Source organism: Pempheris klunzingeri, chromosome 16, assembly GCF_042242105.1.
Source record: "Pempheris klunzingeri isolate RE-2024b chromosome 16, fPemKlu1.hap1, whole genome shotgun sequence".
In the NCBI taxonomy this organism is placed as follows: domain Eukaryota; kingdom Metazoa; phylum Chordata; class Actinopteri; order Acropomatiformes; family Pempheridae; genus Pempheris; species Pempheris klunzingeri.
In genome coordinates, this window is record NC_092027.1 from 9292161 (window position 1) to 9580518 (window position 288358).

A 288358-nucleotide genomic window follows, 5' to 3' on the forward strand; every position below is an offset into this window, starting at 1 on the left:
AAAGGTTTCTCTCGGAAAAATGCGGACTGCAATCAGAGGCGTGAAAACTAACATATGTACAGTAGGTACTGACTACTTGTTAGAACTGAGTTTGTGCTTTGGAGTTGTTAGATTCTTTGAAAAAGCAGGGTTTTGTCTCTATTTACTCCTACATCACACCGACAACAACAAAAATCTCTGTTGGATACAAGGTTTAAAGGCATTAGCACCATTTTATGAGAATAAACATAAAGAAAACAGTTCTTACTGTAATGTACATTTGGAGCTGACAAAGTAATTTAAAGTCCACACATTAACTCTATTTTTTTCTGGTGAAAAGGACTCACTCAAAGTAATCACTCTAACCTTTTTTACGCTCTGCTTCTCACAACATTAAACTCTAAAAATCTCATAAAGTCCAAATATTCTTAAGGACAAAATAGGAATGTTTAACTCCCTCAAAAGATGACAAAGTGTCCTGTCTGTGCTGAGAGGAGGCTTCAGTTTGTGTCTTTATGCGCCTGTGGTTCATTTTGTCCTGTTTGAGTGTTCATTGGTAAAAGCGTCTGATTCTTGTCACCTTGTCAAGTTACAGTTATAGCAGAATTTAACAGGAGAAGACGAGGAAAGCGTGGCCGACTTTTAAAACTTGATGTCCCAGTACTGCGGTGTCTCTTTAGTGGCTTCAAACTCGTCGTCAGTGGCTGCAAAGTTGCTGCTGGCGTCTGACGTCACGAGAGGGTGTTGGGTTGGACCTCCGGCCTCTGAAAGGTCATTCAAAAGCAATGTTAAAGATTTATTATCTATTTTCATTTTTGTCAACAAACCAAACAAAGGAAAAGAGAAAACTGCGTTTGCCTGTAGGTGGATTTAAATACCATTTTCCAGTTAAGCCATTCTGGATGTCTTTTGGCAGATAAAGTGCAACAGTGTCACACCTCATAACATACAAACCACTTCATATCTGACATAGACTACAGGGGGAACACTCTATACTTAGAGTTACATTTAGTGGAATTTCTTGATGATAATCTCATATCTTACCAGGGATGCACAGGATCTGGGGCCTCTCCCACCGGCCTTCAGGCAGACACCTGATCAGAGGATTTCGCTTCTGCTGGAAACCCTGAGCGCAGTGATAACGCACAGCTGTATTGGTCTCATATCTCTGCCGAACTTTTCCAAATATGGAGGCGTTTCGGACCTTAGGTGGTGGACCACAAGACGCTGTGGAAGAGTAAAGACAAGTTGGTAAGTACTGGGTGTAACAGCCAAAAACAACCACACGAGGGAGTTGAAACCATTAATAAGGAGCTCTAAATGTCTGATTCTTGTTACTCACAGGTGCCTTTCTTGCATGTGTATGCGAGGTGGTAGTTGCAGGGTACGTCACTCCAGCGTCCGTCATCATGCCACACCATCACTACACAGTCTTCACCAGACAGAAAATAGCTGTCTGGTTGGCCTCTGTACCAGTTCTCATACAGCTGTACACCAGGAGGGGACAGACAAAGGTGTGAAGTATTTGCATGTAGAAAATAATGCTCATAACATGGAGAAGTACGCTTATGTTAAATCTAACATAAACTAAAAATGCCATTAAATTATCATTTATCCTGGCTGCAGGTTTTTTTCAAAGCCTGTAAAAATGAAAAAATTCTGGTTTAAAACGTGAACTCACCAAGGGATGTATGAAAATTACATAAACCACACAAAATGTTGTAATAGAAGTGTAACATTTGAAGTATTTAAAATTTATTAAGAAAATATAGACTATAAAAATAGTCTGACATTTTAGGAAATACATGTTCATGTTAGCTTAGCTTAGCATAAAGACTGGAAACTGGGGGAAACAGTTAGCCTTGCTCCATCCACGGGTAACAAACAAACGCACCAGCACCTCTACAGCTCACTAAAGTTTACACAATATACCAGGTTTATTTAATCCATGCAAAAACCAATATAAAAAAGTACAAAAACTACCCAATAAGCTTATATCCTAAAATGTTTTCACTATTTCTTAAATGTTAGTGGACTAAATAAAAGCTCAAAAGAAATCACAGAAACGTTTTCAGTGGCTGACTGATACTTTTCATGAATAGTAAGCTGAACTTTAAAGTTCCCAATGAAGAACTGTGTGGTTTTGTTTTGATTGAACTCTGGTTTCTAATACTCCTCACCAGTGGGTTTCCATCAGACCAGCGGAAATCATCCTCAATGGTCTTATCATTCAAACCAGTCCACTGGTATTCTTTGTAGTTGCCTGGTGAGGACAATAATGCGTCATTTTCAGTCTTCAACAGTCTATAAACAAATAAAACACTCATGCAGGATAAACTAGGAGGGTCTGATCGTACTGTTGATGTAACTCTGTTCCTCAGGGGTCATGATGGACACCAGATGAGCTCCCAGCATGCGGCAGTGCTGCTCTGCGACCTCCCAGCTCAGACGCTGGCTGAAGTGTCTGTAGCAGAAACCGTGGAACTTGTCCCAGCCATGCTCACATTTCTCCACGTCTAAAAAACATCACAGAGGGGGACACAGGGCAACCGAGGAGTATTTGGATGTCTCACCAGGTTTTTATGCTGCAGATATAACTGTGTAAACTCCCTTTATTTAGAGCTCACCAGTCTGGCAGAAGTCTCCTCCGTACGTTGGCAGACAGAGACACTGGAGCTGCCCACCTGTGTCAGTGCAGGTGCCTCCATTGAGACAAGGCTCGTCCACACAGCCATCTGAAACACAACAAAGTTTTAAACCAATTTAGATTATTCTGCTGCTCAAACTACACGAGACGACACAGTATGTTATCATTCAAGTGTTGTCTTATTTGTTATTAAAAGTAAATTTTTTCTTGTATTTGTGGTAAAAGGAATTGATTTACTGCATGAAAACAATAAAGCTCCTGTTTACATGCACACACACATTTGCAAAGGTGGATGAAATATATTCAAATACAATAAAAACAGAAGATCACACATCTTCAGATAGAAGCACATGTTGAAGTGTCAGCATCCATGTGAGCCAACAGATGGCAGCAGAGGACAAACTTCAGTGTCACGTGAGGTCAAACTCCAGAGGTCCTCTTCTGTCTTCTTTGATGGATCTTTGACTTTCCACATCTATCTATCTATCTATCTATCTATCTATCTATCTATCTATCTATCTATCTATCTATCTATCTATCTATCTATCTATCTATCTATCCCTTCAACAGCATTTCCAAATGCAACAACATAGTTACAGTTCGATAACTGCTCCCTACCAAAACATACTGTCAGTACATTTTTCTCACTCTTGCATCGCTTCTTTCTTCCGTTTAAAAAGCTGATGCAGGACCATGCAGGAGAAAACAAAAACATAATTGCAGGAGGAGATTATAAAGTTATTTTGGGAGTTATTGTGGGAGAAATATGACAGAAAGCTTGATTAACTGTTAATGTAATGTATGTTCCATAAGATGTGCATTTATAAGATGGACTAAAGTTTTTGTGTTGACACATTTGAAAAATTGGGCCTTGTTACTCTGATTTTATGTTGTCAGACTCCTGTATGGATGATTACAGAGAAATATCTTAGATTCAAGTGTCCCTGTCATAAGGTTGCCTTGTTGTTTACAGTCCTGAAGAAAAAGAGGGGTTGGACTTTCAGTTTAATTTTCTAAATTTGTAAAAGAAGGCAAAATGGAGGCATATGTGTCCAAACTGAAATTAAACATTTTACAAGAGGATTTGGTTTATTTCCTTTGACACCCTATAAACAAGAGCTCTGCGGTGTCTGTCATTACGCTCACACTCACTTTGGGTCAGAGTGTGTGTATGGAAGGTAATAACTGCTTTACACAAGTCAAACGAGACTCGTGCACTCAAAGTTTGGCTGAAAAATGCACAAGAATACACAAGGTACAAAATGTGACCCATGTTGGCATCTCTACAGTAATCAAGGACTTCCTATTTTCTTATTTTTTCAAGTTTGCACAGCAACAAGGGCCATGTCGCCCTGTCTTTCCCTTTGTGCAGTTTTCCTCAAATTAAAGCTTAATGGAACAGCATCTGCATGCTCTGATTTGTGCAATATTCAAGTTTTCAATAAATGGATATTTCACAGACCGGAGAATGTATCACCACAAAAGACAAGATTGCTGGTAAAGTGTGGGTTGTACAATTGAAATAATTTGAATGTGTCTGTAAAGATGGATGGATGCATGCATGCAGCTGGTATTTTGCCCAATGATGTTTTAAATTGTCACTGTAATGTGATGCACAAGGAGTTTCCCTGTAATCAGTTGGACTATACAGTATAAATAAAATTGCCTTGCCTGTTTTCAGATTAGATTATTAGACTTAATACTGCTCCCACCCACCATGTTGAAATTGTTGCATTTACTGTGACAACAACTCAATTTAGAGTTGGTGTAACTCACATTTAGGCCAATTTTTTTAATTGAAGGAAAGCAAATCACAATAAAAGTACTCATGATAAAGCAAAATGATACTAAATCAAAATTATGAGACAGTTAGTCATAATTTTGAATTAGTAAAAAACTTTTACTACTTTTATCATGCTTAACTTTTCAATTTTTCTGTTAAGCTTTTCTTGGCAGAATTTGGCTTCTATACCATGCACAAGGGAACAAAAGTTTTCAGTAAACTAAAACATTTGACAAAGGAAACAAAATACTACATCTATGAAGTGATGGTGAGACGAGAAACAAACATAGATTAGTCAACTTTTATCATTCTTACACCTAAAAACACAACACTGTACAAATCATGGAAGATCACAATTAAACAATAGAACATGACTTGAGTATGAAACATTAATGGCCCATAAAGGACATTTAAAAACATATTGCTAAATGCTACAACTCATAACAAATTAACACAATATTTGTGCTTGTAAACATAATAATATACTGTGCTTCTGGTACAATTCTGTCTAAAATAGCAATAGAAGTCTAAAAATCTGAGGAAAGAGAAACACTTTTAACCCTTAAGGACCTGACAGCTATGGATAAAATATAAAACATTATTGTGCACTGGTCAGTGCTGTTGCATTCAACATTGCTGTTAAATTCCAGAGAAAGTTCAAGTCGTTTTATGAAGTTACTTCCAGATTACTGCAAAAGATACTTTGAGTTTTGAAAACTAGCAAGAAGAAAGTGGTGTTGAGGGTATAATTTGCACTTGTTTAGCACAGAGTTGTATTATTTGCAAATAAAATACACCGATCAGTACACTGAAAGGATTACCAGTCCTGTTACCGTCACGCTTGCTGAAAATTATTGTAGAAGAAGCACTGAAACACTCATCCATAAACATACCAGTACTTCACAGAAGTCAATCGTTGGATGAGAAAGAAAACATCATGCACAACACGACTGGACTGCTGACAAATGTCAAATGGAAGCTGTCCCAGTGTGAGTATCTCGAAGGTGAGGTGGGGTCACAAGGAGGGAAGTGAGGAGCGTTTTAAGGTGAAGCGGAAGGAGTCAGAAGGGTGAGTGGGCTTTCTGAGACAACAGGTGAAACAAACGTGGGAAGTCATTTGAAAAGGAAGGGGAGGTGTTTTACAGAAAATGGAGCAAAGGCAGGCTGGGGCAGAGGACAGACCAGGGATTTTAGTGCATCATTGCGTCGAGTAGCAAGAGGAGGACGGTTAGGCTGATGAGAGTGGCTTTAACATTACCTGAAGCTTTCCCTGTACCGCCTACAGCTGCCCTCTCATTGGGCAAGATAAGCAGGGTGGGTGGCTGGGTGAGACTAAACTCAACATCCACCAGACCTTGATCCACTGGTGGTATGAAGGCTGTCACCTTCTGGGGCTCAGCTGTCTTGTGGAAACCATTTGGAGGTGAGGTGGTCGGGCTCCAGGGGCGTTTGGACCAGCGTGTGGTGGTCGTGATGGTGGTGGTCTTTGTGGTGGCAGCAGTGGGTTTTGTACTGGAGGAGGAATCTGGAGCTGCTGTGGAGGTGATGGAGGGAGGTTTTCTGCTGTACTCTAAATCATTCAGAGACTCTTGGGGTCCTGTTGTAGTGGTCAGAAGAGCCCAGGTAGATGTTTGTGAATCAAGAGGAAAGATGGTAAAGTCCTCAAAGGTTGGGGCAACGTTAGATTCCTCTTCAAGATTTGGGGCAGTGTCAGCTCCTTCATCAGGGGTTGAGGCAACGTTAGATTCCTCTTCAAGATTTGGGGCAGCGTCAGCTCCTTCATCGGGGGTTGGGGCAAGGTTAGATTCTTCATCAGGGGTTGGGGCAGCGTTAGCTCCTTCATCCAGGGTTGGGGCAAGGTTAGCTTCTTCATCCGGGGTTGGGGCAAGGTTAGCTTCTTCATCCGGGGTTGGGGCAAGGTTAGCTTCTTCATCTGGGGTTGGGGCAAGGTTAACTTCTTCATCTGGGGTTGGGGCAAGGTTAACTTCTTCATCCGGGGTTGGGGCAAGGTTAACTTCAGCTTTCACTTCAGGAGTTGAGGAAACTTTAATTTCATCTTCAAGGGTTGGTGAAACTGTAACTTCCTCTTCAAGAGTTACATTACCTTTGTTTTCCTCGTCAGTGATTTGGCTAACTTTAACATCCTCTTCAATGGTTGGAGCAACTTTAATATCTTCTCCAAGGGTTGCAGTAACTGTACCAGGTTCATGTCCACTTGCCTCTTCGTACCCAGTGGTCGCAGTATCCAAGTACACTCTGATACCTGATGTTCGATCCCGTGCTGTAGTGGAATCATTTGGCAACTGAGAGGTGTTTGATCCCATTGGAGACTCAGTGATGGCTGGCCTTACTCCAGGAATGAGGATGTCTTCAGACTTTTTTGTGTGCAGTTGTTTTTCTTCACTCTCCACAATGACTGTATCTTCAATTTCTAAGCTTGTGCTTCCCTCCTGCCTAGAAATAGAGGACTCCCACAACTGTGGTGCTGTGGAGAGGATATCCATGTCCGCTTTGTCAGGATGGCGTGACCCAGATGAGAGGATTAGATTGGGAATTGCAGTCTGGAACTCGGCAGGAGCGATGCTGGCCGAAGCAGAAGTGGAAGGGTGAGTAGTGAAGCCAAAAGTGGATGGCGCTGATGTGGAGAGCAAGCTGACTGCTTCAACGTCAAGGTCACGATCTAGAAAAGAGCATAAAGCATTTTGGAAGCTGTAAATACATCTATTAAAGGAATACTTTGAGGGAAATATGCTCATTCTTGTTGAAATTTAGATGAAGTTTCATATTCGTTAATATGAAGCTACAGCCAGCAGTCAGTTAGCTTAGCTTAGCACAAAGACTAGAAACAGGGGGAAACAGCTAGCCTGGCTCTACCAAAAGGCAACAAACTCTGCCTTCCACACCTCTAAACTCACTAAAGCCCACTGATAAACACGTTATATCTGACGTTTCATCCATTCAAAAACCAACAGATTAAACAATGAGAGATAAAATGTTATTTTATGAGCTTTAGAAGTAATGGTAAGTAGATTTTGATTTGGCTAGCTGTTTCCCCCTATTTTTAGACTTTGTGCTAATAAAAGCTAACTGTCTGTTGGCTACAGCTTCATATTTACCAATTTTATAATCTTATAATTCAATCTTCTCATCTACCTCTTGACAAGAATGAGAATAAAATCCCAAAATGTCAAATGACTCCTCCAGGATATTCATGTTGGTGCTTTTGTAAGACTTCAAATTTAAATTTATATTGGACATACCTTGTGAAATATCTCCAGACCCATCCAGATGGGCCCAGAATGAGGTTTGCTCCTCGATGGTGGTTTTTGTAGTTTGCGCTGGTTGTGTAGCAAGTTCAACTTCTTCTTTCGAGGCTTGAGTTGGAAGCGACATCTGCACAGGATCCTCTACTGCTGCATCCTCAAGCTTCACCTGTACCATGGGGTCAGGGGTCATAAGGGTTACCTCCCAGAAACTCTCCTCTTCAGTATAATTTCTGTCTGTCTCGCTGTAATCGGTTTGTGATCTGTCAAAATTCATATTGGTCTCTTGTATTTCTTGGAAAATGATTAGCTCTATGTTCTCCTCAGGATTTGTGGTGCTTTCAGGCTCAGACTGGTGAGTGGTGGTGTTTAAACTGTCATAGGAATCTGTCTCATTGTAAACTCTGGGCAGTAATGATGCATTTTGAGGGGAATCATAAGTTTCTGTGGTGCTGATAGTGCTGTTCATCAGTGCTGTAGGATGCTGAGAGTCATATTTAATTTCTGAGGGGGACGACGTTTCATTAAATGCCTCTAGGAGGTCCAGTGAAGTTGTGGTGTTTAGGAACGACTCTGTCACGTCTGATGTAACTGCTGGGTGTGTGTCAACCAGGTTTTCCTCAGTGGTAGGGCTGGAGAAGGGAAAAGATTCAAGCACCCTTTGAGCTTTGAGCTCCACCTGCTCTGTGTGTTCGTTCAGCTGCAGCTCTTGATCTGCTTCCGTTAAAATAACAAGATCTTGTCCAATGTCCTCAGCCTCTGTGGCCAAGTAGTCCATGGGAGAGTCGGTATGAGTATTTCTATTTTCTGTAGAGGACAGATAAGTGATTATAAATCAGATTTACATTCAGATCAGACACATTGTAAATAACAAAATGATTGATTCCCATGTGTGTATAGTATTCATGGAAGTATCGTGGTTAATGTTGTTGTCCAAATTAGTGATAATTAACGGTTTGCATACATATCCAATGCATTTTTGACATATATGTGAATGCTGTTACATGTTGTTGCACAAAAAAACTCACCTTTGAAACAGTAAACATCATGATGGCTGGATGGCTCTGGGAAGCCAGTTTGGTTGCTGAAGCGGTAGAGAGTTTTGACGCCTGCCTGAGGCCCTCCACAGCGCTCTCTAGGGGTTATGATAGGGTAGCGCACACTGCCATCGGACAGCCAACCAGGGCTGCAGCGGTCGAGACCTTCACTCCATGCCAGGTACAGCTGTGCTGTTGTAGCCAGCTCTGCTCCAGCTGCTCTGCAGTATGACTCCGCTTCATCAAATGACAACAGCTGTGGGATGGGATCGTGAAACACCTCCCCTACAAATACAAAATATTTCACATTTTTCATTATTTCATTTTACCACATGTACAATATGTAGTTGGATCATTCATTTTTTTGTGATTACATGCAAATATAGCCCAAGTGATTGACATTATTGGCCAATTTCAGAGTGTTGGCTAATAATACACAAGATGTGTCTGAGGTAATTAAAGGGACAGTTTGCTAATTTTCAACCAGCTTTGTATCATTACAATTCGGGTAGTATATAAAAATGAACAATGTTAAATGTTCCTCTGTGTTGCCTGCAGCCAGAGCTCCAGCTAATTGTCGGCCAGATGACATTTACCATCTCTAAGGCTGTAATTTGACTTGATAACTGACTTAATATAACGGCAATCATTTTATTGTTAAGCCAGTTATTCAAATGAAAAACAGTCCTAGAATCAGTAAATGTCCGTCAGCTAACTGGGTCTGGTGGACTACGAGCTGGATAATGAGTGAGGGGGAATCTGCCTGCAGGCAACACAGAGGAAAGTTTAACGTTGTTAATTGTGTAAACGACCCACAGTGTAATGAAATAAAGCCAGATGAAAATCACAGAGTGTCCCTTTAAGAAACAATATAACATAGATTGTTCACTAGAAGCCATTTCTTAAGTTTAAGTTTAAGTTTATTTTAATTGTAAAATGATCCATTGCACATCTTTCTCACACCTCTACTTCTAATAGCTGAATTGAAGGAGTCCTAATCAATAAATAAAAAATGGCCAATTTATTGTTATTTTAGTTTTCAGAATCATTATTCATACCGTCACTTTCTTCCACATAACAGTAAACATCAAAGAGATCATCTGGCTCCATCGTCCCATAGTTTCTCACTCCTGGTTGGCCATCCATGTCTCCATAACAGCCTTCACGGGGCAGTTGGATTGGGTACCTGGAAGGAAGGAGACAATCAGCATTTCTCTCTTAAATTAAAACCTAAAACTTTGAAAGCTTGATTTTAAATATAGATAGCAAAAGATAACAAACACGGTTGAATTTCAGGTTGAATTACAGCTTAAATTTAACGTTGGGTGATGGGATACCTGACAGATCGGTCTGCAAGCCAGCCTGCGTCACACTGCTCATAACCGTCATAATAAGCCGCCAGCAGCTGGTCAGCGGTGGCAATTTGTGCCCCGATGGCCTCACAAGCACTCTGGGCCTGATGGAAGGAAAACGCATAGCGGCCCAAAGCATCTCTGTAGTGGAACACAACACCTAAACACGCGAAGATGCACAGAATCACTCACACATAAGAACATATTCATGCCTTAAAACAACAGTATTCAACCAATAATATAAAACATAGACAAAAAAGAACAATTTAACCATGCTGAGATAGTAACATGCCAAGCTCTGCATATATATAATACCATAAAATCATGCATGACAAAACATTGTGTGTTTGTTTAGCTCCGTTATGTAAATGAAACAGCTCTTTATGATGCAAGAAAAAAATTTACTGAAATCTGACATAAAGGTAAATCTAATCTGAAAATATCTGCAACCAAAACACAAGAAAATGTGACAGAAAATAAATGAATAATGTGGTGTTTAGGATTACAGTCAAAGTAAGCAATAAAACCATTGTTACTGCACTACATGTTGCATCTTATTTCACCTTTACATTCATGTAAATCTTTCAAAAACGTCAGTGGCGATCCACATCTTTCAGTTTGTTACCTTTGACCTTGAGCTGTACGAGGTCGCTGGCGTCCTCCAGGCCCTGCTGCACCTCACAGCGGTAGTGACCCGAGTCACTGGAACGCAAATCTCCCAGCCACAGTGACAGATCGTCAGGGGAGGATGTATAGTTGAGCCAGGCGGCACGGTCCCGGTACGCTTCGTTGACCTTCACCCTTTGACCCCGCGCCACCAAGATCTGCGTCTCCACCCCACCGGACACCACGCTCCACTTGACACGAGGTGCAACCGGAGAGGAAGAGGAGGAGATGGGTGTGGAGGACAGAGACACCAAGCAGGGGATGGAGATGGAGCTGCCCAGCGGTGCGGAAATCGGACCTGAGTGGGGGATGTTCACCTGGAGCTGCTGACCATCATCTGCAGAGAAAAAACATATGGGAGAATAAAGAACAAAGAGCGGCTCCGTTAATTTCCTGAATCGTCATCTTACTTTTAAATACACCTTTGTATTCATTGCTTATAACTGACTGTGAGAGACTGCCGAAAGTAAGACACAATGGGAAAATGTTGACATACCAAACACAGATGGAGTTTGGGTGGGGAAGGCCAGAGTGAGACGGCAGACTGCAGTGAGAAGTGGAAGTATTTGGACATGTCTATGGAGATAAAGAGGAAACACAGTAAAAATTAAGATTAGATCAAATATGACATAGATAAAGATTAGTAGAGCACCTAAAGTAGCTCTGGGAAACAAACGACACAAAAATAACACAGATTATGTTTCCTTACCAATTTCCAATTTCACACATGTTTAACCTTTAATAGGCAGAGTGATTTCTGATACTGGAAGTCATGTATTTTGCCGGTTCAGCAAGTCAGGAGACATGCCCCACTGATCTCACTAAACTAATTTATCGTAATATTAAAGGTCACAACCTGCACATCTTTGTGTTACCTTCAGTAGAGCATCCACCTGCTGTGGTGTTATCTTTGCACCTACAGACAGACTCGAGGTTAGCCATTTATTATTTGCAATTGATATGGTTTGCTACTTTTATGTACATGTAACACTGTTTCAAGCTGAATTTTGCCACTACAAAAACATTAGATACATGATGTGAGGAGAAAAAAACAAAAAAAGCTTTATGTGGGCTTTTGTATGCAATAAAAATGTAGAAAAGGTTTAAAACAAAAAAAGCACAGATAATCTAGGTGAAGAGTGACACGAAAAAATAAAGCAACAAGTTAAATCAACAGAGATTAAAGCCTCCAAAATCAATATGAAGTTAAATCATCACCTCTCCTAAACATTTTCAATAAAAACTAAACATTATCACCATAATAAAGATTTACTGCAGCGCTGTTGTTGGACACCAGTCCGACGAGATACTAAAAAACGTACCTCAAAGCTCAGACTACGAAGTATAAAAGAGCAACTGCTCTGGTTTTCAAAGGAGAGCTGGGAGCTCAGGCTCCTGACCACAAGCCATTCATCACCTCCGGGAGCTAATGACATGGCGTCTCAGCCCAGCGGCATCCTGCCAGCTCTCCGTCACCAGTCTGGCCCTGTTATTAACCCAGCAGGCATGGCAGGACGCTCACAATGACCTCACACAACCTCCTGAGGCGGCCATGATGAAGCTGAAAATGTTCATTCATTATTAAAAAGCAGCGATGCAGCTCCAAATTACTTTTCAGGGTTGATTGAGTCAAAAGTGCCTTTAGAATTCAGAAAAGTGGCACAAGATTAATATTTATATAAAGGTGTTTCTTTTTTTCTCAGGTGGTTCAATCAGTTTCTGGTTCTTGCTTTGTAACACACTTTTTATTCATACTACATACAGTATTTAACTCTACCACTACCATTAATATAAAATGAAAATTCATTCATAAAATTTAATATTTTCAGATCATCCCAACTTTAGACAGAGATCTTGACTTATTGCACCTGAAACAATGACAGTACCGTGTTTTACATGTAAGTTCCCTCAAAAATGATGACGAAAAGTGGGTACATGAACTAATTCTTCATCCTCTTAATTTTCAAAGACAGATTTTAGTAAATAGAAAAATATTGGCAGCAATTTTCATAATAAATGAATCTTTTAAGTACATTTTAAACAAAAATTCACAGTTTCCAACTTTTCAAATGTGATTGTTTGCAGGTTTTCTTGAGTGTTTATGAATGTAGACTTAATATGTCTGATTTTTTGGCCTGGATGGAAAAAACAAGACATATGAAGACGTTAATTGTTTTGACATTGTGAGGGATAGTTTTTAATCCGTAGATAAATTGTCAATACAAATGCAACCATATAAGCTGTGGTGGAAGACGGATTAAGCAGTGGTGGAAAGTAACTAGTACTAGTACTGTACTAAACTGTACTGTACTGTACTAAAGTACAAATATGATTTACTTGTAGTTTACTTTAGTCTTTTATTTTCCAGTCACTTTCTACTTCTACTCCATTACATTTCAGGTGGAAATATTTCATGTTTTACTTCGCTACATTTATCTGACAACTTCAGTTAATTTACAAATTTAAATCTTAAACACACAAAACATACAAAGAGCTTCTAAAATGTGATGTTTTGTAATAAATTAAACTACCCAACAGTGTATACAAGTACATCTGAAACAATTTGTCAATTAATCAAGTAGTCGATTGACAGACAATTAACTGGCAACTATTTTTATGATCATTTAAGTCATTTTTCATGTAAAACGTTTCATGGTTTCAGCATCTCACGTGAAGATTTGCTGCTTTTCCTTTGAATTACTTTAATAATTTAACTGTATGATGGTTTGGACTGTTGTTTTAACAAAACAAGCAATGAAAAGATGTCACTTATTGTGATGGCATTTCTTACAATTTCTCACAAACAATCCATCGATCATTGGAGAAATATAATCAGCAGATTAATGAAAATAATCATTAATTGCAGTCTGATACAAAATACTTGAAAGTTAGCTCCACATCGAGCAACAACAGCAAAATCCAGCTTTTACATGATAATGGAATGTAATAATCTAATGATATAACATATAAAAGTATAAAAGTCAAAGGGGACATTTGTCTGCACCAAGTACTTTTACTTTTAATACTATTATATTATAATATAATATATATTAATAATAATATTAGTATTTCTAATTCTTCTAACTTCTTAATTCTAATCTGAAAAGTATTTTGTAGCTAAAGTATGGCTGTGAAATAAATACTCTGGAGTAGAATATTTCCTTCTGAAATGTAGTAGTAGACGTATAAAGCGGTATAGGATGATGCATTTTCAAGTACAGTACTTGAACACATTTATTTAGTTACTGTTACCACTGCCCACTGGGAAAAGGGGTTTTTAGGAGAGTCTTTACAAAGAAGTCCAGGATTGTTTGACTGTTGCTGATGCCACAGACACAACAAAACCTACAATGATCTCCTAAATCACTCTCTTGATGTACGAAGGGAGGAGAAATCCTGAGCTAAGCACAGAACAGGAACTGTGTATGTGTGTGTCTCATTCATTTTTGTCAAGATGAAGTTATAATAAACAAACATAAGATGGCAGCATGTGTCTCTCATACGCCATTCAGTCGTCTAAACAGACAGACATAGTATAGTACAAGTGCTCGAGGAGCTAAAGAATCGAATAAATAAATGTTACCAAGGTCAGAGCCACAGAAGTTTAACAAGCATTGATAAAGTTGACTTTATTTGGTGTGAGTCGGCACAAACATGGCTCACTAACTTGTGTCAAATTAAATGGCCTTCTTTGATGGCTGAATAATTGTTGTCTGTTTCCTCGCCAGCTGGGTGGACTCCACAGTGCTGGTATCACTATTAGTATTCTTGACAAGAAAACGTCTCACAGAAAGCGAGCAGTGGGCCAGGAGGACAGCTGCACACTGTGCTTTCACTTCATGCCGACTCCCTATACAAAAGGCCTCAGGGGAAAATTAAAGGACAGGGCACTGGCACACTTGCTTGCTTTTTCTCTTTCCTTTCTCTCGCTCCTTTCAAGGATGGAAAAGGAAGTTTTGAACCACTAAGAATCATTCTGTGGCAGGCTTTGTGCAGAGGGAACAGCCGCATTAAGACACTGTACACTGTGTCAAATGGTATAAATGACGCGAGAGCGTGCTTATGTATGACTTTGTGCATTCAGATTGATGACAGAGGAGAAAATCCTGGTTGCTGCTGATTCTTTTGGGGCGTTTTTAGATCAAGTCATTGGCCTCGTTGTCATCAAGAACCCTGCAGCTCTGCTCATTTTAATGAGAAGACAAGTCAAGCTAAAATCAATGCCACCCACTACATTTACAGGTCTAGAAACTGCAGCCAAAGCATTATCCACACGCAGAACTAATCCAGTCTCCTCCTCCTGCAGAAGTACAGTAAGCAGTAGCAGGGGAACATGTTCGTCATCGGTGGACAAGAAACGTTAAGGAACATTAAATCAGACGCTGAGACCCCTGTCAGTGCTGCAGGGACAACAAAAGCTTCTTCACTACATCTTGTGGGTGGCCTCTGCAGCACTCTGCATCGAGGTCAATTCAGGCAACCCTCCACCAACAAGCAGGAAAATAACTCCTGATCCCAGTTTAGTCAGGTCAGGCAAGCAGAGACACTAGTTTGACTGAAGTGAGATCTAAGCAGTGCTGAGATGGAGCTGCCTTTGGCAGTAATGAGTAAAGTAGAGATCCACTGTACATCTGAAAATGCACACAGATATCCCAGGTTTCTATCCACCACGTGAGTGTTGCTGCTTTATTCCACTCCCGTCATCTCAAATGACCCATTCATCCAATACTTTGTTGATATTTTCTTATCTAAGATCAAAGCTTTTCAAAAGTGCATAAAGGTGTTTCCATGTGTCAAGCAACTCAAACTGGTGCCTCAACAAACAGATTTAAGACTCGGTCTGGGGTGATGATGTCTACCGCACACAGTTATAGAAAGCTCTTAATAGATAATAACGTTTAAGGCATACATCTTCATCTGAGTAAGCAGAGGAAGTGACAGTTTAGTTTACACTGCCACATAAAGGTTGTCTCTCAAAGGGTGGACAGGATTTAAAGTGGTTCACAACAGCCGTTCATAAATTCAAACTCAGACAAGTAGGAGTGTTTACTAAGTAAAGATTTACACACAACTTCATTAAAACAAGCTGCACCACTCAAACTAACAGAAACCACTTACTGTAACTAAATATGTACACCCAGTGACTGACAGGTGTGACGGGCTTGCAGCTAACTGAACTAACTGACAAAGCTAATGTTAGTTTGCTAAAATATATTAGCATTGTAGAATGTAAGACATGGCACTTGAAATTGAATTAATAAATGTAACATTAGGCAATTCCCACTCATTCTGAATTAAAATGGTAACTCTGAAACACACATTTCTACATGTATGCACATATAAATGAAGTTAATTTCATATATTTATGAATTTCATAATTGTTATATTTCAAAGTTATGCTACAGCTCACACTGATATACAGAACCTGTTCACTTGCTTGCTTTTGATTGAACTACAGATTTACATGAGTCAGTCAATAACACTTTTGGTAATTTGTTACAAAGAACTTAGGAGTCACTTAACACACAAACCTGGTGATTGTTTTATTAATGGCTGGTTAAAACGAGTCCTGAGTATTTTTCATAGATTACTTTACTAATGCAACATCTAAAATGTGGGGTTGGCTAGTGGCTAATATCAGTGTAAAACATTTTTGTAATACATATTTCTTTGATAAGTATTGGTCTTCATTATCTTGTATTATCCCAAACAATCAAATTCCTCATGAACAACCTGAGGTCATGGATTCTTCTTAATCAAGTTAAGAGTGTATAAAGTGAACAGACAGACTCCTACAGAAATGAAACACCAAAGACCAAATCCCACAAAATCCTTCTATGCTGATGACACCGCCCTGTTAACCAGACTTTAAATCCCTGGAACAGATGATCACCAAAGGCTTCTTAAGGTTTGACTCATACTGCAAATTCTGGCACTAAACATCAGAAAAATTTTAGACAGAACTTCATCTCACATCACCTTCACGTATCCACGACTAACCCACAGAATCCCCCCCACTGCCCAAACTACAGGACTCAGATATCTCCGATAAATGCACTGTCTGTCTCAACCAGACAATTCACCACCTAATGTTCCTGTGGAAAGGTCAAATGACACATCAACCAAACACTTGATCTCAGAACTGACTCAACAAGTCACTGGACCGACCACAGTCTGTGTCTGACCAAGAAAACTCACTCCTCAAACAACAGAACAAGAGGGAGCTGCCCGTCTTTGGAGTCACCAAAGAAATATAAAGATGCAAGTTTTTTTTATAACATGTATCATCAAAGTCATCATTTTCCTTCACAAACAGGGGGACATATGTTGCAACACTTATTTTAACTACCTCACATTGTTGATTACAGTATGCACTGTGGAAACTGCCTGTAGTGATCATGGTTACAGGCTGTTGATCAACCGCCGGCATGGATCAAAAAGCTTGGGACAGAATCAATCCTGTACACGTTATTTTTAAGGACACAAACAACTTATTCTATTGTACTTTACACTCCATATCCACAGTGTGCTGCATGCTTGTGGAATGAAAATAGAGAGAAAATAATCATCTATCGTCTTTTGGTACACAACAGAACACAAAATTTGGCTTCAACTACTCAGATTTGTAACTGATATCATTTTGCAGTTGCAGTTTTTATTTTTCACATCCTCCCATTTTCATTATGTTGCGCTACTTGATATTTACCACCCAGATAGTCTGTTTGAGTTGCCATTTTCCTTTATACCGAAAATTATGATGTGGGCATCAACGAAGAAGTCTAGAAGCTGAATCTGTGCACAAATTCAAGACAGACAGTTCTACATTTTGCAACAGATTTTATAAATGTTTGGTCAGATATTACCAAAGAACCATATCAGTGCTTTGAGTTTTATTTGCTCCACTGGCTAATATCAGAATAGAGAGCCACTGGACCATCAAATACAAGAGAGGAATCCTTAAAAGTCATCTTTCAGTTCTCTCTCTCTCCTTACATCTCTCTATCTGTCCATTAATGAAGTTCACCTGAGCCCTGAGGTGGAGAAAATGAACAGAGGAGGCAAAGTGTGCACTTAAGACAACAAAAAACAGCTTTATTGTATCTCCTGCAAGGCACAGGAGCAACATCTCGCAGCTTAAATTCAGCAGAATTCAACAAAAAATGCCATTTAAATAAAATAGAAGTTTGGCAGCTGGCTAAGGAATGTTCTCTAGTCTTTCTGATGTAGCTGTCACCTGTTATTTATTCAGTCTGATGGAAACCTTTATGCTCACCTGTGTGAAAGGTCATCACAAGGATTCAGAATAATTAAACAATTGTGGAGAGTGACGATGACAAGGAGAGGCTTTAAGAAACACATCAACCAGCTATGCTCTCCTAAAACACAGTGGGGGGTCCATGCTGTGCAAGACAACCAAAAAAAAAAAAGAAAAAGCACAAAGCCCATTATAAAAAGTTATACTTAACTAAGTGCGTCAGTTCCTCAAAGGGACATTTTCTGGGGAGAAAATGATCTACTGGTCACAATTTCAGGACCTCCGCTGAGGACAGCAGCAACTCTAGAGGGTATTTTACTTAAATGGCACCATAATTTAACAATTTGACAATTATAAATTCAAACGAACTTGGAGACGACAAAACCGCATCAACTGCGCATTAACACAATCCAAACAGGAAAAAAAAACCTACCGGATGCTTCTCAGCAGCATTTCAGCTGATGCAGGATGGATTGACTTCTTGGCTGTAAAAAGTAGTTCCCGTCAGCTCCTCTCAGGCTTGCTGCAGTGCGTCTGTCCTGTTGGGGGGAGGAAAGCGGCTCTGGATGCTTTGCGCAGGTATGTGGGAGCTGGGCTTGCTGTCCGACCGACTCCGAGTCTCGGAGAGAAAGGAGGCAGCTGAGAGAAAGTGAAGCCAGATATGAAATCCTGAACTGCCCACTTTTTCACCCAACAATCGGGATGGAGATGGCGCATGCCTGTCAAGGGGGACTGGGAGGGATGTCATCTAAAATAACCGATGTTATAGGCTGTGAAGTGAAGCCTGCACTCAGGAGATGACCCATATGCTTTTTTCTTTCTCTGCAGCTAAACGACAAATGCACTGAGCGTCATTTGGATAAAACAGGGTGAGTTGAGTCAGCGCAGCAGCAGTAAAGAGCCAGCTGCTGATGCTGCTGCAGGTACTGATAGTGATATTGCAGCACAGTCACCTGTACTGGAGAAGGAGCGTGAAGGAGCCGGCAGTGGCACCTCCTCTACAGCAGTTACTGGTCCTCTGAAATCACCTTGAAGAACTCTGCATGTCACCACAGGAGCAATGAGCAGTTTGCAACATCCTGCAGAGGAACAGTGACAGACCACAGCAGCTGCTCAGTTATTCACAACTTCAATCTGCAGGGTGTGTTTGAGATCAATAAACTCAATAAACAATTTAGTAGTGATTAGCTGCAGCTAATCCAGAAATAGCCACCAACCTTACAAAACAAGAACATTTATGGTGCAAAATGTGCATCAAAGTAGCGTAAAAATAGATATACTGCACAGATGATCTTTTATGATGTTTTTAATTACTAGTTTTGACTATTGGTGAACTAACAAGCTCTGCTGAAGAGCAATAAAGCATCATTTGTGGTCCTGTCCACATCTGACTTAACCTGAATGGTGGTGCTGAGCAAAAATGAGCTGTGACCAAACCTCCACTCCTCCCACACTCTTTTCTTTCTCTGTGCTTTAAGCATCCCGTCCGCCTCAAGCAAACAAACTGAGCGCAAATTGATTTAATAATGTGCAGCATGTAAAAGTTTGGAGTTGTTCAAAATGGCCACGGTTGAAGGCAGAATGAAAACGACACCCACTTTTAGACAGTCCCCGCTGGAGGACATTCATGGCGTCACACTTGTTTGCCCAAACAAAAACTGGCTGGAAGTAGTTTGAAGAATGAAAAAAAAAAAAAAAAAAGAGCTTGAGAGAGAAATCCAAATCCTGCCTACTCTCTCACCTCCGCACACCCGGCGTACTACCGCAGGAAGTGAGTTCAGATGCTGTTCAACAATCTGTCAAGCACTTTGTTCTCAGTCAGTAATGCATCTGATCCGTGGCCGAGCTGAGTTCCAAGCAGTGTTCTCAAGGATCTTCTTGGCTGGCTGCCGTATCTTGCCACCTGTTTATGCTGCGCGTGGAGCAGAGACGTGCAAAAGGTGGATATGGTCGAGGTAAGGGTGTACCTGTGTCCTCTGCAGACGGAGTGAATGGTGCTTTGTAGTGGTCCCACTGTGGCTTGGCAGCAGCGGTTGCTGTTGCACACCTGAGGAATCTGACATCCAGATACTAGAGGGACTGTCTGGGAAGGAAATGTCAAAGATTGGTGGAGTGTCACAGTGGCGCAGAATGATTCAGGCCCAGTCAGCAGCAATGCTCGCTGTGAGACGTCATCCTCTCTGCTGTCATCTGTCCTCAGCAGCAGGGTGGTAAAATGAAGAGGGAGGCCATCTTTGAAGCATGATAGATAGATTTCAGTGATAGAAAGAGTCAGTCCAGTGGAGGCTTTCTTCAGCAACCTCTATCAACTTCAAAAGTGCTGTTCCACAGATGCTCCTGAAGTCTGACCTTTGACCTGACTGTAGAGTCGGACAACAGGAGAATAACTTGCTGACGAAGATCATGTGAAAAGATGGAAAGCTTGAGAACAGCCACAAAATGGACCTTTTGGTGAAATTACTTCCTCACTCCTTCAACTGACGTTGAACTTCAGCATTTCCTTTAGATAGCATGGAAGTAAAAGAGACTTGAAGTGTAACATGACAGTGTTGGTGTCCCGCCCTGCTGGTTCACCCTTTTACGCAGATTTGACTCGGCTCTGTTAAAATCATCTAAGCAAAAGTTCCCATTCCATCTAAGTCCGTTTTACACAGACAGCGAGGCAGAACAATGGTGCAACATTCCTGCCTTGAAAAGGCAAAAGCAGCTTATGTGACCTTTGGGAGAAAACACCAGCCAGTCTTCCTTTTACAAATGAAAAGTTGAACTCATCACCAATAGAGAGCGGAAGTAAAACCAGAACTTAAGGGTTTTGTTCCAGAAGAAAGAACTTATCGATCTTTAATAAACACCATTTCCCATAAGCCCCAGACCTTCACAGGCTAAATGTCATGGCTTTGCAAGAGAGGTGAGTGGATAGAGAAGGACATATTGAGGGTCTTTAATGTATAGTTAGCTAGAGTAGTTAGAAAAGTTTTAGACAGCAGAATGACAGCTAAAAACTGGAAAATAATTATGTTTTATGAATATGGATGAAACCAAGTAACAATGACGCTAGTACCCGTGTTACTGCGCTCGATTTTTCTGTGCTCACAGAGTAATCGTTGTTTACCTTGACAAAAATCACAAAGGTTTCAGATTCAAACAGGAACTGCTGTATTGGATGCCAATTTATCTCAGGATATGGAAAGTTAACATCAGACTGGCTGATGAATAAGAGATTGCATTGAATAAAAGCAGCTGGCCGAACAGAGGTTACTCTCAGACATAACATCATGACTTCAGCTCTATTTGATAAACACATTCTTCCTTAGTTTAACAAGACCTCTCTGGGTTTAGTGTGAACCAGTAGCTTATGGTGCCTAATGATAACAAACTTTACTTTTCTGTGTAAATGACATTTTTGCAGCCTTCATGGCTCCTCACATCTTCTCTGCCTCTATCACACAGCATGCCACCTACGGTGTCTTTAAAGAAACTGAAATTAAGGACAGGAAATTCACTGTGCCGTTATCCTGTAATTACCTCCTGTGGCCACGCTGCTTTAGCCAAAGTCACATACCACTTTGGGCCAATGTGGAAGACAATCCTAAGAAAGAAAATAATTTGAACATCTGCCATTTCATGACAACTGGGCAAACCCCATCTGCTGGTGTAGATCATGTGATTTGATGAAAGCTCCGGTACCATGAACAACAAATGGCGACGTTGTTTTTTCAAGAGAACACGATATCCACTGCAGGGTTTATAGACTATCACAGAAAAACGATCAGAAAGAAATAATTGATTTTTAGTTTGTGAAGGTCCTTACAGGCCAAGTGTTTTATAGAAAGTGGATAATGCTGATTTGAAGTGTTTAGTGTGTGTGTGTATGTGTATAACAAGTACATTTAATCAAGACCTATACTTACAGTACAGTTTTGAGGTACAACATGGATATTTCCATTTGATATTTCTTAATACTTCTACCCCACTACATTTCTGAGTGAAATACTGCTATTTTTACTGCATCAAATTTATTTTACAGCCTTACTCACATCTTGCAGATTAAGATTTTACACACACAACATATATTCACTTTAGAAAATATGATGCACTGGTACAAATTAAACTTCCTTACAGTAACTGCAATAGTTGAAAGTTGCCCCACCCAGACCAGCTGCAAAATTAAAATTCCTCTATGCATCAATAATAATATGCAATAATTGTTATGCATAATACTACTGCTTACTTTTACTGTCTCTACTTTAAGTACATTTCAGACTTGACCCTTTATCGGGCAAGAGACCATATTTGGTAACTAAAGTAGGAGTTCAAAATACCCGCCCCTTGCCTCACCATGAGGCAATAGAGATTTTTCCAAGCCTCACAAAAGTAAAAAAAAGTCTTGTAATGACCACCAGTAATGGTCTAGGGTTGAAATTTTGAATTTCTAAGTATTTCAATGAGTGCCCTATAAAGGGGTAAACTTGTGATAGTGTGTTTTGAGATTATTGTATAGATACTACTTCATCACAGGATATAATACCTCTGTCCACCACTGCCCTAATGATAATGTGTCATAATGATAATGTTAGTAAAAGAGTGGGCTTCTCATGAGAATGAAATGATGGTGAGAAGTAGACGTTGGGTCTTCAGAGTATCTCCATCGTATCCTAGTGGTGTAAAAAAGGTTTGATGCCAGTGAAGACATTACTGATAAACTGAACATAAAAGTCATAAATCAAGTCTGGATGAGGGAATTAAAGCCCAAAAGGAAAAGTAAAAGCAGTGTCGTACCTTCCTTTTCAGCTCCTAACCGTAACATATTGAGGTCACATACAAGAATCCACTGAGAACGACTAAATTAGACCAAACATAGCTAAACATGCATGCAAGCCATGCCTCAGACCTGCATACAAGCTAACGTTACATTTTCCAGCAGCCTTCAAACAACCAGCCTATAATTAGACACTATCATTATATTGTAGCTGAGCTTAGATCATCAAGTGAGTCAAGAGCAACACTCAAATTTAGTTTTAAAGTGTCTTCAGATGTTCTGGAGATGTTCGAGCCATCACAAATCCCTCTGTTTGTGTGAGGGAGAGTATAATGTCAGTGAAGCAAGGGAGAATTTCTGAAATCTTTTTTTTTAAACAAAATCTGCACAACGAACCTTCAACCAGTCCACCATGTGAAGAAAGAGATGCAACAGTGGGCTAAAAGCACTTTCAACGAGTTACAAATTACTTTTAATGGATGAAACATGCTGTTATTTGACTCACATGAGCAATAAAACTCTTGTTGGTGAACTAGACTCTGACACGTGCAACCTATACCTCCAGGTGGGACTCATTAGTTTACGTGGCTGAGAAGCAAATGTGAGTCAGCTAAAACACAGAGCACAGCCTGCAGTTTATTTTTATGTATTCTTAAATCTGCTTGAGTCATGTACAGTGGTTTCATTTAACTGGGTTACCAGCATTGCTGTCAATTTACCACAAATTACAAGATGGGCATTCTTAAAACTCATTCTACCCTGCACAAGTTGAGACGGCCATAAATCTGCACTTCGTGTGTGTAAATGGAAAAATACAAAATGAAGCAACACAAAGGCTCCACTTCATCAACATTACACTTCACCTTGCTGTAATCCCTGACTTAAATCCATACAGCACTCATGCAGCGACAGGAGAGACAACCAGCCTTTGAATCATTTTTTCTCCCATAAAAGCAAAACCTCAAAACCCGGTTTCCGCTGACAGGCTGCTTTTATTCCCTTTTGGTTGCAAAGTGGCAACGGCAAACTGGATCAGGAGGGACGTGTCTGGGAAAACTGCAGCACTCATCCACTCACCGGCCAAACCAATGACTTGCCGTGCTTTCTGCATGATGTTACTGCACTGACCAGAAATTAGGGTATGGAGAGCCACTGTGAAATTTTTACGCAATTATATGATCTGTGACACATCGTTTTTGGTGTCACTGCCTGGCAGCAAAGTTAGTTGCTTCAACAGCTGGAGATCTGGCAGCAAGTAAACCTGCTCTTTTGGTAAATCGATACTGGTGGTTAACCAGCAGGGAAAAAGAGACTTCATAGGCCGCCTCCCTCTTACAGCTCAGATAAATGTGAAACTGAGGATGAGCTTAAGGAAGACAAGACTTCCCCTGGATAGATATAGATAAAACTGGATATTATATATGGCTATAATCATGGCTACTAAGGTCACAATGAGTCAGATTTCTCCCGTGCAACCCTACATGCCAAAGAAAATTTTGAGTAGTCACCTTTTTCCTCATCGCTTTCATTCATTAACTTGTTTTTTTATATTTTCTGTAGATTTTTACCTACCACGTGATGATCTAAATGTTTTTTTTCACACCCCCAGGATATAACAAAGGTATGAATACTGAATAGTGTTATATTATTTTGGCTTATTTTCTATTTGATTTAGTTTTCATGTTTAAAAAAATGAAACTGAATATGATTATTTCAAGAGATATCCAAATCGGTTTTCAAACAAAGCCTGTGTAATTACAAAATAGAATATAAACTACTCGTCAGGATGCTTAACTCACCAAATCTCAGAATCTGTGACTAATATTTCACTAATTTTTGTCAGCATTTTTAATATAAGCACTGCAGTGAATAACTGAATGTCTTCGCAGACCAGAAGGTCAAGTTAGTTCTTATCCATGAAACCTTGAATATGCATTTGACAATTTTATGGAGGACAAGTGAGGAAAACTTCAAACATTTGCCAGTTTGACTGTGTCGACCAGCTGGAGAGAATAAATAAATAATTCTCTGTCCTGCTCCTTAACATTTCCAACAGACCTTTTTTTCCCCAAACAGACATTTTGACTTGTTTTAGAAAGAAAAGCTCAGCTGTAACTAACAACAGTAAGAATGGCTCTGTTCCATTTAGGTTTCTCAGGAAGTCTTGCGTGCACAATACCAGGACCCTGAACCTGCACATCTAAACTGAATTCAACCACCATTAGTGTTATTATTCACACTTATGTTTTCCTTTGCTTTTTGGATCTAATTCTAAATCAGTTTATGTCACTAAAGATATACTTAATATATTTTGAAAAACATGCATTTTTACATATTAATGCTTACTTTCAATATTCTTTAATTTATGCTTAATTTCACCCTATTAACTTTGCACTTCTATACTCGTCTATACTCACCTGCTTTGGTCACACCTGGGATTCATTTTAGGAGAATTAACTGGCTCTGTAGGTTACCTAAAGCAGAGCCTTGCAGCAAACTAAGCAAGATGTATTATAACCAACGGGTGAACTGATCACAAAAGTCAGTAATGTAAAGTTGAGATTTTCAAAAGGTTTAACTGACTGAAACCTTGTTAAATACAGTTATTTGCTGTGAATGTTGATGATATGAATATGTTTCTTAGTAATTTTATGTCATACAGATGAACTTGGTCATAAATCTAAGAATGAGGTCACTTTTGAAACCAGATGCCAAATCCGCCACACATCACAGGAATAACACGCAGTGCCAGTGTATAAAGAGTCAAATGAGGTGAGTGAGAACTTTGTTGAAACTATCCAGTCTGTGTAGTCTCCTCCCAAGCTATTTCCTTCTCCACACTGTTTCCCGGACACGTTGGAAAGAGAGACTCATTTGTCTAAAGGCTTTAGGTTTTGGAGAGCAGCATGTCTGGGCTTCTGTAAAATAATATGACTGCTTTCAGCCTTATGAATAATCCAAACTGGCTGGAACGATTACCATTGTTAACCCAGCCAATACCAAGAGTAATGCTGCTTTTCCAGTCATGCAGACAATATTTATTAAGTATTCAACAATAGTGAATGTCAATTAAGTGTTCTCCCTAATACGAGCTTATTTGACATTAAAATTGAGCTCCAGTGCTGATTTCAGATGTCTCTTATCTACTTATGGATTTTTTTTTTTGCATTTGCCTGGTGTGGGAAAGTTTGTCCTCCCAAATGTCTGTTTGTTGATGTTGATATATCAAAGCCAAACAAAGTCTGGTAAATCTAAACCTGCATTCATTGATTTGTTTGGCCACTTGTGAGTTGTAGACATTAGGCAGACACGGGGCAACTTTATCATTCATTTGGAGTCCTGTTTGTGGCCACTTGATGTGAACTGTTAGAGACCAAAATATACTAATTTAAACTAAAGGCTATGTACTTCTATTGATTTATTTTTTGTTGTGTGAAAATATAAAGTTCCTCTCCTAAATTATGAAGTTAATCTCCAGTATACAGCAAACTAGAAACCATTATATTGGTTTATCTGTGACATTTATTGACACTTACAAAGAAAATAACATAATACAAACTCTACAGCACTGTAAATATTGAGTGATTGACACTGTGCCCATTCAGGACACATTTTAGTTGCAAGACTGTTGTCAGCTTTGTTTGCAGGCCAGTTTCACCTCCTCATATGTTTACAAAGCTATAATTTCTTTAATAATATGCATGTTGCACCAGTGTTTTACAGTCCATAGGCCTTACTCAAGCCATCCTCACACGGTTTCTTTTTAACATGATGGTCTGCTCAACTCTCACCAAAACAAGCTGTCCTCAGAGTCCCTGTGAAAACTGGATAGCACATCAAGGGCCAAAGTGTCTCTCTCTTGTCTGTTCAGTACCAGTAGGACCCTCTGTGCCTCCTGTTCTCCTGGATGCCCATTTTCTCCATGACTTCCTCCTCCAAGGTTTTCAGGGACGGTACATAGGTCTTTTCTAGAGTGTCTTCTGGACTGGTGTCTTTGGGACCATCTGTGGGGGGCAGAGATAAAAGTTAGTGACATGCAAGAACAAATACAACTTAAACAGCAAAAGCATAACGTGAGAAAGTAGGCAGGATTTCAAGTTTTGCTTTTTAATTCTTGTCTGTCTGTACAACTGAGTTCAAAACCATGAATACCCTTGAGGAGAAACTGTCTATAGGTGTGCACCATTTTCTTTCTTTGAACAATTCATCCAGTCTCGCCCCTCTCTATGAATGTGGCGTTCGAAAACCTATAAGCACCTTTGCCTTCAGATGTGGTTGGTTGGAAGACACTCATACAAACTACCTTGCTTACAATATACTCCGGACTTCAGTTGGAAGGTCATTCAGCACCAGTAAAGGTTTAAACTTCCCATGTGCCTTCTAGTTTACACTAGTTTCCACTGTAAAACAATCAGACTGCATCACTCAGAAACCTATTTTGAGAATTCAAGTCTGCTTAGGCTGGAAAGATGAACGACAGCCAGTTTTATGTGCTGACTCTCAGCTACACCTGCAATAAACTGGTGACTAAAAGGAGTCCCCCTCCAATCAAAACACACGCACACGCACACACACACACACACACACACACACACTCTCACCTTTCCACTGCTGTGGCACGATGCCATCTCGTCTGTCCACAACAGGTTTCGGGATGATTCGACCCGTCCTGAGAGACACTCGGACTCTGTCACCCTCCTCTGTGAATTTCCACTCTGCTTCAGTCGGCTTCCTGGAAGATCGTTATCAGCATGTCATAATTAGTCTGTTATGAAACCAAAGCTCGTTTACATTCGTCTTCTGTAAATAACACCGGACTACTCTTAATATATTCTAGAAGCACTTTGAAGATTGTTAAAATACAGCATTTATCTTAATGGTAATGTAAAGGACAAACATGCATGAACTACAAATCATAAACAGTTACTACAATTGCTTTCAAAATAAACACCAAGAATTAGAGCTCCAAGTTCAGAAAACGTTGATTAGGGCTCCAGATAATCTTAACAGTAGACTAAGACCGTGCAGAAAAATGGCCGCAACTGACCTGTTGTGCAGCTATTGTTAAGGTTCTGAGGTGAGTGTACACGTGCACAGCCACAATTTTACTTTTACCTCTTGATCTTACTGTACCTGTCTGTGGGGTCAATGAGGGCGATGTCCCGGAGCAGGATGGGAGCCTCACTGGCAATGTAGGTCCCACGGTAATCCTCAGTTTTCCCAATGTACCTGTGATGCTTAGACAGAAAACAATTGTTCTCAGTTCTCCAACTTTAAAAACAGGTGGTGGCCAAATGGATGCCTATGGTGAACTTTGTCAGCAGTTGCATCCTGACACCAGACATTGGCTCCATCTGGTGGAGCTAAAAAATAAATGCTCGGTACAAAATTAAGACCATGAAAACTTCACTGTTGCCAGTGTGTCCAGAGTGTGTTTAAGCGTTCAGTGATGTAACAGTTGAAGCTGACAGTTACAGTTGAAACAGCCTCTGATCTTTTTATTAGACGATAGAATTAGTGTGTATGTGAGATAAATATCTTAATATAATATAAGCAAAATCATGTCCGTCCAGTTTTCTCTTAAAGAAATATTAATTCCTTACTATGTTCAGTCCCTCAAGGATAACCCAGTTTCTGCGTCTGAAGACTTGGGTCACTTTTCCTTGCTTTCCTTTGTCTTTCCCTGCAAGAATCTCCACCTGTGAAACAAATGAAAAACAGACACATAACTCTAGTTGTAAAAACACGTTCTTTTGCTTTCGTCCAACATTTTTGTTGATCCAGGTTTGGTCAAATTTGTTAGTTTTATGGCACCATTCACCAGATTCTCTCTGTGTTGTCGTCATACATTATTTATGGCACACATCTTTTGATTTTAGCATAGTTGCGGCTACAACAAAATCATTGATGAATATTACGAACGGTATTGAATCTTATGCAAAAAATATATATAATTCATCATTTGAAATATGTCATTAAAGTTGGCTCTGCATTCAAAACTTAAGTAATGCACGAGTAAACAAATGAGAGCTCAGAAATTTACTGGACTCATTCTGCTATAAATGATCTCCTTTAAGAAAGTTAAGTGAGCTGTACATTAGCGTTGTGGTAGAAGAAGTCACACATTACACTAAGATTTTGTTAAAAGATGCTCTTCTAATCCTCAGCATTGTAACAGATGTCCCAATCACTCAGAGTCACAAAAGTTACCACAACTGTAGACTTGAGATCTCACAAAAAGAAGGCACAAACGTCAGTACATGTCTTGGCTTGTACTTAACTAGCATAAACCTTGACCATTAACTTGAAGGCAAAACCCTTTAAGTAGGTTTTGACCTACTGGAACATCAGAGCAGGACTGGCATGTTCTCACAAATTGAAAATGCAATTAAAGGGATTATGCAAAGAATAAACCTGGTCTCAGCTGTCTAAAAAACACTTATGGCAGTAACTCACTGTGTCCCCTTTGAGCACAGACCAGTCCTCCGGTGCTAATGGCTCCACAAACACCTTTCTCCGCCTCTTCCCCGGAGGGTTCATCTTCATCGCAGCCGGCGTCCACGGTCTGTTGGTGCCGTAGCGGTAGTCTTTGGGTACAACAACCCTGGCTGCCATCGACAGGAGAACGGTCAGCCTCATTGTGCTGCGGGAACAAAATGAACCAGGGCTAGCAAGTTAGCTTAAAAGCTGCCAAGTCTCCACTGACAACACCACTGTTTCGACACAAGCTATGCTAACGTTAGCTTGTAAAGAAGCTATCATTAACGTTGTCAAACACCATAAAATCTTAAACAGGACTGCTGCCTTTCTTGTTTAATAAATCCCTTGAACATAAAATGAGTTAATAACATAACATCTTGAGATCTTACCTTCTGTTGATGTCAATGTCACATGTAGCAGCACTGACACCGACAGCAGCCTCAGCAGGCAGCGCCCCCTTCCGGTCAGGAGGGTGAGACCTGGCTGCACGCATGCGCAGTGGCCAAATCATGCATCTGCAGCTGGTGGACAGCAGACATGAGAGATTGATTTGTGAGCAGGATGCAGCAAGATGGCCTTCACTGTACTTTATCTGTGTAGTCAATCCACATATTGATTATAGGAAGTCTGCATATCACTGAGTTAGAATTCAATTAAAGGGATATTTGAGATGAAATGCACAGACAAAGTGAGAGTCATTTGCAGTTGGAGCACAAACTCCATTGCTTATTAGTGTATAGATCATTGAATCACGAAGCATGTAGTCATGAGCACAACTTTTCCTTAATTTAACAATCTCACAGTGGTGAGCAATGTTACCAAATCATTTCTAATGACCTCACCACCCCCCAAAAAGGGCTAGGAAATTCAATTTCCCTTCTTTTAAATCCCTCAGTATGTTGAGAAGTATTGAATGTCTGCTTCAGAGGTGGCGGTTGTGGTTTAATTTGATGTATTAATCTGAATAATCTGTATTTTAAACAAATAAACAACCTAAGGTTTGGTGTGTTAAATTAATCTAGGATTTACTATAGCATACAGTAAAATCCGACTCATTATATTACAGTATTAAAAATGAAATTTCAAATTACTTCTTCATAGATTGCACATTTCTTCTACTTTCTGTTTGTTTAATCACATCACAATTCAACAATTGCACACACTGATTTGATAATGACCAAATGCAACCATAATGTGTCATTTACAATATCATAAGCACAAAACTCTTCAGATGTCATTTTCTATAAAATGACATAAATTATTTACGAATATCTTTTTTTTGAAGGAGAAAAAGAATCGGTATGGTTGCTGTTTCCCTAAAGATTTCACTTTTTTGCTGTAACGTTACAGAAAAACAGAAAGGATCTACACGATATAACTGTTTTGTCTTTTTTCCTTTCCTAAGTTTCCTTGCTATTTGGTTTTCCTGCTCATTTGCAATTCACCTGTGACACCCTTAATATCCTGTGCAGATTTAGGATGTTTTGGCAGAGTTTTTAGTGAAACCTTTTACTAAACTGAACGTGTTCACCACCACAGTTCATTCATCTGTAAAATCTGGAGCGGCTGGTTGTTGATATAGATCCTTATTACATGTTGGGAGCACTCATGGAGGCAGATATAGTGAGTTATTACAAGACACACTGTGGTGTTACTGTGACAGGGTTGAGAGGTATTTATAGCTCCTATATATCACAAGACAAGAGGCTACAGTTTCTGAAAACCTGCAATCGGACATGCAAGCATGCTGAAGCAGCCATTAATCTTATGAAGCAGATGTACCAGCTACCAGACAGCAATTAAAAATCAATACTTCTGGTCCAGCGCCTCGCAGATACCATCAAAGCTCAAATAAATTTAAAGCATTATGTCTCCACCCAAACAATGCACTTAAAAGAGCTCCGATTCAACCAAACCCCATGATAATTTCACAAGCTGTCAGGACATATTACATAACACCAGAACTAGTTCAGCTATCCTGCCTAAAGCCCCAAACTGTGCCACAAGACTCTCCTGGGATCAAATTATTTGTGACAAGTGCATACACACACACACACACACACACACACACACACATAAAGTTGCCATCATTAGTGTCATACAATTGTAACACTGAAAAATGAGATGCGAGATGATTTATTAGGTTTGGTTGGTTTGAAAATTAACAGCAGACTTCCCTCTGTTTGAAACTTTATTCAGGATCAAGAGATTTACACAATACCTGGTTAGGGCGGTGCTGTAGGACTCAAAAGGATGATTAAAAAAAAAAAAAAAAAAGAAAGTAATAGCGTACAATCCTGTCGGTTAAAAAGACCAGATTGTTTTAGGTGCTTTCCCTTTTAGGAAGTGGACAATCTGCAATTAAAAAAAAGTAGGCTTTGATGAATATAAACATGACAAAATGAAGCTGTTTTTGTAATCGACATGTTTATTAAATGGACTGGCAACTACAACAGTAAACTAAGCAGCAGATTAAGATGAATGACAGCTTCTGAAAAGTAACAGAGAAAGCCAAACCAAGAATTACACTTTAAATGTCAAATTTTATCCTTGGAATAAATTCCAGATTTGATTTGACCATTTCATAGTTTGAAATCAGCGGTGGTGCAGGTAGGTGTAAGCCATCTTGGACATTTTCACTTTTAGAAGCTGAGATTTCTCCTGGGTTCATCATCATTTGATCAACTGTGGGCTCATGTCGACAAAAATACAGAAAAAGAACACCGAAGCGATGACGACTGTGACATCCAAGTAACACGGTGAGCGAGTTTAGCGTTAAGAAAAAAAAACAACAAAAAACTCGAAGCTTAAAAATTACCTACAGTGGAAAACACACCACATTTTGAACATGTTATCTAAACAAATGTTGAAATAAAACACATCTTTTAAAACATCACAACTTTGTTTTACAGCAAAAATAACAAGACCACTGAAATAAAACAGACTCATATTCCAGTTAAGAGGGTTGGGAACCAAAAAAATAAATCAGAAACCAAAGTTGTACAGATGGTTTTACTTTTTTTTCCCCCATTCTCGATTTGTGTTGCTCACATGATGGTGTTAACAAAGTCAGCTGAAAAAGAAACATTACAAATATTTGGTAAAACTGATTACTGAATGCAAATTGAGAATTGAGTTGGATTTCGAAGAGTTTTGCCAGATCACTTCTCCAGAAAAAGAGTGGTGACAAATAAAACTTTTTACGCCCAGCTCCATCTTGACTTGAAAAGTGTCAAGTCCAAACTCCGACACGACAACATTCAGGAATGTCTTTCTGCTTTCAATAACGCACAAGAAAGTTACAGAGGGGTTTACAAAGTGGCTGTTTTCATCCTAAAATAGTTCTTCTCAAATGGGATTTACATATTTCAACCTGGTGAAATGAATCTCATATTTTGGTCACCTGCAATAAAGGATAAACTACATCAAAGCAACAAAACCTGTGTTGCATTATAACATTATACAGTGAACTAGACAATGATTAATGCGGCAGGAAAAAAAAGAAAGAAAAAAAAAAGTGAAAAGTGCAACTCATGTATCCAACGCTTGAATATATGATTTACGATGAGGCTGAGAAGCTAGGTGAAACAAATGGAAGTAAAACATTTTATTTATGAACTAAAGCTGAGAGCATGGGTGAAAATTTTTTCTTATTCCAGTACATTTTCTAGCATTTAAAACCAGCAAATGGGAGCATTTATCATTTTTTTGTGGTTTAAATGTTCTTTTTATTTACTATATATTCAGTGTTTATTCCCTCTAAACTGAAAAATGTTTTGACACCTAGCATTCAGTCTTTGTAATTATGTAATTGCACTTAGAAATAAAAAATATATACACACCAAAATCCCATTTATAAATGAGCCATAAAGTGCTCATTTCAAATTGTTTGAAATCAGATTAGCAAACTTTTTGTTTTCTGGGATATATGATATCCCAAAAATGGCAAATGAGGATTTGTTTGTCTCTCAATACAAACAAACACGTTTTAAAATTCTCCTATTAATTAAACAGCTGAAATCTGGCATCCTGCAGGTAATTGTGTTGGTGCTTGAATTCCAGAGAAAAGCGTCAAAAGGTTCTTGGTTTTCTTCTGTGAGTTGGTGTTAAGCACTGTCTGTCACAGGCTGCAGGGAGAGCAGTGGAGAGCAATCAGAGGACAGGCATGCACGACCAATTTTGTAGATTTACTTGAGATTTCATGGCCTTTGAGCACCTATACTTAACATTACTGCAGGATATTTTACATGTAATATCATAAAACTTGGAAAAACACCAGAATAGTCCTTTAAGCCAACATTAAGCCCTCTTATTCAGATGCTTTCCCAGGTGTGTCTCACCTTATCTGCTGTTAGCTGGCCTCCTGCTGGAGCGTTTTCCTGGGCCTCTGGTTTTGACTCGCTCTGTGAGGAGGGAGCAGTTGCCTTGGGTCCAGCCACATCATTCAGCTTGGCCTCTGCGTTCGACTTGTTGCCGTCTACTTTAGAGTCATCTTCCGCATCTGTGTCCTTCGGCCGCTTGGGAGATGCCTTATAAAACGGTTTGAGGAGTGTCAGAGTGGGTATGAACTGTACCTGTGAACCGACTATGAAACTCTTTTATTTTCACAGACATGGAGAGGAAATCTCACCTCTGTGGACTCCTCTGCTTTTCGTTTAGTTCCCCCCCTCTCGTTCTTCTCGTCGATGACCAGGGCCCCTTCGTCCTCATCACTGCTGCCCTCGGCATCTGCTTTCTCTGAACTACCTGTGTCCCCTGCTCCTTCTGATGCATTGTCCTTCTTTGATGACTGAGGCCAATTAAATATTAGCAAAAGACAAGAAAACAATGTTTGGAGTTAAACCCACACAGGATAAACCACGGCAGGGTAGTTTTCCTGCAACAGTAAACACTTAAAAGATGATGGTACCAGTTACTTTGAAACAAAGTAGTGTGCTTTTTTTTTTTATCTGGTAAAAGAAGACAATTCATTTGTTGCAGAAACTTAACCAGATTTATCCAGACAAGAGGACGTTTGTAGAAAGAATGGCTTCAAGTTTTTGGCTTTCCGTCCAAAAGGGCCAATTTCTAATCACATCCTCAATACCTGATTGGTCTAAATCTCATGATTAGTTGTGTTGCCTGTCAAAAAAACACCTCTTAATGCGTCCTTTTCGTATTTCATACGCGTCCACAGCATACAGCTGGCCTCTATCTAGAGCTATACACACCTCTAAGCCTTCGTGCGTGACAGTGGGGTTGTTCTCAATCTCCCAGAGTCCCTCGGCGAAGCCTTTCCTCTTGCTTCCTTTTCCAAATTTTTCCTTATGTTCAGCGTACGGGAACAAATCCTTGGCCCCCAGGAACGCTCTGTGGTGATCAAACAGAAAAGACAGTAACATAATGCAACCATTAATTCATTTCATTTAATCAACCATATCAATCTAAATTACTGGCTGAGATGGTGTTAAGATACGCAGCTTGCAGGCTCCATTGTGTCATTTAGATAAATGAGAACACATAGTAGTCAATTATTACTTGATCAACAGAAATTGATTCATGACATTTTTGAGAACTATGAAATTTTGGCTTCACAATAGATTTAAAAAAAAAAAAAAAAAAAACAGGGTCACCCCAGACAAAAAAAAACATAACTGAGCCTCTTGGGATAGTGAACAGTGACTGTGAATTTGAGGGAATTGTGGAAATATAAAATTTAAAAAGGAAACAAAGCTAGTTTAAGATTACTTATCTGGGACAAACAAAGAAACAGAAAAGGTAGGACGGTCACAAATCCTCTGGGGAGCATGAACTACACTGAAATTCAATGAAAATCTGCCCTGACATTATTTAGTAATAAGACTGACAACAATAACACACATCACTCACGTCTCATGCGTTCCAAAAAAGAAGACCTGGTACTTGTTTGACGGAGACTTCACGGCTCCTTCAGGTAACTCATCAATCTGTAAATAAAGAGCAGAACTTCTTAAAAACAAATCCACAAAACTCTTTAGATACTAAATAGAATTACAACACAGTTAAAATTACACCCCCAAAATATTTATTTACGATGACAAAAGACAGAAGAGCAGCAAACCTGTATGTTTGAAAGGATCGAATCAGAAAACGTTTGATATTTTTCTTTGATAAATGACTTGGATAATTACTTCATAACTGAAGTTGTTGACCACGTTCTGTGTATTGCCTAATAAATCAAGTTTCAACAGTAGGGGTCTTAATGCTAAATTAGCCTTATAGGACTGGACAGTCATGGAACACAATGTAGTACACTTAACTGCTTGTTGAGAGGTATTTTAAAATGTATTGCTCAGCTTGATGAGGCATTACCGGCTGTTGTAAAATTCCCCTCCATTTGAACTCCTAATGAGCCCATTGAGAACAGGGGTCATTTCGCTTCACTTCCCATGTTTAACATCATCGCAGTGCACCGTTTGCCTCCACCATCTGCACCTCACTACATGGGCGCGCTTTCAAAGTAAACTGTTTTATTTGTATCTTTGAACAGAGGCACAGGAAAGCACTGTTATGATGGCCGAGCAGGGCGTCCGTTTGCCTCTGCCAGACGGGACTTTTGGCACTCCCAGATAGGGCCACTGTGTCAGGATAGGTGGGGCTGGGCCTGTAACCTGCTGACATAGGGCATGGCTGATAAGAAAAAGGAGGGAAGAGGCACAGATCAATACCGAAACTAACTTCACTACTGTGGGTGAAAGTGCAGATTTGTTCTGACGTATTAAGAGGCTCTCATGTATGAATGGTTGCTTCATCCAAAAAACCGAAAGTGACTGCAATCCAGCGTTTCCTTTTCAACTGTACAGGCCAGTTGTGGTTAGGGGTTGTGTGTTGTTTTTGTTTCCACATTTTTCCATTTTACTTTTGGCTCTAATGCAGTGTTAAGTGTCGAACTGTTTATCCCCATTTTCTTATTTTTACATATGTATGCACAAAGCTATTTATCAAACTCAGACTGAGGCTGCGTTTAAGAATGATATGTGACCTAGTTTGACTTGAAAAGTTAACATTTTCTCTCATGCTGAGTGACTAGGACACACTGATGGCAAAGCCAGGCTGCTGTGTGTTTATGGACCGGGTAGACATTACGTTATAGCCGCTGTTTTTATAAGCATGGGTCAAATTTTAAAGTAATGGAAGTATTAAAACGTTACGAGCTGAAACACCGACACTTGTAGCAACAAGCGTGAGCAGACAGGCTTGTTTACAAAGCACCAAAACATATGGACACACCAGCAGCCATGTGTAGTCTGTAATGCAACAGTTAATAAGGAGGAGGAAAAAAATGACTTAAAACTTATTCTTAGCTGATTTACAACGTGGCTTCGTGTCCTCAGATGGTCCAACATTAATGTTAAAGTAACGTTGTGTATAACATGATCGTTAATTTCATGTGTTACCGCTCCCCAACAGCTATTTTTACGGTGCTTAAAGCTTAAAGTTAACATTAGCCTAACGGGCCCCTTGGACACTTTAGCGGCACATGAAAAGCAGCGCTGGTGGCAAAGAGCAGCTAGCAACAACAGTCATATTTAGTTATCCAAGCAGGGCGCTGAGGTGTCTGTCTACACCATGAATCACCCAAAAGAAATTTGCAACTGTCTACATTTGGCTAGCTGTGTGTGGATGCTGGGCGACGTTAACGTTAGCTAGCACGGCGGAGCTAGGCTAGCTCATGGTGGCTAACGCTAACTACCGTTAGGCCTCGCAGGTAAACAAACGGCATGAGCGAAGAGCAGAGACCAAACCTAATGCTGGAAACGACACATTTAACGTCGGGTGCTTACCCTGGCAGGCCAGTGTGGATACCCCTTCATTTTAGCAAATACAAGATCTCCGGGTTTGTATTCTCGTTGCCTGTTGGACCTCGGCATGTTTCTTGCAGAAATGGCTCACTATGTCGCTCGGTTGCAGCGTTAATGTGTAATTAAAACACAGTCGTTTTAACGTGGTACACTATCCGTACTGGTCAGCACCTGCAGCAAACAAGCCAAGCGGTCGGGTTGTCATCCAAATTAACCAGGCGCGGAAAATTGGAGCAAAGACGCGACGGGCGACTTTTTTTTCGCGGATTCTGTGGACTGAAATCACGGCCGGTGGTACCGACACGGTTTCGGTCTGTGTTTCAATATCGTTACAATTTTCCAGGCTAAACGCTGCAGCTATTTGGTTCTAACGTTGTCCCACAAGCCACTGGCTCGTCCCTCGGACTGTTTGGGTTTGAAATTGAAACCCGCTTCCCACTTTGCAGACGCGCCCCCTCCACCTGGTGGAGCTGCACTGGTAACTAGCGCCCCTGCTGGCCAAGGCGTCATACTGCAGGTACACCTCGTGAAATAATACAATTAATTTTAGGACAGCAAGCAATAAATTAGTGCTTTGCTTGGAAATTTGCATTGTAAATTTGCAGAGGTAGGAGGCCAAGGGTAAACAGAACCTTTCATCCTCTCTGTGCACTGTGTTCATTTTTCCTTACTTAAATACTATCAGGGATAGATATAGATAGGCTTTATAGTACTTGGATTGAACATCCATCCATCCATCCATCCATCCATCCATCCTTTGTCTTATACTACTTGTCCTTAAGGGTCGTGGGGGGCTGGAGCCAATTCCAGCTGACATTTGGCACCCAGGATTGGTTGCCAGTCAATCACAAGGCCCACACATGGAGACAGCCAACCATTCACGCTCACACTGACACCTACGGGAAATCTAGAGTCACCAATAAACCTGACCTTCATGTCTTTGGACTGTGAGAGAAAACATGCAAACTTCTTGCTGTAAGGCAATGCTGCTAACCACAACACCATCATGCTCCGCTGGATTGAACAAAAATATGTGAATCTGCTATATAAGCATCAAACAGAAATAATGAAGTTATACAAAAATAAAATTTTGTGCTGTAGTCATTCATATTTTCAAACACATTTTCAATAAAAATAGGACAAACCTGCAGTTTTTGGGGCCCCAGTGCCTACTTTTGCAAAATAATGACTTATTATCTCAAAACGTCTCAAAAAGTCATTATTTTGATAAAGTATCTCATCATTTTGAGATACTAAGTGACTGTCTGTGTGTGTGTTGTGTGTATGTGTGTGTGTGTGTGTGTGTGTGTGTGTGTGTGTACGACAGTATTGCAATGATGCAGAGTAAAAAGATGCTAGAATAAATATGGGATAATTCTGTACAGGTTCCACAACACACTGTATAGTTTATAGTGAAACATTTACTCCCCGTTTACTAAAAACCTAAAAACCCACAAATTCAGTGTAACAACGGCACCAAATGATTACTGAAATAGATTCACAGATAAACTGCATTTGTAATTGTATTTTGGACACAGTCGGTCCGCCGGGGGCGTTAATGCCCTGAAGTTGTTTACCGACTGATAAAGAACAGACGAAGAAGAAAAAGCTGCGCAGAAAGCTGCGCAGTTGCCGTTTTCTTCAATCATGAATGATGGAGGCGAATGTTTTGATGGAGCCTAGGGACTAAAAAGCTCCGTTTTGTGGCGATAAACTCAACTGCCGCATCAACCGAGGTTGTATTATGTGTAAAAACAGATACGAGGCGATTTATGTTTGACTAAGCAGGAGAGGCTCGGTTAGCTGATATCGTTTGCTGCGGCGGCCTAGCCATTTATAGATATATATGTATAGCTACATTAGCTAGCGTCGTGAAGTTGGTGCAGTCCTTTCATTTACTGAGCTCGCTGTGAGGCCCCGCTTTTACCTGCTGGGCTTCTCTTTATACTACAGCTCCACCGGGGATTACTTTATTAATCAAATATTATCTTACCTTAGATTGAAGTCAGATCATCGGGAAGTGTGAGCGCGGCGTCTTGATACCTAATCAAGGGGAAGCGGTTATCCATGTCCACGAGTTACTGCAGATTAACAACCTCTAACAACATCCGCAAACATGTCTTTAGTCGCCTATGGCAGCAGTGATGAAAGTGACTCAGAAGAAACCTCGACCTCCGCCGCACCGGAGAGCAAAGTCAGCGCAGGAGGGCTCTTCTCCCTCCTGCCTGCCCCTAAAAAGACAGGATCGGCTGGTGGAGACTATGGACCAAGCAAGGAGACAAAAGCGAACCCTTCAGCGGGGAACAGCACGTCTAACGATGACCCAGATCCTCAGCCATCTAAAGGAGGCTTATTTTCTAGCCTGCCTAAGCCGAGGAAGCGAACAGAGCCCGTCAAGATTACTGTACCTCAAATCCAGAGAGGGGATGTGAGTACCGAGTCCGACCAGCCGCTTGCTTCCTGTTTTATATTATCAAGTTGTAACTCATAATCTGTGTATTTTTGTCCATAGTCAGACTCTGATGATGATGAACCATCAAAGAAGAAACAACCTCAGGTGAGAAAATCCTCTGATGTTCCTCTCAACATTTCTCCTCCTTCTGAAAGGCTAAAAATACATTAAAATGCTGGGAACCAATGACAGAATATATTATTTGATCCCCTTTGTATACCCCTATTATTAGACTGCAGCAATGTAGCTGCCATTGCCTGATCTCACACTGCCCCTTTTCCATTCATCTCCTGTCTTATCTCTTGCCTTCTCCAGAGTGCAGGTTCAGGCCTCTCCTCCCTTCTACCACAACCCAAAAACCTGACAGTGAAGGAGATCGACAGACCTCTGATTCCTCATGCGCTCACCAAGCGCCAAGAACCCAAAGGACCGAAGCCAGGGACGCCGGCTCAGGGTCTGCTCGGTTCTAGTGCATCCCCCTCTGCTATCAAAGCTGCAGCGAAGTCAGCTGCCTTGCAGCTGGCAAGACAAATAGCCACTGACGACCAGGATAACGAGGAGGACATTACCCCACAGAACTACTTTTCTCTGGGTGAGAGCTCCCAGCCTCTCCCTGCAGTCGTCCCAAGCTTAGACCCTGAGACAGGAGCCGCCACAGAGCCTCTTTCTCTTGCACCAGCAGACGAGCCCGGTCAGTCAGACGCCCCTCTTGACTTCGCAGGGAACCATGAGGGAGCGAGTGCATGGGGGGCTCAATATCCTCAGTACCAACAGCCAGTGGCAGGCCCTGAAGCTTTCCCTTCGGTAATCATGACTCATACAGTACCTTATACCTTTATATCTATGTTAGCCGAATGGCTTTAAATTCAGATTATACTATGTATGATTTTACTTGCATGATAACATGTATAATTACATTAAGTTCAATATTTAATGCAGCCCTCTTTTAAGTGCTGGAATATCTTATTATAACAGTCAGCTCTGATCTGAGTGTGTCAAGAAAACCCACAGGAAGCCTTGACTTCATGAATAGTCGAGGCATGCATTCACTTGCCCGATATCCAGTCATGTACTACAGATACCGTTTACAGTATAGATGCTATTGTGACACACTCACAAGTAGAATAAGATCGCCTTGAAATCAATTCCAAAAATATACATGGAGGCAACAATAGTCACACACTGGTCTTTTATAGTTTCAGATCTGTTGAGCGTTTGCAGTGAAATCCTTGTTTTGCCATTTTGAAACATTAACAATGCACAAAATCCAGTGGTTTGTAGTGAATAGAAGGGCTGCCAGTATCCCAAGTGAGCTAACAGCTTGAACTACAGTTGTCCAGGGGAAACAAGTCAAAAAAACGAGAGCAGTCCTATGATCAACTATAGACAATAAAGAGATGTAAACCAGGAAGAACTGAAAATGAATTTAACATCCCATACTTTTCCTCCTTGGACAGGGATATTATAATGAGCCATACTACCAAGATCCTAACACCGGACTGACTGAGGCTGAAGAGCCTGACCAGTCTGCCATGTTTGATGATGAAGCGGTAAGAAGAATGCTGCTTCTTCTATTTGTATTGTTTAGCTGTATAACCAGCTGCAGCATGGTTTTGTTTCACTCCAAGCCAGGTTGAAAATGTTGTTTAACTGATATGAGCATTTCCCTCCTGAACTTCAGTTCATGCGGCTGCAAGGGAAACGCAACAGGGGCAAAGAGGAGGTGAAGTTTCTGGAGATCAAAGGGGACGACCAGCTGAGTGGCAACCAGCAGTGGATGACCAAGAGCATGTCGGAGGAGAAGCAGACCCGTCAGTCCTTCAGCAAGGTGACCTGACTACATTTCCGTCACAGTAGGAGGTCCAGAACGGACAGGGTTGGGTGTAAGGTCCTGCTTAGGTTCATGTTCAGATTTTTAGCTCAGCTTCCAGAAAGTGGAAGGATTTTGTGTGGTCTTGTTCACCATTGATTTACACTCAGTTGAGAACGGAAACCCATCGGCCCTAGAATGTGTGATGTGGTGGAATGAATGAATCTTTATTGTCTTTATTGCCATTATAACGGGTACAACAAAATTGAAAGGTGCAATCCTCCTTAGGTGCCATAAAAAGTATAAAAGAAACACACTAGAATACTGTGTAATAAATATATAAAGAACAAAGTGCAGAATAAAAAGTACACTAAAGTGCAATATAAAAGAGAAATATCTTCGAGACCTAAACAACACGTCATTGTGTTGTATGTTGCGTCAACTTTGTACTGTACTCTGGCAAAGCAATTTTCTTCGGGATCAATAAAGTTGCTCTTATCTTATCTTATTGCACAAGACCTGTTTAGACCTTACAACAGAAAGGATTCTTATTCCTGTAACGTGAGCAATCACGAGGGAGCAAATGGCTTTGGTTATTTGACTCTTGAGGTTTTTACCAAACGAAACACGCAGATGAGTTTGATATTCACAGGGCTGTTACAAAAATGATTTAACGTAAGTCAGAAAGCATAAACGGTCAGAACATGCCCTTATTGATCACATGAGCCTGTAGTCAGACTACAACACGTGCATTACAACACATTTACTGCTTAGATATTAATGTAACGTCTTTTTTTTTTTTTTTTAACCATTTTCATTTCTGCAGAAAAAAGGAGAACAGCCTACAGGACAACAGCGACGCAAGCATCAGATAACGTATCTCATACACCAGGTGAGTGCCTCATTTGTGGAACATACATTTTGTCATCTGCTCATGTTTGCGAGCTTCCATGGGGACGTCTATGCCGACGCGTAACACCTAATATTGGAGAAATTGTTTTGACTCCAAAAACAGCCTAGGATTCAAGGGTCAGGGATTCAGAGTTCAATTAAAATCACATATTGTAGCTTAGGCAAGAGCTTCTAGTGTAACTGAGCAAACCTCAATGATTAATTTTGAGTTGGTTTTGAAGGAGATGCAGTGCAGGATGGGAGTAAGGGGTTTCTGTACAAACATACCAGGAGTCTGCACTCCCAGTGTTGCATGTCTGCTCACGTTGAGCTCCAGGTTGATGGCCGACATGCTTGTTTGCACAGAGCAAACCTCAAGGCTCGTGTTGACTACAGTACGCCTGAGGTTTATACAGGAAGCTGCATATCCGACATATCCACCATGACACATCCACACAAGGCATTCAAACCAGCTTAAAAAGGAGCCAAATTTCTCTAAACTCTCTTAAGTCAACTAAGCAGCGTCTTGTTTAACCTTCAGTGATTGTCGTGCTGTTGTTCTATCACACGGGTTTTATTTTTTACACACCATTGATAGTATTCAGTGTTGGGATACACACATTTTTTGTGTGCTCACTCAGGCTTGCCCCCCCCCTGTGATATCTCTGGCAGCCTGATCCCCATAATTAGACTTGCATACTGTTTACAGATCCCACGCCAGCATTTGAAAATCTCTTTACATTTTTGAATTAAAACAAACAACAAAAAAATGGTTCAAATGACCCAAAAAAAACTTAAAATCAACGCGTACTCATTTTAAAAGGCATTATTTTATCTACAATCTACATTTAATCCCACAAAAATTTACCAGGAATTTTACTTGAATTTCTTCCGTCACAGGCAAAGGAACGCGAGTTGGAGCTGAAGAACAACTGGGCAGAAAACAAGCTGACCCGCCGGCAGACCCAGGCCAAATATGGTTTCTAAATCTCATACTGTGGACTCGTGGAGGCATGTGGAAACCCTGCATCAGAAAATAGATTAGACATTTCCAGATCTCTCTTCAGTGTTTGGAAAGAAACTAATCACACCCTAATACAGATGTTCCCTGCTGCCCTCCTTCCTCTGTATTTGCGTTGAATTGGTAATATTTAGTTGGTTTTTTTTGGTCAACTTTCTCATAAGGTGTTACCCCAGTCACAGTAAATATAGGCGCTATACCTACTTAAAAATGTAACTGTGTTTTTAAGGTACCTGTGGCCAGTTGATGACTGATATGACACAATGTGACCCTGAAGTGGCCAATATAAATGTTTTCCTTTTGAACGTGTGTGCTTCCTGTTCATACAGTGAACACTGATGTACGGCTCCTTTATTGTGACAAAGACAGATCACTCCACAAGACAGGTTTGGTTCTCTGGCAATCGTACAAATGTTCGTAGAATGTTGCCATTGATAATGAGAAATGAACTGGACTCATTAGAAAGCTGTGACATTTATACGTTATACATATTTATCTCAACACAAACAACTTTGTAATAAAAAAATAAAGATGTTGGAGTTGCTCATAATGACTTTCATTAAATTAAGGGTGTTGCTGTTGATTTGTCCCTATTTGTTTTCTTCTTTTTTTTCCAAAGAACATGCAAGAACTGCCAGAGAACCAAACCTGTCAGTTTCAGATGGGTCTGTAGCTACAATCAGGCCAAAAAAACCCATCAGATTTTAACACGAAACTGGAATTTAACTCTGAATTTTACTTGGCTGCATCTTACAGTTCAGTAGTTTTCTCCTAAATCCCAATGGCGGCTCTTTATATTATGCTGAATTTGATGATTAGTTGTCAGTAATGCAACAAGTGTATATGTCAAATGCTGAGCACATTTGTGTCTAGGTGGTTGAGAGGAATAACTATTTCTTTCTTCTGCTCCCGTTTTAGGAAAATTTTGCCATCAAAGTGAATGAGGAATATCTATTTATGTGGCTTGTCCACTGCCAGGGAGACAGAAATACACTTAAGACTTTTATTGAGCGAAACTGCTATGAGCTGTTCAATGTGATACTGCCAATCTCTCCAGTGCTGGAGGATATAGCAGATTTGTTTTCTTTTCTAATGACTGTAAAGATCGATCTTCTCTCAATACTACAAGGCAGCCTTTTAAATAGCTTTTCATAGAAGCACTGACATTTATTTGTGCTCTAACGGTCTCCTGCTCTTATATCAAAGCGATGGGTAGTCCACCGTCCAGTGCTCTATTTCCATAGAGCATAAATGTTGACAAATATTTCTACATGTATTATATTTCACTACAAATTGGATTTTGCAGAGATCTCCATTTGTAAACTATGGCAGGGTGCGGCGGCAGCTCCGTAGTCCATTACCGCACCAACACATGCACAACCTGATCTGCCTCAAATAATAATCTGATGGTTGGCAAAAACATTACCAGCAGTCCAGGAAAATTAACTGCTTTCACAGCTATGGTACACTCCGCCTGCAGAGCTTCTGTCAGAGCACATTTACACACCTGACAGTATGAATCCATATCCATAGACATATCTTATTGACAGGAATATAAGTTATAGAGCTTAAACAGAATGTTTGTTTTCTTTGCCTTGCACCTTATTCTCAACATCTCTTAGGCAGTGCAAAGGGTGTTTTGATAATGTGCATTTCTTTATTAATCAGACATTCAGAGCACTTCTTGGTTAATAACATATCTGTTCAACGGCGTGACTGGGAATTTTTTGTTTGGTTTTGTTTATCCTCTACTTTTGTTATGGGTGTTGTGCAGTTAAAATGAATTAATTAATGAATAAATCTTTTCCTTTCCTGGCTCCACACCTTTGAATGCAACTGGGTGGTTTCTGGTTATGTCTGGTTTCACAGTGATACACGTTTTACATGCAGTGGCATTACAAAAGTTACTTACTTTTCCCAACAATGCTGCATTTTCCTTAAATGTGAAACCTCTACAGGTTCCTTAGAAGCATCCCACAGGACTTTTCTGAACTGTTTCTGTTGGTGGACCTTCAGCAGTGTGTATTGTTCCTCACAGTTCACTCACAACACTGAGTAAAATTAAGTTTACATTCAGTTGTAATATTCGTACAGATCAGATTTTTAATGGCTCGTGCACATGCATGAGAAGGATGCACGTCTGAAAGGAATGAAAATTAGCATTTTAATAATCACAATGTTTTTATGCCTGTATAATGTGTGTTACAGGTAAACAAGGTCCATTTGAGCTCTATGGATCCCCTCACTTTACTCTTTTTTGGGACTGTCACTTGGTGGTGCTGTTTTGTCTTGACTCGTCTGCGTTCCTGCTGCCGTTTCTTCTCCTGCTGAGGCCGAAGCTTCACTAACTTGACTAACAGAGTCTTTACCAGCTTCAGCCCTCACTGCAGACACAGCCTTCAGACCAACAGCGTCCTCTTCATCAGCAGGTCCTGGAACATTTGAGTCTGCCTGCTCCTGCTGCATTTGTTTTTTCTGCTTTTGATAACTTGCAGACGGGTCTTCGTGAGGCAGCAGCGACACGGGGATGCGAACTTTGTCAATTCCATTAACCTGAAAGATAAAAATATGAAGAATGAGCAGTCTGGTCTTTGGCGGAACATCAGCCACAACCTGCTTATGTTTAGTGATGTTTTAATTGTTTTGGGATGATGAGAGTGACATGAAGAAGTGCTCTTGGGGTATTGTGGTGAAATATTAAAAAGGTTAAGGTTCAAGGTAACTAAAAAAAAATATATTGTCTTTCTAGTATATAGCTGCTGCTAAAATGTGTCAATTTTCTTGCAACAGACAGACCTTATAATGTAAACACCCACACATAACATTTTTAACACGCTAAATGTTTGAAATCAATGTCTACAAACTACTAAAACAACATCCATAGTGCTGAGCTACACTTGCAGGCACGTGATGCACTGAAAAAGAACATTTCTCACCTGAACTTCACACCAGTAGTCGCCCACTTCATTGACTGACTCAAACGGAAGACTCAATGCATGAGGTGGCACAACAACTCCCAGCTATGGAAAAGTTTTATTTAAGTCAATGAAACAATTACTGTCATGTTTAGCAGAGGCACTTCATGTCAAACTGGGCATGAACAGGACATATTTTGAGCAGATAATACAATGTAGGGGAAATGGAAGAGGAAAGAAAAGACCATACCTTCTTGAGAAACTGTCTGCAGATGACCTCTTTAGTGACCTGAAATTCTTCCACAGGCATTTTGTTTATCTTCAACGTGCAGCGCTTAAGGAACTCCAAAGTCTGTAAAAAAAAAAAAAAAAAAAAAAACACCAGGAAACCTTAGTTAGAAAAGTCACAGCTGTTACTAAATAACTGTGACTCCAGTACAGGATGAAAAAAATCTTCACTTGATGAAAACTCACCATTTGTCCAGTGCGGGTTTGGATTCTATCCTCTGGCCTCCCCTCACGCAAAAGCTGTTGTTAGTTAAAGTGACAATCATCAATAGATATATTGCTATCTGAAATGTGGGGGGAATAAATGACTGAATTAATTAAAATGCAATACACACTCTCAACTCCTCCGCAAATATGTGTTTGTTCTCTGGTGATGGATACACCGCGAGGCCTTGGGGCAGCAGCTTATTTCTGCCAATAGACTTCTTCACATACACCGTGTCTCCTCGTCCACCAAGCTCTATCAGGACAAACAAAAGTTTTATTTGCGCAAAGAAAATTGTTAAAACTTTGAAATCAGAAATGTGAGGTTTATATGATCTGTTAGAAGCACCGTAGACACTCACTGGGTACTGTCTGAGTCAGAATGAGCTCCATCTTGTCCTTGGGATTGTGTTTGATGTCTTCAACCAACTTGTAGATTCGGTGTCTTCGAGGGTGAAGCCTCGGCGGACTGCCGATTTTAGATAAGGGTACCTGCCACCAGCGCTCTACCACGACTGTGTTCTGTGGAAACATCAAGCATAAAACTGTATATCTGCTGTCACGTCCATGTGAAAAACAAAACTAACCGTAGCCTTCACAGGGCTTCAGTTTATGTTGATTGTGCGGATTTGTGATCTTTGTTGTTATGGCTCTCCAGCTAAACTGTAGTGATGATGTTATTATGAGTGGACTGGTATGTTTCTGTGGGCCCATTTCTCTCTGTCTTTCCACTTAAATGGAGCATCTCCTGTTAATATACATGTCATTCATAAAAAAGACTTGTTTCAAAGGCAGATGCACGTCAAGTTTCACACATGTCAAGATCTTCCCCCAAGATTCTCTGAATGCAAAAAAGACAGAAAACATGTCTAAAAGGATGATTGATGGAATGGAATTTCCCCTTGGGGATTAATAAAGTATATTGATACAAAAGTAAAAAATAAAAGACAATTATTCTCAAGTTACAGACTCTTAATTCACTTAAAAATGTATATATTTGGATTACTTAAAATTCTATAGATCAATACCCATTCACTGGTGCAATGATTAACTCGTAGGGAATTTAAATTCATGTTTCATGCACACACATATATGGATGTATATGGCTTACACTGCTACAGATGAAGTGAGAAATAACGTGATGATAAATAACAGGCCATTCATTAACATTTTTAGGTTTATAGGAGTACTTAGTTTTGTGCATTTAAACTCAATGGGGTGATGTGGTGTGTAGTTTAAGCAATGAAAAGTATTGTAATATTCAAGAATATTTTATGACTATAAGTTAATTGGTTATATTTATATCTGTAACATTAACCAGAAGTAATGGTGTCACAACGCTGACCCTCCTGGTGCGAACCAGTTTGAGACGGTGACAGATTCTAGATGTAGTTTCCTAGTGTTGTGTTGTGAAGAGCAGAGTCTGACTGACCTGAGCAGGAGTCAGGGAGAAGCTCCTGACAGCAGGCTGCAGCAGCAGATCCTGAAGGACGCGGCGGCCCGAGCTCCACATGGTCATTAAACCCCGCGCTTCACCTCCTTCAACACTTTCAGTCACACTGACCACTAAGAAGTCCTCTGGTTCCTTGGTTTACACACCTCCACCATCGGCGGACTCCTCAGTTACCGGCCAGATAACCGCAGCATGGACATTAGCTAACGGCTAGCAGCTAACTAGTGGAGATAGTTCTGTGTCTGTGTGTGTGTGTGTGTGTGTGTGACGTAAGAAGGACCCCAGTAGCTGCTATAGTAGTCCCGAAGAAAGCCTGAATTAAAAGTTACCACAAATATCTATCTATCTATCTATCTATCTATCTATCTATCTATCTATCTATCTATCTATCTATCTATCTATCTATCGGTCTTCAGGATTCATTAAATACTTTAGACATGTGGTATATTGAATGTTTCATTTTTTACACATTTAATCAAGCAAACAACACATCAAACCTTCAATCTCAAGCAACACAATTGTTACAATACCATGTTAGGTGGTGCAATCAAGGAAAATTACTCCACTGCAGAAAACACACACACACACACACACACACACACACACACTCTCTCTCTCTCTCTCTCTCTCTCGATCTCAATATTGAATGAATGTTAGCTGAACATCCAGCAGTTTATCTTTTATCTGTTAAAATGATGGTTTGGCGTCAACAGGAAGCTTGTGATGTGACAGTGCAAAATGTTACTTCAGTCTCAAGTATGGTAAGGCTCCTTTCTTCAAGTGTTACAGGAAGATTGCAGGAAGAAAAAATCTTGTAGCAATTTTGAGGGCTTTTACTTGTAGCTGCCTCCAACATTTATATCTACTGTACGACCACAAAGAATCAAAAATCTACCACAAATAATAAAAATAACCCTCTTGACTGTCAAAAATTGGTAAAAGTTTCACCCCTGTCAAACAGTGTAACGGTAAATTCCTCAGACACTTGAAGACATGAGCTACAATTTGTATCACACATCACCAGCAGTGGGTTCCTCAGAATCACTTATTGTTCCGTAGAAAGAATAGCGGTTAGGTATCAGCCTGCGTCGTGCAAACACAGTCGCACAGCAGGTCACTGTGGCGAAGCAACAACAGCAGACAAACACTAGAGCCATGGTGGCCCACACCAGGGTGGTGACAATGAAGGCAAACTGGTAGGTTGTCTGGTGGCAGTACCGAGCTTCTCCAGGTGAGTAGCTGGGAGGATGTACGGCATAAACCCAGGTGGTGCCTACAGGGGAGCATTTCAGAACATTTTTTTAGCTGAACTCGATGTGACTCAGGATTCAGCTGCATTTAAATCAGAATTTGATAATTGTTTGGTCACTGTCAACCAAATCTGATCAAACCAAACCTGTACAGTCATTTTGAATGTTTAACTCTTAAGGTCAACTCTAAAGCCTCTTAAAACTGTCCTTCAAAACTAAAGTTGTGGAGACATACTTTTTAGGGGCTTTAAACTAACTATTGCACATGTTTTAGAATTGTAGTGACGTAGAAGTGTAATGTAGCATTGCACTAAAATAAGAACCTCACATTTACTCTTATGCACACCACATGACTAAATGTACCTAATTGTTGTACACCACTGCCTGATTCAAGAATGTAGGGATATTTATCTTGGCGTTAACAATAACATCCTGCTGATATTTTCACCCACCTGCGATAAACCAGCCAAAACTGAAGAGGTGCAGGAGGGCCATGCAGACCGAGCTTACAATTAAAGCAAAGCCGTCCTCCCAGAAGCTCCTGGTGTAGGTCAGAGACAGAGAGAGCAGGCTGGCTGCTCCCAGCACTATCAGGTAGATGGGGATGCTGGGCTGTACTGGACAACGGTCCATATGTGTAGCCCCTGTGATGCAGGTGTCCAGATCCGGAAAAGATGTCAATAATAGCGTGGGATTTTGAAAAAGTTTCAAAAACATACAAAATAATATATTGCAGTGATCAAACAGCTTTAAACTCACCCAAACCAATGGCTGCAATCATAACCATCCACCAAATAATATTCACAACAACTACGAGAAAGGAAGAGGGACAGGGTCAAGAATTGGTATCGCAGTACAACATGAAGACATAAATGTGATGGAGGAAAGACTTCTAACCAAGTGTTGAAATGAGCACGGCACTTTGAGGCCTCAATTCCTCCTGTGAAGACGGGCTCATGTCTGCAGTGAGGAAAGTAAAAGTCTTGTCACAGTTACACACAGACATGAACAGGAAGAGGAGCTGCTGCAGCAGAGTTATACTGTACCTGTGGGTCTGAATGGAGAGACTCCTCAAGGAATTCTTCTTCTTCCACTTTTCAATAAGTGAGTGTATCAGTCACAGTTTGTCGCTTCTTAACAAACTGTCAACTTTGTCAACATCCTTTGCTGTTTTGGCAGGATGTTAAGACATGTTACGTAAAGCCAAAGTGTTTCAGCAACTGTTTTGCAACGCTCTCTGTTTTCAGCCACGAAGAAGTGATGATAAAATCTATTATCTGACACAAACAATCTGCATGCTACAAGTGCTTTAGGCCACAAACCAGTCACAGTCACATGGTGTCCTCATATGTCTCCTGCAAACCACACTGAAATTCTACATTTTGCAATTATTGGACATAATGAATAAATCTTAATGGGATTAATTTAAAGTTGCTTGCACCAGTGTGGTAGTAAAACCTCAGAGTGCACTTCCATCACACATTTAGTTTTTACTATTTTCTGTAGAGCAGCTGACTGTGAAAAACTGATTGCAGAGTGCACCTGCTTATGGTTTATTTTTGATATTCTTTGTAATTTCAGCACCAGGTCTAAAAAAGCAACCATGTTGTTGGAAAGGAAACCTCTTTAAAGGGTTTTAAAGGGGCATGGAAGTCATGACAGGGTCGTTCGCTGCGTGTTTTCAATATAGAGTTTGGAGCAACATTGAAGATGATAATCAGCTCTACCTTAAATGGAGACTCCAACGATACAGTATTGCACTACCAAAAAGTTGTAGAACTTGCAGAAGTAGTAATAAAAGACAAATAAAACAGTACTAAACTATTTTAGCTTTGCACATTGATGGACGTGGAACCAGATATATTGTCTTTTTTATTCCACAAGTGAGGGAAATTCCTGTATCTTCCAATATTTTTGTGCTTTTCTCAGTAAATTGATAACAATGTTGTGAAACAGAACACCAGCCAGATTATTATAAAAGGCTTTAGTCTGGAGGAGGACCTCTTCCTGTGTCAGTGTGCCCTGGGTAACAATGAGAAAATAATTGGCAACAGGATATGTGTGAATGTGGAAAAGTATAAAGAGTAAAGGCTGGTGCTGAATGTTTTGAGATGATATAAAATATTACGGATAAGGGACGATTTTTCTTTTTAGGCCATGAAAATATCATGGCCCAGGACAGCATGTGCACCCAGCTCGTTGTCTACAGCTAATATGCGTTATCTCAAAGTACTGTGAGAACTGGCTGGAGAGCAGTTAGCCGTTATCTGTGTAATGCTGATGTCAACTCATGGCTTGTAAGCAATTAAAAATCTTTGTGAGACTTGTGACAATCTTGTGTCATTCTGGCATTTGATTATCAACTCTCATGTGCACCACAAGCTGATAATTCAGTTTCCATGACACGCACATTCTTCTTGGTCAAACATGGTAAAACATGACTGCTTGCATCCTTTGTGGCTCAACCATAACTCCTGACAGCTAAGAAACACAGGACTGCAAAAATGACTCTGCAAAGTCAGCAAATATCTGCAGCAGCTGATGGACTGCTCTTTTTCCAAGGAAGAGCACTATATCATTGTTATTTATGTGACTTATTTTCATTTTCTCATAGTTTCCAAATGAGCTGACCAGTGATGTATATTCACAAAACGTGTGAAAACAGTTACTACTGCACAAAACTCCACATGTTGATTTATTTTTATGCAACATTTAATTGTTTCCAGTATCTTTGGTGAATAACACAACAAGGAGGTATAATTTCAAATCAAATTCAATACAGTTGATTAGTATGGTTATGCCTAACGACTGAATCTGACCTAGAACTGATGTCCATGGTGATACCTCATTGATTGTACAGTCAATAACCAGTCTACTGTTCCTGCACATTGTGCACACGAGCTTAGTTTCAGCTCAGACTTTACCGACAAGATGTTTGATCATCTCTCTCATTGACGAAATGATATTTTTCAAACCACCCTTGCTATTAACTTGGTTAAAGGCCAGTTTTCTCTTTGTGACCTCTTTGAGCTGGAAGTCAATGATCATTTGAATAATAGAAACACCAGGGAAGTCCATACATATGATACCAAGACGCTGGTTCAGGTCCGTCTTGCCCTTCAGGTATTTGTAGAGTTGTGCATTGATGCGCTGAGCGACGGCTCTGGGAAACGCCAACACACCAGCTCCACTGCTGTAGGTGAGAAACATCTGGGCTTTGTTTCCATTAGGTGCAGCCTCCAGGTGTTCATAGACGCTCTGCCATTTTTCCTCCACATGCAGAATGGTGGGTACCTACAGGGAACACCGAATGTTTAATTACTCAAAAGCATTCATTTCAATACTGCACCAATAGTTTATATATCCTGGTTGGAAAACGTAACTGTACACCTCAAACTCTAACAGCTAAAACACACGACTCTTGGCTTAGATCTACGCACATTTTCTGCTTTCCCATTATGTTGTGGGCTGATGTTGGTTTTGTTGATTTTTTATTAATAGTTTTCATACCCTCCAGTCATCGGCTATGTCCAGAGAACCATAGCGCATCCCCAAGTCTGGCCCAGAAAAGTCTTGCAGGACGATGAGCTTCCCTCGGGCCTCTCTCATGGTTGGCACGAGCCGGCTGTGCCACAGCAGGTCCCAGTGACCGTAGCGATGGATGTAGTCGACCACAGCGCCGTAGATGTCATTCGTCTCACTGAACTCCTCTTTTAGACGCATCAGCACTATTTCACTGGGATACTCTCGCAGGAAATCAGACACACCCTCCAGCACATGGCCGAAGTGTGCCCGCTGATAGGACACCCCGTGATGGATGGTGAGGTTCCCCTTGACATGACGGACGCGGACATCCAGGAAGCGGACTCCAGCTCGGAGCTGCGAGGCCAAGCTCCATGTCTGGCACTCGGCATACACACCGCCAAAAAGGGCCATGGTGTTGTGGGTGCCGGGCATGGTGACCTCAGACAGCGGCTGATCATCAGGGATGCTGGCCATCCAGGACGGGTTGAGGAACTCTGGGTTGGGTGTGTCGTCATAGTCAGGTCTCTGAATGGCACCGTAACTCAAACCAAAGACTCTAAAAGATAACAGAGCTTTGTGAGAAGAATAGTCTTTATCGTAAATCAGAGAGATTTTTCGTATCCTCAGAGGAGGTCAAAGGTTAGAGTCTCATTCATGATTTAGGAGTTTTAAAGCCCTTTGAGAATATATCTGTCAATAATGGTGGCAAAAATATTAAATATAAAAATCATTTTTTTTTACAAGTTTGTCCAAATAATGATAAAATGTTGCATGGTTTGAATTAGCTGTTGAATTTCTCGATCACTACTCAAGTAAAAATTCAAAAAGTTTTGTGATATAAAACCTAAAATGGGAATGCAAATAATAAATTTGTATGTTAACATTGTGCATTACAAATCTGAGGAAGACAGTAATTATTATGTACATCATTATGTACATAAATTTTTTAGGATATTTATGTATGTATTTATTATCACATGTATTTCACATGTAGTTTTGTTTAAACTTATAGTCTATGATTGTTTAGGTTTGTAGCTTTGTGTTTTATCATTCAGGATAAATAAACTTGTATAAATATTTAATTGTATTAGAACCTAAAATGGGAATGTGATCAAACATAATGGTTTAGGCTGTTGGAAATGTGTGTTATCAATCTGAATTTACTCACCCCAACAGCACCATCATCTCAGTTAACATGTTCTTCATTTTCCCAGGGCCTCCTCTGATGTTGCTCATCATGTCTGATTGATCAGTTCTGGTGGTCAGCAGAGGTAAAGTCAGGAAAAATGTCAATAACATAAAAATAAACCAACTGGTCAATGGAACAACAACAGCAACAATCAAACTTTACATCTGTATATGTTAGTGATATTTGCTGCTAAGAAGATACAAAAAATCATTATAATTTACTTTGCTCACACTGCACCTTGTATTCTACTAATATGGGGTAATTTCCAGACTAAATATTGACAAGATACAATTATGACTGTTAAGAATAAAACAGATTATATAGTAAAACTATATTTCCCATTTCCATCTAGTTCTCTCCTAGGCTAGTGCATATGACTAAAAAAGAAAAAGAAACGCCATTTTCCCTTCATGAAAGTATGTCGGCCAATATAAAAAAACCAAACAAAAACAGTGGAAACAATTCGATCCCGGTCCGGGCTGCGGTTGACCTCAGCTCACCCCTCCAGGCCATTTCAATGGCAGGCTTAAACCTTTCTAATCCCAAAAACTGAACCAAACCATCCACTGCTGCTGTGTCAAACCTGCTGATGTGTTGTTCTCGTACCTGAAACCAGAAGGTGTTCGTCCTCAGTCCGGTCCGAGCGCCTGGGGACAGAGAGAGGGGGAGAGAGAGAGAGGAGTGGAGGGGTCAGAGGAAAAATGACAGAGTCAGTGTGTCGAACTGGGACGTTATTGTGGGAAATACCATAGAGCAGCTGAGCTCTACGTTACAGAGCAGGGGTGGGAGCAGAGGGGTGTGTTTGTGTGTGAGGCGTATTCATCTGATCACGTCCCTCACTTATTGTGATTCAGAGACACAATCAAGTCGAGGAAGTGGATCAAAAGGATATTATAAACTTGTGGATTCAGTGTTGGGCTTCTGGTCGGTGTTAAAGGTTTCTATAAGTCCATGCTGACCTTGCAATGAACCTGCCATAGTACCTCATTTTATCTTAAAAACCCAATTTAGACAGTTACATGTAACAAGCTAAAATTACTTCAAATCCAAAATTGAAATCTGATCAGTAGAATAACTTTACAATCACTCAGAAACAAACAGCATTCATTTCCTTTCTATGTGCATCAAATACAGGTGAATGTTTTTCCGCAGGGTTTCTTATCAGTGAGAGCACTGAAATAGAGACACTCAACACTAAGATTATCACATGCCCAACAAGGAGGATGGGGGTATTATATTTTGTCGTTAGCTAAGCTCTTTTCCTCCCTGTTATGATGTTACTTTAGTAAGTCCTGAAGTTCACAAACAGATTCATTTGGTTTGGCTATAAAGAACACTTTACATCCACATATTCACAAAAAAAAACATACAACACAAACAAGATGTTGTTCCTAAAATTATGTCTGAACACAAATTGGTCCAGTAGTTTGTATGGGTTTTTTTAAAAAAAAAATTGTAATCCACTGGGCATCTGCTGAGACAGAGAACATAAAACTTAGAAAGGTGTGAAACTAGGTCACAGTGATCAACTTGCATTTCATTCGGACAAAGACACAGCTGCTGTCTTCTTCCAAACTAGAAGCTGCCAGCTGGTCACTGTGCTCCAGTTATTCTCTATAAAGCTATAAAATCTCTATAAATATTATTCTCATAATAAAATCCAGTGGGCACTAATGGGAACCATGGCAATGTACTAAACCAACTGCAGGCAAACCTCTTCAAACATTATTTGATGAAATGAGCTGCAAAAACATAATGGGCCACTATGATGGTACAGTAATTATTTCCACTGCAGCAAATGTTTGATACATTAAAATAACACAAAAGCAGAAACTACCAAAAAGTCCTGATGTTTGTAGTTTTAAGTATTTTCTGCAGTTTTATTATTTGCTACATCAAACATTTGTTGAACTAACAAGAACTTATTATTTTTAAAGGTTTTAATGGAGCACCTAATATGCCCAAATCTGTTATTAAAACACAATTGATTCATTGTTGTTATAGCAGCAGAAAGATGGGTGACAAAAAAGAGAATCCGCTAGTAGCAGCTGTCATATTATACAAATGTAAATGTATGTGTTTGTTTCAATAACACTAATGCCAGAGTAGGTCCCTAAGCTGACCTCACTGATCCACACAGAGCGAAACGTGCCAAAAACCTACCACACTGGAAAAAAATGCGAGAGAACACAAAGTCTCATCAGGTTTCTGAATGAGTGACATCATTATGGAAAATATGCTTGAAAGTCATATTTTTCCAAATGATTCACAGCTTGTCCTGTCCTCAGGTCTGAGAGGTCAGGGAGAGTGTGTGTGTGTGTGTGTGTGTGTGTGTAGTACATGGAAAACTCTGCAGATGTTTTCTTGTTTTGTCTCATATCACCACGTGGGAAGACAAATATTACATAACAGACTTGTCCTTCACTGAATAATATTTGGTTAGCTGTTGATACAGATTAAGTACCCAGAGTGCACAGAATAGAAATTCTAATCAGGCCAGGTGAAGCTAGACGAATGCTGCAGACTAAGAGCACTTTCTTTAACTTTTACCACAACAATGAAAACATTCAACATTTCAACGCATTACGCAGTTAGTCAAAAGGAAAAATATGCTAATGTTAAACTATCCACTATCCCTGCTGTCAATAACTATATCAACAATTCTGTTATTTTTATTTGATATGAATTCATTCGATTGTTGTTGATTATTATTTGTTCTAAAAGCCTCTAGCAAAGTTGTCATAACATGGTATTTTAATACCAGGGGTCTTGATGTGGAGGAAGCTGAGGAGGAGGAGGAGGAGGAGGAGGAGAAGTTTAGGTGCAGGAGCATGTAATGCTGTGAGCTGCAGTGTAATTCTTTATTGTACCACCAGATGGCATTAAAGTGCTATACTTTGAAAGCCTGGCTTTAATGTTAGACGCTTTTAATGAAAAAGCATTTAAAAATGAAGTAAAGCACTTCAAATCCGCTTTGCATATGAAATGTGCTGAATAAATGAACTTGTCTTGTCAGAGTTATAGTCTACATAGCTGTTAACAAGGATGACGAGGGTGAAATTCGGAAGAAGTGGGCCAAGAGGGTGGAGTACATCCAGGAGAAGTTGCAGGGCAACATGGACAAACAGAGCAAGAAAGTCCTACTGGTTTGGTGGAAAATAAAAAAGATCTCTTTTGGGGTGTGTGTGTGGGAGGAATTTGATCTCATGTTCTCAGTATTTCAGGCTATGACCCTGAACGCTGGACGCATCCATACACCATGTAGCTGGGAGTTTATTCTGCCTTTTTACATGATTTTTCTATACTATCTTTCTTTTCTTGGCATTAACATTACTGCTGGAGGTATGAAGTCACCACCAGCTTTCAGGCACTTACTTATTTGTGATCTGTCTTCTTTCACAGAAACAATGCCTATGAAAACATAATATATTGTTTGTTACACTTAACCCTCCTGTTGTCCTCATATTCTGTATACACCCCGTGTCCTCCGGGTCAAAATGACCCATCTTCGTTAAACCCCCAATATAAGCAACTTAATTGAATTTGAAACACCAAATCTTATTTTGCTTGAAGAAACAACTTGTCATTCACCACAAATTGTGTGAATACCTGAGTTTTCCCTCTTCATCTGGCAGAAAGATTGCATTTATTCAAGACACCACTCGTTGCTATGACACTGTCAATTGTATTATTGTTTCTTGTTGTCTTGACTCCCAGTTATCAAATCGTAGCAGTCTTGAGTAGGTGTGAAAGAGTTTGAGTGGCATTGTGGCTCAGAAAATTGGCCTTCCACTCTCTGCATCCCATAGACTAGCTGCAGTCACATGACTGTATACACCTGCTAAGATTATGGGTATTATAGGGTATTCCTCCCCATCTTCTTCTTCTGATACATCCTCCACTACCTCTTCTGAATCACAGTTGTCTTGCTGGACATCTGAAAAAATCAGCTCTAGAGCCTGTTCGACGTTATGACGCGCACTCATGGCTTCAGCACAGAGATAATTCGGGGTACAGTCATCTGCAGCACCTTTATAGCCTCTGGGAATCCACAGACAAAGGGGCGATATTTTTACATTTGGGTCAGATCAAAGGCAGTGCAGTCTGCAAGAAGACCACCTGTCTTGTCTTGTTTATGTCTGCTACTGATTGATCTGAGACAGAACTAAAACCTTCTCACATTCTGTGGTGTGTAACTAACTCTGTGACTGTGATTTCAACTTAATTTGACTGTCGGGTCATTTTGACCCGAAGACGATCTTTGTACCTTTTTTTGTACAGCTTACATGGAAATGTGAATAAAGGCAACAATTCACTTTTTCTAATGTTGGGGTCAATCTAGGAAAAGTCATCAAATTTCAAGTTGAAAAAATATCGTTTAGGGGAATTTTTTTTGGTTTTTAACACAGTGGCGGGTCATTTTGACCCGAGGACAACAGGAGGGTTAATGTCCTTTTTACATTTGCATATTGCATCATTGTGGTCGTTGTAATTATTGACATTTTAGTTTCAAAGAATGTATGTGATTAACATGTTAGGCTCCTTCGTATGACATACCAACAAATGCTGATACATTTCTATACAATCACTAGGAAAACCTTTCTGTGACACTATCTGGAGAGAAATGAAGACATTTTCTAAATTAAGGACATTTTTCATGCTGTGAACACCTCCAACAAAATGTATCTCTTTTTCTATTCCAAAACCTTTTGCTCTAATAGACCATCAGTCAAAATGATGGAATGTGTGTTTATCAGTTCACATCAGTTTTGCCAGTATCGACAGAATGCTGATAGTGATCAGCTATCAGCTGTTTCCTGGTTCTAAAGAATTACATATCTGATCAACACATTAAAAAAGGATACATGGTCATTCACAGCCTGTGTTTGGAGACTGTGGCTGCAGTACATCTGGAGGAACTCCCCTCATCCAATCAGCACAGGGCATGTATGAGTCACTTCCTCGTGTTTACTCCCTTATTTGGCAGGAAGGGGCTGTCCTAATTTGAATAAGGAGGAAAATGGTGGAAAGCAAAGTCAGACAGCCTCAGTAGACAGAGAGATATCAGCAGTTTTTTCTCTGGTGAGTAAAGATCTGTCATCTCAGTGCTCTGTAATCTTTGTTCTGAAGGATGTTTAACCTCTGTGTGGTAGCTGAGTCAGCTGGGACAGATGAAATGAATGTGACAGATGGTTGATTCATGAGTGTGTGCAGTGGAGGATCAGGAAATGAGAGAAACAGGCTAGAAGCAATCATAGTAACATATCCTGAGTTGAAGTTAATGGTGCTAAATAGCTGCTGGAGGTTATTTGAATTGTTAAAGATGATCAATGAAAGGTCAAGACCAATAACCAATTGTTAATCTCCAGTCTTTTTGGTGTTGCTATGAAGACACACCCACTGTTGTCCTGGAGTTATTTTTCCAGAAGAACAGCTTTGAGATGGATGAATAATGCCAAAACTATGAGAAAGATGCATTACAGTTGGATTTTGGTCTGTGGTCTCATAAACTACTAGTAGATATTACTAGTGGTTTAGTAATATCTAGTATAGTATGGACTAATTTGTCACCTGTGACTCTGCATTAAACTGCTTTATTATAAACAATATGTTATAAAATGATGTCCCAAATCACAGTACTTAATTACTTACCTACTTTGTGGAAGAACAAAAACAAGTTTCCTCTTCAGCTACAGCAATTAGTTTGATTAGACTGTCAAAAAAATTAGTAGACAATTAAGTTGTTTTTTTTTAAAGCTACAAAGTCAAACATTAATTGGTTAAATTAATAATGAAGTGTGTACATTTCTTAGTTGTCTTTTATATTAAGCTAAATATCTTTGGGATTCAGACAGTTTGGACAGAATAAGCAAATTTAATATGCAAACCAAGGCTTTGGGAAATTGTGATGAGCATTTTCTTCGGATTTGTTAATCTGATTAATTGAGAAAACAATAGTAAGGTACTGAAAATATTCATTACTTTCAGCCCTAGTTTTTTTCCTTGGCCCCACATGTTGAAGCTCTGTGCATAACAGCAGACAACACAAGCCCTCATTGCAACCTGTTGCCAGTAATATTAGAGTGTAAGAGGACACCTTCTACAATATGGCGTGTGTGCAGCAGCTGGTGACATGTGGGCTGCAGTGGCAGCAACCCGCGAGCTTAATATTTAGAGTAATGTAAGAACAAGCACCATTTGAGTTCCTCTGTGACTGTGAATCCTTTAGTCAAAGCTCTTAGGCTAACATTCATTTACAAGAAGGCAGATTCAGTTTTAAGAATATGTGGGGCTTTTTTGTTTTTTTATCTCTCTAGACACACGTCGTGTGGACCTTAACGTGAGAGAAGTAAAGCAGCAGTGATGGCTGATGCAGCACAGATCAAGAAAACTGCAGCCAAAGTGCTGTGCTGCGTGGAGAAGGTATCCTCCTTTGCCTCCTCCATCGACCCCATCTTTGGCATAGTCTCCTCCCTGGTTGGGGTGGCTCGCAAGGGCCTGACTGACGAGGAGAGCCACGCTCTAGACAAGGACTTCCAGCAGATCCACACTAAACTGGAGAGCATCTCCCAAAAGAACCAACAATGCCTGAGGCAGATCCGCATTGATGAGGTGAACGAAACCTACGGCAGGTACGAGGAGTACATCAAGCACCAGTACGCCGCCTTCAACACCATGGTGGCGCATGTGAAGAAGGATCCAGACCGCACCAAGCACTACATGGAGACCTTTGAGAAGGTTTATGAAAACGACAAAAGTGACATGAGCCTGGATGTGTACTACCGTGGTGTGATGGGTACCAATTTGCTGTTTGGAAGAACCCTGCTGAAGGTGTACTTGGACAACTGTGGTGGAGACCGTGAGATCATGGAGCGCCGTTGTTCACACATCACCCACCTGTTCCACATGGGCCTCATCGCCCTCATGGCCTACACTGCTGTTACAGAGGACGACGAAGATGAGGTGCGGGCCAAGTGGGCCAAGAGGGTGGTGGAGATCCAGAAGAAGATGCAGGAGGTGCTCAGTCAGTGCAAAGACAAACCGTCCTGAACATAGATCAGCAGAGAGAGGACGCCGTCTGGGTTTGGTGGAAACAATACCGGTGGCAAAGTGTTCCAGCTGCGGACCAATGATAAAATACAAATTATGATATAATATATGAATAAAACCAAAGTCATGTTTTCATTTATGCACTTGAACTCCTTATATTCATACATCAACATATTATGTGTTTCAGCTTGTTTGTGTTACATGTTAAAATTTGCTGAAGTTTTGTACAATCTCTTCAATTAAAATGTACACATTATTAGTCGAGCATGTTGTGTTTTTGTGAAATCCATTACATTCAGACTAAAACCACCTGTTTAAAAACATTAAAAGCCATGTTGTACTAGTTGACTAGTTAGCTCTGACTTTGCATCCATCAACACACACAAACACACAAGAAACACACAGAAATGAAACAAAAACTGCTTTCACAATACAAGGTAAGCATTAACCTTGAACTCATAAAAACTTAAAAACTAAAAAAAAAGGTTATATTACACCAGGGAGAAAGATGCCTGCTAAAAGGACATACTTTCTACAATATGTGAGGAAATTCTAATGATTCTGCTGAGCAAATCAGTTTGTGCACCACAGACTAATCTCAAAGGTGGGTTAAAAGGCCAAATGTTATTAAACTCATCATGATAAAATAAATTCCTGAACAAAAAAGGAACATGAGTCACTAAGAACTGCTTGTGTAAGTCTACAAAAGATGAAAAAATTAGAAAATGTATTTAAAAAATACACTTTAGTCCAAAACGGTCATGTCTGGCAGCTAAGTACAGCCGGCAGTAGATTAGCTTAGTTTAGCATAAAGACTGCAAACAGGGGGAAACAATTAGCCAGGCTGTGTTCAACGGAAACAAAAAGAGGTTCATCATTTAAAAAGTTACATCTCGTTTATTGAACCTATAAAACACGACCAGAAAAACGACACTTGCCCGTATTTCTTGTCAGGGAGCACGAACTTCCTGGTTTGTCAACTGGTTGCCTGGCAACGACTCAGAGCTGAGAAACAGTCCACCATCTTAAAACTGTATTCTATTTTATTTTTACGCTTTAGCTCTTTTACAGATTAAAAATACAAGCTATAAGGTGTTCATTAGTGAGCTTCAAATGTACTGACAGGGGGATATATTATTAATTTTCTTTTTTTAATTATAATTAATATATGTAATTATAAACTAGAACTTCCTTTTCACAAAATTGTTTTATGGGATTTGACACCAGTGTATTCACACAAACACTTGCAGTGTGACAGTGTGTCATGCTGCAGCACTGAGTCCCCCTCACCGCCAGAGTCCTCTGTTGTCCCACCGGAGCTGCTGCCGTGAAACGTAATGCGATTCCTCTGTTTGTCAGTGCGGACCTGAGCAGTCTATGGCTCCGGCTCACAGGCCTGCTACCACCCCTACACACATATCTGCCCTGGAAGTCCACCTGGAGCCGGCCGACCGTCACTTTTACCAGAGAGAAAGTCCCCGAGAGCGGAGAAAAGCTACGTCAGGTCTGTTTGAGGAACAGTCACGTCGCTCTCGGTAAGTTTCAGCTGCTCGACGGGCGGAAAAAGCGGTGATGATGAGTGTAGCATCCCGGCTACAGCTGCTGGGTCGGTTTTAAAAGTTGTGCTTGTTGCAGACAAGAGGATGTTTCAACACTGGTTGGACCCATCTTAACTGGGTGTAGTCTAAAATATAATCTATAATATATGGTCTAATGTGAGTAATAACTGTCTGGAGACAGCAGAGAGTTTGGTTTCCGGGGCGGGACCCCCCTCTGAACTCAACAAGTTTATCTCTGAACTGAGAGGAAACTTCTTAATGTCTGACACACAGACTCCAGAGCAATGTTTTACTTCCTGTATAACACTAGTGTGTCTTTAAAGAATTCAATTTCATTTGAAACCAGAAGCCTGTTCTATACTATTTTATTATTACTAATATTATTGTTGTTATTATCATTATTGTTATTTATATGCGTTTCTAAGGTATAGTAAAAGTTTCCGTGATGTCTTGTAATCACAGTCATAAAGCAGCACAGGTTTACAATATAAACTATCACAGTTGAGTTTAACATGAAAAGTCATAAATATAACATATTATATTTGTAATATGTTCTAATCATATGGATCTTAAATGTTGTCTGGTCTGGTTTATAAATGTAACAATGAAATAAAGTTTGAATCATCTGAGGTAAATGAGACGTTACCTATTTGGTCAAAACTCAGCAACAACTTAGATCAGGGCTGCCATGAACTACATACTAATATGCAGATTATTGTCTCGATTAATAGACAAATATTTGTGGATAATGTCAGAAGATACCAAAAATTGTTCATCAGTAAAGACTCCCTCACAAAGTATGATCACATTACTGGTGTTAATGAGGAAAGTTATTGTGATTTTGTCAGAACTTCTCAGCTTGAAATGACTCATCTCAGCAGTCGTGATAACATTCACTCCCCCTGTGGTCGTCTGTCTCAGGGATGCCTCTCCACAGCATCTGGCCCTTGTGTAGAATATTCTGTCGGGACTGAGAACGAGTCAGCAGTATGGGCAACGAGGACAGCCTCGAGGATGTGTTCGTTGCTGTCATTCGCCCAAAGAGTCAAGTCAGCCTGAGCTCAAAGGAGTACCGAGCCAAAGCCTATGAGGTAAGTGTGCTGAGACTGACAACAGACCCGCCTGTCCAGCCCAGTATTCTTTAACTCAGTTTCCATGTTTCCTCTAAAGATCCTGCTGATTGAAGTGCCTTTGGAGGGGAAGGAGAAGAAAAGAAAGAAAGTCCTCCTGGCGACAAAGATCCAAGCAGGAGGAGACAAATCCAAATCCATATTGGATTATGTTGATGAAACAATCAGACCGATATCCAATAACCAAGGCTTCATAGGTGAGTGTGGGACATTTGTGAGGGAGCAGTCTACTCATGACGCCTTATCACAGGCTGCACATGTCTAATGGATGACAGCTAAGACTGGGAATTAATGATGTAAACACAATGTGGGGTTTCAGGAAAGCGTGTGGTGCATATGAAGAAATTCCCCCTTGATGGAGACAATGAAGGGAAAGAGGCCTCGCTTTTTGTTGTGCCAGTCAGTGTTAAAGGTGAGTCTTAATAAAATCATGCCTCAGATATTGTTAAATGATAGTTTCAGCTGTACGTGCTGCATATTAAAAAGTAATTCTGAACAGACAACAGCAAGCCTGTCTACAGCGCCGGGAGCCCGAGCTTCTACTGCTTCCAGGACATCATGCGGGTGTGCAGTGAGACCAGCGCTCACTTCTGCTCCATCACCTCCAGGATGCTTCTGGCTTTAGACAAGTAAGGATATATTTGAAAACACGGTCTTGCTTGATGAAGCTTTAGGGGAAACTGAGCTTCAACGTTTCCTCTTTGACCTCCGCAGATGGTTAGCAGAGCAGCACACGGTGCCCCACGCCATCCCCGCTCTGTTCAGACCAGCGCCCGTCGAGCGGGTGAAGACCAACGTCAGCAACCCGGCCTACGGCTGCGAGGGCAAACTGAGCGACGAGGGTCTGCACATGGGGTACACGGCTTTGGAGATCAAGAGCAAGATGATGTCACTGGAGAAGGCGGACATGTGCATCCTCAACCCGCTTTATGGCTCTGATCTGCAGTACACCAACCGGGTGAGCCGGCATGTTTAAGCACAAGTAAATGATAGAAAACGGATAGGGAATGAGCACTTTAGTCTTTAGTTGGTGATATAAGCTTGGACAATGTGATCCTCTTTGCTCTGGGACCTGAATCACCCTCCCTTTGTCTTTCCTGCTCAATTGGTTTGCAGGTGGACAAAGTTATCATCAACCCGTACTTTGGGCTCGGAGCGCCCGACTACTCCAAGATCCAGATCCCTAAGAGGGAGAAGTGGCAACACGGTCCGAACTGTGTGACAGAAGACAAGTGAGGGGTTATTCTTACAAGAAACCACATTGTTATTAATGCCTGTGCCTCCTTTCTCCTCTTTCTGGGATGCATCCCTCTGTGTCGCAGGTTTGGTCATGTCCTTTACAACCTTTTCACGACTCCCCTCTGCTTTACTTATTCCTCTTTCCACTTTACATCATGAATCTAAAATGGAAACTGTATTAACAAACTGGTCTGCAGGGATCGTCAGTGGGTGGACGACTTCCCCCTCCACCGCAGTGCTTGTGAAGGGGACACAGAGCTGCTCTGTAAGCTTCTGGACAGCGGTTTCTCAGTCAAGCAGCTGGACAGCGACCACTGGGCCCCCATTCACTACGCCTGCTGGTGAGTGCCAGAAAGTCCTTCGTATTCTCTTTGTTTTGGTTTATCTTGTAAACGATGCGTCATGGTTACGTTTGGTTTGGTTCCATCCAGGCACGGTAAATTCGAGGCGACCAAGCGGTTACTGGAGAAAGGTAACTGTAATCCAAACTTGCTGAACGGCCAGCTCAGCTCCCCGCTGCACTTTGCAGCCCAAGGAGGCCACGCGGAGATAGTGCAACTCCTGCTGCAGCACCCCGAAATCGACCGGGTATGACATGTGACATCAGTGTGGTCTTAAAACTTGGCTGTCCTCCTCGTCTTTATCCCCAAAGCTGCAATGGACGAATTATTAGTGGCAATTAAACTTGTCAACTACATGCACTACTTTTAGGAAAGTTGTGTGTCAGTATATCACATTATATTTATTGTAGAGTTACAGAAAAACTATTAATTTGCTTAAATCATATCTAAATGCATGTGCATGCAGAAAGCATAAATATCTAAAATGAGAGGCTTTTAGCCAGTATTGATACTGTGCACATCAATTATGTGTTTACAGCTCCATTGTTAATTACAATGGACCAGAATTCTACAACTAATTTTGTAAACTTGTGTGGTGCTTTATGTTGCTAATTTAGACATTTAGTGTATTTATGTATTATGGTGCACTGTATCACATCCCACAATACAGTTACAGTGGGAGACAATAACCAGTAAATGTTGATTATTGACTTACCCGCCAACAGCACATAGAGGACCAGCAGAAGAGATCGCCTCTTCAGGTCTGTGAGGAGAAGAAACAGAATGAATGGGAGGAGACAGTGAAGCTTCTGCAGCAAGCCAACAGCAAACCTGTGAGTCACACGTCGGACACCCATCACTGTGTTTGTAAGGCAAACATGACACTGAACACTTATGAAATCATTAAATTCAGAGATGTTATGACATTGCGTGCATTTGTTTATATTATTCATAGTCATGAGAGCCTTTTTCTGGCACCGTTCATTATGAAGATGAGGTTTTGTTATCACTATGTCTATAAACACCCAAGCCCCTTAAGTATATGCTTCTCTACGCATTAAGTCAGACTTTTTTTGTGGTTCAAACGAAACTAAACAAGCCAGAGAAAAGAAGAAACAAAACAAAAAGGAACCAGAATATTCTGTCTCACGGACAGCCAGCATCAAGCGCTACATTAACTGTATTTTATTGTACAAAGGACTAAGCTGTTTCACTTGCTTTTCTTTGAAAATGGTATGTTTGTGTGTTCCTCAGTATGAGAAGGTGCGTATCTACCGCATGGACGGCTCGTATCGCTCTGTGGAGCTGAAGCACGGCAACAACACGACGGTGCAGCAGATCATGGAAGGCATGCGTCTTTCACAGGACACCCAGCAGTATTTTACCATTTGGATCTGCTCCGAGAACCTCCGTGAGTTCTCTCATAAGTCGTGCTGAGATCTCTATGATCTGACCAACAAATCCATGACCTGCTGAGTCAGCTTCAGAGAGAGACATTTGTAGTGACATCAGTGGTTTTTGTGTGTCAGACCTGCAGCTGAAGCCGTACCACAAGCCCCTGCAGCACCTACGGATCTGGACGGAGATTGTGACAGACCTGACGGTGCTGGATCCTCAAAGGGAAACTCCCCAGCTGTTCCTACGCAGGGACGTCCGGCTGCCTCTGGAAATTGAGAAGAAGGTAGCTCACTTTGTGGCGTAGAAGAAGCCGCTTGTTAATCACAGACAGTTTGATTGACTGGAAATGTGGGATGGTGATGTAGTGACACATGTCAGCTGTCGGTCCTCACTCTGCTGCTTACTGTTTGGCTCCAGGTGGACGATCCTCTGGCCATCCTCATTCTGTTCGACGAGGCCCGTCACTGCCTCCTGAAAGGCTTTTTTCCTGCTCCGGACAGCAAGCTGATCACACTGGCCAGCCTCCTCCTGCAGATCATCTACGGCAGCTACGAGAGCAAGAAGCACAAGCAAGGATTCCTCAAGTAAAACTCTGTTTCAAATCATATTAACGCCTAAATACATTTTGCACTGACCTCTTATTTGTTAGCTTTTGTCAGTGATATGTCAACCTTAATTTCTGTTTTCTACAGTGAGGAAAACCTAAAATCAATTGTGCCGATATCCAAGGTGAAAAGCAAAGCTTATCACTGGACCAACAGGATTCTGCATGAATACAAAGTACGATCAAAGTTTTCATTATATAAAAATTCCTCCCTGTCTTTAAATGAAGTCCCACTGCTGGTTTAACTGACCAGCCTTTCTCTGCCCCTCTGACAGGCCCTGAGCACCAGTGAGGGGGTGAGTAAAGAGATGCACCACCTGCAGCGACTCTTCCTGCAGAACTGCTGGGACATCCCCACCTACGGAGCGGCCTTCTTCACCGGCCAGGTGTACACCAAGGCCAGCGCCAGCAACCACAAAGTCATCCGCGTTTATGTGGGGGTCAACACGAAGGGACTGCACCTCATGAATATGGAGACTAAGGTATCGCCATGCTTTATTCTACGTTTTAAACTTCAGCGGCTCACCACACCACCTCCAATAGATGAAAGCATGGAGGAAGAATTCAGTCACTTCTCACCGTCATATATCCAAATGAATAAAGAAATCATGTGGACAGTCTTGTGTGAGCGTTGTAGGAAAACGTAGAAGTTCATGAGATGATTAAAGCTGCTGCATAAGCTGTGTGGACAGTTTTGTTTGTCATTTAATTTAAACATGGTATTGCATCAATTAAGAGTTTAAATATGCTGATGCTGAATATATTTTTCCAATAATAAAGCTAGTTTTCCAATAATAAAGCTATTTAAGGGCTAAAGATAAAGGGATCTTAATAGTTATTATACACAATATGAGCAATATAAACCCCAGAACTTGGCTTGTTTGTTTTGAAGAACCACATAGCCTGTGAATGCTTTTTGTCTTTGCTTATTTTTCATTTTAATTGAACTTTAGGGGGGATGTCTTGTGTGTGATCATTTGTTACATCTCTGCACTCCCAGGTCCTCCTCATCAGTTTAGAGTATGGCACATTCATGTGGCAGCTTGGACACGCTGACCAGTACTTCCAGATACACAGCGGGGACAATAAAATGAACTTCATTGTGCACACAAAACAGGTAACTGCTCCAGAACTAAGAATAAAACCAATTGGTAAGAATTGGCTGCTTGAAACTTGATAATACTCACTTTGTCAAGTTAAATCTTATTGTCTTCTTAATCTTATTGTCATTGTACATTTACAAAGAGATTCAGTGTTTAGTACCAGCATACATCAGAAGAATCATAAATGTAAGATCTATGCATGAAATATATAAAAATATCAATATAAGATTATAAGATTACTCCCCTTTTTTCCTAACAGGCTGGCCTTATTGTGAAGCTTTTAATGAAGCTGAGTGGACAGATGACTCCAAATGATAAAAGCATAACAGACAAATACGCCTACGGCTGACGGACCGCTGCAGAAGCCACAGCTGCCAAAGATCCCCAGTGCGCGTTCTTCTTACTGACTCTCACTTGACCGCAATAACTCTGGACAAAGAGCAAAGTCGGCCTCTCCAAAGACGCCTCATTTTGTACATGAGGCTCACCGACATCCGTCACAGCTTCACTTTGTGTATTTTGATGAGTCACGTATTTTGATTGCATGTAAATATGTTTATTTAATGTTTTGTTTTAATAAACGGATGGATGTATGAAGGAGGATGTATTGGGGGTCTGTGTTAAACTTTGAAGCAGGTTATCATACGTCAACAAATAGCTTTAACATGAGGGAGGAGAAACAGGCTCCATAAAGTAATGACGTGGATCGTTCACACTAAAGAAAACAGCTCTGTGTGATGGGTGGCTTCATTAACACAACAGAAAATACATTAAACATGTAACAAACTGGTCAGTGTTAGAAATAGACGGAATACTTTGTCTTTTAATGATATTAAAAATAGAAAATATTAAAACGGCTGCTACAGAAATACTACAGTGATGCCATAGCATACAATATTGTACATGTAACATGTATATTATCTAATACAGAACATAATAGACGTGTGGCTCCTAAGGCTAATAATGAAATAATCTCATCTACATAAAATTATGAGCTTATCTCATGAAATAAAAATTATGTAGTCCACTTCATTTCCCAGGTTCACTTAGTGTAACGTGCTTTTGAAAAGATGAAAATGTAATTTTTTTTCTTCTAATTCAATATTTTGCACTTAAAGGCAGTTTGGTCCTTGATTAGCTTCAAATACACTGACAGCGGACTGCAAACTGTTTTTATCCAATAAATTGTTAATATGTTGGTACTTGGTTATGTTTTACTACCTTTCCGGAACACTGAAAATAAGTTAAACTTTTTAAACGCACACTGTTACGCGATTTAAGGGAAATTGAGAGGTTTAAAGCCAAATTAATCAAGTTAAATACTGAATAGGAATCAAACATCATTACAACGTGTGGTGCAAGTCTGCTGCAGTGACATCATATAGCAAGACATCGGTTCAGGTAGCAGCAGCCAATCAGAGCGGCCGCTGCTTGACGGACAGGCGGTGAGCAGCCAATAGGAAGCCTCCGTTGGTCAGGCGGGGGCAGGACCAGGAGTGACAGGTAGAGATGTTATATTACCAACGACCCTCCAACATGAGCATCAGACGAGCCCAAACTTTGAATTAGTGGATATGTATTGTACCTCCACATAGAGGATTTCCTCCAGGCTGTGACACAGTGAGTTTTCAGAGGACAGATCGGTAAAAATGTCCGTGCACCTGTTTGAAATGAGCAGTAAACTGTTCGGGGACAGTGTGGGTCTGACCTCCGTGGTGCTGGCTGCCTCTGTCATCACTCTCACCCTGGGCTATATTTCCAAGTCGCTGCTCAAACAGTCCTCTGGCAACGATCTGGTAAGTTAGCCAAGAGCTAAAAAAACCAAACAGAACAGTGCCAAAAATGGTTATTGAAATGCATTCTCAGTTTGTGTTCATCATGCACTGTTGTCATGCTTCTTTTTGCAGAAATATCCACCTTTCATACCCTCCAGCGTTCCCTTCCTGGGCCATGCCATCGCATTTGGGAAAAGTCCCATTGAGTTTCTCGAAAATGCCTATGAAAAAGTGAGTATTATAGTACGAACAAAGACTAGCAGTCAGTTAATCTGCATCTGTTTTGATAATAAAATCAATTTATGCAATCATCAATAATGCCCCCCCCCCCCACCCTGTTATTTCAGCATTTAAAATGTAAATATTTTTGGATGTTATTCTAAATACAGTCTCTTAAGGTTTTACTCTGCTGGTAAGACAAAACGTGTCAAGATGGGCTTTTAGAGATAATCTTTTCAGAAGAACAAATAGACTAAATGACTCACCAACTAATCAAGGAAATATTTAATAGTTATTCATTTTGGTAAATGATGTGTTGCAGTGCTGCACTCATGCTAAGACTTTTATTTTACCTCTCACACTCAGTGATCCACACATGTACACACTTGATGTGACCTTTCCACCTTATGTCTGCTTGTGTCTACTTATAATCACCAATTTAAAGGTTTATATTATTGAAAAAGGAATAATAAGTATTAAAAGTGAGTCTCAGAGGCCTTAAAAGAGGAAATTATCCAGTAATCCAGGGGAGGGGAGGAAGTAGATTACATGTTTTAACCCCTGCGTCTCCGCTGTCCTCCCACAGTACGGCCCAGTGTTCAGCTTCACCATGGTGGGCAGTACGTTCACCTACCTGCTGGGCAGCGAAGCAGCCACGCTGATGTTCAACAGCAAGAACGAGGACCTGAATGCCGAGGACGTCTACTCCAGACTGACCACTCCGGTGTTTGGCAAAGGGGTAGCCTATGACGTCCCGAACCCTGTGAGTCCACCTTAACACTTCACATCACCTTTAATGACAAAACCACATTAGAGAGAGCGATCACAGCGTGTTGCTGTTGTATCACATCAGCTATAACACAGGCTTTCTTTAATGTGTTGTAGGTTTTTCTGGAACAAAAGAAGATGCTGAAGACCGGACTGAACATTGCTCATTTTAAGCAACATGTGAAAGTCATTGAGGCAGAGACTTTACAGTATTTTCAGAGATGGGGAGACAGCGGAGAGAGAAGTAAGATGCTGTACAAAATATTAGAAAATAAACACGTGACATTTTTCACTTTTGATATTGAGTCCAGAACAGCACAACTTAAATGCATGACCTTCTGCCCGTGTCAGACCTGTTTGAGGCGCTGTCTGAGCTGATCATCCTCACGGCCAGCAGCTGCCTTCATGGGAAGGAGATCCGCAGCATGCTGAATGAACGGGTGGCTCAGCTCTACGCCGACCTGGACGGAGGATTCAGTCACGCTGCCTGGCTCCTGCCCGGCTGGCTGCCACTGCCCAGCTTCAGGTAGGGTCCTTAAAAAGTCTTTGAATATCTTAAATTCACATTTTCACAAGGACAAATATATTTTCTTCCATTTAATAAACGTATTGTGACAAATGTCCTTTAACTGAACCAGTAATTGCCATTTTGCCGTAGCTATACTTTTTAACTGACTGCATGTGTATTTGTACGACTACATTTTCACATTTGGGTTATTTTTATTGAAAAATGTGCCTTTAATGAAATTACACCGTGGATTAAAGACTTGAAAAGTGTTGAATTCAACTTGCTCATACATGTAGACACCCTGATCTGTTGGTAGTTGACTCAACATCTGCCACAGGATGAAGCTAAGACTGAATTTCATTTAACTAAAAGAAAAGACTTTCCTGAAAAGAGTGTCAGCATATTACAATGCAAGAGAGCTCTGAAATAGTCATTCAGAAAAACACCAACACGTGTTTTTTGTACAGTAGATTTTCCATAAATTAATTTTGCACAAATCTAATGTTTTCTGTTAGGAAAAGGGACAGAGCTCACAGAGAGATCAAGAACATCTTCTTCAAGGTGATTCAGAAGCGCAGGCAGTCTGGAGAGAAAGTGGACGACATCCTGCAGACCCTCATCGATGCCACCTACAAGTAAGACGGCGTCAGTGTCCGAGGACATTATCCAGGAAATGACAGCATGGTTTCACTCCTAAAATCATGCTGCTGGATCACATTTTTCTGAGTTTGTCTCCAAAGAATTTTGATTGTTTTGTAAGATACTGCTTGGAACTTGTGATCCTTAAATGGATTAAAAACCTTCTAAACCACATAGTTCTCACTAGAAAACAGTAAAAGTCAATATACCTAACACCAGCAAGTACAGCAATTGTACTTGTAATATCTAATATAAGAGCTTTCCTCTCTGATAAACCTATCACATTGTGATAATGTAATTAGACATGTTAAGTTTAATTTGTAAGAGCTAGAAAATGGATACATTAGTGTTTAGTGTCTGCCGCAGCTCCCGTTTACTAAAATGACCATGAATAGGTGACAATTAAAACATGATCAGGGCCCTCAAAAGTTCTAAAAAAAACTGTGCTTCCCCCTCAGAGACGGGCGACCCCTGAACGATAACGAGATCGCGGGGATGCTGATCGGCCTCCTCCTGGCGGGTCAGCACACGTCCTCCACCACCAGCGCCTGGATGGGTTTCTTCCTGGCCAGAGACAAAGCTCTGCAGGAGCGCTGTTACTCGGAGCAGAGGGCTGTGTGTGGAGGAGAGCTGCCACCTCTCGACTACGATCAGGTGAGGATGGCTGCAGCGTGGGCCCGTGGAGATTTGCCTTAATTATCACAAAATACAAAAATGATCAACAGCATGTCTGAATGTTTGGAATTAAAGCATACGGCAGTTACTTAAAAAACTTCACATCCCTTTTTCCAGGTTGCACTTTGCTGTTTTCACCTCTGTTTTCCCACGATTGTGACACAAACAGTAGGAAGTGCGCCCCCTCCTGGAAATGTACAGCAATAACAAACATGTAGATGAGTGACGTTCTCTGACACACAACACAGCTTACAGACTGCTGTAGCTACATTGATTGTAGTAGATAATAACAGTGCAGCCATGCAGTGAAAATACACCAAAGCTCACAGATTTTGGATCAGAACAGACGACCTGCTGCCTGTTGAAGGACTGTTGTCTGCACTGTGTGGACAAAATGTTTTAGTCTTCTTTTCCAAAACATCTTACTGGGTGAACTCCAACTGTACGAGCCTTTATGGATTTTCCATGAAGGGGTTAAAAAGCTGCTTCAGTCCTTGTAACTATGATGAAAATGAATTACAGATGTAACAGTTAGATGATTAACAGTTTTTTTGTCCATACATCGTTGTGGTTTTGTCCTCAGCTGAAGGATCTCACCTTGCTGGAGCGCTGTTTAAAGGAGACCCTGCGTCTCCGCCCGCCCATCATGACCATGATGAGGATGGCTCGCTCCCCTCAGGTAAGAAAACTTCACTGCTCAATGACATTTGTTCCAGTTTCAAGTCCTGAATCAGTTTTATTGTACAAGATGCACCTGTCTCATCATTTTGGTGCTTTTTTTAAGCATCTGATGTCAGCAAAAGGTCTCTTCTTTTAATTTTAATGATCAGTTTCCGTCTGTTTTCTCAGACTGCAGCAGGATACACCATCCCTGTGGGCCACCAGGTCTGCGTCTCCCCGACTGTCAACCACCGTCTGCACGACACCTGGGTGGACCGGATGGAGTTCGACCCCGACCGCTACCTCAACGAAAACCCCGCTGCAGGCGAGAAGTTTGCCTATGTGCCGTTTGGAGCCGGTAAGAAACATCAGCCATTCTGAAAATACAGCATCTTGTATGAAAGAATGTCAGAAGGCAGGACGGATGTCTGAATTAACAAATCACAGCTGAACCTTCGCTGTCTGCTCCTCAGGCCGCCATCGCTGCATCGGGGAGAACTTTGCCTACGTCCAGATCAAAACCATCTGGTCCACTTTACTGCGCATGTACGACTTTGACCTGGTGGACGGATATTTCCCCACAATCAACTACACCACAATGATTCACACCCCTCACAACCCCGTCATCAGATACAAGAGGAGACCACAGTGAGGGAATAAAGACAGGAAACAGTCAAACATCCCGAGTGTTTGAAGTGAAGCTCTTAACTTCCTGGGACTTGAATTTAGAAACATTTAGATGAATGCACTTTGCTGCTTAAAAGTCCAACCTCTTACTTTTTGTTCTTCTGTCAGCCTGTTTTTTTTTTTTCTGAATGTCAACACTAATACATGAATTTTTGAAACTTGTGTTTCCAGAGATAGTTACACTGACTGTATGACTCTGACCTGAACACAGATGCTAATATTCACCACGTGAATTCTTCAGAATAGAAATGGTGAGTAACAGAGTGTCTTGATGGTGTTGAGTGAATGAAGCCTTGAGATCCTTGCAAGTTGTGTTCAGTGGATAACTGTAAAACAAGCAGAGGCTCTTCCGTTAGTAGAGTATCTTATTTAAGTCCAGATTTGGGGGAGAATTTAGGGTTTTTTCACATGACAGGTCTTTGGCACATTTACACCGATGACAACCCCCCACCCCTCAAAAACAATGCAACATTACAAGTGTAATTGTAGCCTTACTGCATTAAATGCATTGGAATCAGAAGCAGAAGAGCTCCCACTGTAAAGAGCCAGGAGAAAGTGTTGTTTTTGAGATTATGTTTTTTTGTTTTTCTGCTTTATTTTGATAGTGATGGTCGAGAGACACAAGAAAAGCAGGAGGGAGAGAGGGAGAGATAGGGGGGTGACATGCAGCAAAAGGCCCCGACTCAAACTGGGGCCGCTGCATTAAGGACTCAGCTTTGATACATGGTACATGCTCCCTTAGAGCATGCCTGAAGAAAACGCTTTTTAAAGGTGATCTTAACTAAACAGGAGCCGAACCTCTGCCTGAACCTCAGTAACGAGCACTGACTGATCCTTTGTTAACACCAAGTTATAGCGTCTTCTCAGATTGTGCTCATCGTGGCATATTCTGGTTTATTTTGTGATTTTTGATTCTTTTCGAGCAAAAACTGCTGATACTGTTCCACCCGCAGTTCCTTCTTCCAATAAAGAAACTTTCCAAAATCGGCTTCTCTCCTGTGGAAAAGGAGATATTTTTATTTTCTGGTCAAAGGATGAATAAGAAATGACAAACAGACATGGCTTTCAAATAATGTAGTCCTCTTTATTTCAGTTTTAGACAAAATACCCAGAAAATTCAAAGCTCCTACACTTTACAAAAATACGTTCTCTACAAATGTCCTCTGTAGTCTGTCTGGCCAAAACAAAACACAGTGTAGTGTAGAATATCCAGTAGCAGCCTCCTCAACAAGAAACCCAAACATTCTCTACATTAACGCTCCACCCATACAACACAAACATATAAATTAATCACAAGGTCTTAAATTAGCATCAGACAAATATACATGATTGTAGTTCATCCACAACAAAGAGGCAGATCAAATTACAAACATAGCTGTTTTTCAAGTGCTGGCGACAAAAAGCCTGAATACAACATGTCGTACACTAATAAAAAATGTGTTTTGGTCCACATGGAAAGATACAGTCCACACCAGACTGATAGAAAACAGCAGAGCACTCAGCACGAGAAAAGGCAACTGAGTTTCTTCAAGCCAAAGTAACTTGACAGCATCTATCTTCTCAAGCCAAAGTGCAATTGAGCATATGAAGAAGCACCTGCAGGGAAAATTAGGAGTTAGCTGAGTAAATCTGAAAACTACTTTATAGAACAGTTTCATTGCCACTTCACGTGAATTAGGGAGTCTGCACATATTGTTACTGTGTAAAACAATATCATGTCTGTTAGACATGTTTATCATGATACTGAGGGTCCATTTAAAACTTTCCTGACGCACTGTGTTCTTACAATTAGAGGAGAATATAGAAGTTTATATTGCGATTTTTACATTTGAGTATTGTATCATTTCCTGTCACATAAGCTGATTTCTTGTTTACTGACTGCAGAACAGAACAGCCTATTGTAAACACTAGTATGAGGTAAATAGTGTATGCAAATATTCTGCGGTACAGACGTGGGATACTGTAAGTGTTACCTGAAGTCACACTCCCCAGCCTCCTCTGCAGCGCCTCCAGTCTGGAGATGTAGTCAGTGAGCGCTCGGTCGGGGTCGTAGCTCTGCAGGTGGGAACAGGTGAGAGGTCCGTGGTCTCCGGAGATGTGCAACCTACACAACAACATCCACCTTTTTAGTAACAGAACCACAGGTACTACAACAGGTCTAAATCCCACTTTGGGTTAGCCTTCAATTTAAAGAGTTCTGTATGAAAACATATTAATACTAACAAAATACTTACATATATTTTATGTCTGTATATACATAATACAGTATGTTGTAATGATTATTATTTTTTTGGCATTTTACAGACTAATCTGGGTAAAATAATTGTTAGAATAATTGATAATGACAGAAGTGATTCGTTGTACCTGTGGGGTGTGGAGGAGACCGCTGATCTGGGGGACTCACGTCCACTTCGCCCCCTGCTGATGGAGGAGACTCCTCCTCCTCCAACACCTCCTCTCTCTCTGTACATCTCCACGCTGCCCGGGTGAAGGTAAGGAGAGTCTCTCGCCTCAGTGCCTGAGACAGATAAATAAAAATGAACTGAGCATCACTTCTACATAATACTCTCCAACATGTAGAAGCCAAAACATATGATAGAAGTTTTGGTTACCTAAAGACTGTCTGGCTCCATTTTTGTTGACGCCACAAGAAGTCGTGGAGCTCATCCCCGTCGCCTTGTGCCATCGCTTGACTAGGAAACGCATTCTGAACAGAAAATGTGTAGGTTTTAGTTTTAGAAAACACAAAAACGTAAATGACCATATATTCATCTGTGGTTACTGTGGCATTAGCAGAAAGGAAGTATTGGACCACACACCTGGAGAGGGCGATAGAGACTCGGACGGCAGAGCGGAAGCGCATCAGCCCCCGGCGACGCTGGCTGAGGGACTCCAGGCTGGAGAGCGACGGTCGGCCGCCCATCCTGGAGAGGAGCGACAGCGTGGCCTCCTCACACTCCTGGAAGCCACCCAGCAGTAACAGCAGATACTTCTTCTGGTAGATGAGCGCTTTGCGGAAGCTTTCTGACCTCAAGTACTTCCCGTACATTCTCTGGAGGCAAAGACAGGAGTGAGAGGTTGAGCTTCTCTTAACGGCTGTTGCTCTCAGTGAGTCACTACAGTTAACCAACTACAAACTGATACGAGCTGAATTATAGCGACTTATTAGCTGTTTCTAATCTGACCTTAAGTGCAGCATTGTCAGCCTCAGGTCCGGTTATCTCTCGCAGTGTGTCGGTCCTGATCTCCCCCCTGAGTCGAGCCACCTGGGCTTGGGCCAGATGTAAAGCTTTCTCCAGGCGGATCTTCTCTCTTGTCCAAGCCTCCCGCTCCTGGGAAAGCAGCATTCCTGACGAGTCCCCCTTCGACACCCCTCTCCTGCCACTGAACTGCTGGAGGAAATGAAATTATGTAATTTAGTCCAAAAAGCTGAAAGCAAACAAGTGTTTCATATTTGTTTTTCTTTCCACTATTCACTGTATCTACCTCCACTACGGCCAATGTTTGAAATCAGTGCAGTCATCCCCATCAGTAGTGTTTCCTGTCATGTACTCACACTGTCGTCAGATCCCAGTCCAGCCTGTCGGTAGCGTCGCAGCTCTTCCTCCAAGCGGAGCGTGTGGTTCCTCAGATCGTTCTTCTCTTCGGTCAGACGGCTGACAAAACCTGTCAGCTCGGCGTTCTGCCTCAGCAGCCGCTCCGTCAGGGAGTTGGAGGAGCTGGAGGAGCCTCCCGCCAGCTGGGAAACACTCTGCAGGGAAACACACCAACAGTCACAACCATGTGTGGTCATACTGGGAGCTCAACAGATTACAGACGTTCTGAAATGTAAACAAACAGCTGATGTGAGCTCATTAGCAAACAGAAAATTCTTCTTTTGACCAACATTTGTCCACAAGGAGGTGAAGTTTATTTGGTCTTATTTTTCTTCTGCAGCCATTAAAACTAAACTCAGCCACAAAATCCAGAAAAATTCATTGTAGAAGTTTTAAAACCATCAAAACCAAAGGAGGTTAAAGACAGTTTCTGACCTCGGGGACGGAGGGGAGACCTGGGGACCGCTGCAGCATCGTGATGACCTCATCAACATTGGACTGAACCCAAGATAACTCCTCACTGTCGACCTCTGCGGTCAGCCTGTACACAACATGTAGAAATGACAGTCAGTCAATTTCTAATTATATCAGACCTGCATATCATGATACATACATGGAGTCTGTAGTTATTCGATCCACTGTTTATAAAAAACACTGATTATAGCCACTTTAATTACCTGCTGGTAGTCTTGCTCACCATCCCGCGGATCTTTGAGGAAATGAGGTTGAGTTTGCTCAGGATCTTGTCAGCCGTGCGCCAAGGACCCTGATGTGGTCCGCTGGTGAGGCCTGTAGGAGACACCAGGTGGGGAGACGTGGTGGAGAACGCCGACTGAACATTTCCACTCTTCTGCTGGAACACCCAGTCTTTGGTGCGGTCGGTGGACTCACTGTGCCAGACAGCCTGCTGTTTAGATAATAAAAACATAGATTTAATACTTTGCAAGTGACACGAGATGGAAAACAAAATAAGAGTGTGTGACTAACAGTTGATACTCACGCTGTGGCCGTCAGCCTGTAGAGGTCCGGCCCCCTCCCTCTCTCCTCTCTGCTCTCTAATCTGGTTGAGCCTCTCCTCCAGTCTCTCCTTCTCCTCCTCTAGACTCTTCCTCCTCTCCACCTCTCTCTCCAGCTGCTCCTGGCCCTCAGACATTTGTGCTTCCAGCCTCTCCAGCTGGGCCCGAGCCTCCAGCAGCGCCTCCTGGTCCCGTCTCGACCTCTGACTCCCCAAAGTCAGCTCCTCCTCTTTTCGTACCACCTCCAGCTTCTGGGCCTCCACCTGACTGAGGAGATGCACCACCTGAGAGGAGACATGAAGGCAGACTTAAGACAACATGATTTTTCTGATGAGGATAGATGTTAGCCACCAGTTAATAGAGTTTCTGCTTCAAACTTTTATTAATTAATCATTCATTAATCAACATTTATACTTCTTTACTTGTAGTCATTTGAAGCAAATTCAGCAGAGCACAGAAACCCACAAACATCCCACCTGTGCATGTTTGTCATCCAGCTCCCTCTGCAGTCTTTCCAGCAGACTCCCCTCCTCCTCCAGCGGTGTCCTATCCTCCTCCACCCGCTGCTCATCAGAGGGGCCGCTATCTGTAGAAACACCCGTTCTCAGCTCTCTCTCCCTCCCCAGCGCGGTGCTCATCTCCAGGGCTTTAGCACGCTCTGTCTCCAGCTGGACTTGGAGCTCCTGGAGACGTCTGCGGAGGCTCAGATGCTCCTGTTCGGTCTCCTGGGAGAGCTGAGAGGAGGCCTGGCGCTCCTGGTCCAGGGTCAGAGTCAGCTGGGCCACACGGGTCTTCTGCTCCTCCACAGTGAGTTGCAGGTCCTTAGAGGGAAATGAAAATACATTTGTTTTTAAGAATGACTTAAACAGTATAACATAAGAAAGTTGAGATGGTAAAATATCAAGGTAATCAATACCAAGTGTAAAAAAAAAGTTACAGATCCTTGACTTGATTTTTGAATGCGTCTCCAAAGCAAACACATTAGTAATTACTGCGATAAATTGATAAATATGGTTACATGGGAAGAGGAAATGCAACAGATGTAATGTATATGAATGGATGTCTAGTTGTTTTTTTCTCTCTTCTCTTCTCTCTCTTTCCCTGTTGAGGCTTTTAAATTTAGGTTTAACAACACGAATTACAGGGCACCTCTCTCAAGGCTTTTACCTCCAGTTCCTCTCGTTTACTCTCCTCGTCTCTCCCTGTTCGACACCTCTCCTTCTCCATGGCCCACTGAAGATCTCTGCTTCTCTTCCTCTCCTCTGTTAGCTGGTCGCTCAGTGCGTCCACCTCAGCAGCCTTCTGCGACACCTCTGCCCTGTTGACAGACAGAAAGGTAATGGATATTTTAGTCGTATAGAAGGTTTGTTGAAGCTCGGCGCTTCAAGTTAAACACTCGTGATTGGAGGCAAAGCTTCACTGGTGGTAAGTGCAACATGACTGATTTAATTCAAGCCTGGGAACTTTGTGGGATGCATTATTCCCTTTCTCGCCTCATATTACCCATCTACATCTCCACTGTAAACGTAAGTGAAAAAAGTTTTCACGCAACCATAAAACTACTGTCTCTTCTATTTCACATTTCACGGTTACAGTTTCAGATCACTGGAACACCTGTCTTACAGCACATCTGTCTTAGTGAAGTATTTTCACTCTAATAGTTATAGAACTGTGTCCAGGTGTGTTGGATGCACGTCATGTCTAACCTGACAGCATCCAGCTCTTTGAGGTGTTTGTGCTGAGCCTTGAGCGTCGTCTCCAGCTCCAGTTTAGTCTGGGACAGTTCACCCTTCAGCTCCTCCACCAGCAGCCTGTCAGCCTCCGCTGCTCCACCAGCTCCTCCAGCCTCCCTCTGCTCCGTCACGCTAAATTCACCACCCAGTGACACAGCAGGCTGGTGACCTAAAGGAACACAATCAGAAAACATCAATGTCAACGCTAAGCAGGCAAGATAATGAACACATTATTAGTGGTAAGCAAATATGACAATGTTTGAGGAACCTCACCTGCAGGGTGAGAGTAGGATTGATGAAGCTGCTCTAGTTGACCACGGAGCTGTTGGATCTCAGAGATGAGACTGGACCTGTCGGCAGTGCAGAGCGAGCCCATGGCGTCTCTGTGCTGGGCGTCCTGGATCAGGATCACAAATACAGCATCTATTAGATTACAGACCAGCATCTATGTGTACACAGTAAATCTTAATTTAGTTAGTAATCTTGCTTTGGAATGAATTCAGTGCTGGATTATGGATTAAAACTGTTATTTCTGACCTGTTCAGCGAGCGTGCGCTCCAGCTGATTGAGGTGGATGATAGCATCACTGGTGTCCAGCAGGTCCAACTGGCTGTAGAGGGCGTTCTTCAGCACGCTGCGCTCCCTTATGAACACCTGCCGCACTGCATCCAGCAGCTGCGCACGCCAGTCCACACCGCCTGTCGCCTGGAGCAAGTCAGAGATGCGCACATAAAGACTCAAGCACACGAACAGTGGATGATTTCTCCATTTGACTTAAAAAATGTGAAGTTTGAACTGTGACGTTTCTGACTAGTTCTGACAAGTTACTACAGTTTTATCTTGATTCTTGGGGGGTTTCCTCTACCTGTGTTTCTCTGTGTATCTGCATCTGGGTGATAAGGCCTTTGAGAGACTCCACAGTCGCCAGTAAGGCATCTCTTTCCTTCACCCAGCCTTGGACGTTGAACTGGCTGACCGGCTCGCCTTCAGAGATTGGGAGCTCTGACAGGGAGAGCACCTGCATGCCCTCCTGATGCACCTCACGGAGCAACGTCTGATCGGACAAACATCACACAGAAATTATGTTAGTTTTACAATCAGTCTTTTCTAGTCCATAAATTAATTAGCTCCAGGACCATGTTTATAATAACTGAAGGCTGAACCTTGATCCGGTCAGGCAGTGGATCGTCGGCCTCTCTCCTGGCGCCCTCTGGAGTAGTCCTGAACTCCTGCTGCAGGCTTGGCAGGTCAAATCCAGTCCGCAGGCTGTAGTCTGAGCTACTGTCTGTGAGAAGAAAAAGAAAATTCAGTTAGGAAGATCTGCTTATTGTTACCCACATACTTTGAATATGCTTTAACAAAACTTTATGTGTACTTTGTGTACCTCATTGATACCGCTGAGACAGTTCCAGTTCCAAATGTCATAATCATTTTTGTTTTCTGAGTTTTTAAATAAATAGATGAATGAAATAAAGATATTAATGGACCTAAGAGATGGATTCAAGCTTTTTCAAGTCTGTCTTAATACAATATTAAAATGAGCTCATATGTAAGTGGAAAAAGGTTGCTGTGACAATTAAATAAACTGAAGGGTCCGTGACCAAAGGAGCAGCATTACAGCATGAAAGTTACAATCAGTGTTAATGGAAATGAGTGAAAGCTGCCATGACTATTTCAGGCTTTGGGAAATGTTTGTAGAGCAAAAGCCCACATCCCCTTAGCTCTATTGTCACATAAAGTAACAGCATAAACACACAGAAATAAGAATAGCTGAGTGGACTACTCACTTTCAGGTTATTTCTGTAAATTGTTTATTCAAGTAAAACCCAATAAACACGAAGAATGCTGAAGAAGAACTGCTATTTGATCATTGTCAAAAACAATGATTAAATAGAGGAGTAGCCCTGTGATTGTGCTGTATCAGTGTGAGGTATCTTACCACTTGTGTAACCATCTTTGAACTGTGACCCAGGACGGTCTTGTCTCGATGAGGGGGCCTAGAAAAGATTAAACATGATTGATTTATTATCAAATGATAATACAAGTAATGTTTGCGTATCTTCGGTATGGGACACCTTCAAAACACCAACCAACATAAACCTACTGTACAATTCATGAAAATGCTGACAGCGAATTGGCAACATTTCTGATAATTGCTTGATATGATTGATGAGGTAATTTATCATCTTTGGGGTTTTATCTATCTGGCTTTTGCAAATACGGTAGTTTTAGACAAAATGTAAACCACTAAATGATTCAAATGCCCTCAAAATCTGTAATTGTGTAAAACGTTTGTAAGTAATGTTTTGCAACTTCTCTCAATATAAAACTAAATTGCAGTATGAAGCACATAGATACATCGGAACTACAGTCATACTGTATACATACTCTATGAAACATCTACCTCCTTCTCTCAAACTAAGTAGTAAGTAGAACAAATATTTGTTAAGTCAAAGCAGACAGTATGCAGAATATGCTGTTGAGGGACAGCATTCTCCCACAATGCAATGCACAAAAGAAATGCTTACAGATGGAAAAAACTAAAATAAAATGTGGGTGGTGTTAAAAAGCTACAAGAAATCTTAGATAATGATTTTAAATCAGGAAAAAGCAGCTTTCCAAGATCGTAGTTTGACCGATATCCATTATCACACGTATTGTATAATTTCCTGTTAGTATAAAGCGGTAAAGTACATCTTTGTATACTAACTGCTCAACACAATACTGCTATGATGAGGATGTAGTATATAATTCATATATGTAGGATTAGTATGTAGTATGGACTCAGGACATACTAGTGTTTCCTGTCCTCACCTCTGTAGAGCGCAGCTTGTCAATAACAGTCTTGAGGGCCTTACACTCATCCTCTAGAGCCTGTGTGTCCCGACGAAGGCTTTCGCTCTCTGAAATATGCCGAGCCTCCATGTCCAGGATCTCTGCTGCATGGAGCTCCTGCATCTGTACAATCTTCTCCTGGAACTCTCCGATCACCTCCTCCATCTCGTCTTTGGCTGCAGACTTGCTTTCCGGACCGAAGTCAGACATTTGGAGAGGGTCGGTCTGTGTGAACGAGTGTGTCACAGCCATGAGTCTCTGCTCAGAGCTGCTGTTTAGCGGAGCACTGTGGGATTTGTTGGAGGACTGGCTGGAAGTGGAAGAGTTTTTCCTGGTGATAGATGGCTTATCTTTGGCGGTGCTTCCCTTGCCAGCCGGTTGTTTGCTTGCTTTCCTTTTAGGCTGGGTGGTGGAGGAGGAAGATGCAGAGGAGACAGGCTGAGGAGACGGAGAAGGAGAGGGGGAGGGAGAAGGAGATGGAGGACCAGAACCCGCTGTTTTCATCAAAGCTGTTCGTACCTCCTGGAGCTCCTCTTTGAGCTTAGAAATGGAGAGCTCGCGGACACGGAGCTCGTCCTGTAGTTTCTCATTGTGCTGCCTGTAGCTGCTGAGTTCTTCTTTGGTGGTATCCACATTCTTTCTCACCTCCTGGAGCTCCTCATTGAGTTTAGAAATGGAAACTTCACGGACTTCAACGTCCTTCTGAAGTTTCTCACTATGCTGTCTGTAGCTGTTGAGTTCTTCTTTGGTGGAAGCCGCATTGACTTTGACCTCCTGGAGCTCCTGGAGCAGCTCCGCCATGTTGGCTCTGTCTTCCTCAGCTTTTACCTTGAGGATGATTGGGCAGGGGTCAAATACTGTACATACAGCCAGGTATCATGACAGAATATGATGTTTTCATAAACACCAACATTATACATTACAATAAAATGTAAATTATGTTACAATCCAAAAAAAAAATTGGTCAAAATTCTGACTTACTTGGAAAAGCTCTCCTTTAAGGTGAGCAATGGTCATTTCCCGCTCCTTTAAAAACACAAACAAGTGTATGTAATTAAAATGTGTATAAATAAAAACCTACAAATACATATGATTACAGATATACAGATAAAACAAGCGTTGATCCACTTAAAGAAAGAGTTAAGCATTTTGGGAAATACTCTTATTTGCTTTGTGGTGGAGAGTTGAGTTGAGAGATGAGAAGATCGATATAACTCTCATAACTGTTAAATATGAATCAACAGCCAGCTGGTTTGCTCAGCTTAGCATAGAGACTGAAAGCTAGCTTGGCTCTGTCTGAAGGTAACAAAATCCACCCACCAGCACCAGTACATTAAATTATGTTATCCTGTTTGTTTAATCCATTCAAAAAGGAAATGTAAAATGTCTTTATGCTAAGCAAAGCTAACCTGCGGCTGGCTAAAGCTACATATTAAGAAATATTAAGAAAATGTCAAAACAATCTTCTTCTTTTTGAAAGAAAAAAGGGAAAAACATAGAGAAATATATATTTTTGCAGTGGTTTCCACTGATGACTTTTACTGAACGCAGCACCCAAGACAGGATATGGCTGTAAAGATTTTAGGTGACCGGCTGGCTCTGTACCTGCAGCAGCTCCTGTAGCTTCTCTATGCTCTCCCTGCAGCTGTTCAGCTCCTCTTTGGTGGCAGCTGCCTCGTTTTGAGCCTCCATTAATTCCTGTTGAAGCTCAGACACCTTGGTCTCCGCAATGACTCCGGATGAGACCTAAAGTGAACAAGTTTCAATATTAGTCAAGAAAATAATTGGTTTATTGAAATTTTAAACTGAATAGGATAAAATTTTTGTTTCCCACATTTTGAAGTTGGTCCTGTAGTCTCTCTATTGCAACTGCTTTTTCCTGTAAAGACATAAACATTTGTCAGTCCCACTAAACATTAGAAATACTCTCACAAAAGACATATGAACACTAAGAGGCAGTCACATACTTGGAGCTCCTCCTGGAGTCTGCTGCAGCTCTCCTTGTAGCCGTCCAGCTGCTCTCTGGTGGCCGTGGCCTCGTCTCCGACCTCCCGCAACTCCTGAAGAACCTGTGACGAAGCCGGCTGCTCATCAGCAGACGCCTGATAAAAAGATTCAAACTTATCAGAGCACAGCCTTGATAGACTTGATTACAATGACTTCATTGACTGTTAACCATTAATGAGGAAACACAGAAAATTAAAAAAACATGCTGCAATATATACTCCATTCAGTACAATAGTATAATAGTGTGCATATAGACAAAATAGACTAAGAAATATCGCTCCAACTATTAACTTCTAAGTGTACAAGTGTAAATGCAAATACGTTTATTTGCTTTCTCGCTGAGAGGGAGATGACAAGATTTATACAACTGTCATGTCTGCACAGTTAGCTACAGCAAACAGCCGGTTTGTAAAAAAATAAAAAAATCTGCTGACCAGCACCTTTAAAACTCACAAATTAACATGTGGTATCTTTAATCAATACAAAAATCGAAGTGTAAAAACAACAGCTTGTGGTCGAGGGGAAGGGGATTATGTGCTGGACTAGCTCTTTCCCAGACTCAAAATGATTAACTACTCCTTTATCACTTATAGGCCAATCTCGTACCCCCACAGCCGGTGATGTCCTCTGGTGCGTCCTGGCCTTCATTTGGCTGAGCAGATCCATGAGCACAGACAGCCTCCTCTCGTACTCCAGCACCTCCTCCTCAGAGCTGGAGAGCAGCTGCTTCTGGAGCTCCTGGTCTTTCTGCATCCCAGTGAGTCCCACCTCCAGCTCACGCAGCCTCTGGGTCAGATGGACCACCTTCGCCGCAGGAACTTGTCTCCCTTGACCAATTCCACTGAAGTCCATTTGGGGAATACCAAAGTCACCAAAGTCATAGACATGTGGCTCCACCTTTGGTGTCACAGGCGGCTCAGCTTGTCTCTGCTGGTCCTGGTTCTTACTGAATCCTTGTGACTGCTGCTGCTGGAAGGCCTCTAGTGTGGCCTGGCTGACAAGCGCTGCAGCCATTTTCTCCCTCAGATTGTTCTCCAGATTAGAGATCCTCTGTTGGAGACCATCTGCATAGCTTTGCGTTTCCTCCACAAGGAGGCGGCAGCGGCTTAACTCGCTTTCCTTTTCACAGAGCACGTCCTCAAGCTCCTGGATGCGGAGGTCCAGCTCTTCCACTCTGGATGTTGCACTCTGCTCTAAAGCTTGAACTTGGGCCTGCATCACTACAAGGCCTGCAGTTTTCACTCTGAGAGCTTCCTCGAGTTCTCCCTCTGAGCTCTCCACTTTTGCTATTTCAGCAAATGCCTCTGTGCTCTCTTTCAAGTGTAGATATGCCTCCAACAGCTTACTGTGCTCCATTTTGAGCGTATTGACCTCTTTGGTCGCCAGGTCCATTCTCTGTTTCATTTCATCGTATTCCTCTTTACTTGGCCCCGACACAGCGCTCTCTGGCTCAGCGCTGGCGTCCTCTTCCTCCTCTACAGCCTGCTTCTGCTCAATATTGGCCAGTTCCTGCTGTAGTTTATCTATGACTGCATTCAGTTGGTCAAGCTCCTCCTCGTTATTCCTCTTTACGCGATCTTGTTCGCTCCGCAGGCACTCCACCTGGGACTCCAGGTCTTTAATCAGCTCATCCCGCCCATCAATTTCCTAAAGAGAAACAGACATTTTTAAACCATACAAATATCAGATTTGAGGAGTCCATAGCTATTCTGCTATTAGGATAAACCTCTGAGTCCCTGCTGTGTTTAGAAAGATTCTTTGGACTGAATAATGTTGTTTTGATGGGCTTTTGTATTTAAAGTTTCTGAAGTTGATCAGAATGTAAAAACATTTTAGAGACTCAGAGGTTTAATATGTCACTTCACATGAGCAAATGATCACCTCACAACAGACGATGGTGCCATGGAACTACTTACCGAGACAAAACAAGCAAAAACAACCCAAAAAACAAAAACAAAAAACAAAAAAATGGTGGCGACCAAAATGAAAACGCACATGAAACCAGAAAACACACACACAGATGCACTACCACGGAGTTATGCATATTCAAAATAGACATTTGTTCTATTTTGTATATGCATATTGCGTTACCTTGTTATCAGAGGCTGATTCCATGTGTTGGAGCTTAGTGATCTGTTCATTAAGAAGTGCTATTTCCCTGTCTTTGTCCTCCATCACCTTCAAAATCAGAGATTATAATGTGATGGCTATTAATGAACACGACACGCGAAAGTCCACTCGGAGTCACCCTTGTAGTGGACTACTCAAAGTACACTGAATGAGTCAAAGAAGAAATGTGCCGGCAGCAGCAGTGAGTCTTGCATGACAAAAAAAAAAAAAACCTTAAAAAGGTGCAAACTAAAATAAGCAACATATGGCAAATATCTCATTTTAAAAAAAGAGCACTTGAACAAAAGAGTTTGTGAGCAGAAATCTAAATGTTACATGGATATAATACTGGTATATGTATTACGTAAAAATGTCCTGATAACAACTGGTGGGAGCAGTTTTTGGTTGGTTGTATTTGTGCACTTACAGTACAAACGTATCTGGCAATGTCACACATATCATATCGGTCAACAGTGTTAAAGTCACTAACAACCGCTGGTTTATCTTTTGGTCTTTCGTACAACAGTACAAAAAAATTTTAAACACAATATGTGGCCAGCATCTGTCTTACAATGATATCTACAGTTTTTGAGAAGCCAGAGTGGCTGCAGTTCACAAACACAACCAAACTCAACCACTTCTGGAATTCACAATCATAGTTAAAGATACTGTGAAATGCTGCCATGGCAGCACAGCTGATTACCCGGAGCATGCTATCCCTTGTTTCTAGGTACTGCTGCTGGCTGCTGATCTCCTTCCTCTGGATCTCCAGCTGCATGTGAAGCTGCTGCACCTCCTCGCCCTTGTTCTCCAGCTCCTCTTTGAACTGCTCCAGCTGCTCCTCCAGGTTACAGATCTGAGGGGGAAGGTAAACAGACAAGCACTTTAGAGGAGACGCCACGAAACTGTACTGAATATGTCACCAATATTTGTAATATTTTGTAAATTAATTCTGTAATTAAACAAAGAATGCAGATGTTGATATTAAAAGGATACTACACTGCAAATTGTTTTTAGCTGAAGGACATGCAGTTGCAATGACATTGAAATTAATTGATTTAATGCCTGCACTCCAAACACCAGATTTATTCGAACAAAGAGCGTTTCATTCCCAGGTTGATCTTTCGTAACACTGAAATATTGCCCAATTAAATAAATGTGTGGCTTAGAGCGAGCTTGCACACGTTAGTCTTTTCATCACTGCTTTAAAAAACCTCAAAGCACAAAGTGAGCAGCCCACTACCTCCTTCTCTTTCCGCTCCAGAGCTTCTCTCTCTGTCTGTAACTGAGCCTCCAGTGTGGATTGTCTTGCCTCTGTGATGGATGCATGCTGCTTCTTTTGTTCAACCTGCGACACACACAACAACACACACACGAAAGAAACTATTCAGCAGAGCTGTTATTTACAACATGGGCACAAAGGCGTGATGGAGCAAACTCTTGTGATCAAACAGATTTTCAAGGACGCGAGCTAGACGTGCACGCTGTCGATATTGTATCTTTTATTGCGCAACTGCAGCTATGAGCTATTTGTCAGCTGAGCAGCGACATAGCAGATTTAAGAATTTCCTACACTGCTTTTTTGTTCTCTCCCTACAGCCCTTAATGAACACTGGGGGGCAATCTTGACAGTTGCTAGCCATAGCTCAGTGTTATCATCAACAGCAAACTGCTGAAGAAGACCCACCCACACATTGTTCTCCCTCTCTGTCCGTCCCAACCCTCCTCCCGTTCCTCCTCTAGCTGTCACCCCATCTACATCCTCTCACACACACCCTCTGCCATGCTCTACAGCTATTGTTCTGACTGCTTTTTCTCTCTGGCCGTCTCTGACTCAGTCTCCTGCACATCCTTCATCTCCTGCTCCCCCCTGCCCCCCTCCCCTTACTAACCTTCTCCAGGGACTCAGCGCTGGCCAGCAGGGCCTGCTCCAGCTCGCGGATGCGGCTCTCCAGCTTGTCAATCTCTTCGTCGCGCTCTCCCAACTCACGACGCAGCTGCTCTGAGCTGAGCAGCAGCTCACTGCACCAATCCGCCTTCTCCTTCAGCTGGGAGGTCAGCTGGTCCACCTGGTAGTAAGAGAGAGAGAGAAATGAGGAGAGCGGGAGTGAGAGAGAGAGAGAAAGAGAGAGAGACAGAAAGAGAGAGAGAGAGAGAGAGAGAGAGAGGGGGGGGTCGTTTAATGAGATTCGCTCTCAGACACCACTCGCTACAGCTTAGCTGGTACATGTACAGCTAGCTGGGAGGTCAGCTGATCCACCTGAGAAAGGAGGGGGCCGAGAGTGAAAAGAGGTGCAGGGACAGAGGGGAGAGAGAGATTTCATTCAGGGCGACACAAACCACAGAGCAGTACATTGACCAGGAGGACCGCTGGCAGGTAACTGGTCCATCTGTGAGACGGGAAAACATCAATGAGGTCAATGAGGCGGAGGGAGAGGGTCAACAGGAGGGAGGTTTGTTTACACTCATCTCAGAACTGGGAAGGAAAATTATAACTAAATAACTAAATTTATACAGTCCCCCTGCTTGATTAAACAAGAAAATGACGTCACTTCATAAAAGAGTGACTGACCTTTATCTATTCTGGTGTATAAAAATCACCTCTTAAGGATGTTATGTCAAACTTTAATGTGTTTTTTATTCAATTTCTTGCTTGACATTCAGGAAAAATTTTGGCTGGCGACATGTAGCATGTAGGCATGTAGTAAATGGCAAACTTAAGTTTGTTAACATAGTTTTTACTGACAGAAACTCATATTGATGTATATGTATGTATACTTTGTATTGCCTCACAGAAAAATATGAAAAGCCTTTCAAAGTATGCTTTTGGTATTATTGTTTGGAAAGGCAAACCTCATTGAGGAGGATACTGTAATAAGGTTTCTCTACACTGGACTTGTGAACACACTACCTTTCCCCCCACTTTGTTTCTGCTGTTGACTGATCCCTGGGACATTGAAGGGAGAGACAGGAGGAGGGAGAAGAGTGAGAAAAGACATTATTTCGAAGTTGAGTCGCTTCCAAATGAAGACATGAACATCAGAGAGGGATCAGACTGGAGAAAGGATGGAGAACAGGCCATTAATTGCTACAGGGTTGGGTGGGATTACTAAAATGCACTAAACGTTATCTGGGGGGGGAGACTTGATTCTACATGTAGCTAGAAGCAATACCTTAAAGGTTACTCCATCCACCTGTAATAGCCATGGGAGAGAGAAGGCAGAGGCATAAAGGATCAGAGGATGGAGAGTTCAAGGGCAAGAGGGGGAAGAGAAAGCACTTAGTGATAAAAATGTGGCAGGAGTCTCTGGAAATTATTGAAATACAAGAGGTTATATTTGGCATATCTGTCTGTGTGATACAGATGCATAAACTATATAATACAGAAACAAGGAAACCACAGAATTAATTATATCTAACTACAGTACAGCATACATGAAAGCTGCAGTCATAAATTATATTATTCAAGTCTTCATCTAATTTAGAGGGGAACTCTGTCTGAGCAGAGCAGCATTCAAGGGTTGAATTGAGGATACTTCATTTACAAATACGGGAAGAAAGGGAAACATGATGATAGCACTGAACATCTGAGCCATCTTCTAACTGCCTCATCTTGTCAAATGATGATTCAGATTGGGCAAGTGAAACATACTGAGAGCCCCATGACCTACTGCAGCTTGTTTTCTAAAGCAGACTGTGTCATTTTAGATTATTAAAATGTTAAAGTGAGTTGAATGGGAAAATAAAGGAAGGAAATAAATAACATTTATGGTAAAACTAGCAGCAGTCACTGTTGAGATGGATGAGACTGGTGCACAAAGAGAAATGTCATCCTGCTATTTAGTCCTGCAATGTTGACTTAAAAAGCAGGTTAAGACTTTTTTCTATAACTATCAAATAGTCTGCACTGTTACTCGTGTGTGTGGTGATGAAATTTAACTGGGAAAATGTGACTGTCAAAACTCGCTTGTGGTAGTTATGCTGGACTGACTTTCAATAGCTGTCGAACTCAAACATAAATATTACAGGGACGACTAACAACGGCGTCTGCAGAAGCTAATCTGCATCCTATGAACAATTAACTATAATAAACAATAAAGATTAACGTTCTGCTGGACATGTTGCGGTGAAGTGTAATATGCGCCTGTGACACAAATATTAAAGCAGCATTAATTCATCTTTTAGGCCGCTTGGGGGCTGCGGAACAAAATATAAACAACATGGATTTATAATGACCGTAAAAAGTTGATCTTGCGCATATGTTAGCATTCATTTAAAGTGGAAATGTCTGTCTCTTTAGCTGCTAAAATCCCCCACTGTGCTCACCATCTAGTTGCTAACTTTGGCTGCTCTTCGGTGCTGACAGGTATCTTACAGTGGGTTTATCAGAGCTTTTTAGCTGAAAAGAACAGCTGAAAATGAGGTTGATGAGAGTGAACCAAAACACTTGAGTTGCAGGCTACAAAAGCTGAATTACTAAAACCCTCCACAGAGCTGAGGGTTCATTATCACAAGCGACATCTTATACATTACGCATTGTCACTTGATCTGTTGTTGATCTGTAAATGTTATAAAAATGTAAGGAAAATCATTTGAATTTAGCCTGTAAACTGTGAGCAGTCATGACCTCCTGAGCTGAGAATTCACTGTTGAAATTTGATATCAGGGGTTACATAACATATCATGTTATTGTGTCTTACAAACACATGGCCTTGTTTTTGACAACATTTTGTATTTCAATAACAGCCGCACCAGAGCAGTGATTACCTTCAGCAAATCTTTTGGAGAAATCACTCCCACTGTTGTGTATTTGATGATCATGTAAATATAACCCACTATTACACAACTTACAAAAGATTGCAAGGAAAAACATTCATTCTCACTCTTCCGTCTGTGCAACACTCCCACTGTTTGGTATCATTTTTGTGGCAGCACAGGTAACTCTACCAGCTCTATTGTTCTGCTGTGTGACTCGCAGCTCTGTGTTCATGGCCACATCAGTGTTATGTTCAGAAAAAAGAAAAGCGTCTCTATTAATGCCAGGTCCTCTGGCAGAGAACAGAGCCTTCTCCTGTTACCTCTTGGTTTCTTTTCTCAGAGCCAATCTGAATCTTCTGTGGATTCTTCAACTGTTGCTCCAGTTTCTGGATCTCCTGCTGGAAGAAATCTCGCTCGTGCTCTCTGTCTACAGCTTGTTCCTAAATGTCAAAATAAAGACAGGATGGAGAGAGAAATACAAATAAATATACAATGAAAATAAGAGTTTTTCATTGGTGTATAAGAGTATGTATATTACACAAGATCTTCAATAAAGTGGACATTTTCTGACATCAATACAGGCTTACTTTATTTGCAAAGACATCTTGAATTCACCTCTTTAGAAAGCAGTTTACTTAAGAACTGCTCAGTGAGACATTTTTAATTATCAGAGACTTAAAGGCCATTTGAGGGGATCATTTGATGGATTTAACTGTTTCTAAATCCTGTTTGGTTGCATACCGTGACGACTGAAAACTTGGGCATAATGAACCATATTTATGTGTACTTTACAGATTGCAGATCTTGGATTGACCAACAGATGAGATAAACTCTGACATAAGGTGCTATTGTTGTCTTTGTTAACTTTGGTGACAGAAAAATGTCACATAAAGGTAAATACATAGATGGAGTGACACATGTAGGTTCCAGCTGTGTTTCTCCAAAAGGTCTTTAACAGAGGCTAAGAGTCCATTGTCTCCACTTATGAAAGATCAAGATTTTCATCTGCTAAAACCTCAGATTTGGATGATGAGATTCACAGGATCACATTAACATGATTATGGACTTTTTACTTTCATGCCTGGGTAATTACTCACAAACTTAACAGACACAAACATGTTGCACAAATGGCTGTCAAAACAGAAACGCAAATGAAATCAGGATTTCCATTTTCAATGCACACTACAAAAAGGATTAAAGGATTGGCATAATAATTTAATTAGAGGATTACATGTCTACAAATTAAATGTTTGTGTGTGAGCGACATTAACAGGACAGAATAGAAGGAATTTGCTTCCAAATAACATCTAGACGATTGCATGCCAACTCCTGACCAAGTGGCCTAATTATGGTGATGGGAACACAACTCATTAGACCCCGAGCCAAATATGACGCAGTTCCCCCCAGAACAAAAAATTATGAAATCATTAGGTCAGCAGGTCGACTGGCCTGAATCTGAGATGGTAATAAGACTCTAATTAATTATTAATATCTGCAAAAATGTCAAACATACCAAACCAACATATTTCTACTCGAACATAAAGGTGTTTTATTAAGAGTGTTGCCTCAAATTTATCCAGTCACAAGAAAGAGTCATCATTACCACATACCCTGTCAGACATTGCAATGAGCTTTAAAATGGGTTTCATTTGTTACATGCCACTATGGCCATGTCAAACACCACTAAAAGACTACAGGTTGCAGATGAGAAAAAAGGAAGCTGATTAATACTGATGCTATTAAACTAATATACTGAATGAAAATGTAAAAAAAAAAACCCGAAGGCATTAAATTTACTGTGATTAAAGACAATGAAAGGTAGCAAATATTCACTTCAGAGCTGAACATTTTTGCCTTAAAATGACTTGAACAATTCTTTGATTAAAAAATTTTTTTGCTCTTTTTCTGCCTATTGACTTCTAATTTCATTTCCACTGAGAACACCTATAAGAGCTCCAGTCATTATTGCCCAAAAAGGAATAGAAATATGATAATTTAGTCACTGACGTCAGAGTAAACGCAGTTTTGAGCTACATGACATTAGAGATCATTTTCTTTGTCACTCACATCGAGGAACCTCCTGTTCTTCTCCAGCTGTTTCTCCAGAGCTTGGATCTGCTGCTGGAGGTCTCCGTTCTCGGTCCTCTGAGCGTGCTCCAGCTCGATCACCCTGTTGACCTGCTCCTCCAGCTCTGCCTCCAGCAGCTTCACCTGCTTCAGGAGGTCGGCGTTCTCCTTCTCTGCCTGACGCTGGACCTCCACCTTCTCCTTCATCAGCTTCTCCGTCTCCTCCAGCAGGTCTACAGAGTAGGGAGGAGGAGAGGTTAAGCATCACTGCTTGTCGACCAAAGGTTAAGTTAATTATTCGTTCAGGTTTGATTTTGATGACGGACAGGACGCTGAGATGGAGCTACCGAAGAGTCTGAAGCTTGTGAGCCAGGAGATTTAATGCAGATTTAGCAGATTTTTGCCATGTTGTTAAAAAACAATTATCAACTTCTATGAACTGTACCAATTTTATATAAGTCGTGGAGACTTTTACAGTTTCATCTGGCTTACCTCAGGCTCTTCCAACATCTCAGTCAACTTCCCAACATAATGCCCCGTTATCGCACATGATTCCCCATCATGATGCCTCTTTGCCCTTCCGCTGCCACCAGTGAACAACCCACACCAGTTTACCCAGGATAAAACCCCGCAGGATTAGTGCAAAAGTAACAAGGTGAGAGAGTGCAAATGACAGAACAAACATGTGGACAGCCCAGACATTGCAATATCCATGCCCATTAAGCATTTACAGGCAGGGGAGAGAGACTTCCTGAACTGCCAATCATGTCACTTAGAAATGCAAGTACAGCATCAACAAATGTAAAATATATATGTCACGATTACAAAAGATGCTTCAATTCAAAATGTAGATGATTGACAGTTAGGAAAGCATGACTACATATAAGTGTCTGAAGATTACTTTCATTTCATCATGCTAAAATGAGTGCTAACATCGACTCCAAGACATTAAAAATGACAAACCAGGACAAAAATCAATCAAAACGAAAAGCTGAAGCAAAAGTTAGTGATTGAACTGAGTGAGTTTGTGAGCTCGTAGCAAGCAAGTTTCAAGCTTTGTTGGTGAGTCGCTGGATTAGGGTTAGAGAGATATACCGCCACTCAGCTACAGTAGACAATCAGAGGAACATATAGTAGATATGACTGAGCCATGCTCAAAGAGGACACACCTGCTTCAGGTGCTGCAACCATTGCAGCTTCAACTAGGCCTACAGGAGAATAAGAAAGCACAGGAATGTAACATGCTCTTGTTTTGAAAACTCTTAGAAAAGAAGAAAAGGGTGAAGAGAGAATGGCAGTGCTTTACTGTCTAGGATCCTGTCAGAGCTTACGGTTTCTGAAAAAGCCCATTTGGTGTTCACCCTCATTTACAGAATATACTCACCATTTTATCAGAGAATGTACTCATGGGACACCTTTTTGATAATACAGGAGTTATAATGCAAGATTAGAAGATACAGTTATCCAGCATCATGTTTCTGGAGCACTTCCTGGCAAATACCTGTAAATTTATGACTTAGTAGAAGGTAGCAGGTGTTGAATAAATGTAGATAAGCCAAAAGAGTTGCCTCAGTGTTGTTAGACTGAAGAAATATTCTAAAAATGAACATTTTATTGACTTTTATTGACCCTCTGTCCCATTAGGTCACAGCAACACAGGAAACCAATATGAGGCCTAACAACTACTGTATGACATGTAGCTGACCTGAACCCAGGTTAATATTTTACACCAAATCTGGCTGCCCTGTGTAATTCAAAAACAATATAAGCAATTGTAAAAGAGGGGAGATTTTTGTTTCCTCAATTTTTTTCTAGACTAACTACGATATCTACGATGCAAGTTCACAAAAGTTCACAAAATCAAACCTACACTTTTCTAATACTTTCTTCTTAGTTGTAAGAATGATGGCTCCCTGTGAGCATGCTATTAAAAATCTGTTTTTGAATGTATTCTGGGTTACGTACGAAGCTCGCGGGGCCCGGCGTGCTCCTTCATGGCGTCTTTTTGCCGTGACAGCAGCTCCCGCTCCTCCTGCATCTGAAACCTGTCCTGCTCCAACTCGTGCAGCCGACTTGCTGTCACCTGCAGGGAGAAATGAGTTTTAATTACAGACTGGGTTTTGATGATACATGACTATAACACTAACTATGATATTTGACATTTTATTCATTATGCACACATTTCATGTGGGTTTTCTTCTGGTAGAGATTTAAAATGGATTGAGTTCAACTTCAAGGTACTGTACTTACAAATGAGTCACTTCTGAACTTTACCAGAAGCAGTAAATTCAAGGATATACCTTTGAACGTTGTCAAGTCATGTGCTACCTCTGAAAAATGTCGTTATTTTTCCTCCTCTCTGCAGCTGGATTGCCTCACCTGCAGCTCTTGCTCGAGACTCAGCTGGAGCTCGTCCTTCTGACGCAACTGCTCGTCTAATGCAGCCCGTTCATCCGTGTAGCCATCAATCAGACCTGAATGTAGACAAAGCAGGAAGGACAGTTACAAAGACAAACTCCAATTTTGCTTTTTATCAGGTTTTTGTATTATTCTTACCCTGTAATTCTTGCAAAATTTAAGAGGAATTACTTACTTACAGTATCTCTCTCTCTCTCTCTCTCACACACACACACACACACACAAATCCAAGGTTAATGACAACAGCAAACAAAAACACATCTATACACCGAGGCACACAAACATGCATATAAATGTAGAGGCGAGCATGCTTGAGCATGTCTGACCCATTTTGCTTGACATGAAGTACAAAATTGAGCTGTAAACACAATGAAATTACTGTACTGCTCTGTCACAGGTCAGCAAGCATGAAGAACCAGTACAGTATTCAGTTCATTGTTACAGTGAAGAAGCTTCACGCACACCAACAGACCGGTGAGAAGCTGTTTAATGATGTGTTCAAACTTCATATATTTTCTGACTTGGCTCTTGTTTGTAGCTCACATGGGCTCAGTGAGCTCTGTGTGTTATTTAAAGCTGAGACAGAGGCTGAAAGGTAAATGTCACCTGTGTTGTCAGGAGATAAATATTATTTCAGACAGCTGAGCAGGAACCGAAGCTGTGTGTAACATTTACCTAAGGAGGGATTCCTCCACGTTACACAGCTGTCAGATGCACATGATTACTGGCTTAACTACACAGATCTGATACAGACATCTTGGGAATCATCACATTTACACTCCAACAGAATAATTCCACATCTACACATGGTCCAACTCAGCCTGAAATGTAACAAAAGCAGATATTTCATAATCTGTTCAGTGGTTTCACTGGCATACATGTGGTCCTTCTATCAGCGAAGACGATCTTTTTTCCAGGTTGAGCCTGTCTCTTGGGTTCATTTAAAACCTGTCTGAAAAGGCCACACCCTGAGCTTTTACCTGCATGGATCATCCACACAATAGGAGAATAATTTCTTTCACTGGCATTTATACAACTGCAGCAGATGTCCACGAGACGTTGGCCTAGCAGTTTTCAAACACTCCCTAAAAGTTGATGAAGAAGAAGTATGCCACATGATCACAGAGGCACAGCTGCTCTGTAACTCTGTAAACAGTTTGGGGATGCAGCATTTATTCTCTGTGAGAGCTGCAACGATTAGTTGATCGTCGGGAAATTAACTGGCAACTACCTTCATAACTGGCTTATTGTTTAATTTTTCAAGCAAAAAAAGGATTAGATGTTAAAAATTAAATATTCTCTGGTTTCAGCTTCCAACGTGTGACAATTTGCTGCTTTTTTTTGTTAACAAAAATCTCTGGCTTTTGGACCGTTTGTCAGACAAAAACAAGCCAAAAAAGATGTGACTGTGTGCCATTTTTTTCATATTTTTAAAAGATAAATAATTAATTGTGAAAATAAATCGGCAGATGAATCGATTCGATGACAATGCAGCCCTATTTTCTACAATGTTGTTCTTTGTTTTATTTCCTTCAGTTTGCCTCAGCATCTCTATCCTATAACACAATAAAACTTTTAATGACAACAAATATTTGCAGTTCTTAAGCACCTCTATAGGATTACAGAAAACAAACATCATAACAGGATACTACTCATGTTGTAAAGGATTAGAAAAAGCTACAAACTCACCATTGTTCAGTGTGTCCACAAAGCCAGAAAGAAAGAAATGACTGTTGGACTGTACATTTGCCACATTGTGTGAGGGACCTAAAATCGGCCCATTCAACTGTGTTCTGTGTGTGAGACAGAGGATGTGTTTGTAACAGTTGACCCTCATGGACCAGCTGTCTCTGACATGGATGGGGCTTCGAGTTTGCTGCACCCCCTCCACAAGATCTGTCACAGCACTTAAACTGACGTCCTGGTTAATCGAGGTTAGTGGCTGAAAGATGTTTGTTCTCACATGAATAGGTTCACCTCCAGACACAAACCCTCATAATCTAGTTGTCACACTCGCAATCAGATGTTCAAGCAAAAATCAGAGACAAGCTGACAAACAGTAATTGTCATTTGTCGATTTCTCACCACAGATGGCCTCACACTCCTTTACTCTCCCTTTCAAACAGCTGATCCCATCACTCCCTGTAACACCCCCTCCCCCAAACACACACACACATGTGTTTTCACTTCAGTGCCTTATGTTCTCTGCTGTCTGTAATTATTCAGGAGCATACAGACACATCATCATCAACTAGAGGAATAGTGAGTACTGCATTTCTTCTTATAGAGAGGCTGCATTGAAGAAAGGAGCTGCAAACATTCAATAACACATAAAAATTGACCAGCATTTAAATCAGACTAAGGTACATGTCAGAGGAGCTCATTAACAGAGTGTTTTTTTCATGTTAAAAAAAAAAAAAGACGTCATCCAGAGAAACTCACCCTCAGCCCGCTGGAGCTCCAGAGCCAGCTGCTCGCGTGCCCGGGCCTCCTCAGACAACCTCTCCTGCAGCTCCTCCTGCTTCTGCAGCAGCTCGTTCATCTCCTGATTATGGCGGAAGGACTCCCGCATCAGCTCAGTCTGGGTCATCCTGGCATGTTCAAGCTGAGAGAGGAGGGGGGAAAAAGATGGTGTCACGTAGGAAGAGGAGTCAGGAAGGAAGACTGGCCTTTGCATTAAATACATACATACATACAACAACAACATACAAATGAATTGTTTGCCCTGAAGAATGAATCAGTTTACTCGTCAAGAGGAGAGCGACTCAGTCAGTGCAAACGTCTGTATGATGCTGATGATGTCATCAGGCTTACGTCAGCTTGAAACTTACAATTTGCATCAGAAATTTTGTGTTGCAAACTGAAAGAAGTGGCTAATAAAAAACGTTATTATGCTGCATTATGGGAAGTGTAGGATCCAGTATTTCTGCTTGACCCACACTAACAACTAAATATAACTAAAATACATAAAATATATATATTTTGACCGATCTTTGATAAAACGGCAAATTACCAGCTGGGCCATAATTTAAAGCTATTACTTATCGTTTATCGCTTTCAGCTGAATTTTATATTGACAACAGATGTTTTCTGTCTAGTGATATAGAGCAAGGTGTAATTAAAGCTAATGAAATTAGTTTTCCTTAGTTTTTAGTTTTCTACAGATAAAAACTTTAGTCTCATGTAAAAAGTAACTATGGAACGTAGTTCACTACTTTCAGTGTCCATTAGATTATTTTACACGTTCACATATTTTTTACACATTATTTTACACATTACACACATACATTTACCATAATATGAACTGAACCCAGAAAACCCTTTTTATGTCAAGATATTGATTTCAACCATGTCATCAAGCTAATTTGGAAAAGAAATTTTGTCTACTTAGTATACGAGGCAGATTTTAGCGCACAGAATGATTCTTTTAATGTTTTGCACCTTTAAAGTAATGTGGATAAATTAAGTCAAGTAGGTTATTTACCTTACTTAGAAAAGCATAAAAACTTGTATGAACAAAATGAGGTTATGTGCAAATGTAAAAGAAATGCAGACATAATGAGATCACATTTGTATTATGACCTTCTGGTCAGGCGACAGAAAGCACAGCTATGAAATCATCATAATGCAATAACCCAACATCACATTCATCCCACAGTTACTTTCCATAGATTACCCTATCTCCCTGAGCAAAGGTCTCATTTTAACTTTATGGGAACCAGGAAGTGGTAACGTGACCATGCCACATAGAAGTCAAATAATCTTTCACCCACTGTTTCAAAAGCAGCACAGAAAGAGCTGCTATGTTCCGACGTTGAATTTAGATTACATCTGAATGGGAAATTGTACCTATTAAACATTAATCAACAGCACAGTCCTCTCCAAGCAATGTACAGACCATTTGAAATTATACACTACATAATTCAAAACCTGTCTAACATAGTACAGCTGGGGGTTTCCAGATGTGAACTTACTGTATAAGGAGGAGTGGGCAGGGAGATTTTGGAGATAACCTTAAGAAGGTGACCATTCGTCCTGTGATTGACATGCGATATTTGGGTCTGAACCACCACAGCATTCTTCTCATTTAAGGTGCTGCATAGTGGGAACGGTCGGGGAAGGGGTACACGAGATTCCACCTCGTACACATCCTGGTCCTCCCCTTCCACCCACATGCTGCTCTGCATGTTCGAGTTCCAGTAAGAGCGGTAGGAATCCATGGTACAGGACGGACGGATGAAGGGAGAACGTCCAGCCTCGCTTTGTTATGTCGGAGCTGCTTCTCTGGAGTCATCAAAAGAGGTTTCCATTTACCATGATCCGTCAGGCAACCACAAGTGAGAATAAAGTCCAGTGGGGAATGAAGCAGTGAGCAGCCTTGTGGATAGCTCCAAGCAACAGTTTCTATGTGTTGGCCGCACACACACGAAGAGTAAACAACATTTGCAGAGGGTGACTTTCACGTCATCACAATCACATTCTGCCTGGTGGAGGTAGAACAAGCTCCAGGTAAATATTGAGAGAGAAGGTTATCTGGCGGCGGTGACAATTTCTATAGTCCCACCAAGAAGTGTCATCCTAGACAGCAGGTGGAAGCCACATTTTGGTACGGCAGCTTAAAGAGCATTCCTGAACATGTCCCCAGGAGATATGTAAATACAAAGGCAAGCATTACTTCTCATCCTGCCTTCTCTGGCGATCTCCAATCCTCTCTCTGTGTTCTTGCTGACCTTCTTTCTTCAGAGTAAAACCATATCATGCCACTCAGTAAAGCTCACACCCCCACGTCAGCTCTGGCTTGCTCTCCTCTCTCTCCGCTCTCTCTCTCTCTGGAGATTCATTAACAATACTATGCCGCCGTAGCAACCCCGACCTGCAGGGAAGCCTCCCAGGGGCCCCCTTTACTTGTTTAGTCCAAGCGGCAGCCAGCTGAGGGTGAAATGACAGCGCTCCTATCTCAAGTCTTTCACTCTTTCCTCTTTACTTCCTCCCTGGATTGCTGTCATTCTCTCCCTCCACGCATGCTCCTGTGCTCATAGCACGGTATTACTCACTGTAGCCAGATCTCTCTCCTGTCAGGCGAGGTTTGCTTACCCCAGGCAGGCTACTGCCACTGTGTTACACTCATTTTGCCTCCATCTTCCCACATTCTTTAAACAAAAATAAGATGAAATCCCAGACTTCCAGAGCAGTTTACACCTCTCAGACGAGAGGATTTTTCTTCCACTTCCTACATTAATCACACACAGCAGGATACTGTTCAGCAAAAGAGGGAGGGAAGCAGGTGTGGCTTCAAACATTAGAGCCAGTGGGCTAGGTAGGTTTGCAAATGGATCACAAGCTCTCCCAATACAGACAAGTAACCCACAGACAACACACCCTTCAAACAAAAAGTTGTCAAACTGGATTCCCTCCCTTCGTAACCACAGAAAAAACTAATTAAGGCGTTCTGACATGCTGCCTCTTGATCCCACCTACTGTCTCTGTTTGGCGTGTCAACCGTCATACTGACTGCACACGAACAATTTCCACGTCTCACTGAGGCGTCTCACCGGCTGATAATGGGAGTTAGCAATGAGTGAGCAAACACCTTCCCCAGGCAAATCATTTACAGCAGTGGTTCAACAAAGACACTTAACATTCTTGACCGGCTCGTTCCATCAATCTCTGTTCATGATGCTGCTTTACAGCCAAGATGTGATGATCCAACGCCGCTGACAGACAAGACTAATGTACATCAGATCAATAGCAGCAGGAAAATCATTGAACAAACCATTAGGGGCTTTGTTGATTACGAGTTTATTGTGCTGTTAATTGTATGTACTTGGAGGAAATGTACACTGTGTAAGATGTAATCTTCGTGTAAAAATGTACACAGTGAATAAGTTGTGTGTATTGTAATCAAAATGTGGTGACTATTGCCTCTAGCTCCAATGATTCAATAGATACATTCAACCAAGACGCACTTTGTGGTGTAGATGGATGCTGGAACAACAGTGATGCTCAGCCTGAAATTTCTTTAAAGCTATTTTTAGCTCGCCAAGATAAAACCCATCTCAGCGTGAGTAATGCATGAATTTCAGCCAACGGGAGGATGTGCTGTGCAGTCAGTTACAGTAACACACTCAATGGCCTAGTTAAACTGGCCCGTCTCTGTGCGCGGACACTGGGCGCACTACAACCTGCGGGGGGGTGGAGCTGTTCTGTCCAACTGGACTGCGATAGGCCGCTCGACCAGACAAAAGCGCAGTGTAAATACAGCTTGTATCTATAGGCAACCAGTGGGAATGAGGCAGCTCCTTTTGTGTGTGAATTCTAGACAGGCCAACTTTGTTGTCAGCCACATTCTGCAGCCTCATCCCCATTATGTCTCCATGAACAGGCGTAGAAACTCACAGAGGGGGTTAACAGCATTGAGTGTGGGTATTTAAATGCTTTGACAAAGCCTAAATGTGTCACTAGAGCTTTCTGTTTATTGGTCACTTTTAGGCACAGACACACACACAGGACTGTTCACGCAGGATTCTTCTGAAATCTAAATGTGCAAAGAACCCACTTTACTGGACAGAGAACTTGTCAGGACGTTAAACTGGGGATGAGCTGCAAAAGCATTGAGTATTGAAAAGTGTTGAAAGACAGCATCAAATGTTTTGTTACATTCTCTGTGCCTGGTTTAGTCATTTTTTGATTATCTCAATATATGTAAAATTAAGAAACCTTTATCATTTAACACAGTTTGGTAAATTTTGGGAGACTTTTTTACTTTTTTGCTGAGAGATGATGAAATTGATACCACTGTCAACTGGTCTCAGTTAAGAGATAATTCAGTGTGTAAAAAATGACAAATTGACATTTTTACACTTTGTTTTTTTTATGGATTAATTAGTGAAATATGACATGAATTACTGAGCTCTACAGTTGCTGGTAGGTGGATTGTTACCTTTGGAGAGAGCCCGGCTACCTGTTTCCGGTCTTTATGCTAAGCAAAGATAACCATCTGTTGTCTTCAGCAGCTTAATTACCATACAGATTCCCGAAAGTGAATAAACTTGTTTCCTAAACACTATTCCCTCAACCCTGATGCATTAAACAATATCATTTTGGTACAGAAAACTTTTGCAACGTTTTTAAAAGCCTAACCAGGACTATTATGAACTATCAAATTCTTTGGTAACTCAATGTAACTTAAGCATTACATCAGACACCATAAGAGTTTTTAGTGAGCAGAAAGTGCCATACTCAGTAAAACAGAAGTGAGCTAGCCAAGCAATGCTCTGAATAAGAGTGGACGACGGTATGTTGATCTGAGGCCACTTAACCAGAAATTCTTTGTTTGTACCTGGTTGGTGGAGTCAGTGATGGCCATCAACATCTTCTCCAGAGCGGTTTGTAGTCGGCTGCTGATGCCCATCAGATATTCCTCGTTCTCTAGCTGTGTCCCCGCCCCCTGCAGCAGGCTTTCCATCATCTGCTGGGACACCTCCAGACCCTCGTCAGTCTCCGTCTCCCTGGACCACAAACTCACATCGACTGTGCTGGTCTCGCTGCCCTGGCAACTTTCTGCAGAGTGACCTGGAATGACCAAAGAAACATATCACACCCAAACCTGATGTATAATCTACCATCAACATATTTAAAGTTCGTTCAGACAACTAATTCTGGACTACAGCTTGTAGATGATTTTTTTCCAACCTGTGTGCTCTAATTTATATGCTCTAATCAAGATACTGTGGAGGAATTTTCAGCCAAATTGTGTAAAAAGTAAAAATCTAGCTACTCGAAATTATTTGAAGCTAACTTGACAAAATAAATTGCTATAACGCTTGATGCAGGACAACTAAAAACTTTTAAAGAAAATTGCCAGTGTAATTTATATTCATGACAGAACAAAGTTTTGCTAAATATATAACTATAATAAGGATTCAGATGCATAAATCATCAAATGAGTAAACTATGCTCACACTGTGCCTTTAAGCATGTTACATGAAATTAATGTCAAGATAGCAGCAGGCAGAAATACGGGTCAAACTTTATACTGTGATACAATTTTCTTTATACAAAAAGCATTTTCATAGTAGAACAATGCCGTCATGCAAACACGCCAAGAAAGAGCAGTGGATCTTTTAAAGCCATTTCGACTTAACTTGAATGTCATTTCAGAGTTATTTACATAAAAACAAATAAGAAAAAGCGCAGCCTCTGCTGTACATACAAATTGTCAGGCAAATGCTAAAACATAGCACTGGCACCATTAAGGACAAAATAAAACCAGCATATTACTGAATTTCATGATGGTCACACATTTTGAGAATTTATATTTTACTTTAAAATAAGAAAGAAGGAGTTTAATGGCAGATTGGTCTATTAATCTATTAGGAGGTCATTTCTGCTTGATAACATGAGACTTTGTTGTCTTTAGCTCCCATGGAGTCACCACCTTCAGTTAGAATGAAACCATTCAGAGGGCAGGCAAATCTCCTACTTTTATGACATCTGATTTACAGGACTAACTGTCCATGCTGTTGTTTGCATGTTCTCAAGTAGAATTTGTGCATGTCCATACAAGCCATGAGACAGACACACACACTAACGGATGTTGTGTTTTTCAATCATAGAAAAAAAGATACAAACAGACTCCAGGCTTGATGAAGACAGAGAGAAGGATCCACTCTTTGTTAATGCAATAGCACTTTGTAGTGATGGTGCACTTTTGCAGTCATAGGTGCCAGAAACACAATATGTTGGGCTGAGGTCACAACTCCAGAGGTTAAATTAAAAACAGATTTCAGAACTCCAATAAATGTAGTTTAAAATGTTTTTGTTCCCAGAGATCTGGGATGGTGGCCTGACATTGGCCTCAGATGTGAATGCAAGTGCAGGTACAATGATGTAAAACTGGAATTAAACTGCTTTAAAGTACTGAGGTCTTGTGTAGTGAGTGCACACATAATTACACTTGTTACAGGTCTTGTAGTTTGTTTGTTGATACCGTATTTGTTTGCTTAACTACAAATCTCACCTCCAGCTAACATATTTGGATGGGCTGGCTGTTGAACCTGTTGTCCAAACACCGACACCAGCGTTTACCCTCAACTATTACTTCATGCTACTTGCCTGCAGCATAAGATCCGACGGGCTCTGTGTTAACTCTCTGCCAGGTTGATCTCGGTGTGGTGGACTGGGGCGGTGTAGCCTGCTTCCCTCCACTGGAAGCGACACACAGACTCTGCATGTGGAGGCCCATCGTTTCCTCCGCTGCTGCCGTAGTCTTCAGGACGTCGAGAAGCACCTGACTAAGTTTCTCGTTGGCTTTAAGCAATATGATTCTGAAAGCAGCAAAAATAGTCTCGTTAATAGCAACCGCAGCAAAGAGGAGTTTCTTACTCTAAGTAGCTGTAGAGTATTCAAAAAACTAAATGTCGTTTCGCTTAAAGAAAAGCTCTGAGCAATTAATGACATATTTGTCATCCTTTGACAGACCACATACTAAAAAAATGGTCTGCTTTGGCTTAAACTGGAAATTAATATGAATCTTTCTTTATATGTATATATATGTGTGTGTATATATATATATATATATATATATATATGTGTGTATATATATATATATATATATATATATATATATATATATATATATATATATATATATATATACAGCACTAACACAAACAAACATGCAACAGGTTAAAGAAACAACTAAATACAGAACTAAAGAAGTTCTGCTCTCCTTCATGAAGCATACCGGTGAACTAAGTTGATTTATTTCCTCACTACCTTTCACTGTCCTTTTCGGGTGGTTCTCCATTATCCTGCGATGACAATTTGCTTCCACCAGCCTGCTTTATTCCTGCTCCCCCTGGATCTTCCTCTTCCTCAATATATTCTCGACCGTCTTCTCTCTTCTTTATGGACTGGACAGGCAGGAGAGAGAACACAGACAGCAGCCCCGTCATTGCAAAGTTGCAGCTGAATAACCAGACTCCTGAAAACTCTGAACAGCAAACGACAGTGTGGCTGTATGTGCAACCATCAGTAAAAGTGAATTCAAATAAGGCGCACGCATAAACACTGTCCTTGTACGAGCACACAGACACACACAAACACAAACACAAAGACCCACTTCTAACTCCCTTGCTGAGAGAAACACTACTATCTTTGTGCTGCTATGGCAACAGGTGCACCTGAGGCACAGTGAGTGGCAGAGACGATAGCTCCACCTTATGGATTAACAGCAGAAGTGCAGCTCTGCTTCTCACGTCGCTTCACTTCCAGACGCTACACTGTGCAGGGACTGCAGATGAGTGAGACTGGCACTGATTTCAGTAAAAGAACTACTTCTTTCGACCGATGAGAGCACATGTTTCAGTGACGCGGTTTTATAATTTCCTTAGTTTATTTCTCTAACCTTCTGGTTTTGTTTCTGTTCCCACAAGCCTTCTCTCTCTCTTTATGCGTGACCTTTCCTCTTCCAGGTCTGGTGGAGAGGAGGTCATGTGGTTCAGGTCCTATTTGGCAACAACTGAATTTGCTCAGTGTCCTCCTGAATCCATATTCTTCACAAATGTTTTATTACCTACATGCATCTCTATGTTTGTCATTGAGATTCACACTGTGACTTTTGTTGGCTATGATATTATCTAAAGAAAACTTCAAATGTATTTGCTATTAAACTGCACATAGAGCACTTGTGTTTTTAACTGGAAATCAATTTCAATTTTAAGGTATCAACTGGCGTTTCATAATTTGTAATCTCATCACTGAGCTCGGTTTGTAAATTTGAGAACATAAAGCTACAATGCCACAATTTAAAATCTAAAGCTGCTCGACCTATATTTTTTGGGCCTGGATGATGTCTGAGTTTTGTCCAAGATTTTATGCTGGACATGTCTTAACAAAAGACCCTTCTGGCTTTAATGTTTATCAATCCTCAGTTGCTAGTTTTTACAGAAATTGGGGAATTTAGAAGAGAATAAGATGATGCAGTTGTCAGAGAAAGTATGGAGGCATTTTCCTCATCATTAAAGCTCACCAGAGCCAATTACTGAGGCTTAAAACCTTTTTTTTTTTGTAAACCAAATTATTCGTACTCAATCACTGTGTTGGAGCAACTCATCTCACAAAGCAAAGTGAACCTGACAGCCACTGCTATCACACAGTTAAAGCCTAATCATGCAATAAATGGTTAGTGAAAGCCAAGCAGGCCCTGGGATTAGCTCTTCAAGGCATGAAAAAATAATCTCAAATCAACATGAGGAAACGAGTGTATGCAGAGTAGATAGATGAGAAAGTTTACACGATCATGAATCTAAAATATTATTCGTTAAAAGTCGTGGATAAACAAATATGCTCTCTATGAAATCATTACAACTGTCGAGAGAGACATTGACAAAATGTTTTCTCTGATATTAGTAGCATTTGTGTGAAATTATTAAAATGACTGTTTAAAAGCATGTTCATCCGCTCAGTAATAAAAGACTCAAATCACAAAGTTACTGTACAGATGAGTAAAACAATTAGGATCTTGTGTTTTATGAAAAAAGGAGAGTGAGTACATGTTGTTCCACATGTTTCTGTGCAACATTTGGGATAAAAGGTGCAGGTGAAAGAGATGCATGACAATTCAAATCAAATTTGGCTTTTTGATTAAATACTGGTTAACTAATATCATATGAGGCTAGAATAGTTGAGTTCACATCCACAAACTCATAATGGGATAAGTGTTGGATGCCAAATATTCAACAAGTATAGAGGAAACATATTACAACAACATCCCACTCTAAACATCCCACTCCACACATACAGCTTTTATGTTGCTGCATAATTTTACTCTTGGATCCTGGCACAAACACAGCAGAAAACTGCTTTAACCACATTATTAATTGTAGTATTTAAACAAATACTTACACTGTAACCTTGATTCAATGATTTAGTCAAAACAAAATCACTAAGAGCAGGTAAGAAGCAAGAAAGATAATATAAGTTTAAGCATACATAATCAATGATAGAGTAATCGATGCAACACCTGCATTGCGACAAAATGCATCTGAAAACTAATGACACAGCAGCAATGAAATCTCTCAGATGAAATTTGTGGAGTTGTTTTGAAAGTGGGGGGTAAATCATCACATTAGGTGTGACAGCACAGTTAGTGACACCGACCTGATCAGGTCCTGACTTGATTTTCTGCAGCTCCTCCTTTAACTGTCTGATCTCATCCCTCCTCTCCTCCAGCTCCCTCTCCAGTCTCTCCTTCTGCACTTCCTCCAGCCAGGTGCTCGAGGTGAGAGAAGCTCTGGGAGTCCGCTGCTCCACCTCCCTCTCCTCCACCTCCTCTTCATCCGACTGGGTCTGCATGGAGGTGCACCTCTGACAAGCGCGCTTGTTGATTCGAGCCAGCTCAGTCTGCTGAGCAAACTCGACAGACATCTGAACTATGGCCTATCAGAACGTACAAAAATAACACGTCTCAGGACTCTATTTGATACAGACACACAGAAACTAAGAGTGCTGATCTGGGATCAAACTTTGCTGAATAACTCTCTGATTCTTCTCTTGTCTGTTTCCCACTTCGCACAGGTTTTCTCATGGACAAATAGGAGTAAGTACTGCATATAGGGCTTATTTTCATTACACTGCTGATTATTTTCTTGATTAAATCAACTAATTGTTTGGTCTATAAAACATCAGACAAAAGTGAAAAAACTGCACTTTCCCAGAGTCAAGATGACATCTTTAAATGTCTTGCTGTGTCAAACCTGCACTCCACAACCCAAAGATATTCACTTTGCTATGACACAAGACTAAGATAACCAGCAAATATTCATATTTATGAAGCTAGGACATTTCTGGTTTGATTAATTGATTATTGAGTCATCAACTATTCACTTCAACTCCAACTGCATCCCTTCATATTAATCAAACTGGATGCAGTTGGGTTACTAGATTTATTGATGCTGACTAGGCACAAGTGTTGGATCAAAAAATACAAAATACATGGTCATATACCTTGGCAACTTCCTCCTCCACTCTCTCCCAGTCTTGTTTTTCTGCCAGCCCGGCCTGGCCCGCTCCCCCGAGGGTCTCAATGGAGCTTCCAGCACCGTTAAGACAGTGGAGATCCTGCTGCTTCTCTCCTCTCTTTTCTTGGCGCTCCTCTTTTTTCCACTCCTGTTCCCTTTCTTCTCTCAGTCTCCTCAGCTCCCTGCTGTGCTGCTCTTTGAGTGCAGTTACTTCTTGGACATACTTGTGGTAGAGAGCTTTCCTCAGTGCCTGCAGCTGTGCTGTCAGGCCTGCAGACCTGGCAGGCGAGTGCAACTCCACACCTCCCTCTGACAATTCCTCCTCACCCAGATCCTGCAAAGAATAAAGACAGCAAAAAAGAGGAAGAAAGAAAACTACAACTTACAAAACAAAAACTAATGTGCCAGATAACATTAGATGTACTGTGTTAAAAAGAGGCAGAACATTTGACTAATGTACAATAAAAGTTCCTTAAGACTATTCCTGGAATAAACATGTCCTGTTGCTAAAGCCCGCCCATGCTTTGACCAATATTAAATACACTGTTCTGTTCTTTACAACCCCCCCCAGGGATGATAAAGTGATAAAGAGATGTCTTGCATTACATTATAGCGACATTTTCCCCCCAACACACTACCACTATGTCTTGTGATCTTGTCCGTTTCAGTCATTTAGCTTCTTCAGTACCACTCGTCTCAAGCTTAACATTTTCCAATCCAAACGTACAATATCTTAAAGTATATCATGCCCAAATTTTCTCAGTTTCTCTCTCGTTCTCGCTGTTCCTGTGCCTCTGTCAGTCTTCTATTCTCTTGATCTCTGCATGAGGTTGTAAGAGTCACAATCACACGAGCTGTGGGGAGTTTGAGGTTGGAGTGAGAGACAAACTGAGAAACGATGGAAGCTGGAGAGGCGTGAGTGAGAGATGGCTTAAATGGAGTGCGGCTCATTCACGCAAGACAGAATCCTCCTTTCATGCAGCCGCCAAGACTAGAGTACGTCGACTCGGTTCACGAGTAGCACGCTAAAATGGCAGGTTATGTAACGTCCAGCCCCTTTAATCGTTAATATATAGGACCATCCATGATGTTGTTTCTGGAGCAGAGCTGGAGATTTAGAGCAGGTTTTAGCCTAAAGGCTGCCACAGCCCCCCCTCACCCACCCTTGCTGTCGTAGCGTCTTAATGCATGTACACGTTTCAGCTCATAGTAAGATGTGATGTATGTGACAAGGAAGATTTAGATGAGGGCAAAATGCAGCAGCCAAACCTTTAGTTCCTCTTTGTGCTCCTCCGTCCTCTCAGAGCTGGACTCCAGGACACTGGGGAGGCAGAGGGAAAAAACACAATGTCAAAATCAATTGTTCTACAACTTCAAATAAGTTTGACATAGTTTATTTTTTTCTCGTTTCTCTTTAAAATTACTTCCCTGGTAGCCAGAAGTGCATCATTATATATGATGATATAAATGTAGATTCTTTAGTAAGACAACATTTGAATGACATAAAAATTCCAGAAGCACAAACTGAATCTGCTGATTATTTTCTCAATTAATTGATTGATCAAAAAGTAGTGAAAAATGTCCCATCATAAGTTGGTGTACTCAAATTCCTTGTTTTGTCTGACTATCCCTCAAAAACCCAAATATATAATATATTATATAATATAAGTAATTTTCACAACAGAACTACTACACTGCCCTTTAAAATATAGAATATCATATCTGGCACGATTTAATGTAACTAGACATGAACATTAGATATATTGTCTATGCATATAACATATCTCAACATAATATATGTGATTGTATTTCACAGACAAAAATTATTTAAGATGTTGAAAACCACAGTAGTAATTATATTTACTATATCTAACAGTGGAGGGCAGCAGCATCATAATTTTAACAGTAATAGAAGGACTCAGCCTCTTGTTAGTCATGAGGAAGAGAGCATCCACTGTGAAATGGTTTGGTTTGCATAAACAACCAATATGTCATAGATATGAGTGGTTTTTAAGTAGATTGCATGACACATAAACAAATTGTGCCAGTTCAGTGTGAATCTAAAGGTCCTCAGGAACCTCATATAATTCACCACACTGCATAATCCACTCTTATAAGGTCACATTCATCTTGTTTGTGCTTTGATGGTCACTTCCCTCAGGAAGCCATCTGGAATGGCTGAAATGGTACTTCTATACGTTAGTGGGCTAACAAAAGGCATGAATAACCCTTTAAACAACATAGTGAATATTTTATAAGTTAAGGCTTTGTCGCTGTCAGCTGAAGTGGGTCAGGTAGCCCCCACGTGATATACAGGATGTACAGCCCAGCCTCTATAAGATGTTATCTGCAGAAGATCATATAGCTCAGCCTGCTGCTCTTCGAGCACGATCGAGGGAAGAGCAACTATCATCATATGTATTGAGTCTGTCGGAGGGCGTTACACCAGCTTTACAACTGGAGACTGAATGCATCAAATAATCATGGTCTTTAAATGCTTAACAACCACAACTGATTAGTGTGAAGGACTTTTCCTTCTTTTACAATAAAGCTGAGGTCACAGTTGGGTCATTTGCAAGCCTTAAAAACCTGCTTCTTTCAGGGCACTAGTTCACCTCTCCAACTGGTCTGCTTAGTGCAGATAAAGTTGGGGCTACGTCTCCAAGATCAATGTCGTATAAAATAGCTGCACAATGCCTTAGACTCCACACTCGTGGACTGTCTCCTTATAATGTGCTGGTTGCTACCTAGAGTGACATACAATGTGAGGTAGGGTAACATAGTTCCTTATTTAGAGACCAACACCCAAAGTTCTCTTCTCACATGTATTGCTGGGTGAGGAATGACCTTATGTGGACACAAAATAAATCCTGTGTGCCTATGACTTAAACTGTCAACTCTGATTCTCCCTCATCGACCTTCGTTAAAAGCTCTGGCTGTTGAGACATGACAGTCTCTTGAAACCTCTTTAATGACGAGTTAACCAGCTCCGCAATACTTGCAATCAATTGTACTGAGTCAACCTTTTCTTTTTTTCAAACAGCTATCAAGCCTGAGATTTACTTGTTATGTCAGAAATTAATGTTTATATGGCGACTACTTTATAGTGAATTTATACTCTGGATTTGTTATAACATCCCATATGCAGACAGCGTAACTTGTGTCATCACCTGAAGTGGGTCTGAGCGCCTGTGACCTCCTGCAGCCGCTGCTGCAGCAGGAAGAGCTCAGTGTGGTATCGCTCCTCGGTCTCTGTGGCCTGCTGCTGGTAGTGAGCTCTGAGACGCTCCATCTCTTGTCTGTGGCTCTCCTCCTGCTGCAGCTGCTTCTGCTGCTCTTCAGCCTTCAGCCTCTGTAATTCCTCAGTAAGGCAGGTAGATGGTGCAGCAGGCCGCTCCTCCACATCTAGCCGACAGAGGGGTGAAATGTGAAATTTGATATGCTCAGCTGGACAGAATTCAAGATTAGAATCAATTAGATGAAACTTTAATGTTCCTTCTGGGAAAAATGGGCCATTGTAGTAACAAATAACAGCTCTACTAATGGGTGAATGAACAGAGAGCAGTGAAAGACACAAATAACAGAAAACAACAGAGCATAATACAACAACAAAATTCAATTGTGTGCACCTTTTTTTTGAGAGATTGCAAGATAGATAGAACAGGCACATCTGGCGTATGTTTGCAATTTACAGATTCAGATATTATTACATTTACAGAGAGTTTGGCTCAATTGCCAGATGGATCGACACATGCATATTAAAAAAAATTCAGGTTTACGAGTGACTTAAACCTCCAAATTGTTGATGGAACAGAAAGAATGCAGAATATTTAACTTTTGACTCGTTGTCTTCTTATTACACAGCTCTGTGTTTTGACTTGTTAGCTTTTAATTTTTCTCCACATTTACCTTTGCTCATAGAAGGGCTTAAGCTGGCAACTTGCACACGCAGGCCAGAGATCTCCTTCTCACTGCTGCTCTTCAGTTTGTCATACGCCGACTGCAGCTCCATCATCTAGAGACCAACAGATTAATTGATTGGTTTCTGCTCCACAGTACACAGTATGTATGCTTTTGTATACAAATACGATTTCATTTTAGTCCGTTTTATACAGTAACTTATACAGTACAGGGACACAGCTTAAGTCTACAGGTGTATGTTTTTACCTTGTTCCCATCGGCTCTCAGCAGAGTCTGGAGCTGTGACAGTCGATGATGTTCGTACTCAATCCTCTCCCTCACCTGCTGAAGATCTCTATAGAGCTCTATATGAGAAAAAGCAAATAGTTTTTATTATCTCAAAGGAGAAACTGGATGACTGGATGACTTTTGAAAGAGTTGGACATTTAATACATGATATGCAGGAATGCATGCTATAATATGTGAAATACTTGTTTTAAACTGTAATTTAAGTTCTTTAGAAGACAAATTACCTCTGGCCTCCAGTACAATGGAGGTGGATTCACTAGTTTCTGGTCTTTCCACTGAAGGGGACTGCCGACCCTCGGTATCAATGCTCTCCAAAAACTTTTCACCAAACATCTTTTGAAAACGCTGAACACAAAACAGATAGAGACAAGGTTAAATGATATAGTAATTTGGCAACACATATTAACAGAATTCATTCAGAAAACTATTCGTCTTCCACAATTACCTGAATGATCTCACTGCATTCATTTGTCACAGCTTGTAACATGTTGTGGTATTGCAAGATTTTTGGCTCATCTGAAAGGAAAAAGAGCCATAAAATTGGAATTAAATGAACAAGTCAAATGTTTATAGTGTGTCTGTCAATTAAACAACAAAGTACAAAAACAGTGCTAGATACATCCAGGACCCAGAATCCTGCTCTGTTTGGATCAGTCATGAATGATAAATCAAAAGCATCTCTGACGGTACCACTGCTTTCCCACAAACACAAATGCACACAAAGGCGGTTGACTACACATCTACTCACCCCGGTCAGCGTGATCTTTCAGGTCCTGCAGTTTCAGCTCCAGAGTTTGTGTGTGGGCGTCCGTCTCCTCCTGCAGCAGCTCGAGCTGGGCGGCGTGCATCTGAGACAGGCTGATGTGCTGGGCTTCCATCTGCAGCCTGCACTCAGCCTTAACACAGAAAGAAATGTCATCACATTAACACATTAAAAGGCCTATTTCACAATGATGATTTGATCTGGAGTGTTACACTAAACGAATGACACTGATTAAAACATTGAAAAACACTTAAAACAATATGGAAAAGTTGTAAAAACATACACATACACAACATACATACATTAATTTATAATTTATCATAAATAACATTATTCAGGATGCTACATCCATCTGCTAATCAGTGGAGATACATGATTAAATAACTCCACCAATCCTATGTCTATGACAGCAGTAGCATTAGCTGTCTGCTTTCAGGATGAGAGGTCTGCTATTATCACTTCTATAACGCAGAACAAAAGGCAAACAGTGAGGCTTCTTTCTCCAATTATGCATTATGCATTAGGACACATTTGTTCGGGTTACATTATTATGAAATTGTGATTCTGTACCTTTGATGTCAGATGTTTTTTTAAAGTGCACTCTACATTTTAATTAGGCTGTATCTAAAACGCTTTGTTATGATACAATCTCACCATCCGCCCTAAATCTGGCCATGTGGTGCTGATAGTCCTTTCAAACCCGTAACCACGCAGATGTTGCTGCTTAAAACATGCAGACAAGAGGCAGTCAGCGCTTAACAAACAGATGGCAGCTGTGTTATGATGTGCCGCTGCCACACACACACACACCCATACACAAAAACAGAATTACTTACTATGATAAAAGGTTATTAGGAAATATTAGCCACACTAAAGAGGAAATTACCAAAAACTGTATTACTCATGCTATATTTATTTGGCTTTGTATGAGTGATTTAAGAGAATTATGGCATTCAGCAGTTTTCATGTGCATTTATTTTTTAGTACAAATGAAATTCATGAGTGGTCTGAACCTGTCACACAAGTCATGTACAATACAGGCTGTTCAAATCCTGTATGACACCTAAATGAACTAAAATAAAAGATCTGAATAAAATAGAACTAATACAAAATTAATATTCTGTTCACCATTCGAATTTGCTGAGAATTGATTTAAAGGGGTTTTTTTTAGATTTAATGTCATATTTTAAGATGGAAACTTATACAGTAGAGTATTTCTGTTACTCTAACAGCTGCATGGGCTGCTTTGCTTAAGAAAGACGTTTTTAGGATTTAAGTTCATGTCAAACCATTCCCTCTTTAATTCTGTGACAGTACGGCTCTGCTCTGATAACTTTTTGTGAGCTGTAATATTTTCTAGTTGCTCTGAGTTCTCTAAATGCATTACCGCCGCTGTTTTTTTTTTTTTTCTGTCTGCTGTGTTCTGAGTAAAGGACTTGAAGCGCTGCAGTGCAGTTCTTTCTTTTACTCGTGGGGAACATTTTTGTTAAACTTGCCCACAAACAGAGTACAACAGGCAGCCTTTTATGGCATTTTGGGTACCCTGACAATTCAAATAATCTAATCTCATAAACAGCTCATTATGAACAGGCATAAAAGGGCAATTTACAACAAGTTTGTGCAGTTACGTTAGTTTGTTGAATCCAGTTTCAGCTCAAAGCTCAAAAAAATTACGAGATATTTAAGACAAGAATACAAAATGTTTTTGCTTTGGCCTGTTGTATTTCACCTGTATGAGCAGCTGTTTATTGAGCTTTACACCACACTGTATGATGTACCAAATAGTCTGCTGATTCTAAAAAGGAAAGGGCAGGATGTGAGCTTAAGTGACATTTACATGCTCAGTAGTCTCTCCCTCTTCCTCTGCTCTGTGACACACGCCAGGCTCGCCGCTCCAGTGTCTGCTCACCTGAATAAGCAAGCAGAGGAAAAACACTGTACTTTTCAGAAACTGTCTTACATGTTACCCCAGTGCAAATGCAGACAAATGTGACACTGAGAGACAGAAAGACAAGATGAACCATTATAGATCACTTCCTGAGGGGGAGCAGTGCAGAAATCATAAAATCATTATTTGGCCTATTCACTATAATTCACAACAAAAGGACTCATCTAGTTTGCCTTCATTTAAATTTTATTTCACCACGTGGAGTGTTTTTTATTGAGCTCTTGTTTGTCATCACATGTCTGACTATGCACAGAACTTCATTAAAAAAACAACTGCTTCAGGTTCTGATGTTGATCGTATAAATGTAAAAAGACTTATAGAGAACATTGAACATATGCTCAATAAAATGTAATTTCCCCATGCAATTGAGCAACAGAAGCAAATTGGACAACTATTCAAAGACATTTTAGGTTTCTGGTCAAGAACACTGAAGATGTAATCCTGGACCATATGTTTCATATATGTTCCAACCCAGGAGGTGACAAAATGAAACACAGATATGAAGCGGCAGACAGACATCGTACACTATCTTTCTTCAGGTGTGATTGAGACGCGACTTGAAGTGATACAGAGACAGAAATGACTGGGGTAAAATGGTTCCTCACCTCAAACCTTTCACTCCCTGCAGGATGGAGAGAAACTAGAATGTACATATTTCTACACAACAGCAATGATTCAAAGCTATCAGAAGAATGGTTCTGCTTTCAGCCCTTTTCAAAACAAGCACCCTCAAATGAAAGCAGATTATAAATAGTGTATAGTGCCCCTTTAAAAGTAGAAATGAGCAGAATGTAGATGGAACGTTAATACCTCACTGTTATGTACAGGCTCTCCTGTGTGTGCATTTCCTCTTAAACATTATTTTTCCAACAATAACCCCATTAACAGTAATGTCGCTCCGCACGAACTTAAAAACATACGGCTGTGAGAAGAGTCAGACTAACAAAACAGTCTGACTGTGCTGCTCTGTGCTACCTTTGAGAGCAAGCCTGCAGACACTCAGGCAATTTGCAATCATGACTGTTAGTCACAAAAGAGAAAACATATCAGTGCTGAAATGCCTCAGTCATATTCTGATCAATTTTAAAGCTTGATCTGGCAACGAATGCTATCCATACATTTTAATGAAGCTAATACCAATGTCAGACATCACAGCATTAATTGCGAACGTGATATGTTTGAAGCATGCAATTTCAACGATGCTTTAGTTTGACATGCAGTTTTTTTAAAAGCCCTTAAATCACCCGATCAAACAAGTAATTTAATCAGACTTAAAAAGGCAGAGAAAAAAAGCAGTGAGGTGGTTTTACTGGAGAGTGATGCAGTGGATGCATGTGAGTGCCTACCGGTTTGTTGATGTAGTCTCTGCCTCTGTCTCCCTGGTAGCCGTCAGTGGAGTCCTCCTTACCGGCCCTCTCTTGTGAACATGACATAACCTGGCTCTCAATCTGAGGCTGCATCTCCAGCTCTGCAGCACTTGTGGCTCTCTCTTCCTCCACCACTGCCTCCTGTTCCTCCTCCCTTTGTCTTTCGTCTCTGCAGTCTAAAAGAGCGGTGGCCACTCTGCGTTCCTGCTTCGACCTCTGCCGTCTCTTGCGCCTGCTTGACCCTGAGGCTGTCGACTTGTGCGGAGAGGATCGTCCCTCAACAGGTCCCTCCCCCGATATTTGGGCTGCTGATGGCGATGGAGTCTGTGAAAGTCTCTGGAGCTCCAGGGTCTGACGGATGCTGTCTCTCTCTAATTCAGCTGCCTGTAAGAGGGACTGAAGAGCCTTTATCTCCTCTTGCAGAGATTGAATCTGAAGGTGATGATCCTCAAAAGAACAAACTGACTCAACAGCTTGCTCTTCTTGCTGGAGCTTTCTCTGGGCATCCTGCCCCCTCGTCTGCTCTTTCATAATCTCTTGCTTCGTTTCCAGTTCTGTCCCTAGGCTTTCATTTTGGGCGATGACCTTTGCATTTTCTTGTCTCACTTTCATCAGCTCTTCCTCCAGCTGTCCCACTCTGCTCTCTGTAAACCTCAGTTGCTCTGTAACTTCAGAAAGCCTACCAGCCAGGCTTTCCTTCTCACTCAAAGTAACATTAAGCTTCTCCATTAGCTCAGTAGTATCTTTTTCTATCACAGCTTGTTCCGACCTATCTGTATTTACGTCCTCCATTTTGATATCTCTGCTGCTCTCCTCCAGCTCCCGAATCTGTGACTGAAGGCTGACAATTTTTGCCTCAAACTCAAGCGTCTCCTTCAGTGTCCTCTCTTCTAACTGTGTCTTTGCCTCAACAAGACATGTGTACTCCTCCTTCAGCTCTTGATAGTTTACCTCGAAATTCTTTTCAGCAAAAGAGAAAGTAGTCCTCTGCTTTTCAATTTCCTCACTAAGCTCAGCTACTTGTTGCTGAAATTGATTGTTCTCTGCTGCCAGTGCCTCAATTTTCAGAATTTTTGAGTCCAACTCTTCTTTTAAAATGTTATTAGACTCTATCAGCTTCTCATTTTCCAATTCCTGCTCTTTCCATTTGTTCTCCCAACATTGTTCTTTCTCTTTTGTTTGGTTATCAATCACCTCTGTCTTCTTTAATAATGTCTGGATTTTGTTTTCCATTTGAGCTCGTTCTTCACCTCCCTTTCTCAGTTCCTCAAGCTCTACTTGAAGCTCTTGAAGCTGCTGGACAAGCTCATCGGCTTTGGAGCTGTGCAAAGCAAGTTTTAGATCTTCTTTTAGTCCTACAATTTGGTGTAGAAGCTCATCTCGCTCTGTGGCAAAATTTGCCTTCTCTCGTTGTAACAAATGCAGCTTTTCTTCATAACCAATGCGCAGCTCATCGAGTGCACGCTCGTGTTTGATAGAGGCTTCATTGAGAAGGTTTTCAGTATTCAGGAAGCTCTCCCTTTGCAATTCTTCCCTAAGATTTGTGAGCTCTTCCTCATGGCTGAACAGAAGCTGGGTCCTCAGTCGTTCCAGCTCTGCTTCCTGTGACTCCGCCATGCGGTCGAGCACAGCATCTTTCTCCCTCTCCAGCATCTCCAACTTGATCTTATAGTTGGTTATTTCTGACTCATGTTTTGTTTCTGCTTCCTGTGCCGCTTCCTGAGCAGCAGCAAGCTCGCACTTCAGATTGCTAATGGTTTCCTGGAGGCGCTGCAGTTCACCTTGCTGGCTTTCCTGAGAGATAAGACTGTGGGAGACCTGCTCCACTTTTTCTTTAGCAGAAAGGAGGTCTTGGAGAAGATCCTCAACCTTGGCCTGCAGGTTGGCCTTCTCTTGGGCGACTTGGCTCAGCTCGTGCCTGGTTTTATTGTTCATTGCTTGGGATTGATCTAATGTGTCTTGAAGCTCCCTAATCTTAGCATTCAGAGTGTCCACATCAGCAGTGTTAACACTGGAGCTTTGAGACAGTTGTTGTGATCTCAGAAGCTCGAGCTCAGCACAATGTTGCGTGGTCATTTGCTCCACTTTCGCTGCATGCTGCAAATTAAGCTCCCGCTTCATTTGGACTATTTGCTGGCCATACATCTCATCCAGCTCTGCCCTGAGAAGTTCGAACTTCCTCACAGTCTCTTCCTGCATTTTTTGGACGGTGTCACTCTCAGACAGGCTGCCCTGATGACAACGTCTCTGCAGGTCCTCGACTGTGCCCATGAGCTGCATGATTTCATTAGATGACATTCGCTCTTTCTGTTTGGAGGTTGCAAGTTCACCTTTACAGCTTTCTAACTCCTTTCGCTCTTTTTCCAATTCTAATTTACAACTCTCTATTTCACTTTTACAGCTCCCTAAATCAGACTTTGTGCTTTCCAACTCGTCCACACATCTTTCAAGCTCTGATTCTTTTGCGGCCATCCTCTGCTGGAGGTCATGCAAGCGTTTTTCAGAGGACTCCAGCTGATCCTCGAGCTGGGTAAGAGAGCTGTCACGTTCTGAAACGACTCTCTCTTGCTCTGTTATAATCACTTCTTTCTCATCTGACTGGTGTGTAATATTCTCATCTGTAGTCCGTCCCACATGAATGAGTTCATCCCTGAGCAAGGTCAACGACAGCTCGTGTTCTCTGATTATTGCAGTTTGCTCTAAAATCAACTGATTTTTCTCTTTCAGTGTTTGTGCAAAAGACTTCTCCGCCGTTCTTAACTCTGCCAGCGACCGCTCCCGACTCAGAAGAACTTTTTCTTGTTCAGCAATTAGCAGGTCCTTTTCATTCATCCTTTGTGTGAGGGATTCTTCTGATCTTCTCCCTGACTACAAAGAAAACCAATTGTTAGACATGCAAGGGCAACACTGAGAACATACTGTATTGCTGTACTTTAACAGAATAAATCTTAACATATCTGCAGGCTACTGGGAAATTTCTTACCATCTCCATCTCACTGAGATCGTGTTGGAGCTGGCTGATGACCTCCAGCTGCTCACTGCTCCTTTGCTGGTGCTTTCTGACCTCAACATTCATCTCCTCTAGCTGCTGTTGGTTCTGCATGAGCTGCTGCCTGGCCTGAAGAAGATCAGCTGCTGTGCTGCTGTGGCTGGTGTTCCTCAGCGTCTCGCCCGCCTGCAGCTGTGTTTTTTCCATAAACAAATACATTTCTAATTGAATACACGGACAGCAAATAGTAGAGTAAAACAGTTATAGCGTAGTAGGCAGTGTTGGATGGAATAGCTAATATAACAAGAGTTTGGACTTAGAATGTTTCCCACCTGCTGGAACTGAATATGTAGTTTTTGACTTTGCTCTGTCAGTTCCAGGAATTCTTTCATGATCTCATCTTTCTCTTCACGAGCCTGCTGAAGGTTAGCGGTCAGCTGGGTGATGATGCCATCTCGCTGCTTCAGTGCAGCTTCAAAGTCCTGCAGCTACACAAGTCAAATGCAGCTAAGTAAAATCACCTCACAGACAGCTCTAGGCACTAATTGCGAGAAAAGGAAAAAAATCCTTAAAAACAGCAGTAAGAGAAACACACTTGTTATGAAGAAGCATGAATATGCTAATGTTTAAGACTAAAGAGCTTTCTGATGGAAGAATAAACACCCTTACAACCTCAAGGACATCTCTTCAATCTAGTTAAATGAGTGTTAATAGTCATTTAGAGCTAAAGGTCTAATTGAAGGATGACAAATCATTTGAAATGGCTGACGATGCTTTAACACGTGGCATTATACCCATTTGTCATTTAAAATCAAATGAAAGATGCATTCATGTTTAAAGATGTGTGCCATACATGAGAAGAAGTACAGGTGAAAATCACACACTAACACACACACTATAATGCAATAATACTATAATGACAGATGAACCACTCTACAGGTAATCTAAAATGGTAAAATGTTGGAATAATCAGAAATGTTAAAATAATTTCCACTAAGATGAATAAGAAATGATGAAACTCCAACAGTATCACCTGTAATCAAGTAATAAAACATTTACCTGCTGTACTCCCTCTGTGCCAAAGGCAGCCCTGATCTCTTCAAGCTCTCGACTCAGCTCCTCCACTGCCTGGGTCTTGGCGGCTAGTGTGTCCTCCATATTCTGCATCGTACCTCCCTTTGTCACCTGTTGCAGGGGCTCCGCCTCCTCCTGAACAGGAAAACAGGCACTTGTATAGCATTTACAGGGATTTGGTATGCCATCAAGATGAGGTTTCAAGAATTAGGTTTGCAATCAGTCACCATACAAGAGCAACAGCGGTTAGTTACAAGAACCAGGAGCCACATGAAAGAGTGTGGAGTAAATATGTTAATGTTATCAACTGGACAAAACCAGCTTTAAAGATAAAAAGAAAATCAACAATGAAGCAAATAACCCAAAGCAGTTTAAAGTATGTTTATGTTAGTTCTGTAAGCTAATAAAGCCTGCAAGGTTATGAAATATGGTTAAAAACCTTATTACAGTTGAATAAAACAAGAGAGGTTGTAGGTCCAGCAAAACTAAGTCTGTTCTGACAAAAACTGTGATAGTACATTTAAAAACACACTTTTCCTTTTCCACATCTCTTGCTGATAACTAATTAAATTAGATTCTTATGGTTTCTCAAAGTAATTAAAAGGAAATCAGAGGGACAAAATGTCAATATCTAAACAATAAAACACAATATAAATTGTTGCAGTTTTGTTCCTTAGATTCCTTTCAACTTTCTATTAGAACCAAAAAACCAAAAAGGATCTGACGTAACTCAACATCCAAAATCTGTTTAAAAAAAAATGAAGAAAATTAGAGGGAAATCCTTTTATTTCACTGCTATTGCGGTTTCTCTACAATAAAGCCTGACATCTGTAATCTTGTTGAAATCTGATCATTTGGGAAATAATCACTGGGTTTCATTCCACACAAAGGAATAAAAACTATTTCATGAATTTCATTTGAAAAAAAATAAAATTGAAATATGTTAAGTTAAGGTAGCACTGCTATCTTACAACAATATCTAGTCAAATAGATTTGTTCTGACTTGGTTGTCACCCTTTCTTAACACCTCACAAAGACCATTTCTGGTGATCAGCACCTCTCTGGTTTCTGTCTCTGTTCGAGTACCATCTCTCTTTGTGTAAGACCCCCTGTCCTCCCTCCTCCAAGCTCTTCACTGTCCTCTCCTTTCTTTTCCATCATTCACCCTCCCTCACCTGATCCTCCGTCGGCTTTCAGACATAATTGACACCTCTAAAATGTCAAAAAGCTTTTTTCAATCCAAAACTCCTCCATAATTTGTGCTTTCAAATCTGTTTTTCCATTTTTTTTCTTCTCTCCACAGTACAGTTTTCAAATACCTAACATGTATGTAGTATACAGTCACACGAGTAAAACATAGACCATGTTTGGTTAGTGAGCTACAGAAAATATTGCAGAGGAGAAAAGTATAAGCAAATACAGAGTTACATCCAGCAGCCAGTGGGTTTGCTAGCAGAGCCAAAAGCAGAGCCAAAAGAACTGCTTGATCAGATTACTGTACCCAGATAAAATCCTTTGAAGACATCATTAGGCTCTCTGTCATCTCATCATGGCACCCATTTACCTGTTGATTCACAATGCTATCAGTGAAACACTAAAATTTGTGATTTGGGATGAAAAAACCTTCATCATTTCAGATGTCATCGTTGGGAAGATTTGTCCTGTTAAAGTTTGAGGATTTCAATGATTTCAATTAACTTTATTCATCTTTCATGTACAAAATCCAGTTCAAAGTGTGCTACGGACACAGTTTGAGAGCTGACAAAAAAAAAAAATTTAGACTAAAACTTTCACCTATTTTCCTAAAAATTAATGGCTTGGTTTGCAGACTTTCAGTGATTTATGTCCACCAAAGACAGATTTATGTCTCATCTTGATTTCACATATCTAGTAGTCTGACTCAGCAGATGTGTACTGACTGACTACAGTGATCTGCTTTCTTCTGCTCATCTTTGAGTCTCCACATGTGCCATATGCAGGATATGCAGGCAACCTGGCTAACAACTTACATGTAAATGATGAAACACTTCCCCAAAAAGGTGAATTGTGCTCAGGGTAGTTTATTATCCACATGCAAAATCTTTCTTAATCCGTAAAAAAAAAAAAATCCATAAAAACACCCTCTGGCAGTCAGTCATTAAACAGTCCTACATGATTCTCCAAAACTAAGCCACATAAATCCTGTATGACGCGACCACAGCAGCAGCCCGACTCAGAGATGCATCAGTTTGTATCAGTGAAAACTGGCAAAGTGGAAAACATTTGGAGAAAAATAATTAAAGGGAAAAGAAACTTCCTGCCACAAAGTGATGATGCATATTTTTAGAAAGGCCATCTCACCTCTGAGGAGCAATCTTCAGCAGTAGTGGACACTTCACTCTCTGGCTGCAATAAGGAAGATTAAAAGAATTTCATCAATACTTCAACAGGATGTAAGAGCCACAGAAAACAAGTCACTTCAATCATAACACAAGACAAGTTAAGCAAGCTAGGTACATGATAAGACAGCCAGGACATCACTCATTAAATGAGTGGAGCTGCAGTAAAAAGTGCATTTTATTGTGAATGCATCCATTACAGTTCCAGAAGTCTCCTGATCTTTAATCCAACATAAAATGCACATAATAAAATGTTCAATCATAACAATTTGAATCAACACCTGCCTCGTGTCCCATTTCAGAAGGCACTCGGCATTCAAATATGGGCCTAACCTACTTCTGCCAAGTAGCTCCTTTCTCACTCCCACAGAGTAATGACAGCCATTACTGAAGTCTATTTTCATGTTAATTCCTGGATCATAAAGTGAAATGGTATGGGGCCCAGAACGTGAGAGAAATAACATATTTTGCTTTGATTGATGGCAGAACTTGAGCGTCACTTCAAACTGTTTACAGCGATGTGCACAATGACAATAAGTGAAAATTCTATTACTAGCTTGTTTATACGAGAGCTTGATGCAAAGTTTATTTACGACATCTAAGAGGCATAAATGAGTCAGCACACTTGTATTCGCAATGACAGTCTCTTTCAGATGCCTGTGAAAGACTTGAGAATGGAAAACTTCAACGTTGTGTTTCCACAGCAACCCATTCCTGCTCACAGAAAGCAGCACTATAAAATCTCTGAAGAGAAACGAGCCCCAAGACCAGTCACTCTGGGATAAGAATAAAAATAAGGGAAGAAATGCTTAAAGCACTTATCTACATTGACAGTTTACACATATTGCACTGTTTGGGTCAATCTCTTAGCACTGATGAATTTAATTGTTAGTGATACATAACAGCTCCCATCCATGCAGCAGAAAAACACAGTGCGTCCATCAGCCTTCCTCTCGGAGGAGCCCGCTTGTGCAAACGAAACATTCACACATCCAATCAACCTTAAGGTCTGCGAAAAAGTGGTGCAAGGCCACAGGAATTGGTCACACAGACCGACGCATTTCAACCTGTTTAAAAAGCAATTGTCTGTTTCCATGGCAACCGGGAGTTTTGTGGGCATGTGCCGCATCAACTGTACAGTGGGTTCAGGGAAAGAGTGCCTGCACAGCGCCGATAGAAGAGACTGAGAGGGCTTGAATGACAATGACAAAAAAATGCATGAGAGCCCTCAGGTTTCTGCATATTTTCTAAATTGTTTTAAATTGGCTGATTTTCTGCAGAATAATGCAAGTGGCTGAATATACAGTGGAGGAAATAATGATTTGATCCCCTGCTGATTTTGTAAGTTTACCACCTTATAAAGACATGACCAGTCCATAATTTTTATGGTAGGTTTATTTTAACAGAGAGAGACAGAATATCAAAAAAAAAAAGTCCAGAAAAAAACATTAAATAAAGGTTATAAATTAATTTGTATTTGATTGAGTGAAATAAGTATTTGATCCCCTACCAACCAGCTAGAATTCTGACCCCCACAGACTGGTTATGTGCCCAGGAGTCACACAAATTAGTCCTGTCCTTTTAGGCAAGTACTCCTAATCTCAACTCTTTATTAGGCCTGTCGCGATAATCAATAAATCAATTAATTGCACGATAATTAAAAATGAGCTCGATAAGTTTGCCGGGCTCGATAATTTTTCATTTACCAAAGACACTGGATAATGAGTTAACTTCGCTACATCCGTCTCGACTGACTCCTCTCGGCTCCTTAGCGTAATGAGGAGTGAACCCTCCTGTCAGTCACTCTGTCTCTGTGTGGGGAGGCGGGGCACCTGGTGCACCACAGAGTACAGCATGAGAGCCCCGTGAGTAGTAGAGGCAGAGATTTGGAGGAATAAATAACTATGGAATTGGCCTCTAAACCGAAAGCAACAGCTGACGTGTGGGAACACTTTGGATTTAAGCCAAGTGACCGCGGTGAAATACAAAACATAAATGAGCCGATATGTCGCATTTGTTTTAAAACAGTTCATGCTAAACGTGGCAACACAACAAACATGCACCTTCACCTCAAACACAAACACACTTTGCAGTTTTCCCAACTGGGAAAAAAAACGTCTACGAAAGAGGCAGAGGGGCCGTCAACGTCTTCCCGACAGTCCACCATCACTGGGGCGTTTATGAAGCAAACAAAATATAAACGTGACAGTGCCAAATGGTGCGCACTCGCAGACGGTGTAGTTCCCTACATCGCCAAAGAGATGCAGCCCTTTAACACCGTCGAAAAGCCGGTATTTCAACAAATGTTACAAACATTTGACCGGCAGTACGAATTGCCAGGGAAAACATATGTGTCACAAATGGCAATTCCACAACTGTACAACAATATGAAAGATGACAGAGATTCATGACATCCCATTTTACTCTGCCACTACGGATATGTGGTCAAGCTCAAACATGACCCCCTATATGAGCTTGACCATACCATACCATTGACCATCAGTTGTGAGTGTTTTTTATTCAAGTGCATTTTTTGTTAACAGAGACTGATTTATTTATTGTTTTTGGTTGTTTTGATTATTTATTTTGGATATTATTATATTTATATAATAATATATAATAATATATTTGGATATATAATTCCAATTTTAAATATTCTTAAGAAATAAAAGTTTATTGTATTGTATGTACTTGCATAATTATACCATTATTATTATATTAGTTGAAGAATGGTATCAAAACGGCAATATTATCGTTTATCGCAATAATTTCTGGGACAATTTATCGTCCAGCAAAATTTGTTATCGTGACAGGCCTACTCTTTATGTGTATAAAAGACATCTGTCACACAATCAGTCTCTTCCATTCAAACCTCTCCACCACCATGGGCAAGACCAAAGAGTCAGGGACAAGATTGTAGACCAGCACAAGGCTGGAATTGGCTACTAGACCATCAGCAAGAAGCTTGGTGAGAAAGAGACCACTGTTGGTGCGATAATTAGAAAATGGAAGAAATACAACATGATAGTCAATCGCCCTCGCTCTGGAGCTCCATGCAAGATCTCACCTCATGGGGTACGGATGATTCTGAGAAAGGTGAGAGATCAGCCCTGAATTACACGGCAGGAGCTTGTTAATGATCTCAAGGGAGGTGGGACCACAATTACCAAGAAAACCATTGGTAACACACTTCGCCATAATGGATTGAGATCATGCAGTGCCCGCAAGGTCCCCCTGCTTAAGAAGGCACATGTACAGGCCCGTCTGAAGTTTGCCAGTGAACACCTGAATGATTCAGAGAAGGCTTGGGAGAATGTGATGTGGTCAGATGAGACCAAAATTGAGCTCTTTGGCATCAACTCGACTCGCCGTGTTTGGGGCCGGGAAATGCTGAATTTGACCCCAAGAACACCATCCCCACTGTCAAACATGGAGGTGGAAACATTCTGCTTTGGGGCTGTTTCTCTGCTTAGGGTACAGGAAGACTTCACCGCATTGAGGGGCAGATGAACGGGGCCGTGTAACATAGAATCTTGGATGAGAACCTCCTGGCCTCAGCCAGAGCACTGAAGATGGGTCGTGGATGGGTCTTCCAGCATGACAATGACCCACATTAAGGTCCTGGAGTGGCCTAGCCAGTCTCCGGACCTTAATCCCATAGAAAAACTGTGAAGGGGGATGAAACTTCGAGTTGTCAAGCGACAGCCTCGAAACCTTCAGGATTTGGAGAGCATCTGCAAAGAGGAGTGGACCAAAATCCCTCCTGAGATGTGCGCAAACCTGATGACCAACTACAAGAAACGTCTGACCTCTGTGCTTGCCAGCAAGGGTTTCTCCACCAAGTACTAAGTCATGTTTTGCTTGGGGATCAAATACTTATTTCACTCAATCAAATACAAATTAATTTATAACCTTTATTTAATGTTTTTTTCTGGATTTTTTTAAATATTCTGTCTCTCTCTGTTAAAATTAAGCTACCATAACAATTATGGACTGGTCATGTCTTTATAAGGTGGTAAACTTACAAAATCAGCAGGGGATCAAATAATTATTTCCTCCACGGTATATTTATCGAAATCCTTATTGAGAGAAGTGAATGCTCAAACTTAATCTCACGAATTCATTGTAGGTTTGAAGGTCATGTGTTTGCAAAGTTTACAGACTAAACACCAGTTATCCTTTCAACGATTTTTAGGAGAAAAGCACTACATTGACCGACCATCCAACCATTTCTTAAATGAAAGACTTGCAAGGGGTTGGAGAAGTGTTTGTGAATATGAGATGAATTTGTAGAATGCATCCACATTGAATTTTATCATCTCTGTGTTGTTAAGTTTCAAACAGCATGCTTGATGAGGGTATCTGTCAGCGATGTATTCTGCAAAAAAAGAACCAAGCTGCAGAAAGTTCCACCAAATCCATGGCAAAAATTTTTCAAAAGTTTACATCCAACAATAAAACAGAATGTATCTTCTGCAAAATACAAATGACCATCACAGCAGCACTGCACCAAACTTATAGAACTTTACAGTATTAATCAAAGCAAATTGTTAACATTAAAGGATGAACATTAAAGTTCTTCTGATCCTCCATTCAAGTTTCTCAGTACTCTTTCCCAACATCATAAGAAATAAGGCTTCAGTCATTCGTATTTTAGGGAAAACTAGCTCTTGTTTGAAAGACCTGCTCCATTTAAACCAAAATAAGTTTTCATTCATTCATTTACTTTTATTCTTCCTACATGTCGATGTGTTTTCTTGCTCATAGGAAAAATGTGTGAATGTGTAATTCAACGTTGACTCCTCCTTTAATAATAACACTGGATTTAAAAATTCTGAAGGAATCAAGATAACAAGTTATTTTTTATTTATTCTTTCCTGATGAAAATCCTTCTTCAATGCTCTGTGCTCCCGATGGGACTGGTTGTCATGACAGCTACAGCAGGCTCATTAAACTCCAGGAGGAGACAACAGAAACACAACTCTGGGCGGAGAAGTGATCATTTTCATAGAGATCTAGACTATGAATAAATTGCATTTGAATACTTGTAAATAGTAAAAAATAATGCCATAAAATGAGCCTGCAGCATTAGAGATGGAAGAAACACTTTTATGATGAATACTATATATATATATATAAAAAAAGCATCCAATATGTCCAAAATAACCCAATCTCTGACCGGCTACAATTACTGACAGATTCATAAATAAATATTTTAGATTTAGTGTAATTTTGTGGGACTTCTGAATCACCGAGGGAAATTTGCTTAATGCTGTTTCAAAGTCTTTAGACTGTCAACTTTAGTATTTACAACACCACAGAGTCTCTCTGGAGGAATATTCTGGCAATATCAATGAATACATTTTGAAGTATCGTAAAAATTTACAGAAGTCATAGCTTTAACAATTCTGATCTGGTTAATGTGTGTCTGTGTGTCAATAAAGTTGTAAAATTTAAATCTCAAAAAATGATCATGTGCATGTTCAAACAAGTTCTGAATTTTGATTGGAGACTAAATTTAATCTTCACATTAAGTTAAACATGGCAACACACAGAAATCCTTCCTGAATGGCACCGCTTCATTTTGAAATTCCTCAGGATGCAGCAGCTATTTTTTCACCTCTATTCTATTTAATTCACTAGTCAGCAGCAAATCAAATTTTTCTTTTCTTGTTAGAGTAAGTCGATTGTTTCACTTAAATAACCATTTAAATAGGTAATTCTGTCCACATTTCCTCCATAAAATCACCTATGAACTGCTCTAAAATCCACTGACCACATGAAAGAAGCTTCTCCTAAATGGTCATGGCATTAGAATAAAAATTAAGATTCATTAAAATCTTCAATCAGAAGTATTTGTGAGATCTATTTAATTGTTTCAATTTTTTGAGCAACAATACTAAAAAACTCCACTTGTTTCAGCTAAAAAAAGTTTCAAATATTTGCAGGTTGTCTTAGTCTACTATGATAGTAAACTGAATTTCTTTGGGCTTTAGACTGTGTAATTGCAAAAACAAACAATCAGATGTAGGCATAAGATTTCAACTAATTTTTTTTGTTGTGCATTAAAAGGAACAAACAAAGTGTAGGACTCTACCTCTATAGTGTAGGTCTGGTCATGTTTAACAGTCTGTCCGCTCCGCAGCGTCCTGGAGAAGGTAAACTCCGTGGTGGGTGGGTCGTTATTGCCTTCTTGTGATCCATCTTGTCCACCGCCTGAGCCCACTTCTCCTCCCAAAGACTGATTGGGTTCAGCCTCCACCCTTCCCTGCGAATCCCCCTCCGAGTCCTCCGCTCCCTTCTTTTTCTTCTTCTTCTTCTGTTTCTTCTGGGAGTCCGCGTGAGCTTTTCTCTGGCGGTACTCAGCCAACTGGAGAGGGAAGACGGAAACAGGTAACGTTAAAGATAATAAAAAAAATACACTTTCTGTTTCTGTGGTGGTCCTTGGAGGTTAAAAAGTATGAGCAAAAACAAGCATGTTCTAGTTGTAGTCTACATTTCTGAAAGTGGCGTTCAGTCAGATCTTTGTTTATCTGACTCTAATGCTCAGACTTAAAGAACCACCTGCTTTAGCCTAATCAGACTTTCACTTTATACTTCTAACAATGAAAAAAAAAACATATGAACATACTCTGAGTCTACACAGTTTTGCAAAATTCAAGCGAAACATTGCGTCTAAAAAAGGCATCCTCCCTGCACCGAGCGAGTCCTCCCTCCCTGTGTCCATATGACATGACACATGCTTCTTGCTCTGCCAGGTGCTAATCCGAACTAACGGGATTGCGTTTTTCAAACTATGTCAACAATCTGTCCAGACTGCCAATAACATTTGTTGTCTTCACCATTTTCAAAATGCTTTATTCAGCCCCACAAAAGTATTTTTGAGTATTCTTGATTCTATGAGAAGTGTTTTAATTGTTAATATTCGTGGATTCATGAATAACAATGATCATCACTCCATTTCTCGTATCAATCTATTAAGCTTTAGTGCTTGTGTTACTTTACATTTCATATGTGGAATTAAATTTGCCTTCCCTGATCTTCACAACAGCATCAAGCGGATCGGACTGTCACCATCATCTCTTTGAAGGGAATCTAAAACTTTAAATGTAAAAATCTTCTCTATTAAAAGGAATCACTGAAATTAAGTCTGCAGCTAACAATTATTTTCATTACTGATTAAACTTTAAAATAACTGCTTTGATTAATAATTTACTCTCAGAAACAGTCAGACAGTCTAAAACCTAAAGATAATCAGTTATTACCATTGAAGACAACACCCCCTCGCCCCAAAAAACATCACAGAACTCGATTGTTTTTTTATTTTGTTTCATGCTGTTGATCAACCAAAATAACATCATCACCAAAAATCCAAAACTCAAGAATAACCAACTTAAAGTGACATAAAACAGACAAAAGCTGAAAATCCTCAGATTTGAGAAGCTGAAACCAGTGAAAACTAAATATTTGACAAACGAACAAACCAACTACCAACTAACCCATCTCTGGCTCTTACTCTTCATTTTCTTGCCCTAATCATAAACATAATGGTGTTTTGTTATTCAGTGGCAATAACTTCCATCACTTGTATAATGCTCTGACCCAGCACACATAATGAAAAACATAACAAGTACACATAACAAAAATCATTTCCAGCTACTCATTCTCTGTTACACACAAACTCTCTCTCTTTCACATACATAAACACATTTTATTCTGTAAAAAGCAGCAGCAGTATTTTATGTTTTCTTCACCAGGGAAATGATGATCCGAATTATACAGCCTGGACGGTTAATACTACTGGTGTGCATTATGTATGAGTAACCGGTGACAGCAAATAGACGACAGAGTCAGCTGGGCAGGGCAGACAGACAGGTGTCACACCACAGGTGCTGCATGGATTGCCATAGATATAGACTGACGGTTGCCAAGGATACCGTGTTAATGCCTGCTTACCTGTTGTGGAAATTAACCCAGTGACAATAATCATAACCCTAAATGCACATTTACATACAGGCACTGGAAAAGGCAGGGGGGGAAAGAAGGCTGCTAGAGGAATTTAATTAATCTATTGTGTGTTTCAGGCCTTAGGGATCCAAAAAATGCTTGTTGGTAACCCTGAGTGTAAATAGAAACTTTGTTAAAAAGAAAACTCCACAGGGTATCTTTAAGTGAAGTAAACTAATGTCAAATGACTTTAAATACTTTGCTTTAGGGATGCAAAATGATTATTTTCGCTATCTGCTAAAAGCCCACTTATTTTCTCAATTCATCTAATTTCTATTCATCTAACAATCTACGTTTTTTTGTTTATAAAATGTCAGAAAATAGTGAAAAATGCCTGCTAATGTTTCCCACAGCCCAAGGTGATTTATTCTAATCACTCCAAAACACAACATATTCAGTTTACTATCATATATCACAAAGAAAAATCTAATTCTCACATTTATATTTAGCATTTTTGCTTGACAAATGACCCCAATCATGTAGCGGCAAAATCAGCATAACAGTATGCACTTGGACTTTTTGATGATGCTCTACAAAAGGTTAGAGGCCAACACAGCCGAGCTGACAGTGGGAGTCGTGGTCGCGGCCCCCACCTACAACACATAGCTTAAAAGCTCAAAGGGCGTCTGATCTGTGCCTCTGCCTCCCACCGCACACACCCCACCTCTCATCCAAATATACCCATCCATCTGTGTTTCCACAAGAGCGTTATCCATAAATACCAGAGCACACAGAATGAGATATGAATGAATGCCGGTCTTAAAGGACGGAGAATCTGGTGACTACAATGACAGAGAGGCTCTGAAAACACAACAAGATGTCTTTCCTTAGATTCTGGCTCCATCAGGAGGACGCACCAGCAGAAGTGTATGATAGGCAGCAGACCTGCCAACAGAAACCACCTGGAGTTTTGAGGAATTCTCGGGAACTCCGGCCTTTTGCTGAGCTGCTTATCATAGCGAGCTGCCCTATTTGGCTGCGCAGAGCAGAGCATTGGTTGAGCATATGGAGAGCTGTAGCCTGCGTAGCTGTATCACCATCTGGGAAAACAGAGACTACGTAGGTGTATCACCATCTGTTGTCTGAAAACATTTACACATGAACTTTTTTTTTTTTTTTTACACATTTACAATCTGGTTTTACAAAGAAGAGTGGAGTTACAAAGTACATTGTCAGTTTTGACAGTCAGGACAAGTGTTGATGTGAATTTGTTATTATATGTCTACATTTGTTATTATATGTCTACATCTTTTGCTTATGTAGTAAAATAAGTCAGTTTGAGGACATTACACAAACAAGACGATATAGAGGGGTTGGATGATAACACGATATATATCATGAGATTATATGAATTTGTCTACCATCACAGATGTTGCTATAATGTTAACACTGAGGGGACTATCCCTTTGACACATCTGGGCAATTAACCATTGTGGGCAAAGTTGAAACCAATGAGCAGGATTAATCTTTAAAGTTTGAAGTATTCAGTTGAATTATTTAGCCAGAAACAAACAGTACTCCGGTTATTTCATCATTTTATCATATCATGAATTAATTTTCAAAGAATATTTCATCAACTGCTGCCCACTACAGCATGTACAATACTACCATCTGACTCACTAACATCTTGATTTTCAGGCTTTAACTCTCTCTCTCTTTTCTTTAAATTGTCATCACATCAGTGTTTGCGCCTTGAAGTACATCAGCATGTTAGAAAACTTTAGTTTTAGCAGAAATAAAACAACATATGACAGACTAGTGTGCTGTCCAGTCACAGTCCAACACCACTAACCCTGCATCATATGCAAATTGCTGACATATGACAAGTAAGTGATCTGCTCAGATGATCATAACTTTTATGCCTCAGGAAAAAGACTCAAAGAGACACACGGCTAAAAATACTGAAAGAAAACAGTTGTGTGTGTGTGTGTGTGTGAGCACACGCATACGTGCGTGTATGTGCGTGTGTCATGTGCCAATGAGACTGCTGCTAGTCAACACCCAGCTACTAGAGGGCAAAATCCTCTGCTTTTCACACACACATTCTAGTTACCAATCAACAATAGCTAAAAGGTCTGAAAACAAAAAAAACAATAGCTGAAGCAACGTCTGCCCCATATGGTTCATGACTACAGGAGTGCAACAGCATTCAAGAGGCTCCAAATACAGAAACGGCTGTAATTTCTAAACAGCATGTGCATGCATCTCACAGATTTGGGATGAAAGCTGACCTGTAAGGGAGAAACTGACTCCTGACCTCAAGGCTCCTCACACCGCTAAGACTGTTTTGACTTGAGCAGCAAGTAGAGAGTCGTTTCAGTGATTTAATCTGTTTTTCAGCATGAGCACTTTACCAGTGAGCAATGACAGTTCAGTATAATCTGTTGACCAACGAATCCCTCTTGTTTCTCTCAAATAATAATAGTTTTTCACAGCCTTACGTGCCTTTGCCTTTTCAACAAATCAAAACCATGATCAAAGTCAAGTATCCTTCTAACCTCTACTGCAAATCAGGTCCATCCTCCTCTTAATGACAGCTGGCAGGGAATGTCTTTGGAGGGTGTTGCTACTTCAATGAGCCAAAAAAAGCTGAGCTCAAAATGTAAATAAACAAGACTGCTGCATTACAGACTCTGATGCCTGATCCATTGTTTAGGGGATCTGGTTGAGTATTTAACTCTTTTTTCATGTACAACAGTCTGGTATGAGCCTTTTATATTTTTCTATTACAACTCTGACAGCTCTTGGCTTAGTATCTTGTGCTATAGTCTGGACTTTGGCCAGGTGAAATGCATGGCATGTAGGTGCAACACCCTGGGTTTGAATCTAACCAATAGGACAATTATTGCATGTCCCTGTCCAATGCCCCTCTGAAATTTGATGCGCTGGGCTTTGCACCAAAAGCAGCATCTTGGAGGAGAAAATTCTGACTTAACACTTTCATGATTGTTATTTGGTGCAAACCAGATTTGGCATAAACGTTGTAAAAACTGAAGAATTGAAAAATGCAGTCTGGTGTGAATACATCCCCAGCGGCAACTCTTAATCTTAAACGATCAAAGGAGTAAGTAAAGCAAAGGTTTAATGCATCTTCTCTTTAAACATGTTTTTTTATTCATTAAGGGTGTGATGATCATTGTTGGCTGTATAAAATACTGTGTCGGTATGTGCAGACTATGTAAGATGTATTATGCTAGTTGCTGTTGAACGTTGAATGTCATAGAGATTGAGCTCAATCAGTGGACGGGAATTAATGATTGCAACTGGGACAGAGTGATCTGAGACTTAAAACAAAAGTAGGCCAGGGGCATGAAGTGTGTTGGCCAATATTCCCTTCACTACTTCTGCCACCCTTACTCGGGCCACACCCATCTCCGAACTCTGCCTTCATTGTCATCTCAACTACACACCTGTAAAGTTTCATGAGTGCGTCTTGCACAGTTGTTGTGCTGTCGTGTTGACAAAAATCTGTTCAGAGACAGACACAAATAAAAGTAGCCTCAATACCAGTGAAACAATACCAGCCATGCTGTCACCGCTGGGAACCACTGGCACTAAAGCTCTGAGGAATGAGCTGTTTTGGGTGCACAGACACTAGTTCCTATCTGAAAACATTTTCGCTCATATTGACAGAGAAACCTAAGCAGCCTTTTGCATGGTTTGGTATCTCTGCAACAGCAGCTGCAGGTTGCATCCACACTTTTACTAATCTTTTTCTAAGATTACACTGTTACACTTTTGCCTGTGTAGTGAAAAGGGAGTTTTTGTAAGCCTTATAAGAAGGGAAAGAGCTCTCTTCATTCATAAAAAGAAGTTTGTAGAACAGCACGGAATAACTTTCTGTGCAGTTCAGTCATCATCCAGGTTGTGGCTAATTAAGAGTGGACAGCTGTTGGAAGATCACTCTGACCAGCTGGCAATCCCTTCTCAAGCAGTACAGCATGACATTAAAGGAGCTTCAAAAGAACTTTATGTGTATATTCAAACATACAGGGATGATAAAGACTTTAGCCTAAAAGTAAAATGATTTGGTGTCAATTTAGCCAATGAATAAGCTAAATGAGACAATGCGGTCAAGGTATATTCATCACAAGGAGCTGTGCAGGACACATCCATGATTAGTCACATAAAGGATTAACTATTCAGCCTTAGCTAAGTAGATCAACTTGTGCCTTTGCTGTCCTCAAAACCTCTGTCTTACACTGACACTGACCTTTACGCTATAGGAACCCCAAGAAAACTTATTTGCAATTTTCTGTGGATGCTCAATTTGGCAAATGGTCTGTGTAATTTGGACTGAATATGTCTTTACTGCTATAAGACGTTAGTTTAGGGCTATAATAACAATAATAATAGATGATGAGTTCTCTATTTAGCATCGCAAAGAAATACAAGAAGAAAGCCTATGACATTGTGCATCAGATATTCACTGTCCTGATGCCTCATTTTGCAGAATAATACCAAGCGTTGCATGAGTACTAAGTACACAAATCGACCCGTTGATCAAAATGGCCGAAGCCTGTAAAGTTACTGTCATACTTTTAATCAATGACCAGTAGGTGCATCAGAGAAGCAGAGAAACAAATAAGCACGCCATCCTCCATGGCAGATGCATGTATCCCTTGGGCCAAATTAAAAAACACTGCAGTGCCCTCCCCCTGAGCCAACTAGGATAATTCTGAAAATGCTGGAACAGCAAGTGGGCTGGCACATGTCTTTCCCTGAAGTTTCATTAAATATCGCTGCTGTTCAACCTACTGTGTGTGACAGACAGCTGATCTCCAGACGTAAAGATTAAAAACTACTAAGGGACATTAACATAAAAATCGTATTCAATGGAGACCCGTCTAATAGTAAAAAGGAGAGTAAGAGGAGCTAGAGTGAGTAACACTATACGGTGACATTACACGGGCCTCATTGAAGCATCTGCAGCATCTGGGTTTAGACGGTGTGGCGCTGTAACAAGTACGAGGCTGATAGAAAGAAAGTAACAAAGAGATAATGTTAAAGTAACAGTCTTCCCCCCCTGGAGATTTGAAAGGTGCCACATCTGAGTCTGTGAGTTTCTATGACCTAACACAAAATCTTTACACCATCTCAAACTCATCACTGCAGGGCTGAGTGCTTTTCACCTAAAGAATCTCAAAGAATTAAATTAAAATCCTCATCTGCCATGTAACTGGAGAACTGAGCCAAAGTAACGCCATAAAGCTCGTAACGCACTTGTCAATACGTCCATTTTGCCAAAGAGAATAGTGAAAGCAACAATACATCTGCAGCTAATGGCTTGGAACAATAGTCTGACAACACCAGCCCACAATTTACGCTTTGCTCATTGTCTGGTATGACTCAACAAGCATTTGCTTGGGACAGACATCATTTCAAGCAGGCTGTACAACAGATGATTGACAGTTCTCCCTTCACTTAGACATCAACACTGCATATACCTTATTCAAGCAACGCATTAGACAGTCATTGTCACTGTTGTTTACGTCTGATTTTCAAACTGGAAAATCACAGCAGTTGTCCTGATAATGTCATACTAATAATGTCACTACTTCTGATCTATCACACAAATCTATTTCTGGTTAAATTTTGAGGCAAAATCACAGACACACACTCGTTTTTCATTTTATATCTAAAACAACTAAAACTAACTGTTCTAAATATTTTTTCTCAAGGCTGGGAAGCTAGGAGAGGCATCTTAATACTCCTCATAGCTTGCTGATTGACATATATCAGCTTGCACTCAATCTAAACTAACAAGATCCAGCCTGACTTTGGGAGGCTATTAGAACACATAATATGTCCTCATTGTCCTGGATATCCCTGCAAACCATTATCAACGCGTTATTCTGTGAAATATGTTGTGAAGTTTCTCCCCTGCATGTGAGGACATGGTGACATGGTACTGCGTAAAAAACAGCAGTCAAATCCTCCTGCAGTACAGAGGGGCCTTTTGTAAACTAAAATACCAAAGCTACAACCAAGGGGATGTGGTGAAGTCTTTTTCATGGTCTCTCCCACTGTGCTAACCTAAAAAAAACAAACACAGCTTATTAGATGTTTCTCTGCAGTGTCTGGTTGTAAAGTGTTTAGTCATTTTAGCACCTTTTCAAGTGTGCCTTAGAAGAACTCGTTCTTTATTCTCAATATCAATTCTTTGTAAATGTGTGGGGTTTATTATAGTCATTTTTAGATGGATGAACATTATACAGTGAGTGATAGTGATAAACGACGATTTGTGACTTTTGCACTGAGATTAATTGAATTAATTCAACAATGACTTTTTTTTCTCCCTCTGTTACACATATGATAGATCCTATTAGCAACACGTATTCGGAGTGTGTTATTATCATACTGTTCACTATCCATTTTATAGATAAGTGGAGGTTCAAGCTTCACCACCAGCTTCAACTGATTTGTTGTTCAAATCTCCTTGCAGACATTGACAGAATTCATGCCCAAGATGTTTGGGTAATGTTACACAAATATCAATAACAGAGCTGCTGCAAGGTTATACAATACCTCAGCAGTCAAGGCTGTGAGAGCCATTCATCACATGAAACAAAAAATGGCATCAATGCAGCTCTACAAGGGATAATTAAGTCCAGCATTTACCCTCTTTCTAGCAGCAATGTTATACATCAGTTAATGGATTGTAGGGGTGGGGGGGGGGGGGGGGGGGGGGGGTTGTCCTGACCTAAATGCTGATGCTGCTGATTGATAAGGTCAATGTAGCACAAGTCTGGCATGTGGGACAATGTTAGCTCTAGCCAGCAGGGATATGTCCAGTAAATCCTGTTACACCAGCCTGTCAGCCCTCACTTCAGGAGGCGTTTATAAGCCTTTGATAACGCTTGACTTGTGTGTGGTTAAGTTAGCATTGCGCACACACTCGTACACGCCAGTTTCAGAGACGAAAATACAATGAAACACTGGAGTAAGGCTGAACATGCAGCATGACAAAGGAGTACGTGGCTAGCAGTGGCTATGCTAACACCCCGGCTGTCAGTTGCCGGGACTGACAGCTGAGAGGAGGGCAAGAAGGGGAGGAGGGGGCACCACAAACAGCTGACGGGCCCAGCCGTGAGAAAACAAGTTGTCGCCAACATTAAGTTATTACTTTACAGCACTGACAGCAGTGTTATTGAGTTATGCTACCACCAAAAACTGAGAATCCTACCTTTGCTTTGCCGGCCTCCAGCTTCTTTTGCCTCTCCTCGTCTTCCATGACCGCGGTCCCTGTGGCTGAAATAAGAGGGAAACTGCTTCATGCGAAATATCAGCGAGAAAAATCTAAAAAAAAACAAACGACTAGGGGCTAAGTATCTCTCGTATGGCTTCCAGCTGGCTGCCACTCGCGTTTACTAGGTGCTGTCTCCTTGTTGGTAGTCCGCCGCCATGTTTTCCACGTAAACATGAGACCCAACTGTGGTGACGTCGTGTAGGTGCCTTTACGGCCACGCCCCCCCGCATTCCAAAAGCGTTGCCTTCATTTGTTGTCAGAACTGTCGTAAATCCCGCTTTCGAAATGTTTACCGCGCATGTCTGCAGTTTTTGTTAGTAGTTAAATAGAAAATTAGATCTTTTAATCAAGTAGCTGTAGCAATACCACGGCTTAAAAGTACTGTACTGCAAATAAAATCCTTGCATTAAAATTTTCACTGAAGTAAAAATACATAAAAGCTAGAAACAAAATGTCCTTAGAGTATCAAAAGTACACGTGTTTATTATGCAAAAAGGCCAAATTACAACATAAAATACTATTGATGGATTAACGTGTAAATTGTACTTAACTCAAGGTGGAGTAATTTTAATCACTTTATATGAGGCTGGGTAGTTTAATCTTTAAAAAATCTAAATACTTTAATAAGTTATTATATGTTTTGTATTTCATATCCCAAATTGTAAAATAAGTAGAGACTATTACTGAAAAATAAATGTAGTGGAGTAAAAAGTACATTAATTCTAAATATAGTACAAGTATAAAGTGGCATCAAATTAAGGTATGTATGTAGGCTGACTACTTTAGTAAATGCACATAGTTACATTCCACCATGTAGCCCAGAAGATTGAAAACAGTTGAAAACGGCTGTTAAATATCTCACACATATTAAACAAACCACGTGGCTCTGTTATTCTGTCATATTTACTTTGTCTTCTCTCATGTTTTGATCTCTGAGGTTTGGAAGGAAGTCTGAATTTATGAAGGCAATGCAGACATGGCAGAATCCTCTAATGTCTTAATTTAGAGCAAGTCTGTCAATGATGTTATCAAAATATCTGAGGATTTTCAAAATGTCATAAATTTTTCTTTATTATATGCACTCTGAATCCTACTTAAAAAAAAACATCTGCTCAGTTTCTATGGTAACGGGAGGAAAGGTTACCTAAGCTGTCCCAGTTGAGAGGATTCTGTTTTAACTCTAATATTTTCATTTCAAAGCAGAGTTTTTTTTCTTTCCTGAGAGAGGCTTCAGCCATCGCTTCACGTTTTACAGCATGACACTTGATTGGGCTGTTCAGAGCACACCTCAAACAACAGCGGGAGACTACACACTCCTCTGAGGAGGAAATGTTTGAGCTTCCTTGGCTGAATGGGAGAGCAGGTAACACGAGAAACAGGCTTCAGTTTCTAGGACAGATGGAGGAGATAAAGGACGGAGTGGCCAACTTTTAGCGTACAGACAGCCTCCATGTGGAGGGAATCTTTAGTCTCCAAATGGTTTTTATTAGAACAGGTCATTGTCACCTCTGATACACTTAACACTTTGGCTGTATCTGTTCTGCAGACATTTTCAGGACAGACAACAGCGTCCAGTGATAACCTGGACTTGTCATTCATTCATTCATTCATTTATCTATATTGGAGCTGGAGATGTGGGCAGCAATTCAGAGGTCTGGAACCAGCGATAAATTCTTTTCAGTATACAAATACACTTTGTAATTACTTTTTACTTTATTTAGTCCAAATGCCGTCTAGCGTGACCCCAACATGCACTACTGTCTCTTTGTCATAGTTTTTTTTTCTTTTTTTTTACATCTATTCTTATATATTCACATATTTTCATTGTACATTTGCTTAACTTAGTGTGTGTTTACTTTGTTGCTCTTGTCTCCTTTTTTGTCTGATTATGTGCAAGTGCACAAGAGCAGTGGAAAAACTGTGGAAAGTCAAATTGGTCAATTGGGCAATAAAAGCTGATTCTGATTCTGAAATTTCCACGTTGCCATTCACCCAAAAAATCATTATGACAAATTAAAGATGCCATAATGAAAGATAGAATGTAAACTAAACTTCTTAGTTTTTGCTAAAAACAGCACAGGTTTCGTCAGCAGTTGAAGCTATGGACCTTGTGGCAACAAAGCAAAGGTTAATGCAAGAACATCTTTAAAAAATGTAAGTGCTCATGAAGGCCACTGTCCTGTCACTGTGTTTCAATATGATTCAGAAAGGTATGACTTTGAAAACCTTCTGGATTCACACAAATCAGCAAAATCTTAGAGTTTCTCCTGCTTCCTAAAATCATTTCAAACATACCAGCAGCAGCAGGAGAGGAGGGTCTGTGTCTTCGACTGACAGGAGCTGAACAGCTTATAGTCTGGCAGATTTTGAATTCCACCCATCTTCTTTTGGACATTCTCACCAACTTGGTCCTACCTGTGAACACCCACTGTTTGACCAACAACGTCTACAGGAACCACTGAGCATTCGAAAGTCTCTGCAGCTCCTAAATTATTGATTCACCGAAGGAGTACTGTGTCAGCTGTTACCGAAGCAACTTTACCGAGCAGACCGCAACAAATGGATCAGGACAGAATTCCATTTGATATTAAAAACACGACAGCAGACATATTCATGAGGCATATTCATCATTACGACTGCACATAAATTCAAAACATTTCCAAAAGGCTCAGAGGGAGCGAGGAAATAGGATCACTAAAAATAAAATGGAATCAGACAAGCAAAAATGAACTAAAAGATAGCAAGAGAAAATTATGGGTACTGGCTATGATTATAAAAACATTTAGGTACCCAGAAGAGCACGACAGAGAGGGAGGAGAGCCACTCAGCTGTCAGTTTATTAGGGACACTTAACTAAAACCAGTCCAGTCTAAATCAACAGCTCTACAACACTGTAAATCATACCCTCACTGAGCACTTCTACACACTATGAACTACAACTATTTGCTATAAAATAAACAGCTTCAACAAAAAGAAATACATTAAGATTTAGATACAGCCAATATGCTAATTTGCAGAGTTGTTGTATTGTGCTATCTCACTGATACAGATAATGAAAAATTGTCACTTGGAAAAGCCTAGCAGGTAAGAAATTTGCCATTTATGAGGATAAACTAACCCCCTTTAGCATTTTTATTGTTTTTCTCCTATTTGGTACTTAACCCTTTAACCTCCTCACCAAGAAAAAAGCCGTGAAAAAATGTATTCTTTATATATTTTATTTCCTTGGGGCACTAATTACAAAAATCTATGTTTTTTTATGAACAGACCCCACATTTTTTAAAATATTGGCCTCTACCAAACGGTTGAGATGTCGTAAGTAAAACATGTTTTCAATAAGATATAGTGAGTCAAAATGTGCTCTACCATATGGTTGAGCAGAAGGTTAAAGGGTTAAGTTGTTTTCACATATCAACACATATCATATATATCATATACGTTATATTCGTAACTGATGTATCTTTTCTATTGGGTTTTGTCTGTGTTCCCTAAAGATAAAATTCACTTTGTCCAATTAGTATGGGGGCAAATTCAACCACATGCAGCCTTCTTTCTCGTGTCTGCCACACTTTTCTCTTCTCATCAACTTAAAAATGGTTGAAACAAGCAGAAACATAAGCCATACGAGCCACTCCCTGTCACATCATAATGCAAAGACAGGCAAAGGTGCTTTGGATAAGTGTGAGAAAAGAGGAACCGGGTGTGATAATGGAAAATAAACTGTCCATTAGATGACCAAGACAAAATAAAATTGAGACTATCGTGGAGGAAGCCTTTCTGACTAAAACACCACACTCACTTCAGCCTTAGTGCAGCTGGGTAAAAGCTTATTTGCATAAAAGCAATATCACTGTGCTGTTTTGAAATATTCATGAGTGGTGGGACTCATCAGTAAAGAGAGGCAATGGGTCAGTAGGTTTTTCAGTGCTAAGCTGAGAGCTACACCACATGGCAAATACTCTCTCGTAGCTCATGGGCATAAAAGAACATCAGCTGTAAGTCTGACATGAATTAAGTATTAATGGCTGAAACAGACAATCTAATATACTGTACAGCTTAGTATATTCATGATTATACTGAAAACACTAAGCTTGTCAGGTATCATAATACAGCTATAAAGAAACTGGTAAATCCTATAACACTATAAAGGCTTTGTAAGTGACTGAGTATTTATTTAGTAGTTTTAAAGTTATTTAATGTAAATTATATTAGATGTAAAATATTTATTCAGTTATTCGGAGTACCCAGAGGTCACGCCTTGAACTTTTTTTCAGTAACGTTTGCGGGTTTTTAACTCTGTATGTACGCAGAGATGTAAAAGCCAACCTCGTCACTCTAATCTGACAAATTTTAGGCAGAAACTATTAAATCAGATTAAAAGTTAATGAAGAAATGTAGTACATCTTCATCAAAATGGCATCCTGACAGTGCGGTGAATGCCTACACCATCAATAATGGCGATAAAACGCACAGAAATCAAAATTAAAAGTTTATTGAATTAATAAAATGAGGAAGAAATATATAAATTAATACAAAAATGCACAAAGATGCAGAACATGAGCATTGATTAGTCAAAAAATGGGGTTGGATGAATTTGGGCTACAAAAACGTAGACCTACACCAATCCAAACCGTATCTTCTAATTGTTTCAGATCATATAATTTATATATCGTTGTAATTAGTGTATCCAATGACAGGTGGAGAATTGCAACCCTTCAATTATAGAGCTTTGCTTCCATCTGCTGGTTTAGACAGAAATCCAATTAAACTCCGAACCGCTAGGTGGCGGTAAATAGCAATATGGCAAATCTCGCGAGAGTTTGTGGTTTCCTCCGGTGTGACGTTTCCGCTTTGGTTCTAGGAGCGCTGTCAAACACATGAATCTTATCATGTAGATCCTCAACCGAGACAAGCCAAAAGCTATATGGTACGTGTTTTGTTTAATTTCTACAAGAGAACTAAGGTCTGATATATTCATAATAAATTGTTCGTGAGAAAAGCTGTAACTGTTTAATTTGTGAGAAGTTCCTTTATGCATAAATATTGCAAATTCATCCATTAAACTTCGTTTATTGTTAGAAGACTAAATTAGCTCCAACATTACATTACTGGCGATATGTTGGTGCATTTATATTTAATCCAATAATAAGAAACACATGTTGAAAATCATGTATTATAATTCTCTGAAGGGGATCCGTCTACATCTTGAGTACTTGGTGCTTGTAATATTTCACTGATAATACGTGCTGTACTTTAATTGATTCAACTTTTACTTATAATAGTGATATCGATTTTTATAGTATAGTAGTAATTTTGTAGTATTCATTACCTTTACTTAAGGATCTCTAAAGGATTTGAGTACTTACTGTATATGAATAATTGCTATTTTAACCAATGCCATCAAAGACACCATCATTATTACCTACTAGTTAGCACACACGTTGTTTCTGACCAGGTGGCTACGAAAACTCTTGTCTCTTTGACTGCATGACGAAGTGATTATTCAGCTAAAAATGCCATGTTTGTTTCTTTGCGTTTAGGTCCCCTGACACTGGCAGTGATTTTACAGTTCAGCCCACCTCATTAAAAATGGCAGCAGTTCGTGGAGTGAGGGCTCTCCTCAACCTCGATCGATCAGTGCTGTTGCAGCCCAGCTTTCGGCTCATTCCAGTACAGTTGACATCAGCCTGCCTTCTCAGGAGGCTTTGCAGTACTGATACAATAAGTAATGATCCAAAGCCGCCTGTGAACCTAGAGAATGAATCATTGCTTGAGAACCTGAATCTCATGGGAGTTGATGTGAAAATGGCACGCAAGCGTCAGCCTGGGGTGCTTCGTAAAGTCGTCACTAATGAGCAAGGTGTTGCTCAGTTTCTGCAAGGCAAAGGTGCCAGCCAAAACGTAATCGCCACCATCATATCCCGTTATCCCCGTGCTATCACCCGCTCGATTCAGCACTTGGAACGGCGCTGGGTGCTATGGAGAAACATCTTCAAGACTGATGCAGAAATTGTGGCCATCATGGACCGATCCCCTGAGTCTTTTTTCAGGTCCAGTGATAATGACAACTTAGAGAAGAACATAGCTTTTCTGACCTCGCTGGGACTGAGCACCAAATACCTCCATCGGCTGCTGACCACAGCTCCACGGACGTTCTCCAACAGTGTAGAGCTCAACAGGCAGATGGTGGAGTTTCTGGAAGGCATCTGTGTTGAACTCGGTGGGACGAATCCAGAGCAGTTTGCCAAAGCTGTCATATCCAGAAACCTTTACATTCTGATCAGAAGCATTAAGAGAGTCAGGACAAACGTTGATAACCTGAGAACGTCTCTGAGTTTGAGTGATTCAGAACTGCTTGTTCTTCTTCAAGGCCGCGGGGCAGATATTCTGGACCTTTCCAGTGACTATTTAACAAAGAATTTTAACTTTCTCCTGCAGAAGATGATGTCACATGGCGTTCGGGAAGATGACATAAAAAAAATGATCATCAGCTATCCAATGATTCTGTTCATTGGAAAGGACACGCTGAACTCTAAACTGGACTGTCTCCTAGAAGGAGGAATATCAATGAAGCAGATACTGAAAAAGCCCAAGGTTTTAGAGCTCAGCACACAGAACATCGCAGGGCGACTAGAGGAGCTGAAAAGTGTAGGATATGACTTTGAGAAGAATGGCATCAATATCCTGGACACAAGCCGAAAGCGGTTTGTTACAAAGTTAAAAAAACTTGGTGCCTTTGCTGAATAACAGAATGTAACTGTCTTTTGATGTTACATAATGTTGGATTCTGCTTGTACTTGAAATTGGCTTCTGGTTCATTATGTTTATTTGCTTGTTTTGTTTCAACATGTCATTTGTTAATGTAATTAGTAGAAAATGATTCATGAATTCTCAGACATCTCCTTTGTCAATTTCAGTATATGTGATGGGACTGCAACTAACACTTACTTCATTATCAATTACTTTGCTGAATGTTTTTCTTGATTAATCATTAGGTCTGTAAAATGTCAGAAGATTGTGAAAAAAAGACAGCTTCCTATATCTCAAGGTGTGCCTTCAAATGGCTTGATCCACAAACCCAAATATATTCAGTTCACTATCACATAAGCAATGAGTGTACATTACATGGTGGAAAACTGCTCTTGTGATTAATGTGAAGATGCAATAACAAATAAAAGTGATATCCAAAAAAAGGCTTAACATCTGACTACCATGCCAACTTAATTCCATAAATAATGATTGGTAATAGAGTGTTTTTTCACATTCTAGAAAATTGGTTTTAGGTGCCATTTTTACACTGAAAGATTTTAAGCCTATTAAACAAACAAAATTAGGGTAATCTGATTATGTTCATTCAGTTCACTACAGATCTCCATTAACATTATTTAATAGTTTAAAGATTTGGGGAGGCGTAGGCTACTGTAATATGCGGAACTAATGTTCGTCGGCCGGGCAGTTCAACACGGACCACATTACACTGCTGCACTACCCCTTTTGCTCACGCTGTTGGATTGTTGCTGTGCATGTCGGGGTGTGAGAGAGAAGTGTAATCAAAGTTAACTGTATTCGTTTAATTTTACATGTGAAGAGACTTTGACTCGCTGAAATTAGCGTTAAATGTGCAAACTAAACAGTTGCTGTGTGCGTCAACAGCTGTTGCGTTAGCTGTTAGCTTGTTAGCAGGTTTAGAAATATTCACTTATATTCACTGTTGGTGCAAATAATGCTACAGTAGCTGTTTATTTCGTCTTAAAAATAATAGGTAAGTAACTGTTATTCGATTTGAATACAGATTAATCAGACAGACAATTTATAAGCAAGTTAAATTGCGTAGCTTTAACTGACGTTATTCAAGTCAACTTGCATGAAGTACAGTAAAGAGTTGGTGGGTAGGTTCAAAGTGATCAGCCGATGAATCTGCATGTTTCAGGATCGGAGAAAAGCCTCTAAAGGTGTGATGGAAACAGCAGCGGGGGAAACCGCAGTAAAGAGTAGAGATGTAGCTGTAAAGGGCGAAGCAGCCATCAAACCACAGTAAGTAACTAACACACTGGAAACAGGTGGGGAATCACTGCAAACATTGTCAAGTGTTTGTATGTTTGTTAGCAGAATTTAGATTCAGACAGATGACAGTGACCACACTGAGGTCAATACTTACTTTATTGTCAGACCAACATGTTCTAGCTTATGATCTTCATCAGGATCTTCATACTTTTTTACCGTCTCCACGCATCTTGGAAGTAAGGGTAGTTGGGCCACAAATCCCCACTCTGCATCATAACAGTCCATTAAAATGATTGGTATCACTGGTTCTCATGCCCTCACTGGTTTACCCAGAGATGCCCTTCATTTGGGGCAGCAGCTTGCTCCCGACTTGAATAGAATAATCCACCAGCACAGTAGTATGGATGCACACTTTCCCCTCGTTACCATTTCATGCTGCACGCTGCCTTGTCGGGTGAAGCCATTAGACAAGGTTAGGTTCAGCCAAAAGGCTTAGCAGCTGTAGTGAGTGCACTTGACTTCTTACTGAGTATAGACCAGTCTGTGTCTGTGGCTCATCATGTCATTTTATTATTAACTGAACAGTGAGCGTATGAGAAAAAATGTTATATAATTGACTTACTCTTCCCTATAGTGACACATATGCCCTAGGCCTTAGCTATCACTAGTCTGGCATCACATTGATAGAGCAAAAAAATAAAACGGTAAAAGGGAACCACTTCATACTATGACAGGATGATTACATTTCTTTTTCTTTATGTATTTGCAGATTCCTAACAACCAAAGAAAAATTTCATGGCTTTGTAGACTCTGAGTGGCAGGGCCCTAAAGGAGAAAAGGCCAGTGAAAATGACAAAGCTGAGGAGACAAATGAGACATCTGTGGAGGAACCTGAAGCTAAGAAGGTCAAGCTGGAGCCTGAGGAGAGAAATAAAGCAGGAAAACCAGACGGTAAACGACTACGGGGACAGAACAAGTCAAGGCCTCACACAAAGCCTACCGCCTATGATGAAAAGCGGCTGTGTCTCTCAGTCATTAAGGTATGAAAATTTAAGTCTGCCACTTACAGTACTTTTCAATCGCTATGTCAACTGATAGTTATTTTCATCACTTTTCCCCCTATTCAGGACAATAGGGAATGCCCCTTTGGAAACAAATGCCACTTTCACCACGATGTTGCCGAGTACATGGCGTCTAAGCCTGCTGACATCGGGGAAAGCTGCTACCTCCATAACACATTTGGAAAGTGTCCTTATGGTCTCTCCTGCCGCTTCGCCAAAGCGCACACTACACCTGACTTCAAAACCATGGAGAACGCAGAGCTAATTAAAGCCCATGAGGGCAGGACCATGGTGAAGAACAGTCTGAGTAAAGACCTCCAGAACTGTCTGAGGAGGCGTTCAGTGGCCTTCAAGAAGTCAGCAGAGTACCTCAAAACACTGTCAGACAACAAGGACCAAAAAGAACAGCAAGGGAATGGTGAGACGACTGAGGAGGGTTTAGATACATTTTTTCATACGTGATCAAATGGCAGTGCTCATGTCCTTCAGGAGCATTGTTAGTATTCTGCCGTCATGAAGCTGTCAGTTTTTTAATGAAAATGTTAACATGCTTAGTTCTTGGTTTTCAAATGTTTTGCATTTTCAGACACAGATGTATTTAATATAAGAATGTAAGTATCTTTGTGTACAATGTGAGATTTAAATAGATTAAAGTTTGGTATTTTAATTCATTTTTTCATTTCACCTAGGTGATGTTTGTGCAGCTGAAGTATCTGCAGATCCAGCAGGAGGGGAGCCGCAAGTGTCTGAAGCAGAAACACAGGTACAAACTGCTCCTCAAAGCAATACTATTATAGACATACACACTTGTATACATTCATATATATAGTTGTATGTTTGCTTCGTGATAAGCTGCAGGCCAGCCCAGATAAACAGCCTCCAGTGAAGACTGTCGGCCCACTGACTGATGTGGATGTCATCAAGTTGCGCAATTGTGAAAAGAAACAGGTATGTCTCAGCTAACCAAAATACTATTAAATGAATAAGATGTTTTTTTGTGATTAATATTAAATAATACAGTGAATGCCAAATAAATGTTGGTGATAAATATTTAAGGGGATATTTGCACAAAATAAATCTCTGCACTAGTAATGTGGGTTAATGCCTAAGAAGTGATTGTATCTGTCTCTTTTTAAGGTGGACTTTCAAGACAAGCTCTACCTTGCTCCTCTAACAACTGTAAGTAATACCAGACTGAAGTGTGAGTACTGAAATTTGATGAGTTAGTTACATGTTTAAATGCTGTCAAAGATCCTACAGTTGATTTAAAAAGGCACCAGTAATATACTTTGTAATAAACAGTACATTACATCAAATGCTGGCCCTTAAATAAATAAGGGTTCTAAATGATTCACCATCTCTCTCCTTAGTGTGGAAATCTGCCTTTCCGTCGTGTGTGCAAGCGCTTTGGAGCAGACATCACCTGCGGGGAGATGGCCATGTGCACAAACCTGCTGCAGGGGCAGCAGTCAGAGTGGGCCCTCCTGAAACGGCACGAAAGTGAAGATATTTTTGGTGTTCAGGTGATGTCATCGTAGATTACTGAACGACTCAGTGCATGTTGTTGTTGTAAACACAGCCTATGGACAGAAATGTTTGAGCGAGAGTCATGATGACGTCTGTTCTAAAGTCCATATTGTATCCCCAGGTGGAGGGCTGCTTCCCCGACACCATGACGAGGTGTGCAGAGCTCATCAACAACAACACTGATGTTGACTTCGTGGATATCAACTCTGGATGTCCCATTGACCTCGTCTACAAGAAGGTAAATCTATCAAACCAAGTAGTGCAGTTCAGATTACAGAAAAGTTTCACTCTATTTTCCTGCCTTTATTTTTTCCCTCCTTACAGTGTACATTTTAGCAGCTTTACACACATGGCACAATGTGAGATTAATCTCTACTCCCAAGTCTTTCTCTGCCCCCTTTGCATAAATTATAAACTAACTTAAAGCTTAAAATCAGCACACTGTTTTTTTTAACCCAAAATAAAAGCTTCAAATTATTCTTCAAAAACCCTTTTGGTGATGTCACAGACAATAAAACCATGTTGTTCCACAGAGGTTGAGACAGATCAGTAAACAAAATGGAGGGCCATAAAGGTAACTAAGAGAGGCCTTTTAAGGTGAACTTACTAGTCAGACAGACTTTTGTGTTTTATCATCAAGCGGATAAAGCACAGACGCTGGTATTTGGCAGGAAATATTTAACATGATTATGACTCAGTCACAGATGGTGTTTGTTTGCTTTCTCCCGTCAGGGCGGAGGCTGCGGCTTGATGACACGTACCAGAAAGTTTGAAAAGATAGTCAAAGGAATGAACTATGTAAGTATGAATCTGTTTACCAAATGTAAAGCATATTATATTTATTATTATTATTTTTACTGAAGCCTGTTTTAGAATCATGTGAATGGCTGTTAAGAGGAAATACTACAAGTAATGACTCAAAACAAATGAAAGGCTGAATGAAATCATTCTCTGCTTGAAGGTCCTTGATGTTCCTCTGACCGTCAAGATCCGCACAGGTGTCCAGGAGAAGTGCAACGTAGCACACAAACTCATCCCTGAGATGAAGACGTGGGGCATCTCAATGATCACAGTAAGTCTCAAGATGGAAGAAACATTAATAAATGGGAAAAGAGATCGGTATCTACTCTGATTTTATGTTATAAAATTATGAAAAAGTGGAGTGTTAAAGTGTAATGCTAATGGTGTTCTTTTCCTGCAGCTGCATGGCCGATCCAGAGAGCAGCGCTACACTAAGTTAGCTGACTGGGACTATATCACCCAATGCTCCAAGCTGGCTAGTCCTGTCCCACTTTTTGGTATGTGACTTTGTAAAAAAATGGACCTGCGTGTTGTGCAGATAAGGGAAAAATGTCAACAAAGAGATAAAAAGCAGAAAAACAGCCTCCTATGAATGGATACATTACAATTACAATGACATCACGGACAGGTCGGAGGACAACTACGTTGAACTAATGTGACCTGTGTTTATTGTCCCAGGTAATGGAGACATTCTGTCCTATGAGGACGCCATGAGAGCTAGAGAGACTGGAGTTTCTGGTATTATGATTGCAAGGTTGGTGCCACCCAACCTTCTTACTCAACATTTAGATAATTTATATAGTGAACTTGAATTGGGCAGTAGAATTAAAAGTGCAATCAGTATTGTATGTGTGACTTTTGTTTGTGGCTGTGTCCACAGAGGCGCTCTCATCAAGCCCTGGATCTTCACTGAAATAAAGGAGAGCAGACACTGGGACATCTCGTCTGGCGAGCGACTGGACATCCTCAGGGATTTCACCAACTTCGGCCTGGAGCACTGGGGCTCCGACACTCGAGGTGTGGAGAAGACCCGCTCCTTCATGCTGGAGTGGCTCTCATTCATGTGCAGGTGGGCAACAGCATGCACTTCAGTACATTGTATTTCCTCTGCTATGAACAAGCAACATTGAAAAGTCGTTACTCTCACCCCTGCCGTCTCTCTCTCTCTCTCTCTCTCTCTCTCTCTCTCTCTCTCTCTCTCTCTCTCTCTCTCTCTCTCTCAGGTATATTCCAGTGGGCCTGCTGGAGCGGGTGCCTCAGAAGATCAATGAGCGACCTCCTTACTACATGGGCAGAGACTACCTGGAGTCACTGATGGCGAGTCAAAACGTTGGCGACTGGGTCAGGATTAGGTGAGCGCAGAACCGTCTCAGCTGGGAAAGATGCATCATTAAAAATCAAGCAACTGTAAAATAAACTGTAAAATTGTTCTATTTACGTATTACAACCTCTAACTTTTGTCCCCTCTCCAGTGAAATGCTGCTCGGACCTGTACCGAAGAATTTCAACTTTTTGCCCAAACATAAAGCCAACGCCTACAAGTGATTTTCTGTTTGTCTGATAACTAAAAAAAAAAAAAAACATCAAGGCTTTTTGTTTTTGTGTTTTGTTTTTTTATTGGCTTTAGCAAATAAGATTTAAAGAGAGAAAATGTATTGTGTTTTAAATGACAAATACCATTACATAGTCTGCTTGGTGCAGTAGCACAATACATGGGTGTTTGTGTACTTGAAATATATGCAATAAATTCTTTTGCCACACTAAAAAAATGTTGTCTTTTATATTTTTCTACTGGTTGAAGCAAAATTGTGACTTCTATCATTGTGGAATAACTACAAAAGCCCAGTGGTGCTCTGAAATATCTACATATCCAGTTGATGAGGGTGTTTATCTTTTCTCTTATAAACTGGAAGGCCTGCATGTATACTGTAAACTACATGCTTGTACTACAAAGCTTGCAATATGGTTTTTACGCTGAGAGCTGTTGATTCTACTTTTGGAGATAGAGAGTAGATGGCAGCATATTGTATCTAATGTTTAATGCTTTGTTTAGTGACATTTACAGACTGGATGTGAGTATGACAAAACATTGGAGACAAAATTTAATGCAGCAACTGAAGGAAGGCAGAGGGGTCATCAAACGCATAAAAAGCAATATCCAAGGTGTAAAAGTTGAGCACGTGCACCAAGGTAATGAGAAATTGATGCAGAAAGTTACGTTTTATGTTTTGAAAATCAAAATTCATGTCTGAAAAATATATTCCAATTATATGTAAGAATAGGACTGTCCAAAAGTGTATTTGCACCCACTGTGAGCATATATATTTAAATGTATCTTGTTTTTTATGAGGCCAAAAATTAGGGCCACAAATTGATGTTCAGGATTAAGAATTTCACACACAAATAAAATGTTGGTCAGTTGATTTATTTATTCTAAGAAGTATAACTCTTTTCAAGGCCTGTTTTTTTCCACACACGTGACTTGATTTGAGTTGCAAAGGCCAATTAACAGCCACCAGGTGAAATCAATTGAGTCTGGTCTCTGCAGCACTACTTATAGCTTTGAGGGAACCTGTGTCCAGTAGCTGCAGGGACCTTTCACTCTGAGCCATGGCTGGGGGCAGGATTGAGCTGCTGCTGCTGGGACTGACTGGGACTCTGCTGCTGTTTTCTGTCTGGGGATGGGAGCAGCTTGACAACCCAACTGATCTTCTGAAGTTCTATGAGGAGGAGCAATGGGGATACTCTCAGAGTGTTTCATCACCAGGTAAATTACCACCAAAGACACAGCAATCACATGGTGGGCTCAAATGTGTTTTACTCTTAACTTCTCAACCAAATATGGAGGTTGGTTTACCTGCTCTAGAGCCGTGGCTGCTCTGTCATGACCAGTAACACTGGCTAATGTTGAGCTTTAAATGCATATTGCTGTATAACTATTACTGAGTCAATTCACTGGCTATAACTCTTTTTGTGCTACTGTTACACAATTATCCTTCAGTTGTCTCATGTCCTGGCTTTATCCTGCTCAGCTGCCTTGTTGGAACAAACTGAATTGAAAAACTCAATGGATCTTGCTTTGTACCCTAGTTGCATATGGTGTGATTGGGTAGTATTAACAATGTTTAAAATGACTTCATGCAGCTAAACACTTGCAACAGTCTCATTTAAAAGTGACTTATTTCTGTGCAAAATGGGTACTCAAATGTTCTCAACTTGTATAATGTCATTCAATTCTTTTCAGATGGGAATATTCTAGTTAGTTCTAGCTATAAAGGGAAGGTTTTCAACCTTATCACCAAGTACTGTAAAATGTTTAATTCTACTTGAGCTCGGGGGCATCAGTCCACTCTAGCAAATGCATTCACAAATTCTCTGGATGGGAAGAATAATTTGGCTGTGTTAAACTAAAAGGCAAAGCTTGTCCTGAATCTGATGTTGGCAACATCTACATCCCCTCCAGATGATGGCAGTGATGCCGAAGATGATGCTGTTCCAGATGATGGCAGTGATGCCGAAGATGATGCTGTTCCAGATGATGATGGCAGTGATGCCGAAGATGATGCTGAGACTCATAAAGTTGAAGATGATGGCACCACTGACGATGTAGAGCCTTCTGCTGACTATGACTTCAAGAATTCTGCCGTAGACTGGGCCAGTGGCACCGAGGGTGGGGTCACACTGGACTCTCAAAGAAACCCAGCCAGCAGCACAAATTGGAACGCTACTGGGCCGACTGTGGTTTGCACTGATGCTGGCTTCCAAGTCACAGGGCCATTAAAAGATATTAAAGTTGTGGGTATGTACTTTAATGTTTCTGCCAATTTGAAATCACATTTTGCAGAGTGCATGTTGTGAACTTGCTAGGTTGTGTTTGTTTTTTTTTTTCTTTTCTTCGTTCTCTCCAGGCTCAGAGGAATCCCTGTCTGCCATGAATGCTCCAGAGTTTTGTGACTTTGCAGTGAACTCCTTGAAGACCACCTTGACTGTACCCTTCACTGGATGCAATGTAAAGCATGTAGGTTACCAAAATGGCTTGTCTCTAATCTTTTAATCCTAAAATTGAGCTATAGAATATAGCTTTGCTTACTGGAATTTAGTTTCTCACCCAAAAGTTCTCTTTTCTTATCAGACTCTTAACCACTACATGCTGAAGTTGTCATATGTCGACGAGTCTGGTAAGAAACGAGTTGCTACCACCTCCTGTGAGCAAAGTCCAGAGGTTGACCTGAACATCTCACTTTGCACCAATGGCACAAACGAACCTGGGTGTATGCCAGACACACCCACATCGCCACGGTCGTCCCAGCCACGGTCGTCACAGACCCGGTCGTCACAGCCACGGTCATCACCACTACAGGCTCAAAGTGAGTGCAAATGAGAAATGTGGTGGTATTCAGATCACCTTGCTGGATTGACTGGCTTTTTAAAAAAATTAATGTAATTTCAGATTGTGTTGTTCCACCGGGGGAGCAGGTGACTTGTGGTTACAAAGGAATATCTCCCTCGAACTGTAGGGCAATGGGATGCTGTGTGTGTCACTATACAGCTTCCTGCTACTACCCACTGGATGGTAAGGCTTGTTTGAGAAGCTGTAGTAGAACACTTCTGGATTTCAAGTGACTTGTGTAATTTTTTTTTTTTTTTTTTTTTTTCCTTCACTTTAGAGTGCACTGCAGATAAACACTTTGTATTTGCTATTCGCTACAATTCTGTATCCATCCGCGTGGACCCCAAAAAGCTGGTTGTTCCTGGGTTTCCAAACTGTAAACCAGTCCTTGTCAATACCAAGGTTGCCATCTTTAAGTTCAAGGTTACAGACTGTGGAACCCGTGTTTATGTAAGTCCCCTTTGCTCTGTTTAAATTTAAAAAAAAAAAAAAAGCTATATTCCCTTTTACTCCAAGTGAATCCAGTTCCTTGAGCAACATGATACTTGGCCTGATCAGGCGTCCGGTTGTCTGGGAACACTTCACAACTTTGCATCGCCTTTCACTACAATATTGTACTAAGTAACTTGTAGCCACTGAGACTCGCTCTGACCTGCCACCGGAGCAAAGGGTTGTCAAGATTTGTTCTTCTCTACAGCAAGTTGGTGAGACAAGGATCTACCTGGCTGAAGTGCAGACTGTTGTGTCTGCACTGAACCTCAAGTATGGCATAATTACAAGAAATGAGCCACTCAGGTTGGTAATGCCTACACCAAATCTGTAGATGCACTCTAAAGTTGTCAATGTGGGTGCTAATGGTTTCTTGTAACTGAATCTGGTCCCCTAAATTTGCACACTTGTAAAATCCTTAACCTGCATTTCTTTGTAGGTTCATTGTTGAATGCCGCTACAGTAAAACAGGTGCTGCTCCACAGTCACTGGCCAGTACTGGCTACATGGTCAAGACCCCAAGTTCCAACCTGCCTTCAAGCCTCTTCTCCAATGGCTATTATGGTGTTCAACTGAAAATTGCTAAAGGTTTGATATCTAATGCATCTTTGAAACCAAATGTACAATCTTGCTCAACTTGGGGGGGCAATTCTACACAAGTAGTTCTCAAATGGTAACCTCTTGACTTCCAACAAGTTTGCTCCTGTCACTCAACAGATGAGATGTATTCAAGCTACTACCCCCATCACTACCAGCCCTTGCGAGTGCTCCTTGGAAAGCCAGTCTATCTTGAACTAAGGTCTACACAAAAGGATACTGTGATTCTTGTCAACTACTGTGTGGCTTACCCTCGGTCTGCAAAGAATGCACTGGTGCTCATTTATGAAGGGTAAACCTGACTGTCTGAACTTGATGCATATTAAAACACATCCTTGCCTACTAGCTTCTCATCCAATTTATCTCTGTAGGTGCGCCAACACCTATGATCCAAATGTCCAAATCCTTAAAGTGGCTGACCTTCCCAACAATCGCTACCAGAGGCGCTTCAGGGTCGACAGCTTTATATTTATGGAGCAAAAGACAAACCGGTACCTTGATGAAGAGGTGAGTCAATGTTCAGGAAGCTACTGGCATAAAGGCTATGCTTTGTACAAGTGCAGACTAAAATAATCACTGCCAGAAGGTTCCCTGGTACAGTAATGTGGCAACTTGGTGTTTCAATAGTTTACATTTGCCTGCTGATTTAAATGAGTCTTGGCCCACTTATGATTGCCATGCAGCTGCATATCAAAGGCAACTGGTACTACAGCTTGCCTAGACTTGGTGTAAAGTCTTTAGTCTTCACTTCCAAGAGTTTCATTTTTACAAAGACACAATCTCTCCCCTGCAGATTTGTTTCATGTGCTCTACAGAAGTTTGTAGACCATCAGAAAAGCAATGTAAACAACAGTGCTTCGATGGAAGATGGTGAGCCTCTAAACTTTGACAGTGTGGATTCTGTTTTAACAAGTCTAATAATTATATATATTTTTTTTTTCTTGCAGAAACCCTAGGGATTTGCAGCTGAAATGTAATTAACTTGAAAATAAACACTTTTTAAAATCACCATGTGCCTCAGTGTTCTGTTAAAGTGGCTTGCTGTGCAACTGCAGTCAGGATATTAACTTGTCTGTTAGATGGTGAATTTGAAAGTATGAGCTCAGTGTTATGAAATGTCCATTCATGGGCTCAGTGGGTTTAGTCTATGCTAACCGCTGCATACAGTAAATTGGTTTTTTTTTTTTTTTTTTTTTTTTTGAAGGCAAACTGAATACAAATATGTAAATGGGACTGGATAGTAGTCAAACATCCTCCCACTTTTCTAAATGGGTTCAATAAATGTAACTTTCATGAAGGTAGGGTTTATTGCAATACTTCTACCCGCAACTGGATCAGCCATTGGCAGTGCTTGCTCATTTGAGTCAGCTGGGGGGAATGGCAAAAACATGGAGACTTCGGTCCCTGGATTGAGAGTGGATTCCTGATGTCTGGGAGTGCTTACCGTTAAGGCAATCATTAGGAAATGGTGCAGGGGGGCTGTTCAAAGACAGTGGATGGACATTGGAGATGCTGTACAGTCTGAGAAACTGCAGTGCATTGAAAAAATGAGGGACTGTATGAGACGCACCTTTCAAGATGAGATGCTGTATACTTTGACACATTCGTTTTCTGATTAACATGCATGGCATCACATGGTTTTCCCTAGGCGCATGAATATGCTTAAATGTTGTGCATGAGACCACGGGATTCCCAGACACTTGTGTTCATGTGGTGTGTGTGTACAATGAAAATCCACTGCCTGTTTTAGTCTGGGAAAAGTCAATGGGCCATCAGTAGAATTCATCTTCTGGACAACATGACTGTTTACAAATGGAAGTTCATTATCTACATTGCTCACAAAGATGACTTAAAACCTCAGAGCACTCAAGGTGTTCAACCTATAGATGGCATGAATTTAATCAAAATATGATACTTAGGCTGGCTGAAAACCTTAAATTGAGTGAAGTGAGACATCAGCATTAGGTTGATTGTAAATTAATACATTTCTAAAATTTACATTTAAATACCATATTTTTACATGTGTACATTTATATTTTAGATGTGTCAATGGATTTTATAAAATCAGTTTTAAAAGGGCTTTACAGTTTGCATCTTTCAGTTTTACCTCAGTTTGCAGCTTCATTGGAAGTCACTGAAGTACACCAGAGTGATGTTTTGCCATGTAAGATGAGACGTGATGTGATTAACTTCAGGGTTTGTGTTCCCACGCTTCAATGTAACAAGCACACAGCCTTTGTATTTGGCTCGGCAAACTTGTATCAAATCTCACTGAAATAAAGAAACCAACCCGTCCTGCTGAAGCCATGGGCTATTACTGTATCATTGCTTCATGGTTTGAAGTTTTAAATTCAGCACATCTTTCTAAACAGAATATGTAGACGTTGCTTTTTAAGTGGCGATGGATACCACTTCCGAAGCAGAGCAACCATCAGTCACCTCCTTGACATGGATGACATCAAGCTGTATGCCAGGAATGAGCAAGACATGAACTCACTGATCCACATCACCAGGATCTACAGCAACAACAGCTGATGTCCAGGCAGCCAGTATTGATGATGGCTGGGATACAGAGCCTTTCACATGGAGAAAGATGAGAGCTGAAGTGGTTTTGGTTTAAGTCTGATTATGTTTGGAACAAAATAAAGTTTCAATATTACCTGAAAAAAAAAGGCTTTCTTTTCCCAGTCTTCCACATGATGACTACACAGCCTTCTTTTTTTTTTTGGACAAACTTATGTTATAAAAAGTCATTGAAATAAATGAACCAATATGTCCTGCAGATGTGACTTAATGGCAGAAAGAGGACAGTCAAAGGAAAATGCAGAGTAACTTAGCCATGGCCAGGCTACAGAATACAGAAAGTGGTGTTTTAAGTATAGGAACCATATATTTAAAGGTATCTGCATGCCATATACACCTCAGTATCACATAACATCAAACTCCGCCTTTGGTGAGGAGATAAGTTTTCATCATCATTACTGACATGTAACAGCACTTTTAAATATATGTATATAATTAAAACTCATATTACAATATACATTATTCGGAAATGGCCTTTTTGCATAACCACATATCTATTTTGTACTTGTACTACTTGACCTAAGTATACTTTGAATGCAGAACCTCCTGTTGTAACAGAGTATTTCTACACTGCAGTACTGCTACTTCAGTAAAGTGTACCTCCTCCAGCACTGACATTATGTAGTCCACATTGTAACAGAGCTCCTTTCTCTGGTAAACGTGCCCAGGTTTTCCAGGTGGGGCAGCTCTCCGTTTTAAACAGTCTCTGGACCATATGGATGAACGTGACGAAGCATCTGCCGCTGACCCACAATCCTTTGCGCCGTGAACACAACAGCCCGTACAGCCTCAGTCTGGATGTGGTTTTTAGTTTGTGAGCACAATAAAATACTAACCGCTTCAACTACGACTCTGTCAGGTGAGAGTAGTCACGTGTGGACATCAGCTGTACGGGAATAAATACTAAGTGAGTTCCTTATAACTTAACAGGAAGCGAAATTTATTGGGCAAGCTAAATATGTGGCTAGCTCTCATTGAGCGTTGCCCAGCTAGAGCTACTTTCGGAGATGTTTAGGTTTGTTAGCTTGAAAGCTAACTGCACTCAGCCGGACCTGTCACCCATCTGCTCTGCCTTCACAGCTAGCAGGGGATCCGTTGTTTGCAGCTTCCTGTTGCTGCTGTGTGAAAAGGCAAATCTTAACGATGTAGTTTCAGGTTAACAGTGAAAGTTCAGATTTTTAGTCATAAAGTGTGACTTCAAAAGGAAAAAAAACATGATCCAGCCTTGGCTTGAAGTTAAACTTAATGTCCACATTTTCAACTTGTTCTTAGTGTTTATTCATTATTTACTGTGATTTGCAAGAAAATCACCTCTAGTGCATTTTCCAGTTTAATTCATGGCCTGTCACACTTGTAAAAGTGTGTGTGTGTGTGTGTGTGTGTGTATGAATAAGAATCAACAATAGCTCCCTGCTGTAAATATTCATGTATTTTCCGGATGGTACAAAAACCTTTCTAGTAAACAGATCAGAGCTTATCTCAGTGAAGAAGTTAGTAAGTGCTGCTGAGGTCTGATTTGAGATTTGTAAAACCCTTTGATAGGCACTATATGGCTTGATTGACTTACATTGATGTGTTAGGCCAACGGAGGCATGCATCAAAGTAATTGTACTGCTTTTAGTCAGCTGCACCACATTTGGTTTATTTTTGGTTTCAGTTTTAAGTGATGTTATAAATGTTGATGCTTAAAGCTGGAAAGGGTTTGGCAGTAAGTGTTCTGCGGTAATGTGACCTTTTGTATAATTTACATTTCAACTGTCTTCATGTTATTAATAAAAACTGCAAGATACACATAGTAATGGGCTGGTAGGTTGTAACTGTAATGTTGCAAAACTATCTCTAACTCAGGCTCCTGATATGAAACTATGCTCTTCTGGCACTCTGACCACTTGTGTGCGTGCATGACAGAGGAGCTACAAATACGGTTGCAGTCAGCAGGTTTACAGGAGGGCGTGGCTTTTGTCCTCCCATAAGACAGCAAGGCTTGCGAGGTGGACTCTCACTCCACTCTGCCTGTTCATCCCTCTGTCCTACCCATTCTACCCTCAGCTCCTGTGGCTGGCAAAGATGGCTCATCTCACAGCGCTTTTCAAGTATGTGGAGGAACACCAGGATCTGTACGTGCAGGTAAGCTCTTTTTTTTTTTTTATGTACTAGCTCCCCGTGTGACCTCTCACCACTTTGGTCGACTAATCATTGTGGTAATTAGATTGCAGCCAAATATCTGTCTTCATTTGATCAAATACTAAGCAGCTATGTAATTCATTCACCCTGTGATAAAGTTTGTGTTAACTGTAGCCAGTATAAAACTTTGTGGAGCCCTAATATGTTAAGACACATACAGCATGACTTCACTTTACAGTCCAAATGAAGCTTTAACAAAAAGTGAACCTTAAACATCTCAAACGTAGACATGCTGTATGAAACGCCTATCATGCTTTCTTTGGCTATATTAAAATGTTCTGGAATTTTTCTTGTTTCCTAGCGCCTTGCAGACTGGGTTGCAGTCCAAAGTGTGTCTGCTTGGCCAGAGAAGCGTGGCGAGATCAAGAAGATGATGGAGATGGCTGCCAAGGACATTGAGAGGCTGGGGGGGACAGTGGAGATGGTGGATATTGGCAAACAGAAGGTCAGAGTGTGTAGGAGTGTCGCTGTTGCACCGTTAAGATTTAAACTGGTCTGTCTTGTCCTTATATAACCACTGTTGTTTTTGTTGTGCATGCAGCTTCCCTCTGGAGAGGAGATCCCCCTCCCGCCTATTATCCTGGGTCGTTTGGGGTCAGACCCGGGCAAGAAGACCGTGTGCATCTACGGCCATCTCGATGTTCAGCCAGCCAGCATTGATGATGGCTGGGATACAGAGCCTTTCACTTTGGTGGAGAAAGATGGTGAGAGCTGAAGTGGTTTTGGTTTCTGTCACTTTCAGTATTTGGAAAAAACAACGTCCCTGGAAGTGGACTGGAATGCTGTTTTGGCAAGACGAAGTGTAATGTGGTTCACATCTGGGTTTCTTTTCTCAGTCTTCCATGTGATTACTACACAGCCTTCTTTTCTTGGACAAACTTATTGTATAAAAAGTCACTGAAATAAATGAACCAATATGTCCTGCAGATGTGACTTAATGGCAGAAAGAGGACAGTCAAAGGAAAATGCAGTGTAACTTAGCCATGGCCAGGCTACAGAATACAATGAAGCTGGTGTTTTAAGTATAGGAACCATTTATTTAAAGGTATCTGCATGCTATTTACACCTCAGTATCCCATAATAACATCAAACTCCTCCTTTGGTGAGGAGAGAAGTTGTTTTCATCATCATTACTGACATGTAACAGCATTTTTAAATGATCTTTGAGCTTTTATCAGCTTTGTACTTGTGATTATATCACTGTTTGCTACACATTTCCAAAGTCCAGCCCAGTTAGCCCATGTTTCAGGGAAGAGTAATGCACTTAATCATGTCTTATCTGCAAACCTCACAGGTCAAGTGCTGTTGTATTTAGCATGAATCAGTAAAACATTCAGCTTCACAGAGCTTCATTTAGTAAATTGTATTACATGATGATAGACGTTTGTCTTTTTCTTGCATTTAACATCACAGAATATCTCAACTCCTCTGTGTGTGAATGCCTGTAAACCGTTTAATTCTATTTAGTGTATCAGCAGTAATGAACCTGGTCAGCTTTCTCATGTGCTGTTATATTTGACGAACAAAGTAGTGACGATTAGGTTTGTAATCTTACTACATTATTTAGCCACATATGTTTGCAGTTTATTTTTGGTGACATAGAGATTGGCCAGCTTTTGTTTGTTGCATTTTTTTTAGCTGACAGACAGTATCACATCCACTTCCCCCTGTCTCATTCCAGTCTGCTCAGCTCTGTTCTTTCTTCAGTTATGTTTTACTGGACTACTGGACTGGACAACTGCCAGTCCAGTAGTTTCTAAACTGATTGACTTAATGTATTGACAGACACCAAAGATCAGCCTTTCACCTTTAATCATGTGGAAGGGTTTCTTAACTTTGCTCGTACTAGCTTGTCACTCTGCCAGGCCGCACAGGCCTACAAGACACCATAAATTCTTAAGAGTGCTGTCTTTACATTTCCAAACAACAGAGGAAGTCTAAATATAGAGAAGCCACCTAAGCAACTTTCAAAATCTAATTTTCAGACCATTATTATCCACAACAAAATGAATACATTACTGGCTAAAACATACACTAAACAGTACTGGCGACATCAGAATAGACACTAATTAAATAATCCATTTTAACATCTTCTTCCAGACTTTTGGATTAAAGTTGGCAAACTTAAATACATCAAAATTAACACAAGTTTGTTCAAGACAGATGGTTGTGAGTGCAGACCAACACTGATGGAAAATGTGGCCACCGACACCCAGTTCATAATAATACAAATGCAAGGGCTTTGATCAGTCACCATTGTGTTACATTCAGCAATAGAAAGTGGCTTAATAGTCTTCAAGATGTTTTCATCAAATCATCATAGTCTCTACATTATAAAAGCAAATGAGACTCAATTTCCACTTTATCCAAATCGCATGGCTCAATCAATGGACAGAGGAAGAAGCTCTCAGTTGTGAAAAACCTTCACGAGAAATATTTTTAACAATGAATTAAAAATCCAAGGCTTTAAACTAAAAATCTGTTTCCTCTCCACAGGTAAACTCTTTGGAAGAGGTTCTACTGATGACAAGGGTCCTGTGTTGGCCTGGTTTAACTGCATTGAGGCCCACCAGAAGATGCAGCTGGTAAAGTTCCTACCACAGTTTTGCCTCCTGTCACTTGAAGTATCTCCATGTACCTTCACCTTAAATTGGTGCCTGTGGTGGAGTAGCCAAAACCACTTCTACAGTCTCCAGTTTACAGAGTTGTACAGAAGTGTACAGCTTTTGTAAATTACTAAAGTACAAACTGTACACACATTGGTTAAGTTATGTTGTAACTTGAAGCTTCTTATTTATAGACATACCAAATTAGGTGTGGTTGAACGGTTCTGGGACACTGATCAGACTTGACTGACTGGAATATGTGATTGGCAGGGTTCGTTTATTTGAGGACTGAAATCGTTAACATTGTTTGGAATTTAAAGGGTGTGAAAGGATTGATAATTCAAGATTACACCCATTTTCTTTCATTTTCAAAGCTGCTCTATGAAGAAATTGCGCTGTTTGACAAATCACTTCAGGTTTTTGGGTTTCCATAACCAAGTGTTGTCTTGGACATCACAAAGCCCCGATGACAGAGCTAAACCTGGCGGCGCTCTCCACAGAACATAGCCTTAGTTGTCCACAAAACACAAGACATGTCGATTCCTGCATCTGAGGTGCAACTCACTTTGTCTTGAAAGGTGACGGCTACTTGCGCTGTTGCTATAGCTATAGAGTTGATATTTGGCAGGATTTTTACTGTTCAACTTCCAACACACAGAGCAAACAAGTAAAACTGAAGATATAGTACAGCAGATTTCAAGTGATTTTCCAAAATGATTCTGCGTCATTCAGAGAAATGAATTATCTCTGCTGTACAGAGCTGATTTGGTAATTGCTTGTTGATCACTTTAGTCAGCAGGATAAGTGGTCAAAGGTCTCTGGAGGAGATCACTAATCATGTTGTAAGTCTTCAACAAGTCTTCCAGCCATCACTTAATGATTAAACAAAGCCAAGTCACCTGCCTCTTGTAATGCTCCTGCTCCTTGACATGTAAAACTTTTATTTGTTCTTCTTTAAAATTACCCTGAGTTTTAACTTAAGCAGCCTCTCATCCCACTAATGTTCGAATCATGATGATATGCACAATATGTATCTGTCGTCATGTCACAGGAGCTTCCCATCAACATCAAATTCTGCTTCGAGGGCATGGAGGAGTCTGGATCTGAGGGCCTGGATGAACTGGTGTATTCTCGAAAAGACACCTTCTTAAAAGATGTGGACTACGTCTGCATCTCTGACAACTATTGGCTGGGCAAGACCAAACCCTGCATCACCTACGGTCTGAGAGGAATCTGCTACTTCTTCGTTGAGGTGGGGTCTGATCGTCGTGCTGTTTGAATTTACACTGAGTTCAGAGAAGCTGTGGCAAAAACTAACCTAGTCCTACTGTAATGCAGTTTTTCAGCATAACACAAATGTGCTTCAGTATTTTGTGAAACTGCTTTTCGATTGTGGTTATTCTTAAATTTATAGGTGGAGTGCGGCGGGAAGGACCTCCACTCAGGAGTGTTCGGTGGCTCTGTTCATGAAGCCATGACTGACCTTATTGCACTCATGGGTAAGTGAAACTGAAGCTGTTTGAACTATAATCCCATAAAACGTATTTGCGTGCAGTCCTAAGCAAGTTCTGCTCAGAAAATTGTGTTTCCTTGAACTGTACTTTTGACATCTTAGGAGAGATTTGATGTTGATTTTTCTTTTTTGTGTCTCCCTAAACAGGCTCCCTGGTGGACAAGAAGGGGAAGATTTTAATCCCTGGGATATGCGACGACGTGGCCCCTCTGACAGAAGAGGAGAAAAAGCTGTATGAGAACATTGAATTTGACTTGGATGAATACTGCAAAGACGTTGGAGTTGGACAGCTGCTGCATGACACCAAGGCAAGGCATTGATTCCTGTTCCTTGTAGAGACAGAAATCTGCTGCACTAATCTGAGTTACCTAATGGTAATACCTACTTTAAGGTGGACTGTTTTTTTTTTTCTTCCTGCAGGAGCAAATCCTAATGCACCGCTGGAGATATCCGTCTCTTTCCCTCCATGGTATCGAGGGAGCTTTCTCTGAAGCGGGGGCCAAAACTGTTATCCCCCGCAAGGTCATCGGCAAGTTCTCCATCCGCCTCGTGCCTGACATGGACCCCAAAGTTGTGGAGAAGCAGGTAGATCCTGAAATATCTAAACACTGATTCTATCAGTTGTGGGAAAACAAGCAGCACTGACAATGAGTGAAAACATGACACGTGCAAGCTTGTGAAGGCGTATGTTTTAAAACTGACTGTGAATTAGCATTAAAAAGAGAGGCTTTTTGTTTTGAATGACAAAATCTCAATCACCTGCAGCCTGTGCCTGGACTGTGATAGTCCGTGTCAGCATGTTTTGTAACCTGCCATTGACCTCCACTGATGCTTTGACTTCATTCATATTTTAATTGTTCCACCATCAAGGTTATCAGTCACCTGCAGAAGAAGTTTGATGGACTGGGGAGCCCCAACAAACTGAACGTGTACATGGGCCACGGAGCCAAGGCCTGGGTCTCTGACTTCAACCACCCCCACTACATGGCTGGTCGTAAGGCCATGAAGACAGGTACCGAGACCAAGTGACACAAGACTGATATCTATGATTAAAGGAGTAGTTCACTCAAAACACATACTCCTACAACCAGTTTATGTTTCATGTGTGGTGCACATAGTGACAAAAAACCTTGTCTTTCCAGAAACAATGTTCTGGTTAAGGAGCGTAGTGTGCAGATGCCACTGTCAGCAGTTTTAAAATAGATTATTTTGTTACACTCTATCTTCATGTCGGCTGTTCCCCCTCCTCGCTGTGCCCTAGTCTTTGGTGTAGAGCCTGACCTGACTCGTGAGGGGGGAAGCATCCCCGTCACCCTGACCTTCCAGGAGGCCACAGGACGTAACGTCATGCTGCTCCCTGTCGGATCCTCTGATGATGGAGCTCACTCCCAGAATGAAAAGCTCAACAGGTATATCTCAGTCCATGACTCCATTTCCTTATTTCCTGGAATAAGCAACTCTATGGACAACATTAGATGTGATATTGAGGGAAATAAATACTGTTATTAAGGCCAAAGGGAAGATTTAGTTTGATGTTATGTTGAATTTAGTGACAGGTCATGCACTAATGTAAGTTCTTGTCAAGATTTTCCACCCAAAAGTGAAGAGATTATAATTATTTTTGAATGATGATTGTTATAAAGACGACTATTCACAGATTCAAGCTCATCATTGTTTCATCTTTCCATTTTCAGAACCAACTACATTCAGGGGACCAAGATGCTCGCTGCCTACTTCCATGAGGTTTCCCAGCTGGAGTGAAGTGATTTCTCACTATGGAAAATGTAAAATATGTCCATCCTCACTATCGGAGCCATAGCCTGCAGTTTATCTTCCACAGTTAACAGTTTTATGCACTCAACTTCCTGGAAAATAAAAGTGTTTTTTTTCTTTTCTTTGTAACCATGTGTTTTCCTGTTTCATTAAAGCCTTACTAGGTTTTACTGTTGCTTTAATGTGCTCCATCACTTATCTAAATTCAAATTATTGGTATTAATGAAGAATGATAAAGGTTTTAAATATTTTCGAGCCCTCTGTGACATTAGACTGACAAAAATATCCACAACGACAGTCCTCATTACCCTGTATCAGTTAGTAGAAGTGTCTACGAGTACAACCAGTCTGTCCTGAACTAGACCCCAGTTACTGTGTAGCAGTCAGATAATCCCACACTAGCTAAAGGGACATTGAGTCATTTCCTTGGACATTCATGAGAGCGCTGGATAGTCACAGGTAATGAGTAAAAGTACATTTACTTATGTACTGTTCTTAAATACAATATTGTGGTACTTTTACTTTACATGAGTTTTCTTTTTATGCCACTTTCTAGTTCTACTCCACCACTTTTAAAATATTTTATTATATTTTTAAATATTTTACTAACAACAAAATATTTTTTCAAATTTTTTTTAATGCAATAACATTTAATGTTTCTTGCTATTCAACTGTCAGGATTTTCTGCTCTTTTCAGCTTTTGATTGAATAAAACAAGCACTGAGTAGGTGTCACTGTGGGTGACTGATGGTATTTCTCACTATTTTCACAATATTTACAAACCAAGCCATCAATAGATTAACGGAGAGAAAAAAATCATATATAGAGAAATATATAATGAAATAATGAACATATTAATTAGTTGCAGTTCTATACAAAAAGCAGTAAAATCCAATGTTTACATAAATGCATGAGCAATAACATTTTTACTACTTTTTTAGTACTTTTACTTTTAATACTTAAAGTACATTTTCTTATTACTATTATTATACTTTATCAGTATATATTCTAAATAACATGACATTAGTACAGGGGGGTTTGATGGGAACTTACATTCCATACACTTATATTCATACAGCACATGAACTATTTCAACATGTTGAAACGGGGAGATTTTGGTACTGTCCCTTTAAGAAGGAGCTGGTGCCAGACAAGTTCAACCGGTTTTAAACCTAAACGGATGTAAAAATCCGACTATCCCCACAACTATTACATAGGCTATTGTTTTCTTTTTCATTTTTATCTCTATCGTTTTTATGTTCTCTTCGTCCTTTAAGTTTCTCATCTCGTGCTAAATTCGCGTTAAAGAGAAAGTTATGTTTTGTGAAATTGGAGGATACAGGAAGAAACCTGGCAACACGAGCTGTCAATTTCCGGCGCGGGAAAATTGTAAACAACACCCACAGCGGAAGAAAGCTGTTAAATGCTGCTGGACGCTACACATGTAACCTTTTCGTCTGCTTAAGTTGCTTTTATTAGAAAAGCAGAAGAGAAAAGAAACTGTAGTCGCTAAATATATGAAGGTTTCGTCGCTAAGAAGTTTCTAATGTTAGCTTTCGCTTGACAGACGTGATGCCCCCTGATATGAATGCGGTAAATTAAAGTGAAGTAACGTCGTTTAAATCTGTCAGTGAAGGAGTACCGATTCTGCAGTTAGCCTCATCATGGATCGCTACAACGAGGTGAAACTTCTGCTTAAAAAATGGGAGCAGGGGTTTGTCAAAGACCACCAGAGGAAACCAAACAAGGTGATTTAAACGCTAATTCTTAGCCAAGAGTTAGCAAGACAAGAGAAGAACTACCAACAACTAGATGTTTTGTTTGCATTGTGGTTTATCATGGCAACTATTGTTTCATACAGTTTGCTCCCTCTTTGTCATAATTGTTGAATATTAAAGTGCTTTGATTTCCAGGAGGACATTGATCAGGCTCCAGATGAGACCAGGAGTGAGTACAATCCATAACTTACAACAGTGGCAAACAGAAGTATCTTTCTGACCCTCATCCTCATGTCTAGTCTATCTCTCGTGTTAATGATCTGTTCAGAGACAGAGGCATTGTGCATTGTGTGTGTCTTTGCTCCAGATCTGTATAAAGAGTACCGCAGTTTGAAACAAGCCAAAGAAAACAGCAGCAGTGATGCAACGAGTGGACACAGTGAACAGTCCAGATCATCAGCTGATGTAAACACAGCTCAGAAGGTAGTGAACATCTATGATACTGAGGTGTGCTTGTGACTGCCGGTGTTATCATACAAAAAGTAGACATAAATATATTGAAAAATCTGAAAAAACAACCCCCATGGCATTGTCAGGGTTATTTTCATATTTAATGTGTGCCTCCTCTCTGATGCCACTCTGCTCTGTGGTTACAATGTGAAACAAGACAATAGGGGCTCTGGGAGTAGACGTGTGTGTGTGTGTGTGTGCGTGTGTGTGTGTGTGTGTGTGTGTTTCTGTGTGCGGGATAAGGGGTGCAATGACTAACCAGAGGCCCAAGGGTACTCTCCATGAGCAAACCACAGTGCTTTCGTGTGTAAACAAATGAGACAATTTGTTTCCTACGTCTAATGCATGATTTTGTCTGCATGTGGCCGATGTACGTAGGAGTCGGACTGTTGGGGTGCCCATCTGAACCGCAGTGCACTGCCTACATCTTCTCCCAGACTGACACCGGAGGACAGAGACAGTCTTCAGGCCTCGGCTCAGTACTATGGCCTGAAGCTTAAAAACAACCTGGCTACACTCAGTAAGGTGAGGCACACTTGGACTGACACACACCACTTTGTCATGAGAGAAATACACGTAAAAACTTCCCCATTGTGTTAGGATAACTTGACACACTGGTTACAATTTAAAAAAAAAAAATAAATAAATAAAATAAATAAATAAATAAAATTATTTTTGTACAAATATAATGATTTCTCTTTTGTAACTATTTATTTTATCTATAATTATTTTGCTTTTATTTATCTTGTTTTTTTTTAAACTGTTTCAGTTTGATTATCATTTGATTTTCAGTTTAATTTTTATTGTTTTATTATTCTTTATTATGTCTGAACTGTATCCATTTTACATTTTTAATTGTGTGTGGAATGAAGGAACTACAACCTCCATTTTGTTGTACAACCCTGCGCTGTACATTGACAATTGAATATCCTTGTAATTCCAGGAGAGACCTATCTCACTAAAGAAATCGATCCTACCCGGCCGGATGCCTCTAAATTCTTTGAAAGATGGACAGACTGGACAGGCTAACAGCCCCGTTAGTACAGCTGCCAGGACTACTTCCGCTGACCCTGAATCTAGCCCGCTCTCACCAAGGTATTTTACATGGAAGTATTTTCAGTATTCACAGATATACTAGTTATTTTGCTGAATAATGCAGTTGTATATCAGTTGTAATATGATGCACAGACACAGGATTTGTTTTCTATCAAAGCTCAATTAAAAAGTTACTATTGCAGTATTTTTTTTATTACTTCTGCAGTCCAGCATTTAGTTGTATTTTATGCTCCTCATCAACACTGACAAAGTTGTGCTGCTGCTGTCCTAACTTTTCTAAGCCAGATAGCCATTTAAAAGCTTTGGTTTGACCAGAATGACCAGTAATGGTTCTTAAATGTTTTCTGTGAGCTTTCTTTGTGCCTGTGTCCCTGTTCACAGAGGAGTAAAGACTTCTCTGGTGCCCCTGGCTTCAAAGATACTCCAGCCTGTGGAGACTGAAGAGCCGTTTGAGCCATTTGAACCTGTCAGAGAATCTTGTGAAGAGCCTGCAAGTGCTGCAAAAAGCTGTTGTGACAGTAGTAAGATTAGTAATAGTAAAGTTCTTGGATCTCAAAATCAAAGTGACTCTAGTCTAGCTTCCTCTCCAGCGAGACCCTCTGCCTTATTGTCGTCGTTATCGTCTCCACATAGTGTAGGAACGTCGAGAGGAAATGTAGGAGCCACGGGAAAGTTAACTGAAAGTTTAGGAACTTCAGGAGACAAAGAAGAAGATGTTGAAACTTTGGGAACTCCACATGAGGTTATTGGTTCTTCGACTGGCATGAGAGGAAGCCCACAGTTTTTTGGAGGTTTCAGGGGAAGAATTGGAGGTAGAGGTACTGGAGGAAGGCCCTCTCCTGCCAGCAGACTGGGTTTTGTTGACAGCAAGTGGCTAGAGAGGTGTCAGGTGTTTGGAGAGATGGGGGCTGAAGCCAAGCCTGGAGCAGGCAACCAGGAGGCACCGCTGGAGAAAAGAGAAGAGAGAGAATTGGAAGGAAAAATACAAGGAGATGAAAGAGTTGGAAAAGAAGCAATGGATGCAGAGGGAGAAAGAGGAAAGGCAGACTCCAGGGGAGATGAAGGGTTTAAGAGGATTACTAGTGACAAAATAGCCAATAGTGCACTGAAACCTGCTGTGCAACACACTTGCAAAAGCAGAGAAGCTGGGGAAGAAAAAGTAGAAAAGAAGGGAGTTGAGGAGCTGGAAGGAGGACTGATGCCACCTTTAACGCCAGAGGACGACAAGAAGACGAGTCACAAATCCAAAGGAACAAAGACGAGGGTTAGGAAAAGGCAGAGAGAGGGAGAGACGACAGAGGAGGGAGGAGTGAAGAAGAGGCGTAGGAATGGCAAAAAGGAAGAGGGGAGCTCTGATGTGAATCCCAGCCCAGCTCCAGAAGGGGGGAAGAAAAGGAGAACCAAGAAAAAGGGAGGTGACGATGGAGAGGCAGAGGAAGAGAGAGAAACCAAGGTAGCAAAAAAGGTAAGTGTGTTAGTTTGTATTAATCTCAACAGACTGCGTTTTATTATTTATTTATTTGTACAAATGAGCTAAACGCATTGTTATTCCTGTCAAGGTTCCTCAGGAGAACTTATTAGGAGAAATAGAGGAGGAATTTGTAACCAAGAGAACGAGTTACTCTCAGCCTGTCAGAGCAAGGTAAGACCAGACATGTCTTTGGGCTGTAAAAGGGTGTTTAAACATCTTTATTGTGGAGCCTTTTCACAAATCTTTGTCTGTACAGAGGTGTAAAAGGCGCAGAGGGAAACTTTGTGAAGATAAATCTGAAGAAGAAATCTCATGTCAAAGGATACGCTCTAAGAGGTGTTGGCCTACGCAAACAGGTAAGCTGTATGTGTGTGTTTGTTAGAGCACCTGTTACCTCACCAAGTCTCATAAATCAGCGTTGTTGATTGCCATTTGAAAATGAATATACAAGGCCTGTCTACAGAATACTGTGTGTGCTTTTAGTTGTACATGCAGAAGTTCCAGCTGAAAGGCGAACGTTTTGGCGGAGGTGGTGGATATTTTGGCAGAGGAAGGAGGGGAGGATTCAGAGGGGGGTTCAATCGCCAGGGTGACACCTGCTACAAGTGTGGCGGCACCGGACACTGGGCCATCGACTGCAAGGGACGAGGTAACACGAAGGGGTGCACATTCAATAAAGGATTATTTAATGTGCTTCTTTGACACAAATAAATATGTTCTTTGAATTGTTGGTACTGAGGAACAACTCTGAACTCTGTCTTGCAGCCCCCCCTCCCCCTGTCACTGATGACCCGCCTGCTGAGGAGGAGCCATTTGAACTGCCCACCCTGGAGGAGGTTGCCAGGGCAACAGGAACGCTGGGTACGCCTCTTAAACCTACTGTTTTCTGTCCTCTATGTAAATAATATAAGTTTTCAGGATTGTTAAATAAATGGATACATTTCTTGGAGGTGGAGTGGAGGTTTCGAGATGGAGCACATGGAGGATTCACTCACAGTTTGTTATCATAAATCATACAAATATTCATCAATGAATGAAATTTCTAGTGTCCTATAAATTAATTTATTTTGTCCATGAGTTGCAGATTTTAATCAAGCCTTGCAATTTTGCTGCAGTAATCAATCAGATCGCAATTTTTCAGCTCAAATATTAGTTTCAGTATCACAGGTATTTTTGTTTTTTGTCTGTGTTAAAATCCGGATTTGTTTCTGTGTTCAAGTTCCGTCTCCCAGTATGACACAGGAGCAGCCAGACAAAGAAAAGGAAGTAGACAATAACCATAAAGAGGAGGTGTTGCTGAACGTGATTCGTCCTGACTATGAGCGTCCTGCTCCTCCACCACCAACAGAACCACTTTATCACCCCATAGATGACGGGAAAGTCCAGGGTAAACACTTCCATACATTGAAAACCCTGTATAATTCAGTGCAACAGAAAAAAAAACGTCATAGCCAACATTTGCTCAAAAAGTTCATGTTTTGTTTGCATAAATTTGTGTCTGTTCAGCAACACCTGCTGAGGTGTATGCAGCTCTGAGAGACCTCGGCTATCAGTCATTTAGACCAGGACAAGAGGAGGCCATCATGAGGATCCTGTCGGGTATGTACAGTACATGCGCACACACACGCACACACACACACACACACACACACACACAAACAAACTCATCTGTACACCGATGATCTCTGTATTAATCGTTGTTTGTCTCTCACCCTTTGTTTAGGTCTCTCTACCCTCGTAGTGTTGTCAACAGGGATGGGTAAATCGCTGTGCTATCAGCTCCCAGCATACCTGTATTCTCAGCGATCATCATGCATCACTTTGGTCATCTCACCTCTAGTCTCACTAATGGATGACCAGGTAATCATCCTCTCTCTTACTGTCTCTCACACACAAACAGTAAGCCTACAGGTAAAGAAATTAGACAACAGTTTTTCATTTTTAATCATAATTGAAGGATACAGAACAAATATAACCTCAGACTGTTTTTTTGTTGTGAATGTCTGTTGTGTTTGTAGCTGTCCGGCGTGCCAGCCAAGCTGAAGGCAGCTTGTATCCACTCCAACATGACAATGAAACAGAGAGAAGCTGTGATAGAAAAGGTAAAAGACACAAAAAGAGTCTAAAGATTTCAAAGAAACACAATACTTGTAGGACTTAAATCCCAACATCTTCCTGCATGTCTCAAAGAGTAAAAGCTTTTGAAATATCATACTTTTAATAATCTCTTCCCCAGCATTCGCTTAGTTAGTAGTAAAAATCACAATTTTTTATCAAATCTAGTCATGTGTAATTCTTTCATCAAACTGTATAGAGGGATAATAAAGTACTACAGTTTAAACCAAAGAGAAATCTTGAAACTTGAATCATATCTGTAGTATTTTCAGCCCGTAATGTGTGACTCTCCCTCCTCTGTGTTTCCAGGTGAAGTCAGGCCAGGTGTGTGTGCTGCTCCTCTCTCCTGAAGCTCTGGTTGGAGGGGGTGGTTCAGGTTCAGGGTGTCTGCCCTCTGCTCATGAGCTCCCGCCTGTTGCCTTTGCCTGCATAGATGAAGCTCACTGCGTCTCGGAGTGGTCACACAACTTTAGACCCTGCTACCTAAGGCTCTGTAAGGTGGGTTAGTAATTGCCTGTGTGTGGGCTCGTTTAGTTTAGTTTTAGTTTTGTCTGCTCACACAAAGATAGTCACGGTCTGATGAGTGTCACAGAAATTAAGCGATGCATGCGTGTGTGTGTGTGTGTGCAGGTACTAAGGGAGCGTTTGGGAGTCCGGTGCTTGCTGGGACTCACGGCTACAGCCACACTTTCCACTGCTCTGGACATCGCACGACATCTGGACATCACTGATCAAGATGGCATCGCAGTCCGGTCTGCAGCGGTCCCTCCTAACCTGTATCTGTCTGTGTCCATGGATAGAGAAAAGGATCAGGTGGGATGAGTTCATCTGATGATCCTAGCTAGCGGAGAAAAGTATGCCCCCTTGTGTCTGCCTAGAAATATATGCAATTCTCCTACTTTGCCTCTCTGTCTCCTCTGCTTTTATCTTTTTAGGCTTTAGTGTCCTTGTTGAAAGGTGACCGTTTTGGATGTCTGGACTCCATCATCGTCTACTGCACCAGAAGAGAGGAGACAGTTCGTGTGGCGGCGCTGCTCAGGACCTGCCTGCAAGGGGTGTTGGTGAAAGAAAACAAACAGACCAGCAGCTGCAGTCGGACACAAAACAACCCTATGGGACAGAAAAAGAAAGAGCTGGGTAAGGATGGAGTGATTCCTGTTTTTAGGGGAAGGGGGGAAATGTAAAATGGCTACATCAGACATGCCAGATTTAAAACCAAACCTTTAAAACCAAACCATGGTACAGAAAGCCTTTAAATTACATCCCCAACAAAGAGTTTAATCCGATTGATATTTAAGTTCTCTCTCTCTTTGACTCAATGTCTCTGTCTACTGTTTTCATACTACTACATTTAGCAAGGAAGAAGATTCGTAAACCACTTAAATGGCAGGCGGAGTCGTACCACGCCGGTTTGTCATCATCAGAGCGCCGTCGTGTTCAGAACAACTTCATGTGCGGCGAGCTCAGGATCGTGGTGGCCACTGTGGCGTTTGGCATGGGCCTCGATAAATGTGATGTCCGTGGTATCGTCCACTACAACATGCCTAAGGTGGGTCGTGGTCTAATTTATCTAAAGGAAACTTCCAAAATTATTTCATCTTATCACATTGATACTGACTGCTTCTTCACTCTGACTCAACTGAGAAAATTTTGCATGTAAATTGAAGATCTGTCAAGATTGATAACATTAGCCAGGTTTTGTTAACAAGAACATTCATACCAACCAGTTTGTCTAATAGTTAAAAATGTGAATATACCTGAAAGGTGCTTTGTCAGATAGTTTCCATTTAATGTCAAACTCCGATATTGCAACCAAAAGTCTGTGTAAAACTAGGTCCCACGTTCTATCTTTACCAGTATTCCCTTTCTGGTGAATGTTTTCGTAGAGCTTTGAGAGCTATGTTCAGGAGATTGGGAGGGCAGGAAGAGACGGAGATCCTGCACACTGTCACCTCTTTCTGGATCCTGAGGTAAGACTGTATCTGTCTGTTGTGGGTTGGCTATTTCTGGGCTGATGGCCTGAAACACAAGCTTTAGTTATTTTGCAGTTTTAGTGATAGATAGACCAGATGGGATCAGTGTGAAAGAATGGCTAGAGGGGGGCCCTGGAGTTGTGTGCTGTAGTGCAAGCTCATTGTATAATGGCTTTGCTGTTGAGGTCTGAGAGGTTGGAAGCGGGGAAGCCAGTGGTTTTGGAGGCATTGTGTGTGATGCATGGGTTTGTTCCTATTGGAAAAAAGGGGAACAGTACATGAGAATGGGTTATACGACATACAAGATGTAAAGCAATCATTGTAAAACATTGTCAGATATTAGATTTTTTTCCGCGCCAAATTGACGTCTGCATTTTTTATATTTACAACAGTATATGGTAGAAATTGAGAAATGTATAATACACAGATAGCAGAGATGAAATCACATCTCGACAGCTGTCAGTTTCTGTCTTTCTGTGTCGCCCTCTGATGTATATATGTGTGTGTGTGTGTGTAGGGTGGGGACCTCCATGAGCTCCGTCGTCATATCTATGCAGACACTGTGGACTACTACACCGTAAAGAAGCTGGTGCAGAAAGTTTTCCCTCCATGCAAATGTAAACAGATACATCAGAAACAACAGGAACTTGTGAAGGTAACTCTGCCTTTTGCGTTTTGCGTCTGTGTGTGTGTGTTGTTTTTTTTTTTTTAATGCTGTTTCAACAAAAAAGTTTTGAGGCCATGGTGCTGTCTGTGTGAAGGATGCGGAAGATTCAGAGCTGCTGGAAATGATGGATGTGTATGATGAGGAGAGCAGCCTGAACCCTCCCACTCAACAGGGCGTAGCACACACAGACATACCGGTACCATCTACCACACAGGTAAATAAAAAGGAAAATGGTCTTTCTTTTTGTTTTTCCTCTTTATTGTCTCACCCAGCATAAGAAAATTACAATGCAGTTAACACTTAAGCACATGAGGAAAAATTAAGTTTATAAAGAATGATAAGTTTTAGGTTATTTTTGCGAGGACACATTTTATAGTTATACATAAGTTATATTTCATAGTATAGGACATCAGAATTTTGGGCAAAATGATGCGAGTGTGATGTGACCTTGTTTCCACTGCAAGGACACGTCACATTCTGATGCAACTGAGCTACCCCTCCGAGAAGATGGAGATGAAGGAACGGGAAAGGGTGCGGAGGAGTTTCATGGTTCGTTGAAACACAAGGATGTGGAGGTGAGAGGAGCTGATGATTGGCAGAGGGACCAGGAAGAGGAAAGCAATGATTGGCCCAGAGAGCGAGTGTGTCACACTCACGAGAGAGCGATTCCCATCCAGGAGACTGTCGAGGCTCTGGACATCACAGAGGAAGGTAAGTGGAAACACACACAAGAGCATGTAAATAAATAAATAACTCAGAACAAATAGAGATATGTTGACTGATAGATATATATGTTGGAGGACAAGTATACATAACAGGCGACTGTAGAGTATTGAAAGAGAAAAAGTCAAGTCTCATGAAGTAGGAATGTAACAAGCTTAAACTTCAAAGTAAGTTTGATGGTTAGAATCCTCCAAACACACTAAATCTGGTGAAGAAGACAGGAGGATGAAACAATATGAGAACAAAACCTACCTGTAGAAAATGTTCTTTTTCTGTGTCTTTTCTCTGTGTAACAGGTGTAGAAACGCTGCTCTGCTATCTGGAGCTGCATCCCCAGCGCTTTGTGGAACTTATCCACCCGACGCTGTCTGTGTGTAAACTGAGCTGCTATGACGGACCAAGACAGCTCCAGAAAATCACTAAAATGTACGCAATGTCTGTAGAAGAGCTACATACGTGTGCCAGGCTGCGCCGTGTGTGCATGAATGTGTGTTTGTTTATATAAAGATTTAGACGTGTTGAACTGTCGTCATGACAGATTTACTGTTCAAGTTTCCTCAAATGTATCTCATTTTATCTTATTTTACTTTGTTTTTTAATTTTCCATAGTTGCCCCCCGGTTGCTGTGGTGCTGGCCAGAAGGCGGATGGCGGGCGAGCGAGTGGAGACGGTTGATCAACTGGAGTTTGACGTTGTCGAGCTTGCGGACGCTATGGGATGGCAGCTTCCTCTTGTGAAGAGAGGACTCAGACAGCTCTGTATGCACTGATGAAAATACATGATCTCATGTCAATGAATGTTTGGGTGTGTCACGGTGTATAAGTTGTAGAATTTTTTCAAGCTGTTTTCTTTCTACTCATTTCCTTGCTGTCGCTTTAATGTCATCAAATATTTTTCATATTCTTATTTGATTTCCTGTGATAGTGAAAAGTAAAAACTGAGGAATAAGGACGCTCCACAAGTAATAAATAGATAAATATTTGTGTTTCAGCTGGCAGAGGTAGAGGCGTCCACGTTGAATTCTCCTCCGTGTCTTTCTACCTCCGATCTTATGGCGACCTCAGCAATGACGAGATGGACAGAGTTTGTCAATTCCTCCACAATCGAGTGCAAAACCAAGAGAGAACACAGCTGTACCAGCTGACCGCCTGCTTCAAGGCCTTCAAAAGGTACACACACACACACACACACACACACATACACTGTAAAGCTGAATTGTTTTACCCTCCAGGAGAATGTATCATAATAATGTATTTTTATAAAATGTTTTTAGATTGTTGAAATCATTATTCTCTTCCCTCAGAGCTTCTGAATTGCTCAGATTTTTTTTTTTTCCCCACATTTTTTAACAGGATTATTTGTCCGTGTTGTTCCCAGATGGTTGCAACTGACCACATCAGCAAATACCAGAACAGAGACACTACAATCTGAAGTTGTGACATTGCCTAAAACAATATGATTTTATAATCACAATTCATCTCTACATAATTTAGCACCAAAACAATTCCTCATCAATATTCATAGAATCAGTTAGGTGCAGGAGTGTTTTAGATTGTTTTTGCTTGTTTCTTTATGTTCCTCTTGTGTGCGTATACGTTGTGTTGCAGTGTTGCGTTCCACAGCGTATCGTCCTGTGTCGACAATTTGGACAAAAGCCGCAGTCTCCAGCTGAAAAGCCTTCTGTCCGAGTACTTCGACAAGAGGCGAGACCGAAGCCACACACTCGCACCGGTGGATGTTGAGGAGCTCGACAAATATAAGGTAAAAACACACAGGATGGTTATCAGGAGTTTTGGCTGAGTTTGTATTGAACTTGTGTATGCTTGTAGTTGCTGGACTGGGAGAATCAGATCAGAGCGGACATCAGAAGTTTTCTTGGAAACCGAAGTGACGAGAAATTCTCTGGACGAGCTGTTGCTAGAATCCTGCACGGCATCGGTGAGAGCACATAACACATAAATGTGATGATGTTCCTGTGAAATATACAAGTCATTAAGGTCCACTTTAAATCAAATGCACTATTATTTTACAAACCTAAACCATATTTCACTCTAAGAATGCTTTCCTCTAAAAAAATTTAACTAAATCTGCGTTGCATTGAACATGAAGACAATCTTAGATGCCGCTTAACTGCAGACAGCATTTAAAGCATGCAGGACTCTTAACCTCTAGAGGGTGTTATAGGATCAGTGAATACATGATGTGAGCTTGACATCTTTAACCTTAGTGAGACAGTAGGATATTAAAAGTTCTAATAGATAATAATGTTCTCTCAATTTACATGTATAATACAACATTACAAAGTAAGTATTATTACCTTTAACCATGCTAGGTAAAGCAATGCACCACATTTAGTGCTTGGCAAATTTCAACTGTGTGGGCCTGACGTAGAGAGCAGTTATCAGCTGTGGATCAACATACGTGCTCCATCCAAGGACTTCCACTCACAAAAGAATAATCTCTGTTTCAGGGAGTCCTTGTTATCCTGCTCAAACCTACGGCAGGGACAGACGCTACTGGAGAAAGTACATCCAGTTTGACTTCAACCAGCTCATCACACTGGCCACTCAGGAGATCATTTGCTTCAAGTGATCGACCAAATATGCATGTGCACACACGGGTCTGCACACACTGGCTCACTCAGACCTGTTTTTGATTCTCATATGATTTTTATTCCATCATTTAATTTATGATGTACTCTACAATGTTGTGTTTTTATTCGTATGCATAGTATATGTACACATTTTTTTCTTGTCAGACTGTAATTAAATAAAGTCTTTCTATTTTTTTAGCTTCATCTTGCAGTGACATTCATTTAAAATATCTCCAGGAATATTTCCTTAACAAAACTGATCTCCGATTTGTGTCACACAGATGAGCAAGTGTTATCTTGTCTTTAGTGGGTTTGGCTTGTACTTGGACTGAAATAAAGATAAAGAACGTGTAAGGACATAGAATACATACAAGGAAATTAAAAGTCTTGACTCAGAAAGACCTGGTATGAGTAAGTCAAAATAGAAGAGTCTCCTCTTTCCATTGCACCATCTGTACCACTGTGGCAATCAACTGTTGACTCAAGAAAATTGATTAGAACACAAATATAAACTTGTATTGGCTGGGATGACTTGTAGTTTTTGTTTGAAAAATCTGTGTAATGATTTGTCACTTTCTGAGGAGAGGTGTGGGATTTTCCTCAATTATTCCCACCTTTTGTTAAATATTTACTCAACTTCAGCAGCCGTGTGAATGTTGTGAATTATAATTTTGATTTAAGTGATTCTGCTTCATGGCCAAAGGAGCAGTCAAAGCCCAGAGACTAGTACATCCATGTGTCCACTCTACCTACAGTTTATGATAAATGGAGTCATTTATTAATTGTCAGACCAATATGATAAATATAAATTGTCGAGCAATAAGAGCAACTCTCAGCATTCAGAGCAAGAACAGCCAAGAGACATTCTCCGACCATTCTCACATCTGTTGATACACTGACACCTACTACTTATCTTTCCTTAATAACAGTCATTCACTGAAATACTCCACTTCAGACAGACATGAGATGGCTCCTTTCAGTCCTCTGCTGTTTATTTCATTTCAGTCTTTCATCTTTTTATGTCACTGCACCACATGACTATCTGATTAAATCCTTTATGAAGAGATAAAACTACCCATCCAGCCACCTAGAGTTTTTACATAATCCCACCTGTCTGCCTCTGCCTTCTTCATTATCTGTCTGTAAAATCTACCGGTGTCTACCAAAGCGACTGTAAGACGTGTGCAGTATAATGTGCGAGAAGCTCAAAGGTCCAGTTCAGAGGTAATTATCACATGTTTTATTGGGAGAGGAAGTTATATGACTGTAGAGGCTCATAAAACCTCTGAAAACGTACTGTAGAAGCTCAAAATTATGGATTGTTTTGTGTTGGAAAGCTGACTTCAGGGAAATTTGTTTTTCCTCTGTCAGCAGCTAATCTGCAGTTTGCTTTTTTTTTTTTACAGCACATGCTTAAAGGATCAGTACACAACCTGAACGATGTCATTAAATGGGTCATTTTGTCTGAGATAAAGTCAGACACCGGTCATGTGTGTGGTTATTCATACATCATGCTGTATATGTACATATTATGTTTCCTTCTTTGTGTGATGAGTTGTCAGCGGACTCTGTCCCTAATGCAGACATTCATATAGCCAGTAAATCGAGGAGAGGAGGAAGATAAAGTCAAGCTTCTGCTGTACCTCAGGCCTTATTATCTATAGAGACTGTGTCTGTCCCCCGACCACTCAGATCATTTAGATCTATTAAGTCCAACAGGAGAGGAGTCCAGCTTAAACATTTAATCCGAGTTAATACCACTGGTGCTATGAAACAGGACAGGAGAGTGAAATGTGGACTTTTAAACATCAGATCTCTGCCATCCAAAGCTGTTTTAGTAAATGATCTAATATCTGACCATGAAATTGATTTATTGTGTCTGACTGAAACCTGGCTACGTCCTGAGGAGTATGTTAGCCTTAATGAGGCCACTCCTCCCAGTCATATTAATACTCACATTCCCAGAGATTCTGGACGTGGAGGTGGAGTTGCAGCAATCTTTAACTCTAGTTTAATAGTCCAACCTAGACCCAAACTCAATTATAACCCCTTTGAAAGCCTTGTTCTTAGTTTTTCACACCCAACCTGGAAAACTCTAAAACCAGTGTTGGTTGTCACAGTGTACCGCCCTCCTGGCCCGTACTCTGAATTCTTAACTGAGTTTTCAGAGTTTTTATCAGACTTAGTCCTCAGTGTGGACAAAGTGATTATAGTAGGTGACTTTAATATTCATGTAGATAATGATAATGATAGTCTCAGCACTGCTTTTGTCTCACTATTGGACTCAATTGGCTTCTCCCAGAGTGTAAATGAACCAACTCACTGTTTTAACCACACTCTTGACCTTGTTTTGGCTTATGGTGTTGAATCTGAACAGTTAACAGTCTTTCCACATAACTCTATTTTATCAGACCATTACCTGATAACATTGAATTCTTGTTACTAGACTATGCTCTATATGACAGGGAGGTCCTCACTAGATCCTTATCTGATAGTGCTGTTGCCAAATTTAAGGAGGTGATTCCTTCAGTATTTCAGCCTGTGTGTCCCTGTGCTGTGGATGACCCCCATGCTAATCTTAGCCCCTCCCAAATTGATTATCTGGTCGATAGTGCTGCAGGTTCACTGCGAATGGCACTAGACTCTATTGCCCCTCTAAAAAAGAAGAGAATTAAAGAAAAGAGACAAGCTCCCTGGTATAACTCCCAGACACGTGAGCTTAAGCAACACTCACGAAGGCTAGAAAGGACATGGTGGGCCACCAAAGTGGAAGAATCCCGTTTATTCTGGCAAGACAGTCTTAAAACCTATAAAAAGGCCCTCTGTAATGCCAGAGCCACCTACTACTCCTCATTAATAGAAGAAAATAAAAGCAACCCTAGATTCCTTTTTAGCACAATAGCTAGGCTGACAAAGAGCCAGAACTCTATTGATCCTTGTGTTCCCTTAGAGCTCAGCAGTAATGACTTCATGAGCTTCTTTAATGATAAAATTCTAACTATTAGGGACAAAATTCAGCACCTCCTGCCCTCAACAGGGTCTGATTCAACTTCAAACTTAGGAACCATAGAAACAGCAGTTACACCTGATGTGTACTTGGACTGTTTTTCTCCAATTGATCTTGCCGAATTGACCTCAATAATCTCCTTATCTAGATTGCCAACATGTCTCCTAGACCCCATTCCTACTGGACTACTTAAAGAGGTCCTGCCCCTAATTAACACGTCCTTACTGGATATGACAAATCAGTCTTTACTAACAGGCTATGTACCGCAGTCCTATAAAGTAGCAGTAATTAAACCTCTCCTGAAAAAGCCTACTCTTGATTAGCTAACTATAGACCTATATCCAACCCTCCCTTTCTCTCCAAGATCCTGGAGAAAGTTGTAGCTAATCAGCTGTGTAATTTTCTAAACTCTAATAGTCTATTTGAGGATTTTCAGTCAGGTTTTAGAGCGAACCACAGCACAGAGACAGCACTGGTGAAGGTTGCAAACGACCTCCTTATGGCATCAGACAGAGGACTTCTCTCTGTCCTCGTCTTGTTAGACCTGAGTGCTGCTTTCGACACCATTGGCCATCACATCCTGTTACAGAGACTGGAACAGTTCATTGGTATAAAAGGAACTGCATTAAGCTGGTTTAAGTCCTATTTATTAGATCGATTTCAGTTTGTACATATTAACAATGAATCCTCTGTCCATACTAAGGTTAGACATGGAGTTCCACAAGGTTCGGTGCTTGGACCAATACTCTTTATCTTATATATGCTTCCTCTGGGTAATATTATCAGGAAGCACTTCATTAATTTCCACTGTTATGCAGATGATACACAATTATATTTATCAATAAAGCCAGATGAACCCAATCAGTTGGCTAAACTTCAAATCTACCTTAAGGACATAAAGTCCTGGATGAGCAGCAACTTTCTGCTGCTAAATTCAGATAAAACTGAAGTTATTTTGCTTGGCCCCAGACACCTCAGAGACAGCTTTTCTACTACCATAACTGCTCTGGATGGCATTAATCTGGCCTCCAGCTCATATTTGATCAGGATTTGTCCTTTAACTCCCACATTAAACAGATTTCTAGAACTGCCTTTTTCCATCTACGTCTTCATTGGCTTCCAGTAAAATCTAGAATAGAGTTTAAAATCCTTCTCCTCACCTACAAGGCTCTTAAGGGTCAGGCCCCATCATATCTTAAAGAGCTTATAGTACCGCACTACCCTACTAGAGCACTGCGCTCCCAGAATGCAGGTCTACTGGTGGTTCCCAAAGTCGCCAAAAGTAGTGCAGGAGGCAGAACCTTCAGCTATCAGGCTCCTCTCCTGTGGAATCTCCTTCCAGTTTGGGTTCGGGGGGCAGACACCCTCTCTACATTTAAGAGTAGACTAAAAACCTTCCTTTTTGACAAAGCTTATATTTAAGGGCTGGATCAGGCCTTAGACCAGCCCCTAGTTATGCTGCTATAGGCTTAGACTGCCGGGGACTCCTATGGTGCACTGAGCTCCTCTATTCTCTATCCTCCTCTTCCTCTCCATCGTTATGTCTCATGTCAGCCAAATGTCTGCCTCTAACTTGCTATCTTCCCCGGAGCCTTTCTGTGCTTTCTCATCTCTCAGGTTCCTGTTGATCCTGTGGATCCTGGTCCTGGCCCTGCTGATGTGGTTCTTTGGTTCCTGTGGGTCCTGGTCCCGGTCCCGCTGATGTGGTTCCCTTGTTCCTATGGATCCTGGTCCTGGTCCCGCTGATGTGGTTCTCCATCAGCCAATGGATGTGCGTCTGTCCTAGGCTACAGCCTGTCCGTCCTTGGGAGCTGGATCTCTCCTTCACTGTGGTGCTCCCGGAGGTTTCTCTTTTCCCACTGGGTTTTTTGAGTTTTTCCTTCCCGAAGAAGGAGGGTCATAAAGGGCAGGTGATGCCTCGGACTGATCCACCGGACTGATCCTTTGGCCTCATCGACTGCTGGACTCTTTATTAGATTGTTTGTTCGCTTACACTTGTTTATTTCAGTGAACTTTGTAAAGCACTATGAGACACTCTGTTGTGATATTGGGCTATACAAATAAAATTGAATTGAATTGAATTATTCACACATAGGTCTGTCTTCAGGCTTAAATGAACAATCTGTGATCAAATGCAAACATTTACAGCTACAAAAAAGACTTTTCATTTAATTCTGAAATGGATTCATGGATTAAGGTCCAACACTACGACTACATTTAAAAAATGTGAAAATATGTCTGTCAATATAGGTCTGTGTTTTCAGTTACGATCAGCAGAGAATCACCACTCTTGCGATACGGATATGGTCAAGAGCACTGAAAAGATTTTATTTATATATGTATATAATTAACAGATGACAATGCTTACAGCATACATTTACAAAATGTGTGTTTCAAATTTTACATTAAAATCCAGAATAATGTGCACCAAACACCAAATCACTTCAGGAAAATGACACAGACAGTTTAAGTCTCCATCCACATGCTGCTAAAACAGAAATGAGTACATAATGTTTTAAAGGGTTTAATTTTTCAAACAAGGTAAAATACCGTATATAATAGTGTATATACCAAATTCAAGGGGCAACAATGCATGTGTGTTCTGAATTTTAGTATCATGATGAGGAAACAAGAAAACAAAAAAATGTGAATTGACACTTTTCTGGCAGAAACACAGCCTTGTGTCAGTGAATAACATTGGAAACACGGTCACATAACCATAAATGTGGTTGAGGGAGTTTAAGGAACAAGGATCATCTTGCCACTGAAGCTTTTTCTCTCTGTCCCGCAGGGCCTAAACGTGGTCATGTATGTGTCATGCCCATAAACACCCAGTGAGAGATTGTACCAGGATGAACACACTGACTGGCCCGATATGTGTGATCTGTTTTAGAAGCTGATTCTCTCTTCATAAAGTGACAGCAGCAGCAGAATACCCCAGCCGGTCAGAAGGCCGACATTCTGCAGCAGAAACATCAGCCAGGGTCTCTTGGTGTGGGTGTGGACCATGGTGGGGAGCTAGAAGGAGACAGAGGAGCCATGGAGGATAAAGATTAACATATCAACAGCTACAATTACTGTCTGATTAACACAAATACTCACCATATCAGCCAGCCCCACATACAGGAAGAGTCCTGCAGTGATGGCAGCTATCCACTGCTTGGTAGCGAGGTTGGTGGATACAGACAGACCGATATACAGGCCGATGAACGAGGTCATGGCGCTGCCCACATTTAAAAGCAACGCCTTACGGACAGACATGCCGCTGTTTAGCAAAATGGCAAAATCACCTGCAGGGAAACGAGAGCAAAAGGAAATTTTTCATGAAAAATTACCAAAAACTGCCGGCCTTTGGGTGTGTGCTCTTTACCTAGTTCATGTGGTAATTCATGGCAGAGCACAGCTAGTGATGTGGCCAGGCCCGACTTCCAAGACAGGGAGAAAGCGGCACCCATCGCTAAGCCGTCTGCAAAATTGTGGATCCCGTCACCGATAGTTATCATGTAAGGTAGCAGACGCTGTTCTGTAGAGCCAGACGGTGACAGTTAGTGGTGGAGCAGCACAATCTGAGTACAGCATGCTTGTTTTTTGTGTTGGAAATGACTTTACTCACCTCTGCTGCGCTCTTTCTTCTCTGTTAGTTTCTCAATGTCCTCATAGCCGGCCTGAAATGTACATGTTATATACATAGAATGGAACTTAAAATGTGTTTCTTTTGAACACGGCTTTACAGTTTTGCTGAGGGCTTGTTACACACTGAAACATTTTAATAATTTGTTCTGTTGTGAGAGGTGAAATGCCTGTTCTATGCAGGTGAAGTAGATCCTCTTTACATAAGCAGCCATTTCCAGTTTTTATTAGTATTCCAACATTCAAGCGTTAATGCACTTATATTTCTCACCTGGTCTGCTGACTGCGACTTGTATTTCATTTCCTGCTGATACACCTCTAAAACTCTTCCATGGTCACAGTGGTGAGGCTCTGATTCTTCCTAAAGAGAGAAAGAGAAAATAATGAATAAACTTGGCCTGAAGGTTGAGGCGAAAGGAGAGATCTTGGGAAAAACAAGTACATTAGGATGTAAAGAACAGGCATTACATTGGGAAGATATGAGACTGTGAAATTTGCCGACATGCAGGGCAAATAATTTCTAATTCAGAGTGAAAACAAAACATGTGAGAGCTTTGTATGATTTGTGCACTAAAGCAAAGCAAAAATTGCTGGTCTTACTTCTGGGTTCAGCTGATGCATTACTTATCTATTTTACATTTTCCTTGTGAGTTTTAGCTGTGCAAATTAAGGACATGGTTTTTAATTTAATGTAAAATCACGAGTCAGCCTCATGTGTGTGTCCGTATCTATTCTCTTCACTGCTGTGTCTGTATTTTCATGGGATTTTTCCTCTCACCCCATGATGATGTTGATGATTACTTTTACATGTGATCAGTGAGAAGACCTTTTCCATCAGATAAAAATAGTAGATCCCACCAAGCAGCACCAACATCTTGTAAATGTAGTCTGGAGTTTCTTCCTGGTGACTGTCCTCTGAGTGGTCATGTCCGCCGTCTGAGTGCACATGTAAACCTAGAAACTGGACACACAAGTCAAAATGAGTATGAGCTGCACAAAAAGTCATTGTGATAATAGATGTCATGAGAAAGCTGGTAAGCCAAGTGGTCATGATGAATACCAAAGTATAAGTGAACTCAGCCTAATAGTGAAGTCACTCACCATGGGTAGCAGGTGCAGTAAAGCATCTCCAGACAGTGACCCTGCTGCCAGGCTGATGCAGAACTGGATACACATCTGGAAGACGCTGGTACAGGCGGTACACAGCAGCACCACAATGCCAAACATGGACGTCAGCGTTATCACCACATTGGCAATGGTTGCATAAATGTATCCTACGAGAGAGAGAGAGAATAGAAAAGCGAGGAGGAGGTCAGAGAAGTCAGAGATAAACGGTGTTCCTTCTCTTTGGAGGTGATACGGAGACATCTTTTAATTATAATTTGCAACAAAATGAAGCATGAAAATGCATATGAGGAAAAAAGGATTATTAATATAATCTGGTCATTCTATAACTATAAAGGTGATAAAACCTCATCACTTTACAACCATGTGGATCAAACTTACAACCTCAGGGAACTTTCAGGTACAATTTTTGTTCTGTCATCAACAGGAGGAGGCAAAGTCTTTCAGAGTCTTTCAGAACCACACACACTTACTCTCAGTCTCGGTGAGCTCATCTGGTGTCTGCAGATCTGAGGCGATTGCACAGGCTCCGCTCAGGATCTGCTGGATGAGCGCAGGGCTGAGCCGAGCCAAGTCGGCCTGAGTCAGGCTACCGAGGGCAGAGCTGTTCTCTGCCAGACCGTAGATCAACACCAGCTCTTCAGCTGAGACACAGAACTGGGAGGAAGTAAAGTGAAACATCTAAACACAAACTGGTTCAACTGAGGCGCAGTAACAGTAACAGTAACAGTAACAGTAACAGTAACAGTAACAGTAACAGTAACACAACCTCCATGGACTTTACCCTGCTTTCTTCTGTAAAGATTAATTAAACCAAATGTACTCCTCTGTCACCTGTGAAAACTCACTCCGGTGTTTTGGTAAAAATACCTGATCCCAGGTGGTGTTTCCTCCTTGCCCAACATAGTGTTCATGGCTGCTCCTCTTCCAGCCTCTTAAACCACTATGATCACCATCAGCGTGTTCTGCTTTGTGGTGGTCGTGTCCGTGTCCGTGTTCGTGTTCGTGCGCATCAGGTCCGAGGTTCAGACTCCTCATGAGAGCCTCCAGATCTACAGAATGCAAATACAACGTACACTTGAGCGACAACCCCAGCATTCAACTGGTTTTCTCATAAGAAGAGCTGATAACAGTAACTTTTTCTTAGCTACTAAAAATAGAAGGAAAAAGAAAGAAAATAGCCATGAGGTTTACAGAGTCTCTGAGTGAAGAACCTCTCCGTAGCTCTACCTGTGCATGTATCTGTGGCTATGCTAAACATTTACCCCCGACAGTGAGATTCTCCGACCCCAGGTAGTTCACGATGTAGTCCAGGAAGAAGCTCTCCTCGGGCAGGGTCCTGTTAGTGAAGCAGCGACCTTGCAAGGCGTGATACAGGACGCGACCCAAAACTGCACCCACTTCCTGTGTTCGGTCTGGTGATGCTCTGACCCCTGTCATGATGTCACTGGCTGTTAGGCAGCTCTGGTTGCCATGGTGATAAGGGAGAGGAAGGACAGAGATATGGATATGACAAAGGAGAGTTTTACTCGCTTTAATTCATTAATTGTCATTTTAATAAACAGTTCCAGCTTCTAAGTTGTGAGGATTTTCTGCTCTTTTTGTTTTTATGTGACTGTATATTGAACATTTTCAGGTTTTGGATTGTTGGATTTTCAAAACAAACAATTTGATGGCATTATCTTAGACTTTGTACATATTGTTATGCATTTTTTAAAAATTATTTTCCAACTTTTTTGGCAAATTAATGTGATGACAAAAGGGCTGTCACGTTTATCAGCTGTCTTGTGCTTACTTCAGGATACAGTTTTGATTTGTAAGACATTTATCACAGATTTGGGGAGGTGATTCAGTTTTACACACGCACAAATGAGCCTGTTGTCCCCCCCTACCATGTGTGCACGCTTGTTAGGGATTCCTTTTTGTTTTGTGAGTCTTGTCCTGACTTTGCTAAACACTTAGAGAGGGCACTTTTCATTATGATGGCTGTTGCTACGGTGATATGGCTGATATGAGTCAAGGGCAGTAGGTCTACTGCTGGCATCATCCAAGTATGATAAGATATGTTGAGTGATAAATGCTGACACTGACCATGATCGCAGTTAAACCTACTCTGAGCATTCATGTGCATGGCTCGTTAACAGTGACACTTCATCATTGACTTGTGACAAAGAATTTAACCAGAGAATAATGTTTCCTTCTCAAATAGTTTAACTTGGCAAAGTAAAGCTTAGTATTTAAATATTTGAAAGGGAAAAACGCAAAGATTTCAGAAAAGTTTCTGTGTGGCACAGATGATCATGTGACCCCCTGAAACTAATAATTCCAAAGTAGTTTGCTAATTTCATGCTTACCTCACTGTGTGATGGCTCATAGTGGTCCTGAAGCTCTTGCAGCAGCACCTTCACTCCATGAGTGTCCATGAGCTCGTGCTCGTGCTCGTGCTCGTGCTCGTGCGTCTCGGTCTCTTCATGCAGGTGTTGGTGGTGATCATGAGTGATTTTATGCAGCAGATGACCGGCCTCCTCTCCCCATCTCCCCTGCCTCACTGCGGTGCAGACCAGGCCAGGAGAGGAAAGGTACAGGACGCACCCGGCAGCCAGAGAAGTAAACTGAGACACACTGATGGTCACATTTTTTCCACCTTGTCCAGGCTCATCCTCTTTATGACTGGTGTGCTTGCTGATCAGCTGGTGGACGGCATCTGTTAGATCACACTATGCAGACGGCAAAACATCCACACAGAGAAAAAAAACATACATATAGATCAATAAAAGAAACGTTACTGACTGATTTTCAGGGTACAGCCGTCTTCACTTCCATCTTCCTGTAACCTGTTCTTTGTGCAAGTAAATTAGCAACACAGCAACTTAAACCGCAGTCAAATACCTTGTATGTGTTCACTTGACCAACAAAGCTGATTTTTTTTATTGCATTTTATAAGGGGCAATATCTTCTGATTAAAGGAAGGCAGGGAAGTGGATTACAATATCAGTGGATGCAGACAGGAAACGAGCAGAGGTTAAGGGTTAAATAATATGCTATATAGATACTTTTTAGCTATGCTATATATATACTATATAGCCACTATATATAGGAGTGAGGAGAACAGCCTTAGAAAAGGGTCAGATAACCCAAAGTACAAAAAACAAGCAAAGAGAAGAAAAGCACATTTCTTTGCTTACCTCTGGTTGTATTTACCCTGGTTTTCACATACCTTCCTCTGAGATTTCTGTCTCCACCCCAAATAAAACAAAAGATAAATGGACTTTTGTTTGTTGTGTATTCGAAAAAAATATAAAATCCATCTAATGATCCAGTTACTTTTCAGTGTTTTCAGTGAAATTACTTTTGACTGAAGAAACATGAACTTTTGCGGATTGATTTTTTAATGAATGTAATTTTTCAGTGCTTTGGACAACGCAAGTAACATTTCTTTCAGTCAATTCCATTGTGTTGGACTGGCGGTGGAAGAAGACCGAAGTCTCAGAGAGTACAAACCAAAGCTATCTGCATGGCTAAATACCAGTAAGTGAGAAAAAAACAGATGTGAGTTGTGAACGAACTCCTTGACATGACATTATGGTAAATGGTCTGTATTTGTAGAAAACCTTTCTAGTTATTTCAACTACTCAAAGCGCTTTTACATCACATCCTCATTCACCCGTTCACACATCATTCATACGGGAGGAATGTTATTTGGAGGAGACTATTCTTTCATACTCATTCACACACTGAAGCCTTGCTTCAGGAGCAAGTTGGGGTTCAGTGTCTTGCCCAAGGACATTTCAACATGTTGACCCATGGGAGCGACCCACACTACCACTGAGCCACAGCTGCAACATTAGAGGCTTTGACTGTGCATCACATGCGATTTATTATTTTATTGAATCTCTTGCAAGATAGAGTTATAGTACTTCTGGCAAGTGCTATTTATGGCAGGCAAGTATTTATATTGTTCTTATTTTTTTGTTCTAGTTTATTTCTTTATTTTACTGTACATAGAGAGTCAAAATCCTTGTTTGCTTGTACAAACTTGGCCAAATAAAGATTATTCTGATTCTGATTCTGATTCTGAAGTGCATGCTGCACAACAAGCCTTTGTCTCTACACGTTTACTGCCTAATTTGATATATTCACTGCCAGATGCCAGAGCTGTTTGACAGAAGACACTTATCAATCATTCAGGTAACAGCTGACATGTTGGAAGTTCAGGGACTTCACTCTCATTCACTCTGATAAAGTGGTCAAGTGGTCCAGACTAGTTCTGCTAATGACAGGATACTTAAGTTGCATTGAAGCTGTGAATGTAGAGCCATGTTGCAAAGCAAGAAAACTGCAAATGTTCATGTGTAATATTCAGAAAATCACTACCAAGTAAAGTCCAGATACAATGGTCTGGTCTTTACTTGACATGACTTAACTAAAACAAAATAAAATTCAACAGGACATCATTAGATTACAGTCACATTACGTTAAATATGTCAAACTTCAAAGGAGAAATCCTTCAATGATAAACGTGTTTTATAGTAGTTGAGGTACAATGTGCAATTAACCCTCCTGTTGTCCTCGGGTCAAAATGACCCGCCACTGTGTTAAAAACCAAAAAAAATTCCCCTAAACGATATTTTTTCAACTTGAAATTTGATGACTTTTCCTAGACTGACCCCAACATTAGAAAAAGTGAATTGTAGCCTTTATTCACATTTCCATGTAAGCTGTACAAAAAAAGGTACAAAGATCGTCTTCGGGTCAAAATGACCTGACAGTCAAATTGAGTTGAAATCACAGTCACAGAGTTAGTTACACACCACAGAATGTGAGAAGGTTTTAGTTCTGTCTCAGATCAATCAGTAGCAGACATAAATAAGACAAGACAGGTGGTCTTCTTGCAGACTGCACTGCCTTTGATCTGACCCAAATGTAACAATATCGCCCCTTTGTCTGTGGATTCCCAGAGGCTATAAAGGTGCTGCAGATGACTGTACCCCGAATTATCTCTGTGCTGAAGCCATGAGTGCTCGTCATAACGTCGAACAGGCTCTAGAGCTGATTTTTTCAGATGTCCAGCAAGACAACTGTGATTCAGAAGAGGTAGTGGAGGATGTATCAGAAGAAGAAGATGGGGAGGAATACCCTATAATACCCATAATCTTAGCAGGTGTATACAGTCATGTGACTGCAGCTAGTCTATGGGATGCAGAGGGTGGAAGGCCAATTTTCTGAGCCACAATGCCACTCAAACTCTTTCACACCTACTCAAGACTGCTACGATTTGATAACCGGGAGTCAAGACAACAAGAAACAATAATACAATTGACAGTGTCATAGCAACGAGTGGTGTCTTGAATAAATGCAATCTTTCTGCCATGTGAAGAGGGAAAACTCAGGTATTCACACAATTTGTGGTGAATGACAAGTTGTTTCTTCAAGCAAAATAAGATTTGGTGTTTCAAATTCAATTAAGTTGCTTATATTGGGGGTTTAACGAAGATGGGTCATTTTGACCCGGAGGACACGGGGTGTATACAGAATATGAGGACAACAGGAGGGTTAAAGAAGTAAAGTTAAGGTTTTATTTTGTGCCCATTCTGACAAAATTAGCATTCATTTTAAATGTCTTATCTTTATTCTAACAATCCTTTAATTGCATGCGGGCGGATTTCATAAGAATTTTCTTTGTGTAAAACGTGCCTGTTACATTTAAAAGCAGCAGAAAGATTGTCATTAGGAAATCCACTTTTATCATTGTGACCATGTTAATAACTTTTGGACCTCGACCTCCCTCCACAGCGCCTGCCGGCAGCCGCCCGACTCTCCAGCCTGGCGGCGGAGGTAGGCTAATAAAACTCACCTTTTCACACGACACTGCGCCGCACTGCACACGTTTCTCCAGTGTATTAAAGAGGGAGCGAAGGGAGGCCCCAGTCAGACTCTGCTGTCCCGGAGACACCGCGCTGACCACGGCCCCGTACGCCTCCTCTACAGCGGGAGACCCCGACACAAAACCGAACAAACCCCAACAGGCAAGAACCAGCAGCGAGGAGGAAAACATCGTAAACGTTTCTTTAAAAACCACTTTTATGGTCCCTGCTGAGAGTTTGTTAATTCAAAAAGGAGAGCAGAGGAGGCTGATAGAGTCTGGAGGTGTTTCTACAGACACATTGACGTGTGCACAGCTCAGCTCGGCTGTTATCACTATTAAAACCACTGCAGTTTCACTGCACATGGACTCTGGATTGTGATTGGCTGAGACGTGGCTCGTGCTGTCCTATACCTGTGTGTAAAACCCACTGTCACCTGTTCAGGGCAGACGGGACCTCTGCAGCACACCTTCATGTGGCCATATGATCACACTTCATGATTCATCTTCATCATTATCACCTGCACTGATGATTATGCTCAAAATGTCAGGTATCATTTTATCTGAAAGATCGTCCTCAAAAAAATAAAATTTGGAACAAGCTGAATTGGGGATAATAGTTGTTTTAAGTTTTGATCAATTATTAAGATTCTGCCAAAAAGAACAAATTGTAACATGAAAAGCTAGATGTTAAGTTATCTCCATCTTTTCAAACCAAAAACAAATATAAACACTCTGTACCTGACTTGGTGCCTGAGTAAGTCTTTTTTTCCCTCATCAATCTACACACAATACCCAATAATGACAAAGTGAAAAAAGTTTTTTAGAAATTTTTGCAAATGTATTAAAAATAAAAAACTGAAATATCACATGTACATAAGAATTCACACCCTTTGCTATGACACTCAAAACTGAGCTCAGGTGCATCCTGTTTCCACTGATCGTCCTTGAGATGTTTCTACAACTTGACTGGAGTCCACCTGTGGTAAATTCAATTGATTGGACTTGATTTGGAAAGGCACACACCTGTCTATATAAGGTCCCACAGCTGACAGTGCATGTCAGAGCAGAAACCAAGCCATGAAGTCAAAGGAATTGTCTGTAGACCTCAGAGACAGGATTGTATTGAGGCACAGATCTGGGGAAGGGTACAGAAAAATTTCTTCAGCATTGAAGGTCCTGAAGAGCACAGTGGCCTCCATCATTCGTAAATGGAAGAAGTTCAGAACCACCAGGACTCTTCCTAGAGCTGGCCGCCCATCCAAACTGAGCAATCGGGGGAGAAGGGCCTTGGTCAGGGAGGTGACCAAGAACCCGATGGTCACTCTGACAGAGCTCCAGCGTTACTCTGAGGAAATGGGAGAACCTTCCAGAAGAACAACCATCTTTGCAGCACTCCACCAATCAGGCCTTTATGGTAGAGTGGCCAGACAGAAGCCTCTCCTCAGTAAAAGGCACATGACAGCCCGCTTGGAGTTTGCCAAAAGGCACCTAAACGACTCTCAGACCATGAGAAACAAGACTCTCTGGTCTGATGAAACCAAGATAGAACTATTTGGCCTGAATGCCAAGCGTCACGTCTGGAGGAAACCAGGCACCACTCATCACCTGGCAAATACCATCCCTACGGTGAAGCATGGTGGTGGCACTGTATATATCATAACATCAACTAAATTTTTACACCAATCTTGCCTCATGCTTTCATATCAACTGTAATTGTTCAATAACGTGGAGCCATGCAGAGGGACGCTTTGAGTAAATGTGTTTGGATTTGCTTCGCTGTTCAATGAGTTTGACTGATGTGTTGTTAAGGGTATTGTGAGCCACGCTAACACAGACACAGGCTCCTGCATGCAAACTAACCATCCCGTAACCAACCAGTTTCTTGTATGTGAGGATTTGCTGTTTTTTTTCTTTTCATAGTTTTCTTTTCTTTTTTTTAAATAACTTTGAGGTTTGGACTGTTGCTTGTACAAAAACAGGGTTATATTATGAAGGCTTCACTTTGGGCTCTTGGTCATTGTGACAGCATTTATCAACTGTTTTCATTACTTTCACAAATCAGAATCAGAATTACTTTAATAATCCCCAGGGGGAAATTGCTTTTTGTTACAAACCAACCAATCAACCAATTACTGGAGACAATAATCATCAGATTAATTTCTAATGAAAATATCATTACTTGTAGACCTGTAAATAGTTACAAATTAGAAAAGCAAGAAAGATTATAAGAAGCTGAAGGACCACAACAGTCACAGTGAGTCAGACTGCCGTACTAACAAGTGGTATGACCAGCTCGGCGCCATACTGGGCCACATGGGCCTGGGAATGTTCTGGCACAAAATGCTCAAAGCTTGACAATCCGTCCAGAGCTGGAAGGGAACCACAAGAACAGTGACTCACGTGGCTCTGGTTAACAGTTCCTGTACAAGAAGCCAACACAAGATGAATGTGGTTTCATAGCCTGATTACAATGTCTGTAGTCAGGACCAGAAAGTGGACACTGCTGTAATTCTTTATATCATATTGAATTACAGATATGCTTTCTCATGACTAAGAGACAAAAAAGTACAGAATGTAATGAACCTGGAACTCACAAGAAAACACAAAACAATAACTGTACTGTTTTCTTTTTCTTTTTAGATTAAATTCATTGTCCCTGACAGAGATCTGTTTTCACAGCCAGTGGAACACAGAAACACGCAGATACAAACAACACACAATACATAGAGTCCCCATAATCATACAGCCCAACACACAACATTGTCAACATTGCAATGGCCGAGGGGACTAAACTCCTGGGTTTTTAAGGTCCTGTGTCTCTGTCTGGATGGCATGTATATGGTCAATTTAAATGAGGATGAAGGTGTAAAATTTCCTATTTAATCTTGTAAAACCAATCTTCAATTTATAATCGCTTCAGCTGCACTATTGTAGGAGAGGACCGATGTTTGATTAAGTGCGAGACAAATGTTGATAAACTTTTATTGAATTTAACCCTCAACTGTGAACAGCCCCACTATGCCGCGTTTCCACTAGCACTACTCGGCTCGACTCGACTCGACTCGGCACTGTTTGGTTGCGTTTCCACCAGCACTAGTACCTGGTACCAGGTACCAGGTACCAGGTACCAGGTACCATGATTGGTCAAGATGTGCGGTGGTGTCTGTGTGTCCACCCTGAGAGGGAGGGAGGGGGGGGGGTTACAGACACACAGCACAGTGAGCACATGAACTGGAGTGAGGGAGAGACAAGAGAGTGAGAGAGCACTGCTACATAGTCAGACTGCAGGCAGGACAGGTGAGAAACATGAGTGACAGAAAATGTAGCAAAATTTGGACAAATTTTAATATAATTGATAGTTTTAGGGCAGAGTTCAGACTTTGCAAAATTAAAATTTCACATCAGGCTCCACAAACAACCTGCACAGGCATGTGTGTACTGTTCACCATCAATTCAGTTAGAGGAGGAAAGAAGCAAGGGAAGCTGCTGTTAATGAAGGTGCCAGTGTGTCTACTGCTCCTACAATGTCTACAGCATCATCCAGGACAACAGCACAGACACCAAGACCTGCAGCCCAGAGCTCTATGACCCCAGTACAACTAAATAATTTAAAATTAATAAAGCAATATAAACAATAAATATTCTATATAATGTGTTTTTTACATTAGTAATTCATTTTACATATAATTTGGTAATACATTTATTGAAGCAACCAAAAAATCTGAGGAGCCACTTGGGAGCCAAAAGAGCCGGCTCTCTAAAAAGAGCTGAAATTCCCATCACTAGACGCTACAGGGGGGCGCCACCTCGTGGTGCTCTTTGGTATTGCAGCACCACCACAGTTACTATACTGTGTTACATCACAATCAGACGGAACTCGTACTTGGATGTGATGTCATGCACGACGTCACAATCAGACGGAACTCGTACTCGGATGTGATGTCATGCACGACATTGCTGTGACAGCACATGTGAGTTTGTAAATAGGACCCTGGTAGATCTGCAGGGTTACCGCACTGCCGGAGCTGGGGGGCACCGTCGGGCTTCGCTTCACCCAGTGGGTCACCACGTCACCCATGTGTAATCACACACGTCGGCTCCCATTGCACAGAATTGCTTGTGTGGGCGAACAACCCGTTTATAGGGGTTTGTCATATAAGGCAGGTGTGAGTCTTTTTTGTTTTACAGCTGACCACCTCTGCTGACCTCGGGGGCTTTAAGACGTGGTGCCTCTGGTCAGCCGAGAGATGTAAAGACACAGACTGACAGACACAGACAGACCGACAGACTGACCGACACAGACTGACCGACACAGACACAGACACAGACACAGACACAGACTGACAGACACAGACACAGACACAGACACAGACTGACAGACACAGACAGACCGACAGACTGACCGACACAGACACAGACACAGACACAGACACAGAAAAACAAACAGGCAGACAGACGGACACAGACACAGAAAAACAAACAGACAGACAGACAGACAAACAGACAGACAGACAGACAGACACAGACACAGAAAATCAAACAGACAGACACAGACAATCTGACACAGACAGACAAACAGACACAGACAGACAAACAGACAGACAGACACAGACAGAAAAACAAACAGACAGACAGACAGACACAGACAAACAGACATGAGCGACAGAAAACGTAGTAAAATTTGGACACATTTTAATATAATTGATAGTTGGAGGGCAGAGTTCAGACTTTGCAAAATTAAAATTTCACATCAGGCTCCACAAACAACCTGCACAGGCATGTGTGTACTGTTCACCATCAATTCAGTTAGAGGAGGAAAGACAAGCAAGGGAAGCTGCTGTTAATGAAGGTGCTAGTGTGTCTACTGCTCCTACAGTGTCTACAGCATCATCCAGGACAACAGCACAGACACCAAGACCTGCAGCCCAGAGCTCTATGACCCCAGTACAACTAAATAATTTAAAATTAATAAAGCAATATAAACAATAAATATTCTATATAATGTGTTTTTTTACATTAGTAATTCATTTTACACATAATTTGGTAATACATTTATTGAAGCAACAAAATATCTGAGGAGCCACTTGGGAGCCAAAAGAGCCGGCTCTTTTTAGGGAGCCGAGCCAAAAGAGCCGGCTCTCTAAAAAGAGCCGAAATTCCCATCACTAAATCAAACCCACCGATATCGATACTTTTTTAAAATTTAGGTGGATGCATAATCAATTTCAATCTAAATTTGAATGATCTTTCATGTAATAGAGAGCATCCGGGTCGCTGACGGCGGAAGTAGCTGAACTCTTAAGTGATAACAACGAAGCAAAATTGTGTGTTTTTTTAACATTAAACGATGTAAACCTGTTCTGATAGGACCTCCAAATACAAGTATGAGCTTTAACATGAGGAGAATATGGCCCCTTTAAATTATGCTGTTGTTGTCATTCAAACTTGTAGCAAGGGGAGGGTAAAAAGCAGAGCTTATATGACCAAACTCATAATTTCAGTGTGACACTGCCCAGTTAGGCTTATGTTTTTATTCTAGCAATAGTTGTAGGTTATCAGTTATCAGTCATGATTTTTTAATGTTTGCAATGTTTTAAATCTTAATTTATGTGTGCTGTACTACAGTCTTCTTCAACATGTCCACCACACACGCGGTATTAACACAATCTCAACAAAACGATGCCCCTTTACACTTTAAGGATTTTGATGGTTAATATTCTTTACATGTTTCATTGAATGAATGAGCTTATGACAAAAACACTCGTTTTTGAAGAAGAAAAACACCCAAAAAGGGATCTGAAATAACTTGTCAAGTGTTACTGAAGATGAAAAGATCAAGTTTGTATCCAGTAGTTAAATTTACAAAACCTTCTGTATATTTGCATGTGTGTGTGTGTGTGTTAATGAATTTCACCACCAGATGGTGCAGCCGCTCTGTGCACTTGAAACAGTTAATGCATCTGAGCTTCAGTCCTGTAAAACCTGTAAATACCAAAAATAATGTAAAATACAGAATGTGTTTTTTAAAAGTGATACCTCAACTTATATTAAAATTGATCATAGAAATAATAAAGTTGATAACAGATGTTAGCTGTCCAGCTAAACTATTTTAATTATTACTGAAGTACAATGAGTCATAATTGTTAACATATTGTACTTTATCATTTGTTTGATTGTAGTACGTAATATTAAACAAATGGCTATTACAAAGAAGCAATGATTTCCTTTTGTTCAAAATGTATCATTTATATCTGATGGGAAAATATATTTTGCTCTGTATATCCCGATGCATGTGCGATGTGTTAATCCATGACTGTTACTAGTTTTGAGCTTCAATATTCAAGATCCAAGAGGTTGTGAGAATGTGAGGTAACGAGGTATGACAGCAGTGAAAGGAATAAATACAATAAAGACATGCGTGTATATATCCAATAAATATAAAAAATGAAAATATAAGCCTAACATCAGATATGATGAAGAATCATCCTGACTTTTTCTGCTGTTGCTTCAATTCTGAAATGTGAACTGAAATCATGTCACCACCCACAGTCACTCACTGACGGCCTCAGAAATCATTGAGGGGAAGGATATTGAGTTGATTGGCTGCACATCACTTCACACACATGAACAGACAGCAACACACACACACACACACACACACACACACACACACACACACACACACACACACACACACACACATACACACACACATACACACACACATACACACTCACACCCTCACAGACTGCTTATGGCATGGGACCCTAGACATCTGCCCCTGCACGCACACGCACACGCATGCACACACACACACACACACACACACACACACACACACACACACACACACACACACACACACACACACACACACACACACACACTCACACTCACTCACTCACAGGCATGTTGACCCCCACACAGCTAATCTTTGAGACAAAACACACACTGTCCAGTGACCTGTTTCTACACCCCCCATTGTCATGTCACTCTTTGTTACGTTGTCTGTCATACAAACCTGTGGATGTTCTCAACACACACATTCATCAAGTCCAACACTGCATCTCACACACACGCACACACATACACACACACACACACACACACACACACACACACACACACAGGTATATCAATGTACTGTACACAAACACACATGCAAGCACAGCTCATCATATTAGTGTTTCCATTTGCTAAATCAGTAATTGATACTTTACATTACATTCGTACATAACATACGGTACACCCTGGACTGATCGCCAGTCAGCCACAGGGCTGACACATAGTGACAGACAACCATTCACACCCACACAAGCATGTGGAGAACATGGAAACTCCACACAGAAAGGTTTAGGGTTCAAACCACAAACCCGCCAGCCAGTGGATTCAAACCTGAAACCTTCTTGCTGGGAAGCAACAGTGCTAACCGCTGCAGCCTTTAAGAACAAAAGTCAGTGTGCCATGGCGGCCCCATCATTTACATCACCTCTATAAGAAAGCCTAAAAAATACTTAAGAAATATTTAAAAAAGGAACATTTTAAATTGCCCACAAGCTTTAAAAATCAAGCAAAATACAAGGTCACTGTTTGTTTCTGTAAAACCAGCACCACAGAGGGAAATATGCTGCAAGAACAGCGTCATTGCAAAGTACATCTTCTCACCTCCCTCCAGAGAACAGAAACATGAAAACACCAGAAAAGATGAACTGCTGACTCAGATTGCAGATTCTTTTTGTTTTCTTTACTACTTGTCAGAACTGCTGTTGGGTTTGTTGGCCTGGGTTGGAAAATACTGTTCAATCTTACTCTTCTAGTACTTTAACTAGAGGCTTTCAGTTTCTTTCTTTGCGGTGATGATGCAGACATGAAGCTGAGGAGCATCTTGGAAAAAGAATTTCCTCTCACGGTAACCACGATACTGGTATATCCACACTTCTCTTTCTTTCTGTCTCTCACCGTAACCTGTTCTGGAGAATGTTTTTAGACGGTTCGGTGAGAGGTGGTCTAAGAATGATGTGACAAAGCAAGACAGATTTCAGTGTTTATTTTCATTATTCATTCTTTTCTTTTCTTGGGTCTAGAGAGTTTATGATTTGTTTTGTTTTAGTTTTGATTTAGACATTTTTTCATTTTTCAATTCATTTTCTGAGCATTTGTATTCTTTGCCTTAAATACCATTTAGGAGTAAGTGAAGAGAAAGAAAAGAAAGAATAGGCCATTGTGCCAAATCGAGTCAATATCTTTTCTGTAATCAACAAAGCAAGCATATATTTTTCCTTTATTTGCTTGGTGTATGTTTTTGGATTAGAGTGCGGAGAGTAAATATACAATCGTTGTTCTATCTTTGGGTATAAAGCCATTATATTAAAGGATTTACTTAATATGCTGCTTTCAATCAGATCATATTCTTAAATTTAATATCCAACAAGAATAACTAAATAATTAGAATTCACACATACACCCCTTTAATTATTATGATTTAGATTGTCGTTTTTCAAAATAGGAATAATCCGTCCCTTGTTCCAAATCCCAGGACAGGACAAGACCACTTTTTAGAATCAGCCTTAATAATTTCAGTACAGCCATTTCAAGTTTACTACTGTTGTGTTTACACCTGTCCTGATATTGTCAATACCACAAGCCTTTACATTCAGATCAGTCTGTTTTCTTGTAGAGCTTCAATTATAATTGGACTGTCCAAAGCATTTTGGTTGTCTTTATTTACATTTTCTAATTATTTCAGTTTGTCAACTAAGGACATCTGATGTGTGTTTAAACCCTCCTCTCTCTCTCTTTCACTGTCTCATACACACTTGCTGCCTGGCCTCAGCCCTACTTTCTTTCTGAGGCTGATGTTTGCATTACAGAAATAAAAGCATGACGACTAATCCAGTTATATGTTCCCTGGACGACACACACACCCACACGTAAACACACACACACACGCACTAAGATGCACATAATGCTTGCATAGACACAAACCTGGTGAAACGCAAGAAAGCAAGAATAAAGACACACATGTTGCAAGTGGACGAATACAGACTCACAGACATAACTGCAGACACACACACACACACACACACACACACACACACATACACAAACATACACACAGAAAAACACACATAGGGGGCATGTGATTGAAGCAAGACCCCCTGTTGTGAAAAAGTCAAACAGAGCTTTCCGGAGCTCTGGAAATAAATACCAAACATTGGTAATCCACACACACACACACACACACACACACACACACACACACACACACACACACACAGATAATCTCCCAAGACAATTTCCCACAGAGCTGCACACGCTTCCTATGGAGTGAAAAGAAGAAATGAGGGAAAAGAAAGACAGGATGCAAGATCTTCTCCTTCATCCCACTCCTCTCTTTTTAATTCATCAAGAACACCATTTAAGTCCATTTAGTCATTTAGATGGTGATTCAATATCTATCCTGTCACACTGAGCAGCAACATGGAAGCTTTTCACTTTCACATTATGCTTTTATGTAAAAAAGTTACCCTGCTCTCTTTTTGAGGCCAATTTGCCCCAAAAAAGAGGTGAAATGGGACAGTAAAGGCATGACAGAGATATTTAGATGTTTCTGTCCTGAAGAACGATGAAGATAGAGGGAGGAGGACAGGATGAGAGAGAAAGTAAAAACAGTGACATTTAGAGAGAGAGAGAGAGAGAGAGAGAGAGAGAGAGAGAGAGAGAGCAGGTATGTCCTACATGCATGGACACTCAGGTCATTCCAGATAATTATACTACCAATGGCATTTCCTTTCTCCTCAATACATTTATTAATTTACTGTATTAACCCTCACATGCCCAACCAGTAGATGATAAAAAATAGGTCTCTCTCTCTCTCACACACACACACACACACACACACACACACACACACACACACACACACACACACACACATACTGTACATATATGTGAAGTTTAATTGGTATAACGGTGCTATTTAGCGTTCATTGGTTGAGTTAATTGTGTCCTTAATGAGGACACCATTTCTTCCTATATCTAATTAAAGGGTAGTTACACCACTTAATTGTCGGTGTCCTGAAAATGACCGGACAAGTTGAGAACTACGGTCCTGTGGGACCTGAATGTATGAGGACATGTCCTTACTTTCTCAGTGTCACACATGCTGGTGTATGAAAGCAGGCTGATATATGGATGGAAAAATGTTGTTATACAAAAAATCTTTGACGGCAAACTGTAACTTATGGACATCAGACACATTACATGAGATGACATTTGATTATAGAAAGAATTGGCACTCATATGTATTCATACATGTGTGTATATATATATATATATATATATGGGGATGATCGCTGTACTATTGAAGACATTGTGTGTGCTAACTGACTTCAGGCCAGTTGCCTGACTGTTGACTTCATATGTAATAAAAACCTGGGAATGGCTGTTGCTCCATCTCCTCAGACCTCAGGTCCGCCATGCACCTGACCCACTGCAGTTTGCTTACAAGCAGAAGCTTGAAGACTGCAAAGTGTCCTACCAGTCTTGGCAAATATCTATGAGTGAATGAGCATCGCAAGAAATAATTACTGGGTGAGGACCAGTTAGCTCATTTATGCAAACATATCTTACAGTTGTGAACTATGGACATGAATTAATTCATTTTAATCTGTGAACTGAACTTAACGCTACACTGGAATCTGTTCTATTTCCTAAAGAGGCTGTGACACTTAAACATCTGCAGGAAAACACCGTTGGCCGTTGCCAGTGTTCTCCTCTGGGCTGTGGTGTGCAGCAGTAAGAAGAGGGATGCTATGTGGCAGCGCAGGCTGGTGGGGAGAGCCCTGTGGTTGGCAGGGAGGTGGATTTCCTGGTGTCAGTGGCAGAGAGAAGGACCCTAAATAAACTGTTGTCCATCATGGAGAAAGCCCGCCACTCTCTGTACAGCACATTCACGATGCAGAGGCATCTATTCAGTGGCAGACTGCTGTCTCAGTCCTGCTTGACAGACTGACTGAGGAAATCTTTTGTCCCACAGGCAACACAGCTACACAACTCCTCTCCACGATGGCAGATGACTGAAACTGAATACTCACCTGCATCCTGTCTTTAGGCTGCTGGACTGTCAGTCACTGGCTGTGTCAGTCTGTGCACAATTCGTTCAGAGTCTTTATAGAGAATTTTACTCTCTTACAGTCAAGAGAGGTACATATAGCTGACTTACTCAGGTGTTAAACTCCACATACAAATTAATACTTTTTGTATGAGAATAAATCAGATGACAGTATGAAAGGGGGATGCTCGTAGTGATGAACCTACTACCCAATTACCTGAATCTGTAGCTCTCCTCAGACTTATGTAGCTTTATGGTGAGTTTCAGCTCATTTTTAGCTGTTTGGTCTACAACTTTACTGCTTTGGTTCACTCTTGCAGCTCTCATAGTGTCGTTTTCGGGTGCAGCAGGCAGCTGATTTAATCGCAAAAGCTCTAAAATCTCCCAATTTACACTATCTGCTCAGCACCAAACAGCAGAAAGACACAGTTGATGACCAGCTGGTGATGATAGTGGAGCATTTATCACAAAAGGCAGACATTTCCCTCATGAGTTGGTAGAGACCAGAGAACAGAGGGGAAAAAAAAGACTTAATATTGGACTTACATTCATCAGGTGGACACAAACATGACTCCAAATGAATGACAGTGTTTTTTATGCCACTGTCATGAGTCAGATCCAGATCAACTCCAAAATCTAATGGGCTCCTTTTCGGCTCATGCTTCACCCTTCCACCAGGTTTCATGATAAGTGGGCTGGTAGTTTTTCTGTAATCCTGCCGACAAACAGCCACACGAAAACATAACCTCCTCAGTGGAGGTAAATACTCACTTCTCCCTTTAAATGAGCTCAACAGGAAGAGCTCTAACATGCGTCTTTCTATCCCTGGATGAGGTGAGTAACTTTGCACAGTTGGAGCATGATTAGCATAATACATGTAGTTTGTGCAAATACGTGTATTGAGGATTTTTTATGGAAGAAGGCTTTTTCTGAGAATCCTCTCTCTCTCTCTCTCTCTCTCTCTCTCACTCACTCACTCACTCACTCACTCACACACACACACACACACACACACACACACACACACACACACACACACGGTCAAATGTTAAGGATTTATTAATTCATGGGTTTAAATCTTAACCACGTTGAAATTTTCAAGCTGTCAGATGGACAGAATGATTGAGAGAGAGAGAGTAAAAAGAGGTGGAGGAAGGGAAGGACAAATGGTAATGATGGAGAGAGAGAAAGGGAATTGGAAAAAAAATCAGTACTTAAAAATAATAACCATGTCATGGCCTGATTGGTTTGGTTTTCCCATATTTAACTCAGTGGACTGGGAAATGAGAGAAATACAGAGAGGAATGGTGGCAGACTGAAAGAAAAAAATGAAACAAAGGACAGGGAATGAACAGAAGATGAAGCAAAGAGGGGATGGGGGAAGGAAAGAAACAGAAGAAACTGAAGAATAGGGAGAAAAAGGGAATATGTGGTGAGTTCAACATTAGCCAGCATTCAAAGCTATTATTGCTGTTTTTGAATGAAGCCTCAAATGTCTGTCGTCACATTCATGATATCATCATAATAAAAAAAAAGATCCTCAAACAATAAAGTTGCAACACTTGGGATCTCCATGTTGCCGCAGTTGTTGCTCCCGCTGCGGTCCCACATTCAGGGCGGTTAGTTAGTTGTTGTTCCACGACAGGTTGACGGACTGTCAGACTGTTGTTGTTATCTTAGATGCTAACTAACTTTGGACTACACCGGCTTGATAAAATAACTGATGATAAAATATCCTGGTGGAGCAGGTGTAGAGTGACAGCTTTCTATTGGAAATAGCTTCAAAGTCCACTGACCGTGTGCTAAGATAGTGTTAAAATGCACAATGATACTTTTTACTGTTTACTGAATATTGTTATACATAAACGGCCACCCGTGGGAGAGGGTTCAGAAACGATATCTGTGCTCTCAGATCTCACAATAGTGTGTTGCTGGGATTGAGACAGGACCTGAACAAAGCTGATTTTCTCCTGTTTTGTCTGTTTGAAATTTTTTTCAACTGTCAAAATGTTCAGCAGATATGTGGCTTGTGAAAAATGGGTCCAATATTTACTTCAGTGACTTTGGGGTAAAAGAATCAGTGCTGAAGCCCACATGACACAGATACAGGAAAAGGCTCCTAAATGGACCGTCTCTTTCAGTGCAGTGTGAAGCAATAAAATGTCAAAATTCGAATGAAGCTTTGAAGCTCCAAAATATCACAAATTGTTGCTTTTCATGTGACTTACAACCAAAATAAATGAATTTTACAAAGTGTGGAACAATTCTTTTAATAAATGTTGTGTTTAACATTCATACCTTCTGACTAATATATTGAAAGATGGCTTTTACTTGTACTAGAAAACTTGTTTTGCTAATGCTGCAATTCGTAATTGTTAGGAAAATAAACCCTGAAATAGCAAGACAATGTTGTACATAGTTCGCTAAATCTGCTGCTTTTTACTACCTCATCCTGAAATCAAGGACCCATTCTTTCAAAAAAAAATACTATGAATTTTCAATGTAAATCCGCCTTTGTTATATTGTAAACTGTATTTGCACCGTATTATGTCCTGTAGATCTTGCTACTAGCTTGCTGTAGTATGAATAAGGTCATTTTTACTGCATTAACATTCTGTCAATATTGGGCAGAAAACTAAAAAAATACGATCCATGTGTCTAAGGCAAGAAGAACAGGTCAGGATTTCTCGATAGGTTGAACATCATGGAGGTGGCCAAGGAGTTCTGACCTGTTAAAAAGGAAAAGGACTTCCAGTTTTACTTTACAAGCTACCACCTCTGAAGAGTTGTAAAACAAAGTTATAATCACTTAATGCCCCAAAGAGACAAGGTTGTCAACAGTTTCCTTAACATGTATGCAGGCTGAGGTGTGAGCACTGCAGAGGCACAAAGAAAAAACCCCACTAACAGTCAAGCCGGCACCAGAGAGAAATAAAAGCTGTGGTTTGCCTCATTACACCAGCCTTTAGCCTGGCCTCAGACAAGAAGTAATGAGCAGCAGGACGGCCGGTCATTAGCCTAAATAGCTGCAGTGGCAGAGGAAAGTCATGTTGATTTCAGATGGTGACGTTTAAACCTCTGTGAGAAAATGTTGAACCTCCCCTCTGGGAAAAATGATTCACAGCTCACAATACTTCAAACTCGTCTGAATTAAACATATCGCAGCAAATAAAATTACTCTCTTCAATTGACTGTTATGGCTCGTAGGTCAGTACAGTAAAGACACAAATCTTTACGCTTTATTACAGTGAACTTTGTTATAGGTTCTAATTTAATCTTATCTATTATTCACATTCAAATGACCTCTCTTCTTCTAAGCACTGAGGCTAAAACTGATTCAAAAAGCTGCAGGTCTATAAAGAAAATACATAGAGTGGAAAAACTGTGACATGAACTTTGATTTCATGCTTCTGGTGCACGTGTGTGTGTGTGTGTGTGAACTCTGATTTCACGCCTTCAGCGGGCTCTGAAGCTTACAATGATCTGCAGAGAGAGAGGAAGAAGAAAGACGACTTAAAATGAACTCAGGATTATAAAATTCATAACACCCAGAGGAGAGTTTCAGTCCTGATTGAATGTTTATTGACATAAAACCTGTGTCACTGCTGACAGCCGTGGGAGGCTGAGACACTTTACTGAGTGAAAATTTCATAATAAAAAACAGCACTTCTGGCAGTTTTCATTGTTGTCAGAAAAACAATGTGTGTGTGGAGTTTGCATGTTCTCCCCATGCTAGCGTGGGTTCTCTCCAGGTACTCCGGCTTCCTCCCACAATCCAAAGACATGCACATTAGGTTAATTGGTAACTCTAAATTGCCTGTAGGTGTGAGTGTGAATGGTTGTCTGTCTCTGTATGTGGCCCTGCGATTGGCTGGCGACCAGTCCAGGGTGTACCCCGCCTCTCGCCCAATGTCAGCTGGGATAGGCTCCAGCTCCCCCGCGACCCTGACGGATAAGCAGTATAGAAAATGAGATGAGATGAGATGAGATGGATTCAAACTTTGAGGTCCAGAGGTTCTGTGAATTTGGACACTTCACTGTTCTCGCATCAGGTCCCAGATCTGCCACAATCTGCCTTGGTTCTAAGTGAAGTCTGATAAAATCTGTTCTGATTCGGGTTTCAGTTCTGTCTTAGGTTATATTAGTTATGTTGTTAGCTAGCTAAAAGCTGGCATTTTTCGATATTCTGATATCCTGTCTGTGGCACATGCTATGATAATACTGTATGTAATGTTATTCAATAAAGGTTTTCCTAAAACATCTGGGCACTGCAGTTTCAAGCAAATGTTGCTCAAACAGAAGTAAATAGTGCTTTTATAGGGGACTATTTCAAGCTGCGGATGAATACACATTTGATGCTCTAGTAGTGAGTCTTTATAGTAGCAACATGTCTTAAAAAAAGCAAATGAAAAGATATATGTGAAGTGTTCGAACAGTTTATGGGATCACATTATAGATATAAAACTCACTTTTAGTTGTTTTGTTAGTTTTAGAGCTTATATACTCTTCAGTCCTTCAGTTTGCTGCCAGTCACCGTAATGTTTGTTTTCTTCCTCCTGAAGGTGTCTGTTATAAATTCTGAAAAAAATACACTGATTCATTTCAACTTCTCTCTGTGCAGAAATGTGCTGACTCCTCTCCTTCTTTGATGGACAGAGATATTAGACATATCTGAGTTTTAGGGCAGAACCTGCAGCAGTAAGTTTACCAGTTTACAGCATGACTCCACGGTCACACACTGATAGTCTTCTCTTTCTATTTGTCTTTATTTCTTGAAATCCATCTGTTACCCCACTGTTCACTTTTCCTCTCTACTTTCACAAGCTCTCACATTTCATTACACCTCATTGTTTCTCCCCATCATTACCAAATCTGGGGTTCACCAGCTGTAACCAGATTACTGTGTTTTTGCCACAAACTGAATTACCGTAATTGTGCAATATGTAATCTGTAACTCCCCTGTGTGGCCTCCCTTTCCCTCTGATAACTGTCTGCACAACTGTCATCTGTCCAATTATAAATCAAATACAAGTCAAATTACACACTATTGAATGTGTTTTAAATGTTCATTTTTTCATAAAGAAAAAGACATTAAAACAATTAAAAAATAAAAAAGAATACCCTGAGCAGATAATTCTTTCTCTGTGTTAAAAACAAACCTCTGTGGACAAACAGTGCAGTGTATTGGCTATGTTTCAGACACATAGACTCTGAACCCAAACAAATGGTTTGTTTACTTTTTGGTTTTGTTAGTTTTGCTGTTGGTGCTGTTACAAAAAGTCTCTTCTCTGTGAGCTGAAGGTAATTTTCTTCACATTAATAGGTGAGTGTATTCTTCTGTTCTTCCAAAAAGTTCAAAAGGCATCAGGTATGTGATCTCAGTCTGTTTGTCTCATTCTCATAAGTCATATTTTGTTATTTATTAGAAGGAAATTCCTACAAATCGAGTCAAGTTCTTTTTTATTCGTTTGATAAATCAGTAATAACAAATAACTTCAGGAAGTCAACGACGGTGAAAAGAATAATATTCACAGTCAAAAATAAGGCTTGGTTTGCTTCGTGAAAAATCTCTTGACCCCCCCAAAAAAACAACAGAATGATGCAGAGGTGACACGTGTGGAAATGTGTTGTTACTTACTTCCACAGAGTTAATTCCCTGCCTTTTATCCAGCTGTGTTCTTTTTGTTTTGATTTTTCAGACGGTAAAGTGCTTTCAGACATGATGAGGAGCTCTGTGGGGTTTTGGCTGGCTGTCAGCTTTGCCATGTTTGGATTTGGTAAGAAAAAAGGGTCTGAAGAAGGAATCGGTATCTCTTTCATTAATGCTTACTCTTTCTTTTTTTGCTCCTTAAAGGCGCAGCCAAGTGGGGCTAAGTCAGAGAGATTATATGTTTCACAAAGAGAAAACATGTCAGCCTGAGGGAATATTTTGGGAGATGTGCGTGCAGTTTGCATGTTCTGCTGTTGTGTCATGTCCTTCCAGTTCACACTATGCAGAGTCTGTGATAAATATTCATTCGTCATATTTTCTTTGATGTTTCAGGACATGCAGTTTTCTCTGAGTGCAGTTCTGTTGTAGCTTTTTGGTTTGGTTTAGCAGATTGTAATATATTTATGAAAGACAGCATATCAGAGATGGTTTTAGTCCATCACATAATCACAAATCACAACTTGTTGTGTTTACACATTGGTTTTTGTGTGGATTGAACCACTTCAGACTGAACTAATAACCTGAATCACGCGTCTCGTTTCTCCAGGCCTCTCGCTGCAGTGCTACTCCTGCCCTCGTGGCTCCACCAACACTTGTGAAACCCAAGCGGAGTGCAACCAGGATGAAGACAGCTGCCTCTCACTCGTCAGCGGTGGTAAGCATCGTTAAGGAAACAAAGATCAAATGTACAAACAACATCATAAAGTGACATTTACAGAACGTTTAACATCTATCTGGTTGAGACACGATGCAGGGTGAGGGAGAAATTAATAAATGAATGGAGCGGGATTATCATAAGTGTTAACTGATGTGTGTAAAAGCAGAAAATAAAAATATCTTAATAAATATTTGGGAAAAAAGGAGATAATAGCAAAAGTGATGGGAATTTTACATATACTGTTATTAATTCGCATTCTACTGCCATTTAATTAAATGTTAATTAAAAATGATTTTTTCACTTGATTTGACAATAACTAATGATTGAACACATCATATCTATCATATATCATACTGCATTGTTCTGTTTTGTTTACATGCAACACTGAAAACGTCATCAGACAAAAATATTACGAGGCCCACTTACTGGAGCTTTCCACCACATCTCATGGGCCTCATCAGTGGATAGAGTTGGCTCAACTGTCATGGAGATGACCTCTGTAATGTGCCACTTTAATTTACAGTTGTTTAATTGTGAACATGTGACCGAAATTTCATACATCCTCACCCAGCTCAAATCCAGGGACTCACCCACGATTTTAATGTTTTCTTCAAGCTGGTGGTTATTTTCCAGACACCAGTCTTTCATTGGTCTTTCCCTTGTTTGTTGTTGTCATTGAAATGCACAGCACAGGTATAGGTATCTGTTATGATAAACATATCAGTAATGATAATGCTCACAAGACTTATGCTGTGTCTCCCCTCAGGAAAGACCTACACCAACTGTGTGAGGTACACAGACTGTGACTTTTTGACTCTGGGCCTAAGATTTGACCTCCCTGACTTCACCTTCTCCTGCTGTCAGTCAAAACTCTGCAATGGCCAAGAGAAAAGTCTCCTTCAGAAATTTAAGGATTTTTTTGGTTAAGAAATAAATAGGAGAAAAAAGTCCATGTAGCACTCACAGTAATTGTTTTACCACCGCTGAACATTGTTAAACAATAAAGTCTTAATAAAAAAACCTTGCTGTGTCCATGAAACACGTCAGTCACCGTTAACAGAATCAGCTGTATCTGTAAAGGAAATGTACTTTCCTACATTTACTGCGATGTGGGGAAATACACTTCAGCTCACTGCACAAATCTTCACCTCATCAACTCAGTTAAATAAAAACCTTATTTTCTGCAAACAGTATAATATAAATCAACTTTTCTACAGAAATGTCTTCACAATTATTAAACATTTTTATCTTGATTCTAATGTTGCAATTTATGTTATTCTGTCTTTTTTTAAAACATACCAACAATCAGTTTTATAAAGTTCCTGAATCAAGCTGAATTTTACTTGAAAGAGGTCGAATTAATAGTTAGAAATTGTTACATATATTATTATATATAAACGTGTACTGATTCTGAAAATTACACTAAAATCACTATCAGTGTCTTTGATATAGACTCACATATTCACAATAGAGAGAGAAACAACACCAATTTCTTTCTTTCATTCAACTGAATGCACATCATCTGGTGGACACCAATTTTAGTTTGATAATTTAAGCATGAGCCAAAACCATCATGTGGCATTCACCAAATCCACATTTACTGATTTATGTATGTGTACCCTCTATAAGGATTGATTTGATCCCATTACTGCTCTATTTAAATGCACAGTCTGGTGAGAAATGTGTCACTTTTCATTCACATTAGACAGAGAAACATGGGGGGAGAGAGAGGAAAACAGATCCTGTAGACAGACATGTCAACACCATGATGCACTTCAGTGGGCTGCAGCACACACTATGTCCACTCAGTGCCGTGTGTGATGGCTAGATTCAAACCTTTGATTTCAAAAGCTCTCAGTTAAAGCCGTGAACCTGCTGAAGCACAACAGCAGCCTGAAGAAATCCACGACCATACGAGTGTCTGCTGCTGCCCTTGACTAATAATTAAGATCACACTGAGTTTCTAAGCAAGCTGCAGTATTCCCCTACAGCCGATTATAGAATAATGTGGTGAGGACAGAAACATGTGTGTAAATGTAAATGGTAAATGGTCTGTATTTGTAGAACACCTTTCTACTTATTTCAACTACTCAAACCGCTTTACATCACATCCTCATTCACCCATTCACACATCATTCATACAGGAGGAATGTAATTTGGAGGAGACTATTCTTTCATACTCATTCACACACTGAAGCCACGCTTCAGGAGCAAGTTGGGGTGTGTGTGTTTGTGCGTGTGTGTGTGTTTGTGCGTGTGTGTGTGTGTGTGTGTGTGAGTGTGTGTGTGTGTGCTGTAAGGCCTGTTTCTGCAGCAGTGAGTAAGTAGAATGTCTTAATTTGTTGACTTTAATTAAAAGAAGGACAACATCTGTTACCTGAAACAATGTGTGTGTGCGTGCGTGCGTGTGTGTGTGTGTGTGCGTGTGTTTGCCCTCATGATGTCCTCAGAAAATAAGAATAAATTCTGGATAAAATACAAATCTTTTTAAAGTCAGAAAAGTCATTACATGTCAATAATGTCAATGTCCATCAAAGCAACTGATGCTATTTTATTTTGTGTGTGTGTGTGTGTGTGTGTGTGTGTGTGTGTGTGTGTGTGTGTGTGTGTGTGTGTGTGTGTGTGTGCGTGTGTGTGTACTGTATGTGTGTGTCTGTATGCTACAACCCTGTCCAGGTGGCTAGATAATTAAAAACATTTCTCACACTTGATTTTACATAGAAATCTCAATGCTAACATCTGGACGAGCAAGAGAGGAAAAGACCAGGTGTGTGTGTGTGTGTGTGTGTGTGTGTGTGTGTGTGTGTGTGTGTGGGTGTGTGCGTGCATATATGCGTTTGACTGAGAAAGAGAAACTAAAATGAGCTATGCCGTGTGGAATCAGTGATATTTTGGTTATGTAACCAGAATATAACAGGACTAATAAACAAGAGATGTATAAAAAGTACACTGGCCCTGAGAGCTCGAGACACTGCAATTAAATGAATGTGCAGCATGAGAAAACATGCCACAAATACACAAAAAAAAAAACAAGTAAAAAGAAAAAAAACCACAACTAATACAAAAACGCTGCAAGTTACAAAGCTATAAAACCCCAAAAAAATTTCCTGGTGACACTAGAAACTAATGAACACTTCTCGGCACATAAGTTGTTGTCATGGTTTTCACCGCGGTGTGTAAAGTTATGCACGGTGCCTTCAAATAGAGTTGTGGTCATTGTTTTCACAATAAGAGTGCACCCCCACCTCCTGTGGTATCTCTGACTGTGTAAGTGTAAGTCTTCTAAAGGGTCAGAGTTCAGCACTTGTGACATACTGTTGGTGTATTTTCAGAGATGGCAGCGGCCTTGGTTAAGTTAATATATTATAATTTTACTTGTGTAGAGTTTTTCTTACCAATTTCATATCTTAGGAAATAAGATATGAAATATATTCCCAACTCTATCACATTACTTGCATTATGATACGATTTTAAGAGAAATCTATGGATGTAAATAGACAAAGTGTGGTCAAATAAACACCTAAATGAGCATTCTGGACATTGTTTTTCCACTAGTCTAAAAGAAGACATGTTAGAGGAGCAAAATAGCCCAAAATCTCAAAATTGTCCAGTGCACGAAATAAACATTTTGCTTGCATTTTCTACATCAGTGTTTAGTTGTCTTCTTCTTTGCTTGTTGGCAGATTGTTGCACTTTGTGTGTCACTGCCACCAGCTGTCGATCACCTGTATAACCTTGAAACCAGCATATCCCTCGTGAGCGTGCACGTGAATCCTGTTGCTCTTGTACAACACCAAGAAAGTAGGACCCATTCATAAAAACTTTGCTCCACAGCACAACTCTGGGTCAAAGACTCCCCATGGTGCCTTTAAATTGTAGTGTGTTGAGCTGTTGAGGCCACTGTGAGAAAGACCCAAAAATCACACGTATATTTCAGCAAACGAGCAGCAGTTATTACTGGTTTGTTGGCTGGGTGTTGGTTTATCTGTTTGTCACAGGTGTGTCTGTATTTAAATCTGTCTGTAAAGATTGAAGAATATATTTCAGAAGCAATGAGGGCAAAAAACAGGAAAAACTGATGTCTCAGCCTGTCTGATCAGCCTCTAAGACTGACAGGGAGGAAAGCTTCCTGCTTCAGAGTCGAGTGCATTTCACAGACGAACCGGCAGCGTGACACCAAAGGAAAAAACACAGCAGCTGACATGCTGTAAATCCTTTGTTCAAGCACTAAAATATATACAGAGCTGGATTTGAAGCCTAAAGCAGCACATGTGAGTGTTTTAGCTGAGATCGATAAACAGCGTGAATATCAGCTGCTTTCTGAGAGGTGGAAGCCTGTTTTTAATTAACAGCAGATGTTTTTGGGGTGTTGAAACAAGGAGATGCCTCAGCGAATAATTGAAGTTTAACATTTTTGAGAAGCGTTCTTGTTCAGACACTGTGACGCCTCAGGAGCTTCCCGTTTCTCTGCCCTCCTCTTACTCTTTCACTTTTTCTGACTCTGAACATAGTTATTTAGACATAAGGCTGCTTTTTTTTTTAAATATCAAAGACTAGTAATCTTCAGTATCATGCGATTTTTAGTGTTTTGTCTGCTGCCATGTGCACTGGCTTGAGAAAAAGAAAAGACAGTCCTCCCACTGCTGACTGTTTTGGTGATTAATGCAACCAATTAAACTTGATTTTATGGCAGCACTCCTCTAATAAACTGTAAGGCATTTTGTGTGTGTCCGTGCTTTCTTATTTAATCTAAAACTTTGCTCTTCTTCAGAATGTCACTATAGGTTTTCTATAGTTTTGTGCTTTTTTGTTAATATCATGATTCATTCAGTCTGTTATCTGAATATCATTCTAGAGGACTTCTTCTTGCAGGATGTGACATAGGAAACGATCCAGGTTGGCTGGTCTGTGTGAATGATCTATGAGTCTCAAGGCTTTATAATACTCTGAGACAAGATATTACAATCATTCACAACAGTAATCTACCAGGAATGTATGTTTGTGCACCTGTATTTGACAGGCCACCACAGTGGAGCCAGGTTAAACTTTTGGCTAGATGGTCACATGTTTTAGATGCTTGTGTTGGTAAACTGCCGTGTCACCAGAGTCATCTAAACCCATAATGCTCACCATTTATAACTAATTGATAACAATTGATAAAATTGATAATAACTGATATCTTAATAAGTGAGTTTTACACATGTTAGCAGCTGTTTCCCCCTCCTTCCAGCTAAGCTAAGCTAAGCTAAGCTAACTGCTTCCTGGCTCTAGCTCCGTACTTAACACATAAACATGAGAGTCATCTAACTATCAAAATTATAGCTTATTATAGCTATATTATAACTATTTGGATGACCACATTTTCAAACCCCCAAACTGGGAGCCTTTGGTGAACTGCATGTTCATGCACGCACTACGTATGCGCTTATGCAGGCAGGATGGGGGACAATTATTTCAGCGCTAAGCACCCCGTGCGAAGGGGTTTAGCCTCCTGGAGCTCTTCAGAAAAAGAATGACTTTCTCTTTGACATGACAGATTCTGTCAGAAAGAGCCACATAGCCTCATTACCTGGAAAAAGCCTGGACAACGACACACTGATTGATTGACACAGATACAGACCAGTCAGTGTTGAATTCAGATGTGTAGTGCACCGTTTATGCTGTTAATTTGGGTTTGGAAATAATGAGTGATCGAAAACGTGAGAAATGTCTGTGTAAGTCTAATATTATAAGCTGGTGTGAAAATTGGGACAGTTTGGTAGTGAGACATTTGATATTTGTCAAGCCACCGTATCTTTACCTTCTTAAAATGTAAATGTAAAATGTATCCTGATGTTTAAGTTGTTTTCTAAATCATTCTCTCTTTTTTTTTTTCTTTTTAATTATTCTCTTGGACAGCTTCACCAGATAAGCAGAACAGATGCACTCTCCTTTCTGTATATTTGCATTAGACTGTACAATATGGCTGGTGTCAACAGGCTGTAAAACTATTACTGGTGATGAAACAGCTAAACCAGAGATTCACTTCCTGCACGGATCTATAATGAGCTTTACTGGTCTGTAACTGTGTCATTCTGGTAATCACGGCAGCAACTGGTTTTATTTTCTCTCCCTGTTGCTGTTGCACTGTTGCACAGCAGACTATTGCCATGGAAACCAGACCTGTGGAGGGCTTTGTATAATTTTTCTGTATTTTTTATATATAATCTCCACTAATCCTGGACCAATTAGTTTCAGACCAGGACAGAGAGGAGGAACGTCTTCTTCCCTTGATGATTTCGTTTTTGTCTTCCTTCTTCATCTCTCTAAATCTGTCTCTCTCTCTTTCTCTGTCCGGCTAAATCTGCCTTCGTTTCTCTCTCCACATTTTTATCGGGCTTGTTTTTGCTAGAACTGCTGCACATAGACACGCACACATGAACACTAGATCATCCCACATTAATTTTGCTTCCTATTAATCCAATTAGTCCTAAGAAATTGCAGATTTTGTTTCATCTGTACTTTTTTGTCCCTCTTTTTTTATGTCCTCTTTTTAGTCCTGATTTCCCTGAGCCCACTTCCTCTTCTTCTTCTACTACTACTACTACAACTACTAATACATCTTTAATACTAATAAAAACTACAGCTATTAAACTGTGTGTGTTTTCACCAACACCAATGGTGCAAGTTGCATGATTTATTTATTTTTTCTATCAATGCATTTGTCTCTCTGTCTCTGTCGCTTTTCTGCTCTCTTGGGTGCCTTTAGGCATGTATGTGTCAGGGATCCCATGGGATGTGTGTCTCATGGGTATCTGCGACATGCACACGCTGGGAGGACACAACGCACACACACAAACACACACTAATTTTCCCAGTAGGGGGCATATACTCAGATCTGGGGGAGAGAGAAGCACAGTGGGAGTACAAGGGGAAAAGATTATACCTCTGGGGCTGAGACACACACACACACACACACACTGAAGTCACAGACAAATGCAGGCAAACACAGCAAACCCTGAACTTTAAACAGTGAGGTGAAATTCCTCTTTTCAGTGACTGAAAAGTTTCATACATTACATTTGCATTAAGTTGAAACTGATTTAAGGTTTTGAAAGGAGGCTCATGCAACAGTCACTCAAAATGCTGATATAATGTCAATTAGTTAGAGTTTTCATAGGAAGCTTCTTCAAAACACCTTCTGTTTTTTATGAGGGGATTGTAGAGGAACCAAGAAGGTGGAGTCATTTCAGACCTCAAGTAAAAGTTATTTTTTTCTTTTTAGATTTGCAGTTGGAGGTGTCAACTCTTGGATGGACATGAAAAATTATGATGACATGATGTGTAAAAGAAAATGATGAGCATCTGGTTCACGATAAAAAAAAAAAAAATCAAAGGTGTTTATAAAGCCTCAGGGAAACATGTCAAATCCAAGTACCAAGGAACAGTGCAGTAAAAAAATCAGAGATTAATATTCTGTCCTCTATATCTGCCCTGATAATGGAGACTTGAGGTTATAGCAAGAGGTCAAGACAACCTCTTATTTATTTATCTATTTATTTACTTATATATTTATTTATTTAAAGGTGTAGCAAGGTTTTCTAAGTCTAAGTCTCCATCTGTATATGCTACTTCTATACTGTTTGTACCACATATAATTCTGTTTTAACAGTTATACAGAATAGAATTAGAACAGAATACAAGAATATCAGCATTATATAACATGCACGACTTTGGAAGGATTCTGCCACTTAAACCTCAAGAAAGAGACATCAAACTGTTTTTTTCTAATATTAATACTTATTTTTTCAACACTTTTTTTCCCCAGCTGTGAGCAGCTCGTCCATGTGGTTTCAGCTTTGGATTTTGGGGCAATATTGTCCATCAACATCACACTCAAAAATCAACAGCATTTAATCGGCATGCTGTGGTTTGAGTAAACTTTATTTTGTCACTTTTCTGATGTAAGCACACGATACACTAGTAACCTGCTTAGAATCAGTGTGATATTGGGACATGACTACTGAGAGTTGTGGGTACTGTAGTAGTTGGTTCCAGTCAGCACTCAAAGAGAAGAAGCTACAATATTAACAGAAAATGGCCACAATGTAACCCTACAGTCTTATCCACAAAATGATCTTTCATATGAATACGTCTGGTACACAGGATTAATATGCATGTTCATTGTTTGCCATGCCTTAGTGGCAAATAAATTATTGATCATAAAAATAAAACATCTTGAGGAATGTACTGATGTTTCTGTGCAGAGGAACACATGACAATACAGCAGGAAAAGTACTTGAGAGAAGCAGCAGCTGAACCCCCTTCCGTCCTCTATTAACCTCACACTGAGTTACTGTTCAATAACTGTAAGACTTATGCGGTGTCCCTTACATACAGTATACATCTGCAGGCAGTTTAAATAATTCCCTACCAGTTTCTAGCCAGTTAGTGTTCGCAATCTGGTTGGCAATTTAGAAAATGGAATCACTGATTCAAAAACTGTTTTTAATTGTTTTCGGCAATCTAGAAATTTCAACTTAGCAACACAAGTATACATTCACATTCTTTCTACGTCTGTCTGTCTGTCTGTCTCCCACACACAGACAGATTTCCTCTTTGTCTTGGTGATATGTAATGACCACTCAAGCATGGAGGGCCAAAAGAGCTTGAGGTCAAGGGTGAAAAGGAGCAGGGGATGTGCCACTTCAGCAGCATTTATGTGTGTATGTGTGTGTGTGTGTGTGTGTGCGTAGATGATAGATTTCCCTCACTGAGAACAAGTCCTCAGCACGCACGCAAACACACGTCAGATCCACAGAGGACATCAGTGTGTTTGCTGACATATCTGACGGCATTATCAGCACTGAACTCAGATCAGCTCTCATGCTGAAGTGTTGCAGGAGTCGTAGCAAGTGAACCGTGAGGCGACATGTCATGTTTGTTGGTGAAACTTCAGCCAGATGCTGCCACACTCGCTGTCGTTTAATTCTAGCAGATAAAGATTACAGAGAAGTGATGAAATACACTGTATAGTGTCCTGCAAAAGTATTATCAAAATAAGATGTTTCTGTGGATTAACTTCCTATAATGTTGCCTTGCAGAGTCGATGTTCCTTTATATGGATCTTTATTTAAGATCACAACGTACCACAACCATGTGTGAGCCTGTCCTTTGTAATATCTGTGTAACTGAGAAAACAACATACTATGCCCTAAAATGACCAAAGAACTGTCCAAAATGCAGGAATCTGCCATATTCTTCTACAAATATAAGTGGATCAAATCGTTTCAGTCAAACTAAGGCTTAACTAAGGCTACACTAAGGCTTACATAAGACTCAGAGTTTCATGTGATCCTCTTTTTCATTTTTTCCTCAAAGACTGAATGAAAGTGGTCTATTTCATTACATGACATAAATATTTCTGCTTATAAGGAAACAATAATTTAATAATTTGATAATTTTAAGGATTTACAAAAATAAATGAAAAAAGTTTTCTGTTGACTTAATACTGCAGTTCACACACACTGACATACAGGGAGGACACAGATTTAGTATATGCTGTTCATGTATTTATTTTTACCTTTTTGTGTAGTGATTTTTTTTTCACATAAATGCATTTATCAGATCAAACTTTAAATTTTTTTTAAAGTTTGATAATAGAAGAATAAGATGATAAAAAAAATAATAAACCAAGGCAGCTGTGAGTGACGGTCTCCAAAGAAATACAAGAGATATAAAATCTACAAATATAACTGTTTTTCAGTTGTGCATGACAACAAAGGAAATGGCAGAGAGGTGACGTCCTAGTGTGGCACACACACACACACACACACACACACAAGCTCTCTCTCCCACCCGACTCTGGTCCCCATATGGACCCTCTCCTGAGAGAAAAGCTATCAGGGAGGCGTGCATGTGTGTTTTTTTATGATGTGAGTGTGTGTGTGAGCACAAGAGAGGCCAGTGCACCAGTCTGGAAATAGGGGACACATTAATCTTATTTGTCATAACCTGTCCCTTGAGACGCTCGGACCCCCCCTGTCCCCATACCCAACACAACACACACACACACACAAACACACACGCGCTGACCCCCTCCTGTGTGCTATCGGTATCTGCGACGGACAGAGAGAGTGAGGCTAATTACATGTGAGAGTTAAGACGGTGGAAACAAGACAAAGACAGTAGTGTGGCTGCTATGTGTGTGTGTGTGTGTGTGTGTAAGAAAGAGTCCATGCGAGTGTGTGCATGGCCTTTGTTTGGGTTATAATATAATTCACTTTGTGTCCTTTGCTGTTACTATATCTCGGTAACACAAATTACTCTTACCTCTCATTAGTCCATGTCGGTGTCCAAACTTTGTGTGCCCATGTCATTGTGTGTGTGTGTGTGTGTGTGTGTGTGTGGGCAGGACAAAGGAACATTATGCAGGACTCTCACTATTTTTTCTCTCCCTTTTTGTCATGGTGCTGTTGGCTAAAACATCCCTCGGTTTGTGCTGTGAAACGTGCAACAAATTTAGAAGAAAGAAGAAAAGATGGCTTGAAATAATTCTGGAAAATAATAATTCAATTCAATTCAAAATAATTGAATTAGGGAGAAGTTGGAATCTGTTTGTATCTGTAAAACCAAAAACATTATTAAGATTTAAAACATGAAATCTTTATATAATTGGGCCAAAGCAACAATGTGCCTGTCTTAGAGAGCTGCAGTTATCTTATCTCTGATAAACACTGTGAGTTTTTTTTTTAAGGCCAACAGACACAAAAACCCAACCTTTAGTTTATTTATTACATTAATATTGTTTTGATATAAGATTTGCTCAGAACACAATTTTTTAACCTTTAAAAGTTGTTTAGCGTTTTCACTTGTCAAGATGCTCAGAGAATGTTGGTCATATCTATCATATTTCTTATTTGACTCTCAAATAAGGGTTAGGTTTAGGGTTCCAATGTTAGATGATGCTGACAAACAATAAGCGTCTGGTCATGTATTTGTTTTACACCCAACACATACCGCATGTCACCTTTTAAAGTTTGCCCCAAAACCAAAAGAAATCAAAATGGGTTATTCATTCTTCAGAAAGGTCCCTTAAAGTTTGTTAATTCACCACCTTTGGGGGTTTGTTTAAGTTATTATCAAGTAGATTTCCATGAAATCAAACCCTGGTTCATGCTATAATGGTAAAAAAAAAACAGTTTTAACTCCTGTCTCTTTAAGGCCGTTCTCCCAAAAAGCCCAGTCTGTTCTGATTGGTCAGCTCCCACAAGCCTGAGGAGAGGAACCTATAGACTGTATGAAAACAGGTGGACGAAGCCACTGTGACGTCAGCCACTGGTTTGTGGACCATCATTTTGAAGCCTAAGCGTTATGGGCGTCACCATCTTGGTTTCCTGGGCATCACCATCTTGGTTTTTTGGAACCAGAAGTGACATTCATGCCACGAAGACCCTCTGATTGGCTAGTCACAGCTTAGTCCCGCCCTAAAGCACGCCCTACTTTATCGTCTATTTTCCTCTAAATGGGACCACAATTTACTAAATGAACTCCATGCTGTATTGAAGAAGACTGTAAACTGGGTCCAGGTCTGAACGCAGGGTCTTTGTATGTTCTCCCCGTGCTTCCATGGGTTTTCTCCGGGTACTCCAGCTTCCTTCCACAGTCCAAAGACATGCAGGTTAATTGGTGACTCTAAATTACCCGTAGGTGTGAGTGTGAATGGTTGTCTGTCTCTACGTGTCAGCACTGTGACTGACTGGTGACCAGTCCAGGGTGTGCCCTGCCTCTCGCCCAATGTCAGCTGGGTTTGCCTCAAGCCCCCCCAGAAGGACAAGCAGTATAGACCACAGATGGATGGATATCAACTAGCGCCTGAGACCATAAACTCATTAGGAAAGTGTTTACCGAGGTAATAAATCAAGTGAGAACTAGGCTCATTTTCTCATAGACTTCTATACAACCGTAAGTCTCTTTGCAAGTCTCTTTCAGTTTCTCTTTCCTCTTACATTATGGAAAATGTCCAAATGACTTCTTTATTAAAAAACCAACAAACACAAAAAACATTTAGTTTGTTTGGCTGCATTGTAAACAGATGCAGCTGTTGAGTTTGTGTTGTGTTCCTGATAATGTACTGTATCTGTTCAACAAGTGTTCAAGAAGTAACCAGATGCTACCAAATCAGCCAGGACTGAAATATTAAGGATACACTGTTAAATCATTTACAATAATGGTTGCTAAAACAACGTTATTCTACAGGGCTCTTTGTGGTTCTTCTACAGTGTTGCATCAATCTGTTAGCACCTTCATTTTTTTCTGGATGTGACAAATCCACCCAGTGAGTTACTGTATAGCTGTCAGTCACGACTAAAAAATGATTACACACCACATGGGCCAGACATAAAAAGTCAATAATATGAAACAAATGTGCAAGGCCAGAAGAAAGTGAGACAGCTGAAGGAATAGTGACAGCTCTGACTGAGTCAGCACTGAGCAAACACCACTGACGACCAAGATGTTTGTTTGCGGCATGAAAACACTTTTACACCTAGTTTTTAACCAGCAGAGGGTTGTTGCCTGAAACACTGCAGAACCTGAATAAATACAAGATTATGGACACTGTTGTTGTGTGTTAAATAGAAATCATTTCATTGTTGACCTCGCCTCAGGCACAGCAGTGATACATGCCCGTACAGTTTACAGTACAGTACTCTATGGTACTTGTTTTTAGGGTCAGTAAATACACATAAGATGGCCCAGGCTGCTAGAAATGCATGATAAAAATGTTCCTTCATTACATCAAGCTGTATCTGGCAATACAGATTGTATCAGTTTCATTTGAAAGATATTTGTTTAGAAAACACATCTGCAGTTCTGTTAATCTCTATTAGATTGAAGTGGCAGAGGAAATCTGAATGGAAAACTACAGTAAATAAAAGCAATTTTTTTGTTGTTATTTGGGTGTTCTGACCTTATAACGCAGGTAATTATGTATTATGCTCCTCTGAGTTTGTTGTATTTATTCTTGTTTGTCTGATTTGTTTTGTCTAACCTGAATATTTAATTTATTGGATCTTCACGCTCTTGTCAATATTTAATATCAGCTAGCTGCCCTTTCATAATTTAATATAAACTAATTCAAACTGAAAAAATAAAACCTTATTGTAGTAGTACATTGGTTTGGAGCCACTTTTGTTTTGGTTTAATTTTGGCTTTTGAGATATTTCTGGCTTCACTGCAATACAGAAGAGGTGAATTAAATTTCAGTTGAGGTGCTCACAGCATTCAAAAATACATATACCAATTCAACAGAAACATTTTCCTCCATGAGCAGCGTCCTTGTTACTCCGAATAATCATTTTATGTTATACACATCAAAACCTGGACAAATTAAACCAAAGTGGCTGCTTTTTTTATTTTGGTGAGTCAACTCAGTTGTTGTAGATGCAACATTTGTGCTGATAAAAGTCTAAAATTGTCAAAAACAAGTAGAGGGAAACCATCTAGCTGTCACCTCATGAAATCTGTCTTCATGATTACTTTTACTCAGTTGTCTTCCTCACAGTTTGGGTTGGCTCACAGTTCCTCCTCCTCTCTGGTCTTCTCCCTCTCTTTATCTTTTTGTCCCCCTCTGTCTCCTCGTCTCACCTCATCTCTCTCCCCCTTTTCTATTCCTTTACCTCACGTTTTTTTTCCTCCCTCTCCCTCCTCTTGTCCTCCTCCCCCCTCAGGCCAAACTGCAGCTATCAGATTTCTCTCTGCTTGGTTCTTTTCAATTAGACTTGCTCACTTCCCCCAGCCCTGTGTGTCTGTGCATGTGTGTGTATCTGAATCTGTGTGTGTTTCTGTGTTCAGTGTGTGTGTGAGACACCTTAGGAGAAGGCACCATGGTGAATTCTATTAAGAAGCCACTCATTTTCCAACACTTGAAACGCAGCAAGTGTCCACCCTCTTCTCTTCTCCTCTTCTCTTCTCTCCTCTTCTCTCCTCTCCTCTTCTCTTCTCTTCTCTCCTCTTCTCTCCTCTCCTCTCCTCTCCTCTTCTCTCCTCTTCTCTTCTCTGACTCACTCTATTAGGTGACAGCTGATTGCATTATGGGTGATATCATCGCATGTGCACATAGGGACACATGCCATCTTTCTCTCCCTTTTGAAACCTAATTTGTTTGTCTTTTTACCACAGGCTTTGATAGCTAATGTGATATAGTATGCAGCCAGAGAGAAGATTTTGTTTTGCAGAAGTTAAAAGGAAAATGAAGAATAATTACAGAAGTTTGTTTGTATGTTAACTGTGCCCGACATGTGATGGGTTCAGATACACTTCTGGTACTGATCATTTTATTTCACTGACATTTGCGATTAGAAATGTTATTTTAATTTTTTTTCTGTATGGTAGCAATAAGATATAATGAGTTATTATTACAGTAATTCTAATCTCTATGAACAGATATTGTAGGCTTCGGGCTTTGATTTCCATTTTTAGTCTGAGGGGTTTTAACCAATCATGTTTGAGCAGGTTTGGCTACATCCAGGTGAACAGACCATGTGGAGAGCAAAGAAGGTGGGACACATTGGCCCGAACTCATCCGGTATCTTCTGATGATGATTTAGCTTTTTAGTGGATTATTTTGAATTATCTATATTCATATGGGTTAGACAATAACCAGCACATGGAAGAGAACGTCTTGGGTCATACTGTAAGCCTTCAAACATCGGCCCTTGGCCCCAGAGGCAGTAACTTAACAGGTCACAGATATTAAAGCACTGAACTAACTAAATAACTGTTTAAGAAGATGCAGATAGGAGTGAAGGCAGCTTGGGAGAGACGTCTCAAAAGCTCAGCAAGGAACAACAGGATAATTTACAAAGCTCCACATGGTACCTGTGCACTGAGATACTGTAACTCATGCATGTACTCAAAAACTGTGTCACTCCAGACTGGATCTGAGGCATTTAGTGACGGTACAGCCGGTCCTGCAGCCCAGCAATAATGTGGTGCAGGTGGAGGAAACTCATACATCTCCACTCTGTGTTTCCTGGTGAGCCATCCATCATCGACATGAGTAAGATGGCTGCCCTCTGTGCACCATAGGACGGGTAAAGAAGTCAAACTTGGAGGTCAGCATCTTCACACACACTTATCTTTTATGCACAGTTAACAGGCAGTCATGTGTGTTTTTATACACACACATACACACATATTCTGGGCTTTTTGGTGTCTTTACTTGTATAATCTTAAATCTTTGGTGCAACACAACATAACTGATGATGTTCAGACTGTATGACACCAGAGCCAATTTATTGCAGACAAGATACAATGTGTGTGTGTGTGTGTGTGTGTGTGTGTGTGTGTGTGTGTGTGGACTCTATCAGACAGCCTGGGGGTTAATTAGTGAATAGTAAACAGAACACATGTGGCAGCTTAATATCCCCTCTGCCTTACAGCTTATTTCACACCCCACCCGCTCTGTTGCTCTCTCCCTGTTGTGTGTGTGTGTGTTTATCTGTATGGTCGGGGTCATGGGCGTTACCCCACCACCTACCCCAGAGGCTCTACCCCCTCCTCTACATCCACCCACCCACCCACACCCACACACAGCCATGCTGTGCTGGTGCAGGTGTGTGTGTGGTTTGGAGGTAATTTAAACCAGATGAGGTGGTGTGTTTCAGCCTGTGGCCCCGTCACTTCATCAATATCGAGGAGATGGAGGGACGGAGGAATGAGGAGATGGATGGGTGGGTGGGGGACAAAAAAGGGGGGAAAACATTGTCCCACAAAAAGGGCAACGGGAAGAAGACAAAAGATTAGGATATCTATCTATCTATCTATCTATCTATCTATCTATCTATCTATCTATCTATCTATCTATCTATCTATCTATCTATCTATCCAACATTACCTTGTACCAAAGTTCTGGAGAAAGAAGGAAAAACAGAGAAATAGGAACAATATATTAGTACAAATAAAAAAAGAAGAAGAAGTCATCAAACTTATATTGGCCTTGGACGTCAATTGATCCAATTGCAGTGGTTTATTGCTGCTCTTATCCTCTGTAAACTGAACAAAATAGAGCCAAATAGCTCAAATATTATGTTTTCTTATTAATGAAGATCTTCTTGGTTTAAAAGGCTTCCACAGCAGCTGTGAGCTAACATATCTGAGACAATTAAAGTATTTACATATGGATCATATCTCAAGCTCCATAAAAACAATAAAGATTTCAGCAAATGAAATGCTATGAAAAGTTATAGAGGCTTAAAAGCTAAGCCTGGTGTTATTTTACAGTTTATGTTTTTATTATCAGTATAGTCCATGACAGAAAGACTACTATGGGGGGGCGAAATCAAACTTAAAAACCCTCCTAGAAACAGTCAGATAGATGTTTTGATTCATACTGAAACGCTAACTATTGTGAATGACTCACATATCCACTCAAGTGTTCAATTTCTAACTCAAAACATGTGTTATGTCACTAATGTAAGTCCAATAAACAGAATCATAATGATGAATTAATTCATAGTCATATAACTCAAGTCTGTAATTTATTGTCAATTCTGGCTCTTAAAGACTAAATCCAACAATGTGTCTGTCTGTGGCTCTTTGCCCCAGGTCCATTCGTTCCTACTGAAGATGTTAAAAACTGAAAAATATTTAATTTAGAATAGTTTAGCCTCACTCTTTAATAGCTGCATATACAGTAAATTAAAAGTTTGTTCATAGTTTAGTGAAAAAAAACTTGCAACAGAAAGCTCCTGTGAGTGAATTGGAAGTTCTTTTTGTCGGCACTGAAGGCAATCATATTCACTCATCCATCACACACTTAGTCTCCCCTGCGTCTGCTTATTGTCAAACTACTGTCTGTTTATGATGCCTCTTATTTCCTAATTATAACCACAAATTTCATAGGAGGTCTGGTTCCAGCATTTAAGGCATTTAGGCTCGACGACAGGGTGCTTTTCCCCCCCGAGCGTCGTAGCCTGAACTTCAGCAGTTCCTCCAGCGCGAACCAGCGACCGAGCAACAAAAGACCAATCTGTTAGACCAATAAATGAGCAGTCAGGTGTGTGTGTGTGTGTGTGTGTGTGTGTGTCTCCGAGCAGTAAATGAACACTCTCTCTATCTCTCATCTATCAAAGGCTTGACACCAGGAGCAGCTGTGAGAGCACGCGCACACACACACACACACACGCTCTACTACTTTAGCAATTTGGGATAATTAGCCTGCTATACAATGTCCGCCTGTGGTCCCCAGGGGTCCTGTGGGCTGAGTGTGTGTATGTGTGTGTGTGTTTCTGTGGGTGTCTGGTAAGGATCAGCTGTGTTAAGCGTCCCGTGACATCTAAACTACTAATTCATTGCTACATTAACAGCATTGATTAACATACGGCTATAGACACCCTGACACAAACACGCACACACATCTGGGGAACCCCCTTGTGATGCCTTCAGCTGTTTTCCTGACAGCCTGCAACTGGGATTTGTGAGTCGCTCACAAAAGACACAACCTGCACATAAGCGCACACGCACACACTTTTTGTCATCAACTTTTGGTATAAAATAATATGTTTACTTTCAGACACAAGTGTCACTAGGTGCGTTTCCTGCTCCCTGTTTTAGGTACATTTTCAAAACAAAAAAAAAAGTGTGGGAACCTTAAAAATTTGAAAAATGTTGGTCTATCGATAAAAGCTAAATGTGACAATGTGGAATGGATTTAGCAGAAATAATGGATGATATATACACTCGACGAAAAATCGGCATCAAACTGAAACATCAGATCTGTTTGGGGATGCGAGGAGACTGTAACCTTCCTCCAATACTACATGACACAAACAAAAACGTCATATTTCCATCAAGCTTTCACCTTTTGAGGTTCGACTGGCAATCTTTTGTTATGTCATCTTGATGCACTTTCTTCTTCTGCAATGGTACAGTGTTTTTTTTTCGACTGGAGAGTTGGCACCACACACTGCTTATCTCGATGAACCAACCACTAATAACCACATAATGGTTGATGGAATCAAGTAATTATTTGCATTTTCTTCTGTCAATTTTCTTGAAACTTGGTTAAAATTTTCAAGAAATTTAGATGGAAAAAGATGCTACAAATGCTGTCTTGGTGTCAGTAGTAGTACTACATTTATATCTGCATGATGATTCAAGTAGTTAAATTACCAAAAACTGCCATTTTTGTGAAGGTATCTATTGCAACTGCACACACTTCAAGGTCATAAAAGGAAAGGAATGATTTTTTAAATTTCATTTTACCATTTCTTCTCTGCTGTAACTGAACCCCTCGCCTTTGAGCAGCCCTGGCGCCTTAATCTTTAATCCTGACTGTGGTGAAGGTATGCCCAGGCAAAGCATTCATCAGGCAGCCAAAATCACACACTTCTCCTTTGTGTAGTGCGTGTGCAAAGTGCAGGCATTGCTCAGTGCTCACACAGTGAGTTCATCATGGATAAACCTCCCAAATCTCAGCCTGAGGAAGAATCACCATGGCCACCATAAATGTTTGGAGAAGCTATTTTAGAAGTTACCTGGCTAACAGACTGCTTCTGCTTGGTGCAATACCCCCTTTTGTTTATATATGTTTAAATATATATATGATATGAACAAGTAGGCACTAAGTGGGTGCTCAGTTGAGTGGCTTTGTTCGCTGGCTTGTGACTTCTGTGAATTTGTTCTTGCTAATTCACACAGTAGTTTGAAGTATTTTCTCTAAAGTGCAAGTTTGACATTGTGCAAAGCGAACCGTAGTGATTTTTCACAAGGTTGTGCAGCCAAACTTCCACTGGATTAACCTTTGACCCCAAATAAGCTCCACATCGCACATCCAATGAGATTCTGGCTTCAAAGGAAGGACTTGGTTGTGGCTGCTACAATTTTACAGTACAGACAAAAGGTGGAAACTTAATTTGTCTGAATGTAACTGTACTTTCCAATTCCTTTAAGGACTTCCTTCTTTACTTTACAATATCTATATACAACATATAACTGGGATACACTGGCCTGATATTCAGGTTTTTTGATTTGATTTGACAGGTCACTGTACAATATACGAAAAGTGAAGTTTAGGGGCACTACATCCAAAATGGAGACACGAGAGAGTCCTGAAAACTTTGGGATCTTTTACATTATCTTTTATGTGCATTCGTGTGTTGTTGTTGTTGTGGTCTGCAGACAAGCAGCCAATTGTGAGTGGAGAGCAAAAGAGAGCAAAAAACATCTGTGTGAGTTTCGTCTAAGAGCCAGTGACCGGGGAACAGACACACACAAAGACGTATGTGTGTGTGCATGTAAGACGGGAGGATAATGATGTATAACTGTCTGTCTCACTGCTGCTATTGAGCCTCAGTGTCCTACTGTGACAAGAGCCAGGTGCTGGTGGGAGAGGGAGAGAGAAAGGAAGAGAGAAAGGGAGAGAGTGGGGAGGGACGGGGGGGGGGAGAAATCAAGCAGCAAAGCAATAACATCTTGATTGGAGATGATTACACTCCTCGTTCCCCCTCTTCCTGTGTATATGTCTAAGTGTGTGCATGTTATTTTTTTGCCATCATGATCTCCTCTCAACTGCTCCTTCCTCATAATCTGTCCAATTGTCCGTATAGACTACAGCACACATTGACATACGGCAGAAACTCCATTTTCCCTTTCGCAAGCACAAAGTGGTCTAATTCAGCTTAACATCCATTTCTTGTTGTGTGTTGTGTTTTAGGCTTTTAGAGCTCAAATACTAGAGTTTATCCCTTTTTTCTCATAATCCGGGTTGTTATTTGAGGGCCACACTCTTACCATAGGGTAAGGTTCTCCCTCCTTTGCCCCCTTTGTTTCTGGGATCATTGACAGCCAAGTTGACCTTGCCCTTAGATCTTATTTTCAGGCCTGAAGGTCATTAGTTATGGGTTTAGTCAATTCCAGTGCTGCCCTGTCAAACCCTGTCAGGATTTTCCTTGAAAAACATTTTTTTTCTGGGAAACAATGACGTTTTCTCGACTGATTTAAGGGACTGATTCAGTGTTTTTAAAAGAGACGTCAAATACGGCTTTTCCTGGTTTTGGACATTTCCTGAGTGGCCTCTTCTGAAGATTCATCCACTACAGCATCGGAAAGCAAGAGCAACTGCAATAATGAAGCGAACATGTTTTACACCTGTCTGCTTTGTTTTTTCAACATTGTTTGAATTATTAACATTTCGCTCTCTTCAATAATTTTTTGTAATAGATCACATATGCTAGACGGAGTTAACAGCTTGTAATGTAAAAAACAGGAAAATGCTGTAGATTAGTAGACGTGTATTGATCAGGGTGTGATCTCACTGTCTGACCTCATTGCTCCATCAACCTATTGAGGAAAAAAGAAATTCAAGAGGCCCATTGTTTCGTTCATTGACCCTGCCATAAAACAACTATTTGCATTTCCTTCTTCATCTTCTTTCTGTCTTCTCTGTCGGTTTTTATTGCAGCCCCATCTCTCTGCCTCTGCTTATCTTTTATCTATTTCTCTCTCTTTGACTCTCCCCATCTCTCTCTCTCTCTCTCTCTCTCGTTCTCTTAGAAGACAAGCTTAGACAGAGAGAAAAACATCAGACAGTGATGGAGGTAAAGATGGAGCGAGGGAGGTAAACAGACAGACAGACAGCGTTCTATGTCTGTGATCTCTGTGTGAAGCTGATCCCTGCTTGGCCCAATTCTTTACCTTCCTCTATCTCTACACCTCTCCGTCCCTTTCGCCTCTGTCTGTTTATTTTCTCACTCCATCATACATCCTGCTATAGGCTGATTAATTTTTGGACTGCCTATTGCAATCTAAAGACTTAGGTTTTGTGTTTAAATTTAGGGTATGACCCCCATTACAGTTTCCCCCATTACAGATTTTCTCCACCTTTATCTCTTTTCTTTGTCATCTTTTTTATCTCCCCTGCCAAAGTGATCCCTCGGCTGACATGTGCCTCTGCAGCCCACAATTACCGTCACATCTGGCAAAGATTAAATAGAGAAGGTTGAAATGCTAAGCAATTTGGAAGTGATGTGATTTTTTTCAACAGTGTCTATGGTATTTGTTCCACTCCAGCAATCTTGATATTTTTATTTATTTTTAAGCAGTGCAGCGTTTCCATTCAACAGTTTGACACCAAGTTGCCCTGTGAAAAACTTTTGGCTGCTGTGTTTCTCCACTTAATGCCTATTCTTAAAATACAGCATAGTGTCGCAAACAAGCAAACTGTGGAGCAGCACAAAAACATAAACAACAACCAGTTGCCTCAATTACGATACCCACACTCACAGTGTGTGCAAGTGAGGTAAACAGAGTTGTTTTGAGTTTTAAAATTGGTCATTTCTCCCATTTCAGTGACATTTTGGAGCTGAACTATGCCTGTAAAATGGTGCTATTGGCTGGAAGCTCCATTTGAGCTTTAATATGCACATAAGAGATTGCGGAGTGACACAAGAAGATAGACAATGATTAAAAAGAGGCTCTCTAACTCTTTTACCACTGCAGTTTGAGAGGAAAGGAACCAGAAAAACTCTGCAAATCCTTCCTCTTAGAGACTCTACAGTGATTATGTTAGTGATGGAAAAACTGTAAATTGTAATTGTATTATCAGGTCATTCAGCAATACCTAGAGAGACATTTGATTAAAAAAAAGACACAGCTGCCTTTATGATACAGTATACTAACTATATGTGAGGATATAAACACTAGAGAGTGCTTTGCTAAAGTGCACCTCAAGAGTAGTTACTATGAGAGGGGGAAATGTTAGTCTATGAAATAAATACATACATAAGATGGTCCAATGCTTCATACAGTAATATTTATAAGGTAGTTTGTAAGGACTGTCCGTAGATGGGTCTGTCTACTCCTACATGAAAGTCAATAGTTAAACATATACATATACGGGACAATGTACAACACAATGTAACAATAAAAAAGCACATTAGCTCAAAAAAGCAGCTGATCATTATTGGAAACGCCACTTATTGTTGCTTGCCATCTGGTTCAGCTAAGTTACAAGTGATCCCATTGATGATACATTTTGAGTTCTGTGGCTAAGACGTCCCACATATTGATGTTTGCGATCCGGCATTACTGAGCAAAAAACCACAAGAGGTTTCACAATGTCACTGAACACGTTAGGAGTGTGGTTATTCAGACATTTGTGGTCTGATATTAACATATAAACTTGCAATTACTGATTTTTTGGCCACTTGAGGGCAAGAGAACAAGTTCCATACAAAACATTGACCATCCCTCCTAATTTGATGTGGCAGACTTGGTAAACAGCTGCTTATTTACACATCCAGCAGTTACAGATTATCATTGAGTTGCGTCTCTGTCCATCTGATGAAAGTCCAAACTTCATCTTTTCACTCTGTCTTTGGTCTCCACCAACTCCTGACGGAACAATCTGGCTCTTCAGCAACTAAGTGATGAGCTAAAACGCGTTATAAAGCTCTGTAAAGCAGAGCAGAGCAGCAGACTCTGGTGATAATTTTCTGTAGGCTCATCACTGACCCTTGTGACTGTAGACTGAATATAAAGATGGAGGACGCCTCTCCGCCTTCTTCCCACTGCACTAAAATGAACCCAAATCAACCTGATAGGGGCGCTGCCATATTGTGCTGGTGACATCACAGAGAGTCTGTGCAGAAGCGATCAGGGCCGGAGCTGCAGTAACAAGGTCCCACCCAAACATCCACCTGACTCAGTTACGGGTTAGGATTATGACACTTCACCCCCTTTTTATAAAAATGAACATTAATCAGAGTGAACTAAGAACTACTTTTAGCTCAAGTTCCAACCGCTAACATGGAGGGGGCGGAGTTTATGACATATACCGCAGCCATCCACCAGGGGGAGCTGAAGTGGGTTTTTGTTATTTTTCGTCACATCGTCCATCCATAAAGTCTATGCATGTGACACCTTCAACATTTCTCATTGTATCCACTAAAAGAATATCAATCAAGGCTGCTAAAATAATCAAAAACAAATATATCTAGTTTCTTACTGTAAAAACATGGCAGTTGTCAGATCGTATTAGTTCCATTCTATTATATGACCACATTATTAGGACGATATCAAGCACAATCTGACATTTTATGACGTGTCAGTTTCTCTCTCCATTGTTGTTGTTCTTTCTGTTGTTGTTTTAGGGTTTCTTTCTATTTGTTGGTCAGTATCTCACAGTACGCTACAGGGTTTCATAAACCGCTGATTGGGACTGAACGTACGAAAAGCAAAAGGGTGAAGAAATGAAAAGACAGATGAATCTCTACTCCCATCTTCAAAGCCTCAAATTGTATTTTTGTGGACAAAACTTCTCACATGTTGAGGTCAGATTCTTCATCCACTGATACATAAAGTGTGTGCAGGTGTGTGTGTATGTGAGTGTGAAGTGAAATATCAGCGCAAACACCTTTCTGCCCGTATCACGCCTCCCTCCTCCACCTCTGTGTTTGACCTTGTTGCTGCAGAGCCTGAGGGGGGGTGGGGAGAGAAAGAGAGTGATTGGGGTTGGCGGTCAAACCTCCTTCTGTTAACGAGCTGTCATCTGCAGGCTGGAGTTCCCACACATCCAAACAGACCTCGAGTTCATGAGCCGCTGACCTGCTGCTCACACTGACCCATTATAATGTGTTTATTCATAAAGAATTCAGTGAACTCTCATCAAGGCTTGACCAGCCTTAAAGTTCTCCATCATAATATTCAGGATAGCCTTTGCTATTGCCTCTGCATCTCTTCGTGTCAGTTCACTGTCCCATGCACAGACATACAGACACAGAAACACACTCGTGTATATATATATATATATAAATATACGTATATAGACACACACATATATATACACACACACACAGCTGTCCTCTGGGTCACAATTTTGACCTTTTGACCTTTATGGTCAGAGGTGTCGGCCAATCAAGAGTCTAAATGTGAACAGAAGGGGAAATGGACTCCCTCGACTGTTCATTACAGCTCTCTCTCTCTTTCTGTGTGTGTGTGTGTGTGTGTGTGTGTGTGTGTGTGTGTGTGTGTGTGTGTGTGTGTGTGTGTCAGCAGGTTAAGAGCCTTCCCATTGGCACCATAGAGACAGAATGAATAGACTCTAATGACTGATTTTATCCTCTCACCCTGTGTGTCTTTCTCTCAACGTCAAAGCTGAAATCAGAGTCACAGTCACGAGTTGCAGGACAACATTCAAACACACACCGCCGACTCAATCTGACCTCTAATGCCTCAGGTTACAAACAGACATGATCCAGGAAATGCTTTCTGAGAACATGCAAAATGTTATGCTTGTTTTACAAGAGTTGAATGTAAACCTGTTAGTTAAAATTAAAGCGGTAGCTCTAGATTTTTTTTTTTTTTTTTGGTGATTTTTGTTGTGAGACCTTCAGTACTGAGACACCTTGTCTGTATTTTTATCAAATGTATGCAAAAGACAGTGTGGGACTGAATAAAAAGCTGAGATCTTCTGCTCGATGGAGCATGTTTTCATTAGATTTTGCAGGAGAATGATGTAAATTACGGTTGCTGTCGGATGGAGGCGTTTCATACAGCAGTGTCTTTCTCAGCTCCTTCCTGATCAGGGTCTGCACATCAAGAGGCCACTGTATCATCAGCTGTTTGTTACTCTAGTTACTGTTCTACCGAGTTGTCGTTCTTGCCTGGTAATGATCTTCGGCTTTTATTTTCCGTGCTGAGGTCTATTAGTTCTCTATTTAAAACCCCGATGGGGGAGGAGACCTCTGTGTGTGCAGCTATCAGCAGGGAGCACATCGGAGACTCTGCAGGTCTGACGGTCGCTGATAAGAGCTGCATGATTAACACACACACACTCACACATACACACTCACACACTCACACACACACACACACAGGCAGAGAGGGGCTGGTGGTGGTTGTCTATTGTTGGGGGAACAACAGACGTCTGGGTGAGCGCTGATAATCAACCATCAAACCAGATTTTACAAAGCATTTTCTAGAAAAGCGTGACAACATGGAAGAGCGTTCACATGCTCTACTTCAGCTTGAGACAACTAACAACTGAATAAATCAAATCACACAGTAAAGACACAGTAAAAGCTTAAACTTAATAAAATCTCAACTGATAAAGTTTAAATAGTGATTATGTCAATAGATGTTTGACAGATGTTCTGTCTTGCCAGCTATGTTTTGAATGATTTGAATTATTACTTATGTTTGTAATGTAGTATTAGTAGAAATGTTTTTTTTTTTTTCAAATGTACTTTGGTTAAGGTTTGGGAAATTTCATGGTTCCAGTCAAATGTTAGTTATATAATCATCATCAGTAATGTCCACTGTTTTAACCAAGACCACCATCTTTCCCTAAGCCTTACCAAGTTCTGTGATACCTAAATATCACAGAATAATATAAAAGTTTAATCATGCTGTAGTTGCTATGAACACATATTGTACTGAAAACTAATTGAATACTTTGCCAGTCAAATATTTGTACAGAATCAACATTTATCGACTTGGTGACAACTTTTCCTTATTAAACAGATCAAAAGTATAATTGGGGCAGCATTTGGTGTTGAAAGTTAGGAGTTTATAAATCTTATTGCCCTTTTTTCATTCTATAACTGTTATTATTTTTACTTTTTGAATCACTGAAAGGGAATGGACGTGTAGACAGAGATCCAGACGCCTGGCATCTGGCCAATATTTATGCTAATGTTTTCAAAATGAATGCAGCCATGGTTTATTGATATTTAAAATGTCATACTTAAATTTAGTGGTAAAGTCTTACAGACAAAGTGAGAGAAGGATTAAAATTTTCCAAGGTCAGAATGACTTTGGTCATTTAAGTTGACATTTGAAACCCAGAAGTCAGTTAACTGGTCCACACAGCATCCCATTAATTGAGCGGACCTGAGAGGACTTAACCAGACTTCCACTGAGCTTTGTGCGACAAAGTTGAATGACTCTGGGCCAAGAAACTGCAAAGGGAAAAAGCCCTCAAAAGTGCTCAACCCTAAAACCATTAAAGCATGTCTTTCTAAAACTTCCCTGTCATTTATTCCTCATTTCTCCTCTGATCCCCTCATCTGTTGTCTCAAGTCCTCCAGAGCCTGTCCACGGCTCGGCTGGGCGACATTTTCCTAATTTATCCTCTCCTCCCTCTACCGCCCCCCTTCTCCCCCTTCCAGTCCTGTCCTGGGCCCCTTGTGTCATGGAAATCCTTTGTTCCCCCTGCGTCCTATAACACATGCACACACACATGAACACAGATGGAGTGAGTCAGTCTATTTCAGCAGTCTCCACATTTATCTAACAATGATAGTCTTTTGTTTGAGAGTTGTCTGGCAAATTAGGAAAGTGAGCAGGGAAATGTCTGAGTAAAAATATCTTACGAGACTCATTATGGTTAATAAAAAGTAAGTTAATAAAATAATAGTCAATATATCTTACTATCTTTTTAGAAAAAGAAGAATTCTTTGTTCTTTTTATGGGCAAAGAAATTAAATCTAATACCCTTGTGAAAAAACACAATGATAGAAAATAAAGATAAAAGATTTTTTGATTTAATAATGACATCAAAGCCTTTTATCCCTTATCATTAATTTGGTCTTTTTTGAAAAACCTTCAGTGTGGTCTATGTGGTTTCTGGCGATTACACACATAACTTCTGCTTTTCATCTTTGTCTCGGACGAAGGTTATGATGCTGTTCTCCTCCACTAGAGTAGATTTGGTATAACTCAATGGAATAACTGCATGGCTCTGCAACTCTGTGACACTGGACTCAGCAGTATCACAGCGAGGGAGAGAGAGGTTCACTGGAAACGAGGAAAAAGTGATGGAGAAGGATTGGCCGACGCATGTGTACGTTTATTTGTGCCAAACTTTTATATGATATTCTCCTCTGATCCGTTTACTGTCTTAGCTGACCAAGAAATTCCTGCGCAATAATCCACCCACTGTGGAGCACATAAGATTAAAATTCAGTATAAATAAATTGACATTGACAACGACAGAATATAACACAGCTCCATCATCTGGGTCATATCACTGTGTGTGGAAGCATGAGTCACTGTTCAAGCACCACGCAGGACCCAAAAGTATTTGTTGATCTTCTGTCTATCCTGTCTACGAAGTCCTGTTTCAAGTTTTTTGGTTCAAAGAAATGCTTTAATTCAGCCAATAACTGTTGGTAAATCTGCTGCATGTTGTGGCTGTGGCACTTATTACTATGTCAGTGAAAGGGCAGATTGTACAGGGGAAGCAAAGTAATTCTTCCTTTGTTTATCTTTCCAAGTCTTCAGTTTATTTTGTCTCACTTAAATGAACGATGAACGAATGTCAGCGCTAACTTTGGTGACAAATACATGGCGTTTCCTGTGATTGCTTCACAATAAAAGCCACTCCATATTTTATAGCCACTCACATTTTATAATGTGAAGCAGCAGCAGTAGCAAATGTTAATTTAGCAATAACTTAATGAGATAAAAAAAAACAAAAACAGGAATCCATTGCAGGAATAGCGGACTCTACCACTAACAATGAAATGTAGAGATAATTATTGAATATGAATAAATTGAACGGCTATTGCAGACAAAATAGCCCAGACCATAAATACCATCCGCAACATTAAAACTCTTAAGGATTCTAACTTGAAGCAAACATACAAAAGATAAGAGATGCAGGACTCAGCAGCACAGAGACTGAGAACAAGAGGTGGGTAAATAAGACTTAATAAGGTCTGTGATGGATTTGGTTTTTACATCACCGTATGTTCACACATGACCAGAAAATGGCCGAGTCTCCTGTGGCTGTTTGTAGACCATCAAACGAGCTGTCAGTCTGCTTTCAAATCATCAGGTGCAGGTCTTAGATCTGATCTTTTTGTTGACAGTGCTTTGTGCTGAAAAGGGATGTGCTGAATTAGCATGCAAGGAGGCATGTGAGCTGCTGATATGAACTGACCTGATTTGAGCATTTTGTCTGTGATCACAGAGCTCCCCAGAGGGTTCAGAAACACACATTTTTCTTTGTGAAATGGGTGGTATTTGTGTTAGCGCTGCTGCAGCATTACTTTTTTATGCTCTGCATTTATTCACTTTGCTTATATACAAATTACCTCCATCCAAAGTATGTTAAACTGAGAAGAAGCCTGACTACATCTTGTTTTGGTCCCAGACAACAGAGATCAGAGTATGGGACCCTTATCTTATTTTGATGCTGTCAGCTGTCAACTTGTTATCACCGGATTACCAGTTTTGGTGATGTCTTCAGACAGATACAGTAGAAAAGCTATGTGCTCTTTTGTGAATTTAGAAACCTCACTCCAACCTTGCTTGGATCATGAAAACATTTGAAAATGAGAATGAAGAGTCAGATTTTTTAGATTCACTGCGGCCTAAATACAAATATCCAGACTGAACTGTACCTCTACTGACATAACAAACATATCAAACACTCGCAGATTCATTTCAGAGAGGAGATAGTAATTATTCTAAAAATCTAGGGAGAGTAAAAAAAGCCCCAAAACAGAACAAAGCCAGACGTGTGCCCACAGTGTTTCATTAGGGAACGCCAAGACTGCAAACATACTGTTGCTCGCACAAACACAACAACAGCTTAACAAGATAGCACAGGAGGTTTAACAAGCAGGTTACTTCCTTGCCTCTCGGGCCGATAAAAATGTTTGTTTCCATGGTAACAAAGCATTGTTATTTTACAATCCACTCTTAACTGTCACCCCTTCAACTTTTTCTGTCTCCCATTTCTCTGCTGCCTCCATCACAGCATCCCCTCCTTTTTTATCCCTCAGCGTTGATCCTTTTATCTTGACCTGCATCTCTGTCTCCTTCTCCTGCTTTATTTCTCTCATCTCTCCGTCCTCGCCCTCTTTCTCTTTTTCCCTCTTTCACTATGTTTCTCTCTCTGCTTGTCTTTTCCTCTACCCATCTCTACTTCTTCCTTCATTATAAAGCTAAGAGGATTTGCTGGTGTGTGTGTGTGTGTGTGTGTGTGTCCCTAGACCCAATTAACCCCCTGAATCTCTTCTCTCTGCTGAGTTGTTGCACTAAATGAAAGACAATTTAAATAACTAGCTTTAGGTGTGACGATTTCATGTTTGCAAATGGAGGCTAAATTGTCCGAGATCGCAGGAGGAGCAGCGTGTGAACTGTGTTTTCCTCGTGTGAAGATCAACATGTTGACACAGCTGAGACCTGAGCTAAAATAGATCTGCATGTGGCTTCAAATCAGAGGTGGATTGGTTCACAAATATCACAGTTTGATATCTTTTTCATCACAAGATCATCACTGCCAATCAAAACTGGCTTTGCTTTGCTCGTTACCTCTCTAATTTTAGCTGATTTTCAGTTACTCATCTTATTCCCTTTGAATTTCGGGGAGGTGACATCGACTGCGTTTGACTAACTTTGTGAACAGCAGCCTTTGAAGGGTTCTTAATTTACACAACAGTTGGGAGGGTAAATGCATCACTGGTGCTCCTTCTGGTTACATTCATCCCAATTAGAAAGGAGACAAACAGAACATTCAGTAGCAAGTGAAAATAATATTTAAGTGCATGCATTCAACCAGAAGAACTCCTGCTGAGAATAATAAACCAAATATGCATTAAGTCTCAATAGGGCAAGATATCAATATCAGTACAGAACTGATTGCTTAACAGGAAATAAAATCTGTCATTTTTGATGTTGTACATACATATTATTATTTCAACACTTATATCTCCTAATGGAGAGTCTGAATGCAGACGCTAGTAATTTTTCCTCGAAGTCCCTGCTGGGTTATCAAAGCATGTTTGTGTTTATGTTCTGTATTGTCACCGCTGTCTTCCACTTTATTCAAATGTAGGCTGCACTAATTTTAAATCTAACAAGATCAAATTAAATTAGTCAGCTGAGAATTATTACTATAAGCTGTTAGATTTAAGTGTTTCGAGCTTATAGATTCAGTTAAGCTGCTCCTGTAAATTACACAGAGAATTTTTAAGGGGTTTTGACAAATATTCAAGTGTAATCAGCGTGTTTGGATGTAGCATCAAGCTTTAACGAACAATGCTACTCTTGTTTTCATGCAACGGCCACAGTTTGAATTGCAAGTGTACCCCCAAAGACTTTTTTCTTCCCCACACACAATCATAGCAAAAGAAGTGCAGTAAAACATTGAATGTAGATTTCTGAGCATTGCAAACACAAAATGATCCAGTAGTCCACAAAAGCCAAAACATTTAGATGAGTACTGATGTTGTCAGCTGGTGGAGGGCAGGGCTCACCAGAGAGGAAAGAGTAAAAGCATTTCTTATCATTTCATAGCACCATGGGAACATGTGCAAACACACACACAAACACACACAAGGTACACGCGCACACAGTTAACGGAGTCAAGGGGCTACTGAAGGTATCAGGTGTAAGCCAGCTGTGAACACAGACTGGTTAATAAGCTGTCTCTGTTTGAATTAATGACTCATAAACCTGTCTATCTATCTATCTATCTATCTGTCTATCTGTCGGTGAGCATGTGTTGCCCCAGACTTGGGCTCATAATGCTAATTTTTGCACCCAGAAAAGAATGATAGAATAATGTTAAAATGATTGCTGAAGCGCTTTGTTCATACAAATTATCGCCCTGCACGCAGACAAAGAGTGTTGGAGTTAAAAACAGTCCAAACTTTGCACACAACTTCTGTATCTAATTAGATTTAAATGTTCATGTTTGATGTCAGTTTTTACAATAGGAAGAACTTGTGTCATTACCAGTACATGGTGTTTCTTGACTTTTAAACTGTCAGTGAGAAAATTGTCTGGCACCTACAGTATATTGTACTGGGAGAGAAATACATCAGTGATGTCGTAAGGTGTTCGGATCATTGTGTAATGGCAAATTTAATTAAGGGCAAAGAGATAAAATGAAACTGCAGAGAGCTGAGAAACACAAAATCCAGGAAACATAGTTATCCCAGATAGTACAAAGACTTTAATCATAAAAATATGAAGAGATTGTTCGAAATGAATCCTCACTGCTGTTAGAAAACTTTCATACAGTTCAGAGTGATCTAATTTACTGCTGTTCATTCTTTACTCTGACAGAGAGCTACACTTTACCTTCTTTTATTGCCAAGTTTTAAAATCATAGGTGAAGGACATGGAGGTGGTATTACACTGTCACAGACACTTTCCTTACTAATACAAGCCTTAGAAAGACATGTTATTGCTGATTATTTAATAGTATAGTCATACTAACACTCATCATCATTAGTCATTAATATTTACTGAACTGGTTCTGATTGACTGAATCATCTCTGAGGTTTTGTGGTAAAGAGCAGAGATTTGAAAAGCATCACTGAAGAACAAAGCTTTCTGTCCTTGTAGTTTAAACTAAAGAGAGATCAGCGACAAGTTAGATCACTCTCAAGTATTATAAAGTTTTCAAGCAGAGCTGGAGATTCATTATGACTAGTCTGTTCCCAGTTTAATATCAGTCCTTGCATAAGGCAGAGGCACATTTTCCTGGATTTCCATTGGATTGGAGTTTCATTGGCATAGAAAGCAAAATTGCAGTATTATTGGTTCTGTTAAAACTGCAATTTCATTGCATTTTTAAAACAATGTAATTGAATTAGGTGATTACCGGACGACTTAGAAACGGTTCCAACTTTTGAAATGTGCAGGAAATATAACTGTACTTGCTGTAACTTTTCACAGTGGTAACATGCTAAAAATGTACCGCAAATGGTTCATGTATCATCACTTGTTTGAGGTTGCTGGGTATCAGGTGGCTCCATTTCTAATTATCAGTCTGATTTTTATAACATTTATACTGTATCTGCTCCTAATATCATTTAATATCTTATCATTTCATAAGAATTAAGTAAACGTAGGTCTGTCTCTGCTGAGGTCAATATTTTCTAAGTTTACTGCCTGTAAGATCTGGTCATGTGTCATATTCGTATGGCCTTTAGTTTTGCAGTGAGAAAGGGAAGCACATTGTGAGGGCCAGTGAGAGACACTGGGACTATAACTGTATAACCCTATATTCCCCACACGGGTATCAGCTGTCTTATATCAACCTACTATAATGGCACACATGTGCCTAGTTAATATGGACCCATCTATCTGTCCTGCTGTTCTTTATCCACCTCTCTCCCGGTATTCACTTTGTTTCTCTCCCAAAGATTTCAGCCAATATGATCAATGTGTTTGTCCACAAAGATTTTGTCTACTGTGCTTATTTCCTCTCCTGATAAAGGTTAACAGTTTTTTTTTTTTACAGCCTGAAATCTTGCCTGTGTATCATCACCTCCAGATGCAAGGGTATGGTGATGACATGATGATGAGTCCTGTTGGACAAATTCTGTTTTTGATTTCCCTTGTCCTCAAAGAGATCAGAGGTCAGGGTCGGACTTGAAAGTCTCGCTCCAGGACACTATCACTCATGTTTGAACTTCACTCTACCTCCTTGTACCCTTCCTGTCCAGTTTAGTGAGTTACTACATACCTGCCAAATGAGTCCGCATCCAAATGTAGACTTTTGTCTCTCACTCCTGTTCTGTCTCTCATCTCTTCTGTTTCTCGCCTAATAACAGAGAAATTACATATAATAATTCTTAGGGTGCAGTAGTCATCTTGAGGGTATCAGGTGCTCTGTGTGGCCCTGTCCTAATGAGCCACATGTGACCAGTTAAATAGGACCCATCTGATGTGCCCATTCGCCTCATTACCACCCAATACATATTAATGTCCAGGGTCACATCTTATACATACAACATACATATTCATAGCACACATGCAGGGTCATATATGTATCTTAATGACATGGACATGATGGTTTTTATTGGTGATATTCTATTCTTTTCTTCTCTGTTTTGTATTATTATTATGGCCATCTGCGTACTGCTCTTTTTATTTCTACTATATCAGGCCGGTCTCATACTGAAAACTACAACAATGGTTTATTTTTTCAAGGGAGTTAAAATGACCAATGTTTACTTAGGCGACTTCAAGTGGACGTGGTAATTATAACGAGAGAAAAGGAGGAAATAAGGTTACTCAGTATAGAGAGCGAGAAAGTACACAGGAGGCCGCTGTTTGTGTCCCGTATGAAACCAAAAGTCAATGGTAACTTATTTTAACCTACAATGTAAGTTACGTTATGTATTTGACATAACTTCCGTCTTACGTCACTTCTATCTCTTCCGTGTCTAATGCACTTATTTCAGCTCAGACCATACTCTTTTCCCAAACTTAACCAAGCAGTTTTCAAGCGGTCAGGGGAGGCAGTGCCCCACCTGTCATCATCCTCACCTGCCCTCATGAGATGTATACTAATGATAAAATAAACATTTGTCCACTGATCTGTGCTATATATGCAATTTCTGTATGATTCGAATAGTTTCAATCATTTTTATAATCAAAATCGCTGTATTTTGCGTATTTCCTGTTCAATTCCAGCGTAGGCAGCGAGGTGAGGCAGCACCGAGCTGTGCCTCACGTCAGATTGCGCAATCCCTTGCAAACTGGGTTGAGCGCGTGCCTTTTGCTTACTCAGTGTATGCTACCAATGTGATGCTTTATTAAAATGTTTTTATACATTGTAGACATTTTTATTATATGTCCTCACTTTCCATATAATAGGTAATGTATTTCACGTATGTCTATCACTTATTTAGTGTTAGGATCTGACATAAAGCTGCACTGAAAAGACATAAGGTGAGGCAGGCAGTAGCTCTGCCGCAATGAAGACGGCGTACATGAGCTCACGTTTCTTCTTGTTGGGTGGTTGCTCTTCTTCTACGTAGACAAGTAAAGTTCAATAGGAGTCTGTTATTTTAAGTTTTGCTCTGACTGACTTCAAAAATGGAGGATGTAATATCTCAGCTCAAAAATTTCTCAAAATTGGACTTTCAATCAAAAGGTGAAGTAATAAATAAGAAGGAGAGGCATATGGACTTCATTTACAAGTAAAGGTAAGACCAGTGTGCGAATCCTGTGTGTGAGTGAGAGAGAGAGCGCATCCGCCGTGGTGCTGTGCTGCTTGTTATAGGCTGTCTGTAGCATCCACCTTGGTGTTTTTTGGGAGGCAAACTGAACCGCTATACATTTTACATTCTTCCTTGGCCCAATATGTACCTGCTATGTGTATGGAAAGAATGCTGATATGAGATATGAAACATAATTGGTAGTTGGCAAATATATTGGGTGCATATATTTGTAAATCTGACTCTGAAAGAGTAACAGCCACAAACCTCACCGCACGTCACTGCTAAACTCATATTGTATAGGTTGTTTTGGGAGTCATTGGAAATGGACCTATTCTGTCCTTTGAGGAAGAGGACGTGTTGATTATATTGTGTTTTGTTTCAAAATGTCCCACACTGTGCACTTGTTAACGCACTGGAGTTGTCTTGTATGGCATGGGGTTACACTTAGTTACATCACTTTGAATAAAGGCAACTGTTCTTAATCATTTTTAATTCTGACTTGTTAAAATAAAGCAACGTCTACTTGTGTGGAAGTTCTGAGCAGTTGAACCACAGAGTGTCTGTCCCTCCTCAGATCGTTTTATTTTAAGGGTTTTTAGAGCGCTCGTTTGTCTTTGTGCAGCCCAGAGCATGTTTGAGCCTTTAGACAGCGCTCTCCACCACCAAACAAAAAAATGAGGAAATATCCTCAGAAAATGTCATCACCCATCTGACTTGCAGAATCTATGACAAGAAGCATTGACTGTTTCAGACCTTGAAAATGCAGCAGAGAGGAGATCGAGGTGAATGGATGAGGTGTGGACTTTGACATTAAAGAAGTCTGCTGCTTTCTGCCTCCTTATAAAAGTAATACTTGTTTCTTTTGGCCATGATTTGGCTTGAACCTGACCAAACCTAACCTAAACACAGCAGGTCTAGAGCAGAAAATGGTCATATGAATCTTTTTTGTGATGCTCATTTATGGTAAGGCACTTGATGTTGCTTTTTTTCCTCCTCCTCCAGGTCCAAATCACGGTACCTTGCGAGGTCATGGATGTGTTATAAGACCTGGATACTGGGCCACTGCTCTACTTAGCTTCCAACTTTTTCCTAGTGGCCACTCATGGTATTGCAATGAAAAGCATTTTCCTTATAGATCACCATTGTAGAAGAAATGTTTGTAAAACTTATGACAGGACGCCTCCAGCTATAAACATTATTCCTGTTTGTATTGGAAGTTTTTAAGATATGCACCAGTAATCTTTGTAAAAAGCCCAGAAATGTCATTTGCTGTCTGAATTATGTGACCGTTCATCCATCCATCCATCCATCCATCCATCCATCCAGGCAGCTGGATTCAATCTCTACCAATGGACACATTTCTACCATCACACGGTATACGTCGTCATTTCACCCAACCTTTCCTCACTATCAAATATTATCATATTATATCAATATAAGTGAGCAGTCGTATAGCTTAATGGCAATTAACATGTACCTCTTTTTTTCTCCCAATGGGTCTCATTTAACAAGAGTTTTTACAACAAACTAAAATAAGTATTGGCGAAATGAAAGTGAGGGTCATCCATCTCTACCATTATCTATCCACTGTGACAGTTATGCTAGTGTGAGCTGCTTCTCTCATTCAAACCCCTGTTTGACCTTCCATTTGTCCTCTATAAGTGGTTTGTCTCTTTATTTTCCTGTTTCGCTCTCCCTCTCTTTGTTTTTGTATCAGTCTTTCCCCCCTCCTTCTGTTTCTTCTCCTCCCTCCTGCTCTGTATCTGTCTCTGTCACTTTTTGTTTACAAACCCTTTCATCTGGATATTGCTTTATATGTAAAACCCTTCTATTTGAATGGAGTTTTATTTAAAACCCTGTCATTTAAATAGCTCTTTAAAAGACAGAGGAATGAAAAGTCAACAAGGACCCTTCGATTGTGTTTCCTGACAGGACTGACACACAAACACACGAATACACACACACACATGCTCGCACACCGCCTGTCTATTATTATGCTAATGACTCTCTAGTCTCCACATGTCCCTACAGCCTCTGCACACAGTCTAACACACACACACACACACACACGTACACACACACAGACACAGATATATTTCGCTGAGCTCAGCAGTATAGCTGCACTCGCAGGCTAACAGGAAAAATAACGAGGAGTGGGCAATGTCACCATCATAGAAATAGATCAGATAGAATTGGTGTTTCCTGGTGCGATATCGATCGGCACAGAAAGACAATCTGTGACAGAAACACAGCCTTGTTGCTCTTTTTGCATGCGACTCTCTCTCTGCGGTCAAAAAAATATAAATCTTATAAAATAAGCTGTAAAAGAGCCTGATTATTTTGTAGTTGAGACCACAGACTGTATCAAAAATAATCGTATCGGTGAGTTAAGGTGTAAAGAATAATCAATTTTTTTTTATTTTTTTTCTGTTATAAAAGCACAATAGAGTAAATTATTAAGTCTAATTTTAGATACATTTATATTGAAACGCTGCAGTTTTTTTGGCCACTTGGGGGCAGCAGAAACAAGGTGCAAACACAACTACGACATATCGTTAGCTTTCAAGTTGATTTGGTGAACTGTTTTTCTTCTCCAGTAAATCCTGAGTCACTGTGGGGCACAAAATGTTTAACCTGTAACTAAACAGTTACACTACATATTGAGGTTGTATTGTTGTCCACTTACCAATGTAAGTAAAATATTGTCTTGCTCTTTTACATCTGGTTAGTCCACCAACTGCTGAAAACTGATCCTTTAAATCGGTAGATGTTATACTTCCTATGCTTGTCACTTGTTTACTTCTGTTCTCTGCCTTTTCCTTTAAATCCAACATCAAAATAAGCTTTTGTTTTGATGAAACGTTGAAGCGTTTTCTGATCTAATGCAACTTTCAGCATATAATTTGCATGTGCCTTCTAAAACGGTGAATGTTTCATGATGTGATACACGGCTGAAGGTAGAATGAGTACGATTTGGTGTTTGTAGTTCGTGAACACAACGTTAAAAGTGAGGGTGCTTGCAAGCGTGTGAAAGGCAACCCCAGATTCACTCACGTTTTAGAACGAACTTATCTTGGAGTTTCGCTGTATTTGCATGTTTTTGGTTTTTTTTCAGCACTGTGTCCGCCATTTTCATAGCTTCCTCTTGGATGCATTCTTACGATCTGGCACCTGGCCACTGTTGGCAGGGGGTTACACACCCAATTTTGAAAGATTGATGCCAAGAAACAATCCCGAACACAACAAAATAAGAAAATACATGTAGAGTCTCTGCAGGTACAGACACCACCACACACTTCTAGTGGGACATAGGTGATGATTGAGAGGGCTTATAATTGCATGAATCTATATGATGATGATGATGATGATGAACAATCATGGTCATGCTTTTAAAAAAACAAAGCAGAAACAAAAGGATGTCTCTCATGTTAAAGTCCAATGTTTTGTTTTTGTCCATTTTATCGACCCTCCTGCTTTGGCAGACTCCACCTGACTTCTTCTTACTGTTACAGCCACTAGAGTGCTTTATGACTTGATGTAAACATATGTGATTTTGGGACACAGCACTGATGCTGTCATTCTTCTTGGGAGGACAGCCTCACCTTCTTGTGCTGTGCGGGCAAAATAGACTTGTCAGACTGCTTCGACTATATAGTTTAACTGTGGGCTGGAAAACCTAAACATCAAGCTACAAACAACTAAAAGTGCCTAAGGATGCAAAATGGGATGCTGATTCTCAGTGGGTCTGGTACTACAAACAATCCTCTCTCACCTTACATGGAGAAAAATGAGGTTTCAAATAGGGCAGTTTTAACTAAAACTCAAATTCTAGAGGAAATATGATGTACTGATATTTTTACAGCCTCAGACTACATGATCAAATATATACTGTTATCCCCGCTATCTAATATTACACAGTCTGTCTGAGAGTGAACAAGAAACCCCTTCGATACTTTGCACCAACATAAATAAGGCAACAATGCTAAGTGATGACCATAGAGAGAGAAAGACTCATAAGTTAAAAATACTCTGCAATGCACTTAACTACGCGCACAGGTTTTTAAAAATAGACATACACTCATAGACATACTGCCTCCATCTTTCCCAGACATTTATCAATGAACTACAAAAATAGGTTAACTCCAAGGACCTCATCGAAAAGAACTTACATAAATGCACACGTCACTGAATTACATCACGCACCATCATCCTGCCCGCCTGTATGTGTATGAATGGGGGTAGGGCTTTTGCATGAGTGTGTGGCTGGAGGCAGAAGTCTGTTTGTTTGAGTGTGTAAACACCAAAACAGTGCATCACTCTGCACCATGTCTCTTCCCTATCACACACACACACGCACACACACTCAGGCATACACAAATGAACACAGTGTAAGTCCTGAGATGCTCTGCCACTGTCTCTGCCTCTGGCTCAGTGAAAAGCCATTCAGTAAAAACACCTTCACCTCAGCTCCATTAACTAAACTCATTGGCTAATGCTGAGTCTGGATTTACGCACAGAGGATCTGATTGGCTCAGGAGGAGTGCTGATTTGCATAAAGGGAACTCAATTGGTTGACTGCAGTGTAAAAGCACTGACCTGTGCTGAGTGCCACAAGAAGTTGGCTCTCAGTGGTTGATTTGATGGATCTCAGTCCCACAGAGAGACTAAAATCATCAGGAGGGAGAGTCATTTTTATTTTCTGTAAACCATCAGTTTGTACATTCATAGTGACGAATATGATATAAACAGATTGTTATGCAAATGTGATCTTATTAAAATTGTCATGTGAACATCACTTTATTAATTGATTTATTTTGTAAATCTCTGTGTGCTCTATGGGTTTACTAGCATGCCCATTCATGTGGATATAAAATAGATCAAACAAATCATGGTGACAGAGAAACATCTTAATTCAATCTTAGTCTGGTTGGTGTCTGTGTTATAATGTAGATATATGTGAAGATTTAAAGGTTTCTCTTTTAACAAAAATCCCCCAAATCCTCTTTTTTTTCTTGACTTCATGTTTTACATCAACGCCTGTGCGCGACCTGGTCCGACCCATGAACTGCCTCACTTGAATTGAAGGCATGTAATTTTGGTATTGACATTTTAATTTAGGCTGTTTATGGTTACAGTCATAGTAAGTCACCTCACAATGATTTATATAAATGTCAAAAATGTAAATGTAAAATAGCAGCAAAAAATGAATAATGACAATAAAAGTTAAAAGACTGTTTGGTCACAAAGGCACTGACAACTTTTTTTTTTTTTTTTGGGGGGGGGGGGGGGGTATCATGATTACCAATTTAGTTGATTACTTCTGTCATGTGGCTGTTTACAGCTCATTCATCACTGGTGCATCATCCCTGCTGGGATCAGTTTGGGATCAAGCAGAAAAGAAACAGTCCGCCTTTTCATTTCATAGCCATAAAAATCAGCGTGAGCGCGCACTTAAAACTACCTGATTACATCCCTGCCCGGCCATCAGCGCGCGCCGCTGCTGGTCCCACAAGAGGAGGTGCACTTTTTTTTTTTCTGCTTCTTCTGATGAATAAAATTAAACATCCCTCCTTCCTCCCCCCTTTCCCCTCCCTCTCTCTCTTTCTCTGTGTCTCTTCCTCCCTCTCTCTCTATCTTCCTGTCTCTCTCTCCCTCTCTTTCTTCCTCCCTCCCTCTCTCTCTCTTCCTCTCTCTCTATGTCTCTCTCTCTCCCTCCTTCCCTCTCTCTCTCTCTCCCTCCCTCTCGTCCTATAAAGCCGCAACAGCTGATCTCGTGCATCAGAAAGAGCCGCAGCTCCGCTCGCACCGAGGAGAGGAGAGAGACAGAGAGGAGGAGAGGAGGAGAGAGAGAGAGAGAGAGAGAGAGAGAGAGAGAGAGAGATGAGATGAGCGGGTCAGGTCTTCCTACTGCAGGTTTTTGAGCAGCGTTTTTCCGGAGCTGTGAGGACATTTGGGCTCAGTGTGTCTCTCTGAGTGTTGCCTCATCGTTTCATCCAGCGGTGCGTTTTCGACCAAAACCCGGACTGAGTTCAGTCGCCTGCATGTGGAGCTCCACCGGAGTGTGAGCTGCTCTTTTCAAGCCGGAGGAAACTTCTTCTTCTTCTTCTTCTTCCTCTTCTTCTTCTCTCTTTTCCCCCTGAACGCGCGGTGGTGCTTTGCTTTGGCACGCGGAGATATCAAGAGTCTCGCGCCGAGGGGAGCTGTCCGGTGCTGAAAGCACGAGACAAGGCTGAGGGCACGCGGCGGAGCTGTCCTCGCGCTGCACACCGACGGTCTTTTATTTTGAAGCAACGGAATAAAAGAAATAAACAAGTAAAGGAGGAGGTTTTTACTGCGGTGATCACCTCCACAGTCGTCCGGGCTTCACGGGAACTGATTTATTTTTTATTTCTGACCTCTCAGAGCTCCACAGGTCTCCCATTGAAGAGGAAAACAGGCTTTTTTTTTTACATTAAGAACAAAAAAAAAAAATTAATGTTTTTGTCAAACCTGAGCAAAAATAAATATTAGTTGTGCTTAAAAAACAGGAGGAGCACTTAGCCGAAGCCATGTCTCCTCTCCACTTTGGAGGCTGTTTGATCGGAGGGAGCACCTTCAGTAGCTGAAACCAGGGAGTTCGTTTTAGTTAAAAACAGGCGACTGAAGTGAGTTGGAGGACAAGAGGGAGAGTGAGTGTTTTATTGTGAGAGTGTAGGAGGAACTGCTGTCCCATCATGCCTCGGTCTTTCCTGGTGAAGAAAGTCAAACTGGACGATTTTTCGGCTGCAGAGCTGGAGAGTTCATATGGCCACAGCAGAAGACAAGAACTCAGCCTGCGATTCCATCATCATGATAAAGGTTAGTCACCCTCCTACCCACACACACACACACACACACACACACACACACACACACACACACACACACACACACACACACACACACACACACACACACACACAGTATCTGCCATACATCACCCAGCACATTTCTTTATCCTCAGATTTAAAGCATTAGTCATGACTGTTTCAGAGGGATGAGGAGAAAAAAAAAAAAAGGAATTACAAGGTCGAACTGCGGTCACAACCCAAAAATATACCATCACAGGCGCTGACGTTTTCTTTTTGTTGCAAGGATTACTCCCATGAAATAGTATTATGTAGAGAAACAGATCACAGAGGTGGCAGGAAGTGAGAAAATCCTGAGTTTGAGCAACCCAAGCTGCAAAACAGACAGAAATGAGTTAATCTATATACTGTAATAAATGTGCAATACGTATTGATCCTTTCTACAGCCAGGTCAGAGATCAGGGCAGAGCGCAGGGGTCTCTCTCTAAGGGACACTATCAGGGTGGTGACTCAGTGGTTAAAACAAACCTAATATATGTGTGGAACTATAAAGACGACATATACACAGGGTTTTCTTTTAAATAGGAAAAGACATTCAACACCTGAAACCATGTATGAAAATGGCATGTGATCAAAGTGTGTGAACTTGTGGATCAAATTGCGAAATGTGAATTTTTGGCATGCGCAGGCTCAGTTTAAATTCCACATTTCATGGTGTAGCAGCATGGGCATCATCTTATAAAACATCAAATAAAACTCCATCAGTATTTCAATTTAACTGTAACCTTTCATATTTTGGCTTTCCCACAATCTTATCATCCTGAAATTAATTTTGATGCCACATGAATTATACAGAAAAACACACAATGAACTCACATTAACAAGTTAAGTTGAAAAAGATTTTTCTTTTTAGAAAAGATGACCATGCATAAGCAACAGAGAGCCACGGTGTGCTGTGATTTTTGCAGAAAAGCATGCTAAATTATTATGCTGATACATTATGTCACCCGCACACATGCAGTGGGATTCTCTGTTGTTCTGTTGTCCTGTAAATTATTCAAATCAGGTTGTTTCCAGCTGCTGTGAGCTACTCTCCAAGATTTTAACAATATTGTACAGCTACATTGATGCTAAACGGTTCCCACGCACTGTATAATCCCTGATACACAGGCAAAATACAATACAGAGTGAGGGAGAATGGCGATATTGGATCAAAGGTTCAGTGGAAATATTCAAGTATTGATAAAAAACACTGCTCAGCATCTCTGAACAGAAGATGGCAGTCACATATCTGCTCTTAAAAGTTCATGTTTTTTAATTCTGGTGGTGTTAAACAACATCTTAAACAAAGGTAGCAGCTTGGATCAAATGTAGTAAGCAGTGTAACAGGGGTTTCTTGCATGCAGCCACAAACCAACAGAAAAATACTTGTGCCTTGTGCATTAAGTGTTAAGCATTTTAGCCTCTTTTTGCTTATTGTTTTATTTTATGGCAGTTTTACTGTATGGGTCAGTCTCACTGCAATAATCAACCTTATTTTTTTTTTTTTTAAGTAAATCAGCTCCGATATACAGCACAGAATCAGACAACGTTTAGTTATTTAACCCAGAACAACGAGAAAGAGACAGAAATTATTCTCAGGAGTTAACGGAGACCAAAACAGAGCTAAAAAGAGACTGAAGCTCGGACAAAAACAAAAACAAAAAATTAATCAAGTGGGATGATAATGTTGCTGAGTGTCTCCTAAAGACAATTGTTAGAAAACACGTTCGGCATAAGACAATTATTTGTGTATGACTGCATGTTTGTCAGCTTCTTCTGCCCCCTAGTGGTGAAAAAATGGATTAATGCAGCTTTAAAGGACTAGAGGAAAAATGGTGTCTGCCACAGCAGAGGGAGTGAGGGAAGTGTGTTATATTGTTAGTGCAGCCTGGTGGTTTTCACATTGTACCAAGGTCAACTGTGAGATGAAGAGATCCCAGGTGCTCTGATGACAGAGTGAACACAGAAACATGCAGCAGCAGCACTGTGGCAAGCATGTAACGACTGAGACTGCCATCCCTTGTTATAAATATAACAAGAGTTTGACTGAAGCAACTGCAGCTTGTTGCACACACACACACACACACACACACACACACACACACAGACACACACACACAAACGTACACGCAATGCTGTGTTTCTGTCAACTCGGCACATTTCCCAGGCAGCTTGCACAGCTGAGTGCACAGCATTACACACACACACACACACACACACAGACACACAGACAGACACACACACAAACACACACAGACACAGACACAGACACACACACACAAGCACACACACACACAGGAAGCAGTCAGTGACCTACAAGTGTCCAAAGCACACAAGTGTGTGTCAGTTAGAGCTGGTTTGGATCAAAAATTAAATTGTAGCTTGCAGCTTTTTTCGCTCTCTTTTCTCTTACTGTCTCTCTTTGCCTCTCTCCATCTTTCCCTCTCTTTCTAATTCTCTGTATTTCAAAGACACATAAAAGAAGGATGGCTTCGGTTTGGCAGAGCATTTTAATCTTTAATAGGCATTTAGAACGGCTACCAGCCCTAATGCTGCTAAAGTGCTTTGAAATGAATACAGAGTTGACACACTGAGACAGAGACGGAGACAGCTGGAGATAGACAAAGACAAATAAGCAGAGACAGTACGCAGACGTTGTGACGTATAGCAATAACGGTTCACGAAATCTTTTTTTAAAAGAGGATACTGGGGAATGGCCATGTTTAATTGGCAGGGATCATAGGAAAAGCTCCTGTGAGAGGAGCCAGCACAACATGCTGCCTTTATACTTAAGATTCTCGCATCCTAAAATCAGGGATGGAGTTTGTTTTCATTTTACTGCCTGTCAGTCACACATGCACAACTCAGTCTGGTCCTCTGTGCCTTCACAGCACAGTAAACAAATACAGCCACAGAAGGGCTGACATGATACACTCTGAATTCTTGAAGAGAAAACAATTGGATGAGTTTTTGTCACAAGATATTTTTTCCTTCGTGCCAAACTCAGGTCAGTAAGTCAGTCCTTATTGACTCTGTCCTTCCATCCAACACACTGGTCTTAAGCATTATGTCGTAGCAGCTATTAGGAAGATGCCAATTAAATATAGATCATATTGTTTGCTTTCAGGATGAATTCAGTGCTTGTTGGTGCTTTCATTTAACACTTAAGGCCTGTACACGCCAACGTGAATAAACAGCACGAATTTTGGCTGAATTTCGATTTCTACTGTATTTTACACTGCGGTTCAGAGAGGAATATTACTACTTGTTGCTCCACTACATTTATTTGACTGCTTTAGTTACTAATTGCATTTAAGATTAAAAATGTACATGCAAAACACGAGCAGCTTATAAAATATTATGCAGTGCTTCAATATTAAACTAACCAGTTTAACCTTAAATTGGAACATTGGTAAATCAAATAATGTAAAATAATACAGTGTATTATTAATAATAATATAACACTCTGAATGGAGTGTTTCTGCATGAATATTTTCACTTTTGATACTTAAGTACATTTGGCTGATAATACTTTTACTTGTAATGGACTATGGTACTACTGCTGGGATACAATAAAGGATCTGAACACTGATTCCACCACTGTCACATAAAAAGCAAAAGACACTTCAGTAAGTAATCTGAAGGCTTTTTTTCATGGCAGATTTCCTTGAAGGGTAAGTGGGCAACGTCTGCGGTGAAAGTTCCCTTTAGCAAGGCGGTGACCCCTCCAATGGAGCTGTTCACTTTCCACCAGAGCAAGTCTGCTGCTGCCGAGCTGCCAATTTGAGTGATTATGAGGCTCTGCAAAATCTCTAAGGCTGGAGATGTTCTTAGTCAACTTAATAAGGGTTAAAAATGAACACTTGGTCATGTTTCAAAGCTTTACTCATGCTCTATAAAACAAGACACACACACAGATGCAAGCACACACACACATTACATTGTTCCAGAGTGCAATGATTGAATATTCATGATTCATGATTTTTTTCTCTCTCTCCACTCTCTTTCTGACTTTCTCTCTTGACTCCCCCCTTTACTTTCTGTCCTCCTCCATTGCTCCGTCTTAATTTAATTCATAGTGTTAAATCAGCATGAGAGCTGTAAACACCATTGCCAAACCACCTAACCACACTCGCTATATTGGACGTATCACCACTTACACTCTGCTACAACTCTTTTTTTCCCTTCTTTCTTGCCACCTCTCATCTCACTTTTCTCTTTCCTCTCTGCCTCTCTATCTATCTCTTGTTCTCATCACTTTATCGACCAACTTCTGAGCCTTTCTCAGAACTGCATCATGAAATTATATTACCAGCAATAGTATCTCCTCTGCTGCCTGTGTCTAAATGCTCACAGAGTGCTAATTGAAATGGAGAGCTATTGATCGGCATAGATCCACAGGAGTCATGGCTGTGGGGTATTAGCTACCAGTCTCTCCTTGTGTCTGTCGGAGTTCAGCCTGTTGAGTGCAGAAGCCAATAATAGAAATAATGAAGCATCTTACATCATAACATGGCAACAGATAATTCGTCAGATTTGTCAGGAGCTGTGCAAAAATATGCAGGTTGCTCGGGAATGTGAGAGTCTTGGGCAAATATACTCACTGTTTAGCTGAAGAGGGAGACTGGCAGGTTATGGCCAATACACAGTGTGTATGCTGAATACAATCAGTGTCAGGCTGCCCTTGAGCCAAGCACTAGACTCCCTAATAGAGATGCTCTGTGTACAACAGTTGATGTTTTGACAGCTCCGAGGTGTGACTGTGTGCAGCTGTAGACCTGTCAGAAAAGGTGCAGTTGTTGAGGAGAAAGTGTGCTCACTGAACCTTTCTATGAAAAATAAAGATTTCCCACTGAGGGGAAAGTGTCTCCTCCTTGCTGGCAAAGACATAAAAGCACTTTACTGCCACTATAAATACCACAACTCTTTCCCCTCTCCTTCTTCTCTGCTTTATACCGCCTCCAAAAATGGTTGCATTTTAGACAAACCTCTCAGTGTGTGTGGGTGTGTCTCAAGAATGGACTCGGTCTCCCGTGTCTCGTTTGATGTGTGAATGGGAAAACAACAGTTTGTCTTGAAAAAGTAATGGACTGGTAGGTAAAAAATGTAATGTAACTGTAAAAACACAGGCCACAAATCAAAGTCGTTCACCAAATTTAATTCATTACTCAGAGAGCTGCATCTCATGTTGTGTCCTGATAATATTACTGATTACAGCGGGGCATCTCTTATTGCTAAATATCAATTGGACCGCCCAGGATCACATTCATTGAGTTGGCAGCAGTGGAGATGATGATAGTAAGACTAACATTACTTTTAGTGCTTATGTTAGTGTTAATGTGTCTTCTATTCATTTCTTATTTCTGCTTCTGTCATGATTCAACATATAAATTGGGAGACTTTTGATTATTTGCCAGAAAAATAGTTGTATCAACACAATTATCACATCATAGGTTAAATAAAACACAGCATGTTTTAATTAGTTATATGCTTAACGTAGCCTATGACTCAATATTTTGGGAAAATGGTGAGCCGTAAATTGTTCTATTTCCACCTCATACTGACACGTCCTGTTTGCCTGCACAGCACTCTTGTGGCCTGACAGTTGCCCAACATGAAATACTGAAAAACATGAAAATTTGATATGTTCAGAGGTTCAGACCTGGATAGATAGAGGCAACGTAACATAAGTACTGTCTTGTGAGATTCAAAGAAGAAAAAGTATAATGTTTTGACTTTGTTGTTGGCTCAAAAGAGCAGCCTTAGAGCACCTTGAGTTCTTGGTTATGAAGAGACTCATTAATACTATAAATATCAAAGGAAGCAAAGGATGAATCCTGTTAAGGCATGCATTTTGCCTCTCTGGTGTAACATTTTGTAGCACTCGTGTGGCTTCCCTGTAAAGATTTTCAAGCCAATCAGTTTCCAATTTCCAATCAATCCCCCCCTCCTGTCGTGGTGAAATGATTAACCTCTTCCTGTCTCTCTTTAGGCTACGTCAGCGATTATCTGAGTCCATCTGCTTACGATGATGTGGTGGGAAGTGACTCATCTGTCATCTCTAAAGTACCCTCCCCTGACCATCCATCAATCATCTATGGCAGTATTGATGACACCTATTCTGGTATTCATGGTGACATCCACGGCGATTCGGACCAGCCGGACAGCCCGCGGTCTGAGGTGTCGTCGTCAGCTGGATACATCAATGGAGACGCGGCCGTCAGCGAAGGATACACAGTGGATGCGTTTTTCATCATGGACGGACGGTCACGGAGGAAAACCACAGCAAACCCCAGAGGAGCCACCCAGAGGCACACCTGCAGCGAATGCGGCAAAACCTACGCCACGTCCTCCAACCTGAGCCGGCACAAGCAGACGCACAGGAGCATAGACAGCAAGATGGCCAAGAAGTGCCCCACATGTGGGAAAGTCTACGTTTCCATGCCTGCGATGGCCATGCACCTGCTGACCCACGACCTCAAGCACAAGTGCGACGTGTGCGGCAAGGCGTTCAGCCGGCCGTGGCTGCTGCAGGGCCACATGCGCTCGCACACGGGCGAGAAGCCGTTCGGGTGTGCGCACTGTGGCAAAGCGTTTGCTGACCGGTCAAACCTGCGCGCTCACATGCAGACGCACTCAGCCTTCAAGCACTACAAGTGTAAACGGTGTGACAAGACGTTTGCACTCAAGAGTTACCTGAACAAGCACTATGAGTCGGCGTGCTTCAAGGGGGCTTTCTCCCCTATGAGCTCACTGGGGGAGTGATGGGTTCAGAGGGTTTACTGGAGTCTTTTTGTTTATTTAAATTAGACATTACTGGCCTCACTCCCTCCTTCCCCTGCATTTTCCCAACAAGAAGACCAGTATGCTTGAGCACTACAAGGGAGGAGTGTTTCCTCTGCAAGGATCATGAGGCAAATGACAGAAATAGATTTGAGAACATGAAAACCCTCCAATCCCTCCTTTGTCCCGTCTTTTCTCATCTGAAAGTGGAGTGAAAAGTGTTCAATGCTTGATTTAGATTGTCACTTGCTTCGATAAGATATGTCCCCGTCTGAGGCCGTTTTGAGTATCTGTGAAGATAAATAAAGCACAGCACATCTAGCTCATCGCTTTTGAAGATACCTAGATCTATTTATGTCCGTATCTATCCTCGTCCCTCTTTTTTATTTATTTTTTTCAACCCATGATGAAACCACACTGAAGCACAATTCCTCTCCCATCTCTCTGTCTTTGTGTGACAGGAATATCACAGGAGTTTAAAGCATGAATCACATCTTCGGTTTTCTTGCAAAGAGATTCGATGAACTTTAATATTTACTGCTTTTTTAAAACACGAACATTAATAATCGAAGGATACATCTGGTATCCTGCTTTTGGTGAAACTGACCTTGGACTGAACTTATAAGGAGATAAAGCATCAAAACAAAGAAAGCACACAGCATTTGTTCTCTGCAAGTAAACAAAATACTTGTCAAGTTTTTTCCTTTACACAACGACATGCTTTGCCTACAGGATACTGTGTCTGCTCTGGCTACTGAGACACACACATCATGATGTACAATTCTGCCATAACATGGTGGGAATGGCAAAGTAGACCTTTGTAGTGGGGAGAAAAATCACGTTTTTCTTTAAACCAATGTCTTAAATGGACACAGACGTAGAAGCCGTTATTATTATGAGTTATTTTTGGCATTTGTGCTTTACTTGACTGTAAACAGTGGAAAGTGAGAGGGAATTAACTGGATTTCCATGGCTGAAAACTCCCACTGAGCCACCAGGGTATTCTTTCACAAACAGTGTTTTCTTACAACCTAAATCTGATGTTGTTTATTTTTACTTGTCAATATCAGATGAGGATCCAGACATTAAAAATGTCCTGATTTTCCTCAAAAGGTCAAACCTTTCACAAGTGTTGTAAAATAGTGTTTTGTTGCCAGTGGGCCACACAGTATTCAGCTTTGGGGTCTTTTTTATGCGTCTATTTATTGCCTAATTTATTTATTTATTCTTATGTTTTTTTAGATGTATTGATTTTGCACTTTACTTTGTTATATTTTGCCTTTGTTACAAATATGCCAAAGCATTTGACACTTTCTAATTAACGAATACCTTTTTACTTTTGTCCGCCACTTTAATTATAAAACACTACTGCATGCAAAAAAAAAACAATAGCCTAATAATGGAATCTATGCCAATTTTATGAATCTTTGGGATACTTTGCCAAACCTCTTAGATAACAGGCAAATTAAGCAAATTTCTGTCTTGGGCAATATTTCATTCATATGATAGAGCAATAATGCATGATATTTTTGAAGAGACGTGAGTCATAACTGCTTGTAACATCTTGATTTTTTCAAGTACCACTATTCTATGTAGTTATGAGAAATGAAATTTCAGGGAGTTAGCAAACCAAGTTAGTGTTAAATATGGAGGGCTGGGTTAAGAGCTCTGTATTTAGACGACTTGTGACACTGATGTGATTCTTTGAGGCTTTCTCCAGCTACTCTTGTGAGTGCAAAGTGTTTGAACAGATCAAATTAGTGAGAGCACAGAGTCAATTTCCAACCTCTGCTGATTTAGTGTGTAATATTATCCAAAACAGTTGCCTCCTAGTTATAATTCTATCTTGGCATCATTAGCTTGGTGACAATTATGTAAGCATGTGGAGCTCTTGGGGCTTCCAGGGATTCACACAGATGGCGCAACTCCTTTAGGTGGAGGGCTCTGGGTTGGGTCGGGACGGGTCTTTTTGTACATGGTTTATGCACTGCCTGCCTCGTATTATTACTCTAAAATATTGTAGAAAGTAGAAGGTACTACTGTAGGCCTCTGGTGCTGAAACATGGATGAAAACATACAAACCCTGAATAAGAACGACTGAGAGTTTTGTGTACTTTGTATGTTCCTGGTTTTAATTGCTGAATAGGTGAAACACAACTTTACAACAGCTGTGTTGCTGAATGTGGGGCTCCTTGATGCTCAGTAGCCTATGAGCAGGTCCCTGCTTGAGGTTTTAGTCAGTGATGAACAAGAAAATTTCCTCCTATGAAATCTCTTCTCAGTTTGAATCCCATCAAAAGATCAACACTCTTTAAACCCCCTGCACAACTTCAGGTTGTTTTTCTTTCCATTGTCTCTGGCCATTGAGAGGTTGTTGTGGTGATCCCCAATGCAATTATAAGGATTGTTGAGAAAGAAGAGAAGACATTTGGTCAATATTTCAGCACCAGAGTGCATCGACAAACACTTAGATTCTACTATGAACTACTGTAGCCTACTATAGCCACAAGCTAGTTTACCTATTCTTATATAAAAGCACTTCCTCTTACGACTTATATCTTACAACTTTTTTTTTGTTCAAAGATAGTAGCACAATGAAAGAGTTTAGATTCAGGTAGACAATGCCTTGTATGTAGAAATAACAACCTCTTTCTCCTTTTTCTACTATGATGAATCAAAGGTAAAAACAGCAGCAAAACAACAAAGATGCTTAAATAACACAGGCTGTGTTGTCCTAAAATAACACATGAAAATATGCTTAAAATGACACGTGGTATAAATCAACACCTGTATTACATGTGTCCTTTTCCAACATATTTCCGTGAGAGCATCTTCACCACACCTTTTTTAAGAGCGAATGAAAACTCAACTATATTGCAGCAAGAGGCCTTGTAAATAAGCACTGATGTGACTTTGGAGTCCGATTATTTCTACAGATCTGTATAGAGTGACAGTGATGATGATGATGATGATGATGATGACGATGATGATGATGATGATGACGATGACGGTGATGAATTTTTCTGGAGCTTCCTGCTTTGTTTTGAGTTCTTCCTCTGAGGTTTTTTTGGGACCTCCGGTTGCAGTTTGAAACAATGTAAAGCACAAAGACAACACTGGGCATTTTATTTCACTTCCTAAATAAAAAGTAGTTTAAAAAAGTTGTGTCAAGATGTTTCCATTTTTTCTGTGTTGGACATTTTACAAGAAACACTCAAATGATAGTGTTTAGCATGTTCGCCATCTTAGCTTAGCATGTTAGCATGCTGACATGACAGAGGCTGATGGGAATGTGATTAGATTTGCAGGTATTTAATCATAAACCAAAATTCTGGGCAAACTAAATTGTTGGCCTTATGGGGGGGAGGGTTAAAAACTCTTCCTGAGGACGGCCTGAATGTCTCATTCAAATGTCATGACAAACCATTAAATAGTTGTTTCACTCAAAAGGACAAATATACTAAAGGAAAAGTCAGGCGATCACCAACATTATTAGGATTCATCCACTGGGCACCATGGATACCAGCAAATTTCATGGCAATCCGTGCGTTAGTTTTCAAGAGTTTCACTTAAAACCAGCCACGTCAACCTTATGTCATGTCAACCATGTGGAGCTAGATGAAAAATCAGGGCTACACCAAATAAATAGGATTCATCATCTGGGGACCATGAATATCTGCGCAAAACTTCATGCAGATCCATCATATAGTTGTCGAGATATTTCAGTCTGGACCTTTTCATAGTATTACAGTATTACAGTTTCAGGTGAGTTCTTTTTGTGTAAAATCAGTGCAGTGACCCTTTACAGAAAGCATTTGTGACTGGGTGTATGTTACCAGCTGTTGTGCAAAAGCCACAAAGTCCTTCAGAACAATCTTTACAGCGTCCACACATGACCTGATGAGCTGTGATGTAACAAGGACTATTTCAAAAGACACCTACGATGCAGCAAGCCCATTAGAGTTAATTAATCATCAGCATATTGATAAGTCATAATATCAAGACTCATGCAGTTAAAGGTAATAATAGAATCATTTGTTAATGTTTAATAAATGTTGTTTTTGGCCCCTGTGCTTCTAGTACTCGGTAAACGGTTAATTAGTGTTTTGTAAAACATTCATTAAGATGATTTGCCCCCAGTATAAAAAGCTGCACCTGATTATTGTTCACCTCTCTCCCTCTCCCTCTCTCTCTCTCTCTCTCTCTCTCTCTCTCTCTCTCTCTCTTGTGTTTGTTTTGCCCTGTGGCAACTGTGTAGAGGTCAAAATCTCTAAGTGACTGTGTGTGTGTGTGTGTGTGTGTGTGTGTGTGTGTGTGTGTGTGTGTGTGTGTGTGTGTGTGATTTTAATTGCTTGTGTGGGGTCTCATACATGAACAGGGAAGCTGATGTCAGGGCGATGACTTTAACCTTGACAACACTGCGACACAATGTGTTTGAATGTGGTATATGGTCATGTGTGTTAATGTGAATATTTTGTTTATTTGTTATATTGTTGTTATATTGTTATATTGTTATTTGTAATATTTGTTGATTTGCTGTACCATGCAGCTTGATGTTTGGGTGAAAAGTGTTGTAAATATGGATATGAAAGCTGTTTGGATACAATATATTAAACTGAATGTAATACATTTCCAACAGTGGGCTATTTTAATGATGTAATAAACGTAATGGGATGTCACTCACAATAACGATAATAATGGCTGCACAACAATTTTTGATTGGCCAATCAGTGATCTGTAAAAATTATACTGTAACATAAAACCTTTAAAACCATGTAAGTTAATGACGATACCCCACTTCCACAAACAACAACAAAACTTTCCACAATAAGCACCACAACCTGAAACAACACAAAATGTGTATATTGTGTAGTTTTGACATGACAAGAAATAGCGTACAGCGAATGTGTCGAAGCACGCAGGGTACAAAGCCTCATGAGTTGCTGCCACCATGTGTGACTGAACTGATTAAGAGAACTTTCTATTTAATTAAGCATGTGCATGTTTTCTTTAAGTGCAACTGTGGTTTTAATCAATTTGATTGTATAAAAGAAAACTAAAAAAAAAGGAGAACAGTAAGACACTGGAGACTGCAGCCATTCCCAGGCACGGTTTGTCTTGAATTATCGTAATTTCTTTACACTGAACAGCTTGTCTCCCCAAACGAAGAGTCAACATTTTTCTAATACACGAGGAGAAACCAGAATATTTTAGTTTAAAGCCAATTGTGAACCCATGCTGCTGTTGCATGGTAATATAAGTCTCTGCTGCACACACGTGCCTGTTCATTGGTATATGGATGTAATTGTGTGTGTCTGTGTGTAAAGAAGGTGGTAGAGGCCCTTTGTATTAGTTTGATTTAGTAATTTTAACTATTAGTTGGTCTTTCTGTCTGTATAGATTTAGCATTAAAGATTATACAATAATAATTTAGCATGACTAACCATCACATGCTTTCACTGGACAATAACACAGTAACTTAGATCACACATGGAGGATCCCATCGACTGAGATTGGCTACCATCTGTCAGTAGTTTACCTCTAAAGACAAATGACCTTCTATTAAAAGGTGATTGATTTTCTCCTATTGCTACTAAAACTATTGATTTTCTTATATTGTCTCTGGTCCACTAATGATACTAATTCTAACAATCACTGGACCTGAAAAAAGGCTTCCTAGCTATAATAGCTACTGTCAATGCGTGCGCGTGTTTTGTAGAAGCATCTATGAAATCCATACCAGCATTATTTTACCTTGTGTTATATTCTACTTCACATTTCATCGGTCTGAAAAAGTATGGATCCACTGCAATAGAGGGACCGTCACAGTTGGGTTGAATCGAAGAGAAAACACATTAACGAAATAAGAAATGCTGTAAACATTTGAGTTTTACCTTCATAACCAGTACCCGTTGACATCTACAGTTCACTACATCTTGAAATCATGTATCAAGTAGGACTTAATTAGTCTCAAAAGGCAGTAAAAACAGTAATAGCACTTATAATGAAAAAATAAAAACAATTAAAGTGCTACTAAAAATGAAAACCATGTTTAGCAAGAGTTGGTTGAGCTGATGTTACCTTTTACTTTTCAAGTGTAGGGCAGTGAAGTGGCCATGAATGACTAGAGTATGAAGGAGAAGTATTTTGTTAGTGGCTGCAGACATGGGTGCCTAGTTATAGTTAAAGCATGCGTGCATGATTAGTGACGGGAAAGGGTATGGCAGGCAAAATTTTAATTTAATTAACACTTGAAAATGACATTTCCTACAACACAGAGCCTTCAGTAATGACCAGTAAAGCTGCTCTTTCAGTATAAAGCTTAGTTTATATTGCATCATAAAATATTAGTTTTTCATTGTGTTTTATACTAGTGTCAGCAGATAGTTGATCAAATGTTGTCTTAGAGTGTACGTAATGAATATATTTGATAGTTTGTCAAGACAAATTGCACTGCAACTTTTCCAAGCTAAGATGTTTAAAAATAGCAAAGTTGTCTGATCAAAAAGTAGGGGTGCAAAAACACACGGGGGTGCAGCTGCTTCATACTGCCCCTGCCTGTGGATCCAGGGACATTGATGTTGGTCTACTGGTCATTCAGTAGAACTATTGGATGGATCGTCTTTTTACATTTTGCACAGACATTCATGCCCCCGAGAGGATGAATCCTACCACTAAACACAACTGTTTTGGAAAACCCATTGGAAGAGAGCATGCTATGTTGCTTTAATGTTGAACAAATTTCATCACCAACTCACAGCTGCAGTATGTGTCCAGTGTGTTAGTGGTTTTCTTTTCTTTATAAACAAAGGTTGAGTGAATGAATGTCTTGTCATAGGTCATGTCAACATTATTGGAGATGTTCTGCATTGTACACTAAAGAAAGAAAATGACTGTGCCTCGAAATAAAATGGACTTCTGAACTAAAATGGACTAAAATGGACGTCACAAGAAAGACGAAAGAAAGACAAAGACTGCAAAACAGATAGAAAATGAGATGAAAAGTCACATAAGGAGAATATTTTATTTATTGCTCTAAAGCATTTAGATATGTTAATTCCTGTTTCCCATGATGTCTGACCTTGTAGCCTTCAGCAGGTGAAGGGTATAAATAGTTCATACGCTGTCCCTATGTAGTTTTCACTTTAAATCATTCATAAAGCAGAAGAGCCATTAAACTCAAACCTACACAAAGAAAGAGCACCATGGCTAATGAAAGAGCCCTACATTTTGGACCAGTTAATTATCTGAAAATAAGACAAGACAAAGCTGAAGATGGAAGATGTCTGTTCAAGATAAACCATTGCTTGATTATAATGGGAAAAATATTCTTCACTTCGCTGTTTCAGGTTGGTATCTTGTCCAAAAGCAAACTTTGATTTTACTAAAACTGACTAAAACGTGCCCTCACACCTGTAAGATCCCCTGTGGTTAAAAACTGAAAGCTCATCCCACAGTGAACTGGGTTTCAGATGCTTCCAGGTGATTGGTCTCATATTTATTCATATCTGACATGCTGAGGTGTAAAGGAGTGGGAAAAGGGCATATTCTGCATGATCTGCCCAGTCTGCCATGATGGAGGGGGCAGCTTTGAGTTTATATCTTCTTCAGCAAATGGGGATTTCCACCCTGTGGACAAGATTCTGCAGCTTCTAAAAGTCTTTCACAGCTCACTGGAGTTTAAAAGGAGTATCAAGAGTCATGTAGTCATCTAAGAATAATGTGTAATCATTACACTTTCAGTAATCTTATAAATACAGCCCTCCATCTTTGGTTTGGGGAAACAATTTTCACAGAATTGATTAAAATTTGACAAAGATTCTGTAGGTTTCAAAAGAAAAACAAGAGTTGTTTCAGCAAATGCCCAAAAATGACATATGTTGATGTTCAAGTAACAACGCTGTTGTCTCCCAGGAGCAAAGGAGGAAGTTGTTTGATGTTTTTATAGAGCCACGAGGCAGGAGGTCAGGGTGGATGGATGGACCAACAAAACGTTGGAGTCTGACACTCTTCCCTTCCTGTTTTCTACCAAGAGTCAACACTGCTTTCTTTTGTGCCAAAGCCTGACCAAACCATAAACATATACTGGTACTGGCATAATTTAAGGTATTAGGGTCAAACCTTTGATAATTATTCAGTGTAAAGTGCAGAGGTAAAAACAAAGTGGGGGATAAAAACACATGTCTTTTAGCTGAACAGGTTGTGATTTGTGCAGACACAACTGCTGTAACACCTTCTAGCTCTGGGACGTATTTACCACCCTGAAAACAAAATCTGCATGTACATATTAAATAAATAAATAAATATAGCTATTTATGTGTGATAATATCACGGTGTAGTTTTAATAGGGCCTTAGAGGGCAAGTGACTTTCAGTGTCTGTCTGTTTTTTGTGTGTGTGCAAATGGATGAATATGTATATAAGCTTAGAGTGTAATATCATGGTTCACCAATCTGATAGGGAACATGTAGATGGCTTCTCACACACACACACACACACACACACACACATCTGCAGCACAAAGACCGTATATATGTTAATATGGACATAGTCACTCAGTTACTCAGAAACACAGATTAAATTGCATTTGAAGCAATGTGTACATATTGACACACACACTCACACACATAACAAACACACATTTAGCTTGTGTTCTTGAAGCAGCACACAAACACACAATCACAAATAAATATACAGTGCATATCATCAATTACCACAAACAAAAACTGTTTTAGTCATTGACTAAAATGTTTCCACTGATATGAGTAAAAACCCATACAGAGTGCATCATCAAAAACTGACGGGTGTTATAAACTAGTGCTATATTTAACATACTTCACAATTTACCTGGATGATCAGGGTGTTTTTCAAGGACGTATTTGTGTCCAACAAAAACATCTCAGTCATTAGCAATAAAGCACCCCGCTGATTAACAGGTAAAAGCCTGTGCAGTAACCAAAACACAGAGAGGAGGGGTAAGAAAGAACAGAGGATGAGAGGAGGAGAGAAGACAGACAGAGACAGAGATAATGAGACAGAGATGGAGAAAAGATGGTGGAAGTCAGAGAGGCAGTGAGGAGGAAAGAAGTGTCAGGAGGCGCTGAAGAAACTCAACCTGAGCTCTAAATGGCTTCTTAACAAGAGGCTGAGACAGCAAAATGAAATTATACACACACTCTCACATTCACACACATCCACAGGAGAACCGAGCTTTCATGCTTTTATTATTGTGTGCAAGTGGGCAAACATGCAAATTCACTTGTGTGTGATACATATTTTGCTGCACTCACTCAAACACACACTTGTTTATATTGCATGATGTACTTGCCCTCGTGCCTCAACTTAATTGCCATAAACATGTTGCATGCAGGTACATCCCCACTTGTGTATGGCACTCATTTGCATTTGACACACGCACACTCACAAACACACACACTTTATTGTATGGTCAAAAGGAGTTGATATGCATTGCACACACACACGCACATTTAACCCCCCCAAACACACATTTAGCTTCACACACGGTGATAGGTCTTTTAAAGGGGTGTTTCACACCTCATCGCATTTCAATTAGTAGGTAAGACAGACACACACTCACACTCTCACACACACACACACACGCGCGCAGAGCTTGACAGTCCGTCCGTTGGGTGAGGAAGATTCATTTGGATTCTCATCTCTTCTCCTACCACTTCCCTTCTGTATGTGCCCTTTCTTTTCACTCTCCGTCTTTCTCTACTGATCTCCCCCCTGTATATTCACTTTACTCTCTCTCTCGCTCTCTCTGTCTTTCTCTCCATATCACTGTGAGTGACAGTGGTTTGACCTCCTGGGTTGTCAGGGGAGGCTGTTGCACAGATACCCTGAATAGAGGAGTCTCTCCCTGGGTACAGTCTGCTGAGGGCTGGAGGAAATCTAGCAGCCACCTCTCCTACCAGGCATGCGGTGTCCATACAACACCGGGGTGCAGCTTTTCAAGATCATTCTTCTTCTATCATTCTAATTTGATTATTTTAATTTAATACATTTTTTTGTAGATTGATTTATTTCTGTCGGTTATGATAACATTGTACTACCAGTAATCACTGAAACCTGGGAATTTACTGTATATATAGATATCCCACAATACAGCTTGTGGATTATATGACAGCCTTTTCTCTTAGACGCTCAGTTTTAATGAGGAAAAATGGAGTAAAAACGAGAAACATTAGGAAGAGCAGACTGTAAAAATGCCAATAGTCCAAAACACTTTATTTTGAGGTTAAACGGAAATTGTAAATGTTAGATATAATCCTTTATTCTTGCTTGAGTTTCTTGCTGTGTCTGACTTCTTTGTGGTGATGTTCCCAGATTACTGACATTAACTTGCTGAGCACAATGATATTGATATTAATAGGAAATGATGGCCCAGCCTATAAAAATAAGCCTCAAGTTGTAATAAACCAGAATTCGTCTTTGAGAACTTTCTCTGTTGTTCGGCTCTGATGTTCATCCTCGGTCTGACTTTATTGGGAAACTCCTCAGTAATCATCTCAGCTGGGGCTGTAATATTTCACAAAGCACTTGGGAGAAAGAAGCTTATCTCCAAATGTATCTGTTGGATGGTGAACAGGACGGCAACTGTGAGCTAAACCGGAGCAGCGTCGTCCGTCTGATGTCGTATGACTGGCACACAGGTAAGAGAAATCAGACAGAGGTCATACAAAGGTCAAGTAGGAGTGTAAGAGCTGTCTTATACTGTGTGTGTTTGTGTGTGTGAGAAAGAGACGGAGGCAGAGGATAGATTGGGTATAAATTGAATCCTTTCCAATTGGGAAACTATTGTCTGTTCATCCCCTCTAAAACACACACACACACACACACACAGACACACACACACCTGCCTCACACACACTGTGAGGGTGAGACAGGTGTTGAGCATGACAGGGGAAATTGATTCCCCCCTCTACTCAATACATACACACACCACTAACCCTCTCTTTCTCTTTCCACTCTGTACTCCCTCCCTTATCTTTAAGCCACCATCCTCTTCTTCTCTCTTTCTTCATCCTCCAGATTCTTCTTTACAGACTTCCTCTGATAATTTTTTTTTTTTTTTTACAGTGTGTCACATCTCTCACAGGACTCTGGTTGGTTCAGTTTAGGCTGTAAAATGTGTGTTTGCCTTACAAAAATCTGAATGTCAAACCCCTCAAAAATGTATGTTGCTGTAAATCATTACATTCGCAGGATTTCCAGGCAGATGCATCATGTGAAATCCTGCTCTGTTGCTTCTCACACCCACACAGATTTATTGTTTTTTTTCTGTGAGAGAAGAAAAAAAAAAACATCATTTATGGGTGATAATGTTTTTTTCTGTAATCTTTCTCTTTCTCTAATGTGTCTTTTATTGCACCAGTACAGAACAAAGCCCTCAGGCGCTGCACACAAACACACACACACACACACAAACACATTTACCCTCTCTTTTTACCTCACACACACATACACATTCACAACACATACTGAAACATGGTATAGTACAGTATGCTGGGCTTAATATAAACAGATCACACACTATGTAGACACACACACACACACACTCTCAAACATACATCTACTCACATGCACAAGCATGAATACACACACGGGCTCCACACTGTTGATGTCATGATCTAACTGTGTCAGAGAAGCACTAATTCTGTGTTGTTTGTCAGTTTGCTGCCCGTCGCTCTCACAGAACAATAACTAGTTGGGTGTTTTTCACTGGTCTTATGAGCGAGCAGCTGTATTTCAGCCCTTTGGCTACAGGGCAGGCAGACAGACAAAGGAGAAAAAGAGACAGAAAGTGGAGGAGACAGAGAAACCAGACATTGCAAATAAGGGAGGAGAAAATGGCCCTCTGTGTATGTGTGTGTGTGTGTATGTGTGTGTGTGTATGTGTGTGTGTGTGTGTGTGTGTGTGTGTGTGTGTGTGTGTGTATACCCTGTTGCCAGTGCTATTAAAGTTGTATTGTACAGGGCTTTTAGAACATCGACCATCAGCCAAGCAACTTTAGCTAATAATTTTTTAAAAACCTCTGTGCTTTGTGCATGTCAGGGCTCCTTGCCAATGTGTGTGTGTGTGTGTGTGTGTGTGTGTGGGCGGTGTAACAGTTGGGATTGTCGGATTGTGTATTTGTATAAGACCCTTCGTCATATCTTCTGGGACACACATATGCACACATGAGCGCCTTTCAGACATGTGCTGTGCTCTATAAATTCTTTGCAAAATTCTACATGTTAGCAGCATCACGTTTGAAGAGAGTTTTTATCTAAAAGTTACTCTGGTGATCTGCCTACCAGGAACCAGACAGACAATGTCAGCAACTCAAGCCATATTGCCAAGGAATTTGTGCACAAGATTGCAGCATCCCTACAGTATCCCTTTTGATAACATCCATAATGGATGATGACATACATACAGGAGACTGGAGTTTGTGTCCCATCACAGACCAGTAATTCATATTTGCCTTTTTGTTTTTCCAAACCTTCCTTAACCAAGTATTTTAGTCTCCTAACTCCTAACCATGATTCAGTGAGAGACTCACATGTCACAGAGCTGGCCGTTTACAGAAAATGTTTACACTGCTAGTTTTGAGAAAAAGGCTCTGCTCTGTAAGGGACTTTCCAAAGTAACCAAGCAGAAATGAGGATTCTGCTGGGAGAACCGATTCCCCCTTAATGAACACATACAAACACAGCAAAAGGCCTCGGCAGGAGTGCGGTTATAGTAAGCACTCTGCCTGAACTAACTCTATCCTTCATTAAAGGCCTTCACAAGATTACAACGTTCACATCACCAGTATCCCTTATAATTGCCCACATTTTGGATGATTCTGCACCTCAGGATTTACGTCCTATACCAACATTCCCAGACAATCACAGAGACAAGGGAGGCTATAATTTTGATGTGGCAGATTTGAGACTGAAAAAACATTTCTGAGGGCGACTCAAGTTGTATTTCTTCAGCAAAAATGTTTGGAAGCTGGTCTGATCCAAAATAAGACCAGACAACATCTCTTGCTTCATATGTAACTTCCTGTGTTGCCTACGCAGTTTTATTTATTTTATATGCTTTGGCATGAAGGTCTTTACAAATGCAGTTTCTATGTCTGAAGGTGCAACAGGGAGACACACCACCACAAACACCAATACAACACACACACACACACAAAGATATTAAACAAGAGAAAGAAAAGGGCACGTTGCTGGAAAGACAGAGGAGAGGAGTTGATAAAAAGAGACAGAAAAAGCAAGATTATCTTATCTGTTGATATGTCTTAAATTCCACATTTCCTACTGTTTGCTCTGTTCCTTGAGAAACAGATTTGTGCATTAAACCATATAAACATTTTAAAGTCTCTCCTTGTGCTCTCCTCAGGAGGTTTGTCAGGGTGGGTACTGCCAAGTCATGACGGCACTGCTCCCCTTTGCTTTACCTTCATGTGTCGCGATGGTATTAGTGATAAATAAAGCCCTGACCAAAAATGCAATGCTCGTGAAAGTCTCAATCGAGATTGAACAATAATATCAACAAAGCAATGCTTTCAGCAGACGAGTTTCTTTTTCTTGAAGCAGAAAAACATGTGTAATACTGTCTCAGAAGAAACCACAGGAACAAATGCATAAATTAGTGAGAACCTCACTTCACCTGCTTTCTTTAAACTTTAAAATGTGTTTAGAGGCCAGAAAACTGAGCTAAAAAGAAGAATACAGTCATCCTCTGATATAAAAAACGTAAATATAGACTTGTCCAGTAAGTAGACAGTCATACTACATATTCCTGTGCGGATGTATCCAAATGCACAGACTCACAACTCACTCCCTCAAGGTGACTCTGCCCAAAAATGAGCAACCAATGCTTTGTCAGTGAGATGAAGAGGAAGACAAAAAGAGAGAGTAGAGAGGAGGGAAAGAGGAAGAGAGAGATTAAGAGAGAGGAAGAGAGAGACAGAAAGAGAGCGGGCTGCATGCGGCAAAACAGAGAAGGACAGACTGAAGTCATTCAAGCTTTTCTTCTCCCCTGAATAATCCTAGTTTTGTCCAAATTTAGTTGGAGGAGATTGTGGAACATCCAGTCCTTGACATCAGCCAGAAAGTCATGTAAAAGCACCAACTTGTACTCTGACTGAATCCCTCTGTCATTTTTCTCTATGCAGGTCTCTCCTATCCTCTTTCTTTCTCTATGGCTCCATTCTTTTTTCCTTCTCTGTTTCTTGTACTGCTCCACTCAGATATCAGTCTCTCTGTGTAGGTCAGTGATGCGATATCACTGCTCGATTAAAAGGTGGACAATAAACAACCAATACCCGCTGAGTGCTTCAAAGGAATATTATACTGACACGACAACTGATATTAGACTTATCATCTTGGACATACCACAAAATGTGTATTTGACTCCACCACAGAAATGATAAATCAATAGAATGAAAAATAGTTTAAGAAAGTTCTTCCTTTTTACTGGGACTTAACTGACAAGTATTTTATCCATATTTTACTTGAAGTGGTCTGCATGCTCATACTAATCATTACATTATCATCAAAAGCGGCATTAGCTGCTGCTGCTCAGCTCTGAATGTCTGGAGATCCTAATTAAGGTGATTAAATTATTAATGTGATGTGATGATAACTGAGGGGCTCAGAGTATTGTTTACTCTCTGCTAACATTAGCCGTTGGTCAGGAGCACGAAAAGAACATACACATGTTTTCTTTATTGACTATCAGACGCATCACTCTGTTGGTTGAAGTGGCATTTTTCACTCTAGAGACATCTTTGGCTGGGCGCACAGACAGACTGGCTTGAATACACATTTACCAGATAAAAGCCAAGTGTTTGATTTTGTAGGCACAGCTTTCAAAATCTAAAAAAAAAGAGAAGCCAACTAACAGCATTTATCAGCTCAGGAGTATTAAACAGAGCCTCCTGACTCCACAGCCTCCACATGTGAAAGCAGCAAGGCGTCACATGGCACAGCGTAATTGGCCATGTTGGGGATCCTGGATACCAAGCAGCAGCTCAGGGCACTGCAGTGAATCTCCATGAGCAACTCATCGGTTGTTGCATCGTGGTACTCAACGTTATATGTCATGTGTGGTTTGCACGGCATTTGTGGCCACATGCAGGCACTCAGGGTTGTTTTTCACCAGCTCACTGGACCTCATATTGATCCTGATGTACTCCGCTGGCCCACACAAAGAAAAAAACTGAATCTTTGAAATGAACTTAATGGACTGTAGTCTTTGAGTCCAGTGTCAAGACCTCTGCTGCCATTTTATAACAATACTGTTATGCATCATTTTAACATTGGGAAGGAAACAATGCTTAAACTTAGGGTGCTTTCACTTCGAACTTGTTTGATGTCTTTCAAACAAACTCAGGTGCATTTGTGTGTTCAGTTCAGTTTATTTGGGCCGGTTTGAAAGCTGTCAATCTAGCTCTGGTACGGACTAAACAACCTCTGGTATTGTTTGGTTGTTGTATAAAAGATCTTTGAGATCGTACATATGTGATTTTGGCATGAATTCAAATGTTTATCTGCTATCAACGCCTATCTGCTATAAGTGGTAACAATACGTACATCTGGATCAAATTAATAGAACTACAGGTGTGAAAACTGCCTTAAACCTGCTGAACTTAGTCTTAGAATTGACTTAACTTTGACTAAAGGGGCCTTAGAGTATTGATTTCTGTTGCAGTCAGGATAACAACATCAGCAAAATCCTGAGGATAAATCTAGACTTAATTTAGTGACAGAAGGTTTTTGTACCTCAGCCAAAAGTACAGTGATGTGTCCATTTTGTCCCTCAGGATCATGGACGGTCTACTGAACAATGGCCTCATATGAAGTATTCACCTATCTCACATTGAGGTTTTCACCATCAAGGATGCCAGTGGGTTTCTGCATGGAGAGCTGCAGGAACTCTAAATGATCAGTGATATAGCAGTAGGCCTTACACTGCAGTTTGGAGGAGAAGCAGATGTTAGTGAACTGCCAGATGCTGATGCAGTTCTCTGGGCAGAGCTGCTTTCCCAGGAAGTCACAGCAAGTTTGTACAATGTCCTTTACATTTAGCTGATCGGCCGCTAGCAGCAGCTCCAGTACTTGTCCTCTGTCAAAGAAACAGAGCATAGTATGCAAACTCAGTAACGAGAGTAAGATAAATTACTACGTATCGCCTTAACTATTGATAAGTCCAAGCTGATTATCAGAGCAGTCTGGAAAGTCTATTCTATACTGCACACTCATCATACTGTTTGTTGCAGTAAGTTTATAAGATATACATGTATACAATCAATGTATTTTACCATTTTTTTATTGAGAGGATATTATACATCTACCACTGGACATCATTCAGTTTTAACTTTATTGTTTGTCTCTGCTCATCTCTCTGGAAATGTCTCATCACCATTCACAATTTATTTCAGGTTCTTCTTCATTATCTTTGTGAACTGGATTGTTGGAGAAAACTGTACATCAGAAAATCAACAGTTTAAAGTGTGCATAACGAATGATTTGGTCAAATTAGTACAGTAAGTAGATGATGTTCTACCAAACTGGACCCTTTCGTGGGTTGAAGTAAAAAAACATTACAAATGTCTTATGTTTTGTGTATAGCCTGTGCTAACCCACACAGTTACACAGTTTTGCTTATAAACACATACAAAATGCAGAAGAAACATGAGTGCAACATGAGAGAGTGAGAACTATGCACATTATGATTTTCTGCAGTTCAGTCCTGTACAACATCTCTGAGTTTTTCTTACAGAAATCTAGTAAAATAAATAACTCAGTGATTTAACTATTAATTAGCACTCCTTGGCCACTTTATTGGTAACATACATATAAAGTAATACAATCCAATACAGCAGATCTGCCACAAATTCTACATTTATTATTAAAAGGTTTAAACTCTTTCAACTATAGACATCTTTGAAATCTAGAAATCCAAGGAAATATTTTTGGTAAAATAGAAGGCAGTATTCTTTAAAAAGGCTTTCTTTTCATGAGCTAATCTTTGGACATGAATTTTTTAGACATAAGCACATGAATAACCAACCTTCATCCATCCAACACTTACTCTAACACAAATGCTCATGAGACTAGAGACAAAATGTGCACACACATGTACATGCATCCATACATGCATCCATGCAGGAAGCCACTCCTGCACACCCTGACTCATACTTACAGAGGCAAACATACATTCATTGCCCAAAAATCTGCACTCACTCTGGTATTAAACCGCTGCCTTCCTCAAGGGCATACACAGCAGGTAGCCTGAGATCTAATTAGCTGGTTAGCCTTTGGTTGAGTGAATAAGAACCCCATCCAAAGGAAATCTGAGCTCACTTCACGACATTTTGCTGTGATAAAGAGGAAATGTGTGCGGCAGTGAACAGTAGGGGAGAACATTGTGTTGATGAATGTCTGCTAAATACAGCAGCTTCTGATTAAACAGTATCTGAGGAGGAGCTCATAACAACAAAGAGGCAATGGAGAAGAATGACTGTAATCAAACAGATTTCATCAAACTACTTGAACTTATTTACCGGGGTCATTGTGCTTGTTTTCAAATCACTGGCCTGCTAATCTGTCTTGAGGGAAAAACATCTCAGGAGTGAGATGTCAAAACATTCAGACTCACATTGTGAGCTGAATATTTAAAGGGGAAGTAAGTTTTCACAGCCCCAAAAGCAAAAAAACTGAGACTGTAAATAACTAAACAGGGTTAATAGAGTTGTTCATCAATAACAATGACTCTCTGACTCCACTTTGGAACTAGCAGCATTTTCAGATCAGTGGTGGAGCACCTGGTGTGCGACTGGCGTGTGTGAAAACACGCCGTTTAGATTTGGCTCCCCTTATGATGTCAGAGGGGGATATCTTGATCATGTGACCTCCTCCAGCCCTTCAGTAGGTGGACAGTCCCCACCCACTTAAAACTTCTTTAGTCCACCTCGCCGGTAACTCCTGGTAACATGAAGATGTTGGAGGCGAGAGCAAAACAGCAGACTGTTTCTGTTATTCTAAAATGGAGCATCCAGAGCCATGTCAAGTATGAGAAAAATAATGTGTTAAATATAATGCATCAGTTGCACTCACAATCCGTTTAAGTCTTCTTTTTGATGTGGATCGTCCCACCATATTAAATCATAAAACGCACCTCGGGTCTCCAAATTCACAGAACAGTCCTAGTATTTGGTATGGATAATAAATTAGGCTACTTTAACTAGATTATTGGTTAGTTATTCAATCTAAACACTTATAAGTGCAAAACAGTAGAGGTGTGATTTGGGATTATTTGATCACTGAGGTTTGATTCTATAAAAATGCTTAAAATCTCAAAATGGGGACTGACTATGGACAACAGCCATGAAGATGAAACATGTATCATAAGAAATATAAACCTTTCCTGAAAGACAGTGTGTTAAAATGTTTATTCTTTACCTTCAGTATAAACAACAAAAACATTAGATTCTCTGAGGTGAAAAGATTCTTTGTCATCTCGACAGATCATTTGAAAGATCTACAGACGTCATTTTTGTTTTGTGCCTGAACTATCTGCCTTCAAACTCAGCATCAGTCAGGAAATATTGTCACCATAAATTTCACCCATCGCAATAAAATGGAAATAGAGTCATATTTGTCATTCTTTGCCTCTCTATTTCTCTCTCTCTCTCTCTCTCTCGAGAATGTTTCCTGTGTGAGGTTAAGCATATCCATGATTAACTGGAAATTTGACTAAACAATCCTCTGAGCGTCCCTCAGTCATTATGCCTAAATATGACAGAGTGTTAATACTCTGAGATTTTAACATTCATGAGGGAGGAAGAAACAAAGAAACTGGAGCCACAAAGTGTGAGAAGAAGGGAGATATGACTGGACACTAATGAAGATGTATGTTGCTAATACACATTTCTGTGTGTGTGTGTGTGTGTGTGTGTGTATGTGTGTGTGTGTATGTGTGTGTATGTGTGTGCCTACTTGGGAGGAATGGACTTCATTGGGATCTAAATTGCCTCTAAAATAGCTTGATAAATGCAGATTGGAAAAAAAAAATTACACTTGTCAGTTACAATTTATTCAAACAGTAAAGCCTCCATTGCTTCATCATCTACGTCATGTCTGTGAATCTGTCTGCCATTACCACATCCTACAGATCCATAAATTATCCCCTGCTGTCTTTCTTCTTCGTCACCTTGTTGTGATACTGTGGTTTTAAAGTGTGACTGAAATAAATCAAATATTACAAACAAAATGTGAGTTCACCCACATTTGTATGTGCTATGCGTCAAACTTTCTGCCGATATTCTCACCTTGGCCCATTCCCTGCTGCCTGTCACAAACATTTGGGCACCGATTAACAAGGAAGCTGTCATGACCTCTGACCTTTGTTCAAGAAACAGCCTGCAGCAGGACTTGACTCTTAGTTGTCTGTCAACACAGTTAGAGTCACAGTCAAGCACACTGTCACATATTTGTATTGTTATTCCCTGCTGGATGTGAAGGGAGGATTTAACAACTGTTAACCAGCGAAATCAGGCACTGCAGCAACTGGAGGTTAAAACAGTGGTCAAGGTTCCATCTAAATTTTGCACATCTGCATCTGCGTCTGCATATGCAAATATTAGGAGTTTGCGCATTAAGATAAACAGTTGGTGGCTCTAATTCTGCAGTCAGGTGCTATTAAACCATCATAGAAGAAAAAGACGCCACGAGATAACATAATTAACGAGGAGATCACAGAGGTGGCTGCTGCTGGTTCGCAATCTCCACGGAGCCTCAAGGCTCCTGCCTGCTGCAGGTTTGCAATCTTCCCGTTGTTCTCCTGGAGTTTCAATTCCCCCCAATGTTTTTCCCCCACATGATGAAATTTCAAAACCTCATCCACTATTTTTGTTAGAAATAGGCAAGTATCACTGCTGTTTGTGACCGTGTCGTTTAAATTACAGGCTGTGTGTGCACAAGCAGAGATTTATAGTGCATTAGAGAGTCTGATTGGTCGCTTTCATTCAGGCCTGGTGGATTCTTGCAAATGACATTAGGAGCACTAAGAGGAGCCAAAGTAAGCTGATGTCGTCACAGATCTCCTGTCTTATGCACTACTGTCAGAATATAGTGACAGTTTCAGTGAATATGACAAAAAGAAGTTACCATCTGCTGCTTTAAGTGCATTTCTTCCTTACAGTGTCACAGTTTTGTAATCTTTAATCTTTATTTAGTGACCTGAAAATGAACCGGAGAAATGAACAAACTGTGACACAAACGTTTACTTTCTGTGAGTTTCCCTCTGCTTAGACCAGTTTTACGTTTATCTAAAAGGCTCTGGTGCAATATGCAGGGGTATGAAGAGAGAAAAACTAGGTCTGTGGTGGTGCAATGCTTCTTAAGAAAAAAAAAAAAGAGAAAAGCTGACGGGGCAGAAAAGGCAGCACTCTGATCCATATTCATATTTCCATTCATTTTACTGAGAACTCTCTACAACTGTTGATTCACTTTGAAGAATTGGTCGCTCGTTTTCAGGACCGTGTGCAGTCGGTCGTCTTTGCATAATTATACAGTTACTTTACAGGGTTTTCCTGTGGCTGTGTGAGTGTGGTTAGCGCAGAAACACACACACACACACACACACAGGTAAAGTGTGGACTACATACACACGCTCTGTAGCCTCCTGCAGAAATTACACATTCAGTTTAAGGGCTCGTTTTTCATTAACCTTTATTTGTCTGGGTTAAGCTGGCTGAGCAAATGCGCTGTTTTTCATTACTTCCTGTTCACACACACGTTCACACTGGTGCTCCGCGCTAAAAGAAAACTTCAGACATATTCAAGCAACAGATCAGGTTTTCTCAGAATACACAAGACCACTTGAGGATGAACGTGGTGACGTTAGACGATGAATTACAGCTCTAATTTTTCACCAAAAACCATCCACTCTTGTACCTCACAGCAGAAGGAAATTTCAAGTGTGGGGACTTCCTATATTATTAAAAGAAATAAGGCAGCCAGGGAGTTGGCTGGTGGTTCTCTCTTTCTACTGAGTTTAATTAGTTCATGTGTGCATTCCTTTAAAGAAACCTTTGCACAGACAGCCTTAATGCATTGAAACATTTTATAAAAACTATGATTTTACTCACCTATTTGACTGTTCCTCACAATCAAATATAAGGCTTTTTGGGACCCCCCTTAGTTACTGTTGCTATGTCTGTAAAGCTTTCTGTCCGTGCACAAATATGGAATATGAAACGATAACAGCGGCACATTTACCATCAAAATATCACAGTGATTTTTCTTAAAGACGTAGAAGAAAGCAGCCTCACATTTCTAAGCAACTTTTGCTGGCTGCAATGACGACAGTCGTTGGCCGATTTTATCAGCTGTAGCTAAGGTCAGACATAGATACAGGCAGAGTATCGCTGTCTGTCAGCCCCATACATCTTCAACATGCAGCAAAATCCACAGCCAGACTTTAGCATTTTAAATGGCGAGAACGTGGCAGCTCCATACCAAAATAAAATCATTCTCATACATAGCCTATTTGACTAAATTTTACAGAAGTGCAGCTTGAACACACAAAAAATGCAGCCAGTTAGTTTTTATGAAGCTCAAAGCCAAATAAATTCCTGCTGACTCGTCATAAATCAGAACGCTGTCGTGGCCTCCAAAGGAAACAGTGGCAGCTCTAACCTCAGAGCTTTTCCTCTGAGCAGATCAATATCATTGTAATGAATTGTACTCAAACACACACACACTCACACACACACACACACACAGGTATTTTTCATTACTTCCGCTCTGTGTTGCTTTTTGAAGTGTAACAGAGTCTACCAGAAAGCTAATTTAGTGACTCTGATAGTGTGAAAAACCCAACAAAAAAACATTTTAAAAGGTGATCACTACTGATTTGAGTCTGGGTTTGTGCAAAGTTAAAAGGAAAGAATCCAAGGCAGCGGTGTGTGTGTGTGTGTGTGTGTGTGTGTGTGTGTGTGTGTGTGTGTGCCTGAAAGAGAGAGAGAGAGATAGAGAGAGAGAGAGAGAGAGACTCATGTGCAGAATCAGCAAAGTGTGTATGTGCAGGTGCATTCTCACAGGTGCATGTGTGTGTGTGTGTATGTGTGTGTGTGTGTGTCAGAGGACGCTCGAAGGGATGTAGCAGCAGTTTCCTGCTTCTCTCCATCGCTTCCTAAAAAATCAATTCCAGCTGCTGCAGAGCTTCTCCTCCTCCTCCTCCTCCACCTGTCCTGTCTCTTTTGCCCTCTTACAGTATCTCCCTCTCTTCCTCTCACCCACATTTCTCCTCACCTTCCCTCTACTCAATTTCAAAGAAAGAGCCATAACAGCCTAAGAAATAATCTAACATTACATAACATTTTCTCCAATAAATGAAAAGAGCATCAGTTAGTGCTTCGGTCATTGATCTCAAAAGCAACTGGAGGCCTGTTTATGGCGATCATGTGTATTGAACATGGCACCGGTCATATCCACGCCTCAGGAAAACTACAGCTGGACCTGCTGGGTTTAGCCTAAAGCTAGAAACACACTGGGAGACTATAAAACTACTAGCATGCTTTCAACGCTTTTGCTGGTGCCGTCTCAGAGAAAACGATTCAATGCACAAACATCTTTAAAAGTTTGTTATTATAAAAGTAAGTTTTGTACTGTGGATTTGACAATTAAGTCCTAATTCTCTGTCTCTTTTTCTTCTTTTCTTAGGGTCCTTCAGTTTTATGTTTTACAGTATTTACTTCAAGTGTTTAGAGGATTATACTGCTACTAAAATTTTAGTAAATTATAGTTATTACATTAGTTAAATCGGGATTTGTGAATCCGGTACCCACAAGAACACAAGAAGAAGAAACATAAGCAGTAGATAAATACATCTCTAAAGAATGAAAATAAAAGGGATATAATAAGAAAATCATTAAAACTTGATTAACAAATCAGTAGAATAATCCAAAGTATAAACACAAGATGAACACAATAGAAAACAGTAAAAGCAGGAAGTAAGTACGGCAAAACCTGAACTTTCCCTTTAACCAATTTCCTGCGTACTGATTTTTCAGCATGTCTTCGTCCCTAAGCTGGCTAACAAACTGTTCCCAAGCCAACTAAGAAACTGTAACTCTGGCTTAACAGGCACAAAACAGCTGACACAACCACGACACACACACACACACACACACACACACTCACACACACACACACACAGCAGTATATTAGTGGTCCACCAGGGAACTAAACTGCTTACAGGACACACTGGTAGGAGTCCTTAATGACCCAAGGTGTGTGTGTGTGTGTGTGTGTGTGTGTGTGTGTGTGTGTGTGTGTGTATGTGTTGTGTGTCTGTGTGGACGCAAACAATTTTTGTATCTGCATTTCCACATGTCGCACACAGTGTGAGAGTGTGTGTGTCTTTCCATGCTCCTGAGCATAACTTTGTTGCATGCAGGTGTTGGGACTTTCAGTACAACATGCAACCACATATGTATGTGTGTGTGTGTGTGTGTGTGTGTGTGTGTGTGTGTGTGTGTGGATCAATAAAGCTATAGCTGTAATAAGCTAGCTAGGCTGTTGTGACAGTATTGCAGCTGCCTCTGGAGAACAGATATGAGAAACTGTTGTGTAATTTACCTGCACAGCACAATTCAGAAGTGCTTCTCATACACACACACACAGCCAGTGTTGCATGAATTCAGATGAGCTATTCATACTGACACTGCATTGACACAAAATTGATGTCAAATGTGTATATCATATACACAACAATGTCTTGCTTGACTTTAAAGACTTGGCCAAAGCTATCTAAGAAGTCGAGTAAAAATAAATAAAGGGAAAAATCTTCTTCAGAAACACTTCAAAGAGAGGCCCCCCTCTTCGAATGGCTAGTCAAGCACTGGGCACTGTACCAAGGAAGACTGCAACAGAAAAATGTATCCCAAATGTATAAGATGTAGGGCAACATGTAAACGTGGCTTCAATCAGAATTAAAACAGTCAGATCCATCAATAAAGTACACCCTGAGACCGTGACACACAATTTTAGTCCCACTCTCACTAATAATGAGATGGAAAAGGAATTTGCCAATATTTTCCCTCTGCTGAAAAGAAGGAACCCTTCGGAAGCAAATTATACGTAAAATTCAAATGTAAATTGTAAACTATTACAATTAAAAGAAAGAATGAGCAGAGAACAACATTAACGATTATTTTCATGAATGGGATCTAAGCAGGTGATTAGTCTCTAGGTGGCCGTCCATAAGAAATATAACTTTACTGGTAACAATGTGATAAACGTCTGATAAACCATAAACTTCTGTTGATACTCGTACCAAGCATGTGCAGCACGCTGCGGCTGTGTCGGCAGCTAAGGAAAACTGATATTATCATTCTTCAAATTGCTCCCAATAAAATTTGCGATTGTTGTTGTCGTTATAGTTGGACTGATTTTTAAAACGATATATTCATAGTAGATATTATTATAGTTTCATTACAGCTTTCTTGGTGAGGAGTGAGTGAATGAGTCACAGCAGCATCACACCTGCCGCTGACCTTAATGTTAAAAAGAGGAACCACAATTTATCCACTGAGCAGATTTCACTTTAATCAAAGTCCGACACACTCCCCATTAGACCTGATAATAATGATAAATACTTGTTGGTTAAGAGAACAGCCAGAACACTTAACCACTTAAACTTATAGGTGAGTTTGTTGGTAAAACCTCTTGAGAGAGGGAACTTTTAGAAATAAAGTACATAACAAAAATCCTTGTATTTTTATTTTATCTACTTTTCTGAATTCACTGAACCTCATGCAAGGTCAGGCATCAGCTACTGTGTGTGTGTGTGTGTGTGTGTGTGTGTGTGTGTGTGTGTGTGTGTGTGTGTGTGTGTGTGTGTGCGTGCGTGCGTGCGTGCGTGTGTGTGTGTTGTTGTTGTTGTTGTTGTGGTCTTGTTGCGCCCTGAGTAGATTTATGTACTTGCTTATTTTGGTTCAGTAAAATCAAATTCAGGGAGAAATTCAGAAACATGAGACGAGGAAACACAAAGAGCAAACACAAAATAAATATTGAATCTATCGAACAGTTTTCTATTCAAACAAATTTTTATTCCAAATGTTTTTGGAAAGTTTTTGGCTGTTTGGCCCAACAGCCTCAAATCAAATGGTTATTTTCCTTTTGTTATGCTCATTGATAATTAATAACATGAAAACCATTAGTCTGTAGACAACACTGTAAAGTAGTACTGACGGTTATAGTGCATGTCAGAAAACAAAAATAAATATGATCATTTTCAGTGGTCAGCTATTAGCCTTACCAGTTTGATTGCCCTAACTTAAAGCATAATATTGAGTAACTTTGAAAGCATAAAGAGGGTGAAAGTTATTACTCACAGTGTTACCATCAATTTACACATCCATCAGGAAAGTATTTACACACAGTCACCAATTTTTATACACATTTTAAATTTGCACATAAAAAACGGAGTGTCAACAAATAAATTAGAAAAATAGATTTTACTCTTGGCTGAAGTAGCTGAGGTTGGAGAGTTCGCAGAAGTAAATAAATCATGATATACATGAACCATGTGACATCAGATCAGTGGGGACTGATTAATAGACTGTTACGTTCCTCAAAATAATACATCAAATAACATCAAATTTTCTGGAAATTCAATTTGTGTTAAATTTGGAGGTAAACTTGACAACAGACTTGACTAAGCCTAATTTAGAGTGCGTCTTTGCTTTAAAGGAAGTAGCCTTTAATGGTGCATGGTTATCACCAAAGGGAGCAATGCATGACCTCAAGTGATCTCGAGTGGAAGCAGATGTAAATAAAATGGAGGATGACATGGTGCAACTCGCTAACGCTTTCCAGTGAGAATAAACAAAAGCAGAAGGCTAAACGAGTGAAAAAAAATGGTCACTAAGATGCGGTCAACACGGGCTGTCTGTTCTTCAGCGAGAACTGGAGGTGAGATTGTAGCTGTCAGTTTTAATGCCTGTCAACAGCAGTATGTTAGCTAACGTTAGCCTGAGGGGCTAGGATGTTTACTGTTGCTTGGTAACACCATCAGCGGCTCTGGGACTTCTGTCTTCTTGTAGACTTCTCTCTCTCTCTCACTGGCGGTTGTGGTCCCGCTCAGAAAGTACTTGTCCAGAATTTAAATCTGAGTTTAAAACTGAACTGGAGGTTTCAGATCAAATCTGTTAACCCCTCAGAGTATCAGGTAATGTGAGCCAAACATCGGAAACCAACCAAGGTACCAGACCAGATTTCTCCACAGATCATCAATAGGGGTGAATCAAGGATAAATCAGCCCATGCAAATCAAAGTGTGTCACAGATGACTGACAAGCTGATAATAACAGTAGATATAAACACAGAAAAATGATTTGATAACAATAAGAAAAACTGAAATAAAATAATAAAGGAGATGAAAATAATTAAAGTAATAAAACATACAAAAGACAACACACACACACACACACACACACACACACACTGGTGCAAATATATGCATGCTCATGAGAGTTTGGCCATTCAAATAACGAGAAAGAGCAACAGATACTGTTGACTTTGCTCACAACACAAACAACAAACATACGTTTTACATGTTTCAAAAGAAGTAAAGCCTGAGGAATGAAGGGGGAGAGGGAGAGAGAGAGAGAGAGAGAGAGAGAGAGAGAGATGGTATGAGTGTACAAGAAACAGGTGAGCACAAACTGACACCTGTGACAGCAAAATATGAAAGAATATAAAACACAAGTGCATGAAAGATTACACACTCACACATTCACAAAACCCACACACACAAACACACACAGCGAGAGAGAGAGAGCGAAAAACACACACAGACAGTTCCCTGGACAGGAGAGATGAATGATGTAAGGATGTGAAATTACAGCACAGGGTATCTGATGGTCCTCTCCTCTCCTCTCCTCTCCTCTCCTCTATTTATTGTTGTGTTTATCCTCAGGCTAATCTTAGTCATGGCTGTCTGTTTGCGTGTGAAGGCAAATCATCCAAGAGCTTTACAGTGGTTTATTAAAGGACAACCATTAGCCATCTGTTTGACTCCATCCTCTCTCTCTCTCTCTCTCTCTCTCTCTTTCTCACACACACACACACACACACACACACAGCCTCTCCAATTGGCCCATTGTTGCTCCCCTCTGCTTTTATCTCTCATAGAATATACATGATGCTACCATTACAGGAGTGGAGGAGAAGAAAACGAGAGAGGAGAAGAGTAATCCTCGTTCAGTGACTCAGTGTGTGATTAGCTCACTTCTAGAACATGTGTGTGTGTGTTAGAGAGAGAGAGAGAGAGTTAGAGAACTGTATATATGCCCGTGTATTTATGTTCATTCATATAGTACAATAATGCATATATACAGTATTCATGCATGAATATGTATATATGCATGTATGTAAATGAGCATGTATTTATATTTGTGGATGTGTATGAGTATGTATGTATTTACAGTACTTGTACAAAAACAGTTAAATGTCATTCTTACAAAGAACAAACCAACACCAGTTTGGCTGATATTCCGTGAAATGCATGAAAACATGATTGGGGAAAATAAATAAAAGCAGAGTTATCTGCTTTTGTAAAGGAACTCTTCTGATAAACTGGATCTCCAATAGGAAAAGTAACACATTTGAAAAGTTTGGAGCCATTAAAAGGAAGAAAAAAAGGTAAGTAAGCCTTAAAACATCTGTTTTTAAAAACACCTTTTGTTAATGTTAGTCCAGAGTTTTATTTCTTTAAGCTCCACTAGGTTTGATGTGTTTATTTGTTTATTCTATTTATCTTATTTTACTTTATTTATTTACTTTTATTTTTTCACTGTTAAACACTTTGGAACATTGTTTTGAAAGATGCTACATAACTAAAGTTAATTTCATGAATATTTATACATGCGTTTAGATCAAAATTATGGGATTAGATTTCATGATTTTGAGATAGTAAGTCATGATTTTGACTAACAATCTTATATTTTTATAATAAATATATAAATAAATGATATTTTACAGACTTTTAACTGATAACTGATAACATGAGGCAACATGTCAACTTACTAATCTACCATCGCCAAAAACTCCTAAACTTGACCTGCTATCTCATGGTTTTGACTCATCATGCATATTTTTATTCCTGGTCGTTATTTTTTCCAGGTATAGAAATGGGCCTCAGCGGTATTAAAAGAATAGTGGTTCTTTAATGTATGTCTATGTACATTGCTCATGCCAATAAAGCACTTTTTGAATTATAGAAAAGTGAGCTAAAAGAGAATAGTGAAGAGATGAGAGAGTATGGAGAGAATTTCCTACAAGATTCCTACGGTAAGCATTAAAGCATTTATTTTCACACCGACTGCGGAAGCTGCTTCATTCAGTTTTAAAATTTCTGTTGCATCGTGCTGTCTCATCTTTCCATCGGCCTCCACAGCAACATAAAAACCAGCCTGAATGGTGCGAAAACATGTTGATCTGCAACACAATAGATGCATTACACACAAGTAGCACACTGTACTGGAAACTAACAGTTTAATGAGTGAGTGTAAAGGAGTAGTTCAACACTTTACTGTAAATCTCTAATGATTTTAAGGACATCTGCTTCTCCTATGAAACATCTGTAATAATGTTCAAACAGTTAATGCCATTTCATATCACTGATCAAAAATACTTACTATTTTCTTTTTCTGACACTGAGAACTCAACAACACCAACAATGAGGTTCACATCCCCACAGCCGTCACTTTAACCTGCGATTGTCTGGCCTCTCACCTCTCTTCCCTTATTTACCACGAAAAACAAACACCGCTTGTTTTTGTGAGTGCTGTTTGCATGCTGAGTTTGTGCCTGCGGCGTAAATCCGTAAACATGTTCAAGTTCACCACACCGGTGGCATCAAACATATCCAAACAAAAGCTCCACCTAACTTCTTCAAAGATGGAGTCAGACGCGGATGCCCTCCTTGGTCCTTCTCTGTCCTGGTCAAAGAATTTAACACCCTTTTCCAGTCAATCAGTCTGGTATGTTAAGTCATAACTTAATTTATCTTATAATAATAATAATATATCCATCCATCTATTCTCTATACTGCTTATCCGTCAGGGTCATGGGGGGCTGGAGACAATCCCAGCTGACATGGGGCGAGAGGCAGGGTACACCCTGGACTGGTCGTCAGTCAATCACAGGGCCGATACATAGAGTCTGGCTCTCACAGACCTGTAACTTCTTCTTTAAGAGGCTCCTCTGTCCTCCACTCGTTACCTGTATTAATGGCACCTGTTTGAACTCGTTATCAGTATAAAAGACACCT

At 40.5% G+C, this 288358-nt stretch overlaps 19 protein-coding genes and 1 pseudogene across 20 annotated transcripts; 12 read left to right on the forward strand and 8 right to left on the reverse strand.

Annotated features, from left to right (window-relative positions):
• Nucleotides 1-621: 621 nt before the first annotated feature.
• bcan (brevican) lies at nt 622-12163 on the reverse strand. The gene is made up of 15 exons (XM_070846860.1): nt 12050-12163; nt 11380-11390; nt 11224-11303; nt 10687-11064; nt 10047-10221; nt 9768-9895; nt 8701-8994; nt 7670-8479; nt 5668-7089; nt 2607-2720; nt 2337-2495; nt 2160-2242; nt 1322-1466; nt 1024-1206; nt 622-743 (listed from the first exon to the last, which is right to left on the reverse strand). Exons 1-15 carry the CDS (start codon nt 12161-12163, stop codon nt 622-624), a joined length of 4218 nt encoding a protein of 1405 aa, XP_070702961.1.
• Nucleotides 12164-26246: 14083 nt separating this feature from the next.
• Nucleotides 26247-29674, reverse strand: mrpl24 (mitochondrial ribosomal protein L24). Its single transcript, XM_070846598.1, has 6 exons — nt 29611-29674; nt 29198-29384; nt 28345-28440; nt 27875-27978; nt 27343-27473; nt 26247-26745 (listed from the first exon to the last, which is right to left on the reverse strand). The coding sequence occupies exons 2-6, from the start codon at nt 29378-29380 to the stop codon at nt 26609-26611; spliced, it is 651 nt and encodes a 216-aa protein (XP_070702699.1). The 5' UTR covers nt 29381-29384; nt 29611-29674; the 3' UTR covers nt 26247-26608.
• A 1786-nt stretch (nt 29675-31460) lies between these two features.
• Nucleotides 31461-37462, reverse strand: LOC139216008 (hepatoma-derived growth factor-like). The gene is made up of 6 exons (XM_070847056.1): nt 37024-37462; nt 35090-35166; nt 34432-34570; nt 33852-34010; nt 33562-33750; nt 31461-33348 (listed from the first exon to the last, which is right to left on the reverse strand). The coding sequence occupies exons 1-6, from the start codon at nt 37108-37110 to the stop codon at nt 33328-33330; spliced, it is 672 nt and encodes a 223-aa protein (XP_070703157.1). The 5' UTR covers nt 37111-37462; the 3' UTR covers nt 31461-33327.
• A 1224-nt stretch (nt 37463-38686) lies between these two features.
• prcc (proline rich mitotic checkpoint control factor) lies at nt 38687-43520 on the forward strand. Its single transcript, XM_070846382.1, has 7 exons — nt 38687-39469; nt 39554-39598; nt 39809-40297; nt 40951-41043; nt 41175-41321; nt 42130-42195; nt 43095-43520. Exons 1-7 carry the CDS (start codon nt 39158-39160, stop codon nt 43179-43181), a joined length of 1239 nt encoding a protein of 412 aa, XP_070702483.1. The 5' UTR covers nt 38687-39157; the 3' UTR covers nt 43182-43520.
• Nucleotides 43521-45356: 1836 nt separating this feature from the next.
• On the reverse strand, nt 45357-48300 carry mrpl9 (mitochondrial ribosomal protein L9). Its single transcript, XM_070846383.1, has 7 exons — nt 48055-48300; nt 46985-47144; nt 46754-46878; nt 46605-46658; nt 46381-46482; nt 46152-46235; nt 45357-45768 (listed from the first exon to the last, which is right to left on the reverse strand). The coding sequence occupies exons 1-7, from the start codon at nt 48139-48141 to the stop codon at nt 45463-45465; spliced, it is 918 nt and encodes a 305-aa protein (XP_070702484.1). The 5' UTR covers nt 48142-48300; the 3' UTR covers nt 45357-45462.
• A 229-nt stretch (nt 48301-48529) lies between these two features.
• On the reverse strand, nt 48530-50515 carry LOC139215878 (transmembrane protein 272-like). The gene is made up of 5 exons (XM_070846914.1): nt 50372-50515; nt 50223-50285; nt 50085-50135; nt 49778-49969; nt 48530-49348 (listed from the first exon to the last, which is right to left on the reverse strand). The coding sequence occupies exons 2-5, from the start codon at nt 50281-50283 to the stop codon at nt 49086-49088; spliced, it is 567 nt and encodes a 188-aa protein (XP_070703015.1). The 5' UTR covers nt 50284-50285; nt 50372-50515; the 3' UTR covers nt 48530-49085.
• A 1490-nt stretch (nt 50516-52005) lies between these two features.
• Nucleotides 52006-54810, reverse strand: LOC139215806 (1-phosphatidylinositol phosphodiesterase). The gene is made up of 4 exons (XM_070846838.1): nt 54646-54810; nt 54019-54105; nt 52836-53406; nt 52006-52619 (listed from the first exon to the last, which is right to left on the reverse strand). The coding sequence occupies exons 2-4, from the start codon at nt 54087-54089 to the stop codon at nt 52239-52241; spliced, it is 1023 nt and encodes a 340-aa protein (XP_070702939.1). The 5' UTR covers nt 54090-54105; nt 54646-54810; the 3' UTR covers nt 52006-52238.
• Nucleotides 54811-59053: 4243 nt separating this feature from the next.
• rpz2 (rapunzel 2) lies at nt 59054-61437 on the forward strand. The gene is made up of 2 exons (XM_070846699.1): nt 59054-59121; nt 60357-61437. Exon 2 carries the CDS (start codon nt 60403-60405, stop codon nt 61087-61089), a length of 687 nt encoding a protein of 228 aa, XP_070702800.1. The 5' UTR covers nt 59054-59121; nt 60357-60402; the 3' UTR covers nt 61090-61437.
• Nucleotides 61438-62426: 989 nt separating this feature from the next.
• krit1 (KRIT1 ankyrin repeat containing) lies at nt 62427-69064 on the forward strand. The gene is made up of 17 exons (XM_070846199.1): nt 62427-62624; nt 63570-63739; nt 63819-63975; nt 64098-64190; nt 64278-64407; nt 64493-64736; nt 64895-65010; nt 65215-65358; nt 65449-65605; nt 66084-66191; nt 66613-66769; nt 66888-67039; nt 67174-67340; nt 67449-67536; nt 67636-67842; nt 68361-68477; nt 68723-69064. The coding sequence occupies exons 2-17, from the start codon at nt 63638-63640 to the stop codon at nt 68810-68812; spliced, it is 2229 nt and encodes a 742-aa protein (XP_070702300.1). The 5' UTR covers nt 62427-62624; nt 63570-63637; the 3' UTR covers nt 68813-69064.
• A 1048-nt stretch (nt 69065-70112) lies between these two features.
• On the forward strand, nt 70113-74467 carry cyp51 (cytochrome P450, family 51). Its single transcript, XM_070846880.1, has 10 exons — nt 70113-70259; nt 70371-70469; nt 71044-71220; nt 71343-71469; nt 71577-71751; nt 72249-72368; nt 72831-73026; nt 73631-73726; nt 73897-74065; nt 74181-74467. The coding sequence occupies exons 1-10, from the start codon at nt 70113-70115 to the stop codon at nt 74357-74359; spliced, it is 1485 nt and encodes a 494-aa protein (XP_070702981.1). The 3' UTR covers nt 74360-74467.
• A 990-nt stretch (nt 74468-75457) lies between these two features.
• On the reverse strand, nt 75458-140082 carry akap9 (A kinase (PRKA) anchor protein 9). The gene is made up of 55 exons (XM_070846839.1): nt 139877-140082; nt 130781-131053; nt 124646-124690; nt 123807-123869; nt 122291-122440; nt 121564-121719; nt 121226-121423; nt 118222-121110; nt 116765-116836; nt 114913-115060; nt 114610-114680; nt 114389-114509; nt 114123-114220; nt 113865-113970; nt 113126-113360; nt 111225-111276; nt 109942-110289; nt 109096-109374; nt 106711-106847; nt 106044-106259; nt 104273-104489; nt 99376-99538; nt 96895-96989; nt 96481-96598; nt 95685-95723; nt 94516-94748; nt 92769-92888; nt 89583-89759; nt 88934-89038; nt 88394-88546; nt 87673-87759; nt 86188-87228; nt 85542-85676; nt 85409-85453; nt 85180-85320; nt 84556-84600; nt 83554-84402; nt 82679-82736; nt 81903-82024; nt 81605-81793; nt 81277-81444; nt 81013-81136; nt 80713-80908; nt 80174-80324; nt 79483-79827; nt 78991-79290; nt 78668-78897; nt 78426-78531; nt 77951-78145; nt 77580-77783; nt 77214-77446; nt 77007-77101; nt 76759-76912; nt 76368-76498; nt 75458-75990 (listed from the first exon to the last, which is right to left on the reverse strand). The coding sequence occupies exons 1-55, from the start codon at nt 139922-139924 to the stop codon at nt 75947-75949; spliced, it is 12513 nt and encodes a 4170-aa protein (XP_070702940.1). The 5' UTR covers nt 139925-140082; the 3' UTR covers nt 75458-75946.
• Nucleotides 126741-128532, forward strand: LOC139215725 (uncharacterized; annotated as a pseudogene).
• Nucleotides 140083-144824: 4742 nt separating the features above from the next.
• Nucleotides 144825-147111, forward strand: LOC139215884 (transcription termination factor 1, mitochondrial). Its single transcript, XM_070846922.1, has 2 exons — nt 144825-144866; nt 145480-147111. Exon 2 carries the CDS (start codon nt 145529-145531, stop codon nt 146684-146686), a length of 1158 nt encoding a protein of 385 aa, XP_070703023.1. The 5' UTR covers nt 144825-144866; nt 145480-145528; the 3' UTR covers nt 146687-147111.
• A 325-nt stretch (nt 147112-147436) lies between these two features.
• Nucleotides 147437-153085, forward strand: dus3l (dihydrouridine synthase 3-like (S. cerevisiae)). The gene is made up of 16 exons (XM_070846384.1): nt 147437-147701; nt 147870-147973; nt 148713-148983; nt 149071-149422; nt 149694-149767; nt 149857-149952; nt 150142-150183; nt 150375-150527; nt 150653-150769; nt 151264-151329; nt 151493-151603; nt 151733-151829; nt 152011-152086; nt 152213-152401; nt 152556-152684; nt 152805-153085. Exons 2-16 carry the CDS (start codon nt 147897-147899, stop codon nt 152875-152877), a joined length of 1923 nt encoding a protein of 640 aa, XP_070702485.1. The 5' UTR covers nt 147437-147701; nt 147870-147896; the 3' UTR covers nt 152878-153085.
• An 857-nt stretch (nt 153086-153942) lies between these two features.
• Nucleotides 153943-159343, forward strand: LOC139215828 (zona pellucida sperm-binding protein 4-like). Its single transcript, XM_070846861.1, has 12 exons — nt 153943-154132; nt 154796-155131; nt 155241-155350; nt 155465-155699; nt 155783-155905; nt 156000-156172; nt 156420-156517; nt 156651-156799; nt 156929-157100; nt 157180-157315; nt 157602-157678; nt 159205-159343. The coding sequence occupies exons 1-12, from the start codon at nt 153943-153945 to the stop codon at nt 159341-159343; spliced, it is 1938 nt and encodes a 645-aa protein (XP_070702962.1).
• An 819-nt stretch (nt 159344-160162) lies between these two features.
• On the forward strand, nt 160163-167643 carry cndp2 (carnosine dipeptidase 2). 2 transcript variants are annotated; one of them, XM_070846673.1, is made up of 12 exons: nt 160163-160298; nt 161441-161518; nt 161877-162020; nt 162117-162279; nt 164072-164160; nt 165233-165433; nt 165596-165680; nt 165842-166002; nt 166115-166279; nt 166565-166706; nt 166956-167103; nt 167389-167643. In XM_070846673.1, exons 2-12 carry the CDS (start codon nt 161459-161461, stop codon nt 167453-167455), a joined length of 1425 nt encoding a protein of 474 aa, XP_070702774.1. In that variant the 5' UTR covers nt 160163-160298; nt 161441-161458; the 3' UTR covers nt 167456-167643. The 2 variants fall into 2 exon arrangements, with proteins under 2 accessions (XP_070702774.1, XP_070702775.1); XM_070846674.1 differs by having other exon boundaries at nt 160232-160250.
• A 1488-nt stretch (nt 167644-169131) lies between these two features.
• On the forward strand, nt 169132-180445 carry recql4 (RecQ helicase-like 4). The gene is given in 28 exon segments (XM_070846252.1): nt 169132-169215; nt 169381-169414; nt 169553-169668; nt 170074-170220; nt 170639-170790; nt 171133-172216; nt 172311-172393; nt 172479-172578; nt 172706-172871; nt 172988-173083; nt 173442-173609; nt 173729-173821; nt 173946-174082; nt 174241-174324; nt 174647-174835; nt 174968-175150; nt 175273-175474; nt 175693-175886; nt 176224-176307; nt 176828-176965; nt 177072-177210; nt 177482-177688; nt 177997-178126; nt 178310-178458; nt 178650-178869; nt 179308-179461; nt 179530-179638; nt 180171-180445. Coding segments are annotated over 28 exon segments (4764 nt in total). The 3' UTR covers nt 180293-180445.
• Nucleotides 180446-185784: 5339 nt separating this feature from the next.
• Nucleotides 185785-194117, reverse strand: slc39a4 (solute carrier family 39 member 4). The gene is made up of 12 exons (XM_070846752.1): nt 193910-194117; nt 190410-190772; nt 189321-189519; nt 188926-189107; nt 188529-188712; nt 188032-188204; nt 187709-187891; nt 187202-187291; nt 186914-186965; nt 186671-186823; nt 186403-186590; nt 185785-186318 (listed from the first exon to the last, which is right to left on the reverse strand). Exons 1-12 carry the CDS (start codon nt 194108-194110, stop codon nt 186190-186192), a joined length of 2097 nt encoding a protein of 698 aa, XP_070702853.1. The 5' UTR covers nt 194111-194117; the 3' UTR covers nt 185785-186189.
• Nucleotides 194118-210753: 16636 nt separating this feature from the next.
• On the forward strand, nt 210754-212329 carry LOC139215829 (CD59 glycoprotein-like). Its single transcript, XM_070846862.1, has 3 exons — nt 210754-210811; nt 211292-211399; nt 212169-212329. Exons 1-3 carry the CDS (start codon nt 210754-210756, stop codon nt 212327-212329), a joined length of 327 nt encoding a protein of 108 aa, XP_070702963.1.
• Nucleotides 212330-252068: 39739 nt separating this feature from the next.
• LOC139215959 (transcriptional repressor scratch 1-like) lies at nt 252069-258989 on the forward strand. Its single transcript, XM_070847004.1, has 2 exons — nt 252069-252192; nt 258217-258989. The coding sequence occupies exons 1-2, from the start codon at nt 252069-252071 to the stop codon at nt 258987-258989; spliced, it is 897 nt and encodes a 298-aa protein (XP_070703105.1).
• The last annotated feature ends 29369 nt before the right edge of the window (nt 258990-288358 follow it).

Coding starts and splice junctions, on each gene's coding strand:
- bcan (XM_070846860.1), bottom strand. CDS start 12,163: ATGTCATTAGCTCCCGGAGGTGATGAATGGCTTGTGGTCAGGAGCCTG. Junction 11,065..11,223: donor CCAAACTCCATCTGTGTTTG/GTATGTCAACAT, acceptor TTTTCTCTGCAG/ATGATGGTCAGCAGCTCCAG. Junction 7,090..7,669: donor GTCTGGAGATATTTCACAAG/GTATGTCCAATA, acceptor GCTCTTTTCTAG/ATCGTGACCTTGACGTTGAA.
- mrpl24 (XM_070846598.1), bottom strand. CDS start 29,380: ATGAGGCTGACCGTTCTCCTGTCGATGGCAGCCAGGGTTGTTGTACCC. Junction 28,441..29,197: donor CTGTGCTCAAAGGGGACACA/GTGAGTTACTGC, acceptor TTTGTTTCACAG/GTGGAGATTCTTGCAGGGAA. Junction 27,474..27,874: donor CTCATTGACCCCACAGACAG/GTACAGTAAGAT, acceptor ACGATCTTCCAG/GAAGCCGACTGAAGCAGAGT.
- LOC139216008 (XM_070847056.1), bottom strand. CDS start 37,110: ATGCCGAGGTCCAACAGGCAACGAGAATACAAACCCGGAGATCTTGTA. Junction 35,167..37,023: donor ATCCACACTGGCCTGCCAGG/GTAAGCACCCGA, acceptor CTTTATTTACAG/ATTGATGAGTTACCTGAAGG. Junction 34,571..35,089: donor TTTTTTGGAACGCATGAGAC/GTGAGTGATGTG, acceptor TGATCACCACAG/AGCGTTCCTGGGGGCCAAGG.
- prcc (XM_070846382.1), top strand. CDS start 39,158: ATGTCTTTAGTCGCCTATGGCAGCAGTGATGAAAGTGACTCAGAAGAA. Junction 39,599..39,808: donor CAAAGAAGAAACAACCTCAG/GTGAGAAAATCC, acceptor TGCCTTCTCCAG/AGTGCAGGTTCAGGCCTCTC. Junction 40,298..40,950: donor GCCCTGAAGCTTTCCCTTCG/GTAATCATGACT, acceptor CTCCTTGGACAG/GGATATTATAATGAGCCATA.
- mrpl9 (XM_070846383.1), bottom strand. CDS start 48,141: ATGACCATGTGGAGCTCGGGCCGCCGCGTCCTTCAGGATCTGCTGCTG. Junction 46,659..46,753: donor TATTTGCGGAGGAGTTGAGA/GTGTGTATTGCA, acceptor AACTAACAACAG/CTTTTGCGTGAGGGGAGGCC. Junction 45,769..46,151: donor ACTACTGGTGTGAAGTTCAG/GTGAGAAATGTT, acceptor TTTATCTTTCAG/GTTAATGGAATTGACAAAGT.
- LOC139215878 (XM_070846914.1), bottom strand. CDS start 50,283: ATGAGCCCGTCTTCACAGGAGGAATTGAGGCCTCAAAGTGCCGTGCTC. Junction 50,136..50,222: donor CGTGCTCATTTCAACACTTG/GTTAGAAGTCTT, acceptor CCTTTCTCGTAG/TTGTTGTGAATATTATTTGG. Junction 49,349..49,777: donor TTTTGGCTGGTTTATCGCAG/GTGGGTGAAAAT, acceptor GCTCCCCTGTAG/GCACCACCTGGGTTTATGCC.
- LOC139215806 (XM_070846838.1), bottom strand. CDS start 54,089: ATGATGAGCAACATCAGAGGAGGCCCTGGGAAAATGAAGAACATGTTA. Junction 53,407..54,018: donor GAGATGATGGTGCTGTTGGG/GTGAGTAAATTC, acceptor GTTATCTTTTAG/AGTCTTTGGTTTGAGTTACG. Junction 52,620..52,835: donor ACATAGCCGATGACTGGAGG/GTATGAAAACTA, acceptor TGTTCCCTGTAG/GTACCCACCATTCTGCATGT.
- rpz2 (XM_070846699.1), top strand. CDS start 60,403: ATGGCTGATGCAGCACAGATCAAGAAAACTGCAGCCAAAGTGCTGTGC.
- krit1 (XM_070846199.1), top strand. CDS start 63,638: ATGGGCAACGAGGACAGCCTCGAGGATGTGTTCGTTGCTGTCATTCGC. Junction 64,408..64,492: donor ATGCTTCTGGCTTTAGACAA/GTAAGGATATAT, acceptor TGACCTCCGCAG/ATGGTTAGCAGAGCAGCACA. Junction 65,011..65,214: donor AACTGTGTGACAGAAGACAA/GTGAGGGGTTAT, acceptor ACTGGTCTGCAG/GGATCGTCAGTGGGTGGACG.
- cyp51 (XM_070846880.1), top strand. CDS start 70,113: ATGTCCGTGCACCTGTTTGAAATGAGCAGTAAACTGTTCGGGGACAGT. Junction 73,027..73,630: donor CACCTCTCGACTACGATCAG/GTGAGGATGGCT, acceptor TTTTGTCCTCAG/CTGAAGGATCTCACCTTGCT. Junction 74,066..74,180: donor CTATGTGCCGTTTGGAGCCG/GTAAGAAACATC, acceptor TCTGCTCCTCAG/GCCGCCATCGCTGCATCGGG.
- akap9 (XM_070846839.1), bottom strand. CDS start 139,924: ATGGAAGACGAGGAGAGGCAAAAGAAGCTGGAGGCCGGCAAAGCAAAG. Junction 84,403..84,555: donor TTAAAGGAGAGCTTTTCCAA/GTAAGTCAGAAT, acceptor ATCATCCTCAAG/GTAAAAGCTGAGGAAGACAG. Junction 77,784..77,950: donor GACTGGGATCTGACGACAGT/GTGAGTACATGA, acceptor TTCCTCCAGCAG/TTCAGTGGCAGGAGAGGGGT.
- LOC139215884 (XM_070846922.1), top strand. CDS start 145,529: ATGGCAGCAGTTCGTGGAGTGAGGGCTCTCCTCAACCTCGATCGATCA.
- dus3l (XM_070846384.1), top strand. CDS start 147,897: ATGGAAACAGCAGCGGGGGAAACCGCAGTAAAGAGTAGAGATGTAGCT. Junction 150,184..150,374: donor ACCTTGCTCCTCTAACAACT/GTAAGTAATACC, acceptor CTCTCTCCTTAG/TGTGGAAATCTGCCTTTCCG. Junction 152,402..152,555: donor TGGCTCTCATTCATGTGCAG/GTGGGCAACAGC, acceptor TCTCTCTCTCAG/GTATATTCCAGTGGGCCTGC.
- LOC139215828 (XM_070846861.1), top strand. CDS start 153,943: ATGGCTGGGGGCAGGATTGAGCTGCTGCTGCTGGGACTGACTGGGACT. Junction 154,133..154,795: donor AAAGACACAGCAATCACATG/GTGGGCTCAAAT, acceptor CATCCCCTCCAG/ATGATGGCAGTGATGCCGAA. Junction 156,800..156,928: donor TCAACTGAAAATTGCTAAAG/GTTTGATATCTA, acceptor GTCACTCAACAG/ATGAGATGTATTCAAGCTAC.
- cndp2 (XM_070846673.1), top strand. CDS start 161,459: ATGGCTCATCTCACAGCGCTTTTCAAGTATGTGGAGGAACACCAGGAT. Junction 164,161..165,232: donor CCCACCAGAAGATGCAGCTG/GTAAAGTTCCTA, acceptor GTCATGTCACAG/GAGCTTCCCATCAACATCAA. Junction 166,707..166,955: donor TCGTAAGGCCATGAAGACAG/GTACCGAGACCA, acceptor GCTGTGCCCTAG/TCTTTGGTGTAGAGCCTGAC.
- slc39a4 (XM_070846752.1), bottom strand. CDS start 194,110: ATGTTTTCCTCCTCGCTGCTGGTTCTTGCCTGTTGGGGTTTGTTCGGT. Junction 188,713..188,925: donor GAAACACCACCTGGGATCAG/GTATTTTTACCA, acceptor ACTTCCTCCCAG/TTCTGTGTCTCAGCTGAAGA. Junction 186,591..186,670: donor TGAATTACCACATGAACTAG/GTAAAGAGCACA, acceptor GTTTCCCTGCAG/GTGATTTTGCCATTTTGCTA.
- LOC139215829 (XM_070846862.1), top strand. CDS start 210,754: ATGATGAGGAGCTCTGTGGGGTTTTGGCTGGCTGTCAGCTTTGCCATG. Junction 210,812..211,291: donor CTTTGCCATGTTTGGATTTG/GTAAGAAAAAAG, acceptor TCGTTTCTCCAG/GCCTCTCGCTGCAGTGCTAC. Junction 211,400..212,168: donor CCTCTCACTCGTCAGCGGTG/GTAAGCATCGTT, acceptor GTCTCCCCTCAG/GAAAGACCTACACCAACTGT.
- LOC139215959 (XM_070847004.1), top strand. CDS start 252,069: ATGCCTCGGTCTTTCCTGGTGAAGAAAGTCAAACTGGACGATTTTTCG. Junction 252,193..258,216: donor ATTCCATCATCATGATAAAG/GTTAGTCACCCT, acceptor GTCTCTCTTTAG/GCTACGTCAGCGATTATCTG.